Below are 273,877 nucleotides of genomic sequence, written 5' to 3' on the forward strand. Positions count from 1 at the left end.
CGCCCCCTACAAAAAGCAAGCAAGGGGAACGTCAGCGATTATTTTCCTACTGAAGAGGTACGCGCCCACTTTCTCCGGTCGCTCTCCTCCATTGGCTTGGCGCGGCCGAACCGTGGGAATCTCGGTGAATGCTGGGACATCTATTGGCTGTCAGCAGCGGTTGACAGGAATGCCCCCCCCCTTCCAGAAAAAAAAAAAAAAAAAAAAAAACCTCCCTCCCCGTGCTCTCGCAACACCCGCCCCCCCTCCTCACCGCCGCCAAGCGACTGATACACGTTTGGCTAAGTGACGTCAACCGCGAGCTATTTTTAGAAATGTTGGTCAGAATTTAACGCACGCGCGGCGCGGTCTGGCTGGCAGGACTTCTAAACAGATCGCAGACGGCCGTGCATGGAGGGAAGAATTGATGTGGTGGGAAATGAATCACAGGAAATAAAAGACAATCTTTTTACAATCGGTGCTGGATGAGGAGCCTCATGCTGTCTGTGCACCAACGACCTTTACAGTCACAGTCCTCCAGCAGCATCTCTGCCATCCTCGCCCCACACCTGCTGCACCTACAGGGCGACTGTAGCAGATGCCCAGGGGCCGCTTATTATCAGGATCCTTAAAAGGCACAATTTTATATAGATTTGCATCTGAATATTTGATTTCAATAATAATTTTAGCTCGTGTTGGTGTAAAAATCAGAATTTAAAAAAGACCCGAGGCCCATGAACAAACACCTAAGCTATAAATATATTCCTACAGCCACTGCAGGGTCTGACACCATCATATTAGGGCTCCACAGCCACCTGCTTTATTGTGTGCAAGGTGCCCAAACCACCAAACATACCATACATTTTTTGTGATACACATTATGCTCTGATAATTATTACAGAAGATTTCAGGGCTTGCAACTAAATTGTTTTGTCAGTAATTTATAGTAATAATATAATAAAATAGTATAATCACTCAGTTATTTATTGTATAGTCTCATATAGTCTGTACATATATATATATATATGAATAAAGGGTGGGTACACCAGGCCCACGATACAATGATCGATATTATTTTAAACATGTTGTGCCTACTGTGGTATATAGACTGCAGTATATGGCATTTAATTACCTTTTTTCAACTGCAAATCACATCCCCAAACTGTCACCATCTGTTTTATCATAAAAAAATAAAGTTCTCAGCCTGTTCATCTCACTTCACTCATTTTTAATGCAGCAAAATGTACATAGTGGTCTAAAAAAGCAATTGAATTTATTGTTCTAGTAGGCTATCAAATGTTCAGGTTGTATTTGCATTATTAAAATTCGTTATTTGGCAGTATTGCCATGTAAGATATGATATGAATGCCGTATCGATTTTCCCCCATTACCTGTCATAAATATAGGGATTATATCCTAAACTATAATAATTTACTTGTTATTATATTTTGTATTATTAATCTCAATCTTTACAGAAAAAAATATAAAATAAATGCAGTGGAGTAAAAGGTATATCTGCCTCTGAAATGTGGTGGAGTAGAGGTATAAAGTACAAGTCCCTAAAATTGTCCTTAAATCCAATACTTGAGTAAATGTACTTAGTTACTTTCCACCACCGGGGCATGCCGCATATGGATTTTGATGCCAAATATGAATGCTGGTAAACATGGTTTAACATGCTGCTTTTTTAAATCTCGCCTGTAGCGATTATAAGCGTTCACAGCATCTCGCTCAACAGTGTAGACATGAGAGAAGCAGACAGAGGTAACAGATGGACGGACGGAGGAGTTAGTCCCTTCAACTAAGATGAGATAAAATGGGTGAGAGCAGACAGTCCTCCCCTCCCTTTTGTGCTGCAGTTGCCTAGCAACATGAGGCTAGAGTGAAAATGGTGGAATGAGGCTGCTGCATTTTATGAATGAAATCAGGAAAAAAAAAAAAAAAAAAGAACAGAGTGAGGGAGAGGGGAGGGGAAAGAGTGGGCCGACGCACGTGCACGCACACACACGCACGTGCTGAGTCTTGCTGCTGTTGCTGTGCTCCCTTCCCCGCTAGCCAAGGTGGAAAGCAGCTGTGTAAGTAAGACAAGGTGATCACCAGAAAGCGGCACAAGGTCCACAAAACAAACTTTATTAACCCCATCATGGTTGTTACAAATAGAGAGGCAGAGAATATATAGTAAGTACAAAAAGAAAGAGATCACATCATGAAGACAAAATAAGCGCTTAGAAAACATTATTTACAGTAAGCCTAAACCATCCGAACTTGACTGCAATACCGCATCCATCTCTCTTGTGACTCCTTCACCTACAGGTTGTGCATAATAAGACGTTTTATGCAACATTTTAAAGAACGTCATCTGAGCTGGGGCCTGTTTGAAGAAGCAGGTTTACCGAGTTATCACAACTTGCAAACACAAGACTGTACTCTGCATGAGTTACCCACTAACAGTAAACAAAGCTGCTTCTTGCAACAGGCCCCTAACATGGCCCATATTTCAAACCCAAATTTTTTCCCCATAGGTATCAGGATGCTACAAATTTACATCAGATGAGACAAACCTTCAGAACAATGAAATACTTTGACACCAAGAGCACTGCCCATAGCTTTGATCTGTGCTCAGAGAACATAATGAACAGTATGGGCACCAAACAGGTCACCATGGGTGTGTGAGTATGACTTGTGAGCCTCAGGGCTGTGAAGATACGGTGGTCTTAAGACTGCCCCACCCTGATGACTCAAACTGAGACAGAGGTACAGTTAAATAAGGCAGTGTCAGTTGTGCAGGCCTCTGTGTGTTGGAAGAGAGTGCACAGGAGACAAAAACAGTTGCTAACAATTCCAGATCCATCCCATTTGTGTATGCTGTATAAAAATAACGTTGTAATACGCCTGCTTCCTGTTAATGTCCATCTTACGTAGATACGTCCGTGGCCTCCTTGTCCAAATGTGTGTTTGCGGTGTGAGTAAGTGTACAAATAAGAGGAATTTCTTGTCCATTATCTCAATCTGATGATTCTTACATGCAGTCCATGGAGTTGTCCGGCATCAGCCCGAGAGGCGGCATCTTTCCTGGTATACAGGACGGAGGGAGCATGCTGCTGATGTTGGGGGACGGGTCGACGTTCTCGCTGTCCTCCATCTTGTCTGCTGAGCCTTCCCAGTTGATATGGAAGCGGGTGACACGGGGGTTAGAGGCCAGAATATTCCTCAGGAGCTGAGGGAATGAAACAACATCAGTGGAATGAATTAGTGTTTATAATAAACACATCCTGACTTTTAGTCCCAAATATGGGTCAGGTTTCACAAACACTTTCTTTATTAAACTAAACTGCATCTTTTCATTTGACCCTACTTGCCTGGTAAACACCCTCGTCTATTAAAGTCCACACCTCCAGCTTGCGATGCAGGCTTTCCGAGCCAAAACTGAGATAACCTTGATGGCATCCCAGAGATTATTTTCTCAGATTATAGAAAGCTTCTCCTCAGCTGCAGAGGATATTATACAACTGTTTCCAAACGAGTGGATCCCTGTCAGGTGAATACATAACGGTACCTCTTCCACACAGAGAGCCTACTTTAAGCCCCGTTTCCACCAAACACTTTTGGTATGATACCTTTGGCACCAAAAGTAACCCCTCAGACATGGTACCTAGACCCTAGTGTTTCCACGGCGAACAGTACCCTGTGTGGGGGTTGTTGTCGCTCACTGCTCACTCACTATACGTCCTCTTTTATTAGTCTACACCTAGTTTATCGTCTACAGAATGAGGCTGCACATCGACATTTTTAGAACAAAATAAAACAGGCTGCAGTGAGAGTCTCTCTCCAAACGCTGAAGATCCACTCATTACTAAAAACGTATATCATCCCAGAGAAACAATTAAAACTAAAGTAATGGTCAAAGTTGTCGCACTGAAACTTAAGGTGTGCTGATGGACACGCCGACAACTCATGCTACATTACAAGTTAACGTTCCACCTTAAAAGTTGCAGGCAGACGGCCCAGTGAATCAAGTTGTTTTTTCTCAGTCTACAGCTGCTGTGAGAGGCAGCAATACATCCTTTCATTTTATAGTTACAGTTAACTAATAAAACTCTCCACAGTATGAACAGTGGTTACATGAGCCTCAAAACCAGCCACAGCTCAGCCCTGAGCAGGGTGACCGTCCTCTACTGACCAATCAACAGACTGCAGAGGATGCAGTGTTCAGCTACTTTTATCAGGCTCTATATGTGCGTGGCACATATACATCACACTGAACGCTTCTGTAGAGGCTGCGATACATTGTGCTGTTTGTCTTTGTTTTCTGTTTTGTGTCTGTTTGCTTGATAGTCCTGCACCTACAATATCTTGGATGTGCGTGCTCTACCCTACCATACAGGGTGCCTCCTGCTACTCAGTTTTTGACACACTCACATACCAACACCAATTTGGGGTTCAGTATCTAGCTCAAGGATGGTTCGACATGCAGACTGGAGAAGCTGGGGATCAAACGGCTGATCTTCTGATTGGTGGACAACCCGCTCTACCTCTGAGCCACAGCTGCCCCAGACAGATGTATTTTTTTTTTTATAATTTATCATATTGTCAAAAACATCATTGCAAAAATACCCTGAAATACTGTGATATTATTTTAGGGCCATATTGCCCATCCGTTTTACAAAAACAGGTCTAAAACCCTTCACATGTCAGCAGATGTGCTGAATATCTTCTGGTGGGGTAAAGTAAAACACACACACACACACACACACACACACACACTTCAGCACCGCTACTGGAAAAACCTCCTTTGGGAAACACTGGCACTTGTCCTTCATTGAGCGATACATAGCTGCAACTGGGGACTATCTTTATTATTGATTAAGCTGTTGTTTTTTAGTATTAATCAATCATCTGTCAAATTTTTAAAATGTCAGAAAACAGTGCAGAATGCCCTTTGCAGTTTTATAGAGAATAAGTTGTTGTCTTTTAATTAATTGTTTCGACTGACCGGCAGTACACAACCAAAAGATATTCAATTTTCTCCTTAAGAATAAAAGACAACTACAAAAAGGAAAGAAAAAAATAAGAATATACATATTTATTTTTAAAAGTTCACGTTGTACTCATTTCTTGATGCTGCTGTTACCTGTAATGTCACTTTCAGAGAACCAGAGGGCGGTAAAAACAGTGTATATTTCAATTGATCTCTTTCATAAGCATTGCCCATGTAGTGTACTGTATGTTGAAGCTCTCTGCAGCTCAGGAATTGCAGTAATTTTTTAAAAAATGCCATTAATATAAAACACCAAAATCTGTTTAGCAATTCAGGCCGCATACATGTAAGTACATATTGTTGTGAGCAGGTCCCACACTATGACTGTCATCCCTGAGTGTACGTGTGTTACCTGAGTGTAGTCTGGTTTGAGAGGTGGGTTTTCCCGTAGGTCAGGGTCTGTGTATTCATTGTTGACGTAGTAACCGATACGAATGAACTCCTGTCCTCGGTAGGTGCAGGTTATAAGGACAACAGTCACTCCTACAGCATCACTCTCTGGAATCAGCCCTGTGTTGGGAGCATCAGCCTGACGGGGCAGAGAGGAACACAAAGAGGGAGAAATCAGATCAAAGTATACCACAGTAATCACGCTATAAAAGCAGCACAGAGCAGAAGTAGAACCACCTACCTACATGTCTTTGATTTTTAGTCCTAATATTCAGTGGGTCCTGTGGTCTAGCTGTATGACAGCAAAAGTAACATGTGACTACAGCTCACTCACCTGAAACACAAACATGTGTCTGCCAGCCGGTACCGGGCCAACTAACACAGAGTCCAGGACCTGGTCGTATTCCTCGCTCTCAGCTGAACCCACGTAGATGATCTTCCACTCCAGATCTGACATGACACACAATAAGAGGGCTTAAAAAGTGACAGGGACATTTTGAACCACTCAGATTTGTTTTTAAACTGTGTACAACAGAATATCCTCAGTGTTTAACCAATGCTCGACTTTGGTCTCAGACCTGTGCGTAATTCAAAAGCAAAATCAGTGCTGTTGAGCTCCACACAGTGCACTTATCCTCAGGTTTCAGAGGCGACATCAGGAGAAAAAAAAGTTGGACTGGTGAATTCCTAAATGGCACCAAGCCAGGCCAAATGGGTTCATTTTCTTAGCACAGATTTTGACATATCATTTCACCTATTATTTTAGCCATGAACTGTGCCATAGCCTCATATGACATAAGTTTAACACAAGTTAAATGTGTTTAAAAGGTCATTGGGACTACAGTACAGTTCATATGAGGCTATGGTACAGATTATGGCTAAAATAATAAGTTAAATTTGTTAAACACAGTCACCCCAATACATTCTGTATATTTATGTCTGACTTTTTTTAAGCTTTTACACCGACCACAACAGAAATGAGATGAACAGAATTTCATTTGGGGTGCTAACATATTTGAAAAGTTCAGTGCCCTTTGTTTGCAGTACTTGTACAGATTAACTCCAGTATTTTTAAAGCTGATATTAATATCCTACATTTTCCAACCTATACTGGCTGGGTGCAAAGCAAACTGACATGTTCAGAGTCTGTGATGTCAAGTGACATAACCTCAAAATGTAGATAAGCATAGAAAAAACAGTTCCACAATGTCCACATATCAACAGTCAAACATAATAACAGACTGATACTGCTTCACATAACTGCCCTCCAATCAATCCCTCCATCTTGTAACACTTTGTGATGGCACTTTATATTTCCATGGTAACTAAACAGTTAGTGTCACCATGGATTAACTGACTGTATGCATCCCCAGAACATTTACTACCCCTTTCCTGTTGTTTCTAACTGCCCGCGGTTCGCGGCAAATCGTTCAGCTTGTCTGTTGCTACAGAAACACAATGTGATCAACCAATCAGCTTCTTAGAAAAACCTCCGACGAACGTCCATGAACCAATCACTGCAGGCAGGAGGCGGGGCGCAGAGCACAAACGCGCCAGCGCCAATTTCCAACAACTATCACTGAGCAGCCTCAACGATAGCTAATATTTATATATGGTCGAACAATATGGCGGGTTTATCAGTTACTTAGGACGCGCCCCATCTACCTGTAACGAGTGAGTTAATGTTAGCACTGATACGGAATGCGCCCAGAAGGGCAGCTAGTACTCCACAGCTAACATATCACAAAGGACAAGAAACACAGTACCAGAAAACAATACCTACCTTCTGGTAAATCTTCCATGCATTCAAACGTGATTTCAAACTGAAAAGGATTTCCAAATGGGCTCGGGTTGTCCAGCACAGCGACGTTTAACACTTGTACCTTGGCCATAGCGACGTCGTCTGTAGTACCTCGACCTGGAAACTAACCAGCTTTTTTTAATACGTGAACAAAGTTTAAAGAGTAAGTCGCCACTTCGCTGTCGCTGTGTTCCCGGGCTGGCTCACAGGGTTTGATGTAGCCTGTCTCCGAGACTGTCAATTAAAGTTGGAGTCTTTTCTTCAAGAACGAGAACAGCGTCTGGGCTACGGAAGTACGTCACTGTCTTCTTCTTCGCTGTCTTTATTTCTGGCCGACAACATGCTGCATCTTGGCTAGTGCCCTCTAATGTTCATTTGCTAAACAACATGACAAAATGGAAAAACTAAAGGCCAGAATAATGAAGATAGTTAAAAAACTCGTGTCCAGTAATGTTTAAGGAGAAACCGTCACAACAGTAATCATCTCAAATATACACCCACCGGCCACTTTATTAGGTACACCTGTTCAACTCCTCCGTAATGCAAATAGCTGATAAGCCAATCACGTGGCAGCAACTCAATGCATTTAGGCATGTTGACATGGTCAAGACGACCTGCTGAAGTTCATACTGAGCATCAGAATGGGGAAGAGAGGTGATTTAAGTGACTTTGAACGTGGCATGGTTGTTGGTGCCAGACGGGCTGATCTGGGTATTTCAGGAACTGCTGATCTACTGGGATTTTCACACACAACCATCTTTAGGGTTTACAGAGGATTGTTGGAAAAAGAGAAAATATCCAGCGAGCAGTTCTCTGGGTGAAAATGCTTTGTTGATGCCAGAGGTCAGAGGAGAATGGCCAAACTGGTTTAAGATGATAGAAAGGCAACAGTAATTCAAATAATTACGCATTACAGCCAAGGTATAACGAACAACACGTTGAATCTTGAAGCAGATGGGCTACAGCCACAGAAGAAGACCACACCAGGCGTCACTCTTGTCAGCTAAGAACAGGAAACTGAGGCTACAGTTCACACAGGCTCACGAAAACTGGACAATAGAAGATTGGAAAAACATTGCCTGGTCTGATGAGTCTGGATTTCTGCTGCCACATTCAGATGGTAGGGTCAGAATTTGGTGTAAACAACATGAAAGCATGGATCCATCCTGCCTTGTATCAATGGTTCAGGCTGCTGGTGGTGGTGTAATGGTGTGGGGATATTTTCTTGGCACACTTTGGGCCCCTTAGTACCAACTGTTTAAACACCACAGCCTACCTGAATATTGTTACCGACCATGTCCATCCCTTTATGACCACAGTGTACCCATCTGCTGATGGCTACTTCCACCAGTATAACGCATCATGTCACAAAGCTCAGATCATCTCAAACTGACTTCTTGAACATGACAATGAGTTCACTGTACTCCAGTGGCCTCCACAGTCACCAGATCTCAATCCAGAGCAACTTTGGGATGTGGTGGAACGGGAGATTCGTATCATAGATGTGCAGCCGACAAATCTACAGCAGCTGTGTGATACTATCATGTCAATATGGACCAAAATCTCTGAGGAATGTTTCCAGCACCTTGTTGAAACTATGCCATGAAGAATAAAGGCAGATCTCACGGCAAAGGGGGGTCCAACCTGGTACTAACAAGGTGTGCCTATTAAAGCGGCCAGTGGGTGTATAGCCTACCAAATGATTTCTGAAACATTTCCAGTATCTTCAAGCATTCTCCTAAAAATCTGGATACAAAAATATTCTATTTGCTGCATAATGGAAAAAAGGCACCCTGCCTCTGCAGCTAAGTTTCCTCCCACAATCCAAATAAAGATGGCTGCCAGAAATTGTGTTTATTTTGGCTACAGTGTGAACTATGTAAATAGACATATAGTCTTTGGGTACATATTTTCCTTGTGCTGTACAAAAAGAACAAAGGCATGTTTTTTCATTGAAAATACCCCCAGTTTTTAAAGCTCATCAAGTTTCATATTTTTAGGAAATAGAAAGTGAGTGCTTTTGTGACTTGAATGTAATGTTGTCAAATCGGACAAACACTTTAGTCCTAGTTTTATTTTATATTATTATCTATTACAGATGTTTTGAGTAATATAAGACTTATTCAGAACTCTTCTTATTCCAAGCAACAAACTGAATTAATTTTCTCATAAACCTTAGCATGTCTTTCTTGTGGCTGTCTTTATGTTTAAGTTTCCTTTAAGATCACAGGAACACCTGCTCAAAGTTAATGATTTGGGACTTTGGAAAGACTTGAATGCAGCGGCTGAGATATCATCCACCAGGAGCCACAAATGTGATCCTCTTGATGGGAACGATAAATGTGTGCACCAAATTTTTTTGTCACCTGGTCTTGCAGATATAAGTAAAGATATTTAACTGCAGTGGCATATTTGACCTCATGGTGGCACTAGAGGAGAAGTCAGAGGATGGCTTGAGTCAGTTGGATCCATCCTCTAGACACTACACCTCATTTTACACCACCGCCATGCTGGATTTAAAAAAAAACCTAGAAGTGGGAAGATAGCCCCGTCCACTGTTTACTGCATTGTAAATACTACTGCAGGAGGTGTATAAAGATGGTGTGGAGTACAAATTTGGAGATAATTCCACCCTTTTCGATGATGTTAAAAAATGGGCTGCAGAGGGATCCAGAATACCTAGAGCTGTCTTGCTTAAAGGCTACAGCAATTGGATTGAGGGCTACATCACTGACATTGAAGGTAGGTAACGTTTGTGTGGGTTGTGTCAGGTTGTGTCGGTGATAACATTATCAGGCTAGCTAAAACTCATGGCTAACTAGTCTGTTTTTAGAGTAGCCAATGTGACAGTCACCTTTCAATCCCGAAACACAGCACTTATGATTTCTGAGTAGTTTCTAAGTCTGCCCCGGTATCTGTCACCTTTTTCACTCTCCATTAGTTTCCTAAAGTTTGTTATTCGTCAGTAGGACCGCACAGTACACACATCACGTTAAGCTTAAAATGCATTGTAATTTGTTCAAGCTTGCATTAACGTTAGCCGCTTTGCTGTAGCTAACGTTAACGAACAAGTTACTATGTGCCTTGTGTACTCTACTGTCTTAATTGATATCTCATGCTAACGTTTGGTGTCGTATGATTTTACAGTCAGGTGGAGAGAGGCAGGGAGTGCTGTGAGAGCGAAGGCATTTCGCTCAATGAGGAAAAATGAGCCCCCTTACAATGTTTGGGAAATCGGTGGAAAGATAAGTTTTTGTCGCTTTCTCGCCGTTGGTACGAGTTGCACTGGGGTACACAGCAGTAAGACATAACTGCCTCCCTCTCAAAACACTACTATTTTCAATGCAGTAAACAGTGGGCGGGGCAAACCTCCCACCTCTTGATTTTTTTAAAATCCAACATGGCAGCGGCGTGAAATCAGTCTAAAGAGCGACACTGCTGGAGTTTCAAACCTACTACCATTGTTGTGTTGATAGGACTGCAACCTTCATGTTAGGAGCCAAACAACTCAGGGACTTCTCAGAGTCGGAGCTGTTTCCTGATTCCTGTTTAAGACACACAGATAAGTCTGTGTGTTGTATCTTAAACATGCTCTTGTGTCCTGCCACCAGTTAACCAAGGTGTTAACCAGCAAATGTAGAAAAGCTGTTTATGTCTCCAATGTAAGGACTGTGAGGTAAAAAGGTCCTTCAACTTATTCAATTTAACTATTAACATTTTTGATCATCTTGTTGGTGATCCAAAATTTGGCAAGTAGGCAATTTGTCTTTTTTTTTTTTTTTTTTAAACTCTGTTTGTTTCTGATAGTACTGCACAGTGTAACTTTTAGACATGTAGGTGCTTATGGTGTAATTTATCTCATAAAGTAAAGTACTGACCCTTTGTCCTCTTCCCACTTACTTACAGTACACTTTTGACCCAGTATAGGTTCTCTGTAAGTATTTTATTGATACTCCGTATGTACTACATGTTAACACTGTCATTTTCAAACTCTAATCTTAAGCATTACACAATAATGCCAAATAAAAACAATTTGAACAGAACATTTTATTTCCTTCAGCATCACTACTGCTGACATCCATCTCTTGTGTACTTCTGGGCCATCTCCAATATGCCTGCACAGGTAGGCTTGTATACAGTGGTTTTACACTCTGCATCTGTGGGCCAGTACTCGATCCAGTTTCTCTCACTCAGCACGTACTGATACCTAGAGAAAGTGAAAGAATCACTGGGTTTTCATGTAAACAGCTCTCTCTAACTGCAGGGATAATGAAAAAGGAATGACAGGAAGAATAATGGCAAGTACAAAGTCAAAAAATAAATAAATAGATAAATAATAATTACTCACAAACAACACTACGAAAACTGATAAAGATAAGCATGATTTGCATGTGAGTATGTACTTTAGCAACACAAAGCACAGACACCACAGACAGGTAAAATGTTTTAAATGCTGACAATATTACAGATGGAACAAACACACCACACATGCGCAGACACAGTGAACTTACAATTGTCTCCGTTGGTCTGTGTAAATATCTTTGGATGCACCCATGATAAGGTAGGTTTTGCCTTTGTTCAGACCTAAAGTCTTTCTGCAGTGCCGATAACTGAGGAATGTGCGCTGTTTATTCAGAGGGCCTACGTCATCATTTCCTGTGGTTAAAACAAAGAACAGAGAGAACATACTTTACAGAAAACTATGGTTTATTACATCCACCAAAGAGGTCTTTGTTTGATTGTCTGCAGGATTAGGGAAAAGTGCTGGCCTGATTTTCATGAAACTTATTAAAGGGGTGTAGCATGGGTCAAAGAAGAAACCGTCAAATTATTTTGCCCTTTTCTTTAACTTGAAATATACGACATTGATAGTCTTGATTGCCTGCACTTGGCTATCTCGGACATCACAAGCAAACATAGAGGTTGCTGGGCCAAAATAGCGGCAGAGCTATGGTGCTAATGGTTACGTCTCCAGTCTGATCTCTAGAGCACAGCTGATATATTTGTGTGGCTTGTTTACATGATGAAACAGACGTGAATAATGGATTTAGTGTGGACAGACAGCTCTGATTTTATGTGATATGACGTGATATTTGGATGCTCATTGACTGTCAGGACAGAGTGTCATTATGTTCCACTCAAGAGGGGTTGCTGAGTCAAGTGTGACTAGATAGTAGTGGTTCCGGTCCAGTGTTTGGCTTAATATCAAACCAGTTTGAAAAATGTTACACCAGTTGATCAGCTAGATGGTAGGGACATGGAATTGGGGGGACTAACGTGCATATGCTGCCCACCGGCTACCGAAACTAAGGACAGGGAAGTTTGGATTGCGTATGCATCATCAGCATTTTGGTATAGGGCATATGGCCTTGGAGGAGGTCTGCACTCTCTGAGGGCTCTTCTAGTTTAAAACTAGCAATACCCCTGTGTTCAGCAGATTTCGGGCTCAGATCACAGCTTTTATTTTGGTGAGTACGATCATAACTGATAGAAGTGATGGTCAGAGCAACATGTAATAAACTACATTTTTCCTTTAAACATATTAGATGCCTAACAACAAGCACAGCTTTGAAACATTACTTTTGAATTCTCACATACTCCCAGTATAATTGTGGCTGGAAGCAGCTCTGGGGAGATCTGAAGTGAACGTCAAAATCAGAAAGGGATTGAAATGTATCGGTGAAGATTCTCAGTCATCCAGGTCATGGTAATTGTAAGTGCTATATCGTAGGCAACTGGACTTGCTTGCGTTTCTTGAAGACGTTTCGCCTCTCATTCAAGAAACTTCTTCAGTTCTAAATGACTGGTACGAAGTTGCAGGCTGTAAACCCTGTGTGGGTGGGAACCCTTGCAGAGTTGTAGGGGTCACGTGAGCTCTTAGTTTCAGAGTCATGAAGGTCACAATGTGAGCCGTTGACCCACCTGGCCACCATGTGAGTCGTTTGGGTCAGGTGGGACCTGGGGTGAATGGGTGTGAAGTCGTCTGGGGAGGGATCCCAAGACTACATTGTAGGTGGGGGATAAGTGGTGTCGTAAGCCAACCCCTCCGTTTAACGATGGTCGTTCCAGCTTGACGTAGATGGCTTCTTTTACTCCTCCTTCAAACCATCTTTCCTCCCTGGCCAAGATGTGCACATTGTTGTCCTCAAAGGAGTGTCCCTTCTCTGACTCTGCAAAGGTTCCCACCCACACAGGGTTTATAGCCTGCAACTTCGTACCAGTCATTTAGAACTGAAGACGCTTCTTGGATGAGAGGCGAAACATCTTCAAGAAACGCAAGCAAGTCCAGTTGCCTACGATATAGCACTTACGACTGAAATGTGGTATCTCACCTTTGAGGTACTTTACGTTCAAAAATGGAAATACCCACCTTCTTTGATGACTTCCAGTACCAGCACTGTGTAAATGTCCGTGGACAAGCCATCTATAAAATCTTCCACTCTCACTTTGTACACTGAGGAAAGACAAATTGCAGGTTGTTAGCTCACTGGCTCCATTGCTTACTTATTCTTGTAATTTCTCAGTCACGCACAAAAACATATAGAAACTCTTACCAAAATCTATATTACTGCTCACTTTAGTCTCACAGCTCTTAGCTGTGCGCTCCACATTGCTGACGTTGCCCTTCTTCAGTACACCACAGTTCTCTGGAAATAAACAGTAGACACAAAGTAAATACTGATGTTGCGCACTGTAAAGCCACAATTACGCACGGCAGATCCGCTGGTTCCATTTGTGCAACCAGCATCACACTATTGTAAAATAACTGTTCCTCCGGTTGCTTATGTACACATCAAACGTTGTTTTTGTGAATCATTCTTCGCAGTTTCTTCTACACATCAACAGGTATGTTGGAGACAGACATGTTAAAAAAAGTTCATACAGCTCCAAGAAAAATTGTGAATCACTTAAAACTTATTGCTCCACTTAAACTCCCACAGGATCCTCTGTTGTTGCCAGTGTTGCACCTGGTGTTTCCATCCTAAACACTGGGTACTGGGCTAACGGCTGCATGTGTCATCTTTTTCTAAAGAAGGCTGGCCAAAATGTCAGCTGGAGCTCCACATTGAATAGTGAATATGAATATGATAAGCCACGCTTGTCATATCATAATGTATTCTTTCTAATCCCACCCCGAGCCCAAGTGTGCCACAGGTGTGCCAAGGGAGTCTGGCCTAAAGAAAATGCACCTAAAGTGCATTTGGCACGCTCGTGACACACGTAACTGTGATCTCGATGTGGATGGAGCCTGTGGTAACCTCTTGTGCACACAAGAGGACACCATTTTACCACTTTATTGCCGTAACACCTGAAAATGGGGGAATATAAATTCTGGTTGTCTCTCATGCTCTGGCTCTAGTGCTTCAAACAAGGTCAAACACTAAGTTCTCTATTATCACGCTGTGATCTTGGGAAAACAAATGTCGTTTTCTTATGATAAATGATCTTGTTGTCGAGAGAAATCAGCCTTTTGTTTCCTCGGTAGGGCAGAATGTAGTTTGACCATTGTCTGGCATATTTGGATGTAATTTTTACTCTGTGACATTGTGGAGGCTTTGTAGCATTATTATCAAGTATTCTTTTGTGTATTGATACTTATTCTTGATTTAAACATACCCCTGTAGATTCATTTTTGTTATGTACGTCCAGGATTTGGATGTGTGTTTTTTGAGAGATTGCAAGTTAACAATAAGAATTCAAGCATTTATTCTCAAGAATTTACCTATGAAATGGTAACAAAACTGTTTGCGTGATGAAGGTCTAGTCTCTGAAATGTTGCAGCAGCATTAAAATTATTTTTGCAAGTTAGACAGTGTGCGGGAGTCTTTTCTACAAATTTTCTCAAATATCGACACAAATGAATCTATCAATACGAGAAAACAAGCTTTATCTTGATAAAATGAAATAACTAATTTGATCTCGAGATAACGTCGCTGGAGAAATAACAGCAAGCACGGCCGTTCTCAGCTTCCATAAAATACACAACTAACGGCCTGATTAAATAAGATATGTGTTTGTATGAGTTGATGGGTGAGTGCAGCTCTATCTAAGTCACAATTTAAGAATATTCATGAGTTATTCAGTCAAGATTTGAGATGTACAATTATGCATATACAGCCTCAGTCTTTAGTTAGACATCATCTTGTTTACCTTCTGCACATGTGCATTCATCATTTCTACAGATTCGCAGTAGCTCACCACCTCTCCTCTCTGGATGGTAGAACTTCACACAATGTGTTTCTGCAGTAGGAAAGAAAAAAAGATAAATACTAGCAGGATATTCTGGGCTCACAGCAGGATTGTATATCTGGAGAATGTGAAAACACACCCTTAACCACTGTGCTATATACACTGATATCTACTGGCAGCAAATAATAATCCTTTAACCTGGTCCGCGTTTGTTTGTGGGTCAGAGGCAGAGCATATATTTCTGGGTGTCTTTGAGACTCACGGTTACTGTTTTCATGGTTAAACTCATAGACAGACACAGCAGCTGGTTGTAAGACTCCCACTTTCATCTTCTGATGAATCCTAAAAATGATCTCCTCTGGTCTTGTGTGAGAAACCTGTGGACAAATGTGAGGTAGAGATAAAAAAAAAGAACAAGGCAGACAGAAATAGTATAGAGGCAGGAAACAGTCATGTCTTACCTTGTCCAGGTGGATTATGAGTGAGCTTCTTTCTGCCTGGGCGGGGTTTACCGAATACTTTGCAATAGTGCGGGCACGTCCTTTGGCTAACTACAAACACACACACACACACACACATATATATATGTGTATACCGATCAGCCAAAACATTAAAACCACTGACAGATGAAGTGACTAACATTGATCATCTCGTCATAATGCAATGCTCTGCTGAGAAATCTTGGGTTCTGGTATTCATGTGGATGCCACTTGACTGGCACCATCCAACCAAACACCGTTGCAGACCAAGTATACCCCTTATGGTAATGTAACTCTCAGATAGCAGTGCCCCCCACCAGCAGGACAATGCACCATGCCAAAAACGGCTTAGGAGGTGTCCAAGGATATGACAAAGAGCTCATGGCGTCAACCTGGCATTCAAATTAACCAGATCCCAATCTGATCGAGCATCCGTAGGAAGTGCAGGCACACCACCTCGCAACCCACTTGACTCAAAGGATCCGCCAGACACCACGGCACACCCTCAGAGGTCCTGTGTCCATCTCTCAACAGGTCAGAGCCAAATCCAATCCAAGGTAGATCAGGAGTACCTCAGATTGGGATCTGGGAAATTTGGAAGCCCAGTTGATGCCTTGAGCTCTTTGTGACATTTCTCCTTTTTGCTGCATGGCATGGCACATTGTCATGCTGGGGGGCCACTGCCATTGGGGAGTGCCATTGCTATGAGGGGGTGTACTTGGTTTGCAACAGTGTTTGGGTGGGTGGTGCGTGTCAAAAGGCAACCACATGAATTTCAGGACCAAAGGTTTTCATTAGAACATTGTAATGGGATGATCAATGTTATTTACTTAACCTGTCAGTGGTTTCAATGTTTTGGCTGATAAGTGTATATGTAAACTGTGCGTCCAAACATAACATTGTATCATTTTTTTGTTAACAACGAAGAGGGACCTTTTGTGTGTGTGTGTGTGTGTGTGTGTGTGTGTGTGTGTGTGTGTCTTACTAAGCTCAAATCATTGGTGTTAGGGGTGAAGCCAGTTAGCATGCCAATATCCAAGATTGTCATGGATGCATCGCGCTCCCTGTCTTTATACCTGTGCAGAAAATGGAGTGAATAGATAAAATAAGGAATGTATTGGTAGTAAAATATTATGAAATATTACAATACATAACTGTTATAAAGCTATATAGCTATAAACTGTGACAAAACAATATTTTTTGAGAAAATTGTACTTGGTGAAAATTAACTGCTTTTTCTAAAGATAATACTTTAAATCTGGACAAGAACTCGACAAGAAATTTAACATGATAACTGCAAGATTGCGTGATACAATCAACAGCTTCAGACCAGCTGCCAAATGGTTTGGAATCTATGGATGTTCAATTGAGTTTAAAGTGAGTCAGACAAATTCAAAATAATACGTGAGAAATGAAAGCAAAAAAAGTTGCTATACTGGGAAGGGATAATGAGAAAATCAGGGACATGGGGCTACTAAAAACAATGGCAACACCGAAAAGACGATAATGGAAATAAATTGAAAATCAGAAATAGCCATTTAAATCTAATGTTTATTTATATGATTTCTTTTATGTACTTACAAAACCGCTATTTTCAGCCTGTATATCCTCTCATCCTCGGCCATATTCTCTGGAGGAACAAAAATTTGGATGAAAATTAATCTTTTCTCATAAGAAAAGGAGGCAGATGTCAATACAAAATAGATTAATGTGAGCAATGAGACAGAGGGCACCAAATTACCTGGAAGGAGCTGCACTGACAAGTTAAACCTCTGACAGTCACTCTCCTTTTCTTTCGGTAGAGCGTAATACAGCGACACCATCTGTTACACAGACATTAAATGCATTGTGATAATGTCAATAGGCTTACAGACTTAATAGTACTGTCCACGCGAGGTTATTTAAATGTCTTTGTTCTTATCTAAAAAGGACACATCAATAATCAACAGATGATAAAACTCAGAACTAAATTAGTGTTTTTTATGTACCGTTAGCACTGCTTCTCCTGTGCCTGTGGCAGTCACTTTCACATTCCGGTTTATTTCATTGATCTGGGGGAATTTCAATGTGCAACACACACACACACACACACACACACACACACACACACACACACACACGTATAAGCAGGAGAAACATACAGAAAACTTCATGGATGATGAAGTTAATGAAACATTGTGTGTTTGTGTGTGTTCTGACTTTAGATGTTCTGGTGCCGTAATGGTTTTCCCTGTTGAGGTTGTACTTGATAGGCCTAGACCTGCCCGGCAACAAGATGTCCACATTCAGGTCATACTCTGGTTCTTTAGCACTGGCCCAGTACTCTGCTACAGCCTGGTACACGAGTATAGTAGCCTAGAGAGTGTGGGAGAGAAGGAAAATGAAGTAGTTTGATCCCAGCAAAGAATTGAAACAGTGCGAAAAGATAGATAGATCGATAGCTGGAGGTCTGTGTTACCTGAGTTGATCCATAGCCTCCCTTCACTCTCCGCTGTTTGTTGAACCATCTCACAATAGGTATGGCTTCTTCGTAGGCCTTTATTAACAGAGGGGTTGGAGACAAAGGTTGTTATATAATAGAAATATCATTTTGATGGCTTATTGTTATACATCCATGTATATTTCCAAAGCATACCTTAGATTTCTGGACTTGTCTGTAATGTCTGCATTTAGCAAAAATGTTTATCTTGTCTCTGTAATAGATTACTTCACTTAAACAAGAGGTACAACACATTCTCACTCCGACCTCGTCACATATTGACATTTGGTCATGGACTTTCTATGTCCACATACGACGTGCAAGGTACCCTGGGTGTGTTGGTTGTTGACGTTCTGGGACTCTGTGTCTAGTTCTAGTACAGCGTTTCCCCCTGATGCCACCAGGCGGCATTAAACTATAATAGCAACCAGCCGTATATTGTGCCGACATTAAAGGACACCCTTTTTTTGGTGGTATCTGATGCCACAAGTCACTGCCCAAGCGCCAGATTTCGATGACTTTGGAGTAAGACTTGGCTCAGTTGTGAGTCTCTACAGTGGGATTTTATTCTTTACTACCTAGCAAGAAATATGCCTTTGGTTATCCATATAGAAGCAACTATGATGTCAGCAGTGTTGTCAGAGCTCAGAGGCTTTGCAGCTACCAACCTTCTACCCTGTAGTGTGGTACCATAAAAGATAACTCCACTGAATCATTTTGTAGCATGATGTTCCATTGATACAGATAAGTAGGACATGCTCACCTTGGCCTTGACCAGAGCCAGAAGAGCATAAGCTGTGGCCTCTAATGTGTAAACACGTCCCCTAGGTGTCGGCCAGTGGGACAAATCTGAGGAAATCACAGCCACGTGTAAATGCATTACTATTCTATACTTCTGACTTCTGTTCTACTTTTACTTTAACAATGCTATTAAACTACAGTTTTTCTCTGATTATGTGTATATTGCATAAAGAAACCTGGGGAAGCAAACTTCAAGAGGATCTCCTGGTTCAGTTTGTTTTCATTGGCCAGGGCATATGATGTTATGGCAACAGCATATGGGTTGATTAAGCTGGGCAGACGCTTCTCCAGATAGGCTGCTGCTTTTTCTATACTGCCTTGCAGACCCTGAGCAGAAGGAAAAAACAAAGAAAGTGAGGAAAAGGAGAATAATGGGAGAACATATAAATTGTAGAGATTCCTGAATCTGACAAGCTTAATCCTTGTGGGTCCTCAGGTGGTCCAAGAGGCCAATCCTAGATCCGCATATCAAGGGGGTGTGAGATAGAGGTTTTTGTGTGGTTTGGGCATTTTTTATTATGCTTTTTTCTTTCGGAGGCCATTCTTGACTTCTGCAACACGGTGGAGGTTATAGTTTTCATTTGTCCTCCTGGGGCATGGTGACCTGTCTAAGCTGGGAGAAGAGAAATTGCTTTGGCAGCTGAGAGTAGGGAATGTGGATCATGAGTTGGTGTGTGACAGAGGCAGCAACGGTGGGTAGACTGGCCTCCTTGGGGACACTGAAGTTAGTGCATCTACCCCACCATAGATGTTGAGAATTCTCCTAAAGCATCTCTGCTAGTGAGCTTCTAGAGCCTTCAGTTGTCTGCTCACGTGATCCATGTTACTGAATTTGTTCAGTAGAGTGGGCTGCACTATCAACTTTAAGACCAGAAATTTGGTTTTGGCCTTGAGATTGTGATTCTCAAAAACCCTTCTTCTCAGCCATGCGAAAACCCTGCTGGGACTGCAGGAACCATGATAACTTTCCTCATCAATGCTGTACAGAAAATAAGGGCCATGTAGGGTGGTTGGTTTTGGTCTTTGATACTTTTCTTGGAGTTGGTTAGTGCCCTTGCAGTCTGCTGGCTGTTGGATCTCTAGGACTTTCTTTGTCCTCCACTGGTTCTTCAGTTCCCTAACCTGCCCTTTGAGCGACTGCTTTTGCATTGAGCGCTCTTTTATGTGTGCAATTTATGTATTTCTGCCATGTGACAAAGGCTGCCAGCGTTGATGAGGTTTTGGTTGGTTGGTTGGTTTGGGTTTGATTTTGGCTTTGTGTCCAAGATGCTTCTTAAGCCATGAAAATGACAAACTTAAGCATACTGCAGTGTGTCTCAGTCCCCCAATTCCAAATGGATCCCTTATAGACTCGTTGACTCAAGCCCTTACAGAGGACCAATTCCATTTCTTCCCCTTAGCCCTTGTCTTGGCCCTTCCCATTAGTTTTGCACATTCACGTGAGGGAAAGTGGTGTCCCAATTTTCCATCAGGTTAAGAGCTAACCTGACGAAGAATTGGGACACCATTTGGGATTGGGGGAGTGTCTTCAGGACACTACTTGGGCAGTTCCTTACTGAGGACATGACGGAGTGGATGAGGTAATGGTCAGACCAGCAGCCATTTGCCTGCTCATTGCTCAGGTGTTCAGTACCTCATTAGGATCATTTGCTGCGATGTGGTAAAGTCAATGGGGTGCCAGACGTTAGAGCAAACCAGTGGTCCACCATTGTAGTTATTGTTTCTAGTGCATCCTCATTACAAAGCAACTATGGACATGCATAAACTCAGGAGATGACATCAACGTGTCCCAAATGCTCTGTTAACCAGAGTTTTGAAAAAACTGCACCTTAGAAGGTGTTTTAAAAAATCTCTGTTTTAGAGACCCAAAACTCTGTTTGTGTGTGAATGAGAGTTATGCCAAGATGTTGAGTCAAATATGTTTGTAAAAATATCTGTATGTAGACACTTAGTCATGTCATATCCTTACTACATTCCAACATTTTACCATGAGGACGGATGAGATTCAGCCCTTTCCACTGAAAACACAACACTAAAATATGAATCAAGCTTTCACCAGATCAATCAAAATGCCCTGGGAAGGACCAGTCATGGGGTTAGGGGGCAATGGACAAATGTTATATTTACTGTGGTCTATTTAAAGATAGTGTTGCTGCTAATAGGTCCCACTTAGTCTTTATATGCTTATTTGTATATTATGTGCACTTAAACTATTACACAAGTTGATTCAGTGCTACGTAAAGTGGCAACATGTTACAATTATGATGGCCCCAAATAGGGTTGGGTCGGTATGAGAAAAAAAAAAAAAAGTTCTGTTTTTTGTAAAAAAAACGCATCAAGTCGGTAATACCAGATTTTTTAAAATAAAAAACGACTTTAGGACAACAGAGTGACAGTAACAAGTTGTTTCTTCTATTCCTTACAAATAAATTTTGCAGCTTACTCAATCAGTGCAAACAAGGGTTGCCTCCTTCGTCTGGCTCAAAGCCAAAGTGCTGCCATAGTGGCGCATTCTTTGATTTTGTCGAGACTAAATTGCCCGCCATTATCGACTCCCAAACTCCAGGCTACAGTAGAGGCCTCGGCGCATGCGCACTCGCACCCCCTAGCTCAGTCCCCGCCCCACCCCCCTCTCTCTCCTGCTTGCTGTGCGCTTGGTGAAGAGGCAGACATAGTTGCTCACAAACTCGGGCGTATTACAAGCGGAGCGGACAGGGCTTGCGGACGTCCACTTTTACCGGGCGGACCTCCGCGGCGTCCGCTCCGCGTACATTCCGCCCGAGTATGCAGTCCGGTCGGTCTCAAAAAAAAAAAAAAAAAAACCCCGGTCCAAACCGAATTGGTATTACCGAGAACCGACCCAACCCTAGCCCCAAACCAATTTCTGTTTAGGACCCCCAGAAGCCTAGGGTCGGTTTAGCTGTCCTTTTTTGTACCTGCCACGCAATACGAGCCATAACCTCCTTAGTTAGTTACCATTGGGGTGTAGGGTTGGTAAACTGTACACAGATGAGATACTCACATTAACAGTGGCTGTACATAGTATGCGTGACTCCTGCATGGCAATGAGGCAGAAGGCTGTCATGGAGGCATCTGAGTCTACACCACGCACATCCCCCTCCGCACACACACAAACACAAGCATATTATTACCATCATCAGCATTAAAATTCTGTTTATTCATCGATGACAGCCGGTGACATGTAATGGTTTTCATTTTTGATTTGGTCTTTTGTTTAGAATCATGTTGAAGACTGATGTTAATAATAACAGTGCACCTACGATCATGGTTTCATGAGACACCGCTGCAACTTCTCTAAACAAGCCACCAGGTTGCTGCGCGTTGTGAATCAGAAACTCAACAGCATCACAGATATGTTCCTTTTGCACCGCCACCAGATTGTTGGCAATGGAAAACACCTTGGCAACATAAGCTGTCAGCCTTAGAGAGGAAAGGAGAGAAGAAGGTGTGATAGTTTAGTTTCATTTATTTGTACATGAAAAACATCGCTTCTCACATAGTCAAAATCTAGGTTAAAGGAGGGTGTGCCATCATTTATGTATGAGTTCATGCATGCCAGGCCTCACCATGCGCTGCTTTTGTGATCAGGAAACGCAGCAAAGGACCCATCATTTTTACGATTGTTAATCTGATTGTTGTAACCTAGATAAAATAAATACACAACTCGTTTACTGACAGTTTTTCAACTCTGCACAGAATCTCATCCATTGGAAGCCAGTTTGAGCAGTTAGGTGGTTTATACTGCTGTCTACCAAATGTCTTTTTTAATACCACTTCTGCCAAAGTCAGTGAGCTTCTTTTCTTACACACAAGGGCTTTAAACAGAATTTCAGGTATATGTGCTAAGGAATGCATTCGTTTGAGCCCACCGGTGCCGATGTGTTGGAGGGCTTCAGTACGTCTCTCAATGTATGCAGGTTCCCACTGGTTGGTTTTGTCCAAATATGTGATTGCAATGACAGGTAGGGTCAAGTGGATCATGTTCTCCTCTCCACAGCCTGAGGGCTGATAGATCAGGCTTTCCATTGATCTCCAATTAATGTCGTTCGTCAGATCAATTACTTTCTTTTTTCCTGCGAACATTTCCAAAACAAGTGAGGTCATAATTTGCCACCATGAACAAAGAAGAAGTAATACTGTAGTCACTTTATCACATGCTATGCCATAAGATATGTTACCTGTCACTGAGATCTGTGTGGTAGAAGGTGTGTTTGGAACAAACTCTGTCTTAGGAATCTCACTGTTGAGAACTTCTTGTTGTGTACCATCTAAAAGGCAGAAAGTATTTACATGTTTTGGGATTCATTCACAAATAATAACAGATATAGTAACTTAGGAATGGAATGGGGATGCATAGTTAAAGGCCATTAACTACGAAGAGATCAGAATAATTATGTATTAAACAAGTAAAACTAATGGCCCAGGTTCTGTACATCAGTAGCTTTGTAACCTTGTATCATAGGGCACATTTATCTTGATAATTTATTGTAGTCTATGGAGAAAACAATTAAAAACCACTGGTCACAGAAACATAAACACAAGAAACACAAAGGAGCTCACAAAAACATATATCTCTTGTATTATTGCTGCAGTCAACGGAGGGCAGTGATCTGTATCTGAGATAGTTTGCATACCATCTGGTAAAAACATGTCAGTAGTTCTGTGAACGGTGAGCCCTTCATGATTTTTAGAGGGCTGTGCTGTGCAGATCCACAGACACGGTCAGATGACACAGATGTGCGCACATACATGTGCAGATGTGTGTCCACACTGATCATACAAACTGTATGCACATGCTGACGTGTAAACAGACACCCAATGTTGTGTACGTAAAACTGCATATGCATTCATTGTTGCCCTGCTGTCCACTATCGAACCAGCTATAGATTAATATTTTAAAGCCCCTACAAGGAACTTTCATTTTGAGTTGATTTTGGCGACCCTGTGGACAAAAGTGGTAGTGTTTTGCCGGAATGAAGCCTACATTTCCCGTGAGCTCTAGCGCGTATCAACCTGATCTCACAGAAATACAGTACAGGCCAAAAGTTTGGACACACCTTCTCATTCAATGCGTTTTCTTTATTTTCATGACTATTTACATTGTAGATTCTCACTGAAGGCATCAAAACTATGAATGAACACATGTGGAGTTATGTACTTAACAAAAAAAGGTGAAATAACTGAAAACATGTTTTATATTCTAGTTTCTTCAAAATAGCCACCCTTTACTCTGATTACTGCTTTGCACACTCTTGGCATTCTCTCGATGAGCTTCAAGAGGTAGTCACCTGAAATGGTTTCCACTTCACAGGTGTGCCTTATCAGGGTTAATTAGTGGAATTTCTTGCTTTATCAATGGGGTTGGGACCATCAGTTGTGTTGTGCAGAAGTCAGGTTAATACACAGCCGACAGCCCTATTGGACAACTGTTAAAATTCATATTATGGCAAGAACCAATCAGCTAACTAAAGAAAAACGAGTGGCCATCATTACTTTAAGAAATGAAGGTCAGTCAGTCCGGAAAATTGTAAAAACTTTAAATGTGTCCCCAAGTGGAGTCGCAAAAACCATCAAGCGCTACAACGAAACTGGCACACATGAGGACCGACCCAGGAAAGGAAGACCAAGAGTCACCTCTGCTTCTGAGGATAAGTTCATCCGAGTCACCAGCCTCAGAAATGGCAAGTTAACAGCAGCTCAGATCAGAGACCAGATGAATGCCACACAGAGTTCTAGCAGCAGACCCATCTCTAGAACAACTGTTAAGAGGAGACTGCGCGAATCAGGCCTTCATGGTCAAATAGCTGCTAGGAAACCACTGCTAAGGAGAGGCAACAAGCAGAAGAGATTTGTTTGGGCCAAGAAACACAAGGAATGGACATTAGACCAGTGGAAATCTGTGCTTTGGTCTGATGAGTCCAAATTTGAGATCTTTGGTTCCAACCGCCGTGTCTTTGTGAGACGCAGAAAAGGTGAACGGATGGATTCCACATGCCTGGTTCCCACTGTGAAGCATGGAGGAGGAGGTGTGATGGTGTGGGGGTGTTTTGCTGGTGACACTGTTGGGGATTTATTCAAAATTGAAGGTACACTGAACCAGCATGGCTACCACAGCATCCTGCAGCGACATGCCATCCCATCCGGTTTGCGTTTAGTTGGACGATCATTTATTTTTCAACAGGACAATGACCCCAAACACACCTCCAGGCTGTGTAAGGGCTATTTGACCAAGAAGGAGAGTGATGGAGTGCTGCGGCAGATGACCTGGCCTCCACAGTCACCGGACCTGAACCCAATCCAGATGGTTTGGGGTGAGCTGGACCGCAGAGTGAAGGCAAAGGGGCCAACAAGTGCTAAACACCTCTGGGAACTCCTTCAAGACTGTTGGAAAACCATTTCAGGTGACTACCTCTTGAAGCTCATGGAGAGAATGCCAAGAGTGTGCAAAGCAGATATCAGAGCAAAGGGTGGCTATTTTGAAGAAACTAGAATATAAAACATGTTTTCAGTTATTTCACCTTTTTTTGTTAAGTACATAACTCCACATGTGTTCATTCATAGTTTTGATGCCTTCAGTGAGAATCTACAATGTAAATAGTTATGAAAATAAAGAAAACGCATTGAATGAGAAGGTGTGTCCAAACTTTTGGCCTGTACTGTACGTGAAATGACCACAACCTCTTAACACCGCATTCCGTGGTGGTAGCACGTAATGGGTTGAAATTACATGCTGCCACCACGAAAACAATGCCAATGTAAAGTCAATTAGGGTCCTCTCCCGTGGTGGACACACGGATTCCCTGATTCAGTCACGTCACGTCAACCTCGTTTTCCTCAATGATATCTTTAACATTCCTGTATACACACAAAAACGCGGAAGTGTTCTTGATATTAAAACGGTAAATATATTCCTCTGTTATAATTTCCCACCAATAATAATAATAATGATAATAACGTGATAGTTCGGCTGTTCTAGATATTTGTTATAGCCTATTCAAATATTCAATCCCAAAAACGCCGTTTCTAGAGAACTTGCTAAAATATCTGAAATGAACCATCATGCCTACTTTTTCTTAACATATTTCATCTAGGTGCAGTGTCATTACTAGTTCAGCTTTACTAGACATTTGATATATTCAGTAGATGTATCTTTTTACGACCCTGTTTTACAAGCCGCAAAAAAACCTACCATCCCAAAAGTTTTTAGAGTACTATCTAAAATAACTACGATTAGCCAACATCCTTGCTTTTTTTCTTAACATAGTCCATCTAGGTGCAGTGTAATAACTACTTCGGCTTTACTAGATATTAGATTTATTCAGCAGATCTATCTTTTTACAACCCTATTTTACATGCCGCAAACGAACCTACTGTCCCAAATACGCCATTTCTAGTGTATTAGCTAAAATATCGAAAATTAGCCGACATCTTTACTTTTTCTTACCATAGTTCATCTAGGTGGAGTGTAATAACTAGTTCGGCTTTACTTGATATTAGATATATTCAGTAGATATATCTTTTTACAACCCTATTTAGAACCCTACTTTGCAAATCAGAAGAACTACAACTATGTTGCTGATATGTATCAAACTGCATGGCGCGGTCCCAGGGAATTGTAGTTTTTTAAAAATCTAAGTGTTTTTCCCAGATTTGGAAGTTGTAAATACTGAATTGAGAGTACACTGTGGACTTTAAGGGGATGGTAAACACATTTGTGAAATCAGATTTTAAATATCTAATTTCTAAATGGGTGAAAATGAATTTTATCCATATTTTATCCATATCTGACAGCACCCTCTGTTGTTGACTACATTCACATGATAGCTGAGGTCAAGAGCTCTCTATAACAGTTGGTCCCATGTCTGTACCCCCTTTAGTTGCTGAGTTATAAGCCCTCAAACATGCACTGAGGTCAAGGTTCAAAGGTCAGTGGCTGAAAGCAGGAGCCATGTAGAATCTTCATACTGACATATGTCACTCTCCAGGTTGAGACCTTTCCAATGATGTATTTGGTTTAGCTCTATCACAAAGTTTAGATTTTTTCATTTTTTGGAAACAAGCCATGCCAGGTGTAGTTTCAGAGAGCACTTTGAAGGCCCAGTGTATAAAATGAGTTTTGTTTGTTTCTTTGCTTGTTTTTTTCTTTTTTACTGTAGATAGTTACTAAAATGAGTCATCCTCAGACAATACAATACTACTAAAAAGTAAAACCAATAATAACAATAATGAAATAAGCAAAAATAATATTAAAATCATACTGAAATTTTAAAATCTATTTACAGAGTGGAATGGTAGCCTAATAGATAACTTAGATAATATTTATTATTGTTTAGACACTTTATTATTGCTTAGATACTATTTAGCCTATTATTGTATTTACTTTTAGCATGTTCTACTTTTGAGTAATTTCCGAGAAGTTATGATAAAAAAAATAAAAAAATTACAGACTATAGGAGACAACCTCTTCAATGTCTCACGTCAATTAATTAACACTATTTGTCGGCTTTTTATAGTGCCTTTTTTTTTTTTGCTGCTGTCTCCAGTTGAGAGTGGTGATTTGCTAAATACATTCTACAATAATAATTAGATTAACATTTGGTCTATAATATTGTTGGCTATATTACGCATTTTAATTAAAAAAAACAGAAGAATAAAAGAAATAAACACCGAAATAATTTTTTTTTTTTATTGATACTCCTCTCTGACACACACACACACACACACACACACACACACACATTGAACACGTGATTGAATGAATGAATAAATGAATGAATGAACATTGGAAGTGGTTCAGCCACAGTCCCACCGGCTGGCGTGGTCACATTGAGATTACATTTGTTTTTTATTACTAACAAAATGTTTTATATTGACCGTATGAATGGTTTCGTTTTCAAATAAATATTTGGAAACGAAAATATGCTTTGGTGTACTTTTACAGAGTTTTGCAATATGTATATAGCCTACCTGTATCAAAATGTATAATTTTCAGCAGCGGTTTGTGTGACAGCTGCCACGGTCGGAGGTATAACCAGCGGGGCAGCCGCTGGTTCTGTGGCGCTGGCTTGGGGTCCACTCTCCCCTGGTGGAGTGGAGGGTGGCCGGGTTGCCAGTGGCAGACGGCTCCACGTGATGGTGTATCCTCTCTGGTTCTTCCGTGCTCAGCCTTATTTTTATCTTCTTATTTATTTATTTATTAGTGGATTCTGGATTCAGTTACGGCAGGCGGATGGCAATCTGAAATGGAATGAAGCCCACAGATGGCAGACAGCAGCTACAAAACAGTAGTGGAACGCGCCCCATCCGCCCACAGCACAATGCTCTTAAAGCCCTACGCTATCAAAAGCTGGCAAAATACATTTATTTTATTTTATGGCCTTGACATTAACCTGTCATATTGTTGAGTTATCAAGAACACTTCCGCGTTTTTGTGTGTATACAGGAATGTTAAAGATATCATTGAGGAAAACAAGGTTGACGTGACGTGATTGAATCAGGGAATCCGTGTGTCCACCACGGGAGAGGACCCTAATTGACTTAACATTGGCATTGTTTTCGTGATGGCAGCACGTAATTTCAACCCATTACGTGCTGCCACCACGGAATGCGGTGTTAAGAGGTCGTGGTCATTTCACGTATTTCTGTGAGATCAGGTTGCGCGTATTGTTGTAAAGACGCTTACCTGGCTCGCGCATGTGTTTGTTTTGGGGATGAATGAAACAACAAGACGGGAAAACTTGGCCCCCGCTCCTATCGGGGATCCCAGCTCACCTCTGCCGCGCCCCAGCTCCACCTCTCCAGTGTAAGCGCCACTGCCGCCGGGGTAAACGCAGCGGTCGGCTGGTAAGGCTGAAGGCCTGTTTGGCGAGCACTTCCACGGCTTCTTGGACTGAGTATGGAGCTGTGCCTCGCCTCTTTATTTCTCGGCACTCGCTGGACCCTGTTGACACCTGGCTGGTATCTGTGGTTGGCCCAGATGAGGTGTTCCAGCCCCGCGGCCCCTGCTCTCCTCGTCCACGCTGGCGCGGTGTGAATCTGCGCAACCTGCGGCCTCTGTGTGTGGCTCCCCGGACAGCTGACCCGCCGGCTCCTGCCAGGATTGGGCTGGTAAATGCTAGATCGCTAGCGAACAAAACGTTTATCCTGAAGAATTTCCTGACTTCCCGAGGATTGGATTTTCTCTGTGTGACTGAGACGTGGCTGACTGTTGGTGAGTCCAGTGCTTTCACAGAACTTTTACCTGATGATTGCTGCTATTTTAACTCCCCGCAGACATTGGGTCGAGGAGGAGGAATAATGACTATATAAGAGTGTCTATAAATGTAAGCAGCTAGGTAAGATGACGTGTGCCATCTGAGTGCCGTAAATTGCTTCGTCCTGGAAGCGACCTGGGGCGGACCCGTACACAGTTTCCTAAAGGCATGGATATACACTATATAGAAATAGCTTATCTTCACACCGATGGTCTCATTTGCTGTTGTAGGTCACGCACAGACATCAGCAGAAACGAGAGACTTTTGCATATCCAGTTAAAAGTGCCTTGTAGCAGCTTTAATAATGAATTGCTGTTTTACAATTTCTGGTAATATAACTATGTAATTCATGGCCAGTAAATTAAAATGTTACAAAATATGTTATTAAATTATTATGTATTTTTACATATTGTTAGCTTGTAAACTCACCTGCACCTTTTTTCACAGGATCCAGAGTTAGAATCTGGGGAGATTTTACCAATAATCCTTCGGGCTGAAAAAACAACAGGACAAAAATCAGAAATCACAACTTCACTATTTTTTCAAGTATACTTTTTAAACTTGTGTATAACAGAGTAAGAAGTGGGAATTCTTTGGGATCTTATGATTGGATCTGATTATAGCTCTTCAGTTCAATTCAATTCAGTTCCTTTTACTGTCACTGTAAATAAATACAATGAAATTCAATGCACATAATAAAACAGAACTCATTATAAAAGTAATAAATAAATAATACGGGAGGGGATAAGATATCATTCATTCATACACTAAACACACACACACACACACACACACACAAACAGTGCCAAAATATGTTTGAACATGAATAAGTTAAATTTACTGCACATACAGCAAATAAATGAATAAAGATATTGCACACGATATAAGTATAAATATGAAATAATAATGTTCAGTGAAGTAATGGCTTTGGGGTAATATCTTTGTGCATGTTTTAATTGTCAGATAGCATCTGCCTGAGGGCAGAAGGTCAAACAAACGGTGGGCAGGGTGACATGAATCCTTCAAGATGTTTGTTGATTTCTGGAGGCGGCTGGAGGTGAAAATGTCTTCCAGGGCAGGTGGGGGTGTGTTCGTTAAAATCCAAAGCGTTACAGCTAAACTCATAATCAATTGTAAAAACATGACTAGCACTTCAGAGTACCCTGCAGCATGTTTGTTAACCTCCATGACTGTATAATAAGGCATTAAGTATATTTACAGGAGGTATCGGATCATATCGTCCGGATTTGACACTGCTCAAATTTGGGTGCAGCTGAGATAATATGGAGAGATACAGAGCTGTACAGGACAGTTCAGCTCCACCCGCACCTCATTCATTAGCTTTAAGTCAGGAGAGGAAGGGTGTGGGTGAAATGGATACATTTCAGCACAACAATATGTAACTCATGTTAAGGTTCTATCAAAAACATTCTAATGATTTTAAATAAGGTAAACACAATGGGAAGTTGTGCATAATGGCACTGTGCTTTGATGTGACCCTTCTCAAAGGTTGCAAATTTCTCAACATATCTGTCCTGCTCTCCTCAGATGGCTGCCAACATTTCATTTACTCAACTCAACTCAACTCAACTTTATTTATAGAGCACTTTAAAAACAACCACAGCTGAAACAAAGTGCTGTACAAAAATAAAAACACAAGACAAACAATAAAAAGACAAGGAGTAAAAATGGGTTTTAAGACTGGTTTTAAAAACAGACAGTGAGGGGGCCAGTCTAATGTGGACAGGTAAATCATTCCACAATCTGGGGGCCGCCACAGAAAAGGCTCTGTCCCCTCTGAGCTTCCGCTTAGACCTTGGTACATCCAGGAGCAGCTGATCAGCTGACCTGTGGCACCGAGCAGGAGCGTAGGGATGAAGCAGCTCAGAGAGGTAAGGCGAGGCAAGACCATTTAAAGATTTAAAAACAAATAAAAGAATCTTAAAATGAATTCTAAAGTGCACGGGCAGCCGGTAGAGGGAGGCCAGAATGGGCGTAATGTGTTCCCTCTTACGTGCTCCAGTTAGTAGCTGAGCAGTGGCATTCTGAATCAACTGGAGACGTGCGAAGGAAGACTGTCTGACTCCAAATAAAGTGTGTTACAGTAATCCAGCCGGGACATGATGAAGGCATGGATTACTATTTCAAAGTGCTTTGTGCAAGAGAAGGTTTAACCTTTGCCAGCTGCCTAAGGTGAAAGAAGCTGGACTTAACCACTGCACCAATTTGACGCTCCAATTTAAAACCACTGTCCATCTTAAAACCCAAGTTAGAAACTGTTGGCTTCACATATAGTGCCAAGGAGCCCAAATCAACAGGGGGGTTTCACAAGAGCTATTTGGACCAAACACCATCACCTTTTCTTTTCATTGAAATTTAAAAAGTTTAAGGCCATCCAGTCTTTGATGTCATCAAGACATGACAGAAGCGGTTGTAGGGAGAAAGCATCTCTCTTCTTCAGCACATAAATCTGACTATCATCAGCATAACAATGGAAGGAGATGCCATGCTTTCTAAGAATGGAACCCAGAGGAAGCAAATACAATGAAAAAAGCAGGGGCCCTAAAATTGAGCCCTGTGGAACCCCATATGACAGAGGATCAGAGTGGGACTCAGAACCAGCAAGGCTTACACACATAGTTCTGTCTGCCAGATAGGATCTAAACCACTCCAGAGCACTACCACAGATGCCCACATGGTGCTGCAACCGGGATACTAAAATATTGTGGTCCACAGTGTCGAAGGCAGCTGTTAGGTCCAACAAGACAAGAATTACATAATCACCAGAATCATTTGCCAGGAGGATGTCATTAGAAACCCTTAGTAGAGCTGACTCTGTGCTATGCAGGGTTTTAAAACCAGACTGAAAGATCTCCAGGATATTATGCTCATCCAGAAAAGATTTTAACTGTGCATGAACAGTTTCCTCCAAGATTTTCGAAATGAAAGGCAGCTTAGAGATGGGCCTGAAATTAGGCAATACAGTGTGGTCGAGGCCAGGTTTCTTCAGCAGGGGCTGCACTACTGCATGTTTAAAGCTTATGGGGACAACACTAGAAGACAGACTGCTGTTAATGATAGCAAGGACCAGCTGCCCTATACTAGGGAAGATTTCTTTAAAAAAGTGAGGAGGGACAGCATCACAAGGGGAACCTGATGGCTTGATATGGCCAACCACATCATCTAAAAGTGACAAGGTCACAAGGTCAAATTTATCAAACACAGCCTGGCAAGGGACAGAGAGAGAGGGGTGAGAGGCAGGCGCTGAAATGAGAGCCCTTGTGTTAACAACCTTGTCTATGAAAAAGTGCAGGAAGTTATTGCATAGCTCAGGGGATGCTTCCAAGCAGACAGACTGCGGGGCATTTTAAACAGAGTCAATAGTTTTGAATAACACACGAGGGTTATGGCTATTTGACACAATGAGGTAAATGAGTATTCTCTTTTGACTTCCTTAATAGTGTTCTGATAATGGTGCCAACAGTCCTTTAAGATTTGGAATGAAACATGGAGCTTGTCCTTCTTCCACCTGCGTTCAGCTTTGCGGCACTCCCGTCGAACTGCACGAGTCCTGTCACTGAACCAGGGCTCGGGTTTCACTTTAGGCTGCCTTGTTTTTAATGGAGCCACAGAGTCCAGAATGGTTCGGCATGAGGAGTGGAACCAGGAGCTGAGCTCCTCCATGTCAGCAGACACTGAGTCAGAGGAGGCACAGAGCTGATCGAAAGCAGCACAGAACTGACCAGCAGTGGAAGGGTTAAAAGTCCGACAGCGCTGAGCAGGAGCGCAAGATTTAACTGCAGTACAAGAAAAACCAACTTCAAACAATACGGGCATATGGTCAGAATTGACATTTTCACAGATTTTCAAGTTAAACACAGAGAAACCATGAGAAAGAACGAGATCTAATGTATGATCATGTTCGTGTGTGGGACCAGACACACACTGCACTAAATTAAAAGAGTCAATAAGGCTTAAAAAGTCCTTCACCAACGGCTTATCAGGACAGCACACATGAATATTAAAATCCCCAAGAAAAAGGACACGATCGTAGTTTGGCATGATTTCAGCCAGAAAATCTGAAAAGTCTTTCACAAAGTCCTTTCTTTCTTTCTTTCTTTCTTTCTTTCTTTTCTAGTTTATTTGAAAGGGACAATGCACATTAATAAACATTGTATACAAAAAACACATGTAAATGCACTCGAATTAGCTTAAAAAGCTAGTTTTACTTTACGATTGTACTTGGGGGGCCGGTAGATGACAGCGCACATCACCGGGTCAGAGCGACACACCTCAAATAAAGTCGCTTCTAAGCTGGAGAAAGAAGATGACACAGCGCACTGCACCAGCACCGATCAAGGTCTCTGTCACATAGAGAAAATCCAGGCCACGGGAGCTGAAGAAATCCCTCTGGATAAAAGTTTTGTTTGCCAGTGATCTGGCATTTACCAGCCCAATCCTGGCAGGAGCCGGGGCCTGTGTTTCGGCGGATCGGGGAGCCCGGAGCAGTGTCTTCAGGTTCCGGAAATTCACCCCGCGCCAAGAGAAACGGGGAGAGCAGGGGTGGCGGGGCCGGAATCCCTCAACCAGACCGGCGGCAGGTACCAGGCAGGCGTCGATCGGGTCTAGGAAACGCTGGGGCACAGCGAAGGGAAAGGATAATCCATGTCCTGCCCGGGAAATGTACGAAGATCGTTCCAGGCAGACCTTCAGCTTCACCAGCCGATCGCCGTGTTTACCGCGGCGACGGAGACGCTTCCACCGGGGGGGTAGAGCCCAGGCCCGGTAAAGGTGAGTCGGGATTTCTGACAGGAGCGGGAGTTTTCTGTCCACCGTGATCAAATATACTTAGATCTCTGACATTATGTCTCAGATCTAAGAGGGATTGGCGATCATACACCAGCAGAGACTCGATCTGTACAGTGCCAAGGATTACAAACAACAAAAATGCCAGCCAAAGTGGGAGCAGCAGACGGCCAGCCATACACACCGGCGCCATCTTGCTTTGCAACAGACCTTATTTACAGATAAGACGACATTATTATGTAGTTGTGGACAACAGAAAAAATGCTCTTAACCTCGTACAAAGAGTGTTTCTCTTACCACCACCTGCAGAGTCTTCACAATTCCATCACTGATATCTTCGTCTTTCACAGCTGCTTTAACCTCAATGCGGTATTGTCCTTCCCTTGTGGGAATAACAATGAAGGGTACAGACCGCGTAGTTTTGGCCCCAACTTCAACCTCCTTGCGATATTTCCCACGCTTAGAAGCAGCACTGCACACATGTGTCTCCTCAATCAGATCCACACGTACCTTGAAAATAAAACAGAGACACAGAAGGGGAGGTACTGTAAAAGTAGCTGATAAAAGATGGTCAGCTACCATGGGCGGATTATGAGACGATGGGCTCCTGGGCACGGACATGAAAAATTGTATCTCTTTGTATTTTCTGTGCATCTTTTTGTGGTATTGTGTCTCTCTGGGGTAATTTGGTGTCCTTTTTGGTCACTTTGTGCTTCTTAGGATATTTTGTGTGTCTTTGTGGTTGTTTTGCCTCTTTTTGTAGTATTTGATGACTCTTTGATGAGATTTTGTGTCTTTCTTTGGTTGTTTCCCCTCTTTGTAGTTATTTTGTGTCTCTTTGAAGTATTGTTGTGTCTTTCTTTGATCATTTTGTGTCTTTGGTTGTTTTGGCCCTTTTGTAATTATTTTGTGTCTCTTTGAAACAAGGTTGTGCATTTCTTTGGCCATTTTGTGTCTCTATGGTTGTTTATCCCTGTAAATGTATCCATGATGGTGCATACAGTTCATTGATATATTTCATTAATGCATAATTGATTCCATGATTGGTTCATATAAACAGTTAATTCATAGTTAAAATTGTATTGCTAGCTACATGTGTGTAGCCTACATTTTGTCTGGTCTAAATTACTTTATTTTATTATTTTATATCTAATTGTGTCAATTGTGTTATTTGTTATTCACGGTGTGATGGAGATTGGATGGCTTCATTAAACCAGTTCCTAGAAAACTACTTGTGTTCATAATCCCCTTTTGTAGTTATTTCATGTCTCTTTAAAGTAATGATGTGTCTTTCTTTGGCTGTTATAGGTCTCATTATGGTTGTTTTGCCCCTTTTTGTTGTTATTTTGAGTCTCTTTGAAGTAATTTGAATGTAATGCATTTTGGGAGTGAGACAGAGGGAGTGACATGCAGCAGAGCACCAGAGTCGAACCCGGGCCGCTGCGGCAAAAGCCATATGGGACACCTGCTCTGTCCACTAAGCCACCAACATCCCTTTGAAGGAGATTCTGCTTGCTAAATTTCACATGCCGCCTCTCTCTCCTTGGCAGCTTTAGCGCTGTTACTTTTTTTACGAAATATATGCTCATATTCGCTGTAGGCATTCATGAGCACCTCCAGTTCCACAGGTGTAAAATAAGTTGATTGCTTTTTCTTTATGGTTGACATGGTGAATTGAGGTATCGAGGCTCCATTGATGATGGCTTTTTATTGTGGTTGTGCACGTGCTTAACTCAAGGGCTACGTCCCAAGTCCCTTAAAATTACTGCTAACCAACCTAGCCACCTTAGCTAACTGTTTAGTCCCTCCCACATTATCATTATTATCATCATCATTATTATCACTATTATTAAATCCACTCCATCATTCAACAAGTCAGCTGCTGAGTGAATAAGACATATCAGACCTGTCAGTCTACCTCAGTCAATTCAATTTTATTTATAAAGCCCAATATCACAAATCACAGTTTGCCTCACAGGGCTTTACAGCATACAACATCCCTCTGTCCTTAGGACCCTCACAGCGGATCAGGAAAACTCCTCAAAAAAACCCTTTAACGGGGAAAAAACGGAAAGAGAAAGAGAAACCCTCAGGAAGAGCAACTGAAGAGGGATCCCTCTTCCAGGACGGACAGACGCGCAATAGATGTCGTACAGAACAGATCAGCATAATAAATTAACAGTAATCCATATGACACAATGAGACAGAAAGAGAGACGGAGAGAGAGACAGAGAGAGATGCAGGACAGATGGTAATGACAGTATCTTACAACAACATTAATGAAAGTAATAATATGAATATGAATATTAATAATTAATATTACCTACAGACTATTAAACATTATTCCACTCACATGACGTGCAGGACAATTAATGATGGGCAAATGTGTTTGTGTGATTGTGCTCACTCTGTTTCTTTTCTTTTGACTTTTCTAAGATGACAGATGCTGAATGTATACTCCCTGTCTGATGCTGTGGCTGTTTGTGGTTGGCTGAGAGGGATGTGAACTCATTAGTTTGCATCTGTGTTAATCAAATCAGGTTGGGTTTCCATTACGCGTGCCAAATGTGCCAAACGTGCCAAACGGTGCCAATCCCCTTTGATCTGACATCAGATGTGACGGGACAGTCGATATAGAGATACATTTATGTGCTGATTGCAGATAGTTGCATTGCATAGTGGTTTTTGGGGTATTTATTGCATCGTTAATGTGCCTGACATTCTGGAAACTTGGTTTCAGCTGGCGAGCTTTTAGCACACCTTCGGCAAAGCCTTTTGGCACGAAACTGTCACTGCGCCAAGCTGGATCTGTCGACACCTCCCCCTGCTGCGCCGCCACACCCATCTCAGCGCACTTCGGTCTGCCAAACTACCAAACTGAGTGTGCCTCAGGTTGCGCTGCTCAAAACTAGCTCTGCGCGGGGTTCACCACCCTGCGCCACCCTGCGCTGCGCCGGGAAACTAGAGCCCTTTGTGTTTTTAATGCAAAGAATGCATGTAACGGGTACACTTGCGCTGTTTCTCCGCCATCTCGTTCAAATGAGCCAGACATAGAGGGCGGGTATTTATATGTCAAGGCCTCAAGCTGGAAAAGACTTTCTGTTAGGAACCTCTTGTGTTACCTTACACATCGCACCTAACAGATCCCTCCTAACTCCTAACGCTAACTCCTTACTGGCAGGAATAAGAGACATGAGACTGCCTTAGAGATGGCGGACCTCGAATGACTTCCGGTTCAAGTAAGGAGTTAGGAGTTAGCAGTATAAAATAAGAGACTTGGGACGTACCCAAGGTGTACCTACTCAGAGTTGACTGAACTAATTAGAATCAGCTGTTCTGGAACCGGATACTCAGAGTTTCCCAGCTCAGGGTAAGTCAACTCAGAGTTCAGGATTAGACTCAGAGTTTGTTGAACCTTCTACCTGGAATACCCCTCAGTAAGGCCCCTGACTTTGGGCCCCTGGGCCTGTGCATGGTAGGCCCATACAGTAATCATCCATGTCAGTTACACATATACCTACACTTTCCACGGAGTGGATCAGATTCCGACGATGTCACACACTTTTTGTCATTACCTACAGTAACAATAATACTATTCTTGCCAGATTAGGGATCCAGTCCCTGTACTGACTGAAGAATGCAGAATTAACCGAATCTACTAAAAAAAGTCACATTGTTTTGTGAGACAGGCCTATACATCAGTTTCATTCATCCTCTTTTTAGTATGCTTACTTGAATGATTCAGACTTACAGTAGAAATATTGGGGTTGTAGTTGTGGATGACTGCTTTAATTTCCAGCTGCTCTCCACGAACAGCAGAGTAGGGCAATCTGAGATCAATGAAGAAGTTCTTCCTGACAATTATCTCCAATGGTTCAGCCACACAAATACCTTAAAAACAAACAAACAAGAAAACAGACAAAAAAACAATGACAACAACAACAACAAAAAACAAGGCATGAATCAAGGACAGAAAGGGTAGCTGGGTGAGGAACAGACTAATGGAAATAGAGAAACCATGGAATGTAGTTTGGGCTCTTGGTTTTGAGGTTTGTAGCGCAACTAAGACACAAGACATTTAATTCATTGAATCCTCACCGAGAGTTCTTGACAGACTGATGCCAGTGAACTGCCAGGTTGTGATTGAGTCTTGCAAAGGAACACTTTTTGTCACTGATGTGGTGTCACTGAAACAAAGAATAATACTTTTAGAGGTGAAATTAAAGCTATCAAGTATTTTGTGAGTGTATAAGCTTCAGTTGACTCACCAATTAGGTTTACTATCAGGGCAAGGGGGCAGCGTGATATCTGACCACAGCCAACTTTCAGGGAAGTTGGTGCGAGAAACAATTTCATTGCTGTCCAAGTAACTGTCTTCCTCTTCAGCTAAGGTGTCATTAAAAAGGTTATTATACTGATTGTTTTACCGTTTCTGTATGACCACCAGTAACTACCCAGGGCTTCAACCGATCCCCAGGGCTTCAACCGATCCCTTGTCCCCGTCTCTTACTTCGAGCCAGTCGCAGGCTATCCTCCTTCATCTCAGCTCGCTGGATTTCCATCTCCTTGCAGCAGCGCAGGAAAGCCTCAACACAGGCTGTACCATCATTGATGTACTCGCTGCGCCTCTCACAAGTGTATGGAATGGGGGTTTCCCTCATGCCATCCAAACAACATTCACGTTGCAGTTGGTCCTCATATTGACTTGCTGGAAAGAAATGGGGTTGTGGGGGAGAGACAGAAGAAAGAAGATATGGAGTACAAGCAGTGTTGCCAGATTGGACTGACCAAAAATAGCCCAATCAGAGGCTAAAACCTGCCTGATCTTCATAACAGTAGCCAAATCTGGGGAATCTGGCCAAACCATGGTGACAACAATGAAAAATTCATAGAAGATAGTGCTAAAAGTTTTCATATGGACAGATGTACTGTAGAATTTTACAAGACTTTTATCACAGAGTGATGATAGGATAAAGTGAAATTACATTTGGTTGTGATGATAATCAGTTAACAGTCATTTTGTATCAAGCTAAGCCTGCTGTACATAGTGCCCTTGTAATGTCAATCATACTACTCGCTTGAGGATTTACTACTATTTACTATGACAGCATCCATTAACCATTCAGTCTACAGTGTCAGTGAGTGCCCACTGATTAGCTTCCTTCACAGATGGAGTTGCAACTCGCCACATAACCTTCTAAGCTATTTGGTACTGAGAGTGGTGCTCAGCAGCCACCGGCATGCAAGGCCTGTCAGGCGCAGTCCAAGTTTACACACCAGCAATGGTGGGATCACTGCAAATGTTTTGATGTGTGCTTCGCCACCATTAGAGTGAGGCAGAACTTGAGGCCAATAACGCAGACACCTGCTCTGACTGTCAACATGCCACCACCTCCAGTCATCCCCTCTGAGACAACAGCATCATCTGCAGATAATGACATATCTCTTCTGTGCCCAGTACTTCAGTGTCCTGGGAATTTACGGCCCGGCTTGCCCAGCTCCGGCAGCTTTTGTCTTGCCCCCTCTCATCAGATGCATTGCTTTGATGATGGAGTCGCTGGTAAGACCATATTCAGGAAACGCATTGCAATATGGTGTTGTGGGTGGATATCTCAAGCCTACAGGCGGTCAGGTAGGGATCCTCCCTCTGTGTTTATATATGCAGTGTGGCAATCTTGGCAGCCATGTTTTGTTGAGTGAGTGTTGAGGACATATGAAAGCATTGTGATCTATGCCCGGTCTGTTCATATGATTCTATCTCTTAGACATGTTGGGCTCCTTTTCAGGGTCCGGGCTCGCTAGAACAACAGCGAAGAGGGTTGGGTGTATGTAAGCTGTGTTGCGCTTGACTCCAATCTGCACATGATACACCTACATCTTTTCGTGCTCCTTAATGACCCAGGAAATGTGTTGTGCAGTGTGTCTAGTGCTTGTCTTTTGACCCTTGCAAGTTAAGGTCATGGCTCCACCCAGTTCACTTCCATGCTTTCTGGGTTGGCTGGGGCCCTCAATTTCACTTCAGCTGCCAGGTTACAAAGAAGTAGGCAGGCTACAGCAACTAACTTTTAGCCAATGAAAATCAGTATGGCTGGGTCAATGTCATGTCATTCACTGGGCTCCACTCACTGTCCCTATAGAACCCCAATACATGGTATGGCAAAGTAGAGTAGTGAAAAAGTCAGCAGCGCAAGAAGACCTTCTACAGACATCACGGAGAGCCTGACCTGAGGGACATGAGATGTTACTCGGGAATTTAAGAGTGTGTTTCTTACCCAAGCTAGTTGTTACGTCCATTATAGTCGTGGCTCGTTTTCTCCTGCTGAGGGCCGGACAATTCAAATCTGGAATTATAAGGCAGAAAAAAAATTTCACAGAACCCAACAGAGTGGGACCTATACTTGATTTCTGCTTTGTACAACTTACACTAAACTCTTAAAATGTGAGGTAATTTTAACAATTGGACATATGGACAGGATGTGAGGAAATGAATCTTCAACTGTCCTTCATATTAACTGGATTGTTTGGAGATATGTCTCAGACATATATGGTATGCCTTAGCCCCGAGCCCCAGACATTAAAAACACCTTTAAAAAAAAGTAAACAGTAACATGTTGTTCAGGAGACAGTGTCTGCATTGCTAAATTGGAAAAGATAAAATGATTTGTTTGGGTGAACTAACCCATACAAACATAGTCCCTCTGTTATCTACTGGATTTGTACCCCTAAACCTAAATTAACTGATATTTCGGCTATTTGAGAGCAAGGGGGAAAAAGCTGTAAACATAATTCTGCCATATTAGCACCTGTACCAACTCCTGGAGAAAATGTCTGACTCTTTAGTTGCTTAACCAACTCGCTTTGTCATTTGGTGCTGGGCAGGAAGTGTACAATGAATTTTAGAGCACTTGCAGTGAGAACAGCTGCCTGCTGCTTTGCTGCTCAAAACGGAGCAGGCAAGCAGTACAACCAAAACAAAATATAAGCAATTTTACTTTTTTGTGTTTCTTGTTATTTTAGGTAGTTATTATCACGCTAATGTATGTTCAAGTGTCCATTTCCCCCCGATAAGTTGGTTTTAATTCGTTATTTGATTCTATAAACACAGTCTGACCATCTTGAGCTTTTATTTTGGTACTTCCGGTGACCGGCAGTGTGAATTTGCATATTAGCTAAATATTTAGCTTCACCCAGAACATTTAGATTTAACATTTAACATTTAGATTCAGATTTAGCATTTAGATTTAACATTTAGATTTAGATTTAACATTTATATTTATATTTAGCATTTAGATTTAACATTTAGATTTAGATTTAATATTTAGATTTGACGTTTAGATTTATATTTCGCATTTAGATTTAGATTTAATATTTAGATTTAGATTTAGATTTAACATATAACATTTAGGTGCCACATTTAATATTTAGATTTAACTATTTAATATATTTCTAAGTTAACAAATATTGCTGTAAATGTGGTAAAAGGTGACGTTAAAAAATTAACACTTTTTTAAACATTGTTTGAAGCTAAATGTGGCAAAATGTTGATGTTATTTTCAGTGTGAGCCACTTTACAAACGGCACCCCATAGATGACATGGTTAAATTTAAAATCTACAGCTATATGCGCAAAAAGACTGTTAGTTTACAGTCTATAAGTGCAGCAGACTGTTTATAAGCCAGCAGGCCATTTGAAGAAGTCTGCATTGTGATCCAGCAGAGGGCGATCTAAAATTTCACTATCAGCTTGAACTGCTGCAAGCCCTCTTGACTTACCATTGACTTACCAGCAAATGAAACTTAAGCAAAGAGGCCAATGTTGTTGTTTTCTATGAAAATGGAGGACAGTGGCAAGTTAAGCTGTCCTGAGTGGACAATCAAGGCATGAAAGCATTCAAGAAGCATTGTGTGGAAGTAATTTGGGTTCTATATTGTAGATGGAAAAGTAACTAACAAAGATACGGCTGTTTGTCGACTTTGTACAAAACAGCTACGTATCTTACTCTACAAGGACAACAAATTGGCAGACTCATCAGCAACATTAACTTGCCACCCGAGCGAGACAGCGGAGGCACCACAGACGAGCAGAGCAACGGCCAGTTTACCACCTTGTCAGACCGCCTACTATTTGACAGACAGATGGACATTGCTTGCCACACATGCTTATGAATTACAGCTCACAGTATTTCAGATTCATGGGAACTTTACAGTTACAGTATGTTTGGTGTACTAAGGGGCTGAGAAGAAGCCACACATCTGTCCATATTGCAGTAAGCATTGGCAGCATGCTGGATAAATTTGACATCTCCCATGAAGCAGCTGTAGTTGTTGCCAGTCACTGACACTGTTCAGAACTATGTGAACACCATATGCATGGAATAACTGATAATGTAACTTTAATGAACTGTTTCAGGGGTGGGGGAGTGGGGGGCATTCAAATTAATTTGAATAAATGATGTGTCATTTAAAATCATTTGATCTTGATTTTTGGGAAAAGTGACAACCCTAATGGACATTTTATTAATGATATTGTATTGGTACACTAAGGAGAGCATGTTCAGGGCAGTATTTGCTTTTTTGACAGGTTGCTGAAGCAGTCAAACTCAGCTATGGTTTTTACAATAGAAAAAAGAATGTGAGTGGAGAGTGTCATAGTATCACCTTCTCTGTGGGGAGTCCCAGAAGCTGTGTTGGACTCAAACAACAGCCCAGCATCGTAGAACACACTCATACCATCCTTCCCTCCACCTGGTGTACACCCTGTGTCATATGTCTCTACCATCTCCCACACCTGAGGAGGGTGGAAGTTATCACACATATAGAAATAGAGACAGATAAGGCTTGGGGTTAAGTTATATTTGGAAGAAGAGTGTGTTGTCCTAGGGTTTGCAGTTTGATCCTTGGCTGCACCAAATGTGTGAGAATAAATAAAGAAATTGCCTTTTTTTGGTTGAGGCGGTGCTTGTTGTTTAGGACATAGACGCCTTTGTCAACTGCCACCAGTCCAACTGTGGCTCCTGGATCTCCGGTGACCTTCAGGACAAATATGTTGCGAGGCATATAGTACTTTGTCGTCGTCGGGGGTTCTGCTGGTTCCAGTTTCAACTGAGAGAGGAGGCATATTTGTATTTGTGAAAAATACAGTTATTTTTATTAATTTGTTTGTGTAGGGTTATATTGTTCACCTACTTTAACTCTGCTATATTGGTGTGGTGTGTTTTACCGAGCCCATGCAGGAGTCCTCTGCATCCACCCAAACAGAGTCTGATACCATTTCATTGCCATCTGTATGGTAGTAGGCTATGATACGAAATGACGGCAGCATGTTTTTGGTAATGGTGACTATCATGGATATCAGCATTTGACCTTTTGTCTTGTAACGGTAGTGTTTCACCAGCTGACCTCTGCTCAGTACCTAGGGACACAGATCAGTACTTAGCCAACAGCAGGTTGCAGGTAGCAACGCAAACACTCAAGCATATGCACAAACGCACACAGTGTAAAACATCTCTCACCAGTGCTGTGATGTCTTTTTCTGTACTTTCTGGCCTTTTGAGGTTGAGGTTGATTTTCAGGTTTTCTCCCAATGTTACTTCAGCTGTATCCACACCTGCAGTAACAACATTCCAATTAGCAATACCACAAAATAGTGCTAGAGATATATATATTAAAAAAATCTTGTTTGGTAGTTTGGCAGCACTGCCACTACCAGAACCATCACTATCAGAGATTATTTCAGTTTGTACCTGGGGCATTCTACCAATTTTGTGCAAAGTGCTGTCCCTTACCAAAAAAACAACAAAAATAATAAAATTAAGTATTCAGACATAGATATTTACAAAGATTATGTTATGACCTATTTAAACCCAGGACATTAAATGAAAAAGTTATAAGCTAAATACATACAAAATCACCATTTATAGGGTACTTTCTATTGGGAAGTAGCTGTCCCCAACCCTGACCTCTAAAATTCAGTTCATGTAAATAACACTTATAACATTTTTCATATTTTTTTCAAAAGTGTAATTTAAAACATCTTTGTGATTAAGCTTAAACACAAGTTGAAAGATTTAGATGTATTGTTGGATTAATTTTTAAATTAAGAAACTATGCTAAAAAAATAGTGTCCTTTGTTTTCATGTCACTAACGAAACACAAGCGTTTTAATGCTCTGATTGAGTCTGGATTTTAGCCACACCCCTGAATTTCTGAGAAGGGGGGTAGTACTGCACCCCCGTCCCAGATGGCTGCATGGTAAGTCGCTGACTCCCATCATTTTTTAAATAAATGTCTTCCAAAGTCTGAAAATCAGTGTGTAACTTTTAAAGTTGTCACTACCGAACACATGTTCTCTTCAATTATGTAAAAATTTGGGGGGTTTATGCTAAATATTATGTTTTTCTGTGTGAACAACTCTTCAAACATGTGCTTGTTAGCCATGTGACTGCTAGCATTCTTTAGTTATCCTGAAAAATAGCTAGGAATGTCACTACCGAAACAGTCACTACCGAAACCTATGGTAAAGTTTCGGTAGTGACATGATCATTTCGGTAGTGAAGAAATGGAATGGTCAGTAGTTAAACCCCATAATTTTGTGGTCCAAAGTCTTGCTCTTCTCTGCTCTGCTCTACTCTGCTCTACTCTACCCTGGTCTACTCTACTCTGCTTTACTCTATACTCTCCTCTTCTCTACTCTGCTTTACTCTTCTCTTCTCTTCTCTTCTCTTCTCTTCTCTACTCTGTTCTGTTCTACTCTGCTCTACTTTGCATTAATCTGCTCTACTATACTATACTCAGCTCTACTCTGCTCTGTTCTGTTCTACTCTGCTCTACTTTGCACTAAACTGCTCTACTCTACTATACTCTGCTCTATTCTATAATCTGCTCTACTCTACTCTACTATGCTCTACTCTATTCTGCTCTGCTCTACTCTGGTCTACTCTATTCTGCTCTGCTCTGCTCTGCTCTACTCTACTATACTCTGCTCTATTCTATAATCTGCTCTACTCTACTATGCTCTACTCTATTCTGCTCTATTCTGCTCTGCTCTACTCTGGTCTACTCTATTCTATTCTGCTCTGCTTTGCTCTGCTCTGCTCTACTCTACTATACTATACTCTGCTCTATTCTATAATCTGCTCTACTCTACTCTGGTCTACTCTATAATCTATTCTTCTCTACTCTATTCTGCTCTGCTCTGTTCTACTCTGCTCTACTTTGCTCTACTCCACTATATTCTGCTCTACTCTGCTCTACTATACTCTACTTTGCTCTTCTCTGCTCTACTCTACTATACTCTGCTCTACTTTGCTCTACTCTACTCTACTTTGCTCTACTCTGCTCTACTCTACTATACTCTGCTCCACTATACTCTTCTCCACTCTACTCTACTATGCTCTGCTCTATTCTGCTCCGCTCTACTCTGCTCTGCCCTCTCAAATATTAAATTGTTTTATTGACCACAAAACATTTGTCTTTGAATTTGTAATTACCACCATAAGGCATACATTTGAGGAAATATGATGCAACCTTAAAAACAGTATAATGGTCACTACCGAAACAGTGCAGTCACTACCGAAACACTGGATGTTTTATAAAAAATAAAGTATATTGAGTTATCAACTAAAGTATTATGATGCTAATCGGTTACATTTATGTTCTGTTTCATTAGTTATTAACTCTGAAATCAATCTGATCAGCGTTATGCATTTTACAAAGAAAGATTGCATTTAGATTTTGAAGAATTCTATAATTTGAACTTCGAAATTTGTTAAAATATTAATTTTTATAGATTTAATTGTGAAAACCTTCAGTCAAAATTTGTAAAAATTTAAATCTTTAAACAAGGGAAGGAACAAGCATAACAAGTTGATATATATTTTTTTTGTATAATATAATGCTATATGTTTTGGTAGTGACAAATTTTGGGAGAGGAAAAACATTCCAAAACAGTCTGAAAATACAATATACAAATTTACAGTCCTTTTACTAGATATGTGACCTTTACATATGGTACAATATATAGAGGGACAAAGTTGTGGAAATAAAACATACAAAATTTCAAAATATTTCCAGCCAAACTTTGCACACATTCGGTAGAATGCCCCACCTATGTGAAGGTAATTGTTGCTGGCAGTGCTGTATGGGATAGCTGTCATGTTGGCCGATGCTTGTCTTTCAGATGAAATTTGAGGATCCTTGGTCATGGCCTACAGTTGAACACACAGATGAACATATACACACAGTGACATAAAGTGGTGTACATGACAAATTGCTAACCATAGCCTAGGTTGACTGTGCCTACACACACAACCACAAATTATTAGCTTGTCATAATACAATGAAGTGTTGTTCTTGAGTCTTTTTATAGTACTACATTGTTTCATATGCAGAGGAATCCATTTAATTGTGTAACAGTGAAAATGAGTCCTCTTTCCTCAACCTCATGAATTAAGCTTCTTCAGAACCATGGCCTAATCCCATTTTGTATTTTTACCCCTACCACTAGTTTCCAAGTGCCCCTTTGCCCCTTGGAAAATAGTTGGGATAGTGCTTGAAATCTTCTGTGAAGTGTGACAGCCCTTCAAGACCCTAATTAGTTATCAGTAGTTGTTGATAACAACAGTCCCTCTGTCTACAGTCTCCACTCTGTAGCCTCACTCAATGTCCAACAGCACTTTCTGATTAGTTAGACATCATGAGAAACAGACTATCACCACCGAAGGCTGCCATTCCACAGAATGTGGTGATAGGTCGCTTTTTCACCAAGGTAAGAAAAAATCCTTACCATCACAACCCTACCCTGACCTGCAGCAGATAGAATATATTTCTTGGGCTGCTGTTTTTATGGATTCTGCATCACTGGCTTGCTAGGAGCAGCCATCTGAGGAGGTAGCTGCCAAGGGACTTTGAATGTCTGCACACCAATTGGCTGGGCCTCAAAACGGGTGAATGTGTGGCAAGCACAAGCCAAGCTGCAGAGCTTCTCCTTTTATGAACCGACAATAGTGCTGAAGCCAGAGGAACACCCTCTTTCTTGATGTTAAGTTTTTTCCATGTCTGAAAGCCCATCTGGCCTCTTTTGGAGGATGAAAATGCTGCTCTGGTTAGGTGATTGTGTGTCTGGTCAGTTGACAGTCCAATATTTACTAATAACCTACATTTGCTAAATGTACTAAAAAAGAAAATGTCAATGCATAAATACAAATTTGAAGAATTCTGAACACTTACTGTCACTGTCAGTGTTGCAGGATTTTCATCAGTATTGATGGAAAGCCTTGCCATGCCATTGGCTGCAGTGCGGCCCTGTACCTCACCCGGATTCACCTCCACTATAACACCTTCTTTTGGTGAGCCGTCAGGGTTCACAACTTCAACCTGCCATCAGAGAAACAGAGAGAATACTTGCAAACTAATGAAAGCAAGTTTAAGGAAGATCTAATACTATTATGAAAATACCATAATCATCTGCAAACTGCAGTACCTGTATTGAAAGAGCAGCCATATAAGTCATATTTTTATATAACTGATATATATATGACCTTAACCGTACCGACATTTAAGCAATTTACCAATAGGCTAAAGGACATTACTGATTAAATTTTCTCTGCAAATATGTTATGACTGACATAATAGTGATTTAATACATCTACATGTAAAGTTCTAGTTTTTCTCTGAAAACCCATCTGTTTCATCTGTTTGAAGAGATTGGCATTTATATCATAATCAAGATCCATGACAGATGTAGTCATGGCAGTAATAAGTGAAACAATAATGAAAGTTAAAAAAAAAAAAAAAAAAAAAAGTTTTAAAAATCAACCTTTCGAGAGGAGATTTACATGAAAGACTACCACATCAATAAAAAGAAAGCCTGGTCTTTTATTGGTTATGAAAAACGTATTTGATATAGTCCTGTGTGGAGGACTGTGAAGGAACCCTACTGTTATTCTAAACTCATATGTGCACTTTACCGCAACATCAAAGGACATCCCTGGTTTGAAGTATTTGGGCGTTCTCTTGAAGTAGATGGTATAAGGTGATTGGACAATCTTGATACCTCTCAACTCTGCCTCCACCATTTCACTACCTGTAAGAAGACACAGTATCATGAACATGTACATAAGAAGATGCAAAGATGCATGCAAACACTAATTATTAAGTACAAGCATTTTTACTTATCTTTAACTTCTCTCTACTTTACTCTTTACGTTTCAAGCTGTATTTCTGTATGTTATTTCACTAAACAAGCATTTATCCTTTATTAATTATATTAACAACAACAACAACAACAAATATTATAACCATAATGGTTATAACCAATAACCATGCACAGTCAAATGCACATACTGTAAATGCAGGGAAGTATGTATTGACTTTTATTCATCACTAATGAACATGAAAGTGTAGTGCTAAAAGTACTGAAAATAAGTGCCATTTTAGCATAGCACACACACACACCCTTGTACTTCTTTCTTTATGAGGACCGTCATTGACATAATGCATTCTCTAGCCCCTTACCTTAATCTAAACCAATAACCACAGAACCAAGTCTTAACCTTCAAACAGGCATTTGAAGAAGCGAGGACTGGCTGAAATGACATTACTCTGTTGGTGGTGTGCTTCAGTCCTCACTATGTAGCAAGGACACACACACACACACACACACACACACATACACACAGTCTGCTTCTTACCACTCTCTGTCAGCACACCAGCAGCTACATATATGGAACTCCCCACCAGGTCGAAGATGTTTGGGAAGGTCTGTGTGATGTACTCTTTCTTCAGTATGACTTTTCCTTCACCATTCGTAATCTAATGTGACATATTATAAAAATGCATCTTGAAATACAGCAAGTGGACAGTTGCTAGGTACTAAATTTTGTGATGCAGATTTTGTGTCATTGAAGGCCAAGCTGTAAAGACAGTGGAGGTCTGTGCTTGTCATGTCTGTGCTTTTCACATGTTTTAATGCATGGCTGCAAAAGATAAAGAGCATGAGGGCGACAGATAAACACAGAAAAGATTAAATGACTGATAGACAGATGGTGATAGAGCAAATGTGTGAGCACTAACCGGCACTCTCTGAAGGGAGCTGGGCAAGCTCGTTTTATGACCCCCATGCACAATCCCAAATACCCCGTAGGCCATCCCATCTACGTTTACATCAAAAAGATACCTAAAAACACAAATACTCATAAGCAGTTTGTTTATTTCATAATAAGCCAAAACAGAAATGGTACTAAAATGGTACTAAATGGTACTAAAATGGTTACGGTTAAGTGTAACTACAAAAAATCACCCTGACAGCTTAACAAGAAGAAACCCCCCCCCCCCCCCAAAACTTAAAGCAAACCTTTCCACTTAATCAGTCTACAAATCAAACCTTGTTTCTAAAGTCACAAAAAGAAAATATTCACTTACGTAGCTTTGATATCAACAATTAGTTGTCCACTGTCCACATAGAAGAAGGGGTTGTCAATCGTCAGTTTAACCTCAAAACTGGGCAGCACTGAAAAATGAAATGCATTTTATTGGCTCCAATCAGGCAGAAAGTAAAGACAAGTTGTATATGTTTTTAATAACAGATTAAGGGATAAAGAAGACCTTTGCTATGACTCACCATATTCTTTAACCTCAAATTCTGCAGAGTAAGTCAGCTGTGGTTTGTTGTGAAACCTTGCCACCACTTTCCACAGTCCAAAACTACACACACACACACACACACACACGCACAAACAAACACACACATGTAATTAGCCTATGTCTTATACATAAACCTAAATTCTCAATACTTTCAATGTAGTCTTCATAGTAGTGTATATGCAGCGCCAACACTTGACTACACTTGCAAGACTACTGACATCAACCTAAGCTGTATTTCATGTTCAGTGATAATAGATAAATCTTAGCATGCTTACACACTAATCTAAGATGTGAAGTAAACATGAAAGGCTACCTGCTAAACATCACCATGCTAGCACACCTGTAGACTCTTATTAATGTAATACAGTTGAATCACCTATGCATGCAGGACACGGAAATTCATCACTAAAACGGACAAATTTATTCAACCTTAAGGAACTGAAATAAAAACAAACAAACAAACAAACAAAAAAGAAAAAACCATACCTGACAATTTCAGTGAGCTGGTAATCTCCAGAGTGCATCCCTGATTTCAGAGAGACCAGATCAATTGGTAAAATGATGCCGTCAGGGTTCTAAAATAAGACACAATTCAGCAATGGTTTATTAAATAATAAAATAAAACAAGTCGCTGGTTCCCAGATGGTGGGCTGCAGTCTAAAAGTGGGTTGCAGGTCCATTTTGAATGGACCAAAAGTGACTTGCAAACCCACAAGTTTGTAAAAAGCGCACTTTCTTTAGAAGTACAGTGAATTTCCAACATAGAACTTTTATTTTGAAGTGCCATTTCCTGCTGCAGAGTGAGTAAACAATTAATGGCCACTTAACAGAGACTGCAAACTAGCTTGATCTGGACTTAACACGCTAAACTAAGATGAAAATTGAAGGTAAATGTTTGGAAATGATCTAAAATTCTATTGCATATAAAAGATAAAATACAATACCTCAATCTCAATGTCAATAGAAGCATCAGCTTGGGTTTTGTTATCCCTCTCTACAGGCTCCATGCTGGGCGTCACTGCAAACATCCTGTAATGAACTGACAGAGAGACATTACTGTTCTCGTTAAAGTCTGAATGAAGCTTAAATTTATATATATAAAAAAAATATTAGGACAGAAGTGTTTTAACAAAGGTGGGTGTTTGTATTGAACTCACCTTTGCTGTTGGGGGTGTAGAGGGTCTTGTCTGTCTGGATGTAGATGTACCCGGACTGGAAGGACAGTAAGACAAGTTTCTCCAGCTCTATATCAGGGAACCGAGCCTTTATATAAACATACTGTTTCTTGTTGGGATCCGGATTGAAGTCTCCAGCAGGGATCTGAGAGACACAAGCAGTGTGTGAGGAGCAGGACGGATATATCGTGCATTTATAGATGCTAAATTAAAAATCTTGTTGTCTCCTCTCTTGTTTGTATCCATAATAGAAAACAATATTGCTTCACTAGGTGATGAATTCAGGCTTCTTAATATATAGTATTTTGACAACAAAACCAAAACAGTGAGATGTATTTCAGTATTTCTACATTACCACAATTTCTCCGAAGCCTTGGAACTTTATTGCACTGGTAAGGGTCACAGATGTGGATGTCAGCCTTTTGCTTTTTGTTGGATAGTTTTCTACGAAGATTTCTACTTTGATGGCATCATCATCGGTGCAGTCTTGACACTCCACAAAGATGTTCACTGGTGTTCCTACCCGCAACAAGTTGGGGGCAGACATTATCTTCCTACACAGCAGTGGGAAAAATTATATGTAGAGTATAGTCAGTGCGTAGAAAGAACCACATGCTGTTTAGGATGTACTGAAACTTGCTGACAAACTGAGGAGTCATTTTGTTTTTCTCAGTGGTGGTTTGAGTTTTTTTTTTTTTTTTTTTAAATTTGGTTATCCCAGTTTGCAACATATATTATTGCAGATGAGAATCTTCTGCTCTAGCATGGTCTTCACATATAATGAGTGATCCATTGGTTATCTTGGCAAAGATCCAGCGCTAGATCAACAAAACATTTCATTATTTACTGGCATCATTTGAAGGACCACATCACATGATTTACTGGAGCTACTCATTACATAAGACACCAGTGACATGTAACTTTAGACTAAGTTAAATAAATATTCTCTATCTGCACTCCGAACCATGTATCAGTATTTTTAATTGTTTGCAAATACTGGTAATACCTGGTCTTCTTCTTGTTCCCATTACAGTTGTTCTCAACTGCATTGTTACACTCTTAAAATATTATATACAATCATCATGTCCACTTAAGCTTTTGTTTGAGGTTTAAAAGGCTCTCTTAAAAACTCAGTCAAAGCCTGAAAGCAGTGTTTCAGTATTAAATAAATTCATCGATAAGTTAATCCTCATCCTCATCACACAGCGGAGCTCCCCCACCCTGTCTCTGAGGCGACAGTGCTAACCACTGCACCACCGTGCCGCCAAATAAGTTAATCACTAAATATAATTTCCCTTTATAGTTGCTTAAAGGTCCAGTGTATTGGATTTAATGGCATCTCCCAGTGAGGTTGCAGAACTGAAATTCCTCCTTGGTGGCTGACACAAAAACGCAATTGGCCCTGTCTAGAGCCAGTGTTTGATTTGTCTGTTGTGGGCTACTGTAGAAACAATATGGCAGACTGTCGGAGACATAGACAATATATACATAGACGCCGCATCGACTGCTTGAGCACGTCTTCGCCGGCTGCCATCTTGGATGGGTCTTGCTTCGCCTCCACAGTGCATTCACTTCTATTGAGGAAGGAGCTGTATGCACAAGTAAAATAGAATAACTCACTGAATTTTCAACTGATTTTCACAAGGTTTGGTTTGTTACAAACGGCACACATGTAGTTATGATACAGGATGCTTTCATACATTAAAAATACGTGATTTCATGCTTTAATACTTTCTGCAGATGGCAACAGCATGTTATTTAGGTCACAACACAGTTCTTTTATTCACCTCAACCCCACAGTGGGATGGATATATCTATATCTATATCTATATATATATATATATATATATATATATATATATATATATATATACTGTATATACTGTATAAACACAATATACACAATACAAAACATAGTATAGCATATTAATAAATTTATTAATATATTTTAATAAAGAAAAAGCTTGATTGTTGATTGAGTTTATTTCTCACACACACTCTCTTTTATACCCACAGCCATCAGACTTAATAATTCTTTGTTAAATAGATGATCTTACAGACTTCTTTGAAATTTTCTTTTCGGGGATTAATAAAGTTCTTCTTATTCTTATTACACTGAATACTGTGATCCCTCAAAAGTAGTAAAACATTTTCAGTATTTACATAAACACTGAAATTAATTTTGGTATTGGTATTATAACTATGAAAATGGGACCGTGGTCAAGATAATTTGAAAAAAAGATACAGAAGGATGAGCAGCAGGGGATATTTGCAGCACAGCTGGTGGAAAAGTGAATATGTGCACAAAGGTGGGCTATACATAATATGCTATACTGTGTTTTGTATTGTGTATATTGGGTTTATACAGTATGTTTATACAGTATATAAATACTGTGTATGTATATATATATATATATATATATATATATATATATATATGTGTGTGTGTGTATATGTATATGTATATATATATATACATATATATATATATCCCACTCTGGGGTTGAGGTGAATAAAAGAACTGTGTTGTGACCTAAATAACATGCTGTTGCTATCTGCAGAAAGTATTAAAGCATGAAATCACGTATTTTTAATGTATGAAAGCATCCTGTATCATAACTACATGTGTGCCGTTTGTAACAAACCAAACCTTGTGAAAATCAGTTGAAAATTCAGTGAGTTATTCTATTTTACTTGTGCATACAGCTCCTTCCTCAATAGAAGTGAATGCACTGTGGCGGCGAAGCAAGACCCATCCAAGATGGCGGCCGGCGAGGACGTCGGCTCTGACAGGCAGCGGCAGTCAATGCGGCGTCTATGTATATATGCCTATAGTCGGAGAGATATATATGTAGATATAAATGGCTCATTTTAAGCTAACAAAAACACAATTCATATTTTCAGGTAATTATAAACTAATGAAAACATTGTTATGAATATTAAACATCATTTCTGCCAATAGATGCTCCTTAATCCTGCACACTGTAAACAGTGATGACAAAAGTATGTAAAGGAATTTTGTTGATTATAATGGGTTAAAAAGTGTATAGTTAAAGTGTGTAATGGGTTAAAAAGCTCATGGTCAAGGTTAATGTGATTAAAAAATGGTTAAAAAAGGTATAAAAACAGTTCATGTGAAATGATTAAAAACATGACAGTCATGATTAAAGTCTGGACTTTAAAAAAGATAAAAGTATTTAAAAGGATAAAAACAGATACCCCATAATTTTTCTGGGTTTAATTCAAGTAAATGTAATTTCATCACAACTGTCTTTTCCTAAAAATGTTACTCAGGTTGGTCGCTAGAGGGCGCATATGTGGCGCTAGGGAGGTTAACATCCCCTGAGACACACACCACCACAGAATAAATACTGTGGTGAAGCTGCTGACACGCTCTTTGTGTGTCTGTTGTTTTCAACTAACAGGTGGGTTAATATTCCTCCAGAATGCAAAGGCACATCACAGTCTGAAAGATAAACATGTTGTTAATGTTGTATGTGTATTGGTTTGTGTCAAAGTAACAGCGGTAGAGTTCGTTTTGTAGTATTGTGTGATTTACTGGACCATTCAACAACATGCTAATGTGCTAAGCTAGCGGACCCATTGAGTTTACATTGAAGACGCTAACAAGCTAACCTGTAGATTGTAATAAGAATGTGAGATTACAGACAGCTCGGTTCATTTGTTTCAATCTGTTGATGTTATTTGTGGTATATTGTACACCGAGAGTACTTCGAGCTTATTGTTACTTTTATTGTTTTTGTGCCTAGCTAATGCTGTTGTTGCACATGGGAACGGTAGAAATATGGCACCCGCGCCAGCGTATGAACTTAACTTTATTAGGAACGTAGCCTGATGTACATACGCCATCTTGCCGTTAAAGGAGCAGGCTGTGATATGTGTTTTCTTAATTTGTACTGAAAACTATCGGTTGCATGCACTTAATGTTTCATTCTTGTTATTTTATGATGTTTTATGAATGTTAAAGCTGAGCAAAAGTATAACAAAGGTTTAAGTACTTTGATAACTATATTGTGGTAACAGCTACAGTGATAACACTAAATTGTCACTTACTATATATTGGTATGAAAGGGTTATGTTTATGATTTGTGTTTGAGATTATTTTCTGTATAGGAAAAAAGAGACATAAGACATTTATTTGATACAACATATAAACAAATGGTACAAACAAAAACTGTAATAGAACTGTGAAGTTTAAATAGCTGAAGTCTGTCAACAGTCAGGTTGTTTCAATAAGTGCAGAATATTGTGAATATGTGTCTGTTGTTTTCAACTAACAGGATTTCATTCTCACACACGCCCACCTGGTCAACGCTAGGCCACGGGGGCAACACACATCTATTGAAGTTGTGTTTCTGTATTCCCCTCGTCAATAAGACAGTCACTCAAAAGTAAAGTCAAGTTTTCTATCAAGCCAATCGAACAGTATTCACCAAAGCCTGTGTTACACTTTCACCAAAAAGTCTGTTGATATGTTTTACACTGTCGGTGTACACATTTCTAGTTTATGCATTTGTTTTCTAAGGTTTTTCTCGGCCTTCTTGGCTTGGGTTGGGTCATGAAACAGTGACAAGAAGGGATTGCATTTGGTATGCATTCTAAAACTACCATCACCACCCTGAACAGTTTAACAGTTTAAAATAACAATTCAAGTCCCACCCAAATACACTGCTTTGTCGTATATCTTGTATAATGTCTATTGTGTTTTGTGTGTCCTTGTCTATTCTATTTTATTTCGGAGCTTGTCAAAGACAAATTTCTGTTACTTGTGACAGACAATAAAGGTTTATCTTATCTTATCTTATCTTAAACAATATAAAAAAGCATAAACAGTAGGAACAGTAATGTAAAATACAAAAAATAATGCTGTTGCATGTAAATTGAGGACCTGAACTAGAATTAGAATTACAAAATCAGTTTACCATGCAAATGCTCCCCTATGTGTCAGCAGCATTTCTTTAACTTCACATCTAATATTTGTGTATACAGAACACAAACATATCTTGGCATAGTGCAGCTACTCCCTACATGCATGCAGGCAGCACATACATATTTTTTCCTCCTCCTGTCTCTTTCCTGTCCTTTGCTTTTAACCTGCTCTGCCTCTTTGAGCAGACATTTAAGGCAGAGTGTGAAAAGGCAGATCTACTTACATTGGAGATCCATCAGCCAGAAAAGTCAGAGAGGAAAAGACCAGAAAGGCCAACAGCCAGAGCCGAGTCCTGCACATCCTCCTGCTCGATCTCCTATCTGCTCTCCCACTCTGCAGCACTCTCCTCTTACACACTTGTACCCCTCTGCCTGCACCTTTACTCCACCTTACTGCTGTCCCATCCAGATGATCTGAAGTAAACTGAACAATGAAATCAATTAATATATGAATGAACGACTCAATGATTCATGTCACATGTGACAAGGTACAACTTCAGTAAAATGAAGTGTCAACTCCTTCAACCTGTGCATTGTAATTTAGTCTTTATTTGCCTCTTGCATGGTGGTTAGTTTACATATCTTGACCTGAAAAAGATCGCCACATGGTCGCTCCCTCTGAACACAGGCAGCACACAGGCAGCGACTCTGCTCTGTAGCCACCTCTGAACTGTGTATAGCAGTGATATGGAGTGTTTATTCCCCTTGTGTTGCAGGGCAACCAGGAACAGGACAGCACTTCACATTCCACTGTCACACCAGTCCTTATTCACCATATAGCACACTACTCCTCTTCTTCTCTCGCTAGAGTTTACCAGGATAATGTATGAAAAGTTACAAACCAAGAAGTGAACAACTACAGTAGGTCTATAAAAGAGGTCAACATAACATAGCTATACTCAGTATAATAACTGAACAAGGTAACTGAACAAACTGACCTGTCAAAATGACGGAGCAGGTATAGTGGCTTGGCCAGACCAAATAATACACCAGGGCTAACCTAAATGGACAGCAAATACATGCAAATACATAGCAAAACTAACCAAACCCCCCATGACATGGCAGCACATGGTTTGGTCCAGTGAGTTGGCTCCGGGATTTAAATGTCCTCAGCACTTAACCATGCCTTTTGCTCCACAGGAGGGGACCTGCCCTTACAACCACGGTGACTTAAAGACAAAGAAACAGGCGATTAATATCAGTGTGTGACCTCACAATGTTAGCATGTGTACACTTAAACAATATAAGGTTGATGGAGTCCCCATGTAATGCGCCCAAACTTGACCTTGCGCGCTGTAATGATATGCCGCTGGTGTTCACTCCTCAAATGCCAAACCAAGACGTTTTGTTCTAAACCCAACCATATGCCTTTTTGACATCTAGCGTTAATGGCATGTCCTGGAACGTCAACACAGAGGGATACCTAGTGCGTAATATGTCAACGAGAAAGGTCACTGACAAAGCGGCAAAATGTGACAACTTGGGATGAGAACGTGTTGCTGCAGTGCAGGCTAGTTGGCAGGTGAAGGCAAGGACCTTTGACTTGAGAGAAAATCTGATTTTACCATTGAATGATTCAAGTCTCATTGACGAGGGAAATACAGAAAATCAGTTTCAGCAAATGCACAATTGACACAATTCCTTACACTTTTGTCATTTCTGTTTAAGCAACAAGAAATGGAAATTTCATTTTAGTGGCAGTGTTTAACTTAATGATAAATTCATTTAATTTTGAAACATTGCTTTAATGTTTTGAGTTATTTCACAGAGCCCTTTGAACCAAAAAGAAAGAATAAATAGAATAAATGAACATGATGATTGTATCTGATGTTTTGAGATTGTATTAAAGCAGTTGAAACAAACTGTATTGGTAACAATAAGTCCAGGTATTCCCAGTATTTGCAAACACTTAAAGAATTGTTGATAGAGGATAGGGAGTGAACACAGAGAATATACATTTGAATTTATTTTAGTTTAAAGTTTAATCAAGATACTGAGGTATGTCAAGTGATTCAGTAAATGGGCCTGAATTTTGTTTTGACTTTGCACAGCATTACACCTGATCCAGCAAACAGAGTCCAGGTCTTGTTGAAATGTTTTGTTGATACAGTGCTGGATCTTTGTCAACGTAATCAATGGGTCACTCATTATGGGTGAAGTCCATGCTGTAGCAGAAGATCCTCATCTGGAAAAGATATGTTGTTACACAGAATTTTTCACCGGTCTATGTATGTACACACATAAAGCTGATTTTGACTCGGGTCTGCGGCTTATTCTGATATAATTAGATCAATCTGAAATCACCACACCAGAACAAAGAGAGAAAATTTCATACCCAGAGAAGACATGCCACTATTTGTGCTCTTTGTCCAAAAAAAAAAAAAGCATGAATTTGATAATCTGGGACAGGTCACTTTCTAACCTGGGACACTTGTATTAGTCTTGAGGAAAAGCTTGATTGACTGGGGAGTTTAAACTTTCCGCAATCCCAAAGAGGACATCACATTTCAAGTTTCCTACTCCTTAAACTTTAATCTGCTTAATTTACACCTGTTGTCCGTATTTGCAGACGTTTTTATCAGCCATCTAGTGGTAGTAAGTCCACAATACACTAATCTATGTAACAACAAGATGGCAACAATCAATGTCAAGTCAGTCTACAGCTGATCCAGACACAAAATGTAATTTCATTTTTATGGTTAAAACTTGTTTATTTATGCTCAATAATGTTTGTAGTTTTTTTTTTTTTTTAAAGATTCTTTTTGGGGCATTTTTAGCCTTTATTTGACAGGACAGACAAGCATGAAAGGGGGAGAGAGAGAGGGAGTGGCATGCAGCAAAGGGCCACAGACTGGAGCCGAACCCAGGCTGCTGCGGCAACAGCCCTGTACGTGGGGCGCCTGCTCCACCACTAAGCCACCAACGCCCCATAATGTTTGTAGTTTGATATGGCCACTCTTAGCAACAGTAACAAGCTAGGACACTTTTAGGTTTGACAGACTTCCTACGGACAAAAAGGATGTTCAATGCCCAGAGTGTGGAGCAAGGAAGATTCATCCACAGTCACAAAATTATCAAATCACAAGACTGCTTGCAAGTTTGCTTTTGCACAGCCATGTTCAGGGATGGTGGCACGGTGGTGTGGTGGTGAGCACTGTCACCTCACAGCAAGAGGGTCCCTGGTTTGATCCCGGGTGTGGGAACCCTTCTGTGCGGAGTTTGCATGTTCTCCCTGTGTCAGCGTGGGTTTTCTCTGGGTACTCCAGCTTCCTCCCACAGTCCAAAGACATGCAGGTTAATTGGTGACTCTCAAATTGTCCGTAGATGTGAATGTGAGCGTGAATGGTTGTCTGTCTCTATGTGTCCTGCGATAGTCTGGCGACCTGTCCAGGGTGTACCCTGCCTCTTGCCCAATGTCAGCTGGGATAGGCAGACAGATTATAAACCTTATAAAACTTATAAAACTATATATGCAACCTTAGGATGTCCTAAATGTCTACAACACATTTTCTCGGGATATTGAGCATTTTCCACTTGGTTCTCTCATTTATTGTACTTTGTTCTCTGTGTCCAGCATTCAAATTAATGAAGGTAACCTATATAACATAATCCACAGCTGTGGATGTGGATATAATGTTACTTTCTGTTAAATATATCTTATGCATCAGTAGGAATATATCTGTTCATTAATCATTATACTGTTGAACAGACTTAAATGGGTAAATTGTTCACTTCAATTTGTGAAAGGCTATTGCATGTACTGTATCATGTTCCTTATACAAGATTGAGTATATACTTTTTGAATGTGATTTTCTTGCTAAATAAATTAAGCCAGTAGAACCCACAACATTTCAGTTACGTAGTTTACATGTACTTTTTGCCAGTGGTTTAACAAAAGCTGAAAATACCAGCTTTCTTACCGCTGCAGTCGATTGAGCTATATGAGCTGTTATAATCTGAATAACAAACAATCTGAAATTTTAGTGTTGAACTTTCTATGCATCACTCCACTGAGCTCAACAATATCAGACTTTGTGAAACCCCTACTTCCAGCTGAACTTATCAAGCTAATCATACAGTCTTCAACATAACAGTGATCATTATTTGTCTAAATTTCTAGATTAATCAAAAGTTCATTTGTATAGAAAACACAGACAATGAGATTGGGACCATCATATTTTAATCAGTACAGTGCAAATTGTAAGACCTCCATAGCAATGAAAGTTTTACATAATAAGAAAAATGCAACACAAACACAATTTGAAAAGAACGTTTTGTTTCCTTGTGCTTCACTACTGCTGACATCCGAAGAGTTGGTACTGCTGGACCATCTCCTCCATGCCCAAACAGGTCGGTCTGTGTTCGTCAGATTGACACTCTGCTTCTGTGGGCCAGTACTCGATCCAGGTTCTCTCTCCGAGTACATACTGATAGCTGAGGAGAGCAAAGTAAAAACACATTGGGTCTCCATGTGACCAGCTTTCACTCTGTAACATGACATGAAAAAGCCTCCTGCCTCCCTCTGTGCATTTAACTACTCCATCAGTAGCTACAGTAACACATAAACTAGAGTCAAAGAAAGACTTGATTTAGTTTTGGAAAACAGTAAAACAGGGAAATGGTAAAATGCACACTCCACACATTCACACAAGGAACAAACTCACGTTTGCTCTTGTTCATCTCTGTGAATATCTTTGGAAGTGCCCATGATAAGGTAGGTTTTGCCTGTCGCCAAATCCAAAGACTCTCTGCAGTGCGGATAACTCAGGAATGTGCGCAGTTTATTCAGAGGACCCACATCCAAACTTCCTGTAATTCAAATATAGGAGAAGAGATAAAAGATAAGGATTGAATGCATAGCAGGGGTGTATTACAACACAAGTGTTGTATTCTCACATATTCCTGGTGAAATCATGCTTAAAGGAATAGTTGGACATTTTGGGAAATGCATTTAAATTTGACAAGAGTTAGACTGATACCAGTATTGGTACCATTCTCATGAGTGTAGAGGCTAGTAAATATGCAGCCAACAGCTGGCTAACGTAGCTTAGCATAAAGAGTGGAAACAGTTTGTCTGGCTCAGTCCAAAGTTAACAAAGCACCTTTAATGTAGTTTCTTTAACCTGTACAGAAAAAACTAAGTATGAAACAGTTAGCCTTTTTGAACGGGTGTCCTGGACAATTTCCTGGCCAGGAACAATAAGTTCTTGAGTGCCTGCTGATTGCCTGGCAATGCAACCTAAGTTAGCTTGCTGCTTGCGGTAGCTTCATACTTGGCATACTAAACATGAGAGGTACAATTCAATTTTAGAAAGAGGCAAACAAATCGTTGTGCCACCTTCACCTGTTAGGCATCTTAGAAACATCAGAGGACTGTACACTTTAGGCAGTTCAGGATAAATACCCACCTTCCTTGATGACTTCCAGTACCCGCACTGTGTAAATGTCAGTGGACAAACCATCTGCAAACTCATCCAGTCTCACTTTGTACACTGAGGACAGACAAGTTGCAGGTTGTTAGCTCACTTGCTTGCTGATTCTACCAATTTCCATCAAAAACACACACATAAATTTATTTGGGATAAAAATGAAGTTCATTTACAGTCTTACCAAAATCAATTTTGCTGGTTTGTGTGCTCTCGCAGACCTTAGCTGTCCGCTGATCATTGTTGATATTGTCTTTCTTCTGCATACTGCAGTTCTCTGGAAATGCACAATATGCACACAGTAAATAGATAAATAAATAGACACACGTGGATGAGTGTTAATGAGTTGAGTGCAGCTGTAGCTAAGTCACAATTAGTGTATGTTAGTGAGCTATTCGTTAGCTCCACTACTGCTCTGATTATACAGGATCCTTCAGGTGCTTGTCGCCTCTGACAGTACGCTCTGGTGCTAATAACTATTACAACTATTTATGCTACCTAACCATAAGGTACAGACATTCATGTTTTCATGACATTTTCATTAAAGTGCTAAACTAAGATGGTGCCAAGGATAATCGTTATATTTGCCAAGGCTAAGGATGTTAGCATTGTCATTTTGAGCATGTTAGCATGCTGACAATAGCATTTAGCTCAAAGTGCTGCTGTGCCTATGGTACAGCCACTCAGAGCCACCAGCATGGGGTAGATGCTAGCATGTACCCACCTAATGTAGATGTTTTGCTAGCCCTGCTCTAATGTGCTGTGATTGGCTAGTACTAACCTGTACCATGACCTCTTTGTCCTAACCCTATTGGCCCCTGACTTTGACACGCCAATCACAGAATGTAGTCACAGCATAGTAGGGCAGGACTCGGCGAAATACTCGACTTAGCACGACTTAGCATTTACCCTAGTGTGGCTGTGGACTCTTGTTGTTTCTCCCACTTCATTGAGGGGTATAAATTGCTGCAGTTTACAGACAGTGCAGATGATAAGCCCAAAACATCTGATCAGTGCTTTACCTCTGTTAAGCACAATGTTTGTGTTGTCTTTAGGTGTTTGGGGCAAATGTATGTTTACAGTAGATAGATTAGGTCTGATTGACATCATCCCATTTACCTTCTGCACATGTGCATTCCTCATTTCTACAGAGCCGCAGTAGCTGTCCAGCTTTCCTCTCTGGATGGTAGAATTTTCACACAATGTGATTCTGCAATAAGGAAGAAAGTTTTAAAAGAAATATTCAGTGACAACTGCAGTTTATCAAAAAATGAACATAAAGAATTCAAAAATTTAGCTAATTCATCTACTGTGACATCTACAAGCAGCAAAACACATGGAGACATCATATATTTCTTAGTGTTTTGAGACTCACGGTCATAGTATTCATAGACAGACACGGCAGCTGGTTGTAAGACTCCCACTTTCAGCTTCTGATTGATCCTAAAACTGATCTCCTCGGGTCTTGTGTGAGAAACCTGCGGACAAATTTGAAACAGATAAATAAAGAAAGAACAAGGCAGAGAGAAATAGTGTAGAGGTAGGAAACAGTGATGTCTCACCTTGTCCAGGTAGATGATGAGTGAGCCTCTTTCTGACAGGACTGTGTTCATCTCATATTTTGCAATGGTGCGGGCACGTCCTTTAGCCAACTACACACAATCACACATCGTCAGACGACTTTCCAAACCATAAAACACAGCTTGTTCGTCCCAACAATACACACTGACTGAACTTTGCGTGGGTATTTGTGTATTTGTAGTTCTTACCAAGTCCAGCTCATTTGTGTTGGGAGTGAAGCCAACAGAATGGACAGAATAATTAAAATGAAAGCGTAAAGATGATGGAGAGAAAGAAAGTAACGCTCATTATAAAATGTCATATCAAATATCCTTTAAAATTTCAGACTCTGAGCAGCTCAAAGCTACCCTGGAAATCCAGAGTTCTCGCGAGAGCACAATTTGAATTTGCTCAGCGAGTCACTCTGGCGATCAGTAATGATGCTCATTATCTATGCCCTTGTAACCGAGCTGCACCAATCACATTGGTTTATCTGATATAGGCGGGCCAGAGGCGAGCTAAACAGATGATGACAGCGCTGCGACAATGAAGTCTGGAATCAGTCAGTAAACATTGCAAGATGGCTACGGATGAACACCAGCTGTTTAAAATGGCTTTGGCCGCTACAATGAACGAGTTAGACTTGGCTTTTTCTCTAAAAGAGGAACAGAAGACAGCGCTCGAGTCTTTCCTTTGCAAGAAGGACGTTTTTGCTGTTTTGCCGAACGGATACGGCAAGAGTCTAATCTACCAGTTAGCTCCGCTGATAGCTAAGCGTATAAGTCATCCCGTGTATTGTTCTGCTTGGTCGTAGTGTTACCCAATTGCGTGCAGTGATATTTTCAAATGCATGATTGGTGCCGCCCCTCGAGTTGGACCATTTTCATTACTCATGGCCAGACACTAAATCTTTCTAGATTTGGGGGTGGATTTCCAGGCCAGCTCAAAGGAGCTCATTCAAGAAAAAATTATAGCTGCTGTGCAGCAATGGTCGGGGCCGGGCAATTTTAGGCAACAATATAATTATGGCATGCCCTTCAAATTGTGGATGAGTGGCTGAAGTGATCAGACTCATAATATACAAAGGAAAGAAAAAACTCAAGAACAAGAAAGTAAGAATAACATTAACTTCTAGCAATTATGAACAAACTGGCCTGATCTAGCTTAAAGCTAAACATTATCCATGGTGACAAAGATGAAAACATTTTTGAAAATGTAAAAGTAGCTATTGGATAGACTCTGCATATTGACTGATAGCTAAGCCAAATAAACAGGGAAAAGAGACAAGGGATAACAGGGAAAAGTGTTGATAAAGAGTATTTGTCTCTCCGCAAAACTGCCTGGATCATAATTATTTTAACCTTAGTAGTCTTTAATCCACATAGCATGATGCCTGAACATAGGACTTTCACATTAGAATGTCCATTCTGCCTTAGCTGAGACCTGAACTCTCAACTTCTGAGACCGAGGTCTGTCTTCTATCTCACTGAGCTAATTGGCAAGTGACAGTTCATCTGTGGCTTCACAAATTTGTTTATTTGTTTATTTGTTTATTTTATTTGGATCCCCATTAGCAGCTGCGCAGCTAATCTTCCTGGGGTCCATACATAAAATCAATCAAATCAAATTGACTAACCCAAGCATCAGGGTGCCAGACAGTAGCCATCCATGCCATGGAAAAGCAAATTTCAAAGTGAAAGTTCCAAAGCTGTAGCACATATGGTTGATTTGTTATGAATTTTCAAAGTTTTGAAATTTAGAGGCTTGCTGTGGCGCCACCATCAGGACTATTGTCTTGTTTTTCCAGTTGAGGACATCTGGCATGAGACTGGACCTTTATGAAAAGTGTAGGTAGATTTCTCATATGGAAATGTTGAACAAGCTGAGGCTTGAACTCACAATCTTCAACACCAAGAATCATCCTCTATCTCACTGAGCTAATTGGCAAACAAAAATGTCATATGTAGCTTCTCAAATTGACTAAGCCAGTCACCTGTGTGTAAGACAGCAGCTGTTAGTGTGTAAAGGCAGATTTCAAACAGCTGTCAAAAATTCAGTTATAAAGACAAAAATCTAAAAATACACAAATTGCATCTAGACAGCATTGAGATGTTGGTAATTTGTTTTTAACAATGATTTATTGGCTCCATAATTGAAAAAGTGATGCTTAAAAATGCCATTTTTGCATTGACTCCAATTGTTCGCATGAGAGAGAAATTCAAAATGCTGTAAAAAATTCAGTTTTTGAGATAAATAATATATTCTGATATTCTGATATTTTCCAAACATCATCTACCATGACTCCAAAATTTTGTCATTTTTTTAATGAACATTGAAAATGTATTTAGCAAGAATTTGCAAGTATATGTTTACAGTACTGTTTACAGTCAAACATTTTGATGCACTGTAGGCTCAATTTTCAATAAATCAAAAATCCATGTGGATCGTTTGTGTAGGACAGTCTGAAGATGCTCTGTAGCAAGTTTGGTGTCAATTGAGCAAAAATTGTAGGAGGAGATAGAAGTTTTACAGTTTTTGAAAAAAAAACAGAGTGATGGACTTCATAATTTGCAATAGGTTTAAATGGACAAAAGTTTCTTCAGTATTGGGGCTACATTTTGGTGAAAGTTGCAAATCTGTAGCACGTATGGTTGATTTGTTGTGAATATTCAAAATTTTGAATTTTAGAGGCTTGCTGTAGCGCCACCATCAGGACTATTGGCCTGTTTTTGCAGCTGCGGCAATCTGGCATGAGACTGGACCTTGTGCAAAGTTTGGTGATTTTTCGCGCATGGGAAGTAGGATTTCCTCAGAAGAAGAAGACGAAGAAAAGAAAGAAGAAGAAGAAGAAGATGCAGGATAACAATAGGGTCCTGGCAGCTGAGGCTGCCCGGCCCCTAAAAATCACAGACATCTATTTGCAGCAAAGCACATGGAGGCATCATGAGGGCAGAACAATTGAAAATGAGCAGAATAACACTTGTAACGCTTGTCAGTATGACGACTTGATTGTACTTACAAAACCTCTATTCTCATCTTCTCCTCCTCTTCAATTTTCTCTGTAGGAGCAAAACATTGTATTGAGTATCAGATTTATTGGTTTGTCATAATCTAAGGTAAACTGATAAAATTACAACAATTAGAGGCAAGTGAGGACAAATAAACAGAAAGAGACAGAAGGCACCAAATTACCTGGGATAAGCTGCACTGACACGTTAAACTTCTCACAGTCACTCTCATTTTCTTTAGGTAGAGCATAATACAGCGACACCATCTGTCACACGGACAAAAGTGCATCTTAATATGTGATAAATTAATAGACATCTGTCTTAGGAAAATATAGCACAAATCTTTGGTCTCATCTTGGACACACCAATAATCAACAGATAGTAAAACTCAAGAGTATAAAATGTAAAAATGTCTGTACTTACTTTCACCGTTGCTTCTCCTGAACCCGTGGCAGTCACTTTCACATCCTGGTTTATATCATTGAGCTGTGGGCAATTAGATATGTACACAGGGATCAGCAGAAGAGACACACAAAAAAGCTTAATGATTGATGAGCCACCGTGTTTTTATTTTTGTGGCTTCTCACTTTAGATGTTCTTGTGGCGTATTGGTTGAGCCTGTTGAAGTTGAACTTTTCCGGCTTTGACCTGCCCGGCAACAAGATGTCCACATTCAGGTCATACTCTGGTTCTTTAGCACTGGCCCAGTACTCTGCTATAGCCCGGTACACGATTATATTAGCCTAGAGAGAGAAAAAGAGTGAGGAAGAGAAAACACAACTTAATAAAGTTATAAGCTAACATAAGATGTGGAGGTATCAAGATGGAGAGAAGGGGCTGTGTTACCTGAGTTGATCCGTAGCCTCCGCCCACCTTCTGCTGTTTGTTGAACCATCTCACAATAGGTCTGGCGTCTTCAAATGCCTTTATCAAGAGAAGGCAAGTCAGTGGTTAAAATTTTAGGTGGTTGACAATTTATAACACAACTAAGGTAAAAATAGTGAGAAGTCCTGATTCTGGCACAGTTATGTTTTAGATTGTAACCTCACAGTTTCCAAATCCGACCACAAAGCTTCTACATCAGTTTTTGTCTATAATGGCCAGTGTTGTGCTAGTCACTGAAAAACAGTAAGTAGTTACCGTTACTAGTTACTTCATTAAAAAGTAACTCAGTTACTTAAACCAAAAAGTAAAATTTAACCAAGGGACTGTTAGAATACAACTGGACAAAACAATTGAACGGTATAGGAAACATGCAACTGTCTTCTACAGTGGAGTCACTTGCCTGATACAAAGGGTTCCTGCAGATCCTTAAAAAATGTCTTAAAAGTCATTGAATTCAGTCACCTAAAAGTAAGGCCTTAATAGGTCTTATGAACTGTTTTTTTCTGACATTACATTGTAAAACCTCAAAATAATTGCTGACATATATATTTTTTTTAATAATTCACAGAACGCATCTCGCATTAGCATCACACAGATCAGAATAGGGGAACCAACAACGCTGATTATTTGTTTCCAGGATGACGAGAGTGGAGGATCCACTGTCTGCCAGCTAGCTGTCACTGTACCCTGAATAACATGAGAAAGTGCAAATTTAACAAGAATTAACTATTTAGCCAAGATTTCATGGCATGGCTGAAACTGGTACAAGGAAAGCAAACAAGGCTCAGTGTATTTTACACAAGAAGTTTTTCAGACTCTGTCAAGGCAGTGGATGTTCACATGCAGAATGAGGAACAAAAATCGCCAAGAAAACCTGACTGCAAACGCCACATCCCAATTCTGTTGAGGTCTTCAGTTTAATTCAGAATGGCATTAAAAAGTCTTTAAAAGTCTTAAATCTAACCTGACTTAACCTGTAGAGACCCTGATATAACTGGGTCACAAGTAACGTAATAATCAAGTCATAGCAATAGGTACAGAAAAATGCCTTTGAAAATCTATATATAATCAAAGAGAGCTCTGTAAAGTGGAAAGCAGTCGTTTCAAAGGTCAGTTATGTTAAAAAGAGCCAAACAAACAACTGAAAAAATATATGTGTTTATACATAAACACATTTTGAGGTAGTAAAGTCACCGTCAGACACGTTGCACTGACTTTTGTTTCTGAACCCTTTTAGTGAGGCAGTGTGGATAAGGACTCTGCTGTATGTCTTCTGTAACATCACATGCTGGTCAAACACACACCAGTGGGACATGCTCACCTTGGCCTTGACGAGAGCGAGAAGAGCGTAAGCTGTGGCCTCCAGTGTGTAAATGCGTCCCTTAGGTGTCAGCCAGTGGGATAATTCTGGGGAAGACACACACAAATTTGTTTTTGTTCCTCTGCTCTACCTGGAATAATGTTATTTCACAAATAATTACCCATTCCCTAATCTTAAAAGAAAAATAATGTCATAGAAATTTAGAAAAAAAGAATGGAAAATGTGCTCACTTTTAAGAATTTCTGTCCTTTTAAGGTCATTTGGTCCTTTTAAGTGTAAATTCACATACAGGGTTATGCATGTGAGAGCCTGACAGATAAGGACTTTTAAGGCCAATACAGATATTGATGATTGAGAGATTAAAAAATCTGATAATTGGATTTAACATTTAACATACTCAAGAGCCCTTTCATTTAGTTGATCAAAACTGGTTGCCAATTTACATTGTCATTTCTGGGGGACAGTCTACATAAATGTTAATAATTACCTCAAACATATATTTGATAGTAATTTTTCATGAATGTGTAATTTGTATGTTTATGAATATGAGTTTAAGCATATTGCCATGTGACGATACCTGGGGCAGCAAACTTGTTAAGGATTTCGCGGTCCAGTTTGTTTTCATTGGCCAGGGCATATGACGACATGGTAACGGCATATGGGTTGGTGAGGCTGGGCAAACGCTTCTCCAGGTAGGCCACTGCTTTGTCAATACTGCCTAGAAGACTCTGGACAAAGGGAGAGGAAAGGAAGGAGAGGGGAGAATAAGGTGAGAACGGAGAGATAGCAGAGATTTCAGTATGAATATAAAAGGCTGTCAAATGAGTCAAATAACAGTAATGCATCTATTTGAAATATCCCCTTCTGTTCAAGAATTTCTCTGGATTTGACCGTGGCACAACAGCTCAGGCCACATTGAAATGCTGCAAGATGTTTTGGTGCCTCGCTTTGCGATAAGAAGAAATAACAGAAGTTTGGGAACAAGAGAAAACAGTGGCATACAGGTACAGGCTTACTCACATTAACAGTGGCTGCACATAGTGTGCGTGACTCCTGCATGGCAATGAGGCAGAAGGCCGTCATGGAGGCATCTGAATTTGCACCGCGCACATCTCCCTACACACACATGCATACAAACTTGTATTATTCATATAAGATGATAGTCAATGACATCATTTTTTTCATCTCCTTTTTTGTGGTCAATTAAATTAATGTACGTACAATCATCTCTCCGTGAGAAACCTTTCCAGCTTCTCTAAACAAGCCATCAGGTTGCTGGGTGTTACGACCCCTAGCTCGTGGTGGGAAAAGGGAAGCAACATAAACCAGTTATAGTTGGTAAAAGTAAAATTATTTATTAAACAAGGTTTGGCAAACAGAAATTGTGAGGCGAAGCTAAAGGAAAGGGCTGATGGATGCTGCTCAACTTAAAGAAACAAATAGAACCAAAACTAGAGTATTAATAAGGAGACTAAATAAATCAAAAGCAAGAAACAAAATCGCTAACTAACTCTAGACTGGTTCAAAACATAACACAATTAGAGCAGCACCCCTTAACCTAGTGTGTCTAAACAGTAGAGATACCTGTCAGTATCGATAGTGCAATCAGTTATTGAACCTTACTTTACCTAGCCCAGTCCTATCTATCTAGTGCCTCATATACTTCAATCATTCAAGTTAATGCTACATTAACATTCACATAACTCCAGAGACACGTTTGGCAAGCTCCTCTACAGCTGCCTGATTGATGAGCTGGCTGAAGCTTATATAGCCTTGCTCCTCAACTGCAGCCTGGGGATTGGTGGAGCTGATGTGGTACCGTGCCAATCCAAACGAAGGAGACGCGGCCAGGAGATGGAAGGTGGGGGGAAGGCACACCTCCTCAGCGTGAGCCAATCAGGTGCAGGGGATCACACAGCCTGCTCAGCATAAAACACACAACTATATCAAGTTAAACTATGAGGCAGGGGTACGGCGGCGGTGGCCGTAACACCCCTCCCCTTAAAATACAAACCCATAGGTATTGTAACCTAATAATCAGAATTCATATTTACCACAACCTGGACAGGGCATCTGCTAGCACGTTATCAGAACCTTTTTTATGTCGTATGTTTATGTTGTAGTCCTGCACGATAAGAGCCCACCGCATGAGCCGTTGGTTGTGGTTATACATGCGGGACAAGAAAACAATGGGGTTATGATCGGTCAGGACAACAACCGGGAAAGAACTTGAACCGACATACACTTCGAAGTGTTGTAGTGCGAGCAACAAAGCAAGGGTCTCCTTTTCAATAGTGGAATAGTGGAGCTGGAGCTTGTTAAACTTTCGCGAGAAGTAACACACGGGATGATCAACTCCATCAGCATCCTCTTGCAGCAACACCGCGCCTGCACCCACCGCACTCGCGTCAACCTCTATTTTGAACGGTTTCGAGGGTTCGGGAGCGGCGAGCACAGGGGCGTGGCTTAGAAGGGACTTCACACTTTCAAAGGCATGTTGGCATTCAAGAGTCCACACAAAATCCACTTTGGGACTGATCAAACTTGTCGATGGGTGGACGACAGTGGAGAAGTTACGGCAAAAACTCCTATAATAACCTGCCATGCCTAAGAACTTGCGAAGAGCTCCTCTAGTGGATGGAACGGGACACTCTGTTATGGCGGAGACTTTTGCATCAACGGGGCACACTTCACCCTGGCCCACCTGTCTCCCTAAATAGGTGATGGTGGCCTTGCCGAATTCACATTTCGCCAAGTTCAACGTGAGCGACGCTGCAGCGAGACAGGCAAACACCTGTTCAAGGATTTTCATGTGCTCCTCCCACGTGGTGGTGTACACAATCAAATCATCTAAATATGCATTACAGTTAGTCAGGCCGACCAAGACGATGTTTACTAGGCGCTGGAAAGTGGCTGGAGCGTTGCACATGCCGAAAGCCATAACTGTATATTGCAAAAAATGATCAGGGGTCACAAATGCGGAAATTTTGGAGGCATGGTCTGTCAGTGGTACTTGCCAATAACCTTTGAGCAGGTCTAATTTGCTCACAAATTTGGTTGTGCCCGAATTATCCACGCAATCCTCCATCCGCGGCAGAGGATATGAATCAGGGACTGTCACTGAATTTACCTTGCGAAAATCAGTGATGAACTGAGGGGAGCCATCAGATTTAGCCTCTAAAAGACACGGTGAACTCCAGGGACTGGAGCTGGGCGTGGCTAAGCCATTTTGAAGGAGATACTCGGCCTCCTTTTTCATCAGTGCCCGTTTAACTGGGTTAACGTGGTAATGATGTTGTTTAATTGGTCTTGCATCCTTAACGTCAATGTCATGCTGGAGAACTGTCGTTCGGCTCGGGACATCCCCGAAAAGGCATGGGAAACGGCTTATCAAGTCAATTACATCACACTGTTGCTCGTCTGCCAGGTGAGTTAAGTGGGAAGGCAACACTTTCAACATCTCAGAGTTCGGTAATCGAGCACTTTGGCGTGAGGAATGACGCATCATCAAATCATCATCTCCGTCGGACGCATTTGGGGTTTCTGACACGATCAACGCAGAACTGCCAGAAACAACGGACAGCGGAGGAATATCGGACTTTTTCGGACCACTTGCAGACACAGCATTTGAATGATACAGCTTTAACATATTGACATGGCACACCCGAGTTTTTCGCCTCCTTTCGGGGGTGCCTATGACGTAATCCGTATCACTCAGATGGTCACAGACTTCATAGGACCGGAAAATTTGGCAGAGAGAGATGAACCGGGAATAGGTAATAACGCCAAAACTTTCTCACCCCGCTCAAAGTGTTGGGGAACAGCGAAGCGGTCGAATTGACGTTTCATCGCCGTCTGTGACTAGGAGAGAGACTCTCTTGCAAGGGAGTTGGCATGGTGCAAACGCTCACGGAACTTACTTACATAATCTAACACGTTGGTTTCAGGAGAAGTTTTGGACGACAGGAATTTGTCTTTTAAGGATTTCAGTGGCCCGCGGGGCGTGTGGCCAAAAACGAGCTCGGCGGGACTGAATCCTAAAGATTCTTGAACGGCTTCTCGAGCAGCAAACAACACAAACGGAATTCCCTCGTCCCAATTTTTTTCTGTTTCCAGACAGTATTTACGGAGCATGGATTTCAGTGTCTGGTGCCACCGCTCTAGCGCGCCCTGGGATTCGGGGTGGTACGCGCTAGAGACGGCATGTTTCACATTCAGTGTTTCAAGGACTTGAAAATATTCGACTGGAAATTGGTGCCTTGATCAGTCTGGGTTATCCGGGGAAGGCCGAATGTGGAGAAAAACTTTGTTAAAGCTTTCACCATGGAGCTGGCTGTCATTTTGCGTAACGGGACAGCTTCGGGAAAGCGAGTGGCAGCGCACATGATGGTAAGTAAATACTGATTTCCACTTTTCGTGCGGGGCAAGGGACCAACACAGTCTACTATTACCCTCTCAAATGGTTCTCCTATGGCACGTATAGGATGCAGCGGAGCTGGAGGAATGACTTGATTTGGCTTGCCGGCGATTTGACAAACATGGCAACAACGACAATACTTAGAAATGTCAGTTTTTAGGCCTGGCCAAAAGAAATGTTTGAGTATGAGTTGGTAGGTTTTTGTTACACCTAAATGTCCCTCCCACTGACTTTCATGCGCTACCAATAGGACATGCTGGCGGTACAAGGTGGGGACAACTATCTGATAGACAGAGTTTAAATCAGAATCCGCGGCAGCAGGAGACCATTTACGCACCAGTACATCATTATCAAGGAGATATGCTACTTTTTCAACACTTGCTTTGTTGGCACTGACCACATTGGAGAAACACTTCTTCAACGTCGGGTCAGCCCTTTGAGCAGCGCACAGATGTTCACGGGTTACCGGGAAAGACGCGCCGTCAGATGGTGGCATATCTGAGCGGGCGGAGCGCACCATCTCGGTGGTGGTTTCACAGGGAGACGCAGCAGCGATCTCCGTCTCATTCTCCATTTCAGCCTCTTCTGAAAAGATTGGCATAAGCACAGTGTCAGATAAACAAACATCATCATCATCTTTATTTTTGACTGCCTGTGCGCGAGTGACTACACAGGTTAGAAACAAATCTGAATGTGCGTGGGTTATATTACCATCCTCTGTGCGCTGAGGGGAATCCAACACTTCCAGCTGAGGGGTCACCTTACCACCGGCTATGTCGTTACCCATTAAAAGAGCAATACCTTTAATCGGCAACACGGGGCAAACAGCGATGGGAAAGAAACCGGTGATTAGTTTTGACTGCACATGAACGTGGTGTACGGGCCTGGGAACGTATCCCATTTCAATGCCCTGTAACACAGAACCAAAACCACGGGCGGATTGTTTAGTAAATGGTAACACGGAGGCAAGTATCACCGACCGTGAGCCACCGGTGTCTCTCAAAATACGTACCGGACGTTGCTCAGCAGGCTCACCTGTTAGCGACACTAAACCATCGAATACAAATGGCTTGAAACAAGCATCAAGAGTTTCATCATCACTAGATTCAGTGGTTATACACGGCTCTGCTTGAATTAGGCCAATACCTTTTGGCTGTGACGCGCTCTGAGAAGGTGACTGTAACCCTTTGCACTTAAGATTACGACATTCAGCAATGACATGTCCAGGTTTGTGACAGTAATAACACTCCCTGTCATCCTTAGTTGTACCTTGTACGTTGGGTGATGCAGTTTGTGTAGCTGGAGTATATCGGGGCCTCTCAACAGAGACTGACGGAAAAGCAGTCTTGTGAGTCAGCACATACTCGGCGGCAGCAGAGAGTGATTTTACCTTCTGTTCATTCAAGTACACAACAATGCGGTCAGGCAAACATTTCTTAAACTCTTCCAGCAGAATTAACTCCTGACTTTTTAGATTAAGAATCAGAAACTCTTCAGAAACTTGATGGCTTCACAGATGTGTTCCTTTTGCACCGCCACCAGATTGTTGGCCATGGCAAACACCTTGGCAACATATGCTGTCATCCTTGGAGAGGAGAGGAGAGGAGAGGAGAGGAGAGGGTGTTAGTTTAGTTTCATGTACTTGCACATGAAATACATCATCCTCATATAGTCAGGATCTAAGCTAATCAAGGGTGTGCAAACAACTACATATGAGTTCATGGATGGTTGGAGTGCCTCACCAGGTGCTTAAAATTTTGGTTGAAGTATGTTTCAGCCTCAAAATGCTATTGTGCCAAGGCCTTTTAAAAAATGTTTCCAACATGACCTGATGTAGGTTTCTGCATGATGTCGTTGTGCTGTGGACGCCATGTCAGTTCGGTTCCAAAAAGTTGCTTTACTTCCCTTTGTATTCATTTTGAGTCTCTCTGTGGTCATTTTAGTACCTCTTTGTAATCATTTTGTATCTCTTTGTGGTTGTTTTTCCCCTTTTTGCTGGTTGTGGTGCATGTGTTTGTCTCTTTGCAGCTCTCTTGCATTTCTTTGTCGTCGTTTTGTGTCTCTTTGTGAACATTTTATGTGTCTTTGTGGTCATATTGAGTCTCTTCCTGGTCAGCACATGTTAATTTGAGGGATAATTTGGAGATGAAGGCCAGGGGGGCCTAAATCTCTCAAACATGAGTGTTAGTTAAGTTAGTTAAGTATTTTGACAGAAACAGTCATTTTGCAGAAACAGTCATTTTGCATTGTAGAATACAAAGAGTTGCTACCCTGACCACTGATCAGTTAGGGTGTAAGCACTGTAAGCTATGTCACGGCATTCTGATAACAGTTGAGTTGGAGTTTCCACTTGAAAAACACAAAAAAGAACACTGATGGTGCCACCCTTTAAAATACCGCACATATCCCTTGTCCACCAACAGAGTGGGCTCCGCTCCGGTAGCCACGCCTAGTTTTGAGCCATTCAGATTTCGATTTGGACCAAAGGTAAATTGGTCTGGAACCCAAAAAGTTAAAAAAAAAATAGCAGATTTTTCTTAACCTGAAGTGTGAACCGTCACATCAGTGGGTGTGTCACATTCTACAGACTGGAAAGAGAGGATAATGAATGCAACAATAGATGAGTCAAATGAGAAATCATTGGGAAAAAATAGCTTACAGTGGTCTAATTAATAGTTGTTCCATGCTTGTTTTTTGGATAAAAACAAAAATTTGTAATAACAGAACAAAAGCTCTCAGGTAATCAATGAAATCTGCCAATTTGCTACTACTGTTTGTTGGTTCAAGATCCAGAGCTAATTGGTGTAAAAGGGACATGGAGCTTTCTGGTACCTGTGCTGATAAGTGTCTGTGTGTGTGATTGTGTGTGAGCTTACCGGTCTGAATGTGTTGGAGGGCTTCAGCACGTTTCTGAAAGCCCACAGCCTCCCACTGGTTGGTTTTGTCCAAATATGTGGTTGCAATGACCAGCAGGGTCATGTGGATCATGTTCTGCTCTCCACAGCCTGAGGGCTGATAGGTCAGACTACCCATAGATTTCCCACTAATGGTGTTCTCCACCAGTGCAGCCACTTGTTCTCTTCCTGCACGTACACACACAAACAGAGAAACCAAAACACCCAGTGAGGTGGTCATTTCCCAATAAGAATTACACCAGTTTACACCAGTGCAGAGTCCAGTGTACAAACACAGTATCACATAACATGACAGAATCTATCTCACCTGTCACAGAAATCTGTGTGCTGGTAGGTGTGTTTGGAGCCAAATCTTTCTCAGAAATTTCACTGTTGAGAGTTTCTTCTTGTTTACCACCTAAAAAGAGAAGCAGTGGGTGAGTTTGGGGCTCAATTAGCAGGTGATGAAATTATATATATTACCAAATTACCGCACATTGCGGCTATTATATGGGTAAACTCACCAACTCCTTTATTAGTGGGATCTAGAGTTACAATCTGAGGATGTTTAATCAGTACGCCTTCAGGCTGGAATAAGGATAAACATTAGAAATCACAGTTATTTTTGAGTAATCTCTATCGACTGAAGTGTAACAAAATGCAATATCAGAACAGCCATTTATACTCAAGCAGTAAAACCCAGGTCTCAATAATCCAGTCATATGCTGTCATATGTGTTTGGGAAGTACTAAGAATACAGCCGGATGAATGAGACTTGGATTATACTGCTCGAATTGAGTGAGAGTTCGTAAACGATGTTTTGATATAGTTTTGCTGTTGTTAAACCTCATCCCCAGTCAATCAATTGATTTAATACGTTTGCCATTTTCTGTGGAGACGTGAGAAAAACAGTTTTTTTCACATATTCAAGGACTTTGATTTTTTGCGGCCGAAGTATTTCTTAAAGCCCTTTTTCTACATTTACTTTAACACAAGGAGATTGCTGTTTGTTTCCCATTTCTCTTACCACCACTCGTAGCATCTTCATGATTCCGTCATTGAGGGACAAATCTTTAACAGCTGCTTTGACCTCAACGGGGTAGTGTCCATCTTTCATGGGAATAATGATGAAGGGTACAGATCTGGTAGTCAGGGGCCCAACGTTGACTTCCTGACGATACTTTCCACGTTTAGAAGCTGAACTGCACACGTGCTCCTTCTCAATCAGATCCACACGCACCTTGAAAACGAGACAAAGATGGAGACAAAGACTGAGGTATATGTGCCGTTGATCAAAGATGAACCCCTCCCCCACCATCGTTAGGATCATAATCATCAGTTTCATTGTGGGTTGCCTAACCAAGAAGCAACATTGGGACGGACATATATGGAACTGGGAAGGTTGGGGGTCCTCCCTCAGAAAATATCCAGCATAAGAAATTTAATTTCTTGCATTCTAGTTAATTTTTATGCACTACTTTGTATATTTCCTTCATCAATTTAAGGTGGGAATGTCTTCTGCTGCTTCTTCGCATTTCTCTGATGTTTTTTATCACTGGAGTCAAATGTACATGTTATAAATATTAAGGGGGCGCGTGACCCCTGTGTTCCCCTTAAAATTGATGCCTATGCATCTAACAATGATGCATCTGGACTTTAAAGAAATGTAAAGCTGAAAATATTGCAGTGAGGTTGCTGCAAGTGTTGGACTGACCACCATGTGAAGCTATAACACTTATCAAAGATTTCATTCCATTATTTGAATCGTTAGTCCAGTGTTCATTGTTGTTTTTGCTGCTTTATTTGCAAACTCCTGAGAAAAATATCATCGTCTCAATAATAATACCGACTTACGGTGATAGGATCTGGGCTGTAGTTGTGGAGGATTGCCTTCACTTCGAGCTGCTCTCCACGGACGGCAGAGTACGGCAGCTTGAGATCGATGAAGAATTCCTTGTGGACAATTACCTCTAACGCCTGGCCGACACAGATTCCTTTTAAGATAAGAGGGATTAAAAAACAAAACAATTGATGAAACAGAAAGAGAGGTAGGGGAATGTGTAAGGGATTGGAGAGGTTTAAAGTTGGAGGCACAACTAAAACACAGGAGAGATTTTGGTCTGTGAATTCTCACCATTAGTCGGTGACAGACTGATGCCAGTGAACTGCCAGGTTGTGATTGAGTCTTGCAAAGGAACGTTTTTCGTAAACGATGTGGTGTCACTGAAACAAAGAGAAGTGTTAATGCTTTGAGTAGTAAAGGATAGCTTTAATATCCATGGTGTCACTTATTAATGTAGTTATCAGTGTATTTTATTATGTCTATATTCCAGTTGACTCACCAGTTGGGTGACTGTCGAGGGCAAGTAGGCAATTTGATATCAGACCACAGCCAGCTTTCAGGGAACTTGGTGCGTGAACCAATTTCATTGCTGTCCATGTAACTGTTGTCCTCCTCCTCACCTAAAGTGAAATTTAAAATGTTATTATTTAGATTGTTTTCTAACTACCAGTATAACCATGATGAATAACCACCCAGGGCTTCAACCCATCCTTCGTCCTTGTCTCTTACTTCGAGCCAGTCACAGGCTATCCTCCTTCATCTCAGCTCGCTGGGTTTCCATCTCCTTACAGCAGTGCAGGAAGGCTGCAACACAGGCTGCACCATGAGTATGAGAGCAAAGATTTCTGCATGCCATCCAAACAACAGTCACGTTCCAGTTTCTCTTTATACTGACTCACTGGAAAGGAAGAGGGTTGTGCAGGAGAGAGAGGTAAGGAGGTATGAGTACAAGAATGTTTTGATTAGTGCATCCCCATTAAGAGAGACACTGTGTGCATTTACCAACAAGGAGCAGTGTAGCTTCAATAATTATTTCAGACGCTACACATTTAGTTCTGTTTCCTCCGTCAAGTTTATACCGACAGCTTTTAGTTTTGCTGCTTAAATGTAGCGTGATATTTGCTGCAGTCACATTACAGCTCTTACTGCATTACTTTCAGCAGCTTCTCCAGTTTGCCAAATCTGCCATGTAAACAGTATTGTACAAGCTGCAGGTGTACCTGGCTTTTAAAGGGAGTGGGAGATGACACTGATTGGTTGAATACATATTTAAAACACACCTATGCTTAATTGAGGAACTAAATACAACTCCTTGTGCTTTACTTTGCACCTAGATTATGTGTCATTTAACTTGCAAAACCTCAGTTGGTCACACCCTAAATGCACTTACACCATACACTGCTGATCATTAAAATAGGACCCACAATTAAATTTAGTTGAAAAGACCCTTTAATATGAAGTTGTTTTTTTTTTAATTTCATTGGTACAGTATAAAAGCCTAAAGAAGCTACGTTCAAGGTAGGAGAGAGTAAAGTAGTGTCACCTTGTCTGTAGGCAGTCCCAGAAGCCGTGCTGGACTCAAACAATAGCCCAGCATCAAAAAACACACCCATACCGTCCTTCCCTCCACCTGGTGTGCAGCCTGTGTCATACTTCTCCACAATATCCCACACCTGAGCACGATGGAGGTCATTCACACACAAAGATACAAACAAACAAGACACATGGCATGAGACACGCTTACTCAGGCAATGTCTTTGCTGCAGGGCAAAGTTATACTGGACATAATTTCAAGCCAAAATCTACCACGAAAGTTCACGTGTCATTTGTTTAAATAGATTTTTAAATTAAGCAACTTTCAAAAACTTTATAGATCAATATGAAATAAAAAAAATGACCTTTTTCTGGGTGAGACGATGCTTGTTGTTCAGCACATAGACTCCTTTGTCGACTGCCACCAGTCCTACTGTGGACCCTGGGTCTCCAGTGACCTTCAGACCAAACATCCTGCGAGGCTCATAGGATGGAGCAGGTCTCGATGACTCCAGTGTCAGCTACATGTGAAGGTGAGATCAATGAATGAGACATGCTGTTTTGTATTTGTTCAAGCAGTTTCATATGTCAAAAATAGGTTTGAGTTAACTTTATCAGTTTGTGCATGGGTGTAGCCTGTTGTTTGCACTTTAAACGCTGCTATATTAGTGTTTATGTCTCACCGAGCCCATGCAGGAGTCCTTCACATCCCACTCCACTCCACGCCTTCTCTCCTCCCTCTTTCCAACTTGCGCAGGTAGGAGGGATGGAGGTGGGAAAGAGGAGTAGCTGCGCCAGGCACATGGTGTGCCAAACTTGCAAAATCCGCCTCGACCTTTCTGCGAAACTAGAGCCCCTTGTCTTGTAACGGCCGTTTTTCACCAGCTGACCTCTGCTCAGGATCTGGGGACACAGATTTGGATCAGTTCTTATCACAACTACACAGGTTGTGGAATGCAACAAAAATAATTATATGTGTGCACACATGGTGTTAAACATCTCTCACCAGGTATGTGATGTCACTATTGTGATTTTCCTGTCTGTTGAGGTTCAGGTTGATTTTCAGATTGTCTCCTAATTGCAGCTCTGCTGTATCCACACCTGTAAATGTGACATGTGATAAGTGCTTAATACTGAACAAATGTAGTGCATGGTACATACCACTACCGCTACCCCTTTTATCTTAACCACCTGATGTTATTTCAGGATGTCCCTTACCTATGTGGATGTAGTTGTTGCTTTTGGTGGTATATGGGACAGCTGTCATGCTGGCTCTTGCTTGTCTTTCAGCTGAAATACGAGGATCATTGGTCCTTGCCTGCAATTAATGGCACACACGGGTAAATATACACAAACAGATCTTACTATATAATGACGAAAACTGTCTACGGGTGTGTCCGTTTGTCTGTTCCACGTTTTTCTCCTCACTGACTTGGTCAATCCATGTGAAATTTGGCACAGTGGTAGAGGGTCATGGGAGGATGCAAATGAAGCAATATTACATCAATTGGCCAAAGGGGGACTCTATAGCAACCGATTGAAATTGCAAACTTTGAATGGGCATATCTCATGCCCCGTATGTGGTAGCGACATGAAACTTTGCACAGAGATGCCTCTCCTCATGAGGAACAAATTTGCCTCAAGAACCCATAACTTCCAGTTATATAGATTGTCCGCCATTTTGAATTAAAACAAAAACACTTAAAATCGATCTCTTCCTAGGAAGTTTGACCGATCTGCATGAAACTCGGTGAACATAATCTAGGGACCAATATCTAAAGTTCCCTCTTGGCAAAAGTTGGAAAACTTACTAAAACTGAGCTTCTATAAGGCAATGAATATTGCGGAGGGCGTGGCTCATCACATAAAGGTGTATCACATCTCAAGGGTTTCACCGATCACCTCGCAACTTTGTAGGCATATGACCACACATAATCTGACGGGACCCCTCCATTATTGACCCCATCAAACAAAATGGGGGCGCTAGAGAGCTCATTTCTTATCTAGGCCTAACCGCCATATTGATTTTTCCTAAATTTGGTAGATATGTAGAACAGGGCGCCTCAAGGTGACTGGAGAAATTTAACTCTAATTGGCAACTGGGTGGCGCTATAACAACAGAAAACTGCTTAAAAATGGCTCAAATGCGACCGATCGCTGTGGCTCCCCCTGTGGCCAAATGTTTGTTTTTTCTTTCTAATTTTTGGTATGACTAAGTCATGGTATGGTATGCTGTACATAATCACAGAAACTGTCAGTGTGTCATTCTGTCAGTCAGTCATTCTGTCTGTCCCACGTTTTTCTACTCACTGATGTGGTCAATCAATGTCAAACTGCATATAGGCATTGAGGATTGGCATAGGTAGAAGGTGACAAAGCCACCAATGGGTATGGACTAGTTATTAATAATACATGAAAAGTCTCAAGTGTCTCCTATCCTATCTTAACTTATTGTAGCTTTGCCCAGCACAACTTAACCTAGCAATATAAAAATGTTCAATAAACTGACAAAAAGACATAAAACTGACTAAGTTAAAGTCCACCATGCACCTACTGTACAGTAAACATGTAAGCAGCAGAGCCAAAACAATCAGCTATAAGGAAGCTAAAAATCTGTTTAGAGCTGCAGGGTTAGGTGATAGCACTGCCTGATTTCACCACTAAATGTGAATATCAAAATGTCCATTAATAGAGGTTTAAAGGGACATTTAACCCTTAAATCAAAAATGAAGATTTTCCTTTTACCTGTTGTAGTATTCATCAGTCTAGACTGTTTTGGTGTGAGTTGCAGAGTGCTGGTAAAGATGTCTGCCTTCTCTTGAATAAAATGTAACCATGTGGCACTCAGTTTGTGGTGCTCAAAGGACCAAAAACAAACATTTGAAAAACTCGGCAGCGATGTCTCTCTCCAGAAATCACAACCCAGTTACTCAAGATAATCAGCAGACTTTGTTGTGAGCAGTTTCATGTGGGAACTGTTTTCTTTTTACTGAACTACACCTGCCAACTGTGTCACCACAGAGAAGGAAACATGCATCTACTAATGGACAAGGGGCTCGGGCTACAAGCACAGCTTTAGATATAAACACTGATGGACTCATCCACAGCAGCGCTGTAACGTTAGCTAGTTCAGTGGTCCTAGGTGAGCTAACAGTAGATGAACACTTCCCTCTGCTCAGTGATATGATTGGTCGGTGTAGTTTAGTAGACAGAAAATAGTTCCTACATCAACAACAAGGTCTGTGGATTATCTTGAGTAACTGGGTCATGATTTCTGGAATGAGACATTGCTGTTGAGTTTTTCAAATGTATTTTTTCGGCACCACAAGCTGAGTGCCATCTAGTCCCATAATATTCCAGAGAAGGCAGACATCTCTTCGGCCAATATCTCCAACATTCTGCAGCACACACCAAAACAATCTCATCTGATAAATAGCACTACAGGTAAGAGGAAAAGTACATATTTTTGATTTTGAGGTGAACACTCCCTTAAAAAGATTTCAGAGACTTACGCTGATTGTCAGTCTTGCGTTCCCTGCGACTGTATTGACGGTGAGCCTTGCCATGCCATTGGCTGCGGTGAAGCCCTGCACGTTGCCTGGATCGACCACCACTGCAACACCTTGTGCTGGAGTCTCATCAGGATTCACAACTTCAACCTGCCATCAGACACACACACAACCGAACGATCAGAAAACGTCTAACTGCCTTATTAAAACACATCTTATTAAGGTCAAACACGTTATTAAATTAGTTTTCAGTCAAGTAAGTAAGTAGTTTATGGTGATGCAAACTCTTGGTGGGTAGATTGCTCTTTTTATCTGGAATCTCAGCTGTTTGTGAAAATCCAAATTTATGTGGTCAGTAATGTAAATGTTAATGAGTACTGTACCGCAACATCGAAGGACATTCCTGGTTTGAAGTATTTGGGTGTTTTCGTGAAGTGAATGGTGTACGGTGATGTGACGATCTGGATACTTCTCAACTCTGCCTCCACCATTTCACTACCTGTTGAGTTAATGCAGAAACAAACACATTTACACACAAACTAATTGCAGCTGAGTATTTCTTAAACACTGGTTTACTTTCTTCTTTATCAGAGAAATAGTTTGCTGATTTTCAACCAGATTTTAATCATAACAGTGTGGGTAGTATGTCTCTCTCAAACTCCAGAGGTGGAAGGAGTACTGAAAATTCTTACTCAAGTACAAGTACTGTTGCATTGCTTAAATTGTACTCAATTAAAAGTAAAAGTACTGGTGTTTAAAAAATACTTAAGTAAAAGTACAAAGTACTCTTCTCAAAAACTACTCAGAGTATTAATTACTTTTAACCGATGGATGTTTTATTGTGTCGTCAATAGCAGGCATTAGATTCGATTCACCTGTATAAAATATCAAAAACAGCTCACCTTATACAGTGAAATTACTGCAATGATATGACTATTATGAGGCAAGAGTGTAAACACATGGCACACACATGAATACATGGGGCTCACTGACTCCACAAGAGTCACAGCTTTCCAGTCAGCCCCAATTTATCCAACTGTAATACTGTTTAAGGACCCCAATATGCAGGAATAATAAAATAGAATAGGCGAAATTACATAAATACCGCACGCAAAATAACCGCGTGGGTTTTGCACAAAACTGCAAGGGATAAGAGTGAAGTGGATGTGTCTGTAAAGGGGTAACGCTTATCATACGAAAACATCTTCATTCAGGTATCTTGAAGTAAGAGAACAAGGGACCCCTTGCTTGTGCCCTGTTTTCCATGCTAAATGTTAGCCTGAATTTGGAGCACTATTTACCCCCCTTACCGACAAGCTAACATGACATGGTTAATTTTCATGGTTAATGTTTCATATAACATAGCGTCACTCTAGCACAAAATGTAGGCCTGCTGAATGTAGGCCTGTGAGTATTAAATGACTACAGATTTAATTTATTGTAATGACGGTGGTTGTCCAAATATTAAGCTAAAACATTTCTAAGAATTGTAGCTTAATTATGCATGTAGGCACGCGCACATGTTAGCTAGCTCTGTCTTATTTTAATATCAGGCAAACCAGTGGCAGTGACAATATCTTTGCAGACTTATCTTAGCCAAACTAATAACCAGTGCTTAATTTGTAAAAATAGAAGTAGGGGAACACTTTGGGCCTCTGAGAGAGCAGTGGGGGAACACTTTTTTAAGCGGCACCCGAGCCGCCTCACTGCACGACTCCGAATGGAATGGTTGTGACATCTAGTGTTGTCACTGTACCAAAATTGGGACCCACTGTACGATACCAGTGAAAGTATCACGGTTCTGAGTAGTATCAGGATACCATAGCGAAAATGAGGCAGATGTGCCTTTTGTCATTCATAAAAAGATAAATCACTTTTCTATAATACATCAGTGATATTTCAATGGAATAAATTACTTATTGACTCATTCGTACTTCAAAAACAGCATAAATAAGTGATTAACATAGGGGGGATCAAAATAAAATAAAAAGATAAAATAAAAATCAACCAGCCGCCCTCCTCCCCTGACAAGTAAAGAACAGTCCCTAAAGTGCGGTGAGGTTTGTGGACCGTTACCTGCCACAGAGAGAAATGTGAACGGCTCGTTTCTCCTCTGACACGCCACATACAGTGTGCCGCCACAGCTCGGTTGTCCAGGTACTACTGGGCAGTCATGACACCAATGAAAGAGGAAATTACTGGACCTGGAGTCGGACTTCTCTGTCGCCGGTAAGCCATTATGTTGTGGCGTGGAGCTCACGGGATTTGCGTGGAATGCATGGATACTCACCCTTGGCTTCTTTGTCTCCAAATCTTTAGTCCATAAATTAGTCTACTCCACTGTGTAGGTATGTTACCACCAGACACCTGTGCCTGCTGCAGCGGAGTTGTCCTTTCCTTACGTCATAGATTAATTGGGGCAGTCGCGATCGGACAGCCTTATTGGCTACAAAGATGCAGATGAAAGGTTTGAATATTAATTCAAATTGTGGGCGTAGTCAGTAGCGACTTATGATTTTAAAAGTAGCGAAGTAGATTATATGGTGTAAATTGTACTCAAATATGAGTAAAATTACTCACTTGAAAAAAATACTCATGAGTAGTTTCTAAGTCTGCCCCGGTATCTGTCACCTTTTTCACTCTCCATTAGTTTCCTAAAGTTTGTTATTCATCAGTAGGACCGCACAGTACACACATCACGTTAAGCTTAAAATGCATTGTAATTTGTTCAAGCTTGCATTAACGTTAGCCGCTTTGCTGTAGCTAACGTTAACGAACAAGTTACTATGTGCCTTGTGTACTCTACTGTCTTAATTGATATTCCATGCATTTGGTGTTGTATGATTTTACAGTCAGGTGGAGAGAGGCAGGGAGTGCTGTGAGAGCGAAGGCATTTCGCTCAATGAGGAAAAATGAGCCCCCTTACAATGTTTGGGAAATCGGTGGAAAGATAAGTTTTTGTCGCTTTCTCGCCGTTGGTACGAGTTGCACTGGGGTACACAGCAGTAAGACATAACTGCCTCCCTCTCAAAACACTACTATTTTCAATGCAGTAAACAGTGGGCGGGGCAAACCTCCCACCTCTTGATTTTTTTAAAATCCAACATGGCGGTGGCGTGAAATCAGTCTAAAGAGCGACACTGCTGGCGTTTCAAACCTACTAGCATTGTTGTGTTGATAGGACTGCAACCTTCATGTTAGGAGCCAAACAACTCAGGGACTTCTCGGAGTCGGAGCTGTTTCCTGATTCCTGTTTAAGACTCACTGATAAGTCTGTGTGTTGTATCTTAAACATGCTGTGAAAAGCTGTGTTTATGTCTCCAATGTAAGGACTGTGAGGTAAAAAGGTCCTTCAACGTATTCAACTTAACTATTGACATTTTTGATCATCTTGTTGGTGATCCAAAATTCGGCAAGTAGGCAATTTGTCTTTTTTTTTTTATTCTGTTTCTGATACTACTGCACAGTGTAACTTTTAGACATGTAGGTGCTTATGGTGTAATTTATCTCATAAAGTAAAGTACTGACCCTTTGTCCTCTTCCCACTTACTTACAGTACACTTTTGACCCAGTATAGGTTCTCTGTAAGTATTTTATTGATACTCCGTATGTACTACATGTTAACACTGTCATTTTCAAACTCTAATCTTAAGCATTACAGAATAATGCCAAATGAAAACAATTTGAACAGAACATTTTATTTCCTTCAGCTTCACTACTGCTGACATCCATCTCGTGTGTACTTCTGGGCCATCTCCAATATGCCTGCACAGGTAGGCTTGTATACAGCGGTTTTACACTCTGCATCTGTGGGCCAGTACTCAATCCAGTTTCTCTCACTCAGCACGTACTGATACCTAGAGAAAGTGAAAGAAACACTGGGTTTTCATGTAAACAGCTCTCTCTAACTGCAGGAATAATGAAAAAGGAATGACAGGAAGAATAATGGCAAGTACAAAGTCAAAAAATAAATAAATAGATAAATAATAATTACTCACAAACAACACTACGAAAACTGATAAAGATAAGCATGATTTGCATGCGAGTATGTACTTTGGCAACACAAAGCACAGACACCACAGACAGGTAAAATGTTTTAAATACTGACAATATTACAGATGGAACAAACACACCACACATGCGCAGACGCAAAGAACTTACAATTGTCTCCGTTGGTCTGTGTAAATATCTTTGGATGCACCCATGATAAGGTAGGTTTTGCCTTTGTTCAGACCTAAAGTCTTTCTGCAGTGCCGATAACTGAGGAATGTGCGCTGTTTATTCAGAGGGCCTACGTCATCATTTCCTGTGGTTAAAACAAAGAACAGAGAGAACATACTTAACAGAAAACTATGGTTTATTACATCCACCAAAGAGGTCATGCTTTTGGTTCAGTATGTTTCTTTGTTTGTTTGTCTGCAGGATTAGGGAAAAGTGCTGGCCTGATTTTCATGAAACTTAGTAAAGGGGTGTAGCATGGGTCAAAGAAGAAACCGTCAAATTATTTTGCCCTTTTCTTTAACTTGAAATATACGACATTGATAGTCTTGATTGCCTGCACTTGGCTATCTCAGACATCACAAGCAAACATAGAGGTTGCTGGGCCAAAATAGCGGCAGAGCTATGGTGCTAATGGTTACGTCTCCAGTCTGATCTCTAGAGCACAGCTGATATATTTGTGTGGCTTGTTTACATGATGAAACAGACGTGAATAATGGATTTAGTGTGGACAGACAGCTCTGATTTTATGTGATATGACGTGATATTTGGATGCTCATTGACTGTCAGGACAGAGTGTCATTATGTTCCACTCAAGAGGGGTTGCTGAGTCAAGTGTGACTAGATAGTAGTGGTTCCGGTCCAGTGTTTGGCTTGATATCAAACCAGTTTGAAAAATGTTACACCAGTTGATCAGCTAGATGGTAGGGACATGGAATTGGGGGGACTAACGTGCATATGCTGCCCACCGGCTACCGAAACTAAGGACAGGGAAGTTTGGATTACGTATGCATCGTCAACATTTTGGTATAGGGCATATGGCCTTGGAGGAGGTCTGCACTCTCTGAGGGCTCTTCTAGTTTAAAACTAGCAATACCCCTGTGTTCAGCAGATTTCGGGCTCAGATCACAGCTTTTATTTTGGTGAGTACGATCATAACTGATAGAAGTGATGATCAGAGCAACATGTAATAAACTACATTTTTCCTTTAAACATATTAGATGCCTAACAACAAGCACAGCTTTGAAACATTACTTTTGAATTCTCACATACTCCCAGTATAATTGTGGCTGGAAGCAGCTCTGGGGAGATCTGAAGTGAACGTCAAAATCAGAAAGGGATTGAAATGTATCGGTGAAGATTCTCAGTCATCCAGGTCATGGTAATCGTAAGTGTTGTATCGTAGGCAACTGGACTTGCTTGCGTTTCTTGAAGACGTTTCGCCTCTCATTCAAGAAACTTCTTCAGTTCTAAGTGACTGGTACAAAGTTGCAGGCTGTAAACCCTGTGTGGGTGGGAACCCTTGCAGAGTTGTAGGGGTCACGTGAGCTCTTAGTTTCAGAGTCATGAAGGTCACAATGTGAGCCGTTGACCCACCTGGCCACCATGTGAGTCGTTTGGGTCAGGTGGGACCTGGGGTGAATGGGTGTGAAGTTGTCTGGGGAGGGATCCCAAGACTACATTGTAGGTGGGGGATAAGTAGTGTCGTAAGCCAACCCCTCTGTTTAACGATGGTCGTTCCAGCTTGACGTAGATGGCTTCTTTTACTCCTCCTTCAAACCATCTTTCCTCCCTGGCCAAGATGTGCACATTGTTGTCCTCAAAGGAGTGTCCCTTCTCTGACTCTGCAAAGGTTCCCACCCACACAGGGTTCATAGCCTGCAACTTCGTACCAGTCATTTAGAACTGAAGACGCTTCTTGGATGAGAGGCGAAACATCTTCAAGAAACGCAAGCAAGTCCAGTTGCCTACGATATAGCACTTATGAGTGAAATGTGGTATCTCACCTTTGAGGTACTTTACGTTCAAAGATGGAAATACCCACCTTCTTTGATGACTTCCAGTACCAGCACTGTGTAAATGTCCGTGGACAAGCCATCTATAAAATCTTCCACTCTCACTTTGTACACTGAGGAAAGACAAATTGCAGGTTGTTAGCTCACTGGCTCCATTGCTTACTTATTCTTGTAATTTCTCAGTCACGCACAAAAACATATAGAAACTCTTACCAAAATCTATATTACTGCTCACTTTAGTCTCACAGCTCTTAGCTGTGCGCTCCACATTGCTGACGTTGCCCTTCTTCAGTACACCACAGTTCTCTGGAAATAAACAGTAGACACAAAGTAAATACTGATGTTGCGCACTGTAAAGCCACAATTACGCACGGCAGATCCGCTGGTTCCATTTGTGCAACCAGCATCACACTATTGTAAAATAACTGTTCCTCCGGTTGCTTATGTACACATCAAACGTTGTTTTTGTGAATCATTCTTCGCAGTTTCTTCTACACATCAACAGGTATGTTGGAGACAGACACGTTAAAAAAAGTTCATACAGCTCCAAGAAAAATTGTGAATCACTTAAAACTTATTGCTCCACTTAAACTCCCACAGGATCCTCTGTTGTTGCCAGTGTTGCACCTGGTGTTTCTATCCTAAACACTGGGTACTGGGCTAACGGCTGCATGTGTCATCTTTTTCTAAAGAAGGCTGGCCAAAATGTCAGCTGGAGCTCCACATTGAATAGTGAATATGAATATGATAAGCCACGCTTGTCATATCATAATGTATTCTTTCTAATCCCACCCCGAGCCCAAGTGTGCCACAGGTGTGCCAAGGGAGTCTGGCCTAAAGAAAATGCACCTAAAGTGCATTTGGCACGCTCGTGACACACGTAACTGTGATCTCGATGTGGATGGAGCCTGTGGTAACCTCTTGTGCACACAAGAGGACACCATTTTACCACTTTATTGCCGTAACACCTGAAAATGGGGGAATATAAATTCTGGTTGTCTCTCATGCTCTGGCTCTAGTGCTTCAAACAAGGTCTAACACTAAGTTCTCTATTATCACGCTGTGATCTTGAGAAAACAAATGTTGTTTTCTTATGATAAATGATCTTGTTGTCGAGAGAAATCAGCCTTTTGTTTCCTCGGTAGGGCAGAGTGTAGTTTGACCATTGTCTGGCATATTTGGATGTAATTTTTACTCTGTGACATTGTGGAGGCTTTGTAGCATTATTATCAAGTATTCTTTTGTGTATTGATACTTATTCTTGATTTAAACATACCCCTGTAGATTCATTTTTGTTATGTACGTCCAGGATTTGGATGTGTGTTTTTTGAGAGATTGCAAGTTAACAATAAGAATTCAAGCATTTATTCTCAATTTACCTATGAAATGGTAACAAAACTGTTTGCGTGATGAAGGTCTAGTCTCTGAAATGTTGCAGCAGCATTAAAATTATTTTTGCAAGTTAGACAGTGTGCGGGAGTCTTTTCTACAAATTTTCTCAAATATCGACACAAATGAATCTATCAATATGAGAAAACAAGCTTTATCTTGATAAAATGAAATAACTAATTTGATCTCGAGATAACGTCGCTGGAGAAATAACAGCAAGCACGGCCGTTCTCAGCTTCCATAAAATACACAACTAACGGCCTGATTAAATAAGATATGTGTTTGTATGAGTTGATGGGTGAGTGCAGCTCTATCTAAGTCACAATTTAAGAATATTCATGAGTTATTCAGTCAAGATTTGAGATGTACAATTATGCATATACAGCCTCAGTCTTTAGTTAGACATCGTCTTGTTTACCTTCTGCACATGTGCATTCATCATTTCTACAGATGCGCAGTAGCTCACCACCTCTCCTCTCTGGATGGTAGAACTTCACACAATGTGTTTCTGCAGTGGGAAAGAAAATAAGATAAATACTTGCAGGATATTCTGGGCTCACAGCAGGATTGTATATCTGGAGAATGTGAAAACACACCCTTAACCACTGTGCTATATACACTGATATCTACTGGCAGCAAATAATAATCCTTTAACCTGGTCCGCATTTGTTTGTGGGTCAGAGGCAGAGCATATATTTCTGGGTGTCTTTGAGACTCACGGTTACTGTTTTCATGGTTAAACTCATAGACAGACACAGCAGCTGGTTGTAAGACTCCCACTTTCATCTTCTGATGAATCCTAAAAATGATCTCTTCTGGTCTTGTGTGAGAAACCTGTGGACAAATGTGAGGTAGAGATCAAAAAAGAAAGAACAAAGCAGACAGAAATAGTATAGAGGCAGGAAACAGTCATGTCTTACCTTGTCCAGGTAGATTATGAGTGAGCTTCTTTCTGACTGGGCGGGGTTTACCGAATACTTTGCAATGGTGCGGGCACGTCCTTTGGCTAACTACAAACACACACATATATATGTGTATATACACCGATCAGCCAAAACATTAAAACCACTGACAGATGAAGTGACTAACATTGATCATCTCGTCATAATGCAATGCTCTGCTGAGAAATCTTGGGTTCTGGTATTCATGTGGATGCCACTTGACTGGCACCATCCAACCAAACACCGTTGCAGACCAAGTATACCCCCCTTATGGTAATGTAACTCTCAGATAGCAGTGCCCCCCACCAGCAGGACAATGCACCATGCCAAAAACGGCTTAGGAGGTGTCCAAGGATATGACAAAGAGCTCATGGCGTCAACCTGGCATTCAAATTAGCCAGATCCCAATCTGATCGAGCATCCGTAGGAAGTGCAGGCACACCACCTCGCAACCCACTTGACTCAAAGGATCCGCCAGACACCACGGCACACCCTCAGAGGTCCTGTGTCCATCTCTCAACAGGTCAGAGCCAAATCCAATCCAAGGTAGATCAGGAGTACCTCAGATTGGGATCTGGGAAATTTGGAAGCCCAGTTGATGCCTTGAGCTCTTTGTGACATTTCTCCTTTTTGCTGCATGGCATGGCACATTGTCATGCTGGGGGGCCACTGCCATTGGGGAGTGCCATTGCTATGAGGGGGTGTACTTGGTTTGCAAAGGTGTTTGGGTGGGTGGTGTGTGTCAAATGGCAACCACATGAATTTCAGGACCAAAGGTTTTCATTAGAACATTGTAATGGGATGATCAATGTTATTTACTTAACCTGTCAGTGGTTTCAATGTTTTGGCTGATAAGTGTATATGTAAACTGTGCGTCCAAACATAACATTGTATCATTTTTTTGTTAACGACGAAGAGGGACCTTTTGTGTGTGTGTGTGTGTGTCTTACTAAGCTCAAATCATTGGTGTTAGGGGTGAAGCCAGTTAGCATGCCAATATCCAAGATTGTCATGGATGCATCGCGCTCCCTGTCTTTATACCTGTGCAGAAAATGGAGTGAATAGATAAAATAAGGAATGTATCGGTAGTAAAATATTATCAAATATTATAATACATAACTGTTATAAAGCTATATAGCTATAAACTGTGACAAAACAATATTTTTTGAGAAAATTGAACTTGGTGGTGAAAATTAACTGCTTTTTCTAAAGATAATACTTTAAATCTGGACAAGAACTTGACAAGAAATTTAACATGATAACTGCTGTGCAAGATTGTGTGATACAATCAACAGCTTCAGACCAGCTGCCAAATGGTTTGGAATCTATGGATGTTCAATTGAGTTTAAAGTGAGTCAGACAAATTCAAAAAAATACGTGACCATGATATCTGCAACATTTCTATTTTTTGAAAACATGAGAAATGAAAGCAAAAAAAAGTTGCTATACTGGGAAGGGATAATGAGAAAATCAGGGACATGGGGCTACTAAAAACAATAGCAACACCGAAAAGACGATAATGGAAATAAATTGAAAATCAGAAATAGCCATTTAAATCTAATGTTTATTTATATGATTTCTTTTATGTACTTACAAAACCGCTATTTTCAGCCTGTATATCTTCTCATCCTCGGCCATTTTCTCTGGAGGAACAAAAATTTGGATGAAAATTAATCTTTTCTCATAAAAAAAGGAGGCAGATGTCAATACAAAATAGATTAATGTGAGCAATGAGACAGAGGGCACCAAATTACCTGGAAGGAGCTGCACTGACAAGTTAAACCTCTGACAGTCACTCTCCTTTTCTTTCGGTAGAGCGTAATACAGCGACACCATCTGTTACACAGACATTAAATGCATTGTGATAATGTCAATAGGCTTACAGACTTAATAGTACTGTCCACGCGAGGTTATTTAAATGTCTTTGTTCTTATCTAAAAAGGACACATCAATAATCAACAGATGATGAAACTCAGAACTAAATTAGTGTTTTTTATGTACCGTTAGCACTGCTTCTCCTGTGCCTGTGGCAGTCACTTTCACATTCCGGTTTATTTCATTGATCTGGGGGAATTTCAATGTGCAACACACGCACACACACACACACACACACACACACACACACACACGTATAAGCAGGAGAAACATACCGAAAACTTCATGGATGATGATGTTAATGAAACATTGTGTGTTTGTGTGTGTTCTGACTTTAGATGTTCTGGTGCCGTAATGGTTTTCCCTGTTGAGGTTGTACTTGATAGGCCTAGACCTGCCCGGCAACAAGATGTCCACATTCAGGTCATACTCTGGTTCTTTAGCACTGGCCCAGTACTCTGCTACAGCCTGGTACACGAGTATAGTAGCCTAGAGAGTGTGGGAGAGAAGGAAAATGAAGTAGTTTGATCCCAGCAAAGAATTGAAACAGTGCGAAAAGATAGATAGATCGATAGCTGGAGGTCTGTGTTACCTGAGTTGATCCATAGCCTCCCTTCACTCTCCGCTGTTTGTTGAACCATCTCACAATAGGTATGGCTTCTTCGTAGGCCTTTATTAACAGAGGGGTTGGAGACAAAGGTTGTTATATAATAGAAATATCATTTTGATGGCTTATTGTTATACATCCATGTATATTTCCAAAGCATACCTTAGATTTCTGTACTTGTCTGTAATGTCTGCTTTCAACAAAAACGTATATCTTGTCTCTGTGATAGATTACTTTACTTAAACAAGAGGTACAACACATTCTCACTCCGACCTCGTCACATATTGACATTTGGTCATGGACTTTCTATGTCCACATACGACGTGCAAGGTACCCTGGGTGTGTTGGTTGTTGACGTTCTGGGACTCTGTGTCTAGTTCTGCCTGTTACATGCATTGTATTCTTTCAAAATACACTTCAGTTTTCAAAGGAAATTTAACGCTTACATACAGTCTCTTTCAAAATAAACATACATTGGTACAACATCGTAAGTTTGGTGGAAGGGGGCTCTGGCTTTAGAAACTTACAGGATGCAAACACCAATCTCTAGGCTGAAAGTCGGTGTTTGTTGGACCTAGGGCTGGGCAGTATGACCTAAAATTTATATCACGGTATAAATCGAATCCCTTCACGGTAACGGTATATATTGCGGTATAAATTTAAGTGTAAAAGTTGTAATAGAAGTGTTTCTGAATGGGTTTTGTAGTCCCTTAGCAAAGCTAAATTGATAAAAAAAACAACAACAACAAAAGCAAAGATATAATGTATTTTTTAGAGCATTTATTGTGCAGAATGCAGATCTCAAAACTCAAAATTAAAACCCAGTACTCTATGGTGAAAAAAGGCCCCTGGGATATATATCAAAAGGTAATTTCCTTCTTTTAGCAAAATCCTAAATGATTGAGTTGTGTTTTTTCCACCTGGACCTTTATGCTCTGCCATTTCTCCTCTAATCATCACGCTGTATCCTGTGACAGGCTGCTATGATACCACAACTATCACACATTCACATATGGAGTTTTTTGTGGAGCCCCTAGCGTCACATAGGTTTACATTATCAAAGGTTTATGACAAACTCTCTTGACGAAAACCAACTCCCGTGTACGCACGGCGAGAGAGGAGAGGGAGAGACGCTGTGCTGCTGCCAGAGGAGACACTGAATGAGTTCCCTCTGAGCGGTAAGTCGCTAAAAGAGTCTGAGAAGTCCGGGGCTGTTCATAAGACATTAACTCCAGCAACACATGTTGCACGTGCTACGCTAAATCACAGACGTGAACCAGCTCCTCTTGCTCCGCTGTCTCTGTGCTCGCAGCCATTTTCACACTGAGGCAGGTGCAATGACGTCATTGACGATAGGACGGTAGAGCGCAAATCTCTACCGTGGACCAAATTTATATCATTTCTACCGTCTACCGCATATACCGTGCAGCCCTAGTTGGACCCATCCACTGCTCCTCCCGCCTGCCCCAGTCGGACCTTCACCGCCTAAGCTTTCATCCTTGTCCTACAGCATTTCCCCCTGATGCCACCAGGTGCCTTTAAACTATAATGGCAACCAGCCGCATATCGTGCCGACATTAAAGGACACCCTTTTTTTGGTGGTTTCTGATGCCACAAGTCACTGCCCAAGCGCCAGATTTCGATGACTTTGGAGTAAGACTTGGCTCAGTTGTGAGTCTCTACAATGGGATTTTATTCTTTACTACCTAGCAAGAAATATGCCTTTGGTTATCCATATAGAAGCAACTATGATGTCAGCAGTGTTGTCAGAGCTCAGAGGCTTTGCAGCTACCAACCTTCTACCCTGTAGTGTGGTACCATAAAAGATAACTCCACTGAATCATTTTGTAGCATGATGTTCCATTGATACAGATAAGTAGGACATGCTCACCTTGGCCTTGACCAGAGCCAGAAGAGCGTAAGCTGTGGCCTCTAATGTGTAAACACGTCCCCTAGGTGTCGGCCAGTGGGACAAATCTAAGGAAATCACAGACATGTAAATGCATTACTATTCTATACTTCTGACAAGCCAAGATATGTTCTACTGTTACTTTAACAATGCTATTACACTACATGTATGTGTATATTGCATAAAGAAACCTGGGGAAGCAAACTTCAAGAGGATCTCCTGGTTCAGTTTGTTTTCATTGGCCAGGGCATATGATGTTATGGCAACAGCATATGGGTTGATTAAGCTGGGCAGACGCTTCTCCAGATAGGCTGCTGCTTTTTCTATACTGTCTTGCAGATCCTGAGCAGAAGGAAAAAACAAAGAAAGTAAGGAAAAGGAGAATAATGGGAGAACATATAAATTGTAGAGATTCCTGAATCTGACAAGCTTAATCCTTGTGGGTCCTCAGGTGGTCCAAGAGGCCAATCCTAGATCCGCATATCAAGGGGGTGTGAGATAGAGGTTTTTGTGTGGTTTGGGCATTTTTTATTATGTTTTTTTCTTTCGGAGGCCATTCTTGACTTCTGCAACACGGTGGAGGTTATAGTTTTCATTTGTCCTCCTGGGGTATGGTGACCTGTCTAAGCTGGGAGAAGAGAAATTGCTTTGGCAGCTGAGAGTAGGGAATGTGGATCATGAGTTGGTGTGTGACAGAAGCAGCAACGGTGGGGTAGACTGGCCTCCTTGGGGACTCTGAAGTTAGTGCATCTACCCTGCCAGCTGATGTTGAGAATTCTCCTAAAGCACTTCTGCTAGTGAGCTTCTAGAGCCTTCAGTTGTCTGCTCACGTGATCCATGTTACTGAATTTGTTCAGTAGGGTGGGCAGCACTATCAACTTTAAGACCAGAAATTTGGTTTTGGCCTCGAGATTGTTGTTCTCCAAAACCCTTCTTCTCAGCCATGTGATAAATTTCCTCATCAATGCTGTACAGAAAATAAGGGCCATGTAGGGTGGTTGGTTTTGGTCTTTGATACTTTTCTTGGAGCTGGTTAGTGCCCTTGCAGTCTGCTGGTTGTTGGATCTCTAGGACCTTCTTTGTTCTCTACTGGTTCTTCAGTTCCCTAACCTGCCCTTTGAGCGACTGCTTTTGTATTGAGCGCTCTTTTATTTGTGTATTTCTGCCATGTGACAAAGGCTTGCTGGCATTGATGAGGTTTTGGTTGGTTGGTTGGTTGGTTGGTTTTGGTTTGGTTTTGGCTTTGTGTCCACGATGCTTCTGAAGCCATTCAAAATGACAAACTTAAGCATACTGCAGTGTGTCTCAGTGTCTTCAGGACACTACTTGGGCAGTTCCTTACTGAGTACAGTCTGAGACTTTTGTCAACAGATGGTGTCATCTGGCCATTTTTTCTGTACCCCTCTTTTCTGTTGGAGACAAATGGACATGACGGAGTGGATGAGGTAATGGTCAGACCAGCAGCCATTTGCCTGCTCATTGCTCAGATGTTCAGTACCTCATTGGGATCATTTGCTGCGATGTGGAAAAGTCAATGGGGTGCCAGACGTTAGAGCAAACTGGTGGTCCACCATTGTAGTTGTTGTTTCTAGCGCATCCTCATTACAAAGCAACAGTGGACATGCGTAAACTCAGGAGATGACATCAACGTGTCCCAAATGCTCTGTTTTCCATGTCCACACAGATACACAGTAACCAGAGTTTTGAAAAACTGCACCTTAGAAGGTGTTTTAAAAAATCTCTGTTTTAGAGACCCAAAACTCTGTTTGTGTGTGAATGAGAGTTATGCCAAGATGTTGAGGCAAATATGTTTGTAAAAATATCTGTATGTAGACACTTAGTCGTGTCATATCCTTACTACATTCCAACATTTTACCATGAGGACGGATGCGATTCAGCCCTTTCCACTGAAAACACAACACTAAAATATGAATCAAGCTTTCACCAGATCAATCAAAATGCCCTGGGAAGGACCAGTCATGGGGTTAGGGGGCAATGGACAAATGCTATATTTACTGTGGTCTATTTAAAGATAGTGTTGCTGCTAATAGGTCCCACTTAGTCTTTATATGCTTATTTGTATATTATGTGCACTTAAACTATTACACATGTTGATTCAGTGCTACGTAAAATGGCAACATGTTACAATTACGATGGCCCCAAACCAATTCCTGTTTAGGACCCCCAGAAGCCTAGGGTCGGTTTGGCTGCCCTTTTTTGTACCTGCAACGCCATATGAGCCATAACCTCCTTAGTTACAGTTACCATTGGGGTGTAGGGTTGGTAAACTGTACACAGATGAGATACTCACATTAACAGTGGCTGTACATAGTATGCGTGACTCCTGCACGGCAATGAGGCAGAAGGCTGTCATGGAGGCATCTGAGTCTACACCACGCACATCCCCCTATGCACACACACAAACACAAGCATATTATTACCATCATCAGCATTAAAATTCTGTTTATTCATCGATGACAGCCGGTGACATGTAATGGTTTTCCTTTTGATTTGGTCTTTTGTTTAGAATCATGTTGAAGTCTGCTGTTAATAATAACAGTGCACCTACGATCATGGTTTCATGAGACACCACTGCAACTTCTCTAAACAAGCCACCAGGTTGCTGCGCGTTGTGAATCAGAAACTCAACAGCATCACAGATATGTTCCTTTTGCACTGCCACCAGATTGTTGGCAATGGAAAACACCTTGGCAACATAAGCTGTCAGCCTTAGAGAGGAAAGGAGAGAAGAAGGTGTGATAGTTTAGTTTCATTTATTTGTACATGAAAAACATCGCTTCTCACATAGTCAAAATCTAGGTTAAAGGAGGGTGTGCCATCATTTATGTATGAGTTCATGCATGCCAGGCCTCACCATGCGCTGCTTTTGTGATCAGGAAAAGCAGCAAAGGACCCATCATTTTTACGATTGTTAATCTGATTGTTGTAACCTAGATAAAATAAATACACAACTCTTTTACTGACAGCTTTTCAACTCTGCACAGAATCTCCTCCATTGGAAGCCAGTTTGAGCAGTTAGGTGGTTTATACTGCTGTCTACCAAATGTCTTTTTTAATACCACCTCTGCCAAAGTTAGTGAGCTTCTTTTCTTACACACAAGGGCTTTAAACAGAATTTCAGGTATCTGTGCTAAGGAATGCATTCGTTTGAGCCCACCGGTGCTGATGTGTTGGAGGGCTTCAGTACGTCTCTCAATGTATGCAGGTTCCCACTGGTTGGTTTTGTCCAAATATGTGATTGCAATGACAGGTAGGGTCAAGTGGATCATGTTTTCCTCTCCACAGCCTGAGGGCTGATAGATCAGGCTTTCCATTGATCTCCAATTAATGTCGTTCGTCAGATCAATTACTTTCTTTTTTCCTGCGAACATTTCCAAAACAAGTGAGGTCATAATTTGCCACCATGAACAAAGAAGAAGTAATACTGCAGTCACTTTATCACATGCTATGCCATAAGATATGTTACCTGTCACTGAGATCTGTGTGGTAGAAGGTGTGTTTGGAACAAACTCTGTCTTAGGAATCTCACTGTTGAGAACTTCTTGTTGTGTACCATCTAAAAGGCAGAAAGTATTTACATGTTTTGGGATTCATTCACAAATAATAACAGATATAGTAACTTGGGAATGGAATGGGGATGCATAGTTAAAGGCCATTAACTACGAAGAGATCAGAATAATTATGTATTAAACAAGTAAAACTAATGGCCCAGGTTCTAGGGGTGGGGGAAATTTCCGATTCTTAGATGCATCGCGATTCGGACGTGGACGAATCTGAATCGATTCACAAACGTCCAAATTTCGATTATTTAAATCTGTTAATTAGAGTAATACAGAAGGTTCTAAATAATGCGGAACTAAGAAACGCGGTACGTGTCATCTCCGGGACACTTTGGGATGCGCAACTGGAGCAGACACGCCAACACGCGCACAGAGGAAAACAAACATGGCTGACCGCCACCCACCTCGCCATGAGAGCTGAACAGCTTCTTCTAATTTAAAAGCAGATGTGTGGAAATACTTCGGCTTCTACAACGTTGACAGCGGAAGCGAACTGGACAAGAGCCACGTTATATGTAAGCTGTGTCGTGCTAAAATAAAATATTTTGGCAACACAACAAACATGAGAAGCCATGTAACTCGATTCCACCTGATGGAGGAGTCAGGGAGACAGTAGGCTGTTGTTGCTGCGGCAACTAGTGGCGCTACCAACCAGAGAACAATCGAGGAAGCAATTAGAAAGCTGCCACCCTCATCGGAAAAGGCAAAGCGAATTACGAAGGCCATCGCGGCATTTATTGCCAAGGATTTGCGTCCTTATTCTGTCGTGGAAAATCAGGGATTTCGAGCACTGCTGCATACACTGGAGCCCAGACACACCATCCCATCCCGACGCTATTTCACCGACACTCTACCATCAAACCAAAACAGAAGTCATGGCCTCACTGTTGAAGGCAGGCAGGTGGGAACGCAGTTACATGTGATGTGTGGACGTCTGTCGCCACCGAATCATTTGTTACTCTAACTGTGCATTTTATCTTGTGATTTAAGATACTTGTTGTTACCTTTGGTTCCATACAACGAAGTTGTAACTTTCCAGTTTGCACGCATTTCCATTTATATGTTTAATAAAATATAATGGAAATGAATTCAACTCTTTCTTATTACAAATGCACTGTTTTTAAAAATTGCAAGTGTTGAATGCTTATTCAGTGAGACAAAAAGAAATGTGTGTTGTGAAAAAGTGCGTCAATATACATAAATTAAAGATGCATCAATAATCGTTTTATAATCGAATCATAGCCCCTGAATCGTAATCGTAATCGAATCGTGAGGTGCCCAAAGATTCCCACCCCTACCAGGTTCTGTACATCAGTAGCTTTGTAACCTTGTATCATAGGGCACATTTGTCTCGATAATTTATAGTCCTCCTTGGAGAAAACAATTAAAGACCACTGGTCACAGAAACATAAACACAAGAAACACAAAGGAGCTCACAAAAACATATATCTCTTGTATTATTGCTGCAGTCAACAGAGGGCAGTGATCTGTATCTGAGATAGTTTGCATACCATCTGGTAAAAACATGTCAGTAGTTCTGTGAACGGTGAGCCCTTCATGATTTTTAGAGGGCTGTGCTGTGCAGATCCACAGACACGGTCAGATGACACAGATGTGCGCACATACATGTGCAGATGTGTGTCCACACTGATCATACAAACTGTATGCACATGTTGACGTGTAAACAGACACTCAATGTTGTGTACGTAAAACTGCATATACGCATTTGTTGTTAACCTGCTGTCCACTATCGACCCAGCTATAGATTAATATTTTAATGATGAATTGCTGTTTTACAATTTCTGGTAATATTACTATGTAATTCATGGCCAGTAAATTAAAATGTAAAAAAAATATGTTATTAAATTATTACGTATTTTTACATATTGTTAGCTTGTAAACTCACCTGCACCTTTTTTCACAGGATCCAGAGTTAGAATCTGGGGAGATTTTACCAATAATCCTTCGGGCTGAAAAACACAACAGGACAAAAATCAGAAATCACAACTTCACTATTTTTTCAAGTATACTTTTTAAACTTGTGTATAACAGAATAGGTAGTGGGAATTCTTTGGGATCTTATGATTGGATCTGATTATAGCTCTTCAGTCAATTCAATTCCGTTCCTTTTACTGTCACTGTGAATAAATACAACGAAATTCAATGCACATAATAAAACAGAACTCATTATAAAAGTAATAAATAAATAATACAGGAGGGGATAAGATATCATTCATTCATACTCTAAACACACGCACGCACGCACGCACGCATGCACGCACGCACGCACACACAAACACACACACATACACACATACGCACACACCAACAGTGCCAAAATATGTTGTGAACATGAGTAAGTTAAAATTATTGCACATACAGCAAATAAATGAATAAAGATATTGCACACGATGAAAGTATAAATATTAAATACTAGTCCTCAGATTCAGATTCAGATTCAGAATACTTTATTAATCCCGGGGGGAAATTGTTTTTGTTCCAATGCTGTAGAAATACAGCATGAATGGAAACAAGAGATAAAGATGAAGATATAAATAAGATACTAAAATAGACAATAAACAAAATAGTAAAGTAGACAATCTGAAATATATACAATATACAATGAAATGGTTGTAGCATTATAAATGAAATAAGAATGAGTAATTATATTGTGTGTTTTGTTTTATAAATAGCCAAATGAGTCCGATCATCAGAGGGAGGAGTTGTACAGTTTAATGGCCACAGATAAGAATGACTTCCTGTGGCGCTCAGTGGTGCATTTAGGAGCAATCAGTCTCTGGCTGAAGGTGCTCCTCTGTTCGACCAGAGCGTTGTGGAGAGGGTGAGAGCCATGCTGAAGTATTGCCCGCACCTTCGACAGCATCCTCCTGTCTGACACTGCTGTCAAAGGGTCCAGCTCCACCCCCACAACGTCACTGGCCTTTCTGATCAGCTTGTTGAGTCTGTTGGCATCGGCTACTCTCAGTCTGCTGCCCCAGCACACCACAGCAAACAGAATAGCACTGGCCACCACAGACTCCATACCCACTGGTAGCTTTGCCACCTTCTACCTATGCCAATCCTCAATGCCTATGTGCAGTTTCACATAGACTGACCACGTCAGTGAGTAGAAAAACGTGGGACAGACAGAATGACTGACTGACAGTTTCCGTGATTATGTACAGCATACCATACCATGACTTGAACCCAAAACATTTGGCCACAGGGGGAGCCACAGCAATCGGTTGCATTTGAGCCATTTTTAAGCAGTTTTCTGTTGTTATAGCGCCACCCAGTTGCCAATTAGAGTTAAATCTCTCCAGTCACCTTGAGGTGCCCTGTTCTACATATCTACCAAGTTTAGGAAAAATCGATATGGCGGTTAAGCCTAGATAAGAAATTAGCTCTCTAGCGCCCCCATTTTGTTTGATGGGGTAAATAATGGAGGGGTCCCCTCAGATTATGTGTGGTCATATGCCTACAAAGTTGTGTGGTGATCGGTGAAACCCTTGAGATGTTATACACCTTTATGTGATGAGCCACGCCCTCCGCAATATTCATTGCCTTATAGAAGCTCAGTTTTAGTAAGTTTTCCAACTTTTGCCAAGAGGGAACTTTAGATATTGGTCCCTAGATTATGTTCACCGAGTTTCATGCAGATCGGTCAAACTTCCTAGGAAGAGATCGATTTTAAGTGTATTTCAAAAAATTCAAAATGGCGGAAAATCTGTATAACCAGAAGTTATGGGTTCTTGAGGCAAATGTGTTCCTCATGAGGAGAGGCATCTCTGTGCAAAGTTTCATGTCTCTACGACATACGGGGCATGAGATATGCCCATTCAAAGTTTGCAAATTCAATTGGTTGCTATAGCGCCCCCCTTTGGCCAACTGATGTAATATTGCTTCATTCGCATCCTAAATTTTTTTTCTTTTGCATGGTCATGTGACTCAGTCACCAATTGACTCACACTGCTGTGATTTACAAGCTGCGTCAGTCAGGTTGATTTACAATTAAGCGCACCTGTGCATGCTGTTGTATTGTTTGCCAGAGCACACTGAAGAAGGGCCAGACCCGAAACATCTGTGTGGCAAAATAAAATTTAATAAACTTGGAGTGCTGTTCCTCTCATCTTTTTGAATTCATTCGCGTCCTCCCATGACCCTCTACCACTGTGCCAAATTTCACATGGATTGACCAAGTCAGTGAGGAGAAAAATGTGGAACAGACACACACACACACACACACACACACAGTTTTTGTCATTATATAGTAAGATTACTGGCTGTGTGATTTCAGTGCAGCGTTCAGTGAAGTAATGGCTTTGGAGTAATATTTTTGTGCGTGTTTTAATTGTCAGATAGCATCTGCCTGAGGGCAGAAGGTCAAACAAATGGTGGGCAGGGTGACATGAGTCCTTCAAGATGTTTGTTGATTTCTGGAGGCAGCTGGAGGTGAAAATGTCTTCCAGGGCAGGTGGGGGTGTGTTCGTTAAAATCCAAAGCGTTATAGCTAAACTCATAATCAATTGTAAAAACATGACTAGCACTTCAGAGTATGTTCAAAAGCATGTTTGTTAACCTCCATGACCGTATAATAAGGCATTAAGTATATTTACAGGAGGTATCGGATCATATTGTCAGGATTTGATTACATTGCTCAAATTTGGGTGCGGCTGAGCTAATTCAGATTCAGATTCAGCATACTTTATTAATCCCCGGGGGGAAATTGTTTTTTTTCCAAATACAGCATAGAAATACAGCATGAATGGAAACAAGAGATAAAGATGAAGATATAAATAAGATACTAAAATAGACAATGAAATAAATAAAATAAAATATTAAAGTAGACATTAAAATAAAATAAAATAAAATAAAATAAAATATTAAAGTAGACATTAAAATAAAATAAAATATTAAAGTAGACAATAAAATAAAATAAATAATAAAATAGTAAAGTAGACAATCTGAAATATATACAGTATACAATGAAATGGTTGTAACGTTATAAATGAAATAAGAATAAGTAATTATATTGTGTGTTTTGTTTTATAAATAGCCAAATGAGTCCGATCATCAGAGGGAGGAGTTGTACAGGACAGTTCGGCTCCACCTACACCTCATGTAGAAGCATTAAGTCAGGAGAGGAAGGATGAGGGTGAAATGGATACATTTCAGCACAACAATACTTTCCTAGCAATATCAACAAGGTTTTTTTTGCGGACTGAGATCCAAAAACACACCTCTGACCTGTGATATTACTCTGTTAGCTACTACAATCCACAATCTAACATTTGGGAGTGGTTTTATAGGATGGACAGGGTTAAATAATCATATTTAATTGGATAAATTTAAATAACTGATGTTAAGGTGCTATCAAAAACATTCTAATGATTTTAAATAAAGTAAACACAGTGGGAAGTTGTGCATAATGGCACTGTGCTTTGATGTGGCCCTTCTCAAAGGTTGCAAATTTCTCAACATATCTGTCCTGCTCTCCTCAGATGGCTGCCAACATTTCATTTACAGATAAGACGACATTATTATGTAGTTGTGGACAACAGAAAAAATGCTCTTAACCTCGTACAAAGAGTGTTTCTCTTACCACCACCTGCAGAGTCTTCACAATTCCATCACTGATATCTTGGTCTTTCACAGCTGCTTTAACCTCAATGCGGTATTGTCCTTCCCTTGTGGGAATAAGAATGAAGGGTACAGACCGCGTAGTTTTGGCCCCAACTTGAACCTCCTTGCGATATTTCCCACGCTTAGAAGCAGCACTGCACACATGTGTCTCCTCAATCAGATCCACACGTACCTTGAAAATAAAACAGAGACACAGAAGGGGAGGTACTGTAAAAGTAGCTGATAAAAGATGGTCAGCTACCATGGGCGGATTATGAGATGATGGGCTCCTGGGCACGGACATGAAAAATGCCCTCCTACATAGGAGCAAGCCACTCACAGTTTGTTATGGTTTATGTCTTTTTTTGTTGTTGTTTTGTATCTCTTTGTATTTTCTGTGCATCTTTTTGTGGTATTGTGTCTCTCTGGGGTAATTTGGTGTCCTTTTTGGTCACTTTGTGCTTCTGAGGATATTTTGTGTGTCTTTGTGGTTGTTTTGCCCCTTTTGTAGTATTTGATGTCTCTTTGAAGAGATTTTGTGTCTTTCTTTGGTTGTTATTCGTCTCTTTGTGGTTGTTTTGCCTCTTTTTGCAGTTATTTTGTGTCTCTTTGAAGAATTGTGTCTTTCTTTGGTCATTTTGTGTCTTTGGTTGTTTTGGCCCTTTTGTAATTATTTTGTGTCTCTTTGAAACAAGGTTGTGCATTTCTTGGGCCATTTTGTATCTCTATGGTTTATCCCCTTTTGTAATTATTTCATGTCTCTTTAAAGTAATGTGTCTTTCTTTGGCTGTTATAGGTCTCGTTATGGTTGTTTTGCCCCATTTGTTGTTATTTTGAGTCTCTTTGAAGTAATGTGTCTTTCTTTGATCATTTTGTGTCTCTCTGTGGTTGTTTTGCCCCATTTTGTAGTATTTGATGTCTTTTTGAAGTGATTTTGTGTCTTCCTTTGGTCATTTTGTGTCTTTCTGTGATTGTTTTGCCCCTTTTGTAGTTATTGTGTGTCTCTTTGCAGACACCCAGGGGCCTGTGCATGGTAGGCCCATACAGTAATCATCCATGTCAGTTACACATATACCTACACTTTCCACGGAGTGGATCAGATTCCGACAATGTCACACACTTTTTGTCATTACCTCCAGTAACAATAATACTATTCTTGCCAGATTAGTGATCCAGTTCCTGTACTGACTGAAGAATGCAGAATTAACCGAATCTACTAAAAAAAGTCACATTGTTTTGTGAGACAGGCCTATACATTAGTTCCATTCATCCTCTTTTTAGCAACCTGTCGTATCATAGTCTAATATTTTCTATCCTCTTGCCCTGAAGTGGTTCATGAAAAATATCCAGTATGCTTAAGCTCGAATGATTCAGACTTACAGTAGAAATATCGGGGCTGTAGTTGTGGATGACTGCTTTAATTTCCAGCTGCTCTCCACGAACAGCAGAGTAGGGCAATCTGAGATCAATGAAGAAGTTCTTCTTGACAATTATCTCTAATGGTTCAGCCACACAAATACCTTAAAAACAAACAAACAAAAAACAAACAAAACAACAACAACAACATAAAAACAAGGCATGAATCAAGGACAGAAAGGGTAGCTGGGTGAGGAACAGACTAATGGAAATAGAGAAACCATGGAATGTAGTTTGGGCTCTTGGTTTTGAGGTTTGTAGCGCAACTAAGACACAAGACATTTAATTCATTGAATCCTCACCGAGAGTTCTTGACAGACTGATGCCAGTGAACTGCCAGGTTGTGATTGAGTCTTGCAAAGGAACACTTTTTGTCACTGATGTGGTGTCACTGAAACAAAGAATAATACTTTTAGAGGTGAAATTAAAGCTATCAAAGTATTTTTTGTATAGGCTTCAGTTAACTCACCACTTAGGTTTACTATCAGGGCAAGGGGGCAGTGTGATATCTGACCACAGCCAACTTTCAGGGAATTTGGTGCGAGAAACAATTTCATTGCTGTCCATGTAACTGTCATCCTCTTCACCTAAAGCGTCATTAAAAAGGTTATTATACTGATTGTTTACTGTTTCTACCAGTATGACCACCAGTAACTACCCAGGGCTTCAACCTATCCCTTGTCCCCGTCTCTTACTTCGAGCCAGTCGCAGGCTATCCTCCTTCATCTCAGCTCGCTGGCTTTCCATCTCCTTGCAGCAGCGCAGGAAGGCCTCAACACAGGCTGCACCATCATTGATGTACTCGCTGCGCCTCTCACAAGTGTATGGAACGGGGGTTTCCCTCATGCCATCCAAACAACAGTCACGTTGCAGTTGGTCCAAATATTGACTCGCTGGAAAGAAAAGGGGTTGTGGGGGAGAGACAGAAGAAAGAAGATATGGAGCACAAGCAGTGTCGCCAGATTGGACTGACCAAAAATAGCCCAATCAGAGGCTAAAACCTGCCTGATCATCACAACAGTAGCCAAATCTGGTGAATCTGGCCAAACCATGGTGACAACAATGAAAAATTCATAGAAGATAGTGCTAAAAGTTTTCATATGGACAGATGTACTGTAGACCTTTACAAGACTTTTATCACAGAGTGATGATAGGATAACAAAGTGAAATTACATTTGGTTAACAGTCATTTTGTATCAAGCTAAGCCTGCTGTACATAGTGCCCTTGTAATGTCAATCATACTACTCGCTTGAGGATTTACTACTATTTACTATGACAGCATCCATTAACCATTCAGTCTACAGTGTCAGTGAGTGCCCACTGATTAGCTTCCTTCACAGATGGAGTTGCCACTTAACCTCTTCAGTTACTTGGTACTGAGAGTGGTGCTCAGCAGCCACCGGCATGCGAGGCCTGTCAGGCGCAGTCCAAGTTTAGACACCAGCAATGGTGGGATCACTGCAAATGTTTTGATGTGTGCTTCGCCACCATTAGAGTGAGGCAGAACTTGAGGCCAATAACGCAGAGACCTGCTCTGACTGTCAACATGCCACCACCTCCAGTCATCCCCTCTGAGACAACAGCATCATCTGCAGATAATGACATATCTCTTCTGTGCCCAGTACTTCAGTGTCCTGGGATTTTACGGCCCAGCTTGCCCAGCTCAGGCGGCTTTTGTCTTGCCTGCTCTCATCAGATGCATTGAACAACTATTTGCTTTGATGATGGAGTTGCTGGTAAGACCATATTCAGGAAACGCATTGCGATATGGTGTTGTGGGTGGATATCTCAAGCCTACAGGCGGCCAGGTAGGGATCCTCCCTCTGTGTTTGGCGCACAGTCTATATGCAGTGTGGCAATCTTGGCAGCCTTGTTTTGATGAGTGAGTGTTGAGGACATATGAAAGCATTGTGGTCTACGCCCGGTCTGTTCATATAATTCTATCTCTTAGACATGTCGGGCACCTTTTCAGGGTCTGTGCTCGCTGGAACAACACAGGACAGGTGAAAAGGGTTGGGTGTCTGTCAGCTGTGTTGCACCTGACTCCAATCTGCGCATGATACACCTACATCTTTTCATGCTCCTTGATGACCCAGGAAATGTGGTGTGCAGTGTGTCTAGTGCTTGTCTTTTGACCCTTGCAAGTTAAGGTCATGGCTCCACCCAGTTCAGTTCCATACTTTCTGGGTTGGCGGGGGCCCTCTACTTCTTCACTTCAGCTGCCAGGTTACAAAAAAGTAGGCAGGCTACAGCAACTAACCTTCTACAGACATTGCAGAGAGCCTGACCTGAGTGACATGAGATGTTTAGAGATAGTTATTCAGTAGTTTAAGAGTGTTTTTCTTACCCAAGCTAGTTGTTACATCTATTATAGTCGTGGCTCGTTTTCTCCTGCTGAGGGCCGGACATTTCAAATCTGGAAACACAAGGCAGAAAAAAAATCTTTCACAGAACCCAACAGAGTGGGACCTATACTTGATTTCTGATTTGTACAACTTACATTAAGCTCTTAAAATGTGTGGTAATTTTAACAATTGGACATATGGACAGGGTGTGAGGAAATGAATCTTCAATTGTCCTTCGTATTAACTGGACTGTTAAAACATAGTGCCAGGTTTGGAGATACAGTATCTCACATAAGTGAGTACAGCCCTCCCATTTTTGCAAATATTTCATTTTATCTTTTCATGGGACAACACTATAGAAAAGACACTTTGATATAGTAGTATAGATTTACCTTCCTCTGAAAATTACTCAAAACACAGCCATCAACATCTAAACAGCTGGAAACATAAGTGAGTACACCCCACAGTGATCATGTCCAAATTGTGCCTAAAGTATCAATATTTTGTGTGCCAACCATTATTATCTAGCACTGCCTTAACCCTTTTGGGCATGGAATTCACCAGAGTTGTCTTGGTGCTCTGTCAGCATGTGTGGCACCTTGGTGAAAAGCACTAAGACAATTGTCCCTTGCCTACAGTCAAGTATAGTGGTGGCAGCATCATGGTTTGGGGCTGCATGAGTGCTGCCGGCTCTGGGGAGCTCGGTTCATTTAGGGAAACATGAATTCCAAGCAGAGCATGATCGCCCCTCTTCAGAAACTGAGCTGCAATGCAGTTTTCCAACATGATAATGACCCAAAACACACCTAGAAGATGACAACTGCCTTGCTGAGGAAGCTGAAGGTGAAGGTGATGGACTGGCCAAGTATGTATCCAACCCTAAACTCACCTGTGCACCTGTGGGGCATCCTCAAGCTGAAGGTGGGGTAGCGCAAGGTGTCTTCACATCCATCTGCTCCATGATGTCATCATGGAGGAGTGGGAGAGGATTCCTGAAGCAACCTGTGAGCTCTGGTGAATTCCATGCCCAAAAGGGTTAAGGCAGTGCTAGATAATAATGGTTGGCACACAAAATATTGACACTTTAGGCACAATTTGGACATGTTCACTGTGGGGTGTACTCACTTATGTTTCCAGCTGTTTAGATGTTGATGGCTGTGTTTTGAGTAATTTTCAGAGGAAGGTTAATCTATGCTACTATACAAGCTGTACACTGACTACTTTAAGTTATATCAAAGTGTCATTTCTATAGTGTTGTCCCATGAAAAGATATAATGAAATATTTGCAAAAATGGGAGGGGTGTACTCACTTATGTGAGATACTGTATATCTCAGACATATATGGTACGCCTTAGCCCCGAGCCCCAGACATTAAAAACACCTTTAAAAAAGTAAACAGTAATGTGTTGCTCAGAAAACAGTGTCTGCATTGCTAAATTGGAAAAGATAAAATGATTTGTTTGGGTGAACTAACCCATACAAATGTAGTCCCTCTGTTGTCTACTGGATTTGTACCCCTAAACCTAACTTAACTGATATTTCAGCCACTTGAGAGCAAGGGGGAAAAAGCTGTAAACATAATTCTGCCATATTAGCACCTGTACCAACTCCTGGAGAAAATGTCTGGTTCTTTAGTTGCTTAACCACCTCGCTTTGTTATTTGGTGCTGGGCAGGAAGTGTACAGTGGATTTTAGAGCACTTGCACTGAGAACAGCTGCCTGCTGCTTGAAATAACCCAGATAAGCATGGTGAGAGTGAGCCAAAACGGTGCAGGCAGGCAGTACAACCAAAACAAAATATGAGCAATTTTACTTTATTTACAGAGGTAGTTTTACATGCATATAGTGAAAGTACACAAACCGCACACAGTGTGCTTTGGCTCAAACAATTTACTTTGACAAAGAAAACCTCAAGGGTCTATGCACACTAGGGCTGTCACTTTTATTTTGTAATTTGACTGTTTGTTTGAACATAGTTCATTTTTAACTGTGATGACATGGTTAAATTTACAGCTATATGAGCATAAAGACTGTTAGTTTACAGTCTAGTAAAGTGCAGCAGACTGTTTATAAGCCAGCAGGCCGTTTTAAGTAGTTTGCCTTGTGATCCAGCAGAGGGCAATCTAAAGCCCTCTTGACTTACCAGTAAATGAAACTTAAGCAAAGAGGCCAATGTTGTTGTTTTCTATGAAAATGGAGGACAGTGGCAAGTTAAGCTGTCCTGAGTGGACAATCAAGGCATGAAAGCATTCAAGAAGCATTGTGTGGAAGTAATTTGGGTTCTACATTGTAGATGGAAAAGTAACTAACAAAGACACAGCTGTTTGTCAACTTTGTACAAAACAGCTACATATCTTACTCTACAAGGACAACAAATTGTCAGACTCATCAGCAACATTAACTTGCCACCCGAGCGAGACAGCGAAGGCACCACAGACGAGCAGAGCAACGGCCAGTTTACAACCTTGTCAGACCGCCTACTATTTGACACACTTCATCAAGTATCTTGCCAGAAGCTTGTAAAAATGCTATCACCACCAAAATAGCATGATATACATGCAAGGATATGCAGCCGATTATGATGGATATGGAGCCATGATTCCAAGTCACATTACACTCTTAAAAACATAGTGCAACTGTATGAAACAACAAAAGACAACATAAAGACTATACTAAAGGATACGATAGTCGCTCTTACCACAGATAGATGGACATTGCTGGCCACACATGCTTAGTTACAGCTCACAGTATTTCAGATTCATGGGAACTTTACAATTATGTTTGGTGTACTAAGGGGCTGAGAAGAAGCCACACATATGTCCATATTGCATTATGTGAACACCATATGCATAAAATAACTGATAATGTAACGTTAATGAACTGTTGACAACATTATTTTTTCAGGGGTGGGGGAGTGGGGGGCATTCACATTAATTTGAATAAATGATGTGTCATTTAAAAATCATTTGATCTTGATTTTTGGGAAAAGTGACAACCCTAATGGACATTTTATTATTGATATTTTATTGGTACAGCATTTAAGCCCAAGGAGAGCATGTTCAGGGCAGTATTTGCTTTTTTGACAGGTTGCTGAAGCAGTCAAACTCAGCTATGGTTTTTACAATAGAAAAAAGAATGTGAGTGGAGAGTGTCATATTATCACCTTCTCTGTGGGGAGTCCCGGAAGCTGTGTTGGACTCAAACAACAGCCCAGCATCGTAGAACACACTCATACCATCCTTCCCTCCACCTGGTGTACACCCTGTGTCATATGTCTCTACCATCTCCCACACCTGAGGAGGGTGGAAGTTATCACACATATAGAAATAGAGACAGATAAGGCTTGGGGTTAAGTTATATTTGGAAGATAGTGTGTTGTCCTAGGGTTTGCGGTTTGATCCTTGGCTGCACCAAATGTGCACATGCCAAAGTGTTTCTCAGCAAGAGAAAAAACAACAACAAAAAAACAATTTTCAAAAATAAAGAATAAATAAAGAAATTGCCTTTTTTTGGTTGAGGCGGTGCTTGTTGTTTAGGACATAGACGCCTTTGTCAACTGCCACCAGTCCAACTGTGGCTCCTGGATCTCCGGTGACCTTCAGGTTAAATATTTTGCGAGGCATATAGGTTGTCTTGCGTTCTGCTGGTTCCAGTTTTAACTGAGAGAGGAGGCATATTTGTATTTGTGAAAAATACAGTTATTTTTATTGATTTGTTTGTGTAGGGTTATATTGTTCACCTACTTTAACTCTGCTATACTGGTGTGGTGTGTCTTACCGAGCCCATGCAGGAGTCCTCTGCATCCACCCAAACAGAGTCTGATACCACTTCATTTTCATCTGTATGGTAGTAGGCTATGATACGAAATGACGGCAGCATGTTTTTGGTAATGGTGACTATCATGGATATCAGCATTTGACCTTTTGTCTTGTAACGGTAGTGTTTCACCAGCTGACCTCTGCTCAGTACCTAGGGACACAGATCAGTACTTAGCCAACAGCAGGTTGCAGGTAGCAACGCAAACACTCAAGCATATGCACAAACGCACACAGTGTAAAACATCTCTCACCAGTGCTGTGATGTCTTTTTCTGTACTTGCTGGCCTTTTGAGGTTGAGGCTGATTTTCAGGTTTTCTCCCAATGTTACTTCAGCTGTATCCACACCTGCAGTAACAACATTCCAATTAGCAATACCACAAAATAGTGCTAGAGATACAGTACAGGCCAAAAGTTTGGACACACCTTCTCATTCAATGTGTTTTCTTTATTTTCATGACTATTTACATTGTAGATTCTCACTGAAGGCATCAAAACTATGAATGAACACATGTGGAGTTATGTACTTAACAAAAAAAGGTGAAATAACTGAAAACATGTCTTATATTCTAGTTTCTTCAAAATAGCAACCCTTTGCTCTGATTACTGCTTTGCACACTCTTGGCATTCTCTCCATGAGCTTCAAGAGGTAGTCACCTGAAATGGTTTTCCAACAGTCTTGAAGGAGTTCCCAGAGGTGTTTAGCACTTGTTGGCCCCTTTGCCTTCACTCTGCGGTCCAGCTCACCCCAAACCATCTGGATTGGGTTCAGGTCCGGTGACTGTGGAGGCCAGGTCATCTGCCGCAGCACTCCATCACTCTCCTTCTTGGTCAAATAGCCCTTACACAGCCTGGAGGTGTGTTTGGGGTCATTGTCCTGTTGAAAAATAAATGATCGTCCAACTAAACGCAAACCGGATGGGATGGCATGTCGCTGCAGGATGCTGTGGTAGCCATGCTGCTTCAGTGTGCCTTCAATTTTGAATAAATCCCCAACAGTGTCACCAGCAAAACACCCTCACACCATCACACCTCCTCCTCCATGCTTCACAGTGGGAACCAGGCATGTGGAATCCATCCGTTCACCTTTTCTGCGTCTCACAAAGACACGGCGGTTGGAACCAAAGATCTCAAATTTGGACTCATCAGACCAAAGCACAGATTTCCACTGGTCTAATGTCCATTCCTTGTGTTTCTTGGCCCAAACAAATCTCTTCTGCTTGTTGCCTCTCCTTAGCAGTGGTTTCCTAGCAGCTATTTGACCATGAAGGCCTGATTGGCGCAGTCTCCTCTTAACAGTTGTTCTAGAGATGGGTCTGCTGCTAGAACTCTGTGTGGCATTCATCTGGTCTCTGATCTGAGCTGCTGTTAACTTGCGATTTCTGAGGCTGGTGACTCAGATGAACTTATCCTCAGAAGCAGAGGTGACTCTTGGTCTTCCTTTCCTGGGTCGGTCCTCATGTGTGCCAGTTTCGTTGTAGCGCTTGATGGTTTTTGCGACTCCACTTGGGGACACATTTAAAGTTTTTACAATTTTCCGGACTGACTGACCTTCATTTCTTAAAGTAATGATGGCCACTCGTTTTTCTTTAGTTAGCTGATTGGTTCTTGCCATAATATGAATTTTAACAGTTGTCCAATAGGGCTGTCGGCTGTGTATTAACCTGACTTCTGCACAACACAACTGATGGTCCCAACCCCATTGATAAAGCAAGAAATTCCACTAATTAACCCTGATAAGGCACACCTGTGAAGTGGAAACCATTTCAGGTGACTATCTCTTGAAGCTCATGGAGAGAATGCCAAGAGTGTGCAAAGCAGTAATCAGAGCAAAGGGTGGCTATTTTGAAGAAACTAGAATATAAAACATGTTTTCAGTTATTTCACCTTTTTTTGTTAAGTACATAACTCCACATGTGTTCATTCATAGTTTTGATGCCTTCAGTGAGAATCTACAATGTAAATAGTCATGAAAATAAAGAAAACGCATTGAATGAGAAGGTGTGTCCAAACTTTTGGCCTGTACTGTATATATATTAAAAAAAAATCTTGTTCGGTAGTTTGGAAGCACTGCCACTACCAGAACCATCACTATCAGAGATTATTTCAGTTTGTACCTATGTGAAGGTAATTGTTGCTGGCAGTGCTGTATGGGATAGCTGTCATGTTGGCCGATGCTTGTCTTTCAGATGAAATTTGAGGATCCTTGGTCATGGCCTACAGTTGAACACACAGATGAACATATACACACAGTGACATAAAGTGATGTACATGACAAATTGCTAATCATAGCCTAGGTTGACTGTGCCTACACACACAACCACAAATTATTAGCTTGTCATAATACAATGAAGTGTTGTTCTTGAGTCTTTTTATAGTACTACATTGTTTCATATGCAGAGGAATCCATTTAATTGTGTAACAGTGAAAATGAGTCCCCTTTCCTCAACCTCGTGAATTAAGCTTCTTCAGAACCATGGCCTAATCCCATTTTGTATTTTTACCCCTACCACTAGTTTCCAAGTGCCCCTTTGCCCCTTGGAAAATAGTTGGGATAGTGCTTGAAATCTTCTGTGAAGTGTGACAGCCCTTCAAGACCCTAATTAGTTATCAGTAGTTGTTGATAACAACAGTCCCTCTGTCTACAGTCTCCACTCTGTAGCCTCACTCAATGTCCAACAGCACTTTCTGATTAGTTAGACATCATGAGAAACAGACTATCACCACCGAAGGCTGCCATTCCACAGAATGTGGTGATAGGTCGCTTTTTCACCAAGGTAAGAAAAAATCCTTACCATCACAACCCTACCCTGACCTGCAGCAGATAGAATATATTTCTTGGGCTGCTGTTTTTATGGATTCTGCATCACTGGCTTGCTAGGAGCAGCCATCTGAGGAGGTAGCTGCCAAGGGACTTTGAATGTCTGCACACCAATTGGCTGGGCCTCAAAACGGGTGAATGTGTGGCAAGCACAAGCCAAGCTGCAGAGCTTCTCCTTTTATGAACCGACAATAGTGCTGAAGCCATAGGATTAAGTGTTAAGTTTTTTTCCATGTCTGAAAGCCCATCTGGCCTCTTTTGGAGGATGAAAATGCTAGGGGCCCTTCACACTGCCTGACATGTTGCTCTGGTGAGATGATTGTGTGTCTGGTCAGTTGACAGTCCAATATTCACTAATAACCTACATTTGATAAATGTACTAAAAGAGAAAATGTCAATGCATAAATAAAAATCTGAAGAATTCTCAACACTTACTGTCACTGTCAGTGTTGCAGGATTTTCATCAGTATTGATGGAAAGCCTTGCCATGCCATTGGCTGCAGTGCGGCCCTCTACCTCACCCGGATTCACCTCCACTATAACACCTTCTTTTGGTGAGCCGTCAGGGTTCACAACTTCAACCTGCCATCAGAGAAACAGTGAGAATACTTGCAAACTAATGAAAGCAAGTTTAAAGGCACTATGTGTAACAATTTCAGTTGTTCTTTGAGACAAACAAATTTTGCAGTCAAAAGTGTGTCCTCCTAGCACATGTATTTACCTCCATCAGCGTATCTAAATATTTCCGTAAGCTCCGAAATTCTCATTTACATATACATTGCGACCAGTGTCTCATCATGTACGTGCGCCTTCTTGAAAATACAGGTACATACAGGGACATACTTGAGAAATACGGAATCGCCTTTCGTGTTTTCACTTGTCAGTTTCCGATTTTCCGGCTGCAGGTAGAGTGACGAAAAGCAGCAGCAGCAAGCAGGCTAGTCACAAGTGTCGGTGCATTTGAAAAAAGGCAAAAAGGCAACATGACCGGCGATTTAAAAAAACGAGGGTCAACATCAGGGTAGCCTTTCCCAGGTGGAGAGAGCTGCTGAAGGAGAATCACAGCTAACAGTGGTTAACAGCTGTTATCGACCAGTGCCGCTAACAGCTGTTAGCCACTGTTAGCGCTGTTGGTGCTGTTAGTGGCGCTGGTCACTAACAGCTGTTAGCAATGCAGTGTTGCGAGGTGAGGGATGAGGTGTGTGAGGTTGAGCCACTTGTCAGTTGTCAAAAGAAAAGACGTGATTGGTTTGTTTCGATTTACACCCGCCCCAACAGTCCTACATTGTAAACACAGCCAGCATGGTGAGGAGGGGGTTTGTCAACTCGCGTCACGTGTGTCTGTGTAGGAGCCTGAATGAATACTCCATGTAGTATCAGATGACATGGTTTCATCAATGTTATCATAGCTTTTTGGTACACAGCAGTTACCGTTGTTGCAATACGCGTTTGAAACAGTGAGGCGCTAGAGTGCGCTATCTGTTTGAATGCAATATACGATCTCAACACTAGATGGGAGAAATTCCTACACAGTGCCCGTTTAAGGAAGATCTAATACTATTATGAAAATACCATAATCATCTGCAAACTGCAGTACCTGTAATGAAAGAGCAGTCATATAAGTCATATTTTTATATGACTGATATATGACCTTAACCGTACTGACATTTAAGCAATTTACCAATAGGCTAAAGGACATTGCTGATTAAATTTTCTCTGCAAATATGTTATGACTGACATAATAGTGATTTCTGGTTTTCTAGTTTTTCTCAGAAAACCCATCTGTTTCATATCTTTGAAGAGATTGCCATTTATATCATAATCAAGATCCATGACAGATGCAGTCATGGTGGTAATAAGTGAAACAATGAAAGTTAAAAAAACAAAGAAAGTTTTAAAACTCAACAACATTCGAGAGGAGATTTATATCACATGAAAGACTACCACATCAATAAAAAGAAAGCCCGGTCTTTTATTGGTTATGAAAAATGTATTTGATATAGTCCTGTGTGGAGGACTGTGAAGGAACCCTACTGTTATTCTAAACTCATATGTGCACTTTACCGCAACATCAAAGGACATCCCTGGTTTGAAGTATTTGGGCGTTCTCTTGAAGTAGATGGTATAAGGTGATTGGACAATCTTGATACCTCTCAACTCTGCCTCCACCATTTCACTACCTGTAAGAAGACACAGTATCATGAACATGTACATAAGAAGATGCAAAGATGCATGCAAACACTAATTATTAAGTACAAGCATTTTTACTTATCTTTCCTCCGGTCTTGTTTAGCTTACTTCTAACCATGTAATTGAAATAAATAGTTCAGTTAATTTTTATTTAGATCACACTTTCTGTAACTAACTTCTCTCTACTTTACTCTTTACATTTCAAGCTGTATTTCTGTATGTTATTTCACTAAACAAGCATTTATCCTTTATTAAACATTGACTAATAGCTGTAAAAAAAATGCAGTAATATATTTTAAGTATGCATAAAGTGCATGTTTAAAACTCTAACGTTAGCACAGAAAAAGTGTACTTAAATACACTTAATTAACATAATGGTTTAAAATGCATAGTCAAATGCACACTCTGTAAATGCAGGGAAGTATGTATTGACTTTTATTCATCACTAATGAACATGAAAGTGTAGTGCTAAAAGTACTGAAAATAAATGCCATTTTAGCATAGCACACACACACCCTTGTACTTCTTTCTTTATGAGGACCGTCATTGACATAATGCATTCTCTAGCCCCTTACCTTAATCTAAACCAATAACCACAGAACCAAGTCTTAACCTTCAAACAGGCATTTGAAGAAGCAAGGACTGGCTGAAATGACATTACTCTGTTGGTGGTGTGCTTCGGTCCTCACTATGTAGCAAGGGGACACACACACACACACACACACACACACACAGTCTGCTTCTTACCACTCTCTGTCAGCACACCAGCAGCTACATATATGGAACTCCCCACCAGGTCGAAGATGTTTGGGAAGCTCTTTGTGATGTACTCTTTCTTCAGTATGACTTTTCCTTCACCGTCCTTGATCTAATGTGACATATAATGAAAATGCATCTTGAAATACAGCAAGTGGACAGTTGCTAGGTACTAAATTTACTTGCAGATTTTGTGTCATTGATAAAAGGCCAAGCTGTAAAGACAGTGGAGGTCTGTGCTTGTCTTTTTTCATGTGTTTTAATGCATGGCTGCAAAAGATAAAGAGCATGAGGACGACAGATAAACACAGAAAAGATTAAATGACTGATAGACAGATGGTGATAGAGCAAATGTGTGAGCACTAACCGGCACTCTCTGAAGGGAGCTGGGCAAGCTCGTTTTATGACCCCCATGCACAATCCCAAATACCCCGTAGGCCATCCCATCTACGTTTTCACCAAAAAGATACCTAAAAACACAAATACTCATAAGCAGTTTGTTTATTTCATAATAAGCCAAAACAGAAATGGTACTAAAATGGTACTAAATGGTACTAAAATGGTTACAGTTAAGTGTAACTACAAAAAATTACCCTGACAGCTTAACAAGAAGAAACCCCCCCCCCCCAAACTTAAAGCAAACCTTTCTACTTAATCAGTCTACAAATCAAACCTTGTCTCTAAAGTCACAAAAAGAAAATATTCACTTACGTAGCTTTGATATCAACAATTAGTTGTCCACTGTCCACATAGAAGAAGGGGTTGTCAATCGTCAGTTTAACCTCAAAACTGGGCAGCACTGAAAAATGAAATGCATTTTATTGGCTCCAATCAGGCAGAAAGTAAAGACAAGTTGTATATGTTTTTAATAACAGATTAAGGGATAAAGAAGACCTTTGCTATGACTCACCATATTCTTTGACCTCAAATTCTGCAGAGTAAGTCAGCTGTGGTTTGTTGTGAAACCTTGCCACCACTTTCCACAGTCCGAAACTACACACAGACACACACACACACACACACACACGTAATTAGCCTATGTCTTATACATGAACCTAAATTCTCAATACTTTCGATGCAGTCTTCATAGTAGTGTATATGCAGCGCCAACACTTGACTACACTCTTTTTTTTTTTTTTAAGATATTTTTTTGGGCATTTTTAAGCCTTTAATTGATAGGACAGACAAGCATGAAAGGGGGAGAGAGAGAGAGAGTGACATGCAGCAAAGAGCCACAGGCTGGAGTTGAACCCGGGCTGCTGCAGCAGCAGCCTTGTCATTGGGGCGCCTGCTCTACCACTAAGCCACCGACGCCCCAACACTTGACTACACTCTTGCAAGACTACTGACATCAACCTAAGCTGTATTTCGTGTTCAGAGATAATAGATAAATCTTAGCATGCTTACATGCTAGACTAAGATGTGAAGTAAACATGAAAGGCTACCTGCTAAACATCACCATGCTAGCACACCTGTAGACTCTTATTAATGTAATACAGTTGAATCACCTATGCATGCAGGACACGGAAATTCATCACTAAAACGGACAAATTTATTCAACCTTAAGGAACTGAAATAAAAACAAACAAACAAAAAAGAAAAAAAGCATACCTGACAATTTCAGTGAGCTGGTAATCTCCAGAGTGCATCCCTGATTTCAGAGAGACCAGATCAGTTGGTAAAATGATGCCGTCAGGGTTCTAAAATAAGACGCAATTCAGCAATGGTTTATTAAATAATAAAATGAAACAAGTCGTTTAGATCAGTGGTTCCCAGATGGTGGGCTGCAGTCTAAAAGTGGGTTGCAGGTCCATTTTGAATGGACCAAAAGTGACTTGCAAACTCACAAGTTTGTAAAAAGCACACTTTCTTTAGAAGTACAGTGAATTTCCAACATAGAACTTTTATTTTGAAGTGCCATTTCCTGCTGCAGAGTGAGTAAACAATTAACAGCCACTTAACAGAGACTGTAAACTAGCTTGATCTGGACCTTGTGGCTGGACCAGTCAGGAGCCACTGCTTTAGTGGTTACCGACCTCAGTGCCTTGTCACAATCACATTACTCAGATATGAGCAGGGGAATACTGTATTCGAGTACACCGATTTTGTATTGGTGGAAACAGCTGTTTCTCTGTTAAAATGACCAATGAGCGCCGTGGGGGGACTTGATTTGCCGATCAATACTATGGGCAGGGCTAACACTGTTATCTAGCTGTTGTCAAGCGTTGCGCCAGAACCAGTGAGGGGTGGCTAATAACAACATCTAGGCTGTTCTGAATTGACATTTCTTCTCCATTGCCTTCCATCGTAGTTTGTTTTACTTCACTCTACTCCACTCTTAAAATCATGATAAAACCAGTATGTTGGCATGGCTATGCATCAGTGTGGATGTGTGGATGTTTCAGAGGAATATGTTGGTCTCTAGTGATTGGTCAGGGAAAAATCGAATCCCCCTCTCCCATGGAAATTAGAGTGGACCTGATGTCAGACTGAAGATGGAAATGGAGTGTAATGAGTTGACAATTGACCCTTCGCTAAGCCCCGCCCCTTTGTGATGGTCTTTTAAGCTGTTGCATCGAGCATGGAGCCCACACTGTAACTAACTGCACTCCCTGAAGTAATATTATCACATTATTTGGAAAAACAAAAAAGCAAATTCCCAGAGAAGCAGACAGAGGGGTCTACAATATGTGTTTGAAGGATATATCCAGGCAAAAACAGGTAAAGGCAATAAATAGAGCTAAGCCCAATGTTCAGATCATAGTGTAAAGATGAACCACCACATCACCTGGTGATCAAGACAGAAGATAATGAATATTAAGGAAAAATTCATCAGTATCTAACCAGCTGTGTGTCATTGCAGTGTGTGCAGATGAACGGTGCTACCACCGCCAATGCCTGGACCTCCGCCACTGGATGGGCGGGGAGCTCCGGGGGAAGCCAAACCATGTGCCATCTGCACGCACTGCAATGACACACAGCTGGTTGAAAGTTGGCAAAGTTATCCTGCTTCCTTTCACTGGTTCCTGTAGAGCAAAGGTCGGTCTTTATTCACTGTTATAATCATTAACTAGCTAGCTAGCGACCCCTACACTTTTCAGGGTGTGATTTTGGTTTTGGAACACAGAAGAACTGTATATTTCCTTCCAACCTCGCCAGGTAATGAGTATCATTGATACTCGTGCCCCAGGCATAATATTTAGCTTAAAATCCACAAAACCAGCCTGAATATGACGGAAACCTGAAACTATTTGCTGTGTTGTTGTTGGATCCTTGTCAGAGTTGGTCGATACTATGCTTTGATCAGCCAGTCTGTGTTAGAGGGGCAGGACATGTGAAGGGTCAGTTCTATCAGGTAAGGTCTATCTGTCAGCTGGTTGGTCCACCACTTCAATCCAGTCTGAAATATCTCAACAACTTTTAGATGGATTGCCATGAAATGTTGTACAGATCAGCCAGAGGGATTCCTGGTGATTTCCTGACTTTCCTTTTGCACCACTGTGCAGTGGACATTTGTGGTTTGAGGTGAACATCCACTGGTTGGACTGTCATGAAATGTTAATTTCCTTAATTTTCGGTCTATATCTGACATCAGATCAAAAACACCAATTTGTCAGATATTTTGGTTTATAACCAAATACTTGCAAAAAATTGCCATCAGCCACAGGAGTGCTTTTCCTTTAGTGCTAATTTGTAAATGATAGCATGCTAACACCCTAAACTAAGATGAAAATTGAAGGTAAATGTTTGGAAATGATCTAAAATTCTATTGCATATAAAAGATAAAATACAATACCACAATCTCAATGTCAATAGAAGCATCAGCTTGGGTTTTGTTATCCCTCTCTACAGGCTCCATGCTGGGCGTCACTGCAAACATCCTGTAATGAACTGACAGAGAGACATTACTGTTCTCGTTAAAGTCTGAATGAAGCTTAAATTTATATATATAAAAAAAAAATATTAGGACAGAAGTGTTTTAACAAAGGTGGGTGTTTGTATTGAACTCACCTTTGCTGTTGGGGGTGTAGAGGGTCTTGTCTGTCTGGATGTAGATGTACCCGGACTGGAAGGACAGTAAGACAAGTTTCTCCAGCTCTATATCAGGGAACCGAGCCTTTATATAAACATACTGTTTCTTGTTGGGATCCGGACTGAAGTCTCCAGCAGGGATCTGAGAGACACAAGCAGTGTGTGAGGAGCAGGACGGATATATCGTGCATTTATAGATGCTAAATTAAAAATCTTGTTGTCTCCTCTCTTGTTTGTATCCATAATAGAAAACAATATTGCTTCACTAGGTGATGAATTCAGGCTTCTTAATATATAGTATTTTGATAACAAAACCAAAACAGTGAGATGTATTTCAGTATTTCTACATTACCACAATTTCTCCGAAGCCTTGGAACTTTATTGCACTGGTAAGGGTCACAGATGTGGATGTCAGCCTTTTGCTTTTTGTTGGATAGTTTTCTACGAAGATTTCTACTTTGATGGCATCATCATCGGTGCAGTCTTGACACTCCACAAAGATGTTCACTGGTGTTCCTACCCGCAACAAGTTGGGGGCAGACATTATCTTCCTACACAGCAGTGGGGAAAATTATATGTAGAGTATAGTCAGTGCGTAGAAAGAACCACATGCTGTTTAGGATGTACTGAAACTTGCTGACAAACTGAGGAGTTATTTTGTTTTTCTCAGTGGTGGTTTGAGGTTTTTTTTTAATTTTGGATATTCCAGTTTGCAACATATATTATTGCAGATGAGAATCTTCTGCTCTAGCATGGTCTTCACATATAATGAGTGATCCATTGGTTATCTTGGCAAAGATCCAGCGCTAGATCAACAAAACATTTCATTATTTACTGGCATCATTTGAAGGACCACATCACATGATTTACTGGAGCTACTCATTACATAAGACACCGGTGACATGTAACTTTAGACTAAGTTAAATAAATATTCTCTATCTGCACTCTGAACTATGTATCAGTATTTTTAATTGTTTGCAAATACTGGTAATACCTGGTCTTCTTCTTGCTCCCATTACAGTTGTTCTCAACTGCATTGTTACACTCTTAAAATATTATATACAATCATCATGTCCATTTAAGCTTTTGTTTGAGGTTTAAAAGGCTCTCTTAAAAACTCAGTCAAAACCTTAAAGCAGTGTTTCAGTATTAAATAAATTCATCAATAAGTTAATCCTCATTCATTTTCTACAAGCGCTTATCCTGTTGGCGGTCATGGGGGGCTGGAGCCTATCCCAGCTCTCATTGGGTGAGAGGCAGGTTACACCCTGGACAGGTTGCCAGTCTATCACAGGGCTGACACATAGAGACAGACAACCATTCAAGCTCACATTCACACTTACGGACAATTTAGAGTTACCAATTAACCTGCATGTCTTTGGACTGTGGGAGGAAGCCGGAGTACCCGGAGAAAACCCACGCTGACAAGGGGAGAACATGCAAACGCCACACAGTGGAGCTCCCCCACCCTGTCTCTGAGGCGACAGTGCTAACCACTGCACCACTGTGCTGCCAAATAAGTTAATCACTAAATATAATTTCCCTTTATAGTTGCTTAAAGGTCCAGTGTATAGGATTTAATGGCATCTCCCAGTGAGGTTGCAGAACTGAAATTCCTCCTTGGTGTCAATCGTGGGAGAACTAAGGTGGCTGACACAAAAACGCAGTTGGTCCTGTCTAGAGCCAGAGTTTGATTTGTCCGTTGTGGGCTACTGTAGAAACAATATGGCAGACTGTCGGAGAGATATATATGTAGATATAAATGGCTCATTTTAAGCTAACAAAAACACAATTCATATTTTCAGGTAATTATTAACTAATGAAAACATTATTATGAATATTAAAAAAGTATGTAAAGGAATTTTGTTGATTGCCCATCCATTGAAGTTGTGTTTCTGTATTCCCCTCGTCAATAAGACAGTCACTCAAAAGTAAAGTCAAGTTTTCTATCAAGCCAATTGAACAGTATTCACCAAAGCCTGTGTTACACTTTAACCAAAAAGTCTGTTGATATGTTTTACACTGTCAGTGTACACATTTCTAGTTTATGCATTTGTTTTCTAAGGTTTTTCTCGGCCTTCTTGGCTTGGGTTGGGTCATGAAACAGTGACAAGAAGGGATTGCATTTGGTATGCATTCTACAACTAAACAATATAAAAAAGCATAAACAGTAGGAACAGTAATGTAAAATACAAAAAATAATGCTGTTGCATGTAAATTGGGGACCTGAACTAGAATTAGAATTACAAAATCAGTTTACCATGCAAATGCTCCCCTATGTGTCAGCAGCATTTCTTTAACTTCACATCTAATATTTGTGTATACAGAACACAAACATATCTTGGCATAGTGCAGCTACTCCCTACACGCATGCAGGCAGCACATACATATTTTTAACTCCTCCTGCCTCTTTCCTGTCCTTTGCTTTTAACCTGCTCTGCCTCTTTGAGCAGACATTTAAGGCAGAGTGTGAAAAGGGCAGATCTACTTACATTGGAGATCCATCAGCCAGAAAAGTCAGAGAGGAAAAGACCAGAAAGGCCAACAGCCAGAGCCGAGTCCTGCACATCCTCCTGCTCGATCTCCTATCTGCTCTCCCACTCTGCAGCACTCTCCTCTTACACACTTGTACCCCTCTGCCTGCACCTTTACTCCACCTTACTGCTGTCCCATCCAGATGATCTGAAGTAAACTGAACAATGAAATCAATTAATATATGAATGAACTACTCAATGATTCAGTGATTCATGTCACATGTGACAAGGTACAACTTAAGTAAAATGAAGTGTCAACTCCTTCAACCTGTGCATTGTAATTTAGTCTTTATTTGCCTCTTGCATGGTGGTTAGTTTACATATCTTGACCTGAAAAAGATCGCCACATGGTCGCTCCCTCTGAACACAGGCAGCACACAGGCAGCGACTCTGCTCTGTAGCCACCTCTGAACTGTGTATAGCAGTGATATGGAGTGTTTATTCCCCTTGTGTTGCAGGGCAACCAGGAACAGGACAGCGCTTCACATTCCACTGTCACACCAGTCCTTATTCACCATATAGCACACTACTCCTCTTCTTCTCTTGCTAGGGTCCTCTGCTTCGTCATATCGGCATATAGAAAAAGAGTCAGTTATTATTACAGTTTCTAATATCATGTTGGAAACTAATACAGACATGGAGGTCATCCAGTTTATTATCCAACGGCTGAACAATGACTCGCAGGATGCTGGTTTGGCTGGTGCCCAACTTCACCTTGATGTTTACTAATGATCACATTCGAAAACCTTGACATGGCTAGCTAGCAGTATCAGCAGAAGGAGAGTTTACAGACTGATGAGTTGATTTCCTCATCCCAGTGACAACCACAAAAAGCAACACCAACACTCGCCAACAGTCCTGTTTCATACTGATAAATGGTTGCCAGCTTTTTTGTCGGACTGGTTTGAGAAAATTGTCAATAACAGGAAAAGTTCTACTGGAGGTTAGCACTGGAAGACCACATTAATCCACATGATTTTAAAATGTCAAATTTCATGAACTGGCTGTTTAATATACCTTTTAAAATCTAAAACAGAATTCTTGGAATTCTTTTTCCTGCCCTTTTTGACATTGTTATAAAGACTATTACAAATAATTATGGGGAAATTTAGAAAGAGAGATACTAAGAGTGATTCACAGACCACGTATTAATAGGCGAAATAAGGAAAAGTTAAAGGCTGGAAGGAAACTGGGCCTTGCCTTGACCCACGGGGCCTGGCCTGGAACAGCCCAAACAATCTACATGAAGCCACTACCCCGTGGGCCCATCACTCGCTGAATTCAGCTTTGGAGTCGGCTGCAGTCAGCCTGTTCTCATTCTGAAGTCGTCAAATACCGCAGCTTTGTCAATGATTTTGGCGTCAGACACCTGATGCCAAAAGACACCTTTCTCAACAGTATGATACGTAGGTGGATGGCATCAGTATGTATTGCAGCTGGACATAACCTTTTGCATTTTTATGATACACTGCGGGTCGGCTGGACGGCACCTGTCGTGGCGTTATGGTACACGGCTGTTAGGGACCAAGCAGTGAGGCAACAAGGTCACAGGAGTTGTTCACAAAATCGTGGCTTTTTATTTACCAGGAAAATGCATGAAAAGTTACAAACCAAGAAGTGAACAACTAGGTCTATAAAAGAGGTCAACATAACATAGCTTTACTCAATATAATAACTGAACAAGGTGTTAACTGAACAAACTGACTTGTCAAAATGACGGAGCAGGTATAGTATAATACACCAGGGCTAACCTAAATGGACAGCAAATACATGCAAATACATAGCAAAACTAACCAAACCCCCCATGACATGGCAGCACATGGTTTGGTCCAATGAATTGGCTCCAGGATTTAAATGTCCTCAGCACTTAACCATGCCTTTTGCTCCACAGGAAGGGACCTGCCCTTACAACCACGGTGACTTAAAGACAAAGAAACAGACGATTAATATCAGTGTGTGACCTCACAATGTTAGCATGTGTACACTTAAACAATATAAGGTTAAAAGCAAATAAACAGATTCTAAATCAAACCAACTGTGAGATGTGAATTGATTAGGTATTGTTGACCATAAATGAAAGTAGCCTGTATAGATAACAAACTAATGAGTTTAAAGTGTGGATTAGGAGAACATTATCATGTCTGGCTGTGACCATCACAGCAGTTGATGGAGTCCCCATGTAATGCGCCCAAACTTGACCTTGCGCGCTGTAATGATACGCTGCTGGTGTTCACTCCTCAAATGCCGAACTAAAATGTTTTGTTCTAAACCCAACCATATGCTTTTTTTGACATCCAGCATTAATGGCATGTCCTGGAATGTCAATGCAGAGGGATACCTAGTGCGTAATATGTCAGCAAGAAAGGTCACTGACAAAGCGGCAGTATGTGACAACTTGGGATGAGAACATGTTGCTGCAGTGCAGGCTAGTTGGCAGGCGAAGGCAAGGACCTTTGACTCGAGAGAAAATCTGATTTTACCATTGAATGATTCAAGTCTCATTGACGAGGGAAATACAGAAAATCAGTTTCAGCAAATGCACAATTGACACAATTCCTTACACTTTTGTCATCTCTGTTTAAGCAACAAGAAATGGAAATTTCATTTTAGTGGCAGTGTTTAACTTAATGATAAATTCATTTAATTTTGAAACATTGCTTTAATGTTTTGAGTTATTTCACAGAACCCTTTGAACCAAAAAGAAAGAATAAATAGAATAAATGAACATGATGATTGTATCTGATGTTTTGAGATTGTATTAAAGCAGTTGAAACAAACTGTATTGGTAACAATAAGTCCAGGTATTCCCAGTATTTGCAAACACTTAAAGAATTGTTGATAGAGGATAGGGAGTGAACACAGAGAATATACATTTGAATTTATTTTAGTTTAAAGTTTAATCAAGATACTGAGGTATGTCAAGTGATTCAGTAAATGGGCCTGAATTTTGTTTTGACTTTGCACAGCATTACACCTGATCCAGCAAACAGAGTCCAGGTCTTGTTGAAATGTTTTGTTGATACAGTGCTGGATCTTTGTCAACGTAATCAATAGGTCACTCATTATGGGTGAAGTCCATGCTGTAGCAGAAGATCCTCATCTGGAAAAGATATGTTGTTACATAGACCAGTGAAAAATTCTGTGTATGTACACACATAAAGCTGATTCTGATTCGGGTCTGTGGCTTATTCTGATATAATTAGATCAATCTGAAATCACCACACCAGAACAAAGAGAGAAAATTTCATACCCAGAGAAGACATGCCACTATTTGTGCTCTTTGTCCAAAAAAAAACAACATGAATTTGATAAACTGGGACAGGTCACTTTGTAACCTGGGACACTTGTATTAGTCTTGAGGAAAAGCTTGATTGACTGGGGAGTTTAAACTTTCCGCAATCCCAAAGAGGACATCACATTTCAAGTTTCCTACTCCTTAAACTTTATTCTGCTTAATTTACACATGTTGTCCTTGTTTGCAGACATTTTTATCAGCCATCTAGTGGTAGTAAGTCCACAATACACTAATCTATGTAACAACAAGATGGCAACAATCAATGTCAAGTCAGTCTACAGCTGATCCAGACACAAAATGTAATTTCATTTTTATGGTTGAAACTTGTTTATTTATGCTCAATAATGTTTGTAGTTTGATATGGCCAATCTTAGCAACAGTAACAAGCTAGGACACTTTTAGGTTTGACAGACTTCCTACGGACAAAAAGGACGTTCAATGCTCAGAGTATGGAGCAAGGAAGATTCATCCACAGTCACAAAATTATCAAATCACAAGGCTGCTTGCAAGTTTGCTTTTGCACAGCCATGTTCAGGCATGGCAGCATGGTGGTGTGGTGGTTAGCACTGTCGCCTCACAGCAAGAGGGTTCCTGGTTTGATCCCGGGTGTGGGAACCCTTCTGTGCGGAGTTTGCATGTTCTCCCTGTGTCAATGTGGGTTTTCTCCAGGTACTCCGGCTTCCTCCCACAGTCCAAAGACATGCAGGTTGGGGATAGGTCAATTGGTGACTCTAAAATTGTCCGTAGGTTTGAATGTGAGTGTGAGTGGTTGTCTGTCTCTATGTGTCAGCCCTGCGATAGTCTGGCGACCTGTCCAGGGTGTACCCTGCCTCTTGCCCACTGTCAGCTGGGATAGGCTCCAGCCCCCCCGTGACCCTCAAGAGGATGAAACGGTTAGAAAATGGATGTTCAGGCATTGACATGAACAGTTTTTAACAGTTGTAGCCCTGAACAGTGACCTCTTACCTTTAACAATGTTCAGGCATTGAAATAAACACTTGTGACTATTAAAGAAAAACCAATGTCCCCATATGAGGACATTTTTTTCTCAAAAACTACTTACTGTTCAAAGATGATGCTTAGTTTTTTATACTCACCAGGTCCTACGAATTCCCAAATAGCTTGGAGAAATTAAAAATGCATGCTCAACAAAAGCTGGGGTTTTAAGGGGGGTTAATGAATCTGTTTCCTGTCAGTCTTCTTTATAAAGCATTTCTTTTATAATAAATTTTAAATTTCTCTTTCTCTTTCTCTTCTTTGTTCTTGTTGACCACTCATCAATTATAGGTCATGGATATTTTCATATTTTAGCTGCCTAATGACTGACGTTTGTACATGATGATGAACAACTACAAGTGAGTAAGACAGAGAGAAAGAGAGGATGTACAGAACAGATTATAAACCTTATAAAACTATATATGCAACCTTAGGATGTCCTAAACGTCTACAACACATTTTCTCGGGATATTGAGCATTTTCCACTTGGTTCTCTCATTTATTGTACTTTGTTCTCTGTGTCCAGCATTCAAATTAATGAGGGTAACCTATGTAACATAATCCACAGCTGTGGATGTGGATATAATGTTACTTTCTGTTAAATATATCTTATGCATCAGTAGGAATATATCTGTTCATTAATCATTATACTGTTGAACAGACTTAAATGGGTAAATTGTTCACTTAAATTTGTGAAAGACTATTGCATGTACTGTATCAATTCAATTTCAATTTTATTTATAAAGCCCAATATCACAAATTACAATTTGCCTCACAGGGCTTTACAGCATACGACATCCCTCTGTCCTTAGGACCCTCACAGCGGATAAGGAAAAACTCCCCATGTTCCTTATACAAAATTGAGTATATACTTTTTGAATGTGATTTTCTTGCTAAATAAATTAAGCCAGTAGAACCCACAACATTTCAGTTACGTAGTTTACATTTACTTTTTGCCAGTGGTTTAACAAAAGCTGAAAATACCAGCTTTCTTACCGCTGCAGTCGATTGAGCTATATGAGCTGTTATAATCTGAATAACAAACAATCTGAAATTTTAGTGTTGAACTTTCTATGCATCACTCCACTGAGCTCAACAATATCAGACTTTATGAAACCCCTACTTCCAGCTGAACTTATCAAGCTAATCATACAGTCTTCAACATAACAGTGATCATTATTTGTCTAAATTTCTAGATTAATCAAAAGTTCATTTGTATAGAAAACACAGACAATGAGATTGGGACCATCATATTTTAATCAGTACAGTGCAAATTATAAGACCTCCATAGCAATGAAAGTTTTACATAATAAGAAAAATGCAACACAAACACAATTTGAAAAGAACGTTTTGTTTCCTTGTGCTTCACTACTGCTGACATCCGAAGAGTTGGTACTGCTGGACCATCTCCTCCATGCCCAAACAGGTCGGTCTGTGTTCGTCAGATTGACACTCTGCTTCTGTGGGCCAGTACTCGATCCAGGTTCTCTCTCCGAGTACATACTGATAGCTGAGGAGAGCAAAGTAAAAACACATTGGGTCTCCATGTGACCAGCTTTCACTCTGTAACATGACATGAAAAAGCCTCCTGCCTCCCTCTGTGCATTTAACTACTCCATCAGTAGCTACAGTAACACATAAACTAGAGTCAAAGAAAGACTTGATTTAGTTTTGGAAAACAGTAAAACAGGGAAATGGTAAAATGCACACTCCACACATTCACACAAGGAACAAACTCACGTTTGCTCTTGTTCATCTCTGTGAATATCTTTGGAAGTGCCCATGATAAGGTAGGTTTTGCCTGTCGCCAAATCCAAAGACTCTCTGCAGTGCGGATAACTCAGGAATGTGCGCAGTTTATTCAGAGGACCCACATCCAAACTTCCTGTAATTCAAATATAGGAGAAGAGATAAAAGATAAGGATTGAATGCATAGCAGGGGTGTATTACAACACAAGTGTTGTATTCTCACATATTCCTGGTGAAATCATGCTTAAAGGAATAGTTGGACATTTTGGGAAATACATTTAAATTTGACAAGAGTTAGACTGATACCAGTATTGGTACCATTCTCATGAGTGTAGAGGCTAGTAAATATGCAGCCAACAGCCGGCTAACGTAGCTTAGCATAAAGAGTGGAAACAGTTTGTCTGGCTCAGTCCAAAGTTAACAAAGCACCTTTAATGTAGTTTCTTCAACCTGTACAGAAAAAACTAAGTATGAAACAGTTAGCATTTTTGAACGGGTGTCCTGGACAATTTCCTGGCCAGGAACAATAAGTTCTTGAGTGCCTGCTGATTGCCTGGCAATGCAACCTAAGTTAGCTTGCTGCTTGCGGTAGCTTCATACTTGGCATACTAAACATGAGAGGTACAATTCAATTTTAGAAAGAGGCAAACAAATCGTTGTGCCACCTTCACCTGTTAGGCATCTTAGAAACATCAGAGGACTGTACACTTTAGGCAGTTCAGGATAAATACCCACCTTCCTTGATGACTTCCAGTATCCGCACTGTGTAAATGTCAGTGGACAAACCATCTGCAAACTCATCCAGTCTCACTTTGTACACTGAGGACAGACAAGTTGCAGGTTGTTAGCTCACTTGCTTGCTGATTCTACCAATTTCCATCAAAAACACACACATAAATTTATTTGGGATAAAAATGAAGTTCATTTACAGTCTTACCAAAATCAATTTTGCTGGTTTGTGTGCTCTCGCAGACCTTAGCTGTCCGCTGATCATTGTTGATATTGTCTTTCTTCTGCATACTGCAGTTCTCTGGAAATGCACAATATGCACACAGTAAATAGATAAATAAATAGACACACGTGGATGAGTGTTAATGAGTTGAGTGCAGCTGTAGCTAAGTCACAATTAGTGTATGTTAGTGAGCTATTCGTTAGCTCCACTACTGCTCTGATTATACAGGATCCTTCAGGTGCTTGTCGCCTCTGACAGTACGCTCTGGTGCTAATAACTATTACAACTATTTATGCTACCTAACCATAAGGTACAGACATTCATGTTTTCATGACATTTTCATTAAAGTGCTAAACTAAGATGGTGCCAAGGATAATCGTTATATTTGCCAAGGCTAAGGATGTTAGCATTGTCATTTTGAGCATGTTAGCATGCTGACAATAGCATTTAGCTCAAAGTGCTGCTGTGCCTATGGTACAGCCACTCAGAGCCACCAGCGTGGGGTAGATGCTAGCATGTACCCACCTAATGTAGATGTTTTGCTAGCCCTGCTCTAATGTGCTGTGATTGGCTAGTACTAACCTGTACCATGACCTCTTTGTCCTAACCCTATTGGCCCCTGACTTTGACACGCCAATCACAGAATGTAGTCACAGCATAGTAGGGCAGGACTCGGCGAAATACTCGACTTAGCACGACTTAGCATTTACCCTAGTGTGGCTGTGGACTCTTGTTGTTTCTCCCACTTCATTGAGGGGTATAAATTGCTGCAGTTTACAGACAGTGCAGATGATAAGCCCAAAACATCTGATCAGTGCTTTACCTCTGTTAAGCACAATGTTTGTGTTGTCTTTAGGTGTTTGGGGCAAATGTATGTTTACAGTAGATAGATTAGGTCTGATTGACATCATCCCATTTACCTTCTGCACATGTGCATTCCTCATTTCTACAGAGCCGCAGTAGCTGTCCAGCTTTCCTCTCTGGATGGTAGAATTTCACACAATGTGATTCTGCAATAAGGAAGAAAGTTTTTTTAAAAAAAAAATTCAGTGGTAACTGCAGTTTATCAAAAAATGAACACAAAGAATTCAAAAATGTAGCTAATAACGCCTGCTTATCCACTATGTCATCTACTGTGACATCTACAAGCAGCAAAGCACATGGAGACATCATATATTTCTTAGTGTTTTGAGACTCACGGTCATAGTATTCATAGACAGACACGGCAGCTGGTTGTAAGACTCCCACTTTCAGCTTCTGATTGATCCTAAAACTGATCTCCTCGGGTCTTGTGTGAGAAACCTGCGGACAAATTTGAAACAGATAAATAAAGAAAGAACAAGGCAGAGAGAAATAGTGTAGAGGTAGGAAACAGTGATGTCTCACCTTGTCCAGGTAGATGATGAGTGAGCCTCTTTCTGACAGGGCTGTGTTCATCTCATATTTTGCAATGGTGCGGGCACGTCCTTTAGCCAACTACACACAATCACACGTTGTCAGACGACTTTCCAAACCATAAAACACAGCTTGTTCCTCCCAACAATACACACTGACTGATCTTTGCGTGGGTATATGCGTATTTGTAGTTCTTACCAAGTCCAGGTCATTTGTGTTGGGAGTGAAGCCAGTAAGCAACCCAATATCCAAGATTGACATGGATGCATCGCTCTCCCTGTCCTTATACCTGGACACAGAATGGACAGAATAATTAAAAGGAAAGCGTAAAGATGATGGAGAGAAAGAAAGTAAAGCTCATTATAAAATGTCATATCAAATATCCTTTAAAATTTCAGACTCTGAGCAGCTCAAAGCTACCCTGGAAATCCAGAGTTCTCGCGAGAGCACAATTTGAATTTGCTCAGCGAGTCACTCTGGCGATCAGTAATGATGCTCATTATCTATGCCCTTGTAACCGAGCTGCACCAATCACATCGGTTTATCTGATATAGGCGGGCCAGAGGCGAGCTAAACAGATGATGACAGCGCTGCGACAATGAAGTCTGGAATCAGTCAGTAAACATTGCAAGACGGCTACGGATGAACACCAGCTGTTTAAAATGGCTTTGGCCGCTACAATGAACGAGTTAGACTTGGCTTTTTCTCTAAAAGAGGAACAGAAGACAGCGCTCGAGTCTTTCCTTTGCAAGAAGGACGTTTTTGCTGTTTTGCCGACCGGATACGGCAAGAGTCTAATCTACCAGTTAGCTCCGCTGATAGCTAAGCGTATAAGTCATCCCGTGTATTGTTCTGATTGGTCGTAGTGTTACCCAATTGCGTGCAGTGATATTTTCAAATGCATGATTGGTGCCGCCCCTCGAGTTGGACCATTTTCATTACTCATGGCCAGACCCTAAATCTTTCTAGATTTGGGGGTGGATTTCCAGGCCAGCTCAAAGGAGCTCATTCAAGAAAAAATTATAGCTGCTGCGCAGCAATGGTCGGGGCCGGGCAATTTTAGGCAACAATATAATTATGGCATGCCCTTCAAATTGCGGATGAGTGGCTGAAGTGATCAGACTCATAATATACAAAGGAAAGAAAAAACTCAAGAACAAGAAAGTAAGAATAACATTAACTTCTAGCAATTATGAACAAACTGGCCTGATCTAGCTTAAAGCTAAACATTATCCATGGTGACAAAGATGAAAACATTTTTGAAAATGTAAAAGTAGCTATTGGATAGACTCTGCATATTGACTGATAGCTAAGCCAAATAAACAGGGAAAAGAGACAAGGGATAACAGGGAAAAGTGTTGATAAAGAGTATTTGTCTCTCCGCAAAACTGCCTGGATCATAATTATTTTAACCTTAGTAGTCTTTAATCCACATAGCATGATGCCTGAACATAGGACTTTCACATTAGAATGTCCATTCTGCCTTAGCTGAGACCTGAACTCTCAACTTCTGAGACCGAGGTCTGTCTTCTATCTCACTGAGCTAATTGGCAAGTGACAGTTCATCTGTGGCTTCACAAATTTGTTTATTTGTTTATTTGTTTATTTTATTTGGATCCCCATTAGCAGCTGCGCAGCTAATCTTCCTGGGGTCCATACATAAAATCAATCAAATCAAATTGACTAAGCCAAGCATCAGGGTGCCAGACAGTAGCCATCCATGCCAAGGAAAAGCAAATTTCAAAGTGAAAGTTCCAAAGCTGTAGCACATATGGTTGATTTGTTATGAATTTTCAAAGTTTTGAAATTTAGAGGCTTGCTGTGGCGCCACCATCAGGACTATTGTCTTGTGTTTCCAGTTGAGGACATCTGGCATGAGACTGGACCTTTATGAAAAGTTTAGGTAGATTTCTCATATGGAAATGTTGCACAAGCTGAGGCTTGGACTCACAATCTTCAACACCAAGAACCATCCTCTATCTCACTGAGCTAATTGGCAAACAAAAATGTCACATGTAGCTTCACAAATTGACTAAGCCAGTCACCTGTGTGTAAGACAGCAGCTGTTAGTGTGTAAAGGCAGATTTCAAACAGCTGTCAAAAATTCAGTTATTAAGACAAAAATCTGAAAATACACAAATTGCATCTAGACAGCATTGAGATGTTGGTAATTTGTTTTTAACAACGATTTATTGGCTCCATAATTGAAAAAGTGATGCTTAAAAATGCCATTTTTGCATTGACTCCAATTGTTCACATGAGAGCGAAATTCAAAATGCTGTAAAAAAGTCAGTTTTTGAGATAAAATTCTGATATTTTCCAAACATCATCTACCATGATTCCAAAATTTTGTCATTTTTTTAATGAACATTGAAAATGTATTTAGCAAGAATTTGCAAGTATATGTTTACAGTACTGTTTACAGTCAAACATTTTGATGCACTGTAGGCTCAATTTTCAATAAATCAAAAATCCATGTGGATCGTTTGTGTAGGACAGTCTGAAGATGCTCTGTAGCAAGTTTGTGGAGTTGTGGGAGGAGATAGGTTTAAGACGTTTTACAGTTTTTAAAAAAATAGAGTGATGGACTTCATAATTTGCAATAGGTTTAAATGGACAAAAGTTTCTTCAGTATTGGGGCTACATTTTGGTGAAAGTTGCAAATCTGTAGCACATATGGTTGATTTGTTGTGAATTTTCAAAATTTTGAATTTTAGAGGCTTGCTGTAGCGCTACCATCAGGACTATTGGCCTGTTTTTGCAGCTGAGGCAATCTGGCATGAGACTGGACCTTTGTGCAAGGTTTGGTGATTTTTCGCGCATGGGAAGTAGGATTTCCTCGGAAGAAGAAGAAGAAAAGAAAGAAGAAGAAGAAGAAGATGCAGGATAACAATAGGGTCCTGGCAGCTGAGGCTGCCCGGCCCCTAAAAATCACAGACATCTATTTGCAGCAAAGCACATGGAGGCATCATGAGGGCAGAACAATTGAAAATGAGCAGAATAACACTTGTAACGCTTGTCAGTATGACGACTTGATTGTACTTACAAAACCTCTATTCTCAGCTTGTATACCTTCTCCTCCTCTTCAATTTTCTCTGTAGGAGCAAAACATTGTATTGAGTATTAGGTTTATTGGTTTGTCATAATCTAAGGTAAACTGATAAAATTACAACAATTAGAGGCAAATGAGGACAAATAAACAGAAAGAGACACAAGGCCCCAAATTACCTGGGATAAGCTGCACTGACACGTTAAACTTCTCACAGTCACTCTCCTTTTCTTTAGGTAGAGCATAATACAGCGACACCATCTGTCACACGGACAAAAGTGCATCTTAATATGTGATAAATTAATAGACATCTGTCTTAGGAAAATATAGCACAAATCTTTGGTCTCATCTTGGACACACCAATAATCAACAGATAATAAAACTCAGAGTATAAAATGTAAAAATGTCTGTACTTACTTTCACCGTTGCTTCTCCTGAACCCGTGGCAGTCACTTTCACATCCTGGTTTATATCATTGAGCTGTGGGCAATTAGATATGTACACAGGGATCAGCAGAAGAGACACACAAAAAAACTTCATGATTGATTATATTAATGAGCCACCGTGTTTTTATTTTTGTGGCTTCTCACTTTAGATGTTCTTGTGGCGTATTGGTTGAGCTTGTTGAAGTTGAACTTTTCTGGCCTTGACCTGCCCGGCAACAAGATGTCCACATTCAGGTCATACTCTGGTTCTTTAGCACTGGCCCAGTACTCTGCTACAGCCTGGTACACCATTATAGTAGCCTAGAGAGAGAAAAAGAGTGAGGAAGAGAAAACACAACTTAATAATGTTATAAGCTAACATAAGATGTGGAGGTATCAAGATGGAGAGAAGGGGCTGTGTTACCTGAGTTGATCCGTAGCCTCCGCCCACCTTCTGCTGTTTGTTGAACCATCTCACAATAGGTCTGGCGTCTTCAAATGCCTTTATCAAGAGAAGGCAAGTCAGTGGTTAAAATTTTAGGTGGTTGACGATTTATAACACAACTAAGGTAAAAATAGTGAGAAGTCCTGATTCTGGCACAGTTATGTTTTAGATTGTAACCTCACAGTTTCCAAATCCGACCACAAAGCTTCTACATCAGTTTTTGTCTATAATAGCCAGTGTTGTGCTAGTCACTGAAAAACAGTAAGTAGTTACCGTTACTAGTTACTTCATTAAAAAGTAACTCAGTTACTTAAACCAAAAAGTAATGTGTTACTGAGAAAAGTCACTTTTTAGTTACCCCCCCCCCCCAAAAAAAAAAAACTCAACTTAGGACTCTCGTCTTGGCTCGCCGTCGCACCATGACCTTGACGCACGCGCACTATTGTCATCTATACTTTGAGTACGTCCTGGCTGTAGATGACTGAGTGTGGATGCTAGAGGGCGCCAGGTGCTTTTCTTTTTTTCTAAGCCACAAAGAAAACAATGTTGCTAAGAAGGATCATGTTTTGGGAAACTCAGCTCTGCAGCCCAAAACATTTCCTAACTGTATTGGCTCGTAGCTACAGCGCCTAAGAGACAGCGGATGGAGTTTAACCAAGGGACTGTTAGACTACAACTGGACAAAACAATTGAACGGTATAGGAAACATGCAACTGTCTTCTACAGTGGAGTCACTTGCCTGATACAAAGGGTTCCTGCAGATCCTTAAAAAATGTCTTAAAAGTCATTGAATTCAGTCACCTAAAAGTAAGGCCTTAATAGGTTTTAAAATGGCTTAAATCAATGTTTCAAAAATCTTAAAAATACAAAGACATGGGAAATAGGATCTTATGAACTGTTTTTTTCTGACATTACATTGTAAAACCTCAAAATAATTGCTGACATATATATTTTTTTTAATAATTCACAGAACGCATCTTGCATTAGCATCACACAGATCAGAATAGGGGAACCAACAACGCTGATAATTTGTTTCCAGGATTACAAGAGTGGAGGATCTACTGTCTGCCAGCTAGCTGTCACTGTACCTTGAATAACATGAGAAAGTGCAAATTCAACAAGAATTAACTATTTAGCCAAGATTTCATGGCATGGCTGAAACTGGTACAAGGAAAGCAAACAAGGCTCAGTGTATTTTACACAAGAAATTTTTCAGACTCTGTCAAGGCAGTGGATGTTCACATGCAGAATGAGGAACAAAAATCGCCAAGAAAACCTGACTGCAAACGCCACATCCCAATTCTGTTGAGGTCTTCAGTTTAATTCAGAATGGCATTAAAAAGTCTTTAAAAGTCTTAAATCTAACCTGACTTAACCTGTAGAGACCCTGATATAACTGGGTCACAAGTAACGTAATAATCAAGTCATAGCAATAGGTACAGAAAAATGCCTTTGAAAATCTATATATAATCAAAGAGAGCTCTGTAAAGTGGAAAGCAGTCGTTTCAAAGGTCAGTTATGTTAAAAAGAGCCAAACAAACAACTGAAAAAATATATGTGTTTATACATAAACACATTTTGAGGTAGTAAAGTCACTGTCAGACACGTTGAACTGACTTTTGTTTCTGAACCCTTTTAGTGAGGCAGTGTGGATAAGGACTCTGCTGTATGTCTTCTGTAACATCACACGCTGGTCAAACACACACCAGTGGGACATGCTCACCTTGGCCTTGACGAGAGCGAGAAGAGCGTAAGCTGTGGCCTCCAGTGTGTAAATGCGTCCCTTAGGTGTCGGCCAGTGGGATAATTCTGGGGAAGACACACACAAATTTGTTTTTGTTCCTCTGCTCTACCTGGAATAATGTTATTTCACAAATAATTACCCATTCCCTAATCTTAAAAGAAAAATAATGTCATAGAAATTTAGAAAAAGAAGGAAAAATGTGCTCACAAGAATTTCTGTCCTTTTAAGGTCATTGACAGATAAGGACTTTTAAGGCCAATACAGATATTGATGATTAAGAGATTAAAAAATCTGATAATTGGATTTAACATTTAACATACTCAAGATCCCTTTCATTTAGTTGATCAAAACTGGTTGCCAATTTACATTGTCATTTCTGGGGGACAGTCTACATAAATGTTAATAATTACCTCAAACATATATTTGATAGTAATTTTTCATGAATGTGTAATTTGTATGTTTATGAATATGAGTTTAAGCATATTGCCGTGTGACGATACCTGGGGCAGCAAACTTGTTGAGGATTTCACGGTCCAGTTTTTTTTCATTGGCCAGGGCATATGACGACATGGTAACGGCATATGGGTTGGTGAGGCTGGGCAAACGCTTCTCCAGGTAGGCCACTGCTTTGTCAATACTGCCTGGAAGACTCTGGACAAAGGGAAAGGAAAGGAAGGAGAGGGGAGAATAAGGTGAGAACGGAGAGATAGCAGAGATTTCAGTATGAATATAAAAGGCTGTCAAATGAGTCAAATAACAGTAATGCATCTATTTGAAATATCCCCTTCTGTTCAAGAATTTCTCTGGATTTGACCGTGGCACAACAGCTCAGGCCACGTTGAAATGCTGCAAGATGTTTTGGTGCCTCGCTTTGCGATAAGAAGAAATAACAGAAGTTTGGGAACAAGAGAAAACAGTGGCATACAGGTACAGGCTTACTCACATTAACAGTGGCTGCACATAGTGTGCGTGACTCCTGCATGGCAATGAGGCAGAAGGCCGTCATGGAGGCATCTGAATCTGCACCGCGCACATCTCCCTACACACACACGCATACAAACTTGTATTATTCATATAAGTTGATAGTCAATGGTCAATTAATGGTGGTGGTCAATTAAATTAATGTACGTACAATCATCTCTCCGTGAGAAACCTTTCCAACTTCTCTAAACAAGCCGTCAGGTTGCTGGGCGTTAAGAATCAGAAACTTGATGGCTTCACAGATGTGTTCCTTTTGCACCGCCACCAGATTGTTGGCCATGGCAAACACCTTGGCAACATATGCTGTCAGCCTTGGAGAGGAGAGGAGAGGAGAGGAGAGGAGAGGGTGTTAGTTTAGTTTCATGTACTTGGCACATGAAATACATCATCCTCATATAGTCAGGATCTAAGCTAATCAAGGGTGTGCAAACAACTACATATGAGTTCATGGATGGTTGGAGTGCCTCACCAGGTGCTACTTTGGCGATTGGCCCAAACAGCAAAAGACCCATCATTTTTACGGAAGGCCAGCTCGTTCCGGTAGCCTAGACACAAACAAAAATACATAACATAGTAATACATAACTTCTTTTACTGACAGCTATTCAACTTGGAACCCAGCTGGAGGAGTCCTGTTACATTTTTTTCTAGGTAGCGTGTGTTACTGTCTACCAAACTGCCTTTTCTGATACCACCTCAGTCAAGTCAGAATTTTATTCAAATCTGAAAATTAAAATTTTGGTTGAAGTATGTTTCAGCCTCAAAATGCTATTGTGCCAAGGCCTTTTAAAAAATGTTTCCAACATGACCTGATGTAGGTTTCTGCATGATGTCGTTGTGCTGTGGACGCCATGTCAGTTCGGTTCCAAAAAGTTGCTTTACTTCCCTTTGTATTCATTTTGAGTCTCTCTGTGGTCATTTTAGTACCTCTTTGTAATCATTTTGTATCTCTTTGTGGTTGTTTTTCCCCTTTTTGCTGGTTGTGGTGCATGTGTTTGTCTCTTTGCAGCTCTCTTGCATTTCTTTGTCGTCGTTTTGTGTCTCTTTGTGAACATTTTATGTGTCTTTGTGGTCATATTGAGTCTCTTCCTGGTCAGCACATGTTAATTTGAGGGATAATTTGGAGATGAAGGCCAGGGGGGCCTAAATCTCTCAAACATGAGTAGTAGTGTTAGTTAAGTATTTTGACAGAAACAGTCATTTTGCATTGTAGAATACAAAGAGTTGCTACCCTGACCACTGATCAGTTAGGGGGTAAGCACTGTAAGCTATGTCACGGCATTCTGATAACAGTTGAGTTGGAGTTTCCACTTGAAAAACACAAAAAAGAACACTGATGGTGCCACCCTTTAAAATACCGCACATATCCCTTGTCCACCAACAGAGTGGGCTCCGCTCCGGTAGCCACGCCTAGTTTTGAGCCATTCAGATTTCGATTTGGACCAAAGGTAAATTGGTCTGGAACCCAAAAAGTTAAAAAAAAAATAGCAGATTTTTCTTAACCTGAAGTGTGAACCGTCACATCAGTGGGTGTGTCACATTCTACAGACTGGAAAGAGAGGATAATGAATGCAACAATAGATGAGTCAAATGAGAAATCATTGGGAAAAAATAGCTTACAGTGGTCTAATTAATAGTTGTTCCATGCTTGTTTTTTGGATAAAAACAAAAATTTGTAATAACAGAACAAAAGCTCTCAGGTAATCAATGAAATCTGCCACTTTGCTACTACTGTTTGTTGGTTCAAGATCCAGAGCTAATTGGTGTAAAAGGGACATGGAGCTTTCTGGTACCTGTGCTAATAAGTGTCTGTGTGTGTGATTGTGTGTGAGCTTACCGGTCTGAATGTGTTGGAGGGCTTCAGCACGTTTCTGAAAGCCCACAGCCTCCCACTGGTTGGTTTTGTCCAAATATGTGGTTGCAATGACCGGCAGGGTCATGTGGATCATGTTCTGCTCTCCACAGCCTGAGGGCTGATAGATCAGACTACCCATAGATTTCCCACTAATGGCGTTCTCCACCAGTGCAGCCACTTGTTCTCTTCCTGCACGTACACACACAAACAGAGAAACCAAAACACCCGGTGAGGTGGTCATTTCCCAATAAGAATTACACCAGTTTACACCAGTGCAGAGTCCAGTGTACAAACACAGTATCACATAACATGACAGAATCTATCTCACCTGTCACAGAGATCTGTGTGCTGGTAGGTGTGTTTGGAGCCAAATCTTTCTTAGGAATTCCACTGTTGAGAGTTTCTTCTTGTTTACCACCTAAAAAGAGAAACAGTGGGTGAGTTTGGGGCTCAATTAGCAGGTGATGAAATTATATATATTACCAAATTACCGCACATTGCGGCTATTATATGGGTAAACTCACCAACTCCTTTATTAGTGGGATCTAGAGTTACAATCTGAGGATGTTTAATCAGTACGCCTTCAGGCTGGAATAAGGATAAACATTAGAAATCACAGTTATTTTTGAGTAATCTCTATCGACTGAAGTGTAACAAAATGCAATATCAGAACAGCCATTTATACTCAAGCAGTAAAACCCAGGTGTCAATAATCCAGTCATATGCTGTCATATGTGTTTGGGAAGTACTAAGAATACAGCCGGATGAATGAGACTTGGATTATACTGCTCGAATTGAGTGAGAGTTCGTAAACGATGTTTTGATATAGTTTTGCTGTTGTTAAACCTCATCCCCAGTCAATCAATTGATTTAATACGTTTGCCATTTTCTGTGGAGACGTGAGAAAAACAGTTTTTTTCACATATTCAAGGACTGTTTCCCATTTCTCTTACCACCACCCGTAGCATCTTCATGATTCCGTCATTGAGGGACGAATCTTTAACAGCTGCTTTGACCTCAACGGGGTAGTGTCCATCTTTCATGGGAATAATGATGAAGGGTACAGATCTGGTAGTCAGGGGCCCAACGTTGACTTCCTGACGATACTTTCCACGTTTAGAAGCTGAACTGCACACGTGCTCCTTCTCAATCAGATCCACACGCACCTTGAAAACGAGACAAAGATGGAGACAAAGACTGAGGTATATGTGCCGTTGATCAAAGATGAACCCCTCCCCCACCATCGTTAGGATCATAATCATCAGTTTCATTGTGGGTTGCCTAACCAAGAAGCAACATTGGGACGGACATATATGAAACTGGGAAGGTTGGGGGTCCTCCCTCAGAAAATATCCAGCATAAGAAATTTAATTTCTTGCATTCTAGTTAATTTTTATGCACTACTTTGTATATTTCCTTAATCAATTTAAGGTGGGAATGTCTTCTGCTGCTTCTTCGCATTTCTCTGATGTTTTTATCACTGGAGTCAAATGTACATGTTATAAATATTAAGGGGGTGCGTGACCCCTGTGTTCCCCTTAAAATTGATGCCTATGCTTCTAACAATGATGCATCTGGACTTTAAAGAAATGTAAAGCTGAAAATATTGCAGTGAGGTTGCTGCAAGTGTTGGACTGACCACCATGTGAAGCTATAACACTTATCAATGATTTCATTCCATTATTTGAATCGTTAGTCCAGTGTTCATTGTTGTTTTTGCTGTTTTATTTGCAAACTCCTGAGAAAAATATCATCGTCTCAATAATAATACCGACTTACGGTGATAGGATCTGGGCTGTAGTTGTGGAGGATTGCCTTCACTTCGAGCTGCTCTCCACGGACGGCAGAGTACGGCAGCCTGAGATCGATGAAGAATTCCTTGCGGACAATTACTTCTAACGGCTGGCCGACACAGATTCCTTTTAAGATAAGAGGGATTAAAAAACAAAACAATTGATGAAACAGAAAGAGAGGTAGGGGAATGTGTAAGGGATTGGAGAGGTTTAAAGTTGGAGGCACAACTAAAACACAGGAGAGATTTTGGTCTGTGAATTCTCACCATTAGTCGGTGACAGACTGATGCCAGTGAACTGCCAGGTTGTGATTGAGTCTTGCAAAGGAACGTTTTTCGTAAATGATGTGGTGTCACTGAAACAAAGAGAAGTGTTAATGCTTTGAGCAGTAAAGGATAGCTTTAATATCCATGGTGTCACTTATTAATGTAGTTATCAGTGTATTTTATTATGTCTATATTCCAGTTGACTCACCAGTTGGGTGACTGTCGAGGGCAAGTAGGCAATTTGATATCAGACCACAGCCAGCTTTCAGGGAACTTGGTGCGTGAACCAATTTCATTGCTGTCCATGTAACTGTTGTCCTCCTCCTCACCTAAAGTGAAATTTAAAATGTTATTATTTAGATTGTTTTCTAACTACCAGTATAACCATGATGAATAATCACCCAGGGCTTCAACCCATCCTTCGTCCTTGTCTCTTACTTCGAGCCAGTCGCAGGTTATCCTCCTTCATCTCAGCTCGCTGGCTTTCCATCTCCTTACAGCAGTGCAGGAAGGCTGCGACACAGGCTGCACCATCATTGATGTACTCTGAGCGTCTCTCACATGTGTATGAGAGAAAAGATTTCTGCATGCCATCCAAACAACACTCACGTTCCAGTTTCTCTTTATACTGACTCACTGGAAAGGAAGAGGGTTGTGCAGGAGAGAGAGGTAAGGAGGTATGAGTACAAGAATGTTTTGAAGCATTTTTAAAATAAGGCACATGAGAAATAGAATTTTTTCCTTTATTCATTTACATGCCCTCTATCTGTAGATTTAAATAAGGAACAACAAAAAACAAACAAAAAAAAAAAATGGAACAAACAAAAAAGAGAAACCTGCCAGAGGGGAAGAAACAAGGGCTCCGTTTCTCTTCAGTATGAAAGAGGAGCAGTATGAAGGACATTACTGACATATTAAATAAATAAAGAAGTCCACTATAATCATAGTGGAGAGCCTGATCTGGGTGACATGTTAGTTTAGAGCTGTGGTTCTTACCTAAGCTGGTTGAGACATCCATTATAGTGGTTCGTTTCTTCCTGCTGGGGGCCGCACATTTCATTTCTGGAAAAGCAACATAGACAAGATCTTTAACAGAACCCAACAAAGTTGGACTTAGACTTGACTTTTTGCACTATATCATTGATTTGAACCTCATACAATCAGAGTGAGGTCATTTATCAGGTTGGACACATGGACAGGGTGTGAGGGTGAGAACATCTGATCTACAGTTGCACACAGGGAGCCATGATCAGCTCGTGTGGCAGTCGCCATGGTTGACTGTTGACACCAACATGGAAAGGCCTCAGAGGGTTGGTTCACGCAGGAACATCATCTCACTTACCCCAGTTTTTGTTTTATGTGCCAAAACTTTAAGAGAATGGATTTGAGAAACAGTGTCTCCAAAACTATCTGCAAGTCTTGATACCAAAAAGGGGAGTAAGAAATTTAGGGCCAAATTTTACACCCGGCAGAAAGTGGAGCACAGCCAGCGCCCACGTTGTGTAAATAGCAAATGTACTTCCATTGTATTTTCATCTGTGCGCTCACGAGCCAGTAGGTCTTAAAATGAGGAGTGGTCAGTTGCATTGTTGGCATATTGCTAATTTGAGGCAGCAGAAAGCTATTACACCACTGACCAACAAAAACCAGGTCTAACAACAGAATGGCGCTGTATTTTCCTGCTATTTAAAGAGCAGCCTCTGTTTGTTCTGTTGGAGAAATACACAGTATTTGCATTTACTAGACATTTAGCTGTTTATTTTTTACTGAATAAATGGTCCCTGTTCTGAATTCTCATTGGACCTATCCAAATTACTGCTTTATTTTTCGTCAGATTAGTGCATCCCCATTAAGAGAGACACTGTGTGCATTTACCAACAAGGAGCAGTGTAGCTTCAATAATTATTTCAGACGCTACACATTTAGTTCTGTTTCCTCCGTCAAGTTTATACCGACAGCTTTTAGTTTTGCTGCTTAAATGTAGCGTGATATTTGCTGCAGTCACATTACAGCTCTTACTGCATTACTTTCAGCAGCTTCTCCAGTTTGCCAAATCTGCCATGTAAACAGTATTGTACAAGCTGCAGGTGTACCTGGCTTTTAAAGGGAGTGGGAGATGACACTGATTGGTTGAATACATGTTTAAAACACACCATCCTTAATTGAGGAACTAAATACAACTCATTGTGCTTTACTTTGCACCTAGATTATGTGTCATTTAACTTGCAAAAATTCAGTTGGTCACACCCTAAATGCACTTACACCATACACTGCTGATCATTAAAATAGGACCCACAATTAAATTTAGTTGAAAAGACCCTTTAATATGAAGGTTTTTTTTTTTAATTTCATTGGTACAGTATAAAAGCCTAAAGAAGCTACGTTCAAGGTAGGAGAGAGTAAAGTAGTGTCACCTTGTCTGTAGGCAGTCCCAGAAGCCGTGCTGGACTCAAACAACAGCCCAGCATCAAAAAACACACCCATACCGTCCTTCCCTCCACCTGGTGTGCAGCCTGTGTCATACTTCTCCACAATATCCCACACCTGAGCACGATGGAGGTCATTCACACACAAAGATACAAACAAACAAGACATATGGCATGAGACATGCTTACTCAGGCAATGTGTTTGCTGCAGGGCAAAGTTATACTGGACATAATTTGAAGCCAAAATCTACCACGAAAGTTCACGTGTCATTTGTTTAAATAGATTTTTAAATTAAGCAACTTTCAAAAACTTTATAGATCAATATGAAATAAAAAAAATGACCTTTTTCTGGGTGAGACGATGCTTGTTGTTCAGCACATAGACTCCTTTGTCGACTGCCACCAGTCCTACTGTGGACCCTGGGTCTCCAGTGACCTTCAGACCAAACATCCTGCGAGGCTCATAGGATGGAGCAGGTCTCGATGACTCCAGTGTCAGCTACATGTGAAGGTGAGATCAATGAATGAGACATGCTGTTTTGTATTTGTTCAAGCAGTTTCATATGTCAAAAATAAGTTTGAGTTAACTTTATCAGTTTGTGCATGGGTGTAGCCTGTTGTTTGCACTTTAAACTGTGCTATATTAGTGTTTATGTCTCACCGAGCCCATGCAGGAGTCCTTCACATCCACCCAAATTGAGTCTGATACCACTTCATTGCCATTTGTATGGTAGTAGGCAACGATACGGAACGATGGCAGCATTTCTTTGGTGATGGGAACGATCAGGGAAATCAGTACTTGACCTCTTGTCTTGTAACGGCCGTTTTTCACCAGCTGACCTCTGCTCAGGATCTGGGGACACAGATTTGGATCAGTTCTTATCACAACTACACAGGTTGTGGAATGCAACAAAAATAATTATATGTGTGCACACATGGTGTTAAACATCTCTCACCAGGTATGTGATGTCACTATTGTGATTTTCCTGTCTGTTGAGGTTCAGGTTGATTTTCAGATTGTCTCCTAATTGCAGCTCTGCTGTATCCACACCTGTAAATGTGACATGTGATAAGTGCTTAATACTGAACAAATGTAGTGCATGGTACATACCACTACCGCTACCCCTTTTATCTTAACCACCTGATGTTATTTCAGGATGTCCCTTACCTATGTGGATGTAGTTGTTGCTTTTGGTGGTATATGGGACAGCTGTCATGCTGGCTCTTGCTTGTCTTTCAGCTGAAATACGAGGATCATTGGTCCTTGCCTGCAATTAATGGCACACACGGGTAAATATACACAAACAGATCTTACTATATAATGACGAAAACTGTCTACGGGTGTGCCTGTGTGTCTGTTCCACGTTTTTCTCCTCACTGACTTGGTCAATCCATGTGAAATTTGGCACAGTGGTAGAGGGTCATGGGAGGATGCAAATGAAGCAATATTACATCAATTGGCCAAAGGGGGACTCTATAGCAACCGATTGAAATTGCAAACTTTGAATGGGCATATGTCATGCCCCGTATGTGGTAGCGACATGAAACTTTGCACAGAGATGCCTCTCCTCATGAGGAACAAATTTGCCTCAAGAACCCATAACTTCCAGTTATATAGATTGTCCGCCATTTTGAATTAAAACAAAAACACTTAAAATCGATCTCTTCCTAGGAAGTTTGACCGATCTGCATGAAAGTCGGTGAACATAATCTAGGGACCAATATCTAAAGTTCCCTCTTGGCAAAAGTTGGAAAACTTACTAAAACTGAGCTTCTATAAGGCAATGAATATTGCGGAGGGCGTGGCTCATCACATAAAGGTGTATCACATCTCAAGGGTTTCACCGATCACCTCGCAACTTTGTAGGCATATGACCACACATAATCTGAGGGGACCCCTCCATTATTGACCCAATCAAACAAAATGGGGGCGCTAGAAAGCTAATTTATTATCTAGGCCTAACCGCCATATTGATTTTTCCTAAATTTGGTAGATATGTAGAACAGGACGCCTCAAGGTGACTGGAGAAATTTAACTCCAATTGGCAACTGGGTGGCGCTATAACAACAGAAAAATGCTTAAAAATGGCTAAAATGCGACCGATCGCTGTGGCTCCCCCTGTGGCCGAATGTTTGTTTTTTTCTTCCTAATTTTTGGTATGACTAAGTCATGGTATGGTATGCTGTACATAATCACAGAAACTGTCAGTTTGTCATTCTGTCAGTCAGTCATTCTGTCTGTCCCACGTTTTTCTACTCACTGATGTGGTCAATCTATGTCAAACTGCATATAGGCATTGAGGATTGGCATAGGTAGAAGGTGACAAAGCCACCAATGGGTATGGACTAGTTATTAATAATACATGAAAAGTCTCAAGTGTCTCCTATCCTATCTTAACTTATTGTAGCTTTGCCCGGCACAACTTAACCTAGCAATATAAAAATGTTCAATAAACTGACAAAAAGACATAAAACTGACTAAGTTAAAGTCCACCATGCACCTACTGTACAGTAAACATGTAAGCAGCAGAGCCAAAACAATCAGCTATAAGGAAGCTAAAAATCTGTTTAGAGCTGCAGGGTTAGGTGATAGCACTGCCTGGTTTCACCACTAAATGTGAATATCAAAATGTCCATTAATAGAGGTTTAAAGGGACATTTAACCCTTAAATCAAAAATGAAGATTTTCCTTTTACCTGTTGTAGTATTCATCAGTCTAGACTGTTTTGGTGTGAGTTGCAGAGTGCTGGTAAAGATGTCTGCCTTCTCTTGAATAAAATGTAACCATGTGGCACTCAGTTTGTGGTGCTCAAAGGACCAAAAACAAACATTTGAAAAACTCGGCAGCGATGTCTCTCTCCAGAAATCACGACCCAGTTACTCAAGATAATCAGCAGACTTTGTTGTGAGCAGTTTCATGTGGGAACTATTTTCTTTTTACTGAACTACACCTGCCAACTGTGTCACCACAGAGAAGGAAACATGCATCTACTAATGGACAAGGGGCTCGGGCTACAAGCACAGCTTTAGATATAAACACTGATGGACTCATCCACAGCAGCGCTGTAACGTTAGCTAGTTCAGTGGTCCTAGGTGAGCTAACAGTAGATGAACACTTCCCTCTGCTCAGTGATATGATTGGTCGGTGTAGTTTAGTAGACAGAAAATAGTTCCTACATCAACAACAAGGTCTGTGGATTATCTTGAGTAACTGGGTCATGATTTCTGGAATGAGACATTGCTGTTGAGTTTTTCAAATGTATTTTTTCCACAAGCTGAGTGCCTTCTAGTCCCATAATATTCCAGAGAAGGCAGACATCTCTTCGGCCAATATCTCCAACATTCTGCAGCACACACCAAAACAATCTCATCTGATAAATAGCACTACAGGTAGAGGAAAAGTACATATTTTTGATTTTGAGGTGAACACTCCCTTAAAAAGATTTCGGAGACTTACGTTGATTGTCAGTTTTGCGTTCCCTGCGACTGTATTGATGGTGAGCCTTGCCATGCCATTGGCTGCAGTGAAGCCCTGCACGTTGCCTGGATCGACCACCACTGCAACACCTTGTGCTGGAGTCTCATCAGGATTCACAACTTCAACCTGCCATCAGACACACACACAACCGAACGATCAGAAAACGTCTAACTGCCTTATTAAAACACATCTTATTAAGGTCAAACACGTTATTAAATTAGTTTTCAGTCACATGTACTATGTATTATGAAATAAGTAGTTTATGGTGATGCAAACTCTTGGTGGGTAGATTGCTCTTTTTATCTGGAATCTCAGCTGTTTGTGAAAATCCAAATTTATGTGGTCAGTAATGTAAATGTTAATGAGTACTGTACCGCAACATCGAAGGACATTCCTGGTTTGAAGTATTTGGGTGTTTTCGTGAAGTGAATGGTGTACGGTGATGTGACGATCTGGATACTTCTCAACTCTGCCTCCACCATTTCACTACCTGTTGAGTTAATGCAGAAACAAACACATTTACACACAAACTAATTGCAGCTGAGTATTTCTTAAACACTGGTTTACTTTCTTCTTTATCAGAGAAATAGTTTGCTGATTTTCAACCAGCCTTTAATCATAACAGTGTGGGTAGTATGTCTCTCTCAAACTCTGACCAAACTCAGATCAAACAGTAAAACTGGGCAGCGCTGAGCAATTATAAGCCAAGATTCTGTTACTGTATTGCCTATTTCTCACCTGAAATTAAACCTCATTGTTCCTTTAGTTTCCTTTTGTGTTCCTGCATTAAGAAAATGTACTTTCTGTGTAAATAAATCTTCTTACCATATCATGACGAAAACTCTGTCTGTGTCTGTCTGTGTGTCTGTTCCACGTTTTTCTCCTCACTGACTTGGTCAATCCATGTGAAATTTTGCACAGAGATGCCTCTCTTCACGAGGAACAAATTTGCCTAAGAACCCATAACTTCCGGTTATATAGATTTTCCGCCATTTTGAATTTTTTGAAAAACACTTAAAATGGATCTCTTCCTAGGAAGTTTGACCGATCTGCATGAAACTCGGTGAACATAATCTAGGGACCAATATCTAAAGTTCCCTCTTGGCAAAAGTTGGAAAACTTACTAAAACTGAGCTTCTATAAGGCAATGACTTTAACTATCTGCCTTTCAACATGCTACCTCAACTACTAATGTACAGTTTTAGCCAACTAACTATCCCACTATTGGCAATGGTACTTACAGTAAAGCAATCGTACTATCAAATTCACAAAAACTCTGTCTGAATACATTGCTCTTCTTAATGGGTTCAGTTGACTATTTAATCTGCTATTATCCCAAACACACACCATGTGAAACTGTACGTTTGCAACTGTGCACTCAATGGGTATGGACTAGCATATGTTATTTTGCCTTCAGACTGTGTCTCCCTCTTTCTTTGGCATGCCTTTAGAGCCAAGTCATGACATTCTTTGAGAAAGTTTAGACTCTACTAATACTGAAAGCTCTTTCGATCCACACATGATCAAATACACCGAACAGGCACAAACACACACTCTCTCTTTCTTACCGCTCTCCGTCAGCACACTGACAGCTACAAATATGGATTTCCCGACCAGGTCGAGGATGTTTGGGAAGGTCTGTGTGATGTGCTCTCTCTTCAGTGTGACCGCTCCACTACCTCTGCCAACCTAATTTGGCATAGTATAAAAATGCATCTTGAGATACAGTATAGTGGTACAGTGATACAGTCAGTTGAAGGCACTTTACAAAATGTAGGAAATTTAGGGTCTTGTAAAAATGCGGCAAAAGTATAAGTATGTGCTCACCGGCACTCTCTGAAGAGAAGATGGGAAGCTTTTCTTTTGACCATCTTGCATAACTCCAAACACCACATAAGCCGTCCCATCCACCTCTTCACCAAATAGGTATCTAAAACCACAAGAGAAAGACATGTTTAGGTCCACAATTAAAAGTGGGATGGCCAGAATGTAACAACAACACAACACATGACAAACAGACTAAAAGAGCAAGAGCCTCAACACAACCTCTGAACACCCTTTGTTTCCTCACCCAGTCAAACCTGGTCTACAAAACAAAAACCTTCACATACGTCGCTTTGATGTTGACACGGAGCTCCTGACTGTCCACGTAGAAGAAGGGGCTGTCAGGTGTCAGTTTGACCTCAAAACTGGGCAGCACTGAAAAATTGAAAACATTTTATTGTGTGTCCAATAAAGTAAGTCATTGTCATAGGCTTATTTAGGTTTAGGTTTTAAATGACAGTGGGGAATGAGGGACTCACCGTATTCTTTGACCTCAAACTCTGCAAAATAGCTCTGCTGTGGGTTGCTGTGGAACTTTGTCACCACCTTCCACAGTCCAGGACTACACACACACACACACACACAAACACACACAAGAACGTATATTTCAATAATCTAGCAAAACAAGAACTGCTTGCAGACAAATGAGCTTCTGCAAAGAACATAGTGTTTGTACTGTCCCACAGAGGGCAGTAACTTTAGAAACACTGAAGTTTAAAAGAAAAGGCTTAAAGCTTTCAGGTTGGCTGAGCAAAAGACAGAACATCATCGTACCTTTATTTAATGCCTTTTAAGGTGGATTATTTAAGTTCATAATGTATTGTGACTGAATGTATTTCTCTTGGGTTATGTCTGTCTGTCCATTTACAGTTAATATTAAGATCTAAATAGCTGATCTGCTCTACAATTCAAGGATCAGCTTTACGTTTCATTGGAGAGTTATGCCTACCATACACTAGAAGACCTTGAAGGGACTTTGATAGTGCTTTTAAAAGTCAGACATCCTCTCACATCTAAACACAATGTGTGTTTTTAGCCACACACAATGGGATTTTACAAAGACTGGGGATCTTGCAAGACTAGATCAGAACTAGAACTAGATTCCTTTTGAGATTATTTCTTGTCCTACTCCTGGTGGAAAATAGTAAGCCAACCTCCCTTTAAGAAATATGTCATATCAACAATTCCTTTCATTTACGCAAAAACACATACCTCTAGAAACACAAGATAAAGATAAAGGGCATAATTGTTCACAGTATTCTTGTCAATTCAGCATGAAAACTATCCTTAAAGTGAGAAAAGTATTTGTGTACAAACTTTACATGTTGGATTTTGTTGCTTTAACTAGCCACCAGCTTTCATTGGTTACATTTGCTATTTTATTGGGAGGTGAACTGTTTCAAAAATTAAGATTTCTCATGAAAATGAGTGCTGGTTGGTGGATCAGATACACGCCGAATTAAACTAACTCTTGTTCACTCCACAACTTCAGTTTATCCTCTTTTTTCCACAGAACAAGAGGACCAGGACTTGTTTGCCTCCATGCAGTCTCCTCCATGTTTACTGTCTACCCAGTTTGCTGCTTCCTGTTTGGTGCTGGAGAGAGTGCAGCTGTTGGTTGTTGACAATATCATTCACTTTCAGTATTTGCATGAGTCAAGACTAAAAAGCTTTATTTCAATATTAGATTTTTTTTCTGACGATAAGATTGATACCACTTTCAGCTGATTCTGATTTGCTTCTAACATTAACAAATGGAGTTATACTCACACAACTATTTTTCCAGTTCATGTGTGGCTACTTTTCTATCAAGCTGTGCTTAACTAATATTTATTGATTAACTCATCAGTGGCCTACTAAATGAAGCTCTGCCTCACCAAAGTCATGCGCCCCAACTTTAATCAGCTGACAGCCAGGTGATTGGATCATTGTTTCTTTTCAGTCACACATCAATCACAGCCCGTTCCCATACAAAACATTCTATTTAAATATGGCTTTCTACTCATTGATCCCTGCCCTGTTAAGTATAGAATTGATTTTAAACTTTTTGCCTGCGCTCATCAGGTAGGACCCTCCTTTTTTTTTTTTTTTTTACAGTTAATCTGTTGTTGGTCTAGTTTCTATCCTTCTTTTATCAGTTTTATTATTTATTTATCTTTATTAAACACACTGATTTATCTGGTCTTAGCCTATGATCAATGTTTTTTATTGCTGTTTGTCTTGATGGTGTATACTATTTAATTTGTCTCATAGAGCACTTTGTAACTGTGTTTTGAAAAATGCTTTACAAATAAAGTTATTATAATTAGTAGTAGTAGTAGTATCAAACAAAATGTATAGAAATGCAATGTGAAAAAGTAAATTCAAATTAGATAAAATACCTGACAATATCAGAAAGTTGGTAATCCCCAGAGTGCATCCCTGATATCAGAGAGACTGGATCGAGTGGTAAAATGATGCCTTCAGGGGTCTGAAAATAAACAACAACCATGAACTGTGGTCCGTGCCAGTTATAAATTTAAAAGATCCATGCTATCTTTAGTCCACAATCCATGAGAAATTACATTTCTGATTTCTAAATAAGGAAAAAGCTGTAACTCAACCACTAGAGGGAGGAAAGCATTTATTTTTAAAGTCACTGGTTGGACAGGTGTCACTAGAGATGGACATGAAACTAACAAAGACACGACAGTTCAGTGGATGTGTTTTTGTGATATCATCTCATCAAGAGGCCTCATTCTCCCAGTTACAGCTGATTATATATATTCAATTCTGTGCTTATCAAAGATAAAATACAATACCTCAATCTCAATGGCAATAGAAGCATCAGTTTGGGTTGTGTCATCCCTCTCTACAGGCTCCATGCTGGGCGTCACTGCAAACATCCTGTAATAAACTGACAGAGACAGAAAGAGACGTTAAGTTTGCTGCTGAAAGTTTAAGAAAGGTGTATCTTTACTATTCCACTTATGATAAAAGACTGATCACTCAGTACAATCATTCAATTTGGGAAAAATACCTTCACAGGAGTAGGTGTGTTTCTCAGTACTGATATGGTATTGAACTGACCTTTGCTGTCAGGGGTGTAGAGGGTCTTATCGGTCTGGATGAAGATGTAGCCGGATTGGAAGGACACCAAGACGACTTTCTCCAGCAGTCGGTCAGGGAACTGAGCTTGCAGGTACACATACTGTTTCATGTTGGGATCTTTACTGAAGTCTCCAACAGGGATCTGAAACCAGTGTCAAGAGATACAAAGAGTGTATGATGAGCAGGGTGGGGCACATCATGTGCATTTCTGGATTGCAGATCTCTTGTTTGTGCTCATGATAGAAAATGAAATGAAATAACAGTGACAGCATTTCATTTACCGTTATTCGTCCGAGCGCCTGGAAGTCATTTGCACCATTAAGTGTCACAGCTGTGGATGCTAGCTTTTTGTTTTTAGTTGGATGGTTCATCACGTTGATTTCGACCCTGATGTCTCCTCCAGTGCAGTCTTGACACTCCACAAAGATCTTTTCTGCTGTTCCTACCCGCATTAAGTTGGGGGCAGTCATCACCTGCCTGCAGAGCAGTGGCAAGAGAGACAGATATTGATCTAAATATTCAGGAATCACTGTGCAGATAGAATATGCTGTTGTTGGTAATAAACTTGCTTGTATTGCGCCTTTCTAGTCTTATGACAACTCAAAACATTGTTTTACACCATGAGTCACATTCACACACTGGTGGCCAATCTTCCACACAAGGTGACATCTGCTACTCAGTTTTTAACACACTGTCACACACATATAAAACAGCCACTGGGAGCATTTTGGGGTTCAGTATCATGCTTAAGGATACTTTGACATGCCAATTGGAGGAGCCGGGGATCAAACCACTGATCTTCTGATTAGTGGATGACCTGCTCTACCTCATTGAGCCACAGCTGTGCATGTCTCTATCATGTGCATTTGGGCACATTTGTTTGCACAAAGTTTTTAAGAATGAATCTTACAGAAGTGTGTGACCTCTTAAAATAAAGAAAACTGTGCTTAACCTCTCATCACAGGTGCTGGTCTTACTAAGGGCATGTGTGTCTTACTAAGTGCATGTGTGAGATTTTTATGTTTCTGAATTTTCAGTATTTAAGAAAAAAGCACAAATGCTAGGCATTCTTAAAAATATAAACGTAATTTTGTGCAACTGATTTTTTTCACCCCTTACTTATCCCTTTATTTATCCTCTGACCCCTAAGGTTTATCTGGGGACATGAACCCCAGGTTGAGTACCACTGTCTTGGAGCCTGTGAGTTTAAGTTTCAGTTTACCCAAGTTACCAAACAGACAAACAAACAAAAAACAACTATTTGCTCAGTGGAGGATCCTGAGCTTCAGCATGGACTTCACACACAGTGAGTGATCTATTGATTACCTTGATGAAGATCCAGCACTGGATCAATAAAACCTTTCACCATGGCTCTAGACTCTCACTGTGTGTTGCGTCATGCATCGTTGTGCAAACTGACAAAAATTAGGCCAGCATACTGGCATCATTTTAAAGACCGGAGTACCTTGACTTTTGTGACACAAACTGCAAACTGGACTACAGACCCTCATTATGTAAGACACAAGTTAAACTATAATATTTGTAGCCATACACTTTTTAAATCGAGTATAAATGCACAGGACCCCAGATATTGTTCTTGCTCCCATTATAGTTTAACTAGTAACAATATCAATATCAAGAAGATGAACAACAAAGCAAACTGTATATTTTGGCTCTGTATTCCTTGCTTTAATTCAGTCACGGGGGTATGTAGAGGTAAAGCAGGTCTACTTACAATGGAGCTCCATCAGCCAGAGAAGTTAGAGAGACAAAGGCCAGAGAGGCCGTCAGCCACAGTAGAGTCCTTCTCATCCTCCAACCTGACCCTGATCTGCCGTCAATGTAGAGTGTCGCTCTGCAGCACCCTTCTTTTATCCACTCACCCCCCCACTTCACCTCACTGCTGTCTCATCTGTCCTCCTCCCAAAAGGTTTCTGTGCACACGTAGCGCACACAAACACAGGTCCACATCATTTCCCAGCAGCAGTTGAGAAACTGTGTGTTTCTGATAAACATTATCTCCTCTGAGGAAAAAATAAACAGTAGAAGATCAATGAGAGCTGACATGTTTGACTGACTTCAAAGCATACAGATGAATGAACTGTTGCCTGCAAAATTATTATCCTGCATTTATCATGTTTTTTTTGTCATGTTTTTGTTTTCTTTTTGTCATTTTGAGTCACTTTTAGTTCTTATTTTGAGCCCCACTCTTATATTATACACACACATAATCAAACATATTGATCATGCACACAGACAGCTAGTCAGATCAAAACCATGTTGAGTAATTTCCAGGCAGAACATCTGGCAGGGATTTTTGGAGTTTCGACAGCAGGGAACTTTCCTCCTATGACTGAATGATTAAAATAATTGTATGGTAATCATACCATATATCCTATATGTTTTGGAGGTATTCTTATGACTCAGTGGATTCAATAATTTTAATGGATGTCATAAATGTAATCAGTCTTTAAATGTTTGGAGAATGAATGAATGTATGAATGAATGACTTTATTTCAAGCCAAACATAAAAAAACATAATAAAAAACAAAAACGACAAAGATAACAGTGTCCAAAAAGTTTTGTTTTCTCCTCTTAAATTATGACCCCCCTCTCTGTCACAATACATTTTTTGAATGTTGCCTGGAAGTGAATTATACTGTCCTAATTGCTCTCTTCTGAAGGATGTGTAATGGTTGTAAGTTGCTTTTGCAAGTGTTGCCCCAATCTTCCACACAGTAACTCAAATAAGGTAGTACAAGTGATGAATACTGAATGTGCAGTGATTCATGGTCCAGTGTGAGTTTTGTTTTCCCCAGAACTGCAATGGTCTTTGTCAGTTTTGTTCTTACATAATTGGTCTGAGGTCCAGATTTTGTCATCTAAAATCACACACAGAGGTTTAGTTTAGTTTAATAGACTCTTTCCACATTAACATTACCAATCCTCATCTGTACTTGTGTGTGCTGTGGTTTCCAAACAGCATGAATTAAATTTTGTTCAAATATAAGACAATTTATTTATGCTAAACCATTGTTTTTGATTTACTCATTTCTGTCATGACCTCCTCCAAATGCTGCCGCAGATTTTCCCCAGAACAAAGAGCACCACACATATATCATTTATGTACAAAATAAACAGGGCCTAATACTGACCCCTGTGGGACCCCAACAGTTATATCTAGGCATGATGATGTGTAGTCACCTATTTGCACAGACTGCTGCCTGTGTGAAGTCAAAGTTTATTATTATAGCCCAAAATCATTATCATCATTAATGCCATTGATGTCGATCTATTTGCTCTCAACCCATATTGACTGTCTGAGAGTAAATGATACTTTTCAATGAAATCATCCAACCTCCTAATAAACAGTTTTTCTAACATTTTAGAGAACTGGTGGAGACTGACTGGATGGCTGCAAAAAATGAATCCCATTGTTTGATAATTACACTGAAATATTTTTCAGATAAAAATATATTTTTTTATTTCTTGGGCCAGGTGTGAACCAAAGGTGATGCAGTTCATGGTCGGTGCCTTAACATAGGTCACCAGGATGCCCTGATTATTCATATAATTGATATAAATTCATGAGAAATTATTAATTTACATCACATTAGAGAGTTCATTTGAGGTGCTTCAAATGCTTTTAAAGTCATTAAGTCCCCTCCTCCGCCCTGAGGCAACGCCTTGATTAACAGCCCTGCTAGGATCTTAAGACAATGCTTCCTTTCTCCACGACATCCTGTCCCTTCCTGTCACCCCAGGGGACCACGCCATCCCCTCTCTTACCAAATGTTTCTGTGTGACAAAATTGAAATGTATGTTGGAAGTGAGATTATTCATTTTGTTCCTCTTTGTTGGTTGCTTTGTTATGTCCTAAACTTGTACACGTGCATAATCATGTTTCTATCTGAATGATACTTTGTTTTAACCTTGTAAAACAAAAGATTGATAAGTTGCCGAATTCAATTTCAATTTTAACTGTTAACCCCTCGTCTAACATGGAGCCAGACTGCCATCTTGTAGCGGAGTTAAGAAGAGTTCCTGTAAGGAAGTATTTGAGTGTATTTGAAGTAACCTAGTTGATACCATGGCATAACAATTGTATTTTGATTTAATCTTTATTTGTAAATTGTTTAATTGGATGTTAAGAATCAGTTTTGACCATAATGGGAAGAGTATGTGTCCAAAGCGCGTAACATATCAAAGTATACGACCTCGTATAAGAAAGGCATTAAGTTTCCTCCAAAATAACACGATGAGACTATTTTTTTAATTAGAGAGAGGCCGCCTTATCAAATCCGCCCACTTTGGACAGATAAATACGAGTGCACTCGGCACAGCTCACTCTCTTACACTTGTTTTGTTTCACTTGTCTCTCTTGTGCACTCTTGTTTTATTCCTCTTGTTACTCTTGTTATTTTCTTGTATTTTCCATCCTTTTGTAATTTCCGCTTTTTGTATAGGCCTACTCCCGTGTTGCGCTCTTTTTCATTTTTTTAGTCTCTTGCTTTTATGTTTGCGTACGCTCTTTCGTTTTTACTTCATTTAGCTCATACGTAACTCTTTTGTAAGAGTTACGTACGTAACTCACAATGAGTTATTTTGAACAATTTTGAACTCAAGTTTTCTTTTATCTCCAGTGTTTTTAAAATTTTTGGGCATTAATAATAACTTTGACAACAATATTGAACAGCCAACGATATTGTTCTCACCATTATTATAAGCGAGAAGTCAGAACAAAGTAAACCAACACCTGCTGACCAACCTCTTCGCCCCAGATTCATCGGAACCAGCGGCTGCCAGCCACTTGCCACAGTGGTTCTCGTGCCAAGCCCAGAAGCTTTCTGCAGCGCAAGGCAACTAACCTGGAGTACCCACGGGACATTGCAGACTCAACCGCTCCCACACTGCTGTGAGACAGCCTGTTCCGTTCTGCTGGAAAGTCCAGGAGCTGCGAAGCAACAGTCCGGGGCCCCAAGAGGAGCTTTGCCTTTGATCCCCGCTGCTAAAAAGTAGGCAAAGAACTTCCATAACTTGAGTGAGCCGCTGTGTGGTGAAGAGTGAGGTCGAGCAGGAGGCTTAGTTAATTATGCTGATTTTAATTTAGGTTTCATAGGTGAATGGTTTTGCGCATCCCTGCGTTCCCAATTTATAATATATCTTAACATACTCTACTGTCCCACTATCACCAAACTAAATAACTCACACGAGTGTTACTTCTCAGTTCATTCCATTTATATACTGTTGATTTTGTGTTGTGTCATATAATTATCATTTGCTATTCATTTGTTCAGTTGTTGCATATTTAGCTTAAATAAATCTTAATTTATCGCCAAGTCGTTGTCTGTGTATATATCTTTTGGACAGCAGCTGAGATCACTGTATAGAGAATTCATAACCCAGATATTGAGATTGATTCATTATTGATAAGCGTGCTGAAGAATTAATAAGTGACTTATGGAGTTATTAATTTGATTAGTCGCTTCCCTCATTAGGAGGGTGGTGCCCCAAAATTTTATTACGAGTGCAAATATTCTCAAAGAGGTATTTCCCCTACAGAGTGTTTAAGGAGGTACCATGGTGTTTTATTATTTGTTATTTTTTATTTGTCTAACCTGCATGTCATTTTCTGGGTCATGTGATGGCCTCCTATTGGTTCCTGCCACTATATAGATAGGGTCATAACTTTCTTGTATGTTTTTAAAGTCATTGGTTCTTTTAATGATCTAGCCACTACAATAAAGGCTTTTTCATATTTCCTTCCTTGTCTATATTTTTGGAGTGCCTTCCTGTACATACTAAAGATACTACGTTTTCATTTTGGAGATTGATCACAGCATAAATAGGATTGAAGACAAACTGTATTATTATAACCATGTATTAGCGTCTCTCTTCTATGTTGTACTTATTTGTATTTCAAGTGTAAAACTGCCTGTGCAAACAATGTTCCGTTGTCATTAACACATCTAGGTCTGGAATCACAGAATGCCTCTCTGCTAAGAGGGAAAAAAACACTTGTTTGTGTTTATTTAAGCCAATCACAGTCATCCTGGGCACTAATCCCAGGATGCAGTAACAGTGTCCTACAAAACAGTGTCTGGGTGAACTTATTGTGGTGGAACAATTGCATGTGGGGAGGCAAGTACTGTCATTAAAAAGGAAAACATCATGATAAACTTTAACAATGAAGTAAAGATAATATTTAATAATTAATGAAAACAGGTAGCTGGTATACCCTGCTTGGCCCAAAGGCCTGCCGCACCTCCACCAGTGCCCACCATAATACAGACTATGAGTGAACAGATTGAGAGATGATTTGTGCTGATTAAGATTTAACAGAAGTGTGTGGTGCTTGGACACCATAGGGAGATATTTTGTGATCGAGAGACATCTGAGGGCAGCAGGATAAATCCCCCCATGGAGTCCAGACACTGGTGGTGGTGGTGGCTGATGACTCTGAGGCTGCTGACTGCTGAGGCGGATGAGGCTGATGAATCCATAAAGACTAGGTGATGATGGGGAAGTGAAGGGCACGCATGATGGCAGCAAGTAAGAAATACAGCAGAGCTAGAACCATATTTAAAATGAGGAGCAGTAAGATGATAGGCTGACAGAGAAGGTGTGTCGCTGTGCTATTGGTTGATTATGAATCAGCTGATGACTCACTTGACCTACCCAGACAATGACACCTATGTGCTACTTTCAGTATGTAAGTTGTTAGCTTGGAGGTTGTTGCTGTTATTTGCCATAGTGAAGGGGATTTGGAAACAGTAACACACAGATAGCAAAAGGAAGAGAGAATGCCGGGCGAAATCAGCCAACCAATGACAGACTCATAGCCACAGTCTATATCAGGCGAGTCAGACTTTGTGTAACCACACCAGCTCAGAACCTCCACATCCAGTGTCTTCACCTTTAGGCCAGATTGGGAAAATCATTCAGGCTGGGAAATGTAGCATGGAATATAGCCCCAGTCAGGCCACTTTCAGCCCACCAGGAAATATTTATTTTAAAGACTTCTTTTCCTGCACTCTGGTTTTAGTGCATGTGCATTACAAAAACTACTTTGAATGAGGGGGGCAGTAAGAGATGCTGTTGGGTACCAACGACTAGTCTCAGTACAGGTTAATATGATTGTTATTTAGGACTGTAAGCCATAACGTGCACTGTGTCATGGTTTTCTCCAAAGCTAAAGGGGCATACTACTGATCCTCTGCCATAATTTTTTTTTTTGATAAACAAGCTTGTTGATGCTTTTTTATGCAGCCTGGCACCTTCTATACATTTAAAATACAAGCCTGAATCACTTAATTGATCTGTACTTTCAAGATCATTGTGAATTTTGATATTAAATTAGCAGCTGTTAGTAATCAGCATGAGTTTTGAGTAAAGAAAAAAAGAATCACAACTGCTGATGATGAACATGTATTGACTAGAGCTGTATTTATGTTAACAATGGTGGAATGTAACTAAGTAGGCTGCATTTACTCAAGTACTGGACCCTACTGAAGTACAATTTTGAGGTAGGCTGCTTCTTCCATTTTATGTTAGTTTATATGCTATTTCTACTTCTTAGGCAAATATTGTACTCTTTACTCCACTACATTTATCTGACAGCTTTAGTTACTGTGAAAATTCAGATTACTAGTACAACATACAGTATAAACATATAAACTATATTAAACTACCCAGCAGCAGGGATGGGTAGTAACGTGTTACAAGTAACGCACATGAGTAAAAAAGTTTTTTTGAGGAACGAGTACTTTTTAAGTTCCTTTTTTAAAACTGTACTTCTACTCTTACTCAAGTATATTTTTGAGCCAGTAATCTACTTTTTACTTCACTACATTTGCCATTTACCTTCATTACAACTACAGTATATTTCCAAATAGTCGCCCGGTAGCAAATAGCCGCTGGGCACACCTAATAGCCGCTGGGGGTTTGACCCCATTTTGCGTATTGAACGCTGGTCCGATTAAACGGCGGGGCGATTATTTCCTCATTCATTACCTCAAGGAGGGGTGCGCATTTATGCACGTGTCGGTGGTGAAGTGGCGCACATGACTCGTGCTACGGATGGATGGACGGACGGACAGACAGTCACGTATCTAAAACAGGTAATACATCTGGCTACATCGTTCCCACATCAAATATCCGTGATCGCCTTGACCCGCGTGCATAAAAGCGCACACAGTCCGGCCCAATCCCAAACCACTCCCTACCCACTACCACTTCACTACCGAGTGTCACTCCAAATCAAGTTACACTCGCAGCTGCGGAGGGCACTCCTGATTAAGGGGAAGTGTATGAAAGAGAAGCCAAACCATGGGACGCCCTTGCCACTCTACCGGAAGAAGGAAGCAGATGTAACCATGGTTACAGACAGATGCTTTGTGAAAGCAAAATAGAGCAACGGGCTATTAAAAAAAATATTTAAATATTAATTAAAATGAGTTAAATTAAAAAAAAACTTTAATAAGTCAGATAAGAGATACAGTGCAGTGTAATCAAAGTAATTAACTTGTTCATATTTTATAGACACAGTTTACACATTCACGGTTGAACTTTATTAATTAATCTGGGCAATCTTACCTCCATCCCTGCTTTGCAGCATTCCTTTTTTTAGTAAAGAGACTCATTTTTAATCCGTAGATCGATTAACTGCTTTGTTTTTTCTTCTGTCCCTGTGAACACATAATTAGGCTATATATTTTTTAAAAATCATGAGAATGGGATGAGGAATTTTTTAGACAGTTTTAAATAGTTCATTTAAGCATATGGACGTGGAGGTTTTCATCTTTTGACACCAAACATTCTGTGAGTTTGTTTGAGACTGTGAAGTCAGTGTGAGGAAAACAAATGTGTGTGTTTGATCTAAAATATTTTACAAAGTAGAAAGACGGAACTCTTACATTTGTACGTTGTTTCCTCCATTGTGATGTTGCGCTTCCTGCTGGGCTCATCAGAAGCCTGCACTGATGCACACTAGCTATCTAAGGGCTGAGCAGTCCACTCGCACTCAGCGATAGTTGGTTTGGGACGGCCCTTAATATGGCGGAGCTCCGCGTGACCGCGCAAACGGAGGGGGAGTGAATAGGACGAGGGGATAGGGGCCGGTTTGGGATTGGGCCTCCGTGTCCTCTTACCGCGGATGCTGTGATTTGATGGCCCGGTACTCATTGTAGCCCACTCTTATAAGACCCAATAATAATAATAATAATAATAATAATGATAATAATAATAATAATAATAATAATAATAATAATGATACGTTACTGTGGACCTATATGCCATACCTTTTAACAAAATTACCGAAGAGTTCGCTGAAAAACAGGTAATGTCAGCCTGAATTACTCACGTACGTCCCCGGTGAAAATCGCTGACATGCATGGGGAATACAGCTTCTACAGGCTCGCTATAGCTCACTGTCAGGACTCAGGGACCAGAATTCGGGATGGCGGACCGTCAGAATGGTGATATTTCGGTGTGGCGGCCTGTAACTGTTGGTTAAATGGCCCGTTCGGATAACTGGGGCTTTACTGGTATAATGCAATAGCACCACCCAGCGGTGAAACCCGTGTACATGAAAAAAATGACCGGAGCCAGGTCCAAATGAAGAGCTTCTTTTTGTTTGAAAAGAGCCAACTAAGTTAGCATGTTAGAGATTTCTGCACATATAATCCCAGTTTAGGACATATTTCTTACAAAACAAGGGAGAGATGGGATTTTCATTTTGTTACTGTTATGGTCATTTGTAAAATAGTCCACCTGACACCTGATGATCTGGCAGGAAAGACCTACAGGGACCTGTTATACCTTTACTAACACATTTTGGCAACATGTAAAGATGGAACTTGGGAACATTATAGTGCTATTGTTTACCATATATTGAATGGTTTCTTATTTATTTAATTGGATTTTATTTGTTATGTTCACAGCGAAAAAGACGTAGAAAAGACAAAGAAGTTGGGATGTCATTTCTGTTTTTAAAGCAAGGTCATCCACTCAAATTACAGATAGGGAAATGGAGAAAGAAGAGGTTAGGTGAGGAAAAGAGGGGTAGAGTGAAGGAGATGGAGAGTGGAAGATTGGTACCTGCTTCAGTAAAAAAAGTTTTATCAAGTGCTGTTTTTTCATTATTTAGCACTGGTCCGCACACCCTAAAAAAATATTCAAACGGAAAGTAACTTGTACTTGAGTAAATTATTAACCAGGTGCTTTTTACTTTTACTTGAGTAGGTTTCTCAAATAGTAATTTTACTTCTACTTGAGTAATTTTTTATGGCATTAATTGTACTTTTACTTGAGTATAGATTTTCAGTACTCTACCCACCCCTGCCCAGCAGTATATAAAATTCTTAAAATGAGCTCCACCTTCACCAGCAGCAACACTGAAATGATGAACACATTAATGCATCAATAATTATAGGCTAGTACAATAATATTTTTATTCTGAAATGGGCCACTCTGCATGGCAGATGAGCAGGTCAACTTTTACTTTTGATAGTATAGCCTGTGAGTATAGCCTGTGATGCCAGGGGTCAGCATGCCTGGGGACCCGCCCCTGCCTGCCAACCAGAACATAAAGCATGTGTCTTGATTTTGTTTTCTACCAACATTTCTGGTCAGAAGGAGAAACTTTTAAACACTAGAGAATGCAATTTCTGAAGAAATACAGGTGTGGATGCTGCATGCTGAATAGCTGACACTACAGTGCAATGCTGGCTTTAAAAGTTGAAAAATACCATTAATGTATGAATAATGTGGAATATTGTCAGGTTTTTTGAAGGTTTTAAAAAATTTAAATTAAAAAATTCCTGTTTTGATGCAAACAAGCAAAATGGCACAAGTGGCTCCAGCCATCTCACTTTTGCATACTTTAACATGAAAAACGACATGTTAGGGCACATTAATCTATGTATGCACGGCTGCATGTAAATGGAAATATCAGTGGAATATTCATTTTCATTATCTATGCAAACAGCTCATTAGGAATACTGTGATTTTCAGGATAAGGGCAAAAAAAAAGTATTTTGTGCATGGAAATGTAGTTATTGCTAAACTTTCTGTGCATTCCTCCATGCGCTGAGTTTACCATTATTAAACTTTATTAAACTTCTTCTTCTAGTTGAACCTATCAAATGTTATTAAACAGTAATCAGCATAACTGTTTTTATTATTTGTCTAAAAGAGACAATGAAATACAGACCATTACATACAAGATCTTAAATGAGCAATTCATGATCATAAGCCCTTATATCCCACAGCTGTGAAACTTATACATAATAAGAATAAAGAAAACTAAAATCATTTCAAAAAGAAGATTTATTTCCTTGTGTTTCACTACTGCTGACATCCGAAGAGTTGGTACTGCTGGACCAGCTCCTCCATGCCCAAACAGGTCGGTCTGTGTTCATCACTCTGACACTCTGCTTCTGTGGGCCAGTACTCGATCCAGGTTCTCTCTCCGAGTACATACTGATACCTGAGTAGAGCAAGGTGACAATACATTAGCCCTCATCTATTAGTCTTATGTACAAGCCAGCGCAGATCCAAGCACCAAAATCATCTAACAAGGGTTCATGTATAATTTTACCGTTGGAGAGATCAGGTGTTGATAAATGTGGCAACTGAAAACAACTGTCATTCAAATATCCTGCCCAGATGTATTCTCAGTGTAGAGGCCTTGACCCTAGAGTTTATGAAATGGAGGGTTGTAATACTGCCAAGAAAATAAACTTCTCTGAGCCAGAAATGGAAACAGTGACGTCCCAGGTCCAGTTCAATTATTGGTTGTATTTGGCAGCCTGAGAACCGGCATCAAAGGAAGTCTGAAGAAGGCAGTGTGGAAAGAAATCACAGCATTGCAGCTGACAATCAGAATCGAGGTTGGAATATTTCATTTACACATTCATGAAATGTACCAACCTAATATATAAATATATTGAAACAATTAGAATATAGTATATGGTTTCTCATCAGCCATGCATTTTTAATTGATTAATATGTGGCTGCAAATACTTTGTGCCAGTCAGAGTATGGGTCTTTCTCTCAACTCAGCCAGATTTACTATGCTGCACTGCAAGTCCACACGCATAGATGATTTGAGATCTGACGCAAGATCTGATTGTAGCCTGCGCTCACAACCGCGCTAATAAATGCTGAGCTTTGAGGGGAAATGACTCTACGCCCAGTTCTCTGCCCTACATTTGTTTTGTAGATGAGGGCCACTGGGTCTCCATGTGACCAATGTTCTGTGACACTCTGTAACATAACATCACAAAAACCTGTACATTAAATTACTTTATCATTGGCAATAGTAACAAATAAGCTGAAGACAAATAAAGTCTTGATTTAGTGATAAAACGCAGTGAAAGTTTAAAAATGATAAAATGCACAATCAAAACACTTTCACACAAAGGACAAACTTACGTTTGTTCTTTTTCATCTCTGTGAATATCATTGGAAGTTCCCATGATGAGGTAGGTTTTGCCTGTCGCCAAATCTAAAGAATCCCTGCAGTGCGGATAACTCAGGAATGTGCGCAGTTTATTCACAGGACCCACATCATAACTTCCTGTAATTCAAATATAGGAGAACATAAAAAAGAGACTTACAGATTAAGTTAAATGCATCACTAAACCTGTGGTACAAAACATTAATGTTGCACTATGAAATATTCTCTGGTGAATTTCGCTTAAAGGAAAGACATTTTGGGAAATATGCTTACTTGCTTTTCTTGCTGAGTTAGATTGATATCACTATTGATACCATTCTCATAACTGTAGCCCTAAATACACAGCCAACGCTTAGCTGATTTACTTTAGCGTAAAGACTGTTATTCTTGCTCTTTCCAATGGAAACAAAATCCAGCTGCCAATACCTCTAATGTTTGTTTGTTTAATCCATAAAAAACAAGTGTAAAAACAACAATTAGCCATTTTATGGTATGTATGTACTGGACTATGTGGACCAGTAACTTACTGGAGTGTATGCTGGTTGCCTGGCAATGCAAGATAAAGCTCCAAGCAATGATGAAGAGGCCCTTTCCTGCAAATTGGGTGTACGGGCCAGATGCATTATGTTGCTGTGTGTCAAGTGTTGTCCACACAATGTAAAATTCATGTAAATCGAATGATGTGTGTCACACAAGGCCCTGTTGCCAATAGGGGGGCACAATTAATATCACTCAGTATTGGCACATAGATGTCTTAAGGCCAGGACTCTTAATGAGCATGTGAAATGTGGGGCAGATAGGACACACAAGTTACAACAACTTTCTGTTTTATGGAAAAACGGGCAAAATGGCCGCCATGTCATGGCAGCGTCGTTCCACAAAAACTTTGCATCGCTTGTACTGACCAGTTCTGAAAATAATCCAAAAAACCTTCTATGAGTTCCAAAAAGTTTGCACAAAATACATGAAAAACGAACCAATGAAACCTGTTGAGAAATATGTCTAAAATGATGAGAGCACTGTGGGCACCAAACTGTGAATATCTGAGCAACTTTTCTCCCAATTGCTGTATATTCTCACAATCTTAAGTTTCGTGAGTTTTCAAGTATTTCAAGGACTTTGAAAATGCATTTAGAGGCTGAAAGAATTTTGAGAGGCGCTTCAGAGCCAAGGTGCTCCACCTAAACCCAACTGTTGGATCACATCAAAATAATTATTAGTTTGAACGTGGGTATTTGTTAAATGAAAATATGCAAGAAATCCAAAATTTAAAAATAAAAGGAATTTGTTCTTAAAGATGATAGCAATGATCCCGCCAAATTTTGTGAACATCAAAGGACCTTTTTCCCACTGGTGTGCATTTGGCCATGCCTCAACCCAGTCATTGCAGAACTTTTGCCAGTTCTGACGAAATTTAATGAGTTTTCGAGCACCCCAAGCTCCTCAAAAATTAAACTGTACAAAATAAAAATATTCTCTACAAAAATAATAGGTTCCTTGCACTTTCAGTGCCAGGGACCAATGGGCTGTAACATTTCTATACCATCCTTCCATTTATTTTCATCCGCTGGGGCGGGGTCACGGGGCAGCAGGCCAAGCAAAGCACCCCAGACGTCCCTCTCCGAAACAACACTTTTCAGCTCCACCTAGTGGACCCCAAGGTGTTCCCATGCCAGATGGGATATGTAATCCTTCAGCATGTTCTGGGTCTGCCCCGGGGCCTCCTACCAGTGGGACGTGCCCGGAACACCTTTAACAGGAGGTTCACAGGAGGCATCCTGATCAGATGCCCGAACCACCTCAACTGGCCTCTTCGACGTGAAGGAGCAGCGGCTGTACTCCGAGCTCCCTACAGTGTCTAAGCTCCTCACCCTATCTCTAAGACTGAGCCCAGCCACCCCACGGAGGAAACTCATTTCAGCCAAAATGAGCCTTCTATACCCAGCCCCTAATTAGCTGGCTGCTTGAGGAAGCTTCATGCGTAACAACACATGAATGGTATCAATCTTCTCATCTAACTCCCTGCAAGAAAGTGAATGAGCGTTTCAAAAATGTTGAACTTTTCCTTTAGACTGCCATAATTTTTCTGTCTGATTGAAAACACCACTGAGACTCAATGTGCCCATCACATTTCTGAAAGAGGCAAACAAATCTTTATGCCATCTTCACCTGTAAGGCACCTTAGAAACATCAGAGGGTCGTACATTTAAGGCAGTTCAGGATAAATACCCACCTTCTTTAATGACTTCCAGTACCATCATTGTGTAAATGTCAGTGGACAAACCGTCTGTAAACCCTTCCAGTCTCACTTTGTACACTGAGGGCAGAAAAGATGCAGATTGTTACCTCACTGGCTCCCTTGCTTACTTATTCTCTCAATCACTAACTCACACAAGCATAAACACACATTTTTCGAATAAAAGTGTTGTATTAATGCAGTCCATGTACGCTCTCTTACCAAAATCTATTTTGCTGGTTGGTGTACTCTCACAGGCCTTAGTTGTTCGCTGATCATTGGTGATCTCTTCCTTCTTCTGCATACTGCAGTTCTCTGGAAATGCACAGTCGGCACAAGTTAACCAGTAAATAGGAACATGTGGATGTGTGTTGATGAGTTGAAGCCAGTCAATCCACATAGACACACATGTTATAATACCTACCTTCACAGCAAAAATAAACATGTTTACAGCCTGGTACAAGAATAGGATTTGGTCTCTAAAGCTAATTTCCCCGTTCACAGAAACTGAACGGTGGACGAATTTTTATTTAACTCCTATAACACCTACATTTTATTAAGGCTTAAAGTTATGTATAATTAAGGTCAGACCGCTCAGAGTGACAGGCTGTCTATCGATAGTGTCCCCTGCTTCTCAGTCAGATCCACTCCTTGATCTTTGACAGTGCAAGCCTCACCCAAATATCGTCACATCTGGCTGCACATAACCAAGTTGGCAACAGACAAAATGCTAAAACTGAAGATTCTAAAAGGGTTTACAAACCAATGGGTGACATCACGGTAGCTATGTCCAGCTATTTACAGTCTATGGGAGAAACTAGGTGCAACACTCATCAACATGGCTGCAGACTTTAATCTTTTTTTTTAAATTTTCTTTTGGCCAAAAGTCTCCCACTTTATTAAGATACAATAATACATTGCTGCAGTTTACAGACAGTGCAGATGATAAGCCCAAAACATCTGATCAGTGCTTTACCTCTGTTAAGCACAATGTTTGTGTTGTCTTTAGGTGTTTGGGGCAAATGTATGTTTACAGTAGATAGATTAGGTCTGATTGACGTCATCCCATTTACCTTCTGCACATGTGCATTCCTCATTTCTACAGAGCCGCAGTAGCTGTCCAGCTTTCCTCTCTGGATGGTAGAATTTCACACAATGTCTTTCTGCAACAAGAATCAAAGATAAAAATATTTAGTGGTAACTGCAGTTTATCAAAAAATGAAAATAAAGAATTTAAAAATGTAGCTAATAGCGCCTGCTTATCCACTATGTCATCTACTGTGACATCTACAAGCAGCAAAGCACATGGAGACATCATATATTTCTTAGTGTTTTGAGACTCACGGTCATAGTATTCATAGACAGACACGGCAGCTGGTTGTAAGACTCCCACTTTCAGCTTCTGATGGATCCTAAAACTGATCTCCTCGGGTCTCGTGTGAGAAACCTGCGGACAAATTTGAAACAGATAAATAAAGAAAGAACAAGGCAGAGAGAAATAGTGTAGAGGTAGGAAACAGTGATGTCTCACCTTGTCCAGGTAGATGATGAGTGAGCCTCTTTCTGACAGGACTGTGTTCATCTCATATTTTGCAATGGTGCGGGCACGTCCTTTAGCCAACTACACACAATCACACATCGTCAGACGACTTTCCAAACCATAAAACACAGCTTGTTCCTCCCAACAATACACACTGACTGAACTTTGTGTGGGTATGTGTGTATTTGTAGTTCTTACCAAGTCCAGGTCATTTGTGTTGGGAGTGAAGCCAGTAAGCAACCCAATATCCAAGATTGACATGGATGCATCGCTCTCCCTGTCCTTATAGCTGTACACAGAATGGACAGAATAATTAAAATAAAAGTGTAAAGAAGACAGAAAGAAAGAAAGCAACACCCTAACAAACTCATAAAGGTTATTGTAGGGGCTATAGCTGGTTACAAAATGTTTTGTGTAAAGCCATGTTACTAACAGTCATCAGTATGACGCGTACTTACAAAACCTCTATTCTCAGCCTGTATATGTTCTCATCCTCTTCCATTTTCTCTGCAGGAGCAAAACATTTAATCAGCATTTGATTTTTGTTTTTGTTTTTTCTCATAAAAGAAAAATACATGGCAAGAAGACTGCTAGCCAGCAGGAAAATGGATGGCAAACAGGTACAATTACAACAAATACAGACAAAATACCTGGGAGGAGCTGCACTGACAGGTTAAACTTCTGACAGTCACTCTCCTTTTCTTTAGGCAGAGCATAATACAGCGACACCATCTGTCACACGGAGAAAAGTGCATCTTAATATATGATAGACCATTCTAGTCAGGCCCCAAAAAAGTGCACCAGGCTTTGACGCCTATTTTCATTAGTGGCCAGTAGAACTAAAACTCCCGAGTCAGTTACATGATGCCATTGGACCCGAAAATACTTCTTCCCATAGACTTACATTGTGAGAGAGATGGCTGTAAATCAGTGGATACATTTTTTTGTGAGCATCACAACCCCCAGGAAATTATTCGTTTAACTATCAGGATTTATACAATTTGGTCCAATAACATTTGGAAAGTCTAGGAGAGCTGCAAGATTAAATCATTTTACCCCCATTCAAGTTGGTGTTGTGCTAAACCGGATGTAGGTATCATGGCCAGTGGAAGTCTTGGCCAGTGATGTGGAAGCAGCACTGACCATCCCGGTAATGTCATACCACAGAAATAGAGCTTTTTTGGATTCATGCACCACTGAGCAACTTGTCGGAGTTAATAATAGAAAGAGTCATAATTGACCTTCTTTGCAGTTTGACGTGTCTTGTCAACCGTTCTACAGACTTCTCTTTGATAATCATTGCCTTCAGCTATCAGGCTCCTCTCCTGTGGAATCATCTTCCTGTTACGGTCCGGGAGGCAGACACCATCTCCACATTTAAGACTAGACTTAAGACTTTCCTCTTTGATAATGCTTATAGTTAGGGCTGGCTCAGGCTTGCCCTGTACCAGCCCCTAGTTAGGCTGACTTAGGCCTAGTCTGCCGGAGGACCCCCCTATAATACATCGGGCACCTTCTCTCCTTCTCTCCTTCTCTCTCTCTCTCTCTCTTGTGTCCTATTACTGAATCTTGCTAACTTGGCCATTCTGGATGTCACTAACTCGGCTTCTTCTGCGGAGCCTTTGTGCTCCACTGTCTCTCAGATTAACTCATATCGCAGCGGTGCCTGGATAGCGTGACGCGTGTGGTTGTGCTGCTGCCGTGGTCCTGCCAGATGCCTCCTGCTGCTGCTGCTGCCATCATTAGTCATTAGTCATACGTCTACTGTTATTATACACATGATTATTGTCACACATGTATACTGTCAGATATTAATATATACTTTCAACATATTGTACCACAGTAGCCAGAAGTATAACTATAATATTATTACTTTCAATAATGTTGTTGTAAGCTACTGTCATTACCTGCATCTCTCTCTCTCTCTCTGTCTCTCTCTCTGTCTCATTGTGTCATACGGATTACTGTTAATTTATTATGCTGATCTGTTCTGTATGACATCTATTGCACGTCTGTCCGTCCTGGAAGAGGGATCCCTCCTCAGTTGCTCTTCCTGAGGTTTCTACCATTTTTTTCCCCGTTAAAGGGGTTTTTTTGGGGGAGTTTTTCCTTATCCGCTGCGAGGGTCCAAAGGACAGAGGGATGACGTATGCTGTAAAGCCCTGTGAGGCAAATTGTGATTTGTGATATTGGGCTTTATAAATAAAATTGATTGATTGATTGATTGATTGATTGATCGTCTATGGGGAAAAAGCTTTTCGGGGAGCAGGGGATTTTTCGTTGTAACACTGTGAGAGGCCACTGGTAAAAAATGGCTTCCAGGCTGAACAGTGTTCCTAGGGGGTTTGCCTAGGAGCCGCAAATTTGTGTCCTGGTCAAAGTGACCACTATAAGGATGGATGATTACCAATTTTATTACAATTTCCCTTATGTCTCACGCAAATCACCTTCAACTTGACATTTGTATATGTATTACAGTTATATAAAGTTTTAAAACGGCTTTGGTTGTTTCAAACATTCATTACGTGACCACGCATTATCAATCCACTTGACGATCACAGGAGTTTTCCCTATGTGCATTTGTTTTCTGTCTGTTTCTCATTGTTTGAGTTGACTAAACAAGGTACCCTGAGGACTACCAAGTTTTGCTGCTGCAACTCATTGGTCTCTAAACATACCAAGGACAGATATTCATGTAAAAAAAAAGAATTTTGCATAATAGGTCACCTTTAATACACAACAGGTGATAAAATTCTGAACAATAATGTATTGTACAGTACTTACTTTCACTGTTGCTTCTCCTGAGCCCGTGGCAGTCACTTTCACATCCTGGTTTATATCATTGAGCTGTGGGAATTTTAATATGCACACACACACACACACACACACACACACACACACACACACACACACACAGCAGGGGAAACGTACAGAAAACTTCAGCAATGATGATATCAGTGAGCCAGTACATGTTAGTTTGTACGTCTTCTCACTTTAGATGTTCTTGTGGCGTAGTGGTTGAGCCTGTTGAAGTTGAACTTTTCTGGCCTTGTCCTGCCCGGCAACAAGATGTCCACATTCAGGTCATACTCTGGTTCTTTAGCATTGGCCCAGTACTCTGCTACAGCCTGGTACACCATTATAGTAGCCTAGAGAGAGAAAAAAAAATGAGGAAGAGAAAACACGACTTTGGAAGAAATAAGTTCTAAGTTAACATAAGGTATCAAGACAGAGAGAAGGGTCTGTGTTACCTGAGTTGAACCGTAGCCTCCGTACACCATCTGCTGACCAGTGAACCATCTCACAACTGGTCCGGCATCTTCAAAAAGCTTTAATAACAGAAGGCAAGTAAACGGTTGAATTTTTCTGTGGTTGACTTAACTTCATTAACTTTAGCGGAAATAGAGAGAAGTCCTGATTCTGTTATCTATCTATCTATCTATCTATGATCCATTCTGTTAAGTATATGAGCAAAAACTGAAAAAAAACTGACATTTTGAGTCAGTGGCATTACAGAGCGACACATTTCACTGACTTTTGTTTCCAAAACCTCGACCTTTTTACTGAGGTAGCATGGATGAAAACTCTGACTCCTCATGAAACACACAAAGTGGGACATGCTCACCTTGGCCTTGACCAGAGCGAGAAGAGCGTAAGCTGTGGCCTCCAGTGTGTAATCGTGCCCTTTAGTTACTGGCCAGTGGGACAACTCTGAGGAAGACACACACACACACACACACACACACACACACACACACAAACACAAATCTTTAATTTATTCTGCTCGTCCCAATTCCTCATCTTAAAACTTTTGATCATATGTTCAGTTTTCCAAATTTTAACTAATTTTTCTATCCTTGTAGGTCATTTGATCTATGAACTTGAAAGCCTGATTGAAAGAAGGATTGATTAGGCCAATATGGATATCAATATTTGACAGATTAAAGAAAATCATATATTTGGTTTTTAACACTTAACACAAGTAAGCATATCTGATAAAGATCGCTTAAAAGTAGTGATTCAATTTTTTTTTACCAGTAGTATAGGTATATCAACCATATGTGTCAGCTGGGCTCTAATAAACATTATATACTAATTATTTGTGGATGTATAATTTTGAATATGAGTTTAAGTATACTACTGTGTGATGACACCTGGGGATATAAACTTGTAGAGGATTTCACGGTTCAGTTTGTTTTCATTAGCCAGGGCATATGACGTCATGGCAACGGCATATGAGTAGCTGAGCTGGGGCAGACGCCTTTCCAGATAGGCCACTGCTTTGTTTATACTGCCTGGCAGACTCTGGACAGAGACAAACATGAAGAAAGTTAGTTAAAATGAGTGGAGAGCAGTCAGATAATAGATAATAATCCAGATAATCCATTTATTTCTATTATTATTATTATTATTACACCTGTTCAAGAATGTTGTGATTTGATCCTGGAACAATAGTTCAGACCTAATAATAATAATAATGATAATAATAATAATAATAATAATAATGATAAAGGACTTTTAAAAACAGAGCAAAATGACATTATCCTTATTCTTAATGTTAGTGAACATATTTTAGCCTGTTGGAAAGCTTGTTAGCATAGCCAACCTAGTTAGCAGGCTAAAGTGGGATTCATACTTGTGTGACCCTACGCCTTAGCCTACGCATGTGGCCTACACCGTTGTGAGCATTTATAATTCTGTGGTGGTGTGTCTGTGTCACTCTGCAGTTACACCTCCAAAACACTAGTCGGCGGCAGAGGTTTCTGTGTATGGGGTGCCGTTTGTAAAGTGTCTCACACTGAAATCAACAGCAACATTTTACCACATTTAGCTTCAAACAACATTTAAAAAAGTGGTGTGAATTTTTTAAAGTCACTTTTTACCACATCTACAGCAATATTTGAAATATGTTTAATATAATGCCACAGTTAAATCTAAATATTAAATATAAACCTAAATGATGAATTTAAATCTAAATGTTAAATCTAAGTGTTAAAATCTAAATCTAAATGTTAAATCTAAATCTAAATGTTTAATCTAAATCTAAATCTTAAATCTAATTTAAGTTTAAGTTTATTTACTTTATTAATCCCCCTGAGGGGAAATTCAATGTTTTCACTCTTGCTTGTCAATTACACACAGGTCCGAAAGACACGCACATACACAAACAGGACCTATACATGCACAAAGTGGAGAGATGTCAGAGTGAGGGGGCTGCCCTTGGTGAGGCGCCCCGAGCGGTTGGGGGGTTCGGTGCCTTGCTCAAGGGCACCTCGGTGAACTGTGAAATCTACATGTTAAATCTAAATCTAAATGTCAAATGTTAAATCTAAATGTTAAATCTAAATCTAAATGTTAACTCTAAATGTTAAATGTTAAATCTACATGTGCTTGGTGAAACTTAATATTTAGCAAATGCACACTGCCTCTCAGCAGAAGTACCAAAATAAAAGCCCAGATGGTCAGACTGTTTTTCTAGCATCAATTAACAAATTAAAACCAAACTAATTGGAGAAAATGAACACTTGAGCATACATCAGTGTGATAAGAACTACCTAAAATGACAGAAACCATGTTTGGGGAAATTTTATTTGACATATACTTTGAGTCTTTAGTGTCCCATCTGCTAACACTGAAGTTGCGGAATTTATGGGTACACTCCACTGTCGGTCACTTTCTCCATGCTCTCCTTGCTTGCCAACATGCCAACATGTCTGGCGATTTAGCTGAAAACATTGGAAGGGCCACTTTGGTCACAATTCAGAATTTCAGCATTGCATCGTTGGCGACAGTGACAGTGTCCACCAAAGAGCCACCACAGCACTCGGAAAGTTTGTTTTCTAACTCTCGCTGCATATGTTCCTCATGTTAGCATGTAATGTTATGATGTTCAGTGGTCAAAAATGAAACAAATGTGCTAGTGAGCTAGTTTCATATAGCTTTCAATCTGCTACAATATTTGAAAGCAGAGATGTAGACTGTGGAAGATTGGTCTGTTTCTATAATATAACCTTTATTTAGCATAATTTTAAAAAACAAAAAAGGCAGCAGTGAGACCACTTATATTTTGACTGACTGTGTCATCACTGGATTTAATGCTTCGGTACAAATCTAACACCACAGGCTGCCCAGCAGATAACCTGGCTTTTGTCTACCTCTCTCTGAATAAAGGACCCATTTTAAAGAATTATCAAGAATTTCAAAAAGTAATCCTGCCTCTCTTTTAGTGTAAACTGCATTATGTGATATACCAGTATGAAAAGAAAACACAGAGAAAACAACAACGGTAAGGTACTCACACTGACAGTGGCTGCACATTGTGCACGTGACTCTTGCATGGCAATGAGGCAGAAGGCCGTCATGGAGACATCTGAATCTCTGCCTCCCACATCACCCTACACACACACACACACACACACACGTTTTTATTCATATAAAATAATAGTTAATGACATGTTATTGTTTTTATCTTGATTAACTATTTTTCTGACACCAAATGAAGAATTGAGATAAATTGAATAGTTGCACGCACACGCATAGCGTGACTGTACACATCTCCAATCTCTCTAAATGAGCCGTCAGGTTGCTGGGCATTGAGAATCAGAAACTTGATGGCTTCACAGATGTGTTCCCTTTGCACCGCCACCAGATTGTTGGCCATGGCAAACACCTTGGCAACATATGCTGTCAGCCTTGGAGAGGAGAGGAGAGGAGAGGAGAGGAAAAGGTGTTAGTTTAGTTTTATGTATGTGCGAGTCAGAATCTAAGTTAAAGGAGGATCTGCAAACATTTTGAGGTCAAGGATGTTCAAATGCCTCACCAGGTGCTACCTTTGGAATGAGTAAACACACCAAAAGACCCATCAGTTTTACGGTAGGCCAGCTCATTCAGGTAGCCTGTACACAAACAAAAATACACAACCTTTTTAGTGATTGCATTCAACTCCCTACTGATTCTTATTGACTAGACATCAGTTGGAGGAGTCCTGTTACATTTTTTTCTGTGATTATAGCATCTTTCAAATTAATCTGCTGGCAGGTTTTTGTCTGTAACAATTCTGGTGAAAACATCTGTGGTTTATGAGTCTATGTGTTTGCCCAGACCAGTAATTCTCTGTGGCCCAAGCTTGTTTCTGTGGGCAGGGGTAGTGCGCATTACTGTCTACCACACCGTCTTTTTTGATACCACTTTGATCAAGTCAGACAATTCAAAACCCCACACAGAGGGGCCTGAAGATTTTTGGTATCTGTGCTAACAAATATGTCTGTGTGTGAGCTTACCGGTCTTTATGTGTTGTAGGGCTTCAGCACGTTTCTGAAAGCCCACAGCTTCCCACTGGTTGGTTTTGTCCAAATATGTGGCTGCAATGACCGGAAGGGTCATGCTGGCAATGTTCTGCTCTCCACAGCCTGAAGGCAAGATGATCAGACTACCCATAGAGTTTCCATTAATGGCGTGCTCCACCAGTGCAGAAACTTGTTCTCTCCCTGCCGAACACACACAAACAGAGAAAAAAACATGTCATAAAGCATCAGGAGGAAACAACTAAAAACTAGAATTACCAACTCATTGTTATAGACCCCTTGAGTGTTGGTAAATAGTGATCAGGTGACTCGATAAGCGCGCGCAACAGGGTAGCAGTAAACATGGCAGAGCTGGGGAGATATGTGAAGTTGCTCAATCCCAAGGATCGGGAATGCTATTTAAACAAATTAATGTTGGCCAACGGCGAAAGACTTCCAGATCCATATTTGAGGGATCCAAAGGAATGGATGGACGATCCAACTAAATGGCCCACGATCCAGTGGCCAGATATTTATGCATATCTGACTGAAAAACCTAGTGTTTACACCAAAGAAAAGCTGCGTGCGTACAAGTCACTGGACGCATATAACTATGTTGTCTGTGTGTATCATGTACAGTGATCTGAATGAAGGATTTTGCGTCCTGAAAGCAGAAGTACTTCCTAGCCAACGACAGGGACACAAAACCATGTGTGTGTACCGGGCATGGGTTGTTATAAACAAACCCAGGAACTTAGTCTTGACCGCGAATTGTTCATGCATGGCAGGGTAAGTAACGTTAGCTAGCTAGCTAACAATATCCAACTCTGAGCTTACTTGACTATGGCTATTAGGTAGCTAACAATATCTAACTCGCATTTGTCATAAGTTACACAGTACCACCTATTATTTGAATAGCGTTAATTCTGAGAGCACAACATAAGCTACAACTTCAGTGTGTTAATAGCCAGTAAGTTACCTCTTATGCATTTGTTGGCAAGACTCGTTTTTGTTGTTATGTCATTTTGTTATCTGACATTGCAGGCTAGGGTCATGCAACAGCAGTGCTCTTTAAGATTGAGCTCTATGTTAGGATGGGGAGGACAGAGAAGGCGTCCTGTACATCAGGACTGTGCATGTGGAAGATGTCCAGGAGAGAGGTCGAGCCAGCTCCACTGAAACAAATCAGCTTCCACAAACCAAAAAGGCTAGATGGTCTTCTCCGGTTAGTACTGAAGAGTCCTTTGCCCTTTGGAATCCGGTGAAATTTAAGTTCTTTCTTTTTACTAGATCTGGTCTGGCATCCCACGACACAACAGGAAGACATGACAAAAAGTTAATGTTAATAAATTATATATAAAGTATATATATAAAGAAAAGATAATAAATCCGCTGCTCTCATACATGGGACTCGAGACTGGGGGCGCATCCTGTTTGTGAGAGGCGATGACGTAGGTCTCGAAAGCGTCTATATGTCTCCACAAACCAGTCAAGTAGCAGTTGCTGTTAAAATCAATGTCTGTCCAGACTCATATGTTGCCATGACAGTAGACAATGCTTCAAATATGGATGTTACTGCATAGACGCTACGTTGTCTAAAACATGGATGCTTCACACACATTTTCAACCCAATAGTAGAAAAGATCTGTACTATCATCACAGTTTCAAGATGGACAACCAAGTTTAGTATTCAGTATTTGACCAAATGTCTCCCCTTCTATGCCTGAGTTATGGTTTTGAATAATGACCAGAAGAGTGTTTTTGCAAAACATTATGATGTAACAGTGAAGTTGACCTAACTTTTGGATATAAAATATCATCACTTTTTTTTTTATCCTATTTGACATTTGTGTCTATGAATCCTTGAGTTATGGCCAAAAACATGTTTTGTGAGGTCATTTACCTTTGACCACCAAAATCTAATCAGTTCATCATTGAGTCCAAGTGGAAGTTTGCGCCAAATTCCAAGGAATTCCCTTAAGGCCTTCTTGAGATATCACACTGACGAAAATGGGATGCACAGACAGACGAACAGACAGACCGATGAATGAACGGATAACCCAAAAACATAACTGTTGCTGGCGCGGAGGCATAAGGTCCCCAACATTTCCCATTATCATTTCCCACTTGGGTCAATACCAGTTTCCACCAGTGCAGAGTTCAGTGTACAAACACAGTATCACGTAACATGACCAAATGTATCTCACCTGTCACAGAGATCTGTGTGCTGGTAGGTGTGTTTGGAGCCAAATCTTTCTTAGGAATTCCACTGTTGAGAGTTTCTTCTTGTTTACCACCTAAAAAGAGAAACAGTGGCCAAGTTTGGCGCTCAGTTAGCAGGTGATAAAAATACAATGTTACTTAATTACTATATTATGATGTTATTTTATGGGTAAACTCACCTACACCTTTATTAGTGGGGTCTAGAGTTATAATCTGAGGATGTTTAACCAGTACGCCTTCAGGCTGGAAAAACAACAGTTAGAATAAACATTAGAAATCACAGAGTTATCTTTTTCTGCTAGTGTGTAACAAAATGCAGTTTATTTTGAAAAGGCTGATATGGTTAACATTAACAAGCTTAGTCCCAAAAGATGTCTGTTTGTAACACAGGGGATTGCTGTTCGTTTCCTGTCTCCAGTCAACAGTCAATGTTCTTTTCAACACACGCCAACAATAACCTAACAGCCTTAAAACACATGGTTATTACTGTAACCATGACAACAAAGCTACTTTAACCATAAGTACCTCTTTTAACCCAAACCACATTTCCCTAAACTTTCACTAAGTATTTACTTCTACCTAAATTTACAACTTAAATTTATAACCTAAAAGTGTTGTCTTTCTGCCTAAAGCTAACCAAAGCATACTGTTGTGACTTGTAATGATTCTGGATAGCTTACACAAATGATGTTGTCCGTGGCTTAATGGACAGTCATGCATTTTTTCATTGAATAGGACTTGATTCCACACTCTAGCAAGTGGCTGCTTATTAGGGCTCCACAATAAATGGAAAATTTACCTTCATCGTAATATCAGCATGCTTGATTACATTATTGCAAAAAATGTTTTGAACTGCGATAAATAGTATATTTAGCCTACATGTGCCATGCATTCATACACTGCAAATGGTGTTGAATTGGTGGTGTTGGGTGACTTTAGGCCTTCTAATTCTGAAAGTATATCTCTTGTCACAGAAACCACTGAGAGTGAAACTTGTGTTTTGGTGAGGTGTCACTGTTTTTCTTCTGGTGCTCTGCACAGATCTGACACCTGTCCGCCCAGCCACCTGCCCTCATCCCCAGCTCTCTAAAGCTCGGTGTGCTGTTGTTTTCTGGTAAAGGTGGTTGGATGGCACGGAGGTCCCAGTGGACCATCTGTATACAATAACATTGTATTTAAATCTTACATCACAATGTCTGCTGTGACAACAGATTCTGTATTCACTCATGTCAGTGATGATGGTGCCTTACCCTTCAGAGGACGTGCCATGTTTTTTTCCCCCTGATAATGCTACATTGTAATAATGTGATTGTGCTACTGGTCGATATTGTATTGATTCATGTCGATGATGACCCAGTGATGTTTTACTGTCCAAGGGATGCACTGTGCTGAAAAAATATTTTCACCGTCCATCATTTTCTTGCAGTACATATTTTGCAAATTTATTTCTTTTTTTATGTTTTTCCTGTTTTGTTCAGTCTCAATAAGTGAAAAGGAAACTCTTCTCAGAATGAAAGAGAATCAGCAGATTTCTCAAAATGTTGGACAATTGAATTTATACAGTAAATTATTTAATGGATTATCCATATATATTCTTTTTCTATGGGATTATCAAAAATCACAATCATTTATCACACCTGATCTACCTTCTACTGGCTTGAAAGCCGGACTACAAACGTGGATAGACAGGGAGAAACACACGCAAGCCTAAGACGTGGTAAGATACGATATTCCTCACTATATGAAGTGACTGATAACAAGATCTGTATAATGGATTGTAAAGAAATTCGTCAGGTTTTATTTTGTAGACAATCAATCTGTATTTATACCGTGATGGGATGACAGCACCATGATGTGTGTGGTATCACTGGAAAGCTCTGGCCCTGCGCTTTCATGTGGTATGTGTGGCGTTTCTGTGCGACCCTGCATTCGCGAGTAATCCATCTAAGAGTAATGTGTGTGCAAAGCTGTATGAAAGCTCTGTTATACATCATTTTAGTGTAACTTTATCAATTTTTTTTCGCTGTGAAAACATTGGATTACCGACAAGTGCTTGGTCTTGTCGGAAAGCTACAATTCCGTTGTTTCACGTGATATGCGTGGCTTCTCGCTATGATGCACGGTTGCGGAGAAAATCAATAGAGAAGAACAGGTGTTAATTTGGACGCACTATGCGTCGTTCGGGCCCATAGGGTTAAACATTAGAACATTAAAACTGTATACGTCAATATTTGATTATTTATTGTCATATTGTCATTGCAGTATTCAACAACATTGCATATCTCATGTTTTCCTGATATTGTGCAGCCCTACTGCATTTGACATCCCAGCTGAGCATCCATCCAAACTGGTTGCAACTGCCTGAAAGTGGCTTCATATACACTCCAACCACAATGACCAGAGATGAAATGAAAAGTTGAAACTTTCTTTAACTGAAATTTGAACATTTAAGAGAACATTTGTAATATGGAATAAAGAAGCTCTAAACCCTCGGACATGGAGGCTGTTTCTCTTACCACCACCAGCAGCATCTTCATGATTCCATCACTGAGCGACGAATCTTTAACGGCTGCTTTGACCTCAATGGGGTATCGTCCATCTTTCATGGGAATAATGACGTAGGGTACAGATCGTGTAGTGTGGGGCCCAATGTTGACTTCCTGACGATACTTTCCACGTTTAGAAGCTGAACTGCACACGTGCTCCTTCTCAATCAGATCCACACGCACCTTGAAAACGAGACAAAGATGGAGACAAAGACTGAGGTATGTGTTGTTGATTAAAGATGAAGCTCCCTTCCCACACTGAGTGGATAATGAGGATCATAATCATCAGTTTCATTTTAGGTCATCTAACCAACGGTGTAGTTCAGTCAGGACCACCTTAGTCAAAAAACAAAACAAACAAACAAACAAAAAAAACTTTATTTCCATTTGCAGTATTATATTTTACAGTATGTTCTGGGGCCTCTCTGCCTTTCCTTGGGCCCACACAGAAAGCCTGAAGCAGAGAGAGCACACCTCCATGCCCTTCCATGCACCTACATGGAAAAGCTAAGGCAGGGAGAGCAGCAGTAATTAAGTCAGACAAAGCATAAAAAGGAGGAGCTGGGGTGGAGGCAGGTTGCAAAGTGGCTTGCAAAGGAAGCAGCAACAGTAGGCAGGCCAGAGCAGTTTAAATAGGGCGCCCTGAATGAGATTCACCAATTGGTTGCATAGAAAGGAATCATGTGATCTATCGGCTGACTCATCAGTTGAAAGGGCTGCTTGAAATCAGCTAAAGTAGCAGGGATGTGAGCTGAGCCTGACAACGTGTCCTGCCTGAACTAACGCTATGCTCAGTTTTTTGTTTCAACATTTAGAGGGACACATATGAAACTGGGAAGGTTGGGGGTCCTCCCTCTGAAGGTATTGAGCATCAGAAACTTAATTTCCTCCAAAGTGGTGAATTTTCTTTATAAAATTTCTTATTGGTTCTGGCATAAAACATCAGAGTAATACAGACTTACGGTGATAGGATCTGGGCTGTAGTTGTGGAGGATTGCCTTTACTTCTAGCTGCTCTCCACGGACAGCAGAGTACGGCAGCCTGAGATCGATGAAGAATTCCTTGCGGACAATTACCTCTAAGGGCTCAGCGACACAGATTCCTTTAAGATAAAAGAGATAAAAATCAAAACAATTGATGAAACAGAAAGAGATGCAGGGAAAGATGTAAGGGATGGGAGAGTTTTAAGGTTAGAGACACAACTAATGGCCAAAATACATGGGGCACAGACACAAAGCAAAGCATCACATAGGCAGGAGTTGGCAGGGCTCAGACTACCGCAGTTTTAAAATCCTAACAAATTTTGAAATCGGTTCACTTCATACACTTCAAAAACAGATGTCCTTCTCTCTAATCTCAAATAAGCACACACTATAAGATTTGAAAATAATGGTGCATCACACATGGATTCATCACCCTCCTTAAATCGTACCATCTCTATGGGGTCTAATCGCCAAAGACTATTTCCATTTTTCATTCGCATGTGCACATGTTAATGAATATTCATTTTACTATAAAAAAAAACATGTCTCTCCTGATTAAAATATAACAGTCTGCGAGCAGTTAGGGAGGTTTAAGACTGGGTCTGTAAACCTCTCACATTGCCAGATAATCTGGGCTGACATTAGTACTGACCCAAGTTCTAGACCAGATTTTTCCTCTGATTGTCAAAAGGGTGGAATAAGGGATGATCTCACTCAAAACTCTTGTGATCTGAGCCTGGCTAAAAACACATGTTAGTCACTGAATCCTCACCTTGAGTTCTTGACAGACTAATGCCAATGAACTGCCAGGTTGTGATTGAGTCTTGCAAAGGAATATTTTTCGACCATGATGTGGTGTCACTGAAACAATGAAAAGTGTTACTGTTTAAGAGGTACAGGGTAGCTTTGAATCCTTGTAATGTCATTAATTTAGTCAACAGTGTATTTTCTTTGTTCATATTTCAGTTGACTCACCAGTTAGGTTTTTCCCGAGGACAAGCCGGCAGCGTGATATCTGACCACAGCCAACTTTCAGGAAACTTTGTGCGAGACACAATTTCATTGCTGTCCATGTAACTGTCATCTTCCTCACCTAAAGTGTCATTAAAAAATGTTAGTATATATTGGGAGGCAGATGTTGTTTTCTAACTACCAGTATAACCATGATGATAACCACGTAGGGCTTCAACCCATCCCTCGTCCCGTCTCTTACTGCGAGCAAGCAGGAGGGTATCCTCCTTCCTCTCAGCTCGCTGGCTTTCCATCTCCTTGCAGCACTGTATGAAGGCTGCAACACAGGCTGCACCATCACTGATGTACTCTGAGCGTCTCTCACAGGTGTATGAGAGGGGGGTTTCCCTCATGCCATCCACACAACAGTCATGTTCCAGTTGGTCTTCATATTGACTTGCTGGAAAGAAAGGATACAGATAAATAAAGGTAAAAAGAAATGAAGTACAATTTGTAAATATACAAATCTGTATATCATATTTCTTAGTCAAGTCAGTTTTATTTAGATAGCCCAAAATCACAATATGTAAAACATGTAACACACACTATCCTTAGGCCCCCTAGTGGCAAAAATAATTGGAGGCTTGTATTACTATCTTTAAGAGCTTGTGACGTGCTTATTTTTCAAGTCAGTGCAAAAGTAGTGATATCTTGTAAAACTAGACAACATAAGGCATCCATTGGTACCAACCATGTCAGCATAGCTTGTCGGGATAATGCTCCAAACTTAGCCTAGATTTGAGCGCGGGAACAACTGGCATGGCAATTTTTTTAAGGGGTCCCTTAAACTCTCACCTCAAAATATCTAAATGAAAATGGTTTCCATGGGTACACCCAGGTCTTTCCTAAACTTGAGAATTCTTGTTCCCAGTAAATGTTTTGTTCCTTGCAGTCAATGTACTCCTTTAAATTAGCTTTATATTTGTCTTTTTAATTGTTTTGGAACTTAAAATGTTAACAGTGAGAGTATTAGTCATCAGAGGATTAGTATTATTAAATGTAAAATAAGAAACCAGAGTGTATCAGTATGCGATTCCTTAACTCTCTTTACTGACATTGTAAACACCTAATTCGGAATGAAAATGGCCAATGCAATTGAAAATTCAATACGATGTAAGGGGCTGGATTATTTCCATTTCTAATTCCGAATGAAAGAATTTCTCGCACTTGTATACACTCATTCCTCTTTAAGTTCATTCCGGTCTTTCTGCGCATGCTCGTTTCCATGGCCACGGGCTGAGATAGAGCAGTCGGACTCGTTGCAATAACCGGTTTCCTGCCACAAACCTTGCGCGGACCAGAATAAAGGCTATTAAAACTGATTAAACTGATTTTTTATTTCATTCCGAATGAGAAGCCATCATGTAACCGCATAGTTTTCTAGCCTATATACTTAAATAAGCAACTTCCTGAAATTCAGTCATGGCTTTTGGTTTTTGTGGGCCACCCCAGGATTTTCAGTGGACCCATCCGGCCACCACTATGAATTTTTTGTGGGGGTGCCACTGAAAAGGAGGGATTTCTCTCTTCACTGTAGTAAAGTAGCAGTATGAAGGAATAGATTAACGCATTAAGTATGAGTAAAAAGTATAAATAGAGTTACAACAATCATAGCGGAGAGCCTGATTTGTGGGAAGGAAGATGACTGAACATGAGGATACTAAGCCACACAGAGTTGTGATCCTTACCTAAGGTGGTCCTGACCTCCATTATAGTAGTGCTCCGTTTCTTTCTGCTCGTGGATGGACACTTCAATTCTGGCAATGCAACACAGATAAGATCATTTACAGAACCCAACAAGGTTGGACCTAGACTTGAATTTTCAAGAAAAAAACCTATAGTGAGAGCAATTGGATTAGTATCTTTAGCAACTAGTGCCCAGCAGTAGAGTCATCCGCTACCAGATAAAATAGAACATTAGCTTTGACACAGATGAGAGTATGACATTGTGATGCTGCGTCAGTCATAGATAAAGGTGCAAAGCACTGACATCCATGTCATGACTGATAGCCACTGAGGGGGCATATCCCACAGTGAGACATCAAAACGAATGCTATGAAAGAGAACCCCAAACTTTTACACCCACCTCTCCTGGTTAGTGATGTTTCATTGATATAATATCAGAGCTGCCAAGCGTCATGCTTTGAGTGTGACAGTCACGCAATTTGACCCATTCTCACACCACACTTGACATTTCTCACGCTTACATTTCCCCATTCAATACTCTGTATTTCTTTTTTTGAATGATAATAAACTTTGGTCCGCGCGGCTTGCCGTAGTTCGAGTAACTCTGATTGACTGACCGAGATAACCAATCCCAGACCAATCCATCAGTCCTTTGTGCCTAAATCTAACCAACCACGGAAGGCACCACGCAATATAAACCAATCAGAAGCAACGCAAGGCGGGTCTTGGCGTCTCTAACTATCTTTCACACACAACAGCGCCAACATTTAAAACCCACTCGACGTTCTCCTGTTTGCTAGAAGACGGACGGTAGGTAACTACCCAGTTTTGTTCACTGTTGATTTGCTGTTTCTCCTTGAGTTTCCTAGTTAATATGTACTGTTTTAAGGCTGCTATAATTCTACTCTAGTCTATCATTGTCCTGTATTTGTTGCAGAGCTGTGTAACATTTATTTGCCTCTTCTCTTGGCCAGTTCACACTTGAAAAAGAGACTCTAATGTTAGTCTCAATGTGTGTGTGTGTGTGTGTGTGTGTGTCAGAGTTACAGACTTGTAAATATCAATTTAGACCCCCCTAAAGCAGTGTTTCACAAAATTCTAAATTGAACCCCAATGGGTCCATTTGGTTCCATTTGTACACTGTCAGAGTTACAGACCTTGTAAGGGTCAATTTAGACCCCCCTAAAGGAACCCACAGAGTCCCTGGAATCCACTTTGAGAACCACTGTAAAACTAGCATTAGGAGGCCACAGTGCAGGGAGAGCTGCTGGCATGGAGGTGAGGACATCAGTCTTAAGGTATAAATCGACATTAAAACGGGCCAAATCGATGTTAAAAAAGGCCAATTTTTTTCCGAATGCATCATGACACTAAAGTCTCACTCTTGTCATTTTCTGAAACTTGGCAGCCCTGTAATATGAAAGCCTAAAGAGGGTATGTTCAGGTTAGGTAAGTAGTAGGAAGTAGTGTCACCTTGTCTGTAGGGAGTCCCAGAAGCCGTGCTGGACTCAAACAACAGCCCAGCATCGTAAAACACACCCATACCGTCCTTCCCTCCACCTGGTGTGCAGCCTGTGTCATACTTCTCTACAATATCCCACACCTGAGCAAGATTCACACACATAAATACAACAAACAATACATATTATTACACTATGTAAGTTAAACAGTCATATTTAAAGACTCACATGACAGTTCTAGCATGAGACATATTTATTTATAGAATGTATTTGCTGCAGGACAAATGTATTCGATCTTGAAGCCAAAGTCCATCAAACTTCAAAGTTAACGTGTGCCATCCATTATACATAACTTCTAAAATCAAACCCCTTTTAAATATTTTCAATGAAATATGAAATAAAAAAATGACCTTTTTCTGGGTGAGACGATGCTTTTTGTTTAGGACGAAGACTCCTTTGTCGACTGCCACCAGTCCAACTGTGGACTCTGGGTCTCCAGTGACCTTCAGGCCAAACATCCTGCGAGGCTCATAGGACGGAGCAGCTCTCAATGATTCCAGTGTCAGCTACATGTGAAGGTGAGATCAGTGGATGAGACATGCTGTTTTGAATTTGTTCAAGCAGTTACATACATAGAGGGGCAATTGGAGAGTGGAGAATTCTGTCAACGCACGTTCTATGATACGTAAATCTGCAAGAACAACCACTAGCCTGTATATGTCTGGATATATTCCCGAAGTAATAGATTTATGTCAAATGCGTGCTAATAACAACTTATTTCAATATTAGGTTTAGGAACAGGCTACCACAGAGGATTACTGATAAATGTGCATGTGCATCGTGATATGGAGTCATCATATGTCTATGTTGTTTAGTAAGTACTGGAGCACACCTATAATGCGCACACATACGCCTCTCACCTCTGGATCATTATCCCCTGTCACTATAAAGATACTCCTTGCTAGATTGTTCTTTGCCTCCCTGCAAGATTTTCCATTGTTTGTTTCTAGACTGCTTCCTTGTAATCGACCCTGCCTGTCCCTGACTCTCCTGCTTCGTCTGCTCCCCAGTAAATCACTTTTCTGTTCTTGACTAGGAGCTCTGCCTCTGCCATCCTGGTTCCTGTTCGCCTGTTTCCTGCGGCTGTCTGGAAAGAACGTCACCCAGCTTTCCAAAGTGAGTTTACCGGTTCAGTCACCAGTGATCTTCTGTGCTGTGGAAAGTTTTGCTGTGTGGCTGCACACTCCGCCTTTCCACACTTCATCACTGCTGACAAGCTCTCTTTTGTCCATGGCCAGCTTTACATCATAAAGACTTTCCTCAGTGAGTACTCTTGGTTTCCCAGCTCTTCTGACAACGCTCTGCGTGCCCCCTCTCGTTACTATTGCATATAACTGAACTGTCTGCTGTGTGTGTGCATCCAGCGGACGCCGGCTGCCTACCTGTGTGCTGCTTCAATGTTCCATGCGGAGAGCTGCAGACTGATTCTGTTCCCCTAGGAGCTCTAAACCTGAACAGTAACTCTCTGTTGCTTTACCAGTCTCCATTACCTGTATTCACTGACGTGGTGCATTAAAGCTCAGCATAAACTGCTCCACCTGTCCATGGTATTGCTCTTTGGTCCAAAATCCACCTGTTACAATGTAGCTGTAATTCTTTTGGGGACAAGAGTTTGACTCATGACGCAGCCTGTTGTAAAGGATCAACACGCTGTATTTTTACAGCTGTGCTCCAGCATAATCTCTTAATCAGGGACCAGTAACACACTGCACTGTATCTACTGGTGCACTCTCACTAATTTCACTTTGTTTTGCAACCAGGCTGCCTCTTCATCTCTACCAGTTAACATACATCTATCAGTTTGTCTGGCCATGTAATTTGTTAGACTTCGCTACATCAGTGTTTATGTCTCACCGAGCCCATGCAGGAGTCTGTCACATCCACCCAAACTGAGTCTGACACCACTTCATTGCTATTTGTATGATAGTAGGCAATGATGCGAAACGATGGCAGCATTTCTCTGGTAACAGTGACTGTCAGGGAAATCAGTACTTGGCCGCTTGACTTGAAACGGCCATTTTTCACCAGCTGACCTCGGCTCAGGATCTGGGGACACAGATTTGAACATCAGTTCTTATCTGACATGAGTGTATACTACACAAGTCGTGGAATGCTACAAAAATAGTTGTTTTTTTTTATCTGCACACATGGTGTTGAACATCTCTCACCAGGTATGTGATGTCACTGTTGAGATTTTCCTGTCTGTTGAGGATGAGGTTGACTTTCAGGTTTTCTCCTAATTTCAGCTCTGCGGTATCCACACCTGTAAATGTGACGTGTTGCAATGAGTGATACAAACTGAAATTCTAGTGTATGGTACATACTTGCCTCTGCCACCACCATCACAAGCCATTTTAATATTTAAAGGAGCTATATGTAAGAAATCTAATGCAAATAGTTGTAAAATCATCCTAATATGTCACAGAGACTAAGGAATAATGTCCATATAACATACTGATCTCACCTACAACAATAGTACAGCCAGAATATTCACATTTAAAAAAAATTTGACCGTCCACAAATCATGTTTATGTTTTGAATTTGTGTTTAGGCCTGTTGCGCCACCCACTGCCGTCTACCAGTCACACAGTCAGTAGAGTCTCAGCATCAGTTACAGTTACGACTGAGCTACAATGGCTGACGGTGCGACTAAACCCAAACGACCCCGTTATGATTCCCAAAAACGCCAAGACAAAACTTGAGGCAAAGCGAGGGTCTATATAGGAGGTGCTTTTGAACGGTGGAGATGGTTGAAAGTGGAGAAGATTTTGAAATCGGATGTCAATGTGGCTACTCTTCTCCTCGACAGGTAAGCTTTAGCCAAAGTTGGCTAACTAGCATCATAGCTAGACGGGGATGGACATTTCGAATACTTTCACGGCAAGCAGCATTAGCAGTGTCCCAGTACATAGCATTAGCAGCCGGCTCCTCCTCAGCTGTATCCCGGCAGCAGCGTTAGCAGCAGAGAAGCCGGACTTGCTTGAATGGTCCGCTGGAAAACCGAAGATCACGGACGCGGCAACGTGGCCCTGCCACAGCAGCCGCCCGTGGGCAGACAAATCAGTCTACAGCGTGCCGCTGTCCAGCAACCTCGAATCTGTAGGGGAGGGGGGGCGGACACGACACGCGGCAGTATTTTGAATTTGAGTGCAGCAACCGTTTTGGCCACATTCTTACATATGGCGCCTTTAATCAATAGCAGTAATTATAATTGTCGATATCAACAACTGCTTTTAGACTGCTTACTGCCAAGCCATCATATCCATAATGTAATTTTGACAGCTAGTAAACATTTACCATTGATTTGTATTCAAACTCATAAAAATATTTGTAATTCAGAACCAAGTCTACATACCAATGATGTAATTTTGACTAGTTGGACTTCTAATTTATGAGATATCAACAAGTCATTTCTCACTAGTGAAACAGTCAATTGTCAAATTAAATTCTTACTATTCTTGTAGTTACCTGCAAATGTTCTTATATTATAAATATCATGAATGAAATGAGTGAAACTCTGAATTGTCAAAATTTTAATCACTGACATGTCAGCTTGGAATAGTAACTAGACAAAATGTAATTTGAGATACCTGGTATTGTATCTCAGATGTCTGGAAAATTGTTATATACTTATATAATAATGTAATTGTGGAAATTATATTTGTACTAGTACCATATCTACACCGACAATTCATTTCATACCCAGTCAGAATTGAATATTAGATAGAGAATTTTGACTTGCATAAAATGTCATTGTAGATATCTTTATGTATATATGTACATATCTAAAATGAATATGGTAATTTGGGCTACATTTCCCAAATAAATGTGGTAATTTAAAAGTCGCCCAATGGCTTTGTGGTACTTTAATGATATGACAGCCACATCTGAATTGGGAAGTTACATTTCAATAAGTCACAATCTCTTTTCAAGATGTGGAAATTCAATTGAAGATTTCTGAAATTGTTAATCTTAATAGTGAAAAAAGGAATTACTGATATCTATAATTACATTAAATTTATCTAAAGGTCAGTTTTGACCAGACAAAATGTGATCTGTAAATGTGAAAACACATTTGTAACATGTCAAAATTGTTATACAGATATCTTAAATTAGCATTTCGACATGTTGAAATGTCATCAACACCAGTGAAACCTAATTTGCTATACTAGTCAGCCCTGTTGGTTAATGTTAAAAGGACCTGCCATACCATCACTAACTTTTCACCATCTGACTTTTCAGGGTGTTCCCTACCTATGTGGATGTAGTTGTTGCCTTTGGTGGTATATGGGAGAGCTACCATGGTGGCTGATGCTTGTCTTTCACGTAAAATTTCAGGATCGTTGGTCTTTGCCTGCAATTTAAGACAAACGCAGGTAAGCATACGCACACAGTTTAATAAATAACAGATGAAAAGTCTAAAGTCTGTCCTATCCCACATATGGAGGCCACTTAATGTGGCAATAAGACATTTTACTGACAAGAACTGACAAAGACTTCCGTACAATAGCTTGACAATAACTCATACTACAACTCAACTAGAGTTGAGAAAGGTTTTTGTTTTTATCCGTTGTTACTGAAAGGTCCAGAGTGGCAGGTGTGGCAGTGAGGCTGCAGAACTGAAACTGAATCTTCTCACTTCTCCTGTAAAACAACATGGTGGACTCCCTGCAGGCCTGCTCTGTATGTAATTATAAACAGCTCATTCTAAGGAAATGAAAACAGGTGAGTATAAATTAATGAAACATGGTTATAATATTAAATGCCACTTTTGCCAATAGATGCCCCTAAACCCTACACACTGGACCTTTAATATTCAATTTTTACAGAGTCCCTACATGGACATAGGGGACAAGAGTCACGTTACAAACCAATCACAGTCGACAGATATCTTTCCCTTCTTCTGTAAACTTTCAGTCTAATTGATACAGAAAAGTTGATCATTTTAGTGCAGGGCTACCCAGAGCTTTACATGGGTCCTATGGACGACAGGCCTACACACTTATAAACAAGGCCTGGAAGAAGATCTGGCTTGTTAAGGTTGCTGCTGTTGCGCTCTTGAAAGCTGGCAAAGTACCGGCACAAGAGTAGTGCCCAGCACCTGACCTCTGGTTTTCCAGGCGGTTAAAGATGGCATGTGGGGACTCTGAATAAAAAAACGAGTAATGCAGTGCATAGACACTCAAAATATTTCTTAGGAGGGCACAAAAGTTTGGCGTGGCAATGCTCAGGGGTTCAGTAGATTTTTGACCACCATGGGTCAGAAAAACATCAACATACATGGTCTCCATTTATTGTATCATTGGCTTACGAAGTTGATATGGCTAACATGTTGGGCAAAAATATCGTACAGCAGCACAGAACATTAACTTGCAGGTTTTGGTCACTTGACAAATGTAATGCCAGTAATCATTTTTCTTTTAGCTCTGTTTTGGTACATGGTATGTTGTATGAACTCCAGTATGTCCACCATTCACATGATGTACAATAAATGTGTGAGCAACAGAACCAAAACAATGAGCTATGGAAACTAAAATCTTCCTGGAGCTTCAGAGTTGGATGATAGCTCTGCCATATTTCACAACTATAGAAGTTAATATTAAATTTGTTGATTAATGTAGGTTAAAGCTACCATTTACCAAATGGACTGTAATGCAAAAATAAATAAATAAATAAAATTATAGACATACAGTGATAGTCAGTCTTGAGTTCCCTGCCACGGTATTGATGGTGAGCCTTGCCATTCCATTGTCTTCGGTCAGGCCCTCCACATTGCCTGGTTCGACCACCACTCCAACACCTTTTGCTGGAGTCCCATCAGGATTCACAACTTCAACCTGCCATCAGACACACACACAACTGAACGATAAAAAAAACAGCAACAACCGCCTTCTGAAAACACAAGATTTAGGTCAAACTCATGTTACTAGATCCTTTTTTTTGCAAACTGGACGAACTGTGCGCTGAGTATTACGACTAACAACAGATGGTATTTAATAGACCAGGTTGTTTTTGGTTGAATTTCTCCTTTCCTCTGCAATCTCACAATCCCTGCTTGTAAACAATCTGCCACATCAAAACATTACTCTAATCAATTACAGTAATAAAAAGAGCATTGAATAGCACGTGACTACTATATATTTGAGGCTACACTGCCCTCTTTGTTTCACAGAGTGCCTCTATTTCAGTAATGAAATGTGTTCTGTAAAGGATGTTTCATTATATTAGAAATATAGGCAAGCTTTTGTCAATTTGAGTAAGTAAGCACTTTACCACAGCATCGAAGGACATTCCTGGTTTGAAATATTTGGGTGTTTTCGTGAAGTGAATGGTGTACGGTGATCTGACGATCTGGATAGTTCTCAACTCTGCCTCCACCATTTCACTACCTGTTGAGTTAATGCAGAAACAAACACAAACCTTCATTCTTGCTCACATTCTTCTTTGGGAAATTAATAATGATAACAATAATAATAATTCTGAACAGGCACAAACACACAGTGGCCCAATCCCAATACCCCCCCTTGGCCCTGCCCGTAGCCATTGCCCACAACCCCTTGGCCCTCGAAATGAAGCAACAAGGGGTAGGGGTTGAAATTTTTCCCTAGGAATTGGGACACCACTCAGTACGTCACCGCGTCGGTTACGTTCACACATACGTAACCATTTTAAACAGGAAGCTGCAGGCCATCTACATTTCAAACCGGCATCTACAATGGAGTCTTCATCCTACTGATCGCGTTTGCATTATTCACCATGCTTTGTTTGATGAACGACAGACAACAGGGGACTTCTGCTAGCTAGATAGCTAGCTAACCAGCTAACATTACAAGGCAGCATAGTTATACTAGCTGGCGTGTTATTGTAATGTGAAAAATACGACAATTTTGCAGAACAGGACAGATGACAGACACCAGATAGTGCGAGCAAGCTAGCTAGCTAACAAGCAACCTGACAACGGTAACGTTAGCTATGTATGAACTTTTCTCCCCGTCTCTTGCTCAGTGGTAGACATGGCGAAGTCTACCCCTCGTTGGCAAGTCAGCATCTGAAATCCCTCGCTCCGAAGGGCTAGTTTCATACCCACTACCCCTCGTTATGCCCCCTACCCCTACACGCAAAAAGGAATTGGGACACCCCTACCCCTCGCGGGAACATGCAAATGTAGGGGTAGGGCCAAGGGGTAGGGCTAAGGGGGATATTGGGACTGGCCCAGTCTCTCTTTCTTACCGCTCTCTGTCAACACACTGACAGCTACAAATATGGATTTCCCGACCAGGTTGTTGATGTTTGGGAAGGTCTGTGTGATGTGTTCTTTCTTCAGTTTGACCTCTCCTTTACCTGCCTTGATCTAATGTGACATAATAAAGAAATGTGTCTTGAGATACAGAATAGTAGTACAGTGATCCAGTCAGTGAACCATTGGAGGTATTTTACTGAATGTGTACATTTTTTGGTCAACCTGGCTTTATTCATCCTAAAAAAGCATCCTAAAAAAATAATATCTGTGAATAGAAAACTAACAATTTAACTGAAATAACTGTCAGAATATTAGGAAATCCAAGACATTTTTTATGTTTTAGAGTCTTACAGATTTTGTAGTACTGGTAAATGCCATAACACATACTGCCTAAAGACAGAATGACCAACTGAGAGTGACTGACAGAGACACAGTAAAAGTGTAAGTATGTGCTCACCGGCACTCTCTGAAGAGAAGATGGGAAGCTTTTCTTTTGACCATCTTGCATAACTCCAAACACCACATAAGCCGTCCCATCCACCTCTTCACCAAATAGGTATCTAAAACCACAAGAGAAAGACATGTTTAGGTCCACAATTAAAAGTGGGATGGCCAGAATGTAACAACAACACAACACATGACTAACAGACTAAAAGTACAAGAGCCCCAACACAACCTCTGAACACCCTTTGTTTCCTCACCCAGTCAAACCAGAGGCCTGTACAACAAAGCAAGATTTGTAGTTAGCGAGATAACTTCACGGTTAACTCTGTGTTTTCAGTATCACAAAGCTGGTTTTCCTTTTTCACTAGAATAAATCAGTGTGGTAACGTATACAGCTAACCGTAAACCATAAACAGCTGCTCCAGAGCAGGTTAGCTTCAGGGTATCGGACCACATCTGACCAATCAGACCACTGAAGAAAAAAAGTATCCAAGTAGCAAAAGTCCGGAGTCTCAGGTAAAAAGAGTAGTCTATATATTGTTTTAGTAGAATCATTTCAGTTTTTCCAGGGCCCTATTTCTGTGGTTTTAAAACACAGTTTCTAACAAATGGAGAGATCGTTTATGTGATTTTTGCAGGATTTTAAGTTATGCAAGGTTTATTTTAATCAGCATTAATAGCGTTGCTATTTTTATGCTCTGATTTTATCACTATAGTTCAAAATAACACCTGTGTGATGAGAACCAGGATAAAACAGATATTTTATTAGTAAAATAATCCACACACTGTTAATTAGCTCCCGTTATTGTAAATGCCACATTTGGGTCAGGTAGACCTCATCAGTGATTAAATATAGGCTACTTTTCCACCTGTTACTGCAGTAGTAGAGACAGTCTGGTGTGACTTTAAAGTGTTTTATGTGACATATTCCTCATTACCCAACTGAATAGCAAAAAATACTCTATACTAGTGTCACATAGAGCTTATCTGAGTCAGATTTAAATGGCCAATGTTAGGGTTAATCAAGCCAGATAATGAAAAGATATCCTGGGTAAGTTGAACTGGCTTCGTAGTACAGGCCTCTGGGCTACAAAACAAAAAACCTCACATACGTAGCTTTGATGTTGACGGTGAGCTCTCGGCTGTCAACGTAGAAGAAGGAGCTTACAGGTGTCAGAGTAACCTCAAAACTGGGCAGCACTGAAAAATGTAAAACATTGTAAGTCCAATCCAGCACAATGATTACTGAATGTTGTAGGTTTATATGTGTTTGAATTAACAGTGCAGGTTTTGAGGGACTCACCGTATTCTCTGACCTCAAACTCTGCAGAATAGCTCTGCTGTGGGTTGCTGTGGAACTTTGCCACCACCTTCCACAGTCCGGGACTACACAAACACACACACACACACACACACACACACACACACACACGAGAACACATTTTACAAAAAAACATTCATCTTCACATAGAGACTGAAGGTAACACAGGCACCAGACTTCAGACTCTGAAGTTATTTATATCTTACACTAGTTGAGATTATACAAAAATAAGCTGCTGCAAAGCCCTTGGTGTTTTACTGCCCTAGAGAGCAGCACAACTACAGGAAAACTGAAGTTTAGGAATAAAACAACACAGGAATGAATGAATACATGTCTGGCATTTGTGACACTTGGAAATTCAGCGGGTTATGATGGCTGCAACTGTGGATAGACCTCCTGCCTTAACATGCATTAAGAGGTGCAGCTCCACTATACCAATGTGGTGTCAATGTTGTATAACAGCTAGGTATGTGCTATTAGTGCCACAGGGTGGTCTCAAAACCTGTCGTGATGGCTTGGACTTCAGGGACATGTTTTGGCCTCTCCACAAAACCCTTTCTAAGTTTGCCCAATGCCTCACACACCTCCCAGAAGATGTTACAGCAGTGTTGGCTACAATACCAAGTAGCATTTCCAGTTCATATCTACTTATCCAGTCGTACTAAACTAAGAATTATCATTATGTTATCAGTCAGCAGGGCTAGCTCATCTGGTAGAGTGTGTGCCCCCTGTTGACCTTTGCAGTGGCCTAGGTTTGATTCCAACCTGTGGCCCCTTGCTGCTTGTCATCCACTTATCCACCCTCTCTCTCTTCCATATTTCCTGTCTGTCTCTGGCTGTCAATGAAGGCAAAAAAACAAACAAAAAAAAAACTGTTGGCATGTAATGGTTCAACTGGTTCTATGTACTGAGGATTCAGAAGGTGTCCACCAAGCAGCAACCTCTTAGGCTACAAGATGAAGCCAACACACAAGCACTAAAACTGTTGTTTCTCAGATGGCCACTTGAGACTGGCTCCAAAAGCGAGTCGGTCCCCATGGACACCCAGAATAAAATGTCCAACTTAACAGCAGAAATATCCACGGCCTGATACAAGAAACAGTTTTGGACCATAGCAACTGTGCGAGAGGGGATTTTTATAACTCATCCAAGGCTTAAAGTTACACATATTTAAGGGCGGTGTCGCACAGTTTTTGAGTGAGATCCACCCCTCATTCTTCTACAGCTCCACCCTCTTTTCCACATATTGTCACTTCTGGCTCCAAAAAACAAGACAGTGGCAGCCGCAATGCCGGATGTGAGGCTTCAAACCGTGAGTCTACAAACCAGTGGGAGATGCCACAGTAGCTACGTCTGTGGTCTCCAAACTTTATGTAATTTATGTGATGTGGAAAACTTAAGCAACATGATAAATAATAAACTAGTTGAGCTTCTGTTCTCCTTTACTGAATATACATTATATGTTCATACATTACAAATTTGATGTCAGAGAGGCTTTTGATGCAGCCAGTATGCATGGACACAAAACTACAAGTCTCCTTACATTTCACTTAGCGTAATATGGTTCCTAGATTCTTGTAAACTAGTCCATACCCATTGAGTGCACAGTTGCCCACATACAGATTCACATGGTGTGTGTTTGGGATACAGGTCATAGGAAATTGCAGATTAAATAGTCAACTGAACCCATTAAGAAGAGCAATATATTCAGACAGAGGTTTTGTGAACGTGATAGTACGATTGCTTTATTGAAAGTACAGTAGTACCATTGCCAATAGTGGGATAGTTAGTGGGCTAAAACTGTACATTAGTAGTTGAGGTAGCACGTTGAAAGGCAGATAGTTAAAGTGTTTATATGTTGTATTGACTTAAAAGTGGGGCGCACTGGTAGAATGACTGACTGACTGACAGAATGACACACTGACAGTTTCCGTGATTATGTACAGCATACCATACCATGACTTAGTCAAACCAAAAATTAGAAAAATAGAAAGAAAAACATTTTTCTGTTGTTATAGCGCCACCCAGTTGCCAATTAGAGTTAAATTTCTCCATTCCCCTTGAGGCGTCCTGTTCTACATATCTACCAAGTTTAGTAAAAATCGATATGGTGGTTAGGCCTAGATAAGAAATTAGCTCTCTAGCGCCCCCATTTTGTTTGATCGGGTCAATAATGGAGGGGTCCCGTCAGATTATGTGTGGTCATATGCCTACAGAGTTGCGTGGTGATCGGTGAAACCCTTGAGATGTTATACACCTTTATGTGATGAGCCACGCCCTCCGCAATATTCATTGCCTTATAGAAGCTCAGTTTTAGTAAGTTTTCCAACTTTTGCCAAGAGGGAACTTTAGATATTGGTCCCTAGATTATGTTCACCGAGTTTCATGCAGATCGGTCAAACCTCCTAGGAAGAGATTGATTTTCAATTATTCGTTTTTCAAAAAATTCAAAATGGCGGAAAATCTATATGACCAGAAGTTATGGGTTCTTGAGGCAAATTTGTTCCTCATGAGGAGAGGCATCTCTGTGCAAAGTTTCATGTCTCTACCACATACGGGGCATGAGATATGCCCATTCAAAGTTTGCCATTTCAATCGGTTGCTATACGTAATATTACTTCATTCACATCCTCCCATGACCCTCTACCACTGTGCCAAATTTCACATGGATTGACCGAGTCAGTGAGGAGAAAAACATGGAACAGAGACACAGACACACACACAGACAGAGTTTTCGTCATTACATAATAAGATTTAAGTCATGAGGGAGGGGTAGAGAAGAGGCAGATAATGTGTGTAACCCTCCATCAGAACAGTTTCTAATCTATGTTTATCATGGGAGTCTCAGCTGGAAAATCTCCATGGTCTTTATTTTATCTTTGCCTCTTGACACCAAGAGCCTCACACAAAACAGGCCACATGTGAAGCACTCTGAGGCCCCTTCATGTCTAATGAACTTCTACCACAGCATGAAATTAATAATTTTTGTTAAGTAGTTGTTCAAACACTAAATTGACAACATGAAAATGAACTGTTAAAAAGATAGAAAGGAAAATATTTAAGGTATTAATATTCTGAACTGGATCACTTTATCCAGGTTAAACTGTAAATTCACAGAATGTATGGTAATGCAATTAAAATTAAAATACTCACCTTACAATTGGAGCAAGATGGTAATGTCCAGAGTGGATCCCTGAATCCAGAGAGACTGGATCAAGTGGTAAAATGATGCCCTCAGGGGTCTGAAAATAAACAAGCCTGGTCAGTGTCTAGATCGTTGGTTCTTGGATTTTCAACCTTGACACATTTGTGAGTCCCTTGCTGTCCATTCAGAATGGGCCCAGGACTTTTGGACCGTGTCCCACCAGTTGGGAAACACTAGTCTAGATTAACACTTAGTTCGGCTATTTCTATGATGTCTCTGTCTTTTTACTGAAGTAAGAGGTGGTCCAATGTTTAATGTGCAACTGAACCACTAGAGGGGGGCATGCATTTATTTTTACAACACATTCTCACTCCGACCTCATCACATATTGATGTTTAGTCACAGACTTTCCACGTCCACATACGTCAACGCATCCTGGGTGTGTTGGTTGTTGACATTCTGGGACACTGTGTCAAGTTATGCCTGTTACATGCATTGTGTTCTTTCAAGATACACTTCTGTTTTCACAGGAAATTTACCGTTTACAGACTCTTTCAAAATAAATGCACTACATCGGTACAACAGAGGCACGTGGTTAGGTTCAGGCAACAAAAGAACAGGATTTGGCTCTAGAAACTTACGGGACGCGAACACCACTCTCTCAGGTGAAAGTCAATGTTTGTTGGACTCATTCACCACCCCTCCTGCATGCCCCAGTTGGACTTTTGCCGCCTTAACTTTTGTCCTTTTCCCGCCGCGTTTCCCCCTGATGCAGCCAGGTGCCGTTGAACTATAATGGCAACCAGCCGTGTATCATATTACAGAAACTTGGGTTCAAGCTGGGGTGTCCGTGTCCCTCTCTTAACCACATCTTCTTAAACTTTTTTGTGGAAAAAATTTCCTACTTTGCGGTCCACTTCACTGGTTGCTGCTCTTGACCTCTCCCCAGCCCCCATGTGTTCTGCTGTTTTTGACCAATTTGAGCTGATATCACTGTTTGAGTTATCTGATGTTGTGAACGAGCTCTGACCCACTAACTGTCCAGCAGACAGCATCCCCTCCAGCCTTTTCAAGAAGGTTTTTAACTCCACTGGTTCTTTTGTCTTAATGTTGGTCCATGCTTGTTTTGTTTCAGGGTGTTTTCCAGCTCTGCTGAAGCGAGCTATAGTGCAGCCGCTTCTCAAAAAAACCAATCTTGACCCCTCTGTCCTCTCCAATTTTCGGCCTATTTCTAAATTGTCATTTCTATCAAAGTGCTGGAGAAGGTAATGGCTAATCAGCTGTTAGCTTATCGTGAGAAAAATTATATTTTTGAGAAGTTTCAGTCTGGCTTTAGGCCCCACCATAGCACTGAATCAGCCCTTCTGAGGGTTTTTAATGATATCATTTTAACTGTAGATTCAGGATGTGCTGCTGTCTTGGTGACCTTAGATCTGACTGCAGCATTTGATACTGTTGCTCACAGGACCCTGTTGTCGCGTCTACATCAGTATGTGGGGATCAGGGGGTTGGCCCTCATGCTGCAATCATTTCATTGTTATGCGGACGATGTACAGATCTATTTCCCTCTAAAACTGAACTGTGAGCACTCGCTGAATCCCTTATTAGCCTGTCTGACTGACATCAAGCTTTGGATGAGCAAAAGCCACCTTAATTTGAATGATACGAAAACTGAGGTTATTGTCTTTGGATATGCAGAATGTTCTACTTACTCTTTTCATAATTTGAACACCCTCACCACAAATATCAGTGGGTCGATCAAAAGCCTTGGTGTGACTCTGGACACTGATCTAAATCTTAAAAGACAAATTGGCACGGTTGTGAAAGGTTCTTTTCATCAGCTTCGATTGCTAGCTAAAGTTAAGCCCTATTTGTCTTCCAAGGATTTGGAGAGGGTCGTTCATGCCTTCATATCATCAAGACTTGATTACTGTAATTCTCTTTATGTTAGTTTAGATCAGTGCTCCCTTCGTCGCCTGCAGCTAGTCCAAAATGCAGCGGCTCGCCTCCTGACTGGCACCAAGAAGCGGGACCATATTACACTTGTTCTGATGTCCTTACCCTGGCTTCCTGTTCATTTTAGAATACAATTCAAAATTCTGTTGTTTGTTTTTAAAATCTTACGTGGATTGGCCCCTCAGTATCTGGCAGAGCTGTTAAAAACTCACAATCCAGTCAGAGCCCTTAGGTCTTCAGGTGATCTGCTGCTTGAAGTGCCCAGATCAAGGCTTAAAACTAAAGGCGACCGAGCATTTTCAGTGGCTGCTCCCAAGCTCTGGAATAGCTTGCCGTTGCATGTTAGACATGCAGAATCCCTGGGAAGATTTAAATCATCATTAAAAACTCACCTTTTCTCGTTAGCTTTTGAACCCATTGTGAGCCAGACTTGACTTTGTGTAATATACGTATGCTCTGTCTCAGGTTTTTCTATGTGTAATTGATGTTGTTTCTAACTGTCTGTCTGTTTTTATATTTATTTCTGTTTTTTGTGTTTTGTATCTGTTTTTATATTTTGGTATTTATCATTCTATTTATGTGGTATTGTAATTTTCACAATGTTCCTGTAAAGCACTTTGGTGACTTCTGTACTTTTAAATGTGCTATAGAAATAAATGTGACCTTGACCTTGTGACCTTTTTTCGTTGGTTTCTGACACCACTAGTCACTGCCCAAGTGCCGGATTTCAAGGACTTTGGAGTGAAACTGGGCTCATTTTTACGGTAAGCTTTAGAACACGTGTTACCAGACACAGACATGAAACGTAACAAAGACACAAAGTTTAGTGGATATGTTTTTGTATTGTTGTTATTTATTTGTGTGTTTTTCAGTCATTTAAGGGGGAAATGATGTACTGTTTAGCATTTGTGATATCACCTGAGGCTTCATTCTCCCAATTACATCAATTTATATAATATTATATTTAATTACGAGCTCATCCAAGATATATATAATATAAAAATACAATACCTCAATCTCAATGGCAATAGAAGCATCAGTTCGGGTTGCTTCATCCCTCTCTACAGGCTCCATGCTGGGCGTCAATCCAAACATCCTGTAATGAACTGACAGAGACAGAAAAAGAGGTGAAGTTTGAGGGTGAATGTTGAAAGAAGTTGCATCTATTTTGAGTCATGCGATTGGTTGACTTAACTATGCAACTTATGTCAAAAGAGGGGTTCATTTTACTATAATTTAGTGTAAAATCATTCATTTGAAAAATTCAAAATTCCTTAGTCACACAGTGATATATTTTCTACAGTAATATCATTTTCAGAGAGGTGGTGTGTTTGTTTTCAGCACTGATGTAGAATTGAACTCACCAGTGCTGTCAGGAGTGTAGATTGTTTTGTCGGTCTGGATGAAGATGTAGCCAGACTGGAAAGACACCAAGACGACTTTCTCCAGCAGTCGGCCAGGGAACTGAGCTTGCAGGTACACATACTGCTTCGTGTTGGGATCTTTACTGAAGTCTCCAACAGGGATCTGAAACCAGCGTGAAGAGATACAAAGAGTGTAAGAGCAGGGTGGGGCACATCATGTGCATCTCTGGATTGCAGATCTCTTGTGCTTATGATAGAAAATGAGATGAAGTAACAGTGACAGCATTTCATTTACCGTTATTCGTCCGAGTGCCTGGAGTTTATTTGCACTGGTAAGCGTCACAACTGTAGATGCTAGCCTTGTGGTTTTAGTTGGATGGTTCCACACGATGATTTCGACCCTGATGTTTGTATCAGTGCAGTCTTGACACTCCACAAAGATGTTTTCTGCTGTTCCTACCCGCAACAAGTTGGGGGCAGTCATCACCTGCCTGCAGAGCAGCGCCAAGACAGACAGAGATATTTATGTGAATATTCTGGAGTCACTGTGCAGACAGAGCCACATGCTGTTTAGGATGTACTTACAAGCATTTTATCATTTAGCCACTATAAAAAACCCATAATAATGGAGGGTTGTCACTGCTATACACGTGATTTACAGATTGATTTGTTTATTGGTCCTTGCACGTTTGTGTAGCCTGTCCTCTTTCCAGGCTACATAGTGGAGAGGAGGTCATGTGGCTAGGGCTCCATCTGTTTGGCGACACATGGAAGCTGCTTGATATCCACCTGGATATGTTCAGATTCTATGTATCATTTTGTCATAGGGATTGTCAATATTGTAATTTTTATGGTGATCTCATTCTGGGAGAGGGATTCCTTCTCAGTTGCTCCTCCTGAGGTTTTTTTTTTTTTCAGTCTTACCTATTTTAGGGTTTTCTGGGGGGTGAGGTCAACTGGGGCCTTATCAGCTGCGATGGTCCAAGGACAGAGGGTGTCCTATATTGCACAGATTGCAAATTCCCCTGAGGCAAATAGTGATTTGCCATATTGCGTAATATGATTAAAATAACTTGACTATTTATTCACAGTTTTTAAGAGTGGATCTTTTATTTTATGTGTGTAACCCCTAAAAAAAGTGTGAGTTTTCCTTTAAATTTGATTTCCTTTAATGCTTTTAATGTGCCTGAAGGAAATATTTCCCAAGTTGAGAACGATTGCCTTATAGAGCCTGTCTGTTAAAGTTTCAATTCACATAAAGAGCCAAACACAAACAGAAAACTTTTGCACATATTACGATAGCGAGCTCCAACATGGACTTCACACACAATGAGTGATTTATTGATGAAAATCCAGCACTGGATCAACAAAATATTTCATCATGGCTCTTGGCTATCGCTCTGTCTGATGTAATGCATCACTGTGCAAACTCTGAACAAAATTTTGGATGACTTAATGGCATCATTTAAAAGACCACAGTACCTTGACTTTTGTAACACAAACTGCAAACTCGACTGCAGCCCCTCATAATGTAATTGGGCTGTTCTGTGTAGAGTTTGCATAACCCAATGTGTTAGCATGGGTCCAGATATTGTTGTTGCTCCCATTACCATTTAACCATAACAACATGAATATCAGGAAGCTGAACAGTATACTGTACTGTATATTTTACCTGTTGTTCGTGAATTAATTCAAGGACAGGGAGTGTGTGAAGGTAGAGCAGGGTTACTTACAGCGGAGCTCCACCAGCCAGAGAAGTCAGAGAGACCAAGGCCACAGCGGCCACCAGCCACAGCATAGTCCTTCTCATCCTCCAACCTGACTCTGACCTGCTCTTAATGCAGTGTCAGAGTGTCGCTCTGCCCTCCTTTTATCTACTCTCCCGCCCCTTCCTCCACCTCCACTTCACCTTGCAACTGTGTTACCCTTCTTCCTGAAAATGGGCTCCGCCTGTGCCAATAGAACAAGGGTTACAATATCGTAACCTTCATTCCGTCTCACACAGGCTCTGCTTTCTACTGGACTCTGTGGGTACAGTGGGTAGAGCAGGATAGATGATCACCCATGTTGCGACAAAACATCAACCTAGCCAATCTGATCCTGACTGACTAAAGGCTAGTTGCCATAGCTTATAACCTAGGCGGCCACAGCGGAGAAGTTAGGGGCCCCAGCCAGCAGATGGTAAGCCACCAAACTGGTTGTAGCTTTGGACTAACCTTGAAGGGGTCAAAGATAAGCAATAAACACCCTGCACACCACATTTCCTGGGTCATCAAGGAGCACGGAAACATGTTGGTGTATCATGTGCAGAGTCAGGGAGTCAGGTGTAACACAGCTGACATACATCCAACCCTTTTCACCAGTCTTGTGTTATTCCAGCGAGCACAGATCTTGATAAAGAGCCTGAAATGTCCGAGAGATAGAACCACACGTTGGGTAGGGTGTAGACCGTGAACGCCAACACTGCCACACTGTGTGGGGCATGCACAAACCACAGTGGACGGGTCCCTGCTCGCCTGCTTGTAGGCTTGGGAGATGCTCTCGACCTGAACAAACTTCTTATGTTCTTGGGAACAAAGATTTGGTTTGAGAGGCCCTGCTGTGGTCACCACAAGCAGCAAACAACTAGGGTGCACCAACAAAGCAGTTTACTGACTGCCTTAGTTAAGGTCAGCGCAGGCATCAAAGCTGTTTTGAATGACAACATCTTCAGAGAGGAGCGCTCCTGAGACTCGAAATCCTTCGGCAAGGCCATGAGCACCAATGGCAGGTCCCATTGTAGGAAGGTGACACGCATTATTGGGCGTTGCATCCTGACCTCCTGCAGGGACTGCTTCACAACGGGATGGGCTAACAGTGGTTTGTTTCCAAAACCCTCATGGCAGGAAGAGATGGCTGCTGCATACACTTTAAAAGTGGCATGAAACAGCCCTAAATCCATCAAACAGTGCAAAAGAAAAGATCAGAGCCAACTGCACATGACAGGGCATCTAGTAAATTAGTTATGTTCGATCAACAAATACAAATTCGCTATACTGAACATGAATAAGATGAACGAGATTTTAAGATGTGCAACTGAAGTACATAGTAGTTTTTTTCATGACAGTCCAATTGATCTTTTTTGTGTTAACACATGTACACATCCAAAAACACACTAACACGATTTCCCAGCAGCAGTTGAGAAACTGTTTGTTATCTCCACTCTGAGGAAAAAGATAAACAGTAGAAAATCAATGGGGGTTTAGCACACAGTTGAATGAAAAGTTCACCTCAGAATTACAGAAAAATAGCAACTCTGCATTCATGATGTTTTCTAAAATAATAACTTTGTTTTCTTTTGTCTTTTTCTTGTTTGGAAATTTTGAGTCATTTGTAATTGTTATTCTGAGTCTGCTGAATCCATATACTTAAACATAATTAAACATATTAAACATGCACACAGACATCCAGTGGGTGTTCAATAATTTCTGAATAAAGTACCTGATTGGATTTTTAGGTAGCAGGGAAATATCCACAGAGACAATACGACAAATCAATGATTTTGATTCATTTCTTGAATTAATCATTTATTTATTATCTGTAACTGCTTGTCCTAGTTCAGGGGGGCTGGAACAGGTCAATTGCTTGACCCATGGTGTTGTTGTTGTTGTTCTCGAGAACCGCTGTTAAAACCAACTTTACATGTTAAGTTATGAAAAATATCAAATTATATTACTGAAGTTCCCTTCAGGATGAATAGAGTTCCTTCTATTCTACTCTTTCTACTGTAGCTCATTGTACAGTGAAGTAACAAACAAAAGGCACCCAAAGTATGCAACTCAACACTAAATTACTTACTACTTAAGAGGAAAACATTGCATTACTACATTTACCTGATGGAGACATGTTACTGGTTATGTTGCAGATTCAGATTTCAACAATTAAAATATGATGCTTTTTTATTCATTTGAGTACCCAGCATTCTATTAGAACTGAAAACTCTGAAACACCTTAAACAGATGTTAAGTAAATTCAAGTACATTACTGATTACTGTCTTTCACTGCTTACCTTGAATAGAAATATTAATGCAGCACTTTTACAGAGCAGTATTATTAGTTCAGTCAGGAATACTTTAGTTAAAGAAAACTTTATTTCCATTTGCAGTATTATATTTGACAGTGTGGCTCTGTGCTGGAGCCCCTCTGCCTTTCCTTGGGCCTACACAGAAAGCCTCTTCCACACGCCTATGTGGAAAACCATAAGGCAGAGAGAGCACACCTCCCTGCCCTCCCATGCGCCTACATGGAAAGCCTAAAGCAGAGAGAGCAGCAGCAAAGACCCCCCGAGAACAGAGCAGAGCAGCATTAATGACAAACAGAAATTACATTGATAAGTCAGATACAACATGAAAAAGAGGAGCTGGGTTGGAAGTGGGCCCCCAAATCATATCTGCCTCTGAAAAACTCACCAGTGAAATATTAACCGTTGTATTAATTTTCAAACAGGTATATTAGTGACTTGCTTTGAGATAACCATCACGGTTATACAGTAGAACATGAATTTAAGTAGTGGCGGTCCTATGTTGCAGGCGGTAACATTATTAGTGTTACAAGATAGTTTGGCAAACATACACAATGAACATAAGTGAAGACATGCTCTACTCAGTCTGCACCACTGCGGTTATAAATAAATAAATAATAATAAATAGAGTGTGTTTAGCACACACACACACACACACACACTTGGCAACTGCCTCGCTAGACTTTGCAGACAATTTTCACAGCTGTCTCAGTCAGCGGCTCCTCTGACAGCAGCATAGTTCAGATTTAAATGAACCACACCTGCCCTTGTTCACTTTCAGCCCAGCTATCATGGATCAACTGCCATTTGCAGGATTAGCTATATCTACTTTTTACAAATCATCAGATATACCTGCACTGACAGGCACAGGTTATTAGCTGCATCAGTTTCTGATTTAAAAAATTCTGTTTTTTTATGTGATAACCATAACTATTATTGCTACGGCTTTATGATACCCTGCAAAACAGCATTTAATACACCCACCAAGTGTGAATTGAATGAAAGGTTCAACAGATACGCGAAGGACACATATACACACACACACAGGCATATATACATACATACAGAGATTCCTTGCTTTAGATATTTTTTTAAGTATTCACAAGTATTCGCAAATGTACTTTTTAATCTTTCGAATATTTTGAAAATGACTGGATTCACTAAAATATGCACCAATTATTTCAAAAAATATTTTCACATTATTTTTTTTTATTTCTTGGGTCAAATGCAAGCCAAGGACATAGCAGTTTATTGTAAGTAAATTCTAATAGGCTACTCTTTTTACAACTGATCTAGTTCTCTGCTATGACTCCTACCTCCCCAATCCAATATCACTAGTATGACTAACTTTGCCATTTCTTGTTAACATGTGAGAGGCTGTAGTTACATCTTTGGCGCCAAAACTCTGTCAACAAGATGTGCATCAGGGTCCTTCCCACTGAAGGAGGTGGTGGTACTGTTGACATTTGTATGGACAATGAGCCACACTATGCTGATCAGAGGTGTTTTTTGGTTGGTTGAGCCCGGTCTCACTCTGAAGTCATCCAAATCTGGTGCTTGGGCAGTGACTTGTGGCATCAGAAACCAACAAAAAAAAGGTGTCCTTTAATGTCGGCATGATACATGGACAGTTGCCATTATAGTTTAATGGTGCTCAGCGGCGTCAGGGGGAAACACGGCGGGACAAGGACGAATGTTTTGGTGGCAAAACTCCAACTGGGGTGGGTGAAAGAGGCAGTGGATAGGTCCAACAAACACCGACTTTGACCTGAGAGAGCGGTGTTCACGTCCTGTAAGAGTCTAAAGCCAAACCCTGTTCTTTTTTCCTAAACTTAATCACGTGCTTTTTTTTGCCTAAACCCAACAATGTGCGTTTGTTGTTGAAGGGGAAAAAAAGTCAATTTGTTGAACCGACGTACTGTGTTTATTTTGAAAGAGACTGTATGTAAACGTTAAATTTCCCTTTGAATATGGAACTGTATTTTGAAAGAAGACAATGCATGTAACAGGCAGGACCTGACACGGTGTCCCAGAACGTCAACAACCAATGCACCCAGGGTACCTTGCACGTCGTATGTGGATGTGGAAAGTCCATGACCAAGATCAATATGTGACGAGGTCGGAGTGAGAATGTGTTGGTTAGTTTCAATTTTCCACCTCCAGTGAGAGGCAGCACAAAGCCACCTCCCTAAACAGTGTTTCATCCAGAGAGAGTCCCAAACGTGGCTCTGTGTCTGTCAGATGGCCTGATGGGGATACTAACATATCAGCAGAGCAATAATGTCATGCACAGCACACTTTAGGGCAGGTAGATTTTTTTTCTTGAAATATTATGACTTTATTCACGTGGGATATGTTTTTACAGAAATCTTACCAAAATACACATATGTGTGCGATTTCTGCGAGAAATGGAGGTTAAAGGTTAATAGTGATAAAACTCGAATCACAGTTTTTGGCAACAGAAAAGCTGGCATCAGTAAATTGAAATTTGTGTGTAATTAAGAAACTTTAGAGATTGCTCATTGCTTAATAACTTGGGAGTCATTGTGAATTATAATGGTTCATTTAAGACCGCCATGGAGGAGCAAGCTTCTCGTGCAATGTTTGCCATTCTCCGTAAATGTAGAAAATCTAATTTACCTGCAGATATCACACTTGATCTTTTTGACATGCTGGTTACACCAGTAATGTTGTATGCATTTGAAGTGTGGGGGTTCGAAAGAATAGATATTGGAAAAACTACATCTCAAATTTCAAAAATATATCCTAAAAGTTAAAATGACAACCTGCAATAATATGTCAATGTGGAGTTAGGAAGGTATCCACTCTGTATTGCAGGTAGAAAGAGAATTAATGGTGACTATGGGAGGCTGATAGAGGGTAAGGAAACTAAACTCAGTGGAATAATGTACAACAGTTTGCTCAGCCTGCGTAGTACGAGTGTATAGGTGTCACCATGGAATTTCTAAAGTCAGTGGAAGATATAAAAGGCTGGACAGAAACCAGAGGATCTGCAGCCTCTGTGGTGATGATCATGTGGGAGATGAGTTTCATATTGTTTGAATGTCAGAATGTAAGCTGGATGACTTACAGAGAAAGGTATTTGCCAAAGTATTAGTTAAACTGTCCATCTATGTTTACATTAATTTTATTATTACAATCAGATAAGCCACAAGTCATTTGTAAACTAGGTTATTTTTTGAAGAATGCCCTTCCTTTGTTTAAGTAGCATTGGCTGTACTTTAGCCACACCGTGTGCCATTGTTTTGTTATTGTGTGTAATGTTTGTACTGCATGCCATGTGATATGGTCATGAGACAAATAAATGAAATGAAATTAAAGTTCAGGGGTTTGTCTATTAATTAAAATTGCATAATTTATCACTGGTGACACATGCACATTTACAGAGATTAATTTTCCAGACAAAAGACACAAAAGAGGATGTATATGTGTGTGTGTGTGTGTGTGTGTGTGTGTGTGTGTGTGTGTACTCTGCAAAGCTATATTAAATAAGAAAAGATGATCTACAGGAGAATAAACGTTTAAGAGCAATACAGGATGCCTGAGAGCCTCACTGCACTATCTGCCATAATATGTTTTTTTGTTTTGAATTGTCACCTGGTGTTTTACCTTACATAAAACTGTCTCCACCATAAAGTTGTGCAGAAAATACACCAGGATGAAGGAAATGAAGTGTTTGATGCACAAAATTTCCAAAGCCCCCAATGTGCCCATCCCTACCTCCAATTTTGCAAGGAAACCTACACGTTTGAAAGGTCTGTACTAAAAAAGGAAGCCTCTCTGTGTGACTTGTGTAGGTCTGAAGAGACATTATATCTGTGCGTTTAACTTTCCTTTGAATGACTCATTCTTATTTTCTTTTTAACCTCTGATAAGCCCAAATCCACACTGTGTCTTTGTCCTGCACGTCAGGAGTCCTACTATTTGGACATGGACAAAGTTTGTTTGATTAGTAATAATGAAAGTAGGCCACACCAGAAAGCAGATTGTCCCCATCTGACAAACAACAGCCTTCTCAACTCGCTCAAGGCCTTTCCTCTCTAATTATTAAACCTTCATGATATCACAGTGATTGATCATCTGGCAATCAGTCAACCCAGGCATCTCTGCACTCAGCTCTGTGCTTTGTGCTTTCAAAGTAGGACATTTTAAAACAAGCAATAAGATCATGAAATGTCAAAATTAAAACTATTTGATGGCAAAAAAAAAAAAGAAAAAAGAAAAAGAAGGGAGTGAGCAGCAGGCAGAGGAAGTGAGATAAGAAGACGTTTCTGATTGGCGCACACAGGACAAGTGACTAAGCTCATTTGCATATGCACAGGCAGGTGAGTGTGAGAGAAAATAGTTTCAGCTATGCCGCGTACACACCAAGCCCGGGCTGGATTAAAACTTTTGTCGCTTTGCTACAACACCTTGCTCTGAACCAAGAGTCACCACGGGGCACGTCGGCCGTCATCTCACCTGTACGCTCACTAACCGGCAGGTAACACCCGAGTCATTTACCAAATTTCCCCTCAAAGACAGACTACAGGTGACCTGCGACTCGAGCTATAACCGAAACCGTTTCTGAGCGTCCTCGTGAGTCAGAGAGCCTGCAGAGGCTCCTGTATTCTTTACGTATCAGCGGTTTCACCTGTCATTTCCCAGCAGCAGCAGCAGCAGCAGCAGCAGGAGGCTCACCTGAGCCGAGCAGCACCGGCTCAACAGGTGCAGCAGGAACTGCAGCATTCCGCCGCGCGCACACATGCGTCCGCCTGTTGCAGTATAAAACTTGAGTGGGTGTGTCGGTGTGATTAGTTTAGTTCAGGATTAGGGAGGAAATTGGCTTTTTCAGAGTCTGAAGGAGCTCCAACACTTTATCTTTGAAATAACCTGAGTGTGTAACGCGACAGGTCATTTATGGTGAGTTTAATTTCCTCTCTTTCTTCTACTGCATCATTATATCCATCTTATGTGGTTCTTAAGAGGATGTACTCTGTGGTTTCGGTGGTCTGTCCATGTAAACATATTATATATTGATTTATAAACTCATTTACACAAAGGTTACAAAGGTGCAGCAACAGTAAATATGTGATTTATTTTAATTGATGTGTACAGGTAAAAGTTAATTCATCATTGTAGGAATACAACTGATATTTTTCTCAAACAATTGATAATTGATTTTGCTTATAAAATATAAAATAATGGGAAATGACATTGACAGCTTCCTTCAAGACATCTTGAGTTGTCTTGAAAGACTAAATATGTTTAATTTAGTATAATATAAAAGGAGAAGTAGCAAATAAATGTTTGGTATTTTTGTTCAAAAAGTGACTCAAATGATTGGTTTCTTACCAAAATATTTGCCAATTTATTTTCCATTAGGAAATGAATTGACTAATCGCTTCAGCTGTAATGCTTTTTATTAGAACGGCATTATAGCAAAAAAGAAAATCATTGCAGTTATTTTGATGGATATTGCGATATGAGTTGTGTTTTTGGTGGGAGTGGTATTTTTTGCATGTCATTTTAACTGACAGAAATATAAAAATGATGACAATGTGATCTTTGCTGGAGTACCAACAATAAAAAATTAAATTTAAGATTATTAAGGTAACAATTTGCATGCATCTTTTTAAGTAGCTCCAATTCTAGCATCATTGAGTAAATCCCATGAGTCTTTTTTATCTGACAAACTCAATTAGTTCAGTACAACCAACATGATTTGCTTTGACCTTGAAACCTTAATTAAGTTGAATCAATTGATATTTCTCCAAAAGTTGTGCTGATATTTAGTGACAGTGAAACTATATATTTAACATATTCTGATTTGTTTATTTTAATTCCATTCTACTCAACAGTGTCAAAAATGTTTTGGATTATGACCGTCTTCTTAAAATAAGTTGTCAATGGACTAAAACATGTTAATGAAAATAACTTAATTTTTTTTAATGATGAAAAACTTCATTTTGTCATTGTTTTAGAGTGTATGTTTCCGTAAATCTGGATTATAATTTGTAGCCATCTCTGTAGCATCTCAATGCTTTATTTATAATGGGATGCTGTGACAGATTTTACTTGTTAGCAATAATTGCAGCTCCTGCAATTTGGATACTGCACTATAATATATATTTTTATAACATAATATTTTCATTAGCATTGATTGTTCTGCTCACACATAAATCAACATGTTTGTCTTTGTCTACCTGCACTACTGTTAGGCTAACTTTCAGTGTACGGCATATTGTTGGTCTTTTTGGAAATAACACACTCGCTGAGCGGAAAACTTCAACAACCCTGACGAATGTAATACAATCCAGTACCACAGCCCTGCTGTAAATACTACCTATGTGAAACACTCAGCCGAAACTTTGGTGTTTGTGTTAGTGAAGTGTTTATTGACCTCTGTGGTAACTTTAGAGCTCATACTTCCTGGTGTTGTATTGGACAAGATGTAACATCATACATGGAGCAACAAAAAGTATGGTGCCATTTTTTTCTCAAGGCGTGCAACTCATCTATAGCTCATCCAAAATGCTGAAGTTCTTGTCTTGTCTGAGTTGTGTCAGTGACATAATTGCTCCTAAACATTTTAGCTGTCCTGAGTTGATAAGATCTTTCTCCTGGTATTTAAAGCTCCCATACCCCTCTTCCACCAACATGGAACTGGTTCTGTACTTGCTCTGACACCTAATTTTGAACCGGCATTTCCACCAAAATAAATTGGCTTAAACCCCGAAACATTGGTTCTCAACCGGAACCAAAAAATACAGGTTTTTCTTGAGCTGAAGTGCGAACTGTGCAGTGGGTGTGTGGTATTGTACAGGTTGGAAAGAGAGGATGGAGATGACAGCAATGGAGAAGTCAAGTGAGAAACTGTCAGAAAAATAGAGAGTGCAGTGGTCTCATTAACACTAATAATAAAAACTAATATCTGTAATAACAGAACTAATGTTTGCAGCTAATCAATGCAATCCATGATTTTCCTACAACTATTTTCTCCCATTGTGCATTGTGCAACGACCTCCATTGATGACACATCCTTGATTACAATGGTTCCACTCTCAACTGGTGGAAACGTGAGCTGGATAGCGTCATGGTTCCAAGAATCCCAAACAGAACCAGTTAAAAAACTATAGCTAATTTGGTGGAAAAGGGGTAACAAAGGCCTGGAAGAAGCATATTTCCTTGACAATTAGGTTGCTTTTTTGTTACACAGGTCATCTGGCTGTGGAGTTTTTAGTCTTTCTCATTTCCATGAGGTGTAAACTGTCTACAGCAGGCCAGACACACAGACACTGTATGTACCTGTGGTGATGGTCTCTCCCCTTCTCTTGTTCACATGCATATTTAATTACCTTGTTTTGTTTTTTCACAATTTGTGTTGTATGAATAAAATGTGATTTGACATGGGCCTTTCTCAGTCAATGCTGTCTAACCTAAAGCATCTGTTTTTTCTCTTATTCATAAAATCTTGGACAGTGCTGAGACCCATCTGATCAACCTCTGATTTGTCCTTTTTTTTCAGATGCCCCACTGTCATTTCTATCCAGCTGATGCTGTGTTGGTCCCGATGTAAGAACACAGGCCTCGCAATATTTTCTGTTCTTAGAAAGGTGAGTTCAGACATGATCTCATTCCCACATTTGCTGCTAAGGAGACTTTGGTAACTCCTCATTTTCTGGGAATGTTGCTTCCTAGGATGTTTCCTGGTATAAACGCTGCTCATAATTAAAGGGAGGACTTGAATCACACATCAGACTTTGATAAACGAATTATTTAAGTTGAAAATCTTTACTGATGTACATTGTATAAATTGTTGAGAGCAAAATGATGTAACAGTGGAAACCAAAACCATCAACATATGGAGGGCTGGATTCAGCTGGATTTGGTAGTTTGTACGGCCCCCGCATGCCTGTATGACCTCCTGACAACGTCTGGGCATGCTCCTGATGAGTAAGCAGATGGTGTCCTTGAGGATCTCCTCCCAAACCTGGGTCAGGGCATCAGTGAACTCCTGGACAGTCTGTGGTGGTACTTAGCGGTGTCGGATGCACCGATACATAACGTCCCATAGGTGCTCAGTTGGATTTAGGTCAGGGAAATGAGAGGGCAAGGCAATGACATCAACGCCTTGGTCATCCAGGAACTGTCTACACACTGTCCACATGAGGCCGGGAACTGTCCTGCACCAGGAGGAACTGAGAGCCCACTGCACCAGCATAAGGTCGGACAGTCACTCAGAGAATTTCTTCCAGGTACCTAACAGCAGTCTGTTGGCTATGACATGGAGGTCTGTGTGACCCTCCTAGGATATGCCTCCCCAGACCATCACTGACCCACCACCAAACTGTTCATGATTTATGATGTTGCATGGAGCATAACGTTCACCACGGCGTCTCCAGACTTTTTCACGTGCTCACTGTGAACCTGCTCTCACCTGTGAAGAGAATGGGGCGCCAATGGCGAATATGCCAGTTCTGGTGTTCTCTGGCCAGTCGAGCTGCATGGTGCTGACCTGTGAGCACGGCTCCCACTAGAGGATGTGGGCCCTCATGCAGCCCTCCTGGAGTCTGTTTCTGACAGTTTGGTCAGAAACATGCACACCAGTAGCCTGCTGGAGGTCATTCTGTAGGCCTCTGGCAGTGCTCCTCCTGTTCCTTCTCACACAAAGGAGCAGATACCAGTCCTGCTGCTGGGTTGATGCCCGTCTACGACCCTGTCCAGCCCTCCTGGCGTAATGGTCGGTCTCCTGGTATCTCCTCCATGCTCTTGAGACTGTGCTGGGAGACACAGCAAACCTTCTTGCGACCACACATATGGATGTGCCATCCTGGAGGAGATGGACTACCTGTGCAACCTGATTGGGCTACAGGAACCGCTTCATGCTACTAGTAGTGACAAGGACACTAGCAGAACACCAAACTAGTCAGGAAGGAAGGATAAGGAGAGAGCAACTGTCTGTGGCCACCACATGTAAAACCATTCCTTAGTGGGGATTGTCTTGCTTTTGCCTCTCCATTGCACCTGTTGTCACTTTCATTTTCACCAAAGCAGCTGAAACTGATTCACAATCACTTGTGCTTCTTAAATGGACAGATTGATATTCCTGAAGTTTAACTGACGGGGTGTTATACTGATGATTAAGTGTTCCCCTAAATTTTTGAAGAGTGTGCTTTGGTACAAATTACAAAAAAAAAAAATGAATTCCCTCAAAAGAAAAGCTCATTTTAAACACGTGAAAATATTCATAAGTGAATTCACATTATTAAAAACGTTACTGTTGTATGCTTGCCTGTAGACAAATAACAATTTTTATTTTTACATATTTAGTTTACCTGCTATTCATTGATTCAAAGACTGTAGGATATGCTTTTACTGTAATTTGAAGTGCACCAATTGAACACGCTCTGTATTCTCTGCATTCTCCCGTTGTGATTCATCTTTGATTTGGCTTTCCGCATGTCATAGCAGTTCTTTATGAGGACATATTACATAAACTGCCTCCTCCTTCCCTACTGACTCCTAAAACTATCACTATAACTGCAACCTTTGGTCGCATGAACAATTTATGTGCGTCCGTCCACGAACCTGCACTGTTCTCCTAAGGTTTTTGCTCCCTCATCACAGCGTCTGCTACAGAGACACCTTAATCTGGCTCATATTATAAGCTTGAGAGATTTGAAAAACAGGATTAAGGACTTACAGAAGGAGTCACAGAATGCTGATAATTCAGTTGTGTGCTGTAAATCCGCAGCTGGTTTTAAGTCTGTTGTGACACTCTTTGTGCTACTGTCTTGACCAGAGAGATATTGAAACTCAATGGGAATATTCCCAGTAAAATAAAAGTTAAATCATCGAAAATGTATAATGAAGTGCCAAATTACAAAGTTCTCTCCAGGAAACTTCTTTGAAATTCTTTGGATATTGCATACCAAAACATCACATAGACTTTGTTTGACCTCAATCAATAGTTTTATCTGGAGTTATACATTTACTGACCCCTCTGCCCTACCTGTGTGTGTGATTCCCTCCTCAGCTGTCTGTCACCATGGCGATGCAAGTGTTAATCTCCCCTACAGTATCAGTGTTTGTGTTGACCGTGCTGTCCGTGCTCAGCCTGGTTGTGCTGCTGCTGCTGTGCCTCATCAGGAAGAAAAGGAGGATGGAGGGAACATACAGGCCCAGCGCAGAGGAGAAGAAACAGACGGGATCAGCGGGATCTGAAAAACCTGGCCTGCCTCTACCGCTGCCCAAAGAAGAGCGCCTCATATGATGAACGCATAAAAGTGGACTCACACCTGAGCCACTCCCCGTCACTGTGTACAACTGAGGATTGATGCCTGATGTCTTCTGATGTTGCTGTGTGGCTGTCCTCGGGGATGACCCGTGTTTGTCCTTTGCACCAGAAACTCTTTAGACATAAGGAACACTGTTTGTGCCGCACCTTTTCATTCTCGATGACAAATACAGACTGTCACTTTTATCACCTGTTTCACCGCATGAAATGTGCCATTATAATGCCTGTTGTATTCCTTTATAAAAAAAACTCACTCCCTTTATTCTGCCACATAAAGAACATGAGCTAAAGTATATTTTGTATTTGTACAGAGGTTAGTATATTTGAACTGTGTTCTGTGTATTTATATATAAAACACTGTGTTTTACACTGTTTCCAATGATGAAGGATATTGATGAAAACAATGACTGTGATGCACTTTTATGTCACGCTATGAGAAGCTCAATTTCTTAAAAAAATTATAAAAAAAAAGTCAGTATGCATGCTACACAAGGTGTTCTGTAAATAAACAAGGAATGTGCACGACCCTGTCTGTCCCCTGTCTCGCAGCATTGAAGGGATGTTACGGTAAATGTTCAACATGTTGAGTTTATTAGTTTTTAAGTTATTCAGATATTCAGATTCTGTGTGAAGACTTACCAGAAATGCAAAACTCATCATTTGTCAGTTTTAGCTGATGGAGTGCGTATCTCTTTCTCACACACATACACTTGTAGAAAATATTCATGCATCAGTGACAAACGGGCCATCATACAGTAGCAGATACGCTAAACATCATTCGCCCTCACTGTTAGAGAACTCATTGATTTCATTCATGCAGCCTTGTTTACTTAATTCTAAGTGGAATTCACCAGTCATTTCATGAAGTGCACGACGTTCAGACAAACAAAAATCTCTTTAAATATTTGCTCATTTTTGGTGAGGTGACCTGCCAGCAAGTTTGTGTTTTTCCTTACTTTCAACAAATCCCGTGAAAAGACCAAAACCTATTCAAACCACACGAGTGAGCCACACTGTCACTGGGTGGCGTGTTCCTTCATTATGATGAACACACACTCAGCCCCCACCCCCCCACCCCCCCCCACAAACAACATTGGCAACATGACTACAGCCTTGCATGTGTCCCCTTTTCAAAGATCTACAATAGAAGCCAATGGGCTTGGGACTGAGAGTCACACACAGGCAGGAGAAACTGGAGAAACCAGCAAGTACTGAGAGACAGACTTTGCTCATTTTGGTATTTTCATTGGATTTGTTGAAAGTAAGACCAACTAGAATCTCACCAGCCCCGTCCTTTAAGCTTCAAATCTCTTCTTAAGTTCAGACACTTTGATTAGAGGCAGCTCCTCCTCCTCGTGCTCCTCTGAGCGGTTTTTCCCTTCCGATACATTCAAGTCACATGGCGGGTGAGTTTGTGCGTTCTCTCTGCTCCAAAGCGTGTTGCAGGGTCTCCCAGATTCAGCCAGTGGCTTGGTCCTGGACTTCACCTGAAAGCTCTGGCTATGCGCCTGAGACTGGAAGTGTGCTACAGCAGAAAGCACTTTAGGAGGAGTGGGGGTCTGTTTCAACTTCTGCTCCTCTTTTTTCACTGCTTCTTCACTCTTTGTTTCCTGACCTGCTGGAGGTTTAGGGTCAATGATGAGACTTTGGGGCCCTGGAGATGCTGTGAGTTTCAGATTGTCCTCCTGTTGCTGCTGCTGCTCCTCATCATTGGGATGATTTAGTTTGTTTAAAGATTCTTCCACCTCTTTACCTTTCTCCTCCTGCTGCTCTTTTCCCTCTTCCTCTCCTGCTTCATCTTTCTGCATTTCATTCGCTCCGTCCTTCTCCTGTCCCTCAGCTATCTCCTCACTCTGACTTTGCTGATCTTCCTGATTTTCTTTCAACCCGTCATCCTCACACTTTTCAGCCATTTCTTTCACAGGGTCCTCTCCTAAACTCACTCTCTTTTCTTGACTCCTTTTCTCTATCTCTTCCTCTAATTTCACTTCCTCTGAGTTATTTCCATCATATACTTCTTCTTCTTCTTCTTCTTGTTTCCCATTTATTGCAACCTTCACTTCTTCCTGTATCTCTCCTACCTCCCTCTGTCTGCTTTCTTGCTCCTCTATTTCACACGCTGCCTGCAGACTCTCTGTCTCCTCCTTCTCTGGCACGCTGGTGTCCAGGCAATCAGAGTCTTCCGTCAGGTCTGACAGCTCCTCTGTGGTTTCCAGATTCCAGCTGTGCAGGCTGCCACTGCCGCTGATGGACAGGGACAGGCTCTCCTGGCTGGGGTTGGCTGGAAAACCACACTGGAAAACACAACAGCTAATGTAAGACCAGAAATCACATTCACATTGTGTGTGTGTGTGTGTGTGTGTGTGTGTGTGTGATCTTCTTACCTTTGTGATATAGTCATGGCTGTCTGGTCCAAAAAGATCCAGGCTACGTGTGCCGTACAGCAGGCCGCGGTCGTGGGAGCTCCGGGAGCTGAGCGTGTCAAAGATCTCCCCCAGCAGATCCATCTCCTCTGAGTCACATAGCATGGAATCTTCCCCTTCTTCTTCATCCTTCTGGAGCTCAGAGTCAGGCTCGACCACGGGGCCAGACACAGCTCTGATGCAAAGAGATAAGCAGGAATGGCACAAACAAGAACATTTATACATGTATTGTTATATTTACCCTGGGGTTTTCCACATTTCTCCATCTCTCAGTTTCTCTCTGACTCTCACCCATCCCATGTGTCTCTGTTGTCCTGCACATCCTCCTCGTCTCTGGGAGCCCTAAGTTTGTGAGCAGGCCGACGGGGGCGAGACTGACATGAGGCAACATAGAGTAACGAGGCAAAGAAATAGCAACGCAACATTCCCAAACAGAGGTGACAGATATTGGAGGGAATCAAAATAAAGCAGAGCATAGAAATGGAGCAATAAAAGGTGCAAACAGCACAAAGAAGCAGTGCAGGACAGTAGAATAAGCAGATTGGGTAATGAGGAGGGTGAATGTGTATGATGTCTGTTACAGTTTTATAATATTTAAAACAGATATGTGATTGTTTTGAGACAGATCTCACCTTCCCAAAGTGTTGTGTGATTGGCAGGCGGTTCTGCAAGCAGTCAGACTGGGCACGGCGGTGTGACATAGATCCTCCCCTTTGTAGGGAGTGTTCGTCATTGTGGACCTGCATTACACACACACACACACACACACACACACACACAAGGAGAAGTATTATAGTAACACCACTGCAGATTTTGATTCAATTGAAGCATGTGCCCACATAAACACTGACCCACCTTGTGCATCAGCAGGTTTTTCAACCCAGACTTGGTGAGACCTTTGGCCTGGGAGAGATTAAAATCATTGTGAACAGAGTTGTTTTGATAACACAGACTATATTCACTCGCCCTCCTCCCTGCAAAAACACCTTGGCTCACACTCACCCTCATGTTTGCTTTGGACTTCATGTTAAGGATGAGGGCTCCTCCCCCTTTCTGTCAAAAGTACAAGGGCGTCAGTGTTGCACGTTTCAGCAAGAGGGGAACAAACTTCAAACTGTTTCATTAAAAATGAAAGCTTACCTTCAAATTACCAACTAGCTGTTGATAAGATCTGCCTCTCCCTGTAAACACACAGAAGCACAAAGGGAAGAGGATGAGTGTTAAGTGAGTACTAGGTAATTAGACACATGCACACACACACAAATACACACCTGCAGCTGTTTCACACTTTAGGATCTCCTCCTCAAAGAGATCGTCTGGTTCCGTCCCTTTGTTTAGAATATCCAGGCGACCATCAATGAACTAAAAAAGCAAACAAATATTTGATCATTTTTAATTACTAGAATAAAATACATGAGAATGCTCACTCGTTAGCAGTAACCTAAGGATGACCAGCTGACTTCACAACTGATTTATCAGCACTTTATCATGCAGCATACAATTCTGTGGCTTTTATCATGTTAGACATCTAAACACCAGGCCTGAAATAGCAACCAACACATAGTCTGTGAAATTAAGAACCTGCATCAAACGATGTCGGAGACATTTTCTCTCGGTCGCTTTGGTATATTTCCTGAATCATCTTGCAAAACAATAAATGCACTTCTAGGAAACTATTCGTACAAACAGCACCACACATTGTCTTATCTGCACAAGCCTGTATCTTAATCAAAATCTCTAAAGTAAATATTTATGTCAATTTCAGCAGTACAAAGTCACACATTACTGAATGTGGCAGATTTGATTGTGAGAGTTGGACAGGATTCCCATTTACACCTTTACAATTTGTACTTTAATTTGTTGACAGATCATGCCATTGCAATACAGAAAAGAAAAAGACTGTTTTACAGCACTGCATAGCACACAGGACAAAAAAAGAAAATGCTCCACACACAGGACTGACAGGAATTTTCATCCCTTGAAACCCCTCAGATCAGTTCTGAGCTCGGTAAATTAGCTTTTAGTTTTTTCACCCCACATAAATGGAACAAGTTGCAAGAGGTATTTAAACTGGACAGGTATGTATCTGTAGATCATTTCAAGTGTATGCTAGATGATATGGTTGTTTTACAGTGTTGCTGCTTTGGTTAAATGACAGACATGATTTCCTACATATTACTGTTTTTATTGTTGTTGTTGTTATGTATATGTCCTTAAATTATTTTTAATGTTTTTTATTGCTGTTTGTAATTCTTGATAGACACTGCTGCTACTTGTTTTGTTTTTATGGACTTTTTTTCATCACTTTATCGCAATTAAATATCTGCATCCTTCTGGCCCATCGAATGTTATCTCAGGGCATTGCTGTAAAAGAGCTCAATGCTTAGTCAATTTTCCCTGAATAAACGATGGATGATGAAAACAGGAAACACCCCTTGGGCAGAACTGTACATGCACTGCTGTATGGAGAATAGCACTGACATTCCTGTCTGTCGCACCACAGATTCATCGCAATGGATACCTTTCCTTGCAATGCATCGTGTAAAGAATTTTTTTGGAATGTCTTATCCATGAGATAAGATGCACCTGTGAGCTATTTCAGAGAACTGGTTGATCATTGGTTGATCTAATGCTTTATACATTCACCTGCATTATTGAAAGTCAAGACTCACCTGAGAACAATTCATCAATTTAGGACACATTTACAAAAAAAAAGTCTAATAATGTGTAGATAATGTGCTTGACACATAATGACAACCAGCCATTTTGCATGTAATGACCTATGCAATTAATTCATGCCTGATGTTTTTTGGGGGTAAGACTGTTCAACACAGAACCAGTATAATACATTCTGATCGACATTACGCTGGCATTTGATAATGTAGGAAACAGCAGACAGTTGTACATCATCATTTGTATGAGTTTGCCATACCATTGTAATTTACTCAATGTGCACAAGTGACTCGATGACGTGGAGGTTGAAAAAGTAGTTTCAATTCTGATTTGAGAAATATACCAAAGCGACTGAGACCTGAAATTCTCTGCCCAACTAGACTTTCTCCTGTGTTATAATGGCAGTATCTGTCCAGCAGAGGGCAGTAATCAGCATGAGGCATAGTGTGTACCTGTTTGAAGGACTGTAAATGAATGGCACTCTGCAGGAACTGCCTCATACTGGCAGACTTGTGATCTAGAAACAGTTCCTCACTGAACCACATCTCACCCTCCTGCAAAGGAAGACAGAGATAGTCACAACAGAGTCCAAAAAATATACACAGGCACGTAAAGCTGCCCGTAGAAATGACCCATAGAAATGCAGAGAACACTTTAGTGCTGTAATTTTTATTGAAAGAAACTTAAGTGTTAAACTCTGCAAAAACTGTTTTGAGTGACTGACCTTGTGACCCTGCAGAGCGTCCCTGTAGCCTCCAAACAGCAGAGCCTGAGCCTTCAGGAAGGCCCTTGAGACACCACAGCCAGGAGACACCGCCTGACGCTTCAAACACACCTTCAGCTCGGACATCTGGAGACATATGCACATTTATGTCTGTGATATAAATCAAGAGCAACTGCTGCTGCTGCTCAATAACTATGATGAAGACAACACCATTCTGCTACAGAGAATAACCTTTTTGTCATTTTGCCTTTGTTAGATTGTCAATTGTAGACAGCGACAATAAAAAAATCTAGCAAAAGCCCCTGACTGTATTTTTGGAGCTATTTTAGGAACTCTCAGTCTTGCTATGTTTCCGCCAGAGGAACCACGGTCTAAATTTGGTTGCTCTGCAAAAGTTTCTTGCCCCAAAATGTCTCTGCTCTGGTGGTGGTACTTTCTGATTGTGCAGGGGCTAGTAAGGCTGAGTTTTAAATGGTGATCATCACTGACTAGTCCCAAGTGTGAAGCTGCGACAACGTGTGTACTGTGTACATTGTACAGTGTACAGAATATATTCACACAGTAACCATCAGCTGCTTTGCTTCCTATTTGTTGAAGTTGCTGTTTTTACATTTGTTGTCAGTCTAATTTTCCTGATCTTCACGCCCCTACAGATGTGGTGTAAACGCAAACAGGAGTGCATAAAAGGCACTTTTACTTCCTAGTTTATTTCCTGTTGGGCCATATGTCACCAGGCCACCTGTGCCCTTTAACTAACAAGCATCTGCTGATTCTGTGGTACAAATTTCACTTAAATAACTCTCCAGTCATACTCTCCTTTCTATAAAAACAGTTAAGTGTTAAGTGAGAGACAACAAAAAGACATATATGATTACACAAACCTACACACGGAGCATTTATTACAGAAAACTTTTTGTTACCACATCTGAAGGTATCCTTTTCATGTCGTCAAAGGGGGTTTCCAGAGTGTTTGTGTCCACATTCAGAATTACGACTTCCTCCAACCCACGACTCCTCACCCTCTGTCAGACGGACACAGAGACACAGTATGATCTCTTGGGTGTGTCAGACTGTAGGGACAAAGCTGGTATATTCAAAGGTTTGGTAATAAAGTGACTTTAGATTGTTTTAATCAGTAGTTTACCTCAGATAGACTGGTATGGACCCCTATCAGGTAAGGCATAGGTGCACTGTAACCAAATAAAAAAGTGTGAGTACACTGTAGGTGGGTAGATTGATAGGTAAGGAGGTAAGTAGGTAGGAAGGTAGGTAGGTAGGTAGGTAGGTAGGTAGTTAGCTAAATAGCTAGGTAGGGAGAGAGGGAGGTAGATAGGTGGGTAGGTAAGGAGGGATCTTGGTAGGTAAGTAGGTAGGTAAAGAGGGAGGTAGGTAGATAGGTGGGTAGGTGAGGAGTGATGTAGGAAGGTAGACAGGTAGGTAAGAAGCAATGTAGGTAGGTGGGTAGGTAGGTAAGGAGGGATGAGGTTAGGTAAGGAGGGAGGAGGGAGTAGGAAGGTAGGCATGGGGTAGGAAAAAGTACTTATGTAGGTAGGTAAGTAGGGAGGTAGGTAGAGAGGCAGGTAAAGAGCAATGTAGATAGATAGATAGATAGATAGATAGATAGATAGATAGATAGATAGATAGGTGGGTAAGGAGGGATCTTGGTAGGTAAGTAGGTAGGTAAAGAGGGAGGTAGGTAGATAGGTGGGTAGGTGAGGAGTGATGTAGGAAGGTAGGCAGGTAGGTGAGTATGTATGTCGGTAGGTAAGTAGGGAGGTAGGTAGACCGGCAGGTAAGAAGATAAGGAGGGATGAGGTTAGGGTAAGGAGGGAAGTAGGAAGGTAGGCATGGGGGTAGATAAGTATGTACGTATGTATGTATGTATGTATGTAGGTAGGTAAGTAGAGAGGTAGGTAGAGAGGTAGGTAGTTAGGTAGGCAGGCAGGTAGGTAGGTAGGTAGGTAGGTAGGTAGGTAGGCAGGCAGGTAGGTAGATAGATAGGTAAGGAGGGAGGAATGTAGGTAGGTAGGTAGGCAGATACATAGGTAAGGAGGGAGGAATGTTGGTAGGGGGGTAGGAAAGTAGTCTTCTTACCAGCAGTAATCCAGTAGATGGGGTGGGAGGACAGGGATGAAGATGTGTTGCCAGTACATGGGGTATAACACAGCACTGAGTGCGTGCACACAAGATGTCAGCTACACACAACACAAAATGGACGACTGTTAAAGTCAACAACATGCAGGACACAAAAGTCTTTTTGTGCGGCCTGCCATAGGCCACATATGGTGGTCAATTTGTGACCTCAAGGCAGCACAATGGAGGTTATTCTGGCTGCACTGAGTTTGGTTTCCAAGTAGCTGCATACAGCAAAGTGGTTTCTGTCTCCAATAAGGTTTTGAGAGAGCGAACATGCCTCTTTAGACAGACGTAAAAATAAAATCCTACAAAAATAAAAGAACAAAAAAGTGTGACTTACTGTGCTGAGTTTGCTGGCAAAGATGAGGATGCGTCTCTCAAACAGCATGCTGGCATAGAGCTGGAGAAGGTTCCCAACATCTACTGCCACAATCAGCTCTGTCAAGTTCCTCTGGTAAACCAACACACACACACACACACACACACACACACACACACACATTAGTTTGAATGGGCAAAATGTACAAAACCCCACCTGCTGTATAAGACAGCAACCATGAGTTTAGTTTAATCTTCCATACTCACATTTTCAGGGATGGAAGGGAGACTTCTGGGGTCTGGAGCGATGAAATATGGAATCTGGTCAAAACGAATGAAACAAAACACAATTAGAAAACTGGGAGAAAATTAAAAGAAGTGTTTTTGCTTTCAGCAAGGCATGCATGCATTATAGTTTACAGGATCAGACTTGAGGCTTTCATTCCAAAATTTCTTGCTAGATGCAAACTAATATGTAAGCCAATGTCTTACTAAAACACAGCCTTAAAGTTATAGTTAAGATTTTTATGAAATCAAATCCTATTTATGGTAATCTTCAGTATTCGGCATTTATCTGCGGTAGCCATTCAGGGTATTTGCATTCAGTAATTACCACTCTATATATAAGTTTTCATTGTTAGTGGCGGACTCCGCCATTCCCACACTGAATTCTAATTGCGTTTACTAACTTAATGCCCTATCAGAGCTGTATCAAGTTACTGCTAAGGCAACCAGAATTCTTGGACCTATAGTATCAGACCACACTTGCTGTTATCAACCATATCAATCAGGGTTACAACTTTTATCATATTTTCTCAATTTTGACACCACATTATTGTTTTCAATGTTTCTTTCAAGCCGATGATTTCTTATTTTGGAATGAAACTCCCAAGCAACTATCCACAAAATACAACCAGCTGTGGCTTTTGGCCACTTTGAGGCCTTTCTCGTAGGACAAAACATTTACTGTGGGCTCAGTACAGTCATGGGTTATACATGGGTTATGGATACAAACAGTCAACAGTTCCAAAGGTCACAATGAACAGCAGACATTAGTGCAAATTGCATTAGGTTTGGCTTAAACATTGGATTAGAGGGGTGAGTGACAAGTTTTTAGTCCGCACACATCAGTTTTAGCCATCAAGCAAAGATAGCTGAATCTTTCCAGCAGGGGTTAGTCTGTATCCGCTTGGCCGCTACTCCAGACCACATGAACCCCTTTGGGACTCACCCCCTCTTGTCCCTCTGGGTGTCCAACAGGATGAGACACCTCTGTGCTGACCAATAGCTGCTCTCCCTCAGAAAAAAACACAACACACTAACCACTGACAAAAAACAGCCATAAAGTCAAGTGTGACTCCTGGTTCTCATTGGATAATTAGAGATTTACCATCTGCAGAGTGACAGACCCAGCTGCCAGTGGTAAGGGCTGCTTGTAGAGAGCAGCCAGCAGTGCTTTCATCTCATTGGTCTGTTGAGAACATGATGGTCGTCATGTTAATGATACTCACACTAGAGTGTGCAGATTACAGAGCAGAAAGATTACACATGAGTAATGAAAACTCACCTGTCCTTTTGAGAGGCAATCAGCCAAGTTGTTGAGAAGTTTGTAAAACACTTCAAACCAGGGAAGATAACTGCAGCCAAATTCAATAATAATGGTTTTAATCATGATGTTAAAGGCATGGTTCAACTTGACAATTATGAAATGACAATTACTCTTTCACTTCAGACATCCTCACACAAATGTACCTGAGTATGCACAGGCAGGTATGTGTGCTGTTGGCGAGACGACAAAAGCCAAACCGCTGGCATCCTTCAAGGTCAGTCAAAACAAAAGTAAAGTGCTGCACGGCCACTCCCTCCCTCGCTCTGTGCAGATGAGAGTAGTGAGAGGCAGGCATGTGAAAAACAAAATAGAAATGAAACCTGGAGTAAAGAGAGTTTATACTTACCTTTGTATGTCATACGGGAAGCAGAACCTGGGTAATGTTTGACAAGACTCCTATCATGGGAAAGAAATGTGTAAAATGAAAAGTGAGAAATAAACTCAAAGTCTAAAAGACAACAGCAATGCTAATGGCTCTGTGAGACTACTGAGGCACAGCAGTGTTTTGAGTCAGAATGCTAACATGCTCACACTGATGCTAATGTTAGGCAGGTACAATAGAATCTAATAAACTAACAAATTAGCATGAACCACAAAATAAAGCTGAGGCTAATGAAAAGGTCAGTAGTTTCGCAGGTATTTGGTCATAAACCAAAGTGTTGGACAAATTAATTAAATTAGTAGATAAAATTTCAGAAGATCACCAAAGTTATTATAATTCATAATGAGGCCGACATGACTGTCTGAACCACATTTCATGCTAATCCACCAAATAGCTGTTGAGACCTTTTACTCCAGATTACAAACGTTACTACAAACTTACCCAGGTGGCACTGGATGTCAATATGGCGTCAGAAAGACATTGGACTCTTACATCAGACAGATGTAAAATTTTGGGTGGAATGAAAACGATCCCATAACATTTTTAGAATTTTTTGTCATGTGGATGATAAAATTATGATGTTCTGCAGACGCTGGGTTTCGTTCTCTATACCTTACGATTAAATGTTGTTATCCTGTGTCAAGATTACATTATCATGAGATGTTTGGAAAAGTGGTTTGATTTTAGTTACTTAACAACACAACTTAAAACCAAAAAAATATCAGTGTCATCTGTCGTCAATACTGTACCTCAAAATGACACTGGTATTACATATGTCCTGCCATTAAATTTTGGTCGCCTGACATCACAACCAAAATCAACTTTATATCAACTTTATATCATCTTTAGACTTAAGACTTTCCTTTTCGATGAAGCTTATAGTTAGCGCTGGCTCAGACTGAACCAGCCCCTAGTTAGGCTGACATAGGCCTAGACTGCCGGGGGACCTCCTACAATACACCTTCGCTCCTTCTCTCTCTCTCCTTAGTTTCTGAAAAGTTGGTTCTTCTTCATTTGCTAACATTCACGTCCTATTACTGCATGTCACAAACTCGGCTTCTTTTCCGGAGCCTTTGTGCTCCACTGTCTCGCAGGTTAACTCATATCGCAGCTATGCCTGGATGGTGTATCGTGGTTGTGCTGCTGCCGTGGTCCTGCCTGATGCCTCCTACTGCTGCTGTTATCATTAGTCATACTTACAACATATGCCACCACAATTACTAATATTGTTATTATTATATTATTACTAAAATTAATGTTATTGTTACATTGTTGTTACATTTTGTCACTGTACATTTATTATGTTGATCTGTTCTAAGTAAGTAAGTAAGATACATCCTCTGAGGACAACGAATGCTAAAAATTCATGGCAATCCATTCAATAGTAATTGAGATATTATAGTCTAAACCAAAGCGATGGGCTAACACTGCAATCCCTTATGAACATTTTAACATGACAACATATCCACAAATTATGATACTATCATAGGTTTCCAGGAGCAGGAGACATGGGTGGCTACCTCATCACTGAAGTCCTCTGGAAACTGAAACAGGACACCAGGATCTATAACATTAAAAATAATGAATGAATACTTGAATGAATGAACCTCATGGCTAATACTCCAGACAAACTTTATTCACAAAGTACATGTAGAGAAGCAAAATCTTTTCAGTGTTTTATAGGCAACAGTGAGTGAAATAGAAAAAGATCCAGTTTATGTGGTGACAAATGATCAAAATTGCAAATGACACAACTTACTTGTCAATAAAATGTATTTAGTATTTTAAACCCTTTCATTTCACACCCAGCTGTTCATTGTGTCACATTACCACAAACCCATCTGGTTCAAGTGTGACTAGACAGGCTGTGTGGTTTTTCTGATCACATGACAGGAAGTATGAGCAACTCTCAGCTCAGCAGAAACACCTTCATATACACTACGTCTTATCATCTTATCCATTATTTCATAAATTAATTACTGTTGCTTTTTAAGTGTAAAGCAAATGTCAGATGGTGTTTAACTGTCAGATTGTTGTGGTGGGTCATGCAGCAATCAGATTGTTGTGGTGGGTCATGCAGGAAAATGACAAGAAGAAGGTGCAGAGAGTCACGGGAGGAATTTGAGGAACAATTTTAATCAACTTCTCTGTTGCTGACAACACACTCTGCACGTCTGAATGTCTCTTTAACACACAATGCACTTGTTTAGAGGCCAGAACAGGCTGGGAATTAGTCATTTCATATACTACATCGGCTCATCAACAGAGGACTCACCTTTGTCTCTGGCTACAGGACAAGTTGCTTCAAAGAACCAGTAGAACGTTCGCTCAGGGTTTTGTCTGACAAGAAAGAGATTCACAGCTTTGATGTGAAATTGTACTCACACCAAAACATGTTGAGACATTGCTGTGAAGCTGCACAACATTTAGCATATTACTCAAATCAGGGCCATTTTCAATTGACACCTCCTGCGACCAAAACCTCAGTGGGGAGGAAGTTTTAGAAACCTAACAGCTAAACTGATAATTTTGGAGCCTTTTGAAACAAAAATCTCAGATCAGAGATTCTCAAAGTTTTGATGACTGAGTGTCATTTTAGGGAGCAGAATGAGGGCTGCACAGGAACACACTATGACTTTTCAGTGACTTTTCATACAACTTTTTTAATTACATTTTTTACGACATACTAACATTGTATAAAGTAATGTAATCTATATAGCACTAACATTACATTCTAGTTTTCCACTTTTTAATATATTTGGAAGTAATGAAATAGAGACTGTGTGGTGTTTAACGTTAATTCACAGTTATCGAGCAATGGCTTCTGTTGTGGTACAACAACACTACTTGTAAAACCACACACAAAGCAGTACAGCAAAAAACTAGAACCAGTAGTAATAATAATGTTTGTTAAATTTATTTGTGATTATGATTACATTTGCTAATAATTATTTCAGACGGTTCGTGGTTGCCTTTCACGAAACAGCACATTTTTTCTTTAAATTTTTATCAATATATGGGGCGGTGTGTTAGGGTGATGTGTCCCGCCCAATAGATATATATATAGAGACTCAAATCACAATTTCATAAAATGTAGAAGATTTTGCTCTCAGGAAGTTATGAAACAGGTATCTTGTTAAGGACAAAGGTAAACTGGGATATATCCGTTAGAGACAGGTGTCGTGGTGTAATGTAACTAAGTACATTTACTCAAGCACTGTACTTAAGTACAATTTTGAGGTACTTTGCTTCAGTATTTCTGCTTTATGCCACTTTCTACATTTACTGTGCATTTCAGAGGCAAATATTGCACTTTTTTTGATACTATATATTTATTTGATAACTTTAGTCACCAATTACTTTGCAGATTGACATACAAAATATCAATCAAGTAATAAAGTATGATGTGTTATTAAAGATCAGACTATGGAGGGATTCACAAAGTAGTTTAAATCAGCTTGATCTTGGCCAGCTGCAACATTAAAGTGATGAACATATTAATGCATTAATAATTATGAAACAATCACTTCAAACTTGAAGTGTGAAATCTGTGAAATCCCAGACTAAACTCCCTTTAATTTAGAGAACTGTTAAAACAATCTGACAGCCCAAGAACTTCAGAATAATATGCAGAAGTGGGCCATTTTACATAATTAGTACTTTCACTTTAAATGCAGGACTTGTAGCCTACTTTTACCAGAGTAGTTATACACTACTTTACTTAAAGACCTGAGTATTTCTTCCACCACTGGTTGAGTGTGATTACTGTAAAATATTCAAATAATGGTCATATCCAACAAACAGATGAACATTTTACTCTGCTTTGAACAAGAACAGGTCTACCACGAAGTGTATGGCAGGCAGCACATAAAGGGCAACACAGTTGCTGCAGGAAACTTCCTGTGCAGTTGTGAGAGGAAGTAATAAAAACCACAAGAACAGAATGACGGGCAGAGTGATGATGGAAGGTCGAGCCAAAATGACAAGATTAACTCACCTTAGTCTGGAGCCCATGTTGTCTAGATGTGTCTGTGTCCATGTGTTTGTCCAGGAGGGCAGAGGTCTTCAGCAGGTGTACCAGATGATAGTCATACCTCGGATGTAGCAGTGGTGTGAACGGAGGCAGACAGCGGCGGTAGCAGCAGTCTGCGCAATCAGCGCAATCGAAATGACAGAACACTTCCTGATCTATGTCAGTATGTGTGTTGTGTCAGTGTGTGTGTGTATGTATTTGTATGACGTCTGTTATGAGACCACCTCTCAGAGCTGTTAGAGAGTATTTATATCACCTCTGTTAGATTTCCGTTGTTGTCTTTTAATAGTATTTCCCCTTCTTTTACCTTCATAAGAATTAGATATTCTCTTCTGCTATAAAAATTATACGCCATCAGGTCAAGAGATAGTTTTTAGCTACAAAACACAAATCCTATGTATCTGCATCAGCAGCTGCAGGAATAATCAAGATATAGAGTAAGTATCTCTGATCTTTGACCTCAGTGAGATCTGCATTAAAAAAATTTCCCATCATTTCTTCACTTTTGATGTCATTTTTCATTCATCTATATAAGTAAGTATTTCTGACATGTCACAACAGAGCATTTGGTGTGATAGGTGTCTTAGTGGAAAAGAGGCAACAACATGTTTCCACATCCTGCTCACAGAGGCTCTAAACTTACAGATCTCGTCACTGCCTCCCAGTGGTGTTTATGCGAAACTGCCTAATCTGTGGACGGTGCATGTCTCCATTTTGGTTTGCCTTCGTACTGTGACATCTAGAGTAAAACTGGAAACTGAATCTTAATACTCTCTTTGGTCTATTTCAGTCAAATACAGTTTTGGAAAGGCATTTCAGAAATACTTAAATCTACAGTGTAAGGGCTAATTATCTCTTCTGTTTGTATTTCATTTTCAAATGTATTATAATTCAAAGTGTATCACACAGAATAACATCAAACAAGCAATGGGATATCTTTTCCAACAAATTTATTTCAATCAATGCCAAATTAGACAAGTGATCAAATTTGCGTGAGTTGAACAGTTTTATTGAATATTTGGCCGAGGTACTGTTGGACTGATGGTGATAAATGAACATCAACAGAAAGCTACTGACAAAACACCACGAGCACAACTGTGTTAGCTACCTCTATATGAGCACCAAGATGGGAGAGTCAGTTTAGTGTTGTGAATCGTACTGTGGCTAGTGGAGAAGGGGCTGCTGATGAAAGACAGAGGGGAGGCATAGAGAGGGATTACTGAGAGAGGAGAGCAGAGAGAGGAGATAGTGTGATAGAAAAGCCAGAGAAAGAGGGCAGAGTAGGAGTGAGATGAGTGGATGGATGGTTGGATGGAGTTATGATGAGTGCAGTAGAGAAATGACGAGTGATTTTTAGCCTTAGGCCACCTCCTCTTCTCCCTCCTCCTCAAACTCTCCCTCCTCAGCCGTGGCATCCTGGTACTGCTGGTACTCGGACACCAAGTCGTTCATGTTGCTCTCCGCCTCAGTGAACTCCATCTCGTCCATGCCCTCGCCGGTGTACCAGTGGAGGAAGGCCTTGCGGCGGAACATGGCGGTGAACTGCTCAGAGATGCGCTTGAACAGCTCCTGGATGGCCGTGCTATTGCCGATGAAGGTGGCGGCCATCTTGAGCCCGCGGGGCGGGATGTCGCACACGGCCGTCTTGACGTTGTTGGGGATCCACTCCACGAAGTAGCTGCTGTTCTTGTTCTGCACGTTGAGCATCTGCTCGTCCACCTCCTTCATGGACATGCGGCCGCGGAACACCGCTGCCACAGTCAGGTAGCGGCCGTGGCGCGGGTCGCAGGCTGCCATCATGTTCTTGGCGTCGAACATCTGCTGTGTGAGTTCGGGCACAGAGAGGGCTCTGTACTGCTGGCTGCCTCTGCTGGTGAGAGGGGCAAATCCGGGCATGAAGAAGTGCAGACGAGGGAAGGGCACCATGTTGACGGCCAGTTTGCGGAGGTCAGCGTTGAGCTGGCCAGGGAAACGCAGGCAAGTTGTCACCCCGCTCATGGTGGCAGAGACCAGGTGGTTGAGGTCTCCATAAGTGGGTGTGGTGAGTTTGAGGGTGCGGAAGCAGATGTCATACAGGGCTTCGTTGTCGATGCAGTAAGTCTCATCTGTGTTCTCAACCAGCTGGTGGACAGACAGGGTGGCGTTGTAGGGCTCAACCACTGTGTCTGACACCTGGAGGCAGAAAAGGGAAAGGTCAGGGGGGATAAAAAGCCAGAACAAAAAATATAAAACACCAATAAGAATGTGACGTGATCGCTGTACCTTAGGAGAAGGCACCACGCTGAAGGTGTTCATGATACGATCAGGGTACTCCTCACGGATCTTGCTGATGAGCAGAGTTCCCATACCAGAGCCGGTACCACCGCCCAGGGAGTGTGTAAGCTGGAAACCCTGCAGGCAGTCGCAGCTCTCAGCCTCCTTCCTCACCACGTCCAGGACCGAGTCCACCAGCTCGGCTCCCTCTGTGTAGTGGCCCTTTGCCCAGTTGTTACCAGCTCCACTCTGGCCTTGAAGGAAAGGGGTAGTTATAATCCGTCCTTTGAATATTCAGCCTTACGCATCCTGAGAAAAGGTCTTAGTTTATCATTTTAACTGGAAAACAGTTTCACTTATCGATATCGAATACAGCAACTCTCTCTGGTATGCTGATAATTAAAATGGAATTTCATTTTCTCTGTGCAATAGAATCAATAGATCACATACCAAAGACGAAGTTGTCGGGTCTGAAGATCTGTCCGAAAGGGCCGGAGCGGACAGAGTCCATAGTGCCTGGCTCCAAATCCACTAAGATGGCCCTAGGCACGTACTTCCCACCTGGAACACAAATGCATGTGTCAATTTTTTTCGATCAGAAAAGAAACGACAGACAGACATCGAGTTTGCTTGTTCATAACAGCTCTGACCTGAAGCCTCATTATAGTAGACATTGATTCTGTCCAGCTGCAGATCACTGTCTCCATGGTAGGTTCCTGTTGGGTCGATGCCGTGCTCATCACTGATCACCTCCCAGAACTAGAGACAGGTCGATGGGATGGATCAGACATAAACCAGTTAATCACACAGCCTGAATTTACTGACATGTTAATAACTTAACACAGTGTAAAGGACATGCCCTGCACTTACATGGCATTTTACAACCTGCTCCACTTGTTGAGCCACGGCAGCTGATTGACAGAGAATTAACTGACGGTAAATTTAATGATTGAATAAATTTGATGATCAAATTATCATATCATATCATGACGTCTTTAAAGGAAAAATGCAAAATGTTTGCCTGTTCCAGCTTCTGGAGTATTCCAGTGTCCTCTGTTTGAATATTTCACTGTAAGTCAGACAAAACAAGCTATTTGAAGCCAATTTTCACTACAGATCAATCTCTGGTTCACAGATACTCTCAAAAGATGTGTTAATCTACATTTAAATGAGGCTACACTTAATATTTGCAGCAGGGATGATGGGAAAAAAACTAAATATGACCTAATAGGTGGGTGTTGAAAAACTGCATGCCGGCGTTCCAGTGCATTCGGAGCCACACCCCTCTCTCTCTAACACACACACACACACACACAGTTTAGGTGGTATCGTACATTTAAAGGGCATCAGCGACAGCAGCGGGGATGTCTCGGCTCGCCGCCGCCCATCCTAAAGGATGCTATTGTACGCTGTCCTCAGTCTTACACAACACTTTCCACTCCACTGTGTTGACCTATTTAGTGTTTCCTGTGGACAACATGGCCTCTGACAGTCGACACGTCGGCATAAACACCCACAAACTTGAATTCAACCACATAAAACCGAGCGCTGTTAACAGGTAGATCAAACGAGGCGGGCGCGTGCGTTTTACATACCTTTGCTCCAATCTGGTTCCCGCACTGCCCGGCCTGCAGGTGCACTATCTCACGCATGTTGTCGCTGCGGTATGGGGAGTCTCACGGAGAAACACGGGGGGGGAAGCTGACGACGGGCTCCGGTTCTTCTGCTGTTCGGTCCTGGCCCTCCCGGTTCAGTCGACAGTCTGGCTGAATGGCGGAGGAGCTCTGGCTGCGTTGGAAGCTTTCTGTCTCGCCCTTCCCTCCGTCCGCGGCTGCGCCGTTCATCCCGGTGCTGCAGCATGACGTCATCTCCATGGCAACGGGAACCGGGCACGGCCGGAAAATTGGCCTGCCTGGGCTGGCTCGTTGGGAGACCGGTTTTTGTTGGACTGACATGGGTGTGAGACAACACTGGGAGGATAAACAACCAGATTAAGGCTCCTCTTAAAGCTTGAAGCAGTTAAGTGTCTGCTGACATCAGCATGTGGAGGAGTTAGGCTCATGAATAAAGACGGAGCCTCAGTGTGATTCCAAAATGGATTCAGTTGGTACAATCCAGACTGTCTGGTGGGTTAGAAAGGCAATGTTTTGATTATCATATGACTACACTTTTGTATGTAACATTGCTTATATGGCACAGTTTGAGCAGTGATGTGTGGCCTATCCTACATGTGTCTTGGTGTGGACTTTCTTTAGTCATTTCCTGGATAATGAGGAGTGTTGGCATGACAGGGATTCACTTGTGGCATGGAACTTGGAGTGATAGTCCAGCCAATCTCACTCAAAAATGGGCCCAACCTAGGAGAAAGTGCAATAGTAATGTTTCTTTTTTTTTCTTTTTTCATTTATCTTTATTTGTTGTAGAGGGACAATACATTAATGAACATTTTAAAAATAAAATGTAAATGCACCCATTTGTAGCCAAAAGGCCAGAAGGAACATGGCTAAGTGACCTGGTAAAAAAAAAAATAAAATAAAAATACAGTAAAAGAATTACACGTCATAGGTACAATATTTAGAAAACACAGTGCACAGTGCGTATAGCCATTCCCATACACTCGGACATTCTCTGCCTGGACGTACATTGAAATGCATTACAGAAAGTCAGTTTTGTTTGGTTTTATGAGCTTTTTTGGAGATTTGAAGTTTAAAAATGGTCAAACGTGTGCATGGGGTACATGCAACTCCGACACAAGGTATCCTGAGAGGCTGGGTGACAAGGTGTATTTTTTACCCTTTCCTAAACCACATCTCAACCGAGAAAAGTGTCTCCTTTGGATAAAGTTGTGTGGTAACGTTAGACCACAACATCAACTCAACGTGAATAAGATTAACAATGATGTCTACATTAAGGCAAGACAACATCGTGTTTGAGGCAACATATTGTCACTTTGCTGGAAAGAAATATAAAGTTATCTTTAACATCTCTAGCTAACGTTAGCTAAAGTTAGCCTAATGTTAGTTCCTAGCTGCGTTGTTCATCATGTCACCTTGTTTGCTGGGAGTTCATTAGCCTATTTTGTTCTAGTTTTTGTACTTTGGTGATCGTACATCATTGTTAGCTGTTGTCCAAAGGGCTCTAGTAAAGCTAACATTAACTTCTGGAGCTTAGCTTTATTAATTTATCTGTAATAATCGCAGAGATAACTAAGGTTGGCAAACGTTATGCTGAATGATTTAGTGTAAATACTGTAGCACCAAACTAACGGAGAGACACTCTTGGTAAAGATGGTAAAAAGGCCGTTATCCTTTTCTCATATTCTGAGCCAAAAACCTTAACTGCAGTGGCACTTTAACTTGTCTTTGATGGCAACCGCAACGAGATGCGGTTCACAAGTGTACACTGTGACTTGTCAATTTTGGCTTGTAATTTAAGCTTTTCATCGACCTTCTAAACAATAAAATGATTAAAATATCCCCCCAATGTGTAGTTTAGGCCCTTTTCAATGACATCTGATCTTTATGTCCCCAAAAATCATCAGTTGCCTCCTGCGAAATGCCGTGTACTGTGACACCTGCCATAGCGCCAGCCACTGAATGTTGATAGTTTGTCCGAGTGAGTGGAGGGGGGCGTGGCTTAGCCATAGGTCAATTATGCTGTAGGGCAGTAAAACACATTTGGTCATGGTTAGGAAAAGATCATGATTTGGCTTAAACAATACCTTCTTTTTGTCACACAACCCCCCTGGAAAAGCAGCAATGTCTTCGTAAAGAAGATTACTGCTTTTTGTGCCACTATCTTGGCAGGAAACGCAGCGATGTCTTGGCATCATCCCCCACTGAAAAACAGCGACTGGTTGCTGCAAAACACTCACGTTTTATGCCTGAAAGCTGCTGGAAAACAGCATTTTTTCCCTAAATCACAAACAGTTTTGTAGTTTGTTGGTCTCAAACAGTGGTTTGCAGTAGACTGCAGCTGGGAAGGAATCCTGTTTAGGTGACACATCATCCATCATAACCTCCACCCCTGGAAGTCAGCTCATGTCATACATCACTTTAGAAATGTTGATATAAGTGTGAAATGTGCAAATGAAATGTATTTCATGGTTTGCAGAAATGTACAATGCCAACATTTTTTCTGGCGATTGGGCTGCTGACACTTACTGCTACTGTTATATCATATTTCTATTATTATTTTTATTATATTATCATATACTATCATGTTTTATTGTATACACATTATATTCTGCATATACTATCATATACAGTTATTAATATTAGTTTTAGTCATATTTCTACCATTATTATAGTTATTGGTAACATACAGTCACTGGCCGCTTTATTAGATATGCCTTGTAAGTACAATGTTGGGCCCCCTTTGCCTTCAGAACTACCTCAAACCTTGATGGCATAGATTCAACAAGGTGCTGGAAACATTCCTCGGAGATTTTGGTCCATATTGACATGATAGCATCACACAGCTGTTGCAGATTTGTTGGCTGCACATCCATGATGTGAATCTCCCGTTCCACCACATCCCAAAGGTGCTCTATTGGATGGAGATCTGGTGACTGTGGAGGCCATTGGAGTACAGTGAACTCATTGTCATTGTTGGGAATAGAATGATTTTATGTGTTTTACTATAAGTTGTGTTTCACTATATAAGTTTTAGATGTGTGAACAATGAGAATACTGAGGTGATTTCAGCTGATCTGAATGTGTTTGCTTTGCAGAAGTGGAGAAGTACAGGAGAGGAAGAGACATGAAGTCTGAGGAGCACATACCGCAATGCTTAGATAATTAGTTTCATATATGGTAAAAAGAATAGAAAGTGATGTACAGATAGTAAGGTACAGCACGTGTAGGGAGTTGTGTTGTTCTCTTGTCTTTCAAAACAGGAACCACGCCCCCGCCGCCAGCGGGAAGGAGTCAGATTAACAGGAGGCAGGGGCGTGGTGTGGTGAAGGAGGAAGTGGAACTGCCAATGAGAAGAGGACAACGCCTTGCGTGCACAATGACACTCTGTTACGCTCAAATATACTGGGTCAGGGAAAGGACAGGAGGTCAGACTTCGTGAACTGACACACCTTTGTTGTTCGTCAGGGACGTGAAGTTGAGACCCAGAGCTCTGTAATTTTATGCCTTTACTGCTTAATAAACTACATTAACTGAGACCGAATATCTTCTCCTATTGCTTCATTAAAGAACACGCAGGACTGAGCTCACACATAGCACATTGGAGAGTAGGATGAGACTCTTAGTCCAACATCATGTTCAAGAAACCAGTTCGAGATGATCTGAGCTTTATGACATGGTGCGTTATCCTGCTGGAAGTAGCCATCAGAAGATGGGTACACTGTGGTCATAAAGGGATGGACACTGTCAGCAACAATACTCAGGTAGGCTGTGGCGTTTAAACAGTTGGTTTGAAGGGGCCCAAAGTGTGCCAAGAAAATATCCCCCACACCATTACACCACCACCAGCAGCCTGAACCGTTGATACAAGGCAGGATGGATCCATGCTTTCGTGTTGTTTACACCAAATTCTGACCCTACCATCTGAATGTTGCAGCGGAAACTGAGACTCTTAAGACCAGGCAACGTTTTTCCAGTCTTTATTGTACAATTTTGGTGAGCCCAAGTGAATTGTAGCCTCACCCTCAGTGGCACCCGGTGTGGTCTTCTGCTGCTGTAGCCCATCTGCTTCGAGGTTCAACATGTTGTTGGTTCAGAGATGGTCTTCTGCAGACCTTGGTTGTAACAAGTGGTTATTTGAGTTACTGTTGCCTTTCTATCATCTTGAACCAGTTTGGCCATTCTCCTCTGACCTCTGGCATCAACAAGGCATTTTCACCCAGAGAACTGCTCGCTGGATATTTTCTCTTTTTCGGACTATCCTCTGTAAACCCTAAAGATGGTTGTGTGTGACAATCCCAGTAGATCAGCAGTTTCTGAAATACCCAGACCAGCCCGTCTGGCACCAACAACCATAGTCACTTAAATCACCTTTCTTATCCGTTCTGATGCTCGGTTTGAACTTCAGCAGGTCGTCTTGCCCCTTGTCTACATGCCTAAATGTATTGAGCTGCTACCACGTGATTGGCTGATTAACTATTTGCGTTAATGAGGAGTTGAAGAGGTGTACTTAATAAAGTGGCCGGTGAGTGTAGTTATTGCTGTGCTTGTCTCTCTCTGTCTCTCAACCCAACCTGTTGAGGCAGATGGTGCCCACCTATAGAGTAGTTTCTGTTCCAGCTTTCTGCCTGTTAGAAGGAAATACTTCCTTGCCACCTTTGGCATATGCTTGGAAATGCTTACTGGGAAACTGTTGGGTCTCTGTAAATTAAATGGGCAAGCTGTCCCTGCTCTATATGAAAAGTGTCCTGAGATAAGTTTTGCAGTGTTTCTATGCACACATTGTATCGTGGTTATGATTCCAGTTCTGGTTTTGATCATATTTGGGCTGTGATGTTTGCACGAAACATAGAGAAACCTGTTCTGTCATTTTCGCCGTCGGGCAAAAATGTTCTGTTGGGCCTATTTCCAACCTCTACCACTGCACTGTGTGACTTGCACAGGTTCAGCATTTGTCAAACAAAATTGGCCCTATTGCTCAACATCTGCCCGCATCTACAGGCAAACATGTTTATGCCTGGTTCAAGATGTGCACCTCCCAGGCTTCTAAAACCAGATTCCCTGAGACCTCAGTCTCCTCAGTGAATGCCTTGCACATGCACAACCATTTGAATGTTGTCCTTCAATAGGAAGCAGCTTGTTATTTTGTTTGTGCTGTTGCCCATAGAGACAGGAAGTTTGAAAACAGAGACTGGAAGTCAGTGAGGAAGGAAGAAGAATGTGATAGTTGGCAAAGAAGATGGCAATCCTCACCCTTTTTTTTGCAGGCATCCAAAGAATACATCAAAGGTGCATAAGGAGGTGAAATCTGATCTCAAGTGATCACTCACTGAGCAGCAGTCTTACTGGACCCAAACAATCTGAGTATACAGTATGTGATGATGTTACGTGCACGTAAACTGGGACACTTTATGATTAGATTTGTTTCTATGACCTCATTCCTTACCTCAAATGACCTTCAGCTACATCCATGGCACCCATCCAACAACTGCATAGTGACTAGTCTGTATTGCAGCCAGCCCCTGAAATACATTGAAACACAGCCAACAAACTCACAAATGACATCAGTCTGAGCCAATAGTTAGCTGTGTTAAGCATAGGCGGATTATGAGGCAATGGGCCCCTGGGCACAACCGTGTAAAAGCCCAACTCGAGAACATCTGGCCAAATGCAGAAGACAGAATTGAGCACTTTTGTATTTCTATATGACTCTGCTATCCATGTGTATACTAAAAATGCATAGTTTGTACTGCATTACTAGAATTATTTTAGTCTCATTTTGAGCACTTTAAATTACTTCTGCAAAAGATTAAAAAAGGCACACTGAAGTGAAGAATCATGCAGTAAAGAAGTGTCCTTCATTTTGTTGTAATGGTATCTTGGTTATTGATACATAAATGTCTGCTCAGGCTTCCATTAGTAATTTGGCATGAAATGGATTCACCTTTCATGTGCAAGGACTTTTAGTAATGCGACCTGATTTATTTTCCTCAGCATCAGTACATAAAAGAAGACAGGGTGATATTTTCTTATTTTGCTCTATTTATTCATTTGAAATAGTTATCTGTTTTCTTCCTCTTCATACAGTTTCTTTCTGCTGTGACACATGAATTTGTCCACTAAGGATTAATACATTCTCATATTCTCTTGTTTTATGAGTAGCTTGTACATGTATCCTGGTTACAAATCCAGTCCTGGTTTTGATCATATTTGGTGTATGACCTTTGCATGGAACATGGAGTAACCTGTTTTTTCATATCTCTGTCATCGCCACATTAGCTTCGTCCTGGTAGGAAAAAAAAGTTGCTGTTGGATCCTTGCATTTCCAACCCCTCCCTCTGACCTCTGTATATTGCAAATGCCAAGGTTCAGTATTTTTCAAATGAACATCTGTCTGAAGGCAAAAGTGTTTATATCTATTTGGTATGTGCATTACCCCAAAATATTGATTCATATTTGTATGAATGTAGTGAAACAAACGGCAATTTAGTCTGATTATCAGTCTACCACTATACCTTCAGTCAACTGAAATAATAAGTACTAAAAGTTTGTCAGTTACTGTTCGTTAGAATGGGCGGAAGGGTGGTCCAGTGGTTAGCAATGTTGCCACACAGCAAGAGGACAGCAAGAGGGTTCCTGGTCCAAACCTTGGGGTGGGGGCCCCCCTGCGTGCCCATGGGCACTCCAGCCTCCCCCCACAATCCAAACACATGCCTGTCAGGTTAATTAGTGATTCTAAATTTGCTGTAGGTGTGAATGTGAGCCTGAATGGTTGTCTGTCTCTATGTGTCAGACCTGCAATAGTCTGGTGGTTCAGAGTGTACTTCCCCCTCGCCCAAAACAAGCTGGGAACCCAAACAGAATAAGCAGTTAAGGAAAATAAATGAATGAATGTTGGTAAAAACACATGCCAGCAAAAGTGAAAGTAAAAAGCAACCCCAGATTTACTGTCTTTGCGTTTCACCTCACTAAATTTGCATTTTCTGGCGCTATGTCTCTTGAATGCCTGCTGCTTATGGTCTGGCATCTGGTTACGACCTTTTAATAATGTCCAAACACAGAAAATAAGAAGGAAATACAGGCAAAGGGCAGAATCCATCCATCCATCTTCTAGCCGCTTCATCCTCTTGAGGGTCGCAGGGGGGGCTGGAGCCTATCCCAGCTGACATTGGACGAGAGGCAGGGTACACCCTGGACAGGTCGCCAGACAACCATTCACACTCACATTCACACCTACAGACAATTTAGAGTCACCAATTAACCTGTCCCCAATCTGCATGTCTTTGGACTGTGGGAGGAAGCCGGAGTGCCCGGAGAGAACCCACGCTGACACGGGAAGAACATGCAAACTCCGCACAGAAGGGCTCCCACACCCGGAATCGAACCGGGAACCCTCTTGCTGTGAGGCGATAGTGCTAACCACCACACCACCGTGACAGCAAAGGGCAGAATCTCTACAGAAAAATACACCACCACACACTTATAGTGGGTCATAAGCATAGACTGTTTAAATAATCAACATAGCTACTGTGACAACACCCTTTGGTTGTGTCTGTTTTGAAGCCTCGAGTTCAACAGTACGGCCACCACCATATTATTTTTTTGGGGGCCAGAAGTGACCATATTTGGGAGAGAGGCTGGCGTTGTGGTAGCCTGGAAATCCAGACCCAAATCTAGAAAGATTTAGGGTCTGGCCATGAGTAATGAAAATGGCCCAACTCGAGGGGCGGCACCAATCATGCATTTGTAAATATCACTGCACGCAATTGGATAACACTACAACCAATCAGAACAATACACGGGGTGACGTATATGCTAGCTACCAGCGGAGCTAACTGGTAGATTAGACTCTTGCCGTATCTGGTCGGCAAAACAGCAAAAACGTCTTTCTTGCAAAGGAAAGACTTGAGCGCCATCTTCTGTTCCTCTTTTAGAGAAAAAGCCAAGTCTAACTCGTTCATTGTAGCGGCCAAAGCCGTTTCAAACAAGTGGTGTTCATCCGTAGCCATCTTGCAATGTTTACTGACTGATTCCGGACTTCCGGTCTTCGCAGTGCTGTCGTCATCTGTTTAGCTCGCTGTGATTGGTGCAGCTCGGTTCCAAGGGCATAGGTAATGAGCATCATTACTGATTGCCAGAGTGGCTCGCTGAGCAAATTCAAACTGTGCTCTTGCGAGAACTCTGGATTTCCAGGGTAGAGCTGTGGAGGAACGAGGGGTGGATTTGACTGAGGAGCCAGGACAAGATTGGCACACAGCCTGTCATTCAAAGCATCCCGCTCTTAATAATGCATAAGTTTAAGCCGTAATAAAGTGTAAATGTAAACTCAGCCTCTGAACAGTTTTCATGAAGGGGAGAATTAGCTGCAGAGACCAAAACCGTTTTTTTTTTTTTTTTTGGTACCAGGCTGTAAACGCGTTTATTTCTGCTGTTCAAAAAAAGGTTGGTTTTTTTCATGCTGATTTTTAGGGCATCATGAAAAATTATTAAAACATTTTGTTGCATGCTCTGCATTTTGTGGGTACTTGAAGGCCACATAGTAAACAATGCACAGAGTGCTACATGTGGTTGTTGGGTTGGTGGTCCAAAGGGCCTGTACTAACACCTAATATCCACAGAGGGGCGACAGACATCTTCTGATGTTCAGCTGATCACACAGCCTGCTTCAAATACTGCTTTTATGGGTTATAAAGTTGCAAGTATACCAATAGTCTCATGCCTCGGGAAGGAAATCCTCTGCCTGAGTGCACTTCTTTTTGAACCCTGAATGCATAAAATATTGGCTTGCTTTATAATAATGTAAAAAAAAAAAAAAAAAAAAAAAAATCAAAGTGATGAAATGTTTCTGAGCATATCATATGGCTTTTTATACAGTGTGTATCTCAGTGTCATTCCTTTAACTTGTCCTGTGGGTTATTCCCAGGTGTGAGAGATAATTGGGATCACATAGAAAAAACTCTCAGGCGGATTTACTTATGAAACTGTAGCCTGTGGTTAGCTGAGTCTTTTCTTCTCATTTCCATTTTTAATATATCGATATTCAATTTTTTTTCAGGAGCACATTTCATTTTTTTTTACAGAGTTCTGAATGCCTGAGGAGGACAGTGGAGCAATTAAATACCAACACACACATACACACACCCCCACAGAGTTCATTCTGCTGCAGAGATTGCCTCCTCCTTTTGCTTGGAAGTATATGAGGTGTGCAGTGCATATTGTCCTTCTTTAAGAACATATCCTGATGTCATGTATTTGAAACGCTCTCATCAAACCCACAACGCCTCAAGTCACATCCATCTATAGTGTAACACTCGTCTCCCTATCTCAGCCTCCCACATCACTGCTGTGACCATCATCTGTGCATCTCCTGCTCCATATCTGCCCAAACTACCCACCGTTTCCTCCAAGCGTGCTTTGTTAAAATGTCACACTTGGAAAACACACACACTTCCTTAAGCTTCCCCACTGCTCATAAATTTCATGGTTATTTAAATACGTTACACCGAGGTGAACACTTGACCAGCAGTTTGTCATTTTATGCAAGAGCTGGCAGATACATTCCCTCTCATTAATGAGAGTCATAAAACCGCTCAGCCTGTCGGAAACACCTATATCACTGAAGAGGGTGCTGCTCAGCAATTTAAAAGGACATACACACAAGTGAAAGTTCGCACACAAACACACACACGCTGAGAAAAAGTAAAATGGGATCAAAGAAGGACAAAATTAAAGACTGGCAGAGCGTAGGAAGAAGGGCAACTTGATTCCCTACGTGATGAAACAAATAATTTATTGTGTTATTTGCACAGCATCATAACAACCACATTTTTTGCAACTATGTTTTATTGCGGTGATTGAGCGTTTATGTAGTGTGCATCTTCACACCCAGTAAACCAGTGCTGCTGTTGAAGGTGAATAAAGTTAACTGACATATGAATTACAGGAGTAGAAGCCTGTAGAAATCTATATTTACTTGTTCATCTATATGACTGAGGAGGAACAGATAGGAAGGGGGGGGAAGTGATTTTTGGCTGTTGGCCTTTGCTGCTAATCAATATGACAGTTCATGCAGAGACAACAGTGTACTGAGGCAGTGTGGAGAGAGAAAGATCACCTGTGGGTGTGAAGTGTATTTGCATGTGCATGTGGCATATGGATGTCTTAGGAAGATTTATTCCTATCCGTCTTTACATAATCAGCATTTATGTTTGTCAGCCAAGAAAATGAAACTGCAAAAGAAATCAGCCTCTTGCCTCTCACCACTTCATCTCTATCTTCCTTCACAGTATGTCCTTCAGAAAAAGTAATTGAAACACCATCAAGTAAAAATAGTTTAATAAAGATTAATAGGCTGCCATATACAAACCACGAGCATGCAGACTAATTGTTTCATTTTAATGTGTAGGTTTCTTCACTTGGTCATATGATGATATGAACTGTAAAAATGTTTGTTGGTATAGTTTATACCAAACCAATATTTGATTTATAATATTGTTGCATCAGTATGGGGATGTAAAACACATTTGAGTGACCGAGCTAGCCAGAACCAGACTCTGCTGTCTATCCAGTATCAGCTGATACTGCAGTGTAAAACCACTTAATTATCACAGTCATTTTGTTTTTTTGTGAGCTCTGAATGTGAAAAACAAGAATTATGTGATTGACAAGAAGGCCATATGGGTCAAGGTGCTTTGGAAGACTGGTGTGTCTCAAATATACACTTATCAGTTGCAACATTTAAAACTCTGACTGGTAAAGTGATTAATATTGTACATCTCATTAACGTGTAATGTTCTGATGGGAAATCTTGGGTCCTGGCATTCATGTGGATGCCACTTGACATGCACCACAAACCCACATACCAGTGCAAGTGCATCCGATCATGGCAATGGCACTCCCAGATGGCAGTGACCCACCTTGGCCTCCAAATTCCCCAGATCCCAATCTGTTCAAGCATCTCTGGGGAATGCTGGTACAAATCAGATCCATGGAGGCCCCACCACCTTGTAACCCACAGGACTCAAGGGATCCATACCAACACCCTGGTGCCAGACACCACAGGACAACCCCAGAGGTCCTGTGCCCAAACTTTAACAGGTCAGAGTCATGTACAATCTAAGGAGACCCCACTGTGAGTACCGGCACATCCCATCGATCAGATTGGGATCTGGGGACTTTGGAGGCCAGGTTAGTGCCTTGAACTTTTTGTCATGTTCCTTTGGCCATCCCTGAGCAGCAGGGGCGGACTCGGGCAAAAAAGAGGCCCGGGAATTTAGTACCTGACTGGCCCACTCAGGGGCCGGGGTGGCGAGTGATGGCAGTGGATGATGGCAGCGGATGATGGCAGTGGATGCTGGTGGTGGATGATGGCGGTGGATGCTGGTGGTGGAACAAATATGTTCACATATATGTGGGAGACAAAAAAATATACATGTAAACATTATTGAAGGGATAATGACACATCATTTAACCTGAGGCCTTGATTAGAACAAATATGTAATATTTTTAATGTTAGTTAAAATAGTTACTCTGCATTAGTCGCTTAATAGTGTGAAGACTGGTGAACATGTAAGTCACACTAATAATGATCATAACATAATAATAAACATATCATCACCTTACTGAAGTAACAATTTCTGCAGCAGCTCACTTTTCTCTCCAACACCATCTATGATGTATACAGCAGAGCAGCATTTAGCTCACCAGCTTAAGGGAAATAAACAAGAGATAATGTTAGATCAGATGTTCGGCTATTTTATTAGTTACTTAGCCATGCTGATGTTGGCTAATGCCACTGAGCACTGTCTGGCTCTAGTAACGTTACACAATAATGACGTTTTGACAGCCAAACTAGCCTACATGCGTTGTGCTAAAAGTTAACAAGCTAGCCAAATAATGTTATCACATTAGCTTACAGCCGCCTCACCTGACTAGCATCCCCCTCCTGGTCACGTTGTCCTCCTCCTGCAGACGGTGACGCGAGAGCTGCAGGTCCGCAGCAGCAGAAAATAAATGTGTCAGCTTTTGACACTTGGCAGCATCTGCCTGTAGTGCCTGCCTTTTTTTGTCTCTCAACTTCTCCGCTCCTCCTTTCCGTTTCTTCTCCATTTCTGTATTTGTGTATGATTGATTAATTGATTGATTGATTGACATGCAGAGGGAGGAGGGACCGAGGCCCTCGGTCTTCGGCTGTGATTGGCCAACAGCCCCAGGACCGAGGTGAAAGGGGTGTGACACACCCATGCGGGCCAATGTTGATTAGCCAGACACTAGAGAAACTGTAAACATTGGTTATCATATTAAAGGCCAGCCCAACTGCGCCAAAAGTCTTTTTTTTTTTTTATTTATTTTTTTTTTTTTCCTCAGTCCAGCTGTACCGGCCCACTGACGCAGCGGCCCACCGGGAAAACTCCCGGTACTCCTGATGGCCAGTCCGCCTCTGCTGAGCAGTAGCAGGGTGCATTGTCCTGCTGGGGAGTGCTGATGCCACAAGGGGATATACTTGGTCTGCAGTAGTGTTTAGTTAAGTGGTGCATGTCAGTTATATCCACATGAATGCAAAAAAATGAAGCCAACATGGAACTGCTAAAAACTGCAGCTTTTAAACAATATGGCACTTAAAGCTTGCTCCAGGAGTCAGTCAATCCCTACACACCCCCAGGTTAAGATGCTAAACTACAATAGAAATACACGTTTACAGCCTGGTACAAAAACGGTTTTGGTTTCTATAGCTAATAGAAACCTCCGCTTGTCACTGGGCTAATTCACACAATGTAAAATGGTATAGGCTTGTGCTAATATCCTTAGCATGTTATGTTTGTTTAAAAAAACGTGTTTTTGCATTAGACAGTTGTTTTGTCAGTGAACCTTGTGAGCTGTAATGGAGTCAAATTTTGTGCAGTTATCTGTGTTAAAAGTTGCTGTTGTCCCCGACTTAATATGAGTAGAGGAAAAATTCACTAGCCGCTAGGCTAATTTATACAATGTAAAATGCCATAGGCTTGTCCTGAAAACATTAGCATGTTGTATTTGTGGGGAAAATGTGTCCAGACACAGAAGTGTTTGTCTGTCAGTGCTGCGAGTTATAGTGAAGCCAATTTGTGTACTTGTGTGAATTGTCGCTATTATGCCGCCATGTTTAATGTGTTTTGGGTGCGTTTTACATCAACTAAACTTTACAGCGCTTCTCAGAAACCCCACCGCCTACTAATGTTTTGGAGGTGTAACTACAGAGTGACACAGACACACCACTGTACAAGTATAAATGCCCACACAGCCTAGGCCTTGTGCGTAGGCTACAGCGTAGGGTCTGCCCATAGGGTCTGCCGCACAAGTATAAATCCTGCTTAAAGGGATAGTGCACCCAAAAATGAAAATTTAGCCATTATCTACTCACCCATATGCCGACAGAGGCCCTGGTGAAGTTGTAGAGTCCTCACATCCCTTGCGGAGATCAGCGGGTGGAGCGGCTAGCATACCTAATGGTAGACGGCGCCCCAGTGTCCAAGAACACAAAATTGAATCCACAGAGTACCTCCATACTGCTCATCCATAGTGATCCAAGTGTCCTGAAGCCGCGACATAAAAAGTTGTTTCGAAAAACATCATATGAACTCTGTTTTTAGCCTCACTGTAGCCTGTAGCTCTGACTGCTTCTCTGTGCTCCGCGCTCACGTGTGCGCGTGCTCAGGTTGATCGGTGATGCACGGTCTCTGAAGAGCAGCAGTCTCGTCAGTACTGATGTCCAGATTCTCAAGTGCAGGCATTGCCAATTCCCAGTCTGAGCACCAAAGACTTTTCTCATCCGAGGAATGCTTTGCATTTGAAACAGCTACACCACCAGGTTTCCAGTGCTCGACTCCGGTATTCTGCGGCTGGCTGAGGGTTAGGCTCATGAGCTGCGGCGGCTGCTTCGTCCAGTAGCCTGAGTTCTGTGCGTATACTCAGGCTCAAACAAATGCGGCTCAACAAAGAAATGCTGTTCCTCCTCAGTTTCAAAGTCTTCAGACATGTTGCGCTGTCCTTTGCTAAAAGACCGTAGTGCAAATTATCTTTTAGCTACTGTGGTTACTGTTGTCCCTCCCTGCAGTGCACGTGTCACGTGATGTAAACACGGGTAAGCAAAGCTCATGCTTTCGCTGGTCTCGCGCAGACGCGCACATGTGAGCACGGAGCACAGAGAAACAGTCAGAGCTACAGGCTACAGTGAGGCTAAAAACAGAGTTCATATGACGTTTTTCGAAACAACTTTTTATGTCGCGGCTGCAGCACACTTGGATCACTATGGATGAGCAGTATGGAGGTACTCTGTGGATTCAATTTTGTGTTCTTGGAGGTTAGTCTGGGGCATCGTCAGCCATTAAGTGTGATGGCCGCTCCCCCCGCCGATCTCCGCAAGGGATGTGAGGACTCTAAAACTTCACCAGGGCCTCCATCGGCATATGGGTGAGTAGATAATGGCTGAATTTACATTTTTGGGTGCACTATCCCTTTAAGGCTTAAAGTTATACATAATTAAGAGCATGGCCACTCTGATTGACAGGTTGTTTGCTGATAGTGTCTTCGGCTTCTCAGTCACCCATGCCTCGCTCCTCCACAGCTCCAGCTTCTTACCTAAATATGGTCACTTCTGGCTACAAAAAACAAAACAAAATGCTGACGGCAGAAATAGTGAACTCCACAAACCAGTGGATGATATCACAGTCGCTGCATCCATTATCTTTACAGTCTCTAATGGTAACAAATAATCAGCACATGACCAATGAAATTATCAGGCACATGACAAAAGTGATAAAAAAAAATAAATGTTCGTACTGTGTCAAGACATTATCAGGTTAATTGTGTTTCTCACACTCATCTAACAAGTGTTACCAGAACCATAGCAACAAAAGGCTAGAAAGGTTGTAATTAAAACAGTTTTCCCAGATGCTTTTTATTTTTATCCCACCATCCTGCCTTTTACCTCCTTCTACAGAAGAAAGTAAAAGCATCAGTGGGTTTTAATGTTAAAGATTATGCAGATAGAAATGAATGGTTGACTTTAAACATCCATTTTATGATGAACACTTAACAGCCTATTTCAGATATAATATTTTGTAGTTGATGAGCAAAAGATTAAAAGCATTAAGCGCAGATCACTGTTTTCTTCCATTGTCACAGCTGTGATTCCTTCATCCTTGCTCTTTTTTTTATAATCCCTTGTCATTGCATTGAGAGAGGAAAGTGGAAAACCTGAGAGAAACACAATAAAAAACACACAAAACCCTCTTAGAATCCATCCCACAGCGGGCAGGCCAATAAAACAAACCACTCAGTCACCATGCTGCCATTATTACCTTAATTGGTTTTCTTTATCTATTAACCACCTGTTTTATACTCTGGAAGTTATAAGAGTCATGGGAAGCCACTCGTAATTTGTGGCCCACCACTCGTACATTATCAGGGATAAGTACCGAGAGAATTAGTGCTAAAGTTATTTTGTAATTTGCTTGGTTTAATGCCATTGTATGTTGTTTACTGATATCATTAAACTAATTATATTTCTTCCTCACTGACTGCCTCTGTGAGTCATCTCACAATGCCCACATCTTGTGAGAGAGATCCTCTCTCTTTCTTCACGAAGACACGAAACGATCTGTGGGGTTTCTCTGTATGCGCTTTGAGATACAATGCTTTTTATGTCTGTTGCTACAGAGACTACATAGACATCTGAGTCATAAGTGAAATTCACAGTTGTATGCATATTTATAACACACTACCAATATCACTTACATTAGCCCATTATCATAATTACCGCCATTAGGAAGTCAAAAACAACAAAATTAGCATCCAAATAAACAAGCACGAAGCAACAACATGGAATTTATTCTAGTATACGGGAGCAGTTTATATGTATAGATGTCACAGCTGCCCCTCCCTCCTTCTCTCTCAAACAAAGGTTTTCAAAACATCTCAGGGCTAATCACTGAGAAAAACATGTAACTTCAGTCACTGTGAAGACGTGTGGGGTGGGCTTGACAATGTGCAAGGTCATTTTAATGGCAGGAAAAGCAGTTAGCTACACTGCATGCAAACACACTCATGAGCACAGATAAGAAACACACAGGGACGGTTTCAAATTTCCAAAGACTTGAAAAGAAAAGGGTATTTCAGTCATTTATTCACATTTATTATTCAGTGGGCGATCGATCGCCTGCAGCATTAAACCCGGCGGCTCACAGAAACCAGTCCAACCAACATCCTTCAAAATAATGAGGGTCGTTTCAAATATTTTTGAAAAGCATCATGTGAAGAGCTTAATTTACTGTGCCACATGTGTGTTTTAGAAATGTTTTGTTTGTTTTCTAATATATTATTATTATTATTATTATCATTTTTTATAAACTATATGTTTTTTTCTAAGAATCAATCTTAGAAACCGTAACATTACATAACAATACAAGACTGATCCAAAAAAGAGGAGGCATGGCATTTACATATTATGATTCATATCCACTGTCCCCAATTCAGACATTTATCCTGTAAGTCAATTTTATATTTAAGTCCAAGTGATTCCAACGGTTCCTTCCATCAATTTATTGTCCTATATATATTATTATAACTTAGGCATTCCCACATTCAGCTATTTTGCCAACTGTCTGTTCTTCATTTGGCAGCTGCAACTGTGTTGCTTTTAGCCTGAATTATGTAGTTTAACTTCTTTGGATTTGTCTAATGTTATTTCAATCAGGAGAGATCAGGAGAGACAGAAGAATGAAGTTAAGATAATATTTAATACAGAATATGAGTGTACAGATTAACAGATGATTTGTGCTGATTAAGATTTTACAGAAGTATTTAGCACTTGGCCACCAGAGGGAGATATTTTGTGATTAAGGGACATCTGAGCAGCAGCAGGATAAATCCCCCCATGGAGTCCAGACACTGGTGGTGGTGGTGGCTGATGACTCTGAGGCTGCTGACTGCTGAAGCATATGAGGCTGATGAATCTGTTAAAGGCCTTTACATACTCTGCAAGAACAGAGAAATGTGTTCTCTCTCACAGGGCTGTGAGAAAACAATGCAGCCCTGGTTTGGGAGTTCTTGCAGCTTGTTCTCGACACACCATCTGGGCAGAACATTTTCTTGTGTGGTGTCCGAGAACTATTGTATGATTGGTCAGAAAGCACGTGACGCATGTGGCAGTGGGGGTGGACTATGAGGACTTCCCAGGAGTTCTGCACTGACTGGATGCCAGAACGAACTTTGTTCTTGTTCTTGCCACCTCGAGAAAAATAACACATTTTTCTGTTCTTGCGAAGAGTGTACAGGGCTAAAGACTGGGTGATGATGGGGAGGTGGAGGGCACACATGACAGCAGCAAGAAAGAACTACAGCAGAAAAAGGTCCATTTATAAATGAGGAGCAGTAAGATGATAGGCTGACAGAGAAGGTGTGTCGCTGTGCTATTGGTTGATTGTGAACCAGCTGATGACTCAGTTGACCTACCCAGACAATGACACCTAGAGACAGTGAGTGAGCATGTGTGCAAGGAGTGAATGGCAGGGTGAGAAAGAAACTTACAGCCTGAGCATGAAAAGTATTGCCTGCCTGACTGAACTTTCACTAGAGCTTCATTTGTTGTTGTTCGTTTGTAAAACTTGTTTATGTCAACGCACTCATTGCTAGATTAGATTGCTAAAACCTGGGCTGACTTACCCAGTTGAGAACAGCAGTCATGTAAACCCTTAAATTGCTGTTGTTAGACTTAGTGAGGCCAGAAAACCATAAGATGTCCTGGGTATGTTGCCCTTGCTTAGTAGTACAGGTCTCAGGTCATTTGAAGTTGCTATGTGGGCACAGTCAAAAACACTGTTGGAGAAAATGTTAAGAAATTTATTTGGCTTTGATACTGCGGTTGGTCGGAGTGGAAGTTATCCAAACTTAGTAATCAAAAGAGCAATAATAAGCTGCCAAGATAAACTCTAAAATGTTTTTGTCAGAGCTGCTACTCGGAAGCAGGTGCTTAGTTGAATGATGGAGCTCGTATAAACATTAGGTAGCGTAGGTAGAGAGGTGAGAAGATGACACAAATGGAAAATAATTGTTGGAAAGACCAACAATGACTGAGTCCTGGGACACTGTTCTGATAACAAGTCATGTTTCAAGCCAAGATGTTGCTTCCACGTCAGTCACACCTGAGAGAAAACCAGAGGAAATTACAAAACATTAAAGGAAAATGCTAATTAACACACTCAAACTGAGCAGCTGTTTTTGGAAAATAAAAGAGCTACTGCTAAATGTCCGTGGCATTTTGTGTTCTCAGTCATCAAATCATTCATATCATGTTTTGTCACTTTTTCTTGTTCATTACATAGACGTGATTGTTTTTTTTTGCCAGCCTTTCTTTGTAGTTAGACATACACTCAAATATACTATAACAGACACATAATGGGCTCTCTTGAAACCAGATGCATTTGTTTTGATTCACCATAAAGGAATTAAGTAGTTTCAGATAGGTTAGGTACTCATTTGTAACATAAAGTAATTAAATGTACACAAACCTATGACTTACAGTCCTCATCTCCATTGTTTTCAGCAACTGAAATAGGTTAGCTGTTGTTGACCCTGAAAATTATGAATGATAAATGGCTACAAAATAGGGACAAGTGTGGATGACATTAACACAGCTGTGCAGGTTGTTGTGAAGCCAATTTGCATATTTAACAACTCTTAAATCATCCTTTTAGCAGCCTGGTTGGATGGTCCACATTGAAATAAGCTGCTATGAAATTTTGTGTAGACATTCAAGGTCCTCAGATGATGCATCCTGATGACTCTGACTTTTCCTTCAGTACCACAATGTGTTTATGTTTTTGTGGTTTAGAATGGATATCTGAGCAACTACTTGATGGATTGCCATGACATTTACAACAGACATTTAGGGACCTCATAGGATCCATCCATGCATCCATTTCGATCCGCTTATCCACAGCTCGGTCGTAGGGGCAGCAGGCCAAGCAAAGCACCCCAGAAGTCCCTCTCCCCAGCAGCACTTTCCAGCTCCTACTGGGGGACCCCAAGGCATGCCCAGGGTTGGATCGGCAGTTTGGTGCAGCTTCTGCCGGGTGCTGCGCCAGACCGTCATGGTGAAGACGGAGCTGAGCGGAAGGCAAAGCTTTCCATTTACTGGTCCATCTACATCCCAACCCTCATCTATGGTCATGAGCTCTGGGTAGTGACCGAAAAAAAAAGATTGCGGATACAAGAAGCCGAAATGGGTTTCCTTCAGTGGAGGTGCTGCTCCTTCGCGTCCAAAGGGGTCATTTGAGCTGGTTCGTGCACCTGGTCAGGATGCCTCCTGGGTACCTCCAGCTGGAGGTGTTTAAGGCACGTCCCACTGGAGGCCCCGGCAGACCCAGAAGTCCTCAGAGGATGAATCCTAATAAAACTGGTGATTTTTGGACTTTTTCACAAGCATCATTTATCTTGTTGGTCTTAACTGACATTCATGGTTACCAAATGATGTAATCCTCCTAACACTGGTGATCCTCTGCCTTTTTCTCTATAGTGCCATTGTGAGTTGACTTTTTGACCAGCTCTCTCAGGAAATATCTGTAAAACTATTGGATGAACTATTGTCATGAAATCTGGCACATACCCATAATGTCCCATCAGGATGACTTGTATTAACTTTGATCCCCTGACTTCTCATCTAATTATTCCAATACTTTGATTTTTGACCAAATTACTACAAAACTAATGGCATTCCCATCAGCCTCAGTTGCACTCAGTTGCACTCTGTGAAAAATAGATGCAAAAAGAAAAGTGTTGCATTTAAATTTTTGCTCAGAGTATATTAACGAAAAGGGCTAGTTTGGATTGTTTAGAGTGCGGTTGTATGGGGTACTTATCAATAGTCAGTGCAATATTTTCACCTCTTAACCTTGCCGTTGGACAGCCTTTACCACAGGGAAACTAAAGGCATTATATTACTACTCTCTTCAAAGCAACTAGGCTCTTTGGACAGAAGCAGTCATTTAACCTGGCAGAATACGGTATGGCAGGGTTGCTGGTCCACTGCTGCCTTGATTGGTTGGTTTGTTTGTGTTTCTATATGGCTCTCAGATCCAAACTAATGCGGGAAACCGTTGTAATGGCAGCAACAGAAAGTTTGCTGATCCAGGGCAGTAGGGCTGTGCGGCTGAATTCAGGTCGCTGGGGATCTGTTTCAGGAGCTGCTGCCCTCCAACCAATGAGGTGGTGTGTAGAAGTGGGAAGTGAGGCGGAGGTCTCACTAATGTTAGTGACATAAATACGAATTTAGATTAGTAGCAGTCATGAGTCATTGGCTCCGGTTAGTAAAAGGCTGAACCACCAGCAACATTTTCTCTCCATCTCTGAAATGCTTCGCCAGTACTGACAGGTGTTTTATTCTGCTAAATATCAGACTGTCTTGCAGATTCTCTTTTTGATAAGTCTGCCTTCCTTTTTGGGTTGCTTTGCAGTGTAGGCAGTTGTTGCCAATGCTGGAATAACAACTCTCTCAGCAGGATTCTTAGCTTTTGAATCAGGCTTTCACCAAAGGGACATGCACATGCCTCTGCATTTGTAGAGCAGGTATGACTGATAGTTTCGATCTCTCTCTGAAATGACCTGTTATTACAGTAGTATTAATAAAAAACAGTGTTATTGTAGTTGTTGTCCTTACTGTTTGTCTTGCACCTCTCTGTGTCTCACTCTCTCTCTCTCTCTCTCTGTCTCTCCCTCTCTTAAAGTATCATTTTGTCTTATGGATCACTGCACATTTATTGGTAAATGGGAAATAGGAAATGGACCACTCAAAGGGCTTTCTACAGTACACTACAAGTCATATTCACCCATTCACACACTGGTGGCCGAGGCTACCATACAAGACCACCTGCTATTCAGTTTTTATCTTGCGCATACTTTGACATGCAGACTGGAGGAGCCGGGGATCGAAACGCTGATCTTCATGGACAACCTGCTCTACCTCTGAGCCACAGCCACCTGTTGATGTTGATCTCTTCTGTACACATGACATCTATTGTACCTCTGTCCATCCTGGAAGAGGGATTCCTCCTCAGTTGCTCTTCCTGAGGTTTCTACCATTTTTCCTGTCCTCTGTGAGGGTCTGGGGACAGAGGGATGTTGTATGCTGTAAAGCCCTCTGAGGCACATTGTAATATGTGATACTGGGCTTCACAAATAAAATTTAATTGAATTGATTGGCCAAAGTCTCCCGCTACAGGCTAGATATTCTAGCTTTATTGTGTGATTTTTGCCCAATGATGACAAAGTTTAACTGCCTACCCAGGTTTTAAAGAACACCATTCTTTGAGAGCACCTTTTGCTTTGTCATCCTTTCCTCAACTTACCCCACATTCTACATGGTCTACTAACCCGAGCATTAACTGCTTATTGCCGCCTTCTATGGATCATTGAGAGAACGACGTATGGAACTGATGAGAGGGAAAGGGGAAAGATGGGAGGAAAATGGGTAAGTGCAGAAATAGATGATGTGGGAAAGTTAATGAATGTCATCATGTCCAAAACATTTCACCCTTTGCTTTGGTCCACTTGGACTTCCACTTCAGTCAGGGCAGTCTGCACTGAAATGTTAATACTTTACATTTTTTGAGTATCTGGTCATCTAACACTTGTGGCTCAGAACAGATGGGAGCAAAAATGCACAATACAGAGAAAATAAGCACTGTGACAGTCTTCTATGATTTTTCCAGACATGAGTATATATATATACAGTACAGGCCAAAAGTTTGGACACACCTTCTCATTCAATGTGTTTTCTTTATTTTCATGACTATTTACATTGTAGATTCTCACTGAAGGCATCAAAACTATGAATGAACACATGTGGAGTTATGTACTTAACAAAAAAAGGTGAAATAACTGAAAACATGTTTTATATTCTAGTTTCTTCAAAATAGCCACCCTTTGCTCTGATTACTGCTTTGCACACTCTTGGCATTCTCTCCATGAGCTTCAAGAGGTAGTCACCTGAAATGGTTTTCCAACAGTCTTGAAGGAGTTCCCAGAGGTGTTTAGCACTTGTTGGCCCCTTTGCCTTCACTCTGCGGTCCAGCTCACCCCAAACCATCTGGATTGGGTTCAGGTCCGGTGACTGTGGAGGCCAGGTCATCTGCCGCAGCACTCCATCACTCTCCTTCTTGGTCAAATAGCCCTTACACAGCCTGGAGGTGTGTTTGGGGTCATTGTCCTGTTGAAAAATAAATGATGGTCCAACTAAACGCAAACCGGATGGGATGGCATGTCGCTGCAGGATGCTGTGGTAGCCATGCTGGTTCAGTGTGCCTTCAATTTTGAATAAATCCCCAACAGTATCACCAGCAAAACACCCCCACACCATCACACCTCCTCCTCCATGCTTCACAGTGGGAACCAGGCATGTGGAATCCATCCGTTCACCTTTTCTGCGTCTCACAAAGACACGGCGGTTGGAACCAAAGATCTCAAATTTGGACTCATCAGACCAAAGCACAGATTTCCACTGGTCTAATGTCCATTCCTTGTGTTTCTTGGCCCAAACAAATCTCTTCTGCTTGTTGCCTCTCCTTAGCAGTGGTTTCTTAGCAGCTATTTGACCATGAAGGCCTGATTCGCGCAGTCTCCTCTTAACACTTGTTCTAGAGATGGGTCTGCTGCTAGAACTCTGTGTGGCATTCATCTGGTCTCTGATCTGAGCTGCTGTTAACTTACCATTTCTGAGGCTGGTGACTCGGATGAACTTATCCTCAGAAGCAGAGGTGACTCTTGGTCTTCCTTTCCTGGGTCGGTCCTCATGTGTGCCTGTTTCGTTGTAGCGCTTGATGGTTTTTGCGACTCCACTTGGGGACACATTTAAAGTTGTTGCAATTTTCCGGACTGACTGACCTTCATTTCTTAAAGTAATGATGGCCACTCGTTTTTCTTTAGTTAGCTGATTGGTTCTTGCCATAATATGAATTTTAACAGTTGTCCAATAGGGCTGTCGGCTGTGTATTAACCTGACTTCTGCACAACACAACTGATGGTCCCAACCCCATTGATAAAGCAAGAAATTCCACTAATTAACCCTGATAAGACACACCTGTGAAGTGAAAACCATTTCAGGTGACTACCTCTTGAAGCTCATGGAGAGAATGCCAAGAGTGTGCAAAGCAGTAATCAGAGCAAAGGGTGGCTATTTTGAAGAAACTAGAATATAAAACATGTTTTCAGTTATTTCACCTTTTTTTGTTAAGTACATAACTCCACATGTGTTCATTCATAGTTTTGATGCCTTCAGTGAGAATCTACAATGTAAATAGTCATGAAAATAAAGAAAACACATTGAATGAGAAGGTGTGTCCAAACTTTTGGCCTGTACTGTATATATATATACATATATATATATATATATATATATATACCATCATTCTCGGAACCCATCGGGGCAGACCCCCGATTTTTTGGCGTTCCAGTTTGATTTGGGCGGAGGAGGCGAATTTCCATTTCCGACTTCTGTTTATATATAAGTAAATATGCTGAATCATTGAGATGGATTCAGAGTTTGCAGTGACGCCAATTATGTTCAGTTCACCGCACAAACCGTTTAACCTGTTAACAACTGGAGCCGGCTCAAACGTGATTGGTCAATACCATGTGGACTACAAACAACCTACAACTGGAAATCAGGGCTCTACCGCTCTTCTTCCGGAGGCAAGATCTTCAGTATTTGCCTACAGACTCTACATTCACTGAATGTGTATAGAGACTAATATACCATAGGCTGATTAGAGAAAACAGGAAGCAGGTGAGTGAGTGGGTGGTGAGGTCACATAGTGGAAACGACAGAAGGGAGTGGCTGAATCTGGAATGACAGAAGAATGAGTGACAAAGCAGTTCAGCAGAATGAATAAATAAATGATCAGGCTGAAACTGTGACAGGTAATTTTGGTTTGGTGGGGGAAAAATGATGATTTAGTCAGGGAGCAGAACGCAGTACAAAGCAAGAAGACAGACGTGCAAAACAAAGATGAAATAGAAGGATCGTCTTTTCTGATTAAAAAATAAGAAAATTCATACACTGCTTTAGTACATTTTCTCCTCAAAGCACATATCAGTTATATTTTTCTCTCCAGTGTTAGACCCTCTCTGTAACCTTATCTCTCAATTTTCAGCAAATCTTATTTTATATTCCCATATTACCTTTCCTTATCTGTATCTTCTAAGCCTAAGAGTTTTTATGACTTACATTTCAGAAGATGAAGAAGATGTTACCTAATTCAGGGTATAGACTTTGTAAAACTTCTGACAGGATACATCAAATGCAAACAAGATCATGTTCGAGAGATACAGAGGATGAGTGAGAGTTGAATTAATTAGACCTAAACCACATTCTTTGGAAATGTAAGTTTTTGCCAACTGAAACCCAAAGATACACCTCTGACTCATGATATTGTTCCACTAGCTACCACCACCCCTGAGCTACAGCAGTCAAAAACGTATGTATATGATGGGCAGGGTTAGCTGGTCAGCCGTGTTCCAACTTCAGACTTCCTGCCAGATTTGGTGACATTTGAGGACCCTTTAAGAGTCCAACAACATATCTAGTGACTTTTTCTTGACAACAGTTGACAACATTTCTTTGTGAATTTGCTCTCATGTGGCTTGGCCAGTGAGTGGAAGAGAAAAACACCATATTTAGTCGACCAATCAGCCAGGTGGTAGGAGGCAGGGTAAACACTGACGTCACACTTGGGGGTTGGCGGTAATGACTCATTAGGCGCTATTAGCCACACCTGGAGGGAGAGCTGGAGAGGCTGTTGACCTGAGTGGGCATGCCACAAGGGAGACACCGGAGACAAGATATTCTGAAGACAAAAGAGATTGAGGAAGCGTTTCACACCACAAATTGTTCACGTAAATACACATTCACTCTGAACAATACGATGAGGAGCAAACTGGCCGACCGGTCTGACGGAACAGCATCTGAAGGATTTCCAGCGGAGTCATCTGGTCTGAGCGAGCTGGTCGCAGGGAGCAAGAATGGTGGCCTAGCGGCGAGTCAACCAGCACTCTTATGCTTCTCTAAACTGGGGGCATACCAACCGCCATCTACTGTAGGTAATACACTGACTGTGGATAAGAACCTCATGCAACCCCACTTCAAAAGATCCCTTTACGCATAAAAACATTACGACAGAGCAGAGGATATAAGACTTTACAGGCTAGGTTAAGGAAAGTAAACGTGGCTTGTAAAATTGACCTCATCATGCCTTCAATCAATATTACAAACAACACAAATCGATTATGGTCAGAGACAGAGGTAATCTGAGGACAGGCTTTTTAAAGGCAAACATAACTACATTAATAATCTGCTCCTGCGATGTGAATTGCTGCAGCCTCTACTTCCGCTTCTTTGTCTCCCTAACCTGCTTCCATTTCTTCTTCTTCACGTCTTCTTTTGAATCTGTGTGATTGTGTGAGTGGAGACAGGGGTGCTGGAATCAGAGCGCAGCCTCACCAGCTACAACCCGTTCTATAATCAAGACCACTGCTCAGCTTCCAATCTGCCGCATCGTAGTCTCTACATCACTCTGCCTGCTCTGACTCTGGACCCTGGCTCCTGTTACCCATTGTTTCAGCCCTGCTTCCCTGCTCTGTGGACCCCTGCTCTACTGAGCTACCTTGTATTCCAGTCAGGACATGCCTACCTCGGCTTGAAACACCTTTTAATTTCACAAATTTGCAGCCATGGCCCTCTGTTTTCATTCACTGACAATAAAGGGAGATGACTGAGAGCACAATACCTCATTTTCAAAGCCATTCCTGAATTTTCCATTTCCTGCACAGCACGATGTTTTAAAGAAAGAACAAGAGAAAGAGATGACTTGATAGTGAGTTGGGTGATGTGTTTGTGGATTGCAGTGGGTGAGGGTGAAAGGACTTTGTTGGCAATGACAAACATATAGACTCAGTATTAGTAGTTTTAGAGAAAATTCCAGTGGAGCTCCACGCTTGTCCTTTGCAATCTTCTCTCAAACAAACATTCATGCAAACATCACCACATAAGTCTCAATTACACAGGACGTTATATAAAATCTGCTCTTTAATCAAGTCCTGCTTTTAATATAATGAACATGCTTTGCTTTCACCTTTGAGAAATGTTGAGAGGAGGTGGAGAGACAGCAGAGAACAGACAAACAGAGAGCACAAGAGAAAAATTTACCTGATCAGTTAAACTGGTGACAGAGAAAAAAGCATAAAATATGAGCAGAGTGTGGTCTGTAAGCTTATTGATGGAAACAAGCAGTAACAGAGAGATGATGAGATGGAAAATACAGATGGAAGTGTGAGTCCACCCTCCCGATGAGGAGGTACAAACAGAAAACAGCTTAAGGCTACCCCCTTGCCTCTCATGCGTCAGCAGTTCCCCTCGGATGCCGAGAAAGTTGAGGAGTTAATAGAGACAGAAATGAGACACTGAGAAACCGAGGAGTGAGATAGTAGAGGACGAGGTGAAAAGCAACAGACATAAGCAAGGGAAAGAGCGAGCAGATGAGGGGACGAGGAGGAGGGATGGCAACTATGCTGCAGCAGCTGTGGGTTATAAAACTAATCTATGCACAGTGTTTTTCTCCTTAATTAATTCATGTTGATTCGACTCATTGGCAGTCTCAATTCTCCACAGACTCCTGTTCTCCTTGCATGAGTCTTGTAACATGGTAACTGACCTTGGAGCCTGAAAACTTAATATTAATAATTACAATTCACTATGATTCTACAGAGGGCTCATTTATACATATACAAGCGTTAAGATTTAAAGTAAATAGACATGATAATGACCAGCTGACCACTAGCTGAAAGCAAGGCCAATAATACTTCAAGGAGCTGCTGCACTGGCAGTAAAATGGTGAAGAGCCTTTGGGACACTGAAGAGGAGGATAATTGTAGAGGCGTGCACACTGCAGTCACATCCACACTCTACATAGTTTATTACAGTGACCCTTGTTAATTAATGTTTACACATTACGATGAGCCTAACAATTCTTCCTCCCACATACAGCATGCCTCCCACTTCTACACATAAACTATAGACACTGAGGATAATATAGCTACAGTAGGACACCTTCTATCCCTGATACATCATAAATTTAGTTGATTTTGTAATGAAATTGCAAATATTGTAATTGAGTTTCTAATCTGCTTCACACTAAAACTGCATTAACACTTGAGTACTCTGTGCAGGTGTGCATCGCATTCAGGTGCATGTAATCTACAGGCATACACAGTTTTCTCATTTAAAAGAATAATGTTGCCTGAGCCTCCAAGCCTTAAACAATGGATGGACATAATCCAGGAGATTATTATAATGGAAAAGATTACTTTTTCTCTGAGGCCTAGAGGAGCAATATTCCTCAGAAAATGGGAGAGATGGATTGTCTTTATTTCAGAAGACATGGACACAGCTTCACCATGAGTGTCTGGACAATAAAAGGACATTCAACACGTGGACTCATGAATACTCAACTGGTGTGCCCCCACACAATGTTGGTAAATGGTATTTATGTTTTGTCTTAATGTCTAAAAATACTTTAAATAAAGAGGTAAAAAAAGAATAGTGTTGACATTTTGGGAAATCTGCACATTAGCTGTCATGCTAAGAGTTAGGTGCGAAGTCTGATACCACTGTCTTTTCTGTAAATATAAAAGCAAGCGGCTGATTAGCTTAGCTTAGCATTAAGACTGGAAACATGGGGAAACAGTTAGTCTGGCGCTGTCCAAAGGTCATAAGAGTCATTTATCTGCATATGCCAGGCTCACTAATTCACATGTTTTATCTCATATTCTGTATCAGGGTTCTTCAACGTATTTCAGGCCAAGGACCTTTTGACTGAGAGATGGAGCAGGGACCCCCTACTACCTGACTTGTACTTTCTTTTTAGGTAGGCGGGATGAAAATCTTCTTTCACAAAGACTGATGCCAAAAGTCAAAATATGTTGGATCCAGTGCTTAATTTGAGCCGGAACGTACTGGAATGCACACCAGGATCTTTTCAGAAAAGGTCCTGGTGTGTTCCGGAACTAATTTGCATGGGTCTAGAACTTTTCACATCTAAAAACTACATACAGTAGTGGCTGATGTCACTAGTGTTGCAGGGTGGAGTACCGTAGTACTACGTTGTTTCACGTACCACCACTGTGGGGTAAGTTCAAAGTCCAGTCGCAAGAAGGTGAGTGTCCATGCAGCATCCAATAACGGCACGCGCTGGTCAATAATGGCACACGCTGGCCACCTGGCACTCAATATGCTGCTGTAGTGGTTTGTTTTCCAGACATGTGAGTTTCTTTGAGCAGTGAAAGTTATTATTTATTTCTTTTTACTTGTCGGCAGTGATTTGTTTTCCACAGAGCTCTACGTGTGAGCATTTTACTCGCATTTGCGACTAAAAATAGTTTTGTGCAAGCAAAATAAATCATTCAGCAGCTGTGCGAGTCCAGATTTCAACCAGCAGCAGAAACGAAAGGCAAATCATACCGGTTGTGGGTTGAACGGGGGTCACAGACAGGAATACGGCGGTCAAATAGCCTACGGCGGCTCCGCTGCGCAAGATAACGGCTTACCGGCGACAGAGAAGTCTGACTCCAGGTCCAGTAGCCTAATTTCCTCTTTCGTTGGCGTCATGACTGCCCAGTAGTACCTGGACAGCCGAGCCGTGGCGGCACACAGGTATGTGGCGTGTCAGAGGAGAAACGGGCCGTTCACATTTCTCTCTGTGGCAGGTAACGGTCCACAAACCTCACTGCACTTTAGGGACTGTTCTTTACTTATGAAGGGACTGTTCTTTACTTGTCAGGGGAGGAGGGTGGCTGGTTGATTTTTATTTTATCTTTTTATTTTATTTTGATCCCCCCTATGTTAATCACTTATTGATGCTGTTTTTGAAGTATGAATAAGTCAATAAGTAATTTATTCCATTGAAATATCACTGATGTATTATAGAAAAGTGATTTATCTTTTTATAAATGACAAAAGGCACATCTGCCTCATTTTTGCTGTGGTATCGTGATAGGCTACTACTCAGAACCGTGATACTTTCACTGGTATCGTACAGTGGGTCCCAATTTTTGTACCGTGACAACACTAGATGTCACAACCATTCCATTTGGAGTTGCGCAGTGAGGCGACTCGGGTGCCGCTTAAAAAAGTGTTCCCCCACTGCCAAAAGCCCCAGGATCTTTACAAAACAGATGTAGGTGATAAAATTTATTTAGATATTTTAGTTTTGCTAGCAAGAGGCTTAAACATACAGGAGTTATGACTAAACGACAGCTTAAAACAAAATATATTGACCGGGGTGCCTGACGCTTGCATTGTTTTCCCCTTGATTTTAATGTCTTCTTCCTTCACATAACTCCACCGACACATTATAATGTGAATTCATTTTCATTCATTCATTTATTTTCTGTAACCACTTTTCTGTAACCACTCTGTAACCACAGGGCTGGAGCCTATCCCAGCTAACATTGGGCGAGAGGCAGGGTACACCCTGGACAGGTCGCCAGACTATCACAGGGCTGACACATAGAGACAGACAACCATTCACACTCACATTCACACCTACAGCCAATTTAGAGTCACCAATTAACCTGCATGTCTTTGGACTGTGGGAGGAAGCTGGAGTACCCTGAGAAAACTCACGCTGACACGGGGTGAACATGCAAACTCCACACAGAACTGGGAACCCTCTTGCTGTGAGGCGACAATGCTAACCACTGCACCATCATCATTCCAGGAAAAATTTAATTATTTCCTTTGGTTCCTTTGATACTGCTGAAAACTCCATACTGACATGCCGGGTACAAGAGCTTGACAGGCTTACAGTAACCAAGGGGTGGCAGGACTTAGTGAAGGTTCCAGTCTTCATGCTAAGTAAGGCTAACCGACTGCTTGCTTTAGTTTCATGTTTGATGTGATTCAGAAAATGTCAAACTTTCACTTTAAGAGTGAATTTGCAGACTCTTCCAGAGAAGTATGAGGAGTGAAAGAAGGACAATAATTATATGCAGATGCAGTACCTCTTCTTTCATTTTTCACGTGCACCTCCTTTAACAGAATTCTGGTATTCGTCACACACCTGGTCTCTGCTCTGTTTCTTCGCTGTCCTTAATAAAACAGAGAAAGGTCAGAAGGCACCGCAGCTTTGATGCCTTCGAAGGGTCCCTGTGGGAATCTGAGCTCAGTCTGCTGCTCTTTGAAATTCATCTCATCAGTGCCAAATGTGGCTTTGCATTTCAAGTATGGTGTTTCCTATGTCCTCCTATAGAGAAACATGTTGCGATGATAAGCTCTGAAACATGACACAAGCAAACACACTAATAGACACATACGCTATTTACTCGACTTCTGCAGAGTTTCCAGTGTTTACACACACTCCTCTACATGTAAGCTGAACTCTAACTGCTGCATGTTCTAGCCAAACCCTGACCCTGAACACACACACACACCCTCACACACACACACACACACACACACACACACACACACACACACACACACACACACGTACTATTTACAGCCTAATGGGATGATTAAAGAGGTTGGTGACCGACTGACCAAACTATTTGTCATTAATGAAACCTTGAACAAACACTGCAGAGTCTCTGAGGACACATTTCTCCCAGAATGTGCTATTGTTTATACAGGCCAACGGAGATAAGAGTAGTTATTTAACATAGCACAGGCCCTCGAGGGACCCAATGACTACCAATACAGTGCATCTGGTTTAATTTACACGTAATCAGATAAGGTCTGTTTTCAGTTCAGAGGTTTCTGTTATGACTCTGATTCAGCATTTTCAATTATCCTGGACAGGAAAGCTAGTTTTTAGATGGAACAATGTGTTTGTCTCACTTAAGGCACCTGAACAGACATGAAAGGTAGATCTAACTCTTCAAAGAGTACTCTAGAGACAAAATTATCGACCATATATGTCAAAATTAATTCAAGATCCTGACTATTAATTCCTTTGTGTGCAAAAGTATTGGATCCGACTTCAAACAAAGCAACACATTATATCATGGACCTTCCCTTAACACTCACGTCTTTCAAGCTGTCAGCTGAAATGAGGCTTTCTATACTGACCCTGATTATATCACCTAGGGTTCTTTATTAGACTTGTCAAAGCTCCTCCAGGGGACATAATCAAACACTTTTCACAGGCTGAGTAGTGCACCAAAAACTGATTTTGATGTGTTAAATTGTTAGATTATTACTCAATAAAACCACAGCTTTGACAAACATAAAAGGAGACGTAACTGTGATGGATTACCTGACACAAGTTTAAAGACTCAGCAAGTTATTTTTTTAGATTTCTGAAAGAAGCAGAATCCAGTGAGACAGGAAAATAATTTATCTGTCAAAACCCTGTGGTTTGGCATATGTGTTACATTTATCAGAGTTCATCTAAACTTCATACATATTTGACATTTGTGTATTTTTAGACCAGACTAGACCTTCCTTGTCAAGATTTTTGGTGTGTTAACAACTAATGCTTGGTTCACACTACATGATATCAGCCTGATTGCATGGTGCCGACTCGGATCGTGAATGACAATGAGTTTCGTACTCAATAATCTATCGTTTCATCTCTTGCAGTTTGTCATAGTAGATGACAACCGACGCCAACTCTTGGACACCTCACAATGTTCTGACAGAAAGTCTAGTCTTGATGAAGTGTGGAGGAGGGTTAAATATTTTATCCCGATTCAAGTTAGAGGAGGGCTAAACTGAAAGTTAGCTGCTCAGCTTCATGGGCCAAATGATGCGGAGGTTGCGGGTAATTTGAAGTCAAACTTTTTTGGCTTCATGCACCACTGAGCAACTTTCATGGGAATTGATGGGGCCCTGCCTCTAATGTTGTATACAGTTCTCTTCATATATCCATAGGTTTACGTTGAGGATGACCTCTGAAGTGCTAAACTGAGATAACTGTTGGTGTGAACCCTTCCAAAGCATAGGAGGCCGACTTGTTTGTCTTGTTTTCTATTTTTCCATGTTAATTTCAGGAGATGTGATTGGTTGGCAGTTTCTGAAAGGCATTGGGCTTAGTCACAAATGTCATGTGAACGTATTACTTTTGAGTATTTGCAGTCAGTTGCCAGTTCACAGGGTTTGTATCTGAAATAATGGCAGTTTAATACAACAATCCTGCATTAAATACCTGCCTTCATGAAGGTTTAATGAGTTTTTGTTCAAACTGTTTCGAAGAGGTGTTGATTCAACTTCATGGCTGTTTTGAAGGCTGCAGTTTGCAGCGCTGTTGAATTGTATTGTTTTATACTGAGAGCTGCTTCTAATCGTCACCTTCTTGATATAAACAGGGTGAACAAAACACTAGAAACACTTCTGTGGCTACCAAAACGACCATAAAATTGGATAAACTCCTCTGTTTAATGGTTTCACTTGTTTTGACTGCATTCATTTTAGATGCATGTACCAAATAAACTGGCAAATGTGAGTAGCATTAACTTAATGACTTTTGTTGATAGGTAATAAATAATTTATTACCTGCCTAACAGTGGTGATTTTGTAGTCTTTGCAGTCACTTCCAGTATGACACAAATGTCAGGTGACATGTAATGTCTTAGCTTTTCCTGATCTGACACTGTATTATCGTTTTCATTGTTGTTGATGATTTAACTGGCAGAAGAAACATTGAGTCAGCTGTTTGACTGGACTGGCTCCCATTTTTAAAAAATGAGAAGAAGGTATTAGCAGCTGGTTTTCGCGTGAGGTTGCAGCTCAAATATCATCGACAGAGGTAGCAGCAACAAAATGGATATTTTATGAGCTGATGCAAAGGCTATACACTGTAAAAACAAACTATTTGTTTTAAAAATAAAGGTTGGTAGCTGCGCTGCCTTCATTTTTTAAGTTGACTGAATTTGAGAGGACAAGTTGAGGCAATTTTTCAATGATTAGAAACAAGAACTCCTCTTGTCAAATGAACTTGATTGTGATTCAGTTGTACATTTTAATACTTTTGTTTATGTAGCTATTGGATTTAAGTACAACAGAATTAAAATCGAGTTTATTTGACAGGAAAGTTTGTTCTAAGTCACTACAAAAATTACCTCAACTTGTCTTTTCAGATTAAGTCAACTTTAAATTTAAAGGGAGCCTGAACACTAACTTTTTTAAGGTAAAAACAAATCACTTATTTTTACAGTGTAAAGTGGGCTGATTCACTCACTACTCACTGAATAGTTCACTACAGTATATAGTGAGTTTGCCATTTTGTAGTGATGCTTGAACCTGTAGTGGGAATTATTATACCCTATATAGCGGACATAAAGTATCCAACAATGCATTGCAAAAAATATTGCACAACTCACCAAGCAATATATCCCATCATGCATTGCGCCAAAGGACCAGACGGACTGTACTGGACGGCCGAGAGGAGAGAGGGCAACTCGATTACAACCCGCTGTACATGTTTAACTTATAATGACATGTTGAAATTTGTTTTACAAGTTTCTTTGTCATGTAATAAACTGTCTTTGGTCCCTGAAGAGATAAAAATGAATTGGCAACTAATCTTCTCTAGAGCTTCATAGCTACTGTACAGAGTAGGGCTAATAATGCTAGCTTATGTTAGCAAGCTTTGTCGCTGCTAGCTCTGATTTGTACCATAATGGCTTAATGCATAATGTTATATATTAAATTTACATGTCATTACATGACCGGTAAAACAAACTTCAACACAACAAAGGTTAAACAGAAAATGACTTACAATAATAGAAGAGACTGCAATCACGCTGCTCTCTCTCCTCTTGTCTGTCTGCCACTGTAACGTTAACATCCTCAACATAGAACTCCCTATATGGTGAGTAGAGAGTGTGACTGAGTGAATGATTTCAGACACAGCCTGTGTTATTAATTTGCTTTCTCAAGCATGCTCTTCTCTTCTCCACACATTTAAAGGGTAATCTGTGGTCAGTCAATGCCTTATGTGTTAAGCAGTTTGGATCTTCCACACCAGTTTCTTCCCTCTTACTAATTGAAATTCAGACTCTGTTGCTGTATGTGGAAAAAAAAGAAAGAATTGTAGCTCATCTAGTGAGACGAGGATGTTCAAGACACAGAGACTATAGTTAGTTTGATGGAAGAATGTGATTGCAGGGTCGAGGGGAAATCATTTTACTGGCAAGAGGTGCAGCAGCGGCACTTTTCTGGCATATGAGCTGACAAGTCATTAGCCGTTATGGAAGTCTGAGCCAAGTGTAGAAGAAATCAGCATCTTTCTCTGTCTGCTTCTATTGCTGTTACATATATTAGGTCTTAATGAGCCATCAGTCATCTGTATTCTGTATCAGTCGCTTGGCCTGCAGCACCGGTGTTGTTGAGGTACACTGAAGTTGCGTGTGATGGCCCTTTAGGGATCTCCAGACTCAGGAAAACACAGATGATGGGAAAAGTTTAGCCAGAGCAGCAAAAACACAGTCCAAGTGCTTCATATGAACACACAGAGTTTTGGGTCTACACTTCCAACTACTTCACATAGCACTCAGATGGCTGTCAAAAGCACATTCATCCCTCTTCATCAGTCAGAGCTTTAGTCTTGTTCCACACCTACCGGGACACAGAAAAACTGTAAACCTGCATTTATTTTGTGTGTTTTGGCATAAATAAGGACAAGTTGTAAGGACCTAGAGATAGCCTTTATATTATTGGCGTTTACAGAGAAAAAAAGGAAGTTGTGCCAACAAATCGGCTTCTTGTTTCCACATAAATGAGTCCTATGATCATAGTTAGCATCGTTTCTGTCCAGGCCTAACTCAAGCCCAAACCACTGCTGCAGTTTTGGGCCCTAGCTTGATTAAAAATGCAAATGTATACTGTAATTTTTTTATTAAAACACATACTACAAGCTAAAGTGAACTTAAGTATTTTCAATGCAGTGACAGATATTTGTGACACGATCACCAACATGCACTTTCTCCTACCAAATGTTTAACACAGCCATATCATCTCGTTAGCATTGTCACTGTGACCATGTTAACAAGCATTGCTGTGCCTGGCTTATTAAAGCCAGGGGGTTATATTGGCAGAAATGATAAGGTTCTGTTTTCATTAGTGTATAATCCCTTAAAAGTACTTTCATTGTGTGTTTTTTTCCTTAGAAGGATCCCTTTGTTTTTACATTGTGCCCGCCATGTTATTCTTTAGTAGCCCAAAATGGACAATGCCACTAAATCCTACACTCTAGACCTTTATATTAGGTAATAAAAAACATTATGAGCTTATATACTTCCAGGCAGGCATTGCATTTAGTTTAAATTTCTTGAGATGGAGACTTGTTTTCAGGTACTTATTTTTCTTTATTGCAAGAACACATGTTCCTCACTCAGATCAAATTAAAATGCTGCAAAACAAGAACGAGGCTGTGCCAATACAGCAAAGTGTGATTAGATCAAGTAATTAATAAATAGCTGTTTTAAATATTACAAGGTAAACATGTTTGGAAATCAATTTTTTTAAAAAGCTAAAATATAAACCGACAAAAGTGAAAATTCTAAGTTATAACAAGTCAAAATTTTGAGTTTTCTCAACTTTTTCATTTCTACAGTGTATAGAGATGATAAAGTCTGTTGATGGACACCTCTGCCTGTTTACTGACACTTGACAAAACTATGACAGTGTTGAGGCAGATTGGAAATGAAGTAGAGAGAGCGGTATGACATGCATCAAAGGTCCCAAGGCTGAAATGGAGCCCCAGACGTCGCAGTAATGAAACCACTTGGCTACTAAGGTGCTTTAACTTCCGATTCAATAGTGCTTCCAACAAAGCAGTCCAAATAAATATAGAAATCTGTCAGCTTATTACTCTTACAGTATCCTGAGGTTACTGTTTTAAAGAAAAACAAGGAAACATCTAATCTCTGAAATTGTTCTGTGTATGCACCACCGCGCAGGGAGGACCACTATAACAGAAGTATTGCAGTGGGAAAAACATTTGATTCATATCGCAGACTAAATAGCATTGTGCTCATGAGGTGATTTTTATGTAATATCTACACCCCACCCACACCAACACATACCCACATACTACTCAAACAGATGTGAACAGTGTTTTTTCCTCCTCCTTTACTTTTGCTGGACTGTTAAGCCACACCCAGTCTTTGCTTGTTCTTGGACTCAAGTACTTTCGACAATAGACCTGCCACAGCTGATTGATTTCTACACCGTGCTGCTCCTTTGTCATTGCTATGTCATTGTTCTGAGGTGTTTTTGTCCTGATCCCGAAATAACTTCTTCTGGTTTCGTGTGGCGCGTGTATACGACTTCCTATCTAGTATACCTCGCAGGAAGTCAGGATTTACAGCGACAGAAAGAGACAGAGACACGGATTCACACAGAAAACCTGCCTTCGACTGCAACACCCACACACGCACACACACGCACACACACACACACACACACACACACACAGTGATGATGAAGCTGGTGATTTCAAACCACATCTTGGTTAGAGACCGTTGTGGAAAATTGGATCTAGTCTTTGAATATATGCATCCAGTATTAAATAATGTATATTCAATCATTCATTCAATAATTAGAGTGGCCTTTGCTTGAAGATGGCACCCAGTAATGATGATCAGCTCCATCTCCTTTCAATCACAGCCTCACCCTCTGCTCTGAATATTTCCTGGACTCTTGTTGTAGGTCAAGTCCCAGAACTGAGATTGAAAGACACAAGACAATCAGGACCTACACCTGGATGGACTTTACAGACCAGAGCACAATGTTTGTTTACAACAACTTTCAGGTAGAAAACCACTGTCTGCACTTCACCTGCAGAAAATCAAATGACGCTGAGCAAACACTGCCCCAGTTGGTTAGCTTTTAGTCACCTAAAAAAAAATCAATATCAGTCTAACTGTACAATACTTAGGTATTTTTAGGGCTTTATCTTGCTGTCAGACAGTCCTTTCAGACAGGGAACTGAAGTTTTTACCTCAAAGCCACCAGACTCCATTAACACGTGCAAGCTTGGCTGCAGCTCCTCCAGTCCATAGCATTATATTGGTTAGCTTCCATGCTGGTAGATTTGGTTTGACAAAAACAGTAATTTTACTTCTCAAAACACAAGAGTTGCTGGTTTACCTTGATAGGTTAGTGTGTCAGCTAAAGCAGAGAAAATATTCCAACTTACACTGATTTTTTTTTTCAGGTGGTTCTTATTACATGGCTAAAATATATTTTGCATGCAGTACATTGTGTAGCTTCCACGCCAGGAGATTTGCTTTATCAAAGATGCTAGCTACTGTAGGCAATACAGTACATAAATATGCACAGCAGAAACCTCAGATAAGTCAGACCACATTGTTTAACTGTAAATATTAAAATATCACAGTTACAGCTTAAAACTACAACAAAAATCAACACATTTTCTGATTTTACATATCAGTAATAAAAATAAATTGCAAGACATCTACCAGAAAATTATAGTTGTGTGATATGTGAGCGTGATGTCATGGTGATTGAGTCTATTCAGAAAAAAGTGTATGACACTCATTCTGTTTCTTATCATGAGGTACTTATTTAATTAATACCTTAATACCTATCTAACATCCCTGTGGCTGTGGGTCTGGGCTATATTCACAAGAGTAATCCTGAAGATGGGGTCGGGGTGGGGGTGGGGGGTTACAGAGGATGTCTGGAAGGTTTTGACCACTGTAGTATATTTTCAGTGACCCTCTGCTTACATAATGTATTTTCCACAATCCTCCCTCTAGACTCGCAGCATCACGACTGCCCATCCGGAGCCCTAGCTGGTCCCAGTAGTTAGAATAATACGGCAGTCCTTAAAATAGATGTTTCCTGCATCAGCAGAGTCAACACACAATCAACAATTTGATCTGTTTTTGTCTTGTAATTTTGAGTCCTTTTTTGTCATTAGACAATCAGTAAGCAATTGATTTTTGCTCTTCTGGTGAAAAAGGCTTGTTGTGAGGCGTGAGGTTGTGAAAACAAAAAAGAGGTTGAAGGAAAAGCAGACCTGCTCTTACAGAAGGTTGGTCAAGGTCTTACTGCTTAAGGATGAATATGATTTACTTTATGTTGCAGTAATACTAAAATGTGCATTCACTGTCATTACTGATGCATACAAAAGAGCATAATAGAAAACAGCAATGACAGATTTCTTTACTCATTTTATCCACTAAAGTTGCATCTGTACACTCAGAGTTTAGTAATAGAATATGAAATATGAAACTTTTTTTAAAAACAAGATAAGAGAGCACTCCATCTGTATGTGTATCTAGATGATTTGATTAATTTATGCTGCTATTCATTTA

At 40.9% G+C, this 273,877-nt stretch overlaps 7 protein-coding genes, 1 long non-coding RNA gene and 1 pseudogene across 14 annotated transcripts; 1 reads left to right on the plus strand and 8 right to left on the minus strand.

Annotated features, from left to right (window-relative positions):
• Positions 1 to 2,088: 2,088 nt before the first annotated feature.
• LOC117254804 (histone chaperone asf1b-B) lies at positions 2,089 to 7,518 on the minus strand. Its single transcript, XM_033623216.2, has 4 exons — positions 7,191 to 7,518; positions 5,742 to 5,857; positions 5,370 to 5,546; positions 2,089 to 3,196 (listed from the first exon to the last, which is right to left on the minus strand). The coding sequence occupies exons 1-4, from the start codon at positions 7,297 to 7,299 to the stop codon at positions 2,999 to 3,001; spliced, it is 600 nt and encodes a 199-aa protein (XP_033479107.1). The 5' UTR covers positions 7,300 to 7,518; the 3' UTR covers positions 2,089 to 2,998.
• Positions 7,519 to 11,132: 3,614 nt separating this feature from the next.
• On the minus strand, positions 11,133 to 57,073 carry LOC117254689 (complement C3-like). 2 transcript variants are annotated; one of them, XM_078166634.1, is made up of 44 exons: positions 57,047 to 57,073; positions 56,228 to 56,427; positions 51,409 to 51,607; positions 51,036 to 51,198; positions 50,823 to 50,917; positions 50,365 to 50,453; positions 49,856 to 49,938; positions 49,657 to 49,744; positions 49,309 to 49,411; positions 48,927 to 49,047; positions 48,204 to 48,319; positions 47,464 to 47,610; positions 46,343 to 46,442; positions 43,749 to 43,843; positions 43,457 to 43,648; positions 43,174 to 43,338; positions 42,895 to 43,024; positions 40,510 to 40,578; positions 38,748 to 38,945; positions 38,506 to 38,623; positions 38,336 to 38,424; positions 37,989 to 38,128; positions 34,535 to 34,747; positions 29,861 to 29,924; positions 23,357 to 23,446; positions 23,048 to 23,251; positions 22,745 to 22,820; positions 22,439 to 22,598; positions 22,180 to 22,275; positions 19,334 to 19,484; positions 19,120 to 19,205; positions 18,336 to 18,413; positions 18,077 to 18,232; positions 17,866 to 17,928; positions 17,619 to 17,700; positions 17,459 to 17,507; positions 16,863 to 16,953; positions 15,860 to 15,949; positions 15,661 to 15,775; positions 15,360 to 15,449; positions 13,763 to 13,855; positions 13,579 to 13,662; positions 11,720 to 11,864; positions 11,133 to 11,415 (listed from the first exon to the last, which is right to left on the minus strand). In XM_078166634.1, the coding sequence occupies exons 1-44, from the start codon at positions 57,071 to 57,073 to the stop codon at positions 11,274 to 11,276; spliced, it is 5,145 nt and encodes a 1,714-aa protein (XP_078022760.1). In that variant the 3' UTR covers positions 11,133 to 11,273. The 2 variants fall into 2 exon arrangements, with proteins under 2 accessions (XP_078022760.1, XP_078022759.1); XM_078166633.1 differs by having other exon boundaries at positions 15,661 to 15,949.
• Positions 57,074 to 60,166: 3,093 nt separating this feature from the next.
• On the minus strand, positions 60,167 to 124,406 carry LOC117254742 (complement C3-like). 4 transcript variants are annotated; one of them, XM_078166638.1, is made up of 43 exons: positions 124,207 to 124,363; positions 122,067 to 122,265; positions 121,694 to 121,856; positions 121,479 to 121,573; positions 119,294 to 119,382; positions 118,593 to 118,675; positions 118,394 to 118,481; positions 118,050 to 118,152; positions 117,674 to 117,794; positions 116,801 to 116,916; positions 115,172 to 115,318; positions 114,033 to 114,132; positions 112,169 to 112,263; positions 111,877 to 112,068; positions 111,603 to 111,758; positions 111,263 to 111,392; positions 108,102 to 108,170; positions 106,449 to 106,646; positions 106,223 to 106,340; positions 106,056 to 106,144; positions 105,718 to 105,857; positions 104,318 to 104,530; positions 100,628 to 100,685; positions 98,622 to 98,711; positions 98,313 to 98,516; positions 98,010 to 98,085; positions 97,704 to 97,863; positions 97,446 to 97,541; positions 95,326 to 95,476; positions 95,117 to 95,202; positions 93,211 to 93,288; positions 92,952 to 93,107; positions 92,745 to 92,807; positions 92,498 to 92,579; positions 92,338 to 92,386; positions 91,694 to 91,784; positions 90,723 to 90,812; positions 90,522 to 90,636; positions 90,221 to 90,310; positions 61,614 to 61,706; positions 61,412 to 61,495; positions 60,668 to 60,812; positions 60,167 to 60,437 (listed from the first exon to the last, which is right to left on the minus strand). In XM_078166638.1, the coding sequence occupies exons 1-43, from the start codon at positions 124,281 to 124,283 to the stop codon at positions 60,296 to 60,298; spliced, it is 4,980 nt and encodes a 1,659-aa protein (XP_078022764.1). In that variant the 5' UTR covers positions 124,284 to 124,363; the 3' UTR covers positions 60,167 to 60,295. The 4 variants fall into 4 exon arrangements, with proteins under 4 accessions (XP_078022764.1, XP_078022761.1, XP_078022765.1 ...); XM_078166635.1 differs by having other exon boundaries at positions 100,622 to 100,685; XM_078166639.1 differs by lacking the exons at positions 60,167 to 60,437; positions 60,668 to 60,812; positions 61,412 to 61,495; positions 61,614 to 61,706 and adding exons at positions 85,974 to 86,256; positions 86,561 to 86,705; positions 88,443 to 88,526; positions 88,627 to 88,719 and having other exon boundaries at positions 124,207 to 124,406.
• Positions 62,575 to 82,934, minus strand: LOC117250738 (complement C3-like; annotated as a pseudogene). Its single transcript, XR_013490851.1, has 30 exons — positions 82,783 to 82,934; positions 82,403 to 82,549; positions 80,109 to 80,208; positions 79,897 to 79,991; positions 79,574 to 79,793; positions 78,087 to 78,315; positions 77,857 to 77,977; positions 77,649 to 77,737; positions 77,369 to 77,508; positions 76,542 to 76,754; positions 76,039 to 76,102; positions 75,843 to 75,932; positions 75,280 to 75,703; positions 74,154 to 74,205; positions 73,332 to 73,530; positions 73,018 to 73,205; positions 72,852 to 72,903; positions 70,447 to 71,146; positions 69,425 to 69,494; positions 69,224 to 69,319; positions 68,781 to 68,931; positions 68,204 to 68,289; positions 66,844 to 66,921; positions 66,585 to 66,740; positions 66,421 to 66,483; positions 66,182 to 66,263; positions 65,960 to 66,048; positions 62,992 to 63,081; positions 62,805 to 62,907; positions 62,575 to 62,639 (listed from the first exon to the last, which is right to left on the minus strand). The product of XR_013490851.1 is annotated as a complement C3-like (transcript).
• A 5,372-nt stretch (positions 124,407 to 129,778) lies between the features above and the next one.
• LOC117254690 (uncharacterized) lies at positions 129,779 to 204,856 on the minus strand. The gene is made up of 86 exons (XM_078166593.1): positions 204,702 to 204,856; positions 203,264 to 203,459; positions 202,969 to 203,131; positions 202,616 to 202,710; positions 199,657 to 199,745; positions 196,486 to 196,568; positions 196,295 to 196,382; positions 195,196 to 195,298; positions 194,729 to 194,849; positions 193,772 to 193,887; positions 193,189 to 193,335; positions 191,753 to 191,852; positions 189,667 to 189,761; positions 189,353 to 189,544; positions 187,849 to 188,004; positions 187,452 to 187,581; positions 185,981 to 186,049; positions 184,495 to 184,692; positions 184,257 to 184,374; positions 184,054 to 184,142; positions 183,261 to 183,400; positions 182,269 to 182,481; positions 179,932 to 179,995; positions 179,737 to 179,826; positions 177,527 to 177,733; positions 177,067 to 177,142; positions 176,779 to 176,938; positions 176,546 to 176,641; positions 174,401 to 174,551; positions 173,872 to 173,957; positions 173,498 to 173,575; positions 173,240 to 173,395; positions 173,031 to 173,093; positions 170,897 to 170,978; positions 170,705 to 170,753; positions 170,445 to 170,535; positions 170,238 to 170,327; positions 170,051 to 170,153; positions 169,780 to 169,869; positions 168,929 to 169,021; positions 168,704 to 168,787; positions 166,446 to 166,590; positions 165,358 to 165,498; positions 164,882 to 164,890; positions 155,746 to 155,919; positions 154,292 to 154,487; positions 153,990 to 154,152; positions 153,722 to 153,816; positions 153,302 to 153,390; positions 151,400 to 151,482; positions 151,208 to 151,295; positions 150,924 to 151,026; positions 150,665 to 150,785; positions 149,471 to 149,586; positions 149,076 to 149,222; positions 146,787 to 146,886; positions 146,575 to 146,669; positions 146,280 to 146,471; positions 145,962 to 146,117; positions 145,607 to 145,736; positions 144,189 to 144,254; positions 143,631 to 143,828; positions 143,401 to 143,521; positions 143,193 to 143,281; positions 142,913 to 143,052; positions 142,087 to 142,299; positions 141,658 to 141,721; positions 141,462 to 141,551; positions 141,116 to 141,322; positions 139,749 to 139,824; positions 139,431 to 139,590; positions 139,242 to 139,337; positions 138,799 to 138,949; positions 138,278 to 138,363; positions 136,534 to 136,611; positions 136,275 to 136,430; positions 136,102 to 136,164; positions 135,864 to 135,945; positions 135,682 to 135,730; positions 132,834 to 132,924; positions 132,440 to 132,716; positions 132,161 to 132,250; positions 131,226 to 131,318; positions 131,024 to 131,107; positions 130,280 to 130,424; positions 129,779 to 130,049 (listed from the first exon to the last, which is right to left on the minus strand). The coding sequence occupies exons 1-86, from the start codon at positions 204,776 to 204,778 to the stop codon at positions 129,908 to 129,910; spliced, it is 10,137 nt and encodes a 3,378-aa protein (XP_078022719.1). The 5' UTR covers positions 204,779 to 204,856; the 3' UTR covers positions 129,779 to 129,907.
• On the minus strand, positions 158,938 to 163,063 carry LOC144462565 (uncharacterized). The gene is made up of 3 exons (XR_013490823.1): positions 162,926 to 163,063; positions 162,606 to 162,697; positions 158,938 to 159,018 (listed from the first exon to the last, which is right to left on the minus strand). It is a non-coding gene; the product is annotated as an uncharacterized LOC144462565 (long non-coding RNA).
• Positions 204,857 to 211,362: 6,506 nt separating the features above from the next.
• crb3b (crumbs homolog 3b) lies at positions 211,363 to 217,850 on the plus strand. Its single transcript, XM_033623084.2, has 3 exons — positions 211,363 to 211,532; positions 214,557 to 214,644; positions 217,068 to 217,850. The coding sequence occupies exons 1-3, from the start codon at positions 211,363 to 211,365 to the stop codon at positions 217,302 to 217,304; spliced, it is 495 nt and encodes a 164-aa protein (XP_033478975.1). The 3' UTR covers positions 217,305 to 217,850.
• Positions 217,851 to 217,896: 46 nt separating this feature from the next.
• On the minus strand, positions 217,897 to 231,774 carry dennd1c (DENN domain containing 1C). 2 transcript variants are annotated; one of them, XM_033624911.2, is made up of 23 exons: positions 231,591 to 231,774; positions 229,869 to 229,933; positions 229,114 to 229,157; positions 227,558 to 227,607; positions 227,355 to 227,474; positions 227,170 to 227,239; positions 226,993 to 227,073; positions 226,834 to 226,899; positions 225,870 to 225,923; positions 225,625 to 225,735; positions 225,243 to 225,343; positions 224,293 to 224,338; positions 224,069 to 224,170; positions 223,149 to 223,274; positions 222,877 to 222,978; positions 221,023 to 221,113; positions 220,892 to 220,932; positions 220,754 to 220,804; positions 220,607 to 220,654; positions 220,384 to 220,491; positions 220,043 to 220,125; positions 219,713 to 219,926; positions 217,897 to 219,622 (listed from the first exon to the last, which is right to left on the minus strand). In XM_033624911.2, exons 1-23 carry the CDS (start codon positions 231,605 to 231,607, stop codon positions 218,624 to 218,626), a joined length of 2,790 nt encoding a protein of 929 aa, XP_033480802.2. In that variant the 5' UTR covers positions 231,608 to 231,774; the 3' UTR covers positions 217,897 to 218,623. The 2 variants fall into 2 exon arrangements, with proteins under 2 accessions (XP_033480802.2, XP_033480803.2); XM_033624912.2 differs by lacking the exon at positions 226,834 to 226,899.
• A 785-nt stretch (positions 231,775 to 232,559) lies between these two features.
• LOC117255471 (tubulin beta-4B chain) lies at positions 232,560 to 235,730 on the minus strand. Its single transcript, XM_033624426.2, has 5 exons — positions 235,475 to 235,730; positions 234,530 to 234,638; positions 234,330 to 234,440; positions 233,889 to 234,133; positions 232,560 to 233,798 (listed from the first exon to the last, which is right to left on the minus strand). The coding sequence occupies exons 1-5, from the start codon at positions 235,529 to 235,531 to the stop codon at positions 232,986 to 232,988; spliced, it is 1,335 nt and encodes a 444-aa protein (XP_033480317.1). The 5' UTR covers positions 235,532 to 235,730; the 3' UTR covers positions 232,560 to 232,985.
• Between the last annotated feature and the right edge of the window lie 38,147 nt (positions 235,731 to 273,877).

Source organism: Epinephelus lanceolatus, chromosome 3, assembly GCF_041903045.1.
Source record: "Epinephelus lanceolatus isolate andai-2023 chromosome 3, ASM4190304v1, whole genome shotgun sequence".
Classification (NCBI taxonomy): domain Eukaryota; kingdom Metazoa; phylum Chordata; class Actinopteri; order Perciformes; family Serranidae; genus Epinephelus; species Epinephelus lanceolatus.

Coding starts and splice junctions, on each gene's coding strand:
- LOC117254804 (XM_033623216.2), bottom strand. CDS start 7,299: ATGGCCAAGGTACAAGTGTTAAACGTCGCTGTGCTGGACAACCCGAGC. Junction 5,858..7,190: donor CATGGAAGATTTACCAGAAG/GTAGGTATTGTT, acceptor GTGTCATGTCAG/ATCTGGAGTGGAAGATCATC. Junction 3,197..5,369: donor TCAAACCAGACTACACTCAG/GTAACACACGTA, acceptor TCATTCCCTCAG/CTCCTGAGGAATATTCTGGC.
- LOC117254689 (XM_078166633.1), bottom strand. CDS start 57,073: ATGTGCTGCCATGTCATGGGGGGTTTG. Junction 49,939..50,364: donor CAGCTCACTGAAATTGTCAG/GTATGGTTTTTT, acceptor GTGTGTGTGTAG/TTTTGGACTGTGGAAAGTGG. Junction 11,416..11,719: donor ACAGACCAACGGAGACAATT/GTAAGTTCACTG, acceptor CACTTTCTCTAG/GTATCAGTACGTGCTGAGTG.
- LOC117254742 (XM_078166635.1), bottom strand. CDS start 124,283: ATGTGCAGGACTCGGCTCTGGCTGTTGGCCTTTCTGGTCTTTTCCTCT. Junction 111,759..111,876: donor AGGACTCCTGCATGGGCTCG/GTAAGACACACC, acceptor CTCCTCTCTCAG/TTAAAACTGGAACCAGCAGA. Junction 111,393..111,602: donor ACCGCCTCAACCAAAAAAAG/GCAATTTCTTTA, acceptor CACCCTCCTCAG/GTGTGGGAGATGGTAGAGAC.
- LOC117254690 (XM_078166593.1), bottom strand. CDS start 204,778: ATGAGAAGGACTATGCTGTGGCTGGTGGCCGCTGTGGCCTTGGTCTCT. Junction 149,223..149,470: donor GAATGTCCTTCGATGTTGCG/GTACAGTACTCA, acceptor GTCTGATGGCAG/GTTGAAGTTGTGAATCCTGA. Junction 141,323..141,461: donor CACACAGATCTCTGTGACAG/GTGAGATAGATT, acceptor GTGTACGTGCAG/GAAGAGAACAAGTGGCTGCA.
- crb3b (XM_033623084.2), top strand. CDS start 211,363: ATGCACAGGCAGGTGAGTGTGAGAGAAAATAGTTTCAGCTATGCCGCG. Junction 211,533..214,556: donor GTACGCTCACTAACCGGCAG/GTAACACCCGAG, acceptor CTTTTTTTTCAG/ATGCCCCACTGTCATTTCTA. Junction 214,645..217,067: donor TATTTTCTGTTCTTAGAAAG/GTGAGTTCAGAC, acceptor TTCCCTCCTCAG/CTGTCTGTCACCATGGCGAT.
- dennd1c (XM_033624911.2), bottom strand. Junction 224,339..225,242: donor CATCTACTGGATTACTGCTG/GTAAGAAGACTA, acceptor ATTTGGTTACAG/TGCACCTATGCCTTACCTGA. Junction 219,623..219,712: donor GCCATGACTATATCACAAAG/GTAAGAAGATCA, acceptor TGTGTTTTCCAG/TGTGGTTTTCCAGCCAACCC.
- LOC117255471 (XM_033624426.2), bottom strand. CDS start 235,531: ATGCGTGAGATAGTGCACCTGCAGGCCGGGCAGTGCGGGAACCAGATT. Junction 234,639..235,474: donor GGAACCAGATTGGAGCAAAG/GTATGTAAAACG, acceptor ACCTGTCTCTAG/TTCTGGGAGGTGATCAGTGA. Junction 234,441..234,529: donor CTACTATAATGAGGCTTCAG/GTCAGAGCTGTT, acceptor TTTGTGTTCCAG/GTGGGAAGTACGTGCCTAGG.